The following is a 260,349-nucleotide window of genomic DNA, read 5'->3' on the forward strand; positions in this document are numbered from 1 at the left end:
TGGGGGGATACTCAAATATTATTGAAGAAGTTATTTCAATCTGATGAAAGGGATAAAATAATTGAAGTTAACCATTACTATTAACAATTAGGGAATAAAAGGGCGTGGGGATCTAGCAGAAGAGTCCCCATCTTGTTTATTAGGAAGAGATCTCCTCCAAGCCCTGGAGGTACAGTTACATCTACCACCCAGGGGTACTGATTTGATAATCGCGGGGGTATGCGTAATATCTGAAGTCCAGGATCCCGACCTAGAGACACCAAAAACCCAGGAAGCAGTGCCCAGGGAATTGTGGAGTAAATTGGGAACTGATGTGGGACTGTTGAAATTGGCACAACTGATACACATAAAAACAAACGGAGGAGTGCTCCCTGCTGTAAAGCAGTATCCTATTCCCCGGAAGCAGAGAAAAGTATTCAAAAACAGATAGACCAGTACCTTGCCCAAGGAATTTTGAAACTGTGTGAATCCCTGTATAATACCCCAGTATTACCAGTAAGAAAAAACAGACTAGATAAAGATGGGGTTCCTGAGTTTTGATTTGTTAAAGATTTGAGTGCAATTAACCAGTATGTTATCATCCCACACCCCATGGTGCCAGATCCCTCTATTCCACCCTTGTAAATACTGCGTTGGGCTAAGTGTTTTACTGTGATTGATTTGACTGCAGCATTCTTTAGTATTCCCATAGATGAAGAAAGCCAACCCTTATTTGCTTTCACTTGGAAGGGACAACAGTTGTTGTGGACTCGCCTTCCACAGGGGTTTACTGGCTCTCCCACCATATATTCCCAAATATTGAAAGAAAATTTAAAGGATATTGAATTACATGGTGGATCAGTTTTCGTATAATATGTAGATGGTTTACTAATAGCTAGCAGAATTTATAACTGTTTAAAATATACTACACATTTATGTACTGCCTTAGCAACCAAGGGACATCACGCATCTCCATCCAAGCTCCAGCTGTGTCAAAAGCAAGTAAAATATCTGGGATTCATTTTGAAGGAAGGACAGCAAGTAATAGATCCAGAAAGAGTAACAGCTATAATTGAAATTCCTTGGCCAGTTATGGAAAAATAGCTGCAAGGTTTTCTAGGTGCAGTTGGGTTTTGCAGACCGTGGATACCAGGATGAGGGGAACTAAAAAAACCTCTGACAGAGGCAACAAAAACAGAAGAAATAGAACCCATTACATGGGGGCCAGAATGGGAAAAAGCCTTTAGAGCTATAAAATAGGCCTTGGCTTTGGCTCCAGCTTTAGGAGTTCCAGACTACAAAATCCCCTTTTGATCTGTATATATGTAAACGAAAAGGGGTGGCTGGTGGAGTGTTAACACAGAAATTAGGACCTCATCAAAGACCTGTGGTATATTATTCTGTTCAGCTGGATCTGATGGCAGCAGGAGCTCCAACATGCATTACATCAGTGGCAGCAGCTACAATAGTGGAAAAAAGCTGATCTTTAGTGTTAGGGTACCCAGTTACAATCTGTATGTGCCACATGAAGTTGAATTACTTCTCAAGCAATACACAACACAAGCATGAGAGACTGAAAGAGTTAATGTCTCAAACATTGTGGTGGGGCAAGTTCTGCATAACAGAGAAATCTGCATAATAACAAACCCTGCAGAGCAAGAACGCAGGTGGTAGCAACAGGGCACGGAGGGCGTTCCGGAGGGTACACAAGTTCTAAGTGGGACAGCTCACCATATATGGCCGAAGGTCAAAGAACAGTCGTACCTGCAGGGAGGGAGAAGTTACTCCCCAAACGACCCCCAAGCCCACCGACCCATTTCCAGAAGGTTCTGGAAGCACAAACCACGCATGACACCTAATTAGCGTAATGAGTTTGAGTGCCCGCCCAAAGGAGGGGCAAGGAAATTATAAAAGGGCACAAATTGAAGCCCCATGTGCACGTGCCCTCCGGAACTGGACCTCTAGGTTGGCTGGACCAATGCTGGACCCAGGACTGGTGAAAACTTTCTCTTTTCTTTTTTCTCTCTGTGTCTCTATCTCTTTCTCTTTTTTCCATAATCCCTACACCTCATTCCTTATTTTACATAAACCATTGACCAAGTCTGGGACTAGGAGTGGATCCAGCCACCGTAGGCTCCTCTCTGAGGAGGAGTCTAGAAAGCAAGGGAGTCTACTCTGAACCTCATAACTCAGCCTCTCCTTATTTTCTTCCCTGAACTGATCCCCAAATAAGCAAGGCTCGTAGTATATGTTTGATGACATATGGTTAGCATGTGTTACACAGTTTACTGCCATAGTTTCATGCCAATTCTTGTTGTGAGCGAATAAAAGTTGAGTTTTGTGAGTTAAAGGATCCCTGGTGTCATTTCACCTTAATCCTGACCTGGGAATCAGCAAACCTGAGCCGTCATCCTGAGAAATTGGGACATGACAACAAGCCTTGTCTCCCCAGTGTGCGCATAAATACAGACTAACTCTTTTAAATGCAGGTAATGTGACTTGAGAGAAGTGTAATACATTGAACCTGGCAACACTACTACCAATACCTGTAGAAGGAGAAAAGCATCACTGATGCGACATGGTAATCCAGACTATTAGTAAGCCATGGTCAGATCTCACAGACCTCCCTTTATAAAGCCCAGATCTTGTTTTGTTCACAGATGGATCATCCTACTATTTACATGGACAATGAAAGACTGGCTATGCAATTGCAGACCAATGGCAGGTTGTAGATGCTGAATGACTTCCAGCAACAGTTAGTGTTCAAGAGGAAGAGTTAATTGCATTAGCCGGAGCAGCTTGCCTCGGAAGCAGAAAGTGAGGAACCATCTATACAGATTTGAGGTGTGTTTTTGGCATATGCCATGCAATAGGCATATTGTGGAAAGAACAGGGGTTTCTCACCTCCTCAGGAAAAGCTGTGGCTAACAGAATAGAAATTTGGGACCTATTGGACGCAATTCAACTTCCCAAACAGATTGCTGTGCTTCACCATCCAGCCCATACAAGGGACACTACTGTAATCAGCAAAGGGAGTGCCTTAGCTGATGCAGCAGCAAAAGCTGCAGTTCATCAGCCTGCAGTGAAGATTATGGCAGTTGCTTCAGATAAGAGCTCATGGCCTATTGTCGACCATCCAGAAAAATTATACCATCAGATGTAACAAATGAAGAAAAGGAATAGTAGTAAAAATGGGAAGCAGTGGAAGATGAAGATGGAATATGGACAACAGGGGGAAAGCCTGTCCTACCAAAGAAATACCTGATGACTATAACTAGATGGTTCCATGATAAAGCTCATGGAGGAATGGAAGCAGTGGCTAATCAAGTACAGCAAGTGTGGGTGGCACCGGGTGTCTATGCAGCCACTATAAGAATTATTAATACCTGTCCTACCTTACCTGTCAGAAATTCTCAAATACAAAACCAGTGCCTGATTTGGGAAGTCGACCATGGGCTTTTTTCCCATCCAAAGATTGCAAGTAGATTATGCTGATATGCCTGCAGTATGCAAATATAAACATTTACTAGTGATAGGAGGCTAATTATCAGGATGGGTAGAGGCTTTCTCAACAACAAAAGCAGACACTGGAGGAGTAATAAAAGCTCTCCCTAAAGAAATTATTCCTAGGTGTGAAGTACCAGAATCTATTGAATCAGATAGATAGATGGTCGCATTTCACTGCAGAAATAACTAACTTTGTGAGAGTTTAGGGATACAAAAAAGATTGCACGCTCCTTATCACCCTCAAGCATTGAGGCAAGTAGAAAGAATGAATCAAACTATTAAGGAGAGAATTGCTAAAATTTGCACACATACAGGGTTAAAATGGCCAGAAGCATTAAATTTAGCCTGATGGGACATTCAGAATCCCCCAAGGCAACCCTTAGGACTATTGCCCACCGAGGGTCTTTTGGGGAGACATTTAGCTATACCAGGGACTTCTATCCCAGCCAAAACCAGCCTCTTGAATGGAGATGAGTGTTTAACATACTATGTTCTAAATTTACAAAAAAGTTTCAAAATTAAAAGGGATCCTGCTCAGTGGTACCAACCCACCCCTCCAGAGATACAGGTACATGATTTATAGCCTGGGGAGAGAGTTTTAATAAAAGTATTTTTGTGATTGTATAAGAAGAACAAAACAGCAAAGAAATCAAACCAATGAAAAGCAAGATGACCCCAGACCTTAATATTACTCTTGGTCCGAACGGTCGCATGAAGGGTGGGGAACTTAGATTGTAAAGGTATAATTGGTCAGGGATTTCTTTGTTTGGGGTCCCTCTTTAGAGGCACCCAGCTCGAGCTGTAGCACTATTAATAAAAGAACTTTATAGAAGAATCTCTTTTTTGGCTCACTGATTCAGCAGAAAGCTAGAGTTGAACCCTGGTGACTGGCATATAAAATTTCCATAACACAATGGAAGGTAAGAACCAGCAACAGCTTTCTTCCTGGCCACTTCTTTGTGGGAACCTATGCTGACAGCTGTCCTTTTGGTTCCTGGGCTCTAGAAAGATTGAGTATCAGGTGTCAGAACAATTGCAGTCAGCAGTCAGTGCTGTTGGGGCTGTGTAGGGCCTGCCAAGGGAAGGTGAGGGCCAGCAACAGCGTTCAGTCCTGGCACCTTCCGTGTGGGAGCAGTTGCTGGATGTTTTCAGCTTTGGAGCTGGGCTCTGGGTAGAGTGAGAGAGAGTGCAAGGACCGTTAGGTGGCTAGGCAAGTGCACAGCCTCATTGTTGGTGGGTCTGTGAAAGGGCTGCCAAGGGAAGGTGAGGGCCAGCAACAGCTTTCTCCACATCCCTACCTGCTCAGTCTTGTACATTTGCCCTAAGTTCCCTCACTGGTCTGGAATTTCTCCAGTGACACACTTACTTTTATCGGTCTATTGCGATGTGAAAGATATCCAACAAAGAGAAAAACACATCCTATTCTCAATATTTAGTGGGGGAAAACAGCAAAATTGATAATCCAAACAACATTGCTAAACGTGGTAATACAGAGATTTTTTTTTTCTCTTATCTGTTACTTGTGGCAATCTTAGCTGTGCTTGTAACACAGCAAGACAGAAAACTGTGAATATATATGATTTAAGAGAACTCTTAAATTTCACTTAGTAAAAAATGGATACCTGAACTTTAGGAATTGATATGTATTCTTTTGCTGGAAAGAATCTGAATGCTTGTCATGAAAGGCAAATCCACAGAAGATTAAGTGCCACAAAAAAGCACATATTTTAGAATCATAGAATCATAGAATCATTTCAGTTGGAAAAGACCTTCAAGATCATCAAGTCCAACCATTAACCATGCCCCCTAAACCGCCCTGGAGTACCCTGTCCACTCGCTTTTTGAATACCTCCAGGGATGGTGAATCAACCACTTCCCTGGGCAGCCCATTCCAATGTTTGACAACCCTCTCAGTAAAAAAATTTTTCCTAATATCTAACCTAAATCTCCCTTGCCTCAACTTGAGGCCATTTCCTCTTGTCCTATCTCCAGACACCTGACAGAAGAGACCAACACCCACCTCACTACAACCCCCTTTCAGGTAGTCGTAGAGAGCGATAAGGTCTCCCCTCAGCCTCCTCTTTTCTAGACTGAACAACCCCAGATCCCTCAGCCGCTCCTCATAAGACTTGTGCTCAAGGCCCCTCACCAACTTGGTTGCCCTTCTCTGGACACGCTCAAGCAGCTCAATGTCTTTCCTGTAGTGAGGGGCCCAAAACTGAACACAGTACTCGAGGTGCGGCCTCGCCAGTGCCGAGTACAGGGGAACAACCACCTCCCTGTTCCTGCTGGCCACACTGTTCCTGATACAGGCCAGGATGCGATTGGCCTTCTTGGCCACCTGGGCACACTGCTGGCTCATATTCAGCCGGCTGTCAACCAGCACGCCCAGGTCTTTCTCTGCCGGGCAGCTTTCCAGCCACTCTTCCCCAAGCCTGTAGCGCTGCATGGGGTTGCCGTGACCGAAGTGCAGGACCCGGCACTTGGCTTTGTTAAACTTCATACAATTGGCCTCAGCCCATCGATCCAGCCTGTCCAGATCTCTTTGTAGAGCCTCCCTACCCTCAAGCAGATCGACCCTGCCTCCCAACTTGGTGTCGTCTGCAAACTTGCTGAGGGTGCACTCAATCCCCTCATCCAAATCATCAATAAAGATATTAAACAGAACAGGGCCCAACACCGAGCCCTGGGGAACACCACTCGTGACCCGCTGCCAACTGGATTTCACCCCATTCACCACTACCCTCTGGGCTCGGCCATCCAGCCAGTTTTTCACCCAGTGAATAGTGCACTTATCCAGGCCACAAGACGCCAGCTTCTCAAGGAGTATGCCATGAGAAACAGTGTCAAAGGCCTTGCTGAAGTCTAGGAAAATAACATCGACAGCCTTTCCCTCATCCACTAGGCGGGTCACCTGGTCATAGAAGGAGATCAGGTTGGTCAAGCAGGACCTGCCTTTCGTAAACCCATGCTGACTGGGCCTGATCCCCCTCTTATCCTGGACTTGCCATGTGAGTGCTTTCAAAACAAACCGTTCCATAATCTTTCCCAGTACCGAGGTCAGGCTGACAGGCCTGTAGTTCCCCAGATCCTCCCTCCGACCCTTCTTATAAATGGGAGTCACATTGGCAAGCCTCCAGTCCTCTGGGACCTCCCCTGTTGACCAGGAACGCTGATAGATGATAGAGAGTGGCTTGGCAAGGACCCCAGCCAGTTCCCTCAGTACTCTTGGATGGATCCCATCAGGTCCCATAGATTTGTGAGTGTCCAGATGGCGTAGCAGGTCCCTAACTAATTCCTCCTGGATTAAGGGGGGTATGTTATGCTCTTCATCCTTACCTTCCAGCTCATGGGGTGGAGTACCCTGAGGATGACTGGACTCACTATTAAAGACTGAGGCAAAGAAGGCATTAAGTACCTCGTCCTTTTCCTCATCACTGGTTGCTACGTTCCCTTCTGTATCCATTAAAGGAAAGATATTCTCCTTGGGATTCTTTTTACTGTTAACATATTTGTAAAAACATTTTTTGTTGTCCCTTACGATAGTGGCCAGATTTAGTTCTAGCTGAGCTTTCGCCTTTCTAATTTTCTCTCTGTATGATCTAACAAGATCCCTGTACTCCTCCCAAGTTGCCCGCCCTTTCCTCCAGAGATGATAAACTCTCCTTTTTTTCTTAAGTCCTAGCAAAAGCTCCCCATTCAGCCAGGCCGGTTGTTTTCCTCGGCAGTTTGACTTGCGGCACATGGGAATAGCCTGGTCCTGAGCCATTAAGATTTCCTTTTTAAAGAATGTCCATCCCTCCTGGACCCCTTTGCCCTTCAGGACCGTCTCCCAAGGGACTCTCTCAACCAGTGCCTTGAAGAGGCCAAAGTTAGCCCTCCGGAAGTCCATAGTGGTGGTTTTGCTGACCACCTTCTTTGCCTCACCAAGAATTGAAAATTCTACCATTTCATGGTCACTAAGCCCAAGACGGCCTCCAACCATCACACCTCCCACCAGTCCTTCCCTGTTCGTAAACAACAGGTCTAGCAAGGCTCCTCCCCTGGTTGGCTCACCCACCAGCTGTGTCAAGAAGTTATCTTCCACACACTCCAGGAACCTCCTAGATTGTTTACTCACTGCTGTGTTGTATTTCCAGCAGATGTCTGGAAAGTTAAAGTCCCCCACAAGGACAAGGGCACACGATTCTGAGACTACTGCCAGCCGCTTGTAGAACGATTCATCCGTCTCTTCAACCTGGTCAGGCGGTCTATAACAGACTCCCAGCACAATATCTGTCTTATTGGCTTTCGCTCTCATCCTCACCCATAAGCACTCCACCTTGTCATCAGAATCGTGTAGCTCTGAACAGTCAAAACATTCCCTAACATAGAGAGCCACCCCACCACCTCTTCTACCTTGCCTGTCCCTTCTGAAGAGCTTGTAGCCATCCATTGCAGCACTCCAGTCATGGGAGTCATCCCACCATGTTTCCGTGATGGCGACCAAGTCATATCTATCCTGCTGCACAATGGCTTCCAGCTCCTCCTGTTTATTGCCCATGCTGCGTGTGTTGGCATAGATGCATTTGAGCTGGGTCATCGAATCCACCCCTAACATCGGCACGCTGCCCCCAGGCTCATCTCTGGTGCACCTAGTTTTATCCCTTGCCCCCTTCAAACCTAGTTTAAAGCCCTTTCTATGAGCCCTGCCATCTCATGAGCAAGGATTCTCTTACCCCTTTGAGACAGCTGGACACCATCTGTCGCTAGCAAGCCCGGTGCTGTGTAAGTCTCCCCATGATCAAAAAACCCAAAATTCCACCTATGGCACCAGCCTCTGAGCCACGTATTGACCAGGTGTGTTTTCCTGTTCCTTTCACTGTATTTCCCTGCCACTGAAGGGATTGAGGAAAACACTGCCTGTGCTCCCGCTCTTTCTACTAATCGTCCCAGTGCCCTGAAATCCCTTCTGATTGCCTTTGGATTCCTCTCTGCAATCTCATCACTGCCAACCTGCACAACTAGCAATGGGTAATAATCAGAGGTCCGAACCAGACCAGGGAGTTTCCTGGTAATGTCTTTTACATGCATGTAGCTAAAAATGCAGTTTACCTAAAACAGCAATTAAGGCAATCTTTATATAATGATGGAACTTCACAGTAATTATTCACCTAGTAGATTGACTCTTGTATATGGACTTTTATGACTGCTGCACCAGTTGTGATTCCGACACCAGAATCCCGTCTCCTTGGTTTTCTGCTCTTTCCAGCTCAACAATGTAGTCTGGGGGAGAATAGTCGGCTTCTAAGTATTTTAAAATCCGGATAAAACTAAAGTCATTTTTTGCTAGGTAGACAAAAATCTCCATCATCACTTCAGATTCATTAATACAGACAATGCAGACGGAGAAGCATCCCATGACTACACTGATCAAGAAGAAATAATAAGCATAGACTTATGGAAAAAACAGGTTGCAAATATCTCTGTGGGTCTCTAGCCCAATCCCCAGCTCAAAGCAGGGCCAACTTCAAACTTGGGTCAGAATCCCTGGGATCTTGTCCAGCTGAGTTTTGAAAACTTCCAAGGATGAAGCTCCAGTGATTACCTCAACTTCAGGGTAAATTATTTTTGGCTTACGCTCCATTTTAAAATTTCCTTGCTGCAACTTGTCACCACCACCTCTTGTCCTTTCACTGTGCACCCCCAAGAGGAGTGTAATATCACCTTCTCTACTACCCAGTGCAATTAGAAACCCTTCTCCCTTCTCCCAGGCTAAACAAACCCAATGCCCTGAGCCTCTCCCAATACATCCTGTGCTCCAGACACTTTTTTGTGGGTCTCTGCCAGACTCTCTCCAGTTTCCTAATCTCTTTCTTGTATTCAAGGACCCAAAAAATGTACTTTCTTCTGACCAGATTTGATGATCCCTGTCTCAAAACTATCATGCTCCATGATAACAAAACAGGTTAGGCTACTACAAACTATTTTAAACCCTACAATACTTACTAACATTCAAACCAAAAGCATTCTCTCAGCAGACTGCTCTATTATGTTTATCTGTCTGACTCCAAAGACTTCTTGAGAAGTCACTTCCAACACTGCAATGCCTGTGATGGCTCCAGCTCTCAGGAGACCTTGATCGTGTTCCTCAAGGACAGAAGAGTTGGGGTAACACTGCAAGACTTGAAAGCTCACAGATGCAGCCCCTTCCCTTAGTGAAGAACAAAATGAGAGGTCTGTTAGACTTTGATAGTCTGGCAGTTTGTTTCACTCAAAGTGGCAGCCACTAGGGCGATAAGAAACATCAGCAGCTAATGCTTTTTTCCCTGACAATCAACCATATATTCAGGATACTGCTCTTGAAGTTCTTCTAGTTCAATATCACACTGAACTACAACCTCACACGTTCAATGTTAGCAGAAGATCAGGGTATGGCATTAAGTCTATGCCTTCAGCCTCATGCCAACAGTCTGAGCGCCATGAAGGCACATTTTCTTGAATGGAGTTGTTAAACTGCATGTAATGGGCAGATGCAGTGCCACTCAGCAGTCACTCCAATACACATCTGCAGGCCATGGAGTGACCCAGATTCCCCAGAAATGCACAGTGTAAACCTACCAGACAAAAAGAATTATATAAGCAGACACTGTCTAAGACCTACATATATGCAAGAGATCTGCTTTTGTAGGTCTAGAGGAGTTAATTTTCTCAGATTAATCATGTTGCTCTGTCTGTCAATGCTCAGTGGTGAAAGTTTCACCAGTACAGAGCTATGCCTTTAAAATTTGACTACCCTTTTCTGCTCCATGTTGAACTACACTTAATACAGCCTTTTTAGACAGAAATTTGAAATTGAGTGTTGCACTAAAGAGTAAAGAAGTTTGGCAGAAAATAAAACCCCTTGCATTCCAGCGTGTCCTCAGATACCAGAGGGGCTGGGGGCGGCTAGGCTTAGATTCTGAGTGATGCTCAATTCAGCACTGTAAGTCCAGTCGCATTCAATATATATTGAACTATTACCATTGTGGATGCACAAATAGCATAACGTACTTTCAATCTAGTCGCATTCAATGAACTATCATGGCCAGACTTAAGAAGTTTGGTTGCGTTCAACAAACTATCACGGCTATATTTTAATGAACAGTACAGTTTATTAAAGCAACAGGAGTACAGGTTCTTTTGGATTTCTGGTGATAAATACACTGTCTGCAAAGCATGTTCACATAACAAGAATACAAATAATACAGCCGACTACAAAAATGTTAAATTATGGAAAAACGCTATAGAGATTTCTAAGTTTCCTGGGGAAGCACTCGGTATAACCGAGGGTTTGAATCTTACCCAACAGGCATCCCTTTGCGGGGCGAAGAGAGGTTCAGCCCATCGACTGATCCCAGAAGTCAGCGATGTCCTCCTGAATTGTCTATGATGGTATCTTCCCCAACATTCCTCCTCTCTTAAGCCATTTTATACTATTTTTCTTAGTTTTAGGTGGACCTTGAGTGACTCTAGTCATACATACCTTTATTATGATTGGTATAAAATCTCCTCACGTTACTTTTAAAGGTATATGCTGGAGAAAATTCAGAGCGCATGCTCAGTGAGGGGTGGTCGCATGAAGGCGGGTAGCTTTTGGGATGGAGGTGTGTTTTGGTATTATAATGAGCAAAGTTCACCCAGAGGACATGATTTTGCATGTCACTACTCCAGAACCGGGCACTTATGATATAAATGGGAAGTAAGGCAATAGCGTTGACAGAACCCCATTGTTTCACCTTCTTGCTTCAGTCAATTCAATGCAGGGACCTTCCATTCTTGTTCCAGTAGTTCCAGTTCCCCATCCCTGTGGTGGTATCACAGAGCCTGGCCATGGTGCTTCCGCTCCGTTCCATCCTCCGTGTTGTTTCTCAGACTCAGCATACCAAGCTCCCCTGGTGTTGCTGACATCTAAGGTTGCAGGTTATGTTGCTTGGGGAATTCTTATGGAACAGATTTCATGTATATTCACCAGATTCCACCCTGGAGGTTTACTTTCCCTTAAGAGGGGGACATATCAATTAAGTCACCTCCAGCAATCATACCACACTGAGTGTGCCTCAAATTCTGTCATGTAGCAGGAAGTCCACTGAATATGCTGAATATGGGAAAAATAAGCTGACAGACAGCTTCAGGCACTAACAGGAGAGAAACACATCATAAACTGTCTCTACATTCTGGGTTTTCCTTTCTCTGTCTACCTGTTTGTATACAGCTTGAGTTGAGAATTCGTGGACATCAAAATTTGTTCAGTGGAAAACACAGGAGAGAGTAGTAGCAGCTCATCAAATACCTACAGGCAGAACAAGAAGAAATTACTGAATAGAAAATTTTTTTAAAAATCTGGATTAACGACAGCTGTAAGTCAGGAGTGAAAGAAAACCTGTTATTGATCAACATAAAAACCAGACGTGAACAAAAGGAGGTGTAAACCTTTTTATGCAGTCATGCCCAACACGTACACCTGGAAGGAAGCTTTTTGGATGCACCTGTCCAGGCATACTGCCTGCAAGTTTCTTCCACTTGAAATACACTTACCTCACTAACGAGCATGACCCGGCACTTACCAGGATTTGCACTTCATCCAATAGTTCAGTACAGTTTCCTTCAAACTGTCCAGCAGATGCGTTCAGACACTGTCATGTTACCTTAATACTGGTTCTACCTACTGCTTTTGTATACACCACCATAGTGACATTATTCTTTGATGGGAGCTGAACAGAAACCTGTTAGAGATACAGCACAGCTGTCACTACAGGTCAACCAGTCCTGCAAGTGGCTAGTTTTAGTAAGGGGATAAAGTGCCATGTGTAGAAACAGAAAAATCCCCTTTTTCTTGCATTCTGTTCCAAACAATGAGATCTTCTAGCACAGATGTGATTTCATCTGTTCAGACTTTGATGCTTTCCATACAGCATACAGAAGTTTCTAATGGCACACAGTTTCAAGCATCTCCATCTGGGTCATACATATAGTAGGTAAAGAAAATTACAGCAATATCATTACAGAGTCAAAAGTTTTATGCAAAATCTTCTGTGAAGGCTTGAATGTTTTGAAGAAGATTGAGAGAGAAAAGATGGAAAGAACATGAGATGCTCTAACTTCATATACTAACTACAACTGACTGAGAAGACAGCACTTGAGCCATACAGTCTTCAGGGCTCATCTGCTCAGTTAGGAATCCTAAATGCTGCTTGCCCCATCTCCTGATGCTTTCAGCCACAGCACTGGGTCTCAAACTCATTCTTGGTGGTTTGCTCCATACCTCCATGCATCAAAGAAGAATGTCTACAACATCTCTTTTGCTCACTGACCACTGGAGTATCAGTTCAGGGTTAACATTACCAAAGGAAAACAGAGTCAGCATGCTGTTCAGCTCCACCATGGAGACCATCATCTGCAAAGGAAGAATATTGTCACCATAGAAACTGGAAGTCATCTTATGTTTCCTGTATTCTGGGCTTCTCACCTTGACCATGTACGAAGAGCAGACAAATCACGAGAATCATAGAATCGTTTAGATTGGCAAAGACCTTTAAGATCATTGAGTCCAATCATTAACCTAGCATGGCCAAGTCCACCACTAAACCATGTCCCTAAGTGCCACATCTGCATGTATTTTAAACACCTCCAGGGATGATGACCCAACCACTTCCCTTGGCAGCCTGTTCCAATGGTTGGCAACCCTTTTGGTGAAGAAATTTTTCCTAAAAACCAACCTAAACATCCTCCAGTGCAACTTGAGGCTGTTTCCTCGTGTCCTATCGCTTCTTACTTGGGAAAAGAGACTGACACCCACCTCGCTACAACCTCCGTTGAGATAGTTGTAAAGAGCAATAAGATCTCCCCTGAGCCTTCTTTTCTCCAGATTAAACAACCCTAGTTCCCTCAGCTGCTCCTCATAAGACTTCTTCTCTAGACCCTTCGCCAGCTTCGTTGCCCTTCTTTGGATGCACTCCAGCACCTCAACATCTTTCTTGTAGTGAGGGGCTCAAAACTAAACACAGTATTCGAGGTGTGGCCTCACCAGTAACGAGTACACGGGGACGATCACTTCCCTAGTCCTGCTGGCCACACGATTTCTGATACAAGCCAGGATGCTATCGGCCTGCTTGGCCACCTGGGCACACTGCTGGCTCACATTCAGCCGGCTGTCAACCAACACCCCTAGGTCTTTTTCTGCTGGGCAACTTTTCAGCCACTCTTCCCCAAGCCTGTAGCGCTGCATGGGGTTGCTGTGACCCAAGTGCAGGACCCGGCACTCAGCCTTGCTGAATCTCATACAATTGGCCTCATTGATCCAGCCTGTCCAGATCCCTCTGTGGAGCCTTCCTACCCTCCAGCAGATCAACACTCCTGCCCAACTTGATATCCTCTGCAAACTTACTGAGGGTGCACTCGATCCCCTCGTCCAGGTCATTGATAAAGATATTAAACAGAACTGGCCCCAGTACTGAGCCCTGGGGAACACCACTTGTTGGACCAGCCGCCAACTGGAGTTAACTCCATTCACCACCACTCTTTGGGCCCAGCCTTCCAGCCAGTTTTTTACCCAGTGAAGAGTACGCCTGTCCAAGCCATTAGCTGGCCCTTCCCCCATCCACTAAATGGGTCACCTTGTCACAGAAGGAGATCAGGTTAGTCAAGCAGGACCTGCCTTTCATAAACCCATGCTGACTGGGCCTGATCACCTGGTTGTCCTGTACGTGACGCGTGATGGCACTCAAGATGATCTGCTCCACAACCTTTCTCAGCACCAAGGTCAGACTGACAGGCCCATAGTTCCCCAGATAGCCCTTCTAGCCCTTCTTGTAGATGGGCGTCACATTTGCTAACCTCCAGTCAGGTGGGACCTCCCCAGTTAGCCAGGACTGCTGATAAATAATTGAAAGTGGCTTGGTGAGTGCTTCCACCACCTCCCTCAATACCCTTGGATGGATCCCATCCGGCCCCAAATTAGGTCACGTTATACGCCATTAGAAACTGAACGCAAATGCTTAAAAATTGGGAGTCAAAGGGAAATGATAATACACGCATCGTAAACTTATTACCAGTAGTATATTCTGTGTGGTCCTTTAAAATACAAAACAAACCCTCTTCTCCCTCGATTAGATGACTAACTTCAGTGGAAAGATCCTATCCTCTTCCCACCATGAATCAATTCCCAAAGCACGTGACAGCACTCCAAATGTCTACAAAGGCATTTCAGAAAGCACTGTGCATTTGTGAGCTAAAACACAACTGAGGTCAGTACCGCTACTCCAGGCATTTGTGTTTTCACAGTTCGAGGTTCCTCCTCACTATACCCCATGGTACTTCTCTGCTGCCCTCCCCTGCATGCTTGCACACAGTCATTTCCCAGACACTAACTGCAGTTAAGTGCAGAGCTCTAGCCCATTACAACACTTGAATTCCTCGCATCAGGTAAACAGGACTAAAGCAGCCAGCCTGAGCAGCTGGACAAGGCTGTTGCTTCTGTTTCATAAGCTAGTAGTAGTACTCACTTTAGCATGCTAGTATTACTGAATCAGAGAACCGAAGAAGTTCTTTTTACTAATTGCATCACTCAAGTGAACACGTACATCAGGGTTTAAACCCACAGTAAGTTATTCACAGAAGCCTATTAGGGTAAGAATCCTCCTTGACTTCTGGCCAACAGAAGTTTTCAGCATCAGCTACAATACCTACTTCAGTAGCTGTTTCAAGTTTTGTGGCAGGTACATGAATTCTTGTTGCTTTTAACTGAATTACTTCTAATTCCACTTGATCCTGCAAAAACAAAACAACAACTAAGCTTCTAACATCTAAGTAAACTAAACACCCTGAAGTGGTCTATAGCTCTAATTCTGAAACAAACTGTCCATATCCTGGTTAAGGGCTCAGCTGTCTTTTGCCAAGTGGGGAAGGTTTAGCTACCACATCTCCAGGAGGCGCCAAGTAGGTGGTTATATTGTGCCACGCTGGCTTACCATTTCCAAACTGTCACTTCTACAACACTGGTAACTGCTGACAAAACTAACACACTTAAATTTCTTTTAAACCTCTTGATTCCTGTTGACTTCTCTCACGGATTGAATATTGCCTTTAACAATATCCCCCCGGGGGCGCCAGAAAGCAAGAAAAAAGAAAAACACGTGGAGAAATAGCAGCTTTCCACCCAAGTTATAATGGCCTCGTCTGTTGTTTACGGCAGGAAATAACTTAAACTGAAACAGCAGTTTTACAATTACCTCTTCCCCTTAGCTGTCACAGTAAAATACAATATCAAATATGCCATTAATGGGAGTCTTTTCCAAGGCCAGCTTTTCAAGGTCAAGGCAACCAAGAAAAACCATTAACATTCTTTCCAAGCAGAAGGGAAAGGATGAGACAGAAAAGAATATAATGGAAAGATAACTGTGAAAAAACAGTAACTTTTCCTGTGTCTTCACTAACCACCTGGATAGCACCCTCCATCACAGCTGTTCCAACTGTCCTTGCCATTACTTGTCCAAGTCAGTTAACCTCAGCAATGGAGCAGTTAGTGACAGAGAAGTGGATGATGGACTGTGGCTGGGGCCACCTTCTGACATCACCTTATTTATCATCAATAAAACACAAGCTGTTCACTGAGCGAAAAAACCATACATATATTAGCGAATCTAAACCCTGGAGTTTAGGGAATTAATGTCTCCAGTTGCCTGTCACGCACCTCTCCTAAAATAGACCAGTACTGAGGGCGAAAGGAATCAATAGGTGAAGGGGAGTGAAAAATTCTAATTTGTTCAGAAGAAATAATGCTCACCTGCATCATATTGTGTGGAATAAGAGTGATTTTCTTTGGTATCAGTTTAAATGGAGGAAAGACCTGGTAAAAGGGAAAATATTCTGCTGTAAAATGTTATACACACTTCTTTTTTGTACACATCACTAGACAATACTAGGAATGTTAATGTTGAATCACATGAGCCTGTCTAAGGAGATCTTGGCACAGATTTATTACAGAGTACAGAGATTTCTAGTGAGGGAAGTGATTCTGCCTTCTGAATGAAAGGACTAGGAGAAAACAATGGATACTTTGCCAAAATACAGAAATGGTATAAATGGTCCCTGACAACAATTATTTATAAGATCCTTTTTTATATGAATTTAAGAGACATAAAACATCAAGGCTTCAGAATATCATCATAAGTGGGATTTTTATTTTTATTTTTTCTTAAAGAACCTTGAAAAAAAGGATTCTATGGTGGGTCAGAAACACTCAAAGGTGAGCAGATTTAAAAGCTGTGCACTCTTAGCTCAACTTTCCAAGGAGCAGAAGTAAATCTTCTTCCCATCTTGTCCCAGGCCACAGCTACCAGTTGCCTGGCCAACAGCAACAGCTTAAAGTACATACAATTCAGACTATTCTCCCACTTATTCCATTTGCCTGTGAATACACCTTACCATGACTTCACCATTCACTTCCTGTACAATAACTAAGAAAGAACTCAGGCAGAAACTAATATGCAAGTTGTGACTACTATACTACTGAGGCTTGAATTTTGAGATATCTGTAGTCCTAGATAGGACACATAGAGCTCCAGGTGGCAAAATATCATCTAATAAATACAGTAAGTGTGAGGGAATCAGTTTCTCTGTCAAAAGAAAATTTATGGCCTGAGCTACCAGGTCTGAATTAATGCAGAGATATATCACTGTTTCATGTGCCCACGTAGTCACAAAGAAACATTGGCAGTGAGAGATGAAAAAATATTTTAGTCCTGCAACCAGGAATCTCAAAGAGCTTTACAAATATGAGTTAATTGCCACAGCCTGCCAAAAAAGTTATCCCTAAAGTGTAACTCGTTAACGTTTTACAAAAGCATGGAGATTATCCTGAGAACTCGCTGCTAAAGCTGGCGATTACAGCCCTGACACCTTTCATGCACTCTACCAACATTTACACAGTGAGCCAGCAAATAACCAGGGCATCATAAATAGGTTTTCTTCTGTAATTATCAGTTCTGTTTTTTTCAAGGTCAACATTACCAGTTCATAATTAAGAGTGCTCCAACCTGCCAACTGTAATGCTCTCACAAGTGTAATGATAGGAGATGCCGTTTGCAGCTTCAGCTTCACATATTTGAAGTATTTACTCTGCAAGGGAAGTTGCTGAAAACCCAGGACTCGAACGGTAATGACAAGAGACTTGCCAATCTCAAGCTAGATTAAAAAGAGAAGGGGAGAGGAGAAAGGAAGAGAGTGCTTCATACATTCTTCCTTGAGGACTTATATCCATGTCCTGTTCTGGATGCTTAATCCTAAGATCTGCCTTGGTGTTGCCTCCTCTCAGGGAAATATGCTACCACATTAGGTTTTAGAAATGCAGTCCCTAAGATTGCATCCATCACCTTATCAGTGAGATCCACCTCCAACTCATGCATGTCAGACACACACAGGTAGGCTGTAACTGGTCCCAGGAATCCCAGAGATCATCCATTTCCAGGCTTAAAAATCCAGGCTGCAAAGGGATCTCCTATAACAAAAGCAAAGAGGCAAAGACATAGTAACTGAAGAAAATACACATTTGTGTCTATTACAGAGAAGTTAAATTTAAAGAATGGAGGTATTCTACTCAAAAGCCCAAAAGCCATTGCTCAAATAAACTTTGTTGATCGTTGGTAGGCAACTACATTGATCTGACATAAGAAAAGCTTCACTGGGCTCAGTCCACATAATTCACCACAGGATTGTTTCCTGTAACAAAGCGAGCAGTACTAGCTTAGCTGTGGAGTAACAATATAAAAAAAAACCAGACAAAAATCCAATCAAAATTAGCAGCAGCACTCCTGTAACTTTTTCAGCTGAGGCTCTCAAAGTACTTTTCAAACTTCTATTATGTCTCACAATGGACTGTCAGAAGTAAAATGAAAAACACAGACTTATTGTACAACTCAAGTAAAACCAAATAAACTCCATTTTCCCAGCCAAGACACAGGGAGACCATTTACCCCAGGTAACTAAGGACCAAAGCTTGTGAAAGAACAAGGAAAAAATGCATCTCTGTTGCCTCTTCTTACACTTACACAACACTGTCAACAGTTCAAAAATCCAGTGAACTTTAATGATGCACAGCCAAGTGAGAACAGCAAATTACCTGGGAATACAGGCATGTAACCAAAGAACCAGGCAACAAAAAGATATGAGAGAGGAAGATAGAGGTAAAGCATGGGGGGGAAAGAACACCTGAGGATAGGAGCATGGCATCTCTGGAGAAAGGAAAAGAGTACATGACTCTATCACCAAAAAATGGTGTTTGCTGGAGTGAGCTAAACAAAGAGCAGTGTGAGAGCAGAATTGTTACAAGGCTAAAGAAGGAAAATGAGAGTGTTTTGGCCGGTTCAGTGCTCAGGATTCTCACTGAGCCCCTACTGGCTAGATGTTTTAACTAACTTTTCTTCTGGAAGAGGCTCTCACACCAAGGCCTTCATGATGTTTCTACCCGTAGTCTACTTCACCTGAAGTTTATATCGATACAAGACTTCCATGGGATGGTGTGGAAATGCAAAGAAAGAAGGTGACAGCTTGATGGGAAGGTAAATCTTCACCTCCTGCTCATGGCTGACTAGTATGGGGAAGTAAGCCTCAGAGCCATCCTAAAAAAAGGGGAAAAAAGGAAGCAATCTTTCAAGCAAAGTAGCTTACCATCAAAAGGAGAAAGCTTGCGCTTTTAACCATTAGCACTGACAGGTAACAGAACTAGACACTTTATACAAGCCTGAACAGGTCTGAAATCCTGCAAAGATGATTTGTACTGATTGCTTAGAATATAAGCTTAAAAAACACGTATCTGAAACCAGTTGCTTCTTTTTAGAGGTAATCAAAATATCGCTGTAACACACTGGATTGCCTCCAAAATATTTTGCTCTGTATAAAATTAGAGACAAGTCTGTGGCTACGTTTATATTAGTTCCTGAACACATTCAATTTACATTCCCAGGTGCTGAGGCCAGTTGCCATGCAATTACTTGCTTCTGCTTTGAAACTCATCAACTTCAAAAACTACATCCAATTCACCTATGGAGAATGGTCCCTGGAACACCCTCATTCCAAAACTTTGTCTGGAAATTGTTTGCAGGAACGCTACCTGGCAAAGAGCAAGTGTGCCATGGACCTGCACATGGTCTAGGTAAGAACAAGCCATGCTGCACGCAGCTCAGGTAAGAGCTGCTGCTGCTCTGACGCCAGAGCAGAAAGTTCAAGTTGCTGCTGCAATTCATTTTTTCCCAGCTTTTCTATCAAAGTGCCTGGTTTCTCACATTTCTGAGGGAGTCGGATTTGCCTCTTGGACTGCTCACAACTGTAGAAACTGCAGAAGGCTGTCTACGAAAACCTTGCAGAGAGTAACTTGCTCTTGCAGGAGAAATATGGCATAACTTGAACCACAAAGCAGTTCCTTTCACATAGGTGTGAAGAAGAGTATTATTATATGACCTGAGGGACTAGAAAAAAAAATCTGAAGAAAATTACTACCACCTTTGCCTCTTACCTGTAGAAGAACAGAAAACAGTTCAGCTTTTATCCCTGTGATGCCATCTTTCAGGACCTGAAGTATATGGTAAGACTTATTACAAGATGACAGGAGCTCTTCAAAATACTCCTTAGAAAAACAGTGAGTTATGCTCAGGTTCTGCAAATTGCCAGAGATCAGTGAAAATTTTGTCCCCTTCCAAGGAAAACCCGACGCACTTTCCACAAACACTCACAGAACTGCGCATTTCTGTAGAGGTTTGTAACACAGTAAGAAGATTGGTATGGATGAAATGTGAATAGAAATGTGTGTGAAAGAGAGACTGAGGGAGAGACTGAGGTAACACAGCAAGGGTTAATTTCCTTTTCTCTCTCTCGTTTCCTTAATAGTGCTAAATATCTGTAACGCAATTCATCATGGCACTCCCTTTGGCAGCTGCGCGTTGTTAACTAAACACATATTCGCATCAGATAAATACACTTTAGTGCTGTCTGTGTCATAAACTTCTACAGTAATCACACTCTTGCTTCACTTCCAGTATCCACCGGTCTCCTGGGTAGACAGTGAAACCTGAAATAAAACATATGGTTTGCTCCCAAGAACTATCAACAGCAACTAATGGTGGTAACACACTTTTCATTAAGAAATGCAACTCTATTATCAAAAGTTATTAATTGCAGATTAATAACAGAAGCTCTCCTAAATGGGCTTGGAAACCTGAAGTTTGCATTACGCTTTGTCCTAGAACAATGAGAGTGCCAGTGATGCTAATTTCTGTTAGACATCTTTCTGCTGCCAATAAACAGACTCCAGTGCAAAATGGAGAAGGACAGCCATGAGGCAGCCAACACTTATGGTCACTGTGAAACTTTTCTGGATAGGAGTTAGTGACTAAAGCAGAAAGGCTCTCATTATTCATCCTCCTAAGTACCCAGTATCATGTAAAAACTAATTCTTGGATCCAAACACTCTCCAACTAAAATAGTTCAGCACGCAGCACAAAAGTGGCACAAAGGCAATCATGACACACGCTTTCCAAGCTCCAAGGCCCATTCTCTGTTGTTAATCTAGTTAATTACTCTGATTTAGAGAGCAGCCCATCAAACTGAGAAAAGCCAACTTCAATTTTCAAATCAGTGCACTTGAAAAGATGCAGTCTACTTTTGCCTTAACATTTAGATGCCCACTGCCAACATAATGGATGCAATTATATTTTAAAGTATGTTCCTGATCCAAAAAAAAAAAAAAAAAAAAAAAAAGAAGAAATATAAGAGCTTTACAATCAAGCTTTCATTTTCTTATTACCTAAAAATCCAGCTTCTACAACATAGATAGTGCAATTAGGAAGACCAGATGCAGCTCACATGTGAGCTTCTTTGTTCTTGCAGAGGAATTCTTTCACAATTTTCATTTTATTAAAAGAGAATATGAAGGCCCTCAAAGAGCCCAAGGAACTACTCTGAGAAGTTAAAGCACTCAGAGAAACTCAGAATCAGACCCCAAAATTTCCTGTTTGCCTTTACAGTCTCTTTTACTCACAGTCTCTTTTACTACAAATCAGGTTAGCCATACGTGGGAAAGAGGACAGTCATGTATCGGGACATAAGATCTAGGTGGAACTCTATTTAGAAGGACACTCTTACGAAGAAAGACAAGATTGCTCTGTCCCAACTGCACTGCTCTCACAGTGGCTGTCTTCACCTCCAGGCCACTGGAGGAAGGTCAGACCCACCAGGCACAATAACTTGGTCACGAAGTTCAAGCTCATAATGTTCAATGGGAAGTTCTAGTTCTACAAAAAGGTCACTTGACAAATTACAGGAATCTGATAATCATCTACAGAAAGGAGAATTCACACAGAGACTAAAACTCATGGATTCTTGCTAACTGACATAGTAAAACCAAACCTCCTTTCCCTTTAAATATGAAGAAAACAAGAAGCATTTCTTTCTCAGGAGGATGAGTTACAATTTTGGAATTATAGCAGGAGAGCTTATATCACAAGTAATACCTTCAATGTCCAGAGCTCTCACAGCCAACTCCAGGGGATAATTGTCCACATAGAGGTCTCAAGTTCAGGAGATAATTTCAATACTGTCTATCATATCAACAATGACATCACAACAGAGTAAATGGCCTGTCACTAGAGAGAAAAAATAATCCTTAATTCAGCATCTACAAGCTCATACTGGCTTCAAAAGTTGTGAAAAGCTAATACAAGTGAAAATAATAAAGAACAAATAGGTGGCTTTCTGTCCCAGAGAGCCTGAATAATATGCTGTCACAAACCATAGCTTTTTCAACAGAATAATAAAATTGTTCTTCTTTCTAAAAATTTACATCTATGTGTACAATCCTCCGTTCTATGAATTTTTACTTTTCTACCTACCACGTTCCTCAGCCATCACAACACTGCTTAACTTTCTGGCTTGTGAAGACTGAGCAGACACCAAAGCTTTTCGGGAACAAATTGCACTATCCTCCTAAATGGGCTCAACAGTGACTGTATCGTAACGTGAGTAAGGCCTGAAAAAAAGACAGGAAAATGTTTTTCCCCCCCTCTGCTCACAGATGTATCCTTAAATGGGCTTAAAAACAAAAAGTGGCAGAGTGCTTAAATAAATGCAGGTTTATATTGTCATTAAAACACACCCTTTTTTCGTATTTATTCCTTTAATAACCTGCTTCAATGCATTTTCTCAGTGCTGTGCAGAGCTTGCTCACAACAGCTCACCTATCAAGTTCCAAAGGTGCATAGGCCAACAGTTGATGGTCCCTCTTCTCCAAGTTTTGATGTTGAGACCAGCCAACAATAAGACCCCAGAAAACAAACCAACCCTGCTCTGACTACACAAACTGGCATCCCACAGCTAAGTGCCAGCAGATGGACAACATGCCCTCAGTCACCCGCTCCCTGTCAGATTGCAGAGACCCCTTGGACTACGGTGCTTCTAAATGAGAGCCTTCTGTCTTGCAAGCACACAGCACAACCATTCCCACCACCCCAGAGGAAGATCCTGAGCTCAGGGTTTTGTTTTTTTTTTCAGGACAGCCCCTTGTGCTCTCCAAACCTTTCTCTAGCCCAGGAAAACAAACCACTAACCCCTCCTCCATACATCCTCCCTTAGTCCCTTCTTTTTCTAGCCCTGTTACCAGAGGGTTCGCACCTCCTCAACACTCCCCATAGCCTTTTTTTGTCCCCTCAACACCACTCCCTTTTTCACCAGGAGCAACGGCCCCTGCTTCCCCATACCACTACCCACTCACCAGCAGTAAAAGACCCCCTCAGGGAAGCCAGAGCTCCCGGCTGAAGGGCAGCAACACTTTGGGCACGTTTAGCTTAAAGGCGAAGGCAGGCACCACCAAGAACAGGAGGAAGGAGAGCAAACAGCCAAGTCCGCCTCGTCCTGTCAGACCGGAACCACAACGACGCTGACGGCCGAGCGCCCTTCCCGCCTTGCGGCACGCCGCCGCCCTGCGCATGCGCGAGACCTCCTCGCTCCCGCCCAGGCGCAGCGCGTGCCTCGCCGCCTGCGCTGCCGCCTTCCAGGTCGCAGCGGGGGCTACTGCGCATGCGCCCCGGGGAAACAGCGGGTCCTGCTGAAAGGCTGAAGTAAAAGGGGAGGACTCACCCCCACCGCCCCGCTTTTGCGCTCTGGGTCCGGGAGGAAGCAGGCGAGCCCGGCCTTACACCCACCCCCCCCCCGTCTCCTCCCTGAAGGACGGGTACAGGCCCTGGTCTTCAGACCCACCCTCATCCCCCACAGGCCCAAATGGGGTGGCTCACACACAGTAAAGCTCTGCAGCCAGACAGCAGCGTGGAGGGACTGGTTTTTATTTCAAAAGACAGTAAGACAATTTTTCAATTTAGTATCAAAACACTTTGATAGGGTTCCTTTTCTCCAGATTGGCCCCTAGAACTGCTACAACCAAGCAGCATGCTCAAACCACAAGCTACACACCGCGAGCTTGACCCATCTCCACACTCACGCCTCACAACAACTACACATCAGCAATGCACAGCAAGATGGCTTGTACCTTATTAAGACACTAAGAGCACTCCTGGCCAGGAGGGAAGGCCTCGGTTCCCTCCTTCAGGGTAGGCAAAAAAAACTTCTCCAAGAAAGCAAGGCTGTTGTACTTAAGCTGTTAAGTGTAACCCGACAATGAGCGATAAAGCTTGGTGCATCAGCACTTAGTGAAGGCAAATTCAACCCCTGTGTAGCGATGGGCTAGAGGGGCCATGGCTTCTCTAAGCCTACCAGGAAAGGGAGTGGCCAACAGTGGCGGGGGGGGGGGGGGGCGCGGGGTGAGGGCAGGGAAGGGAAACAACCCCTGCGAAGGATCAATTGTTCAGATAACAGGCTTGGCTTTAAAAAAAAAAAAAAAGTCTCCTTTCACCCAAGTTGCTTCTCCACAACACAGAGTTATCTTAAAGCTGAGAAACTGAACTGCTCTTTTGGCAAACAACTCCTGGAAAGGAAGACTTCCCAACAGGCTTTCATCCCTAGCCCAGCTACTTTGATTCAGTGGCCACAGCCAGAACTGTCACACCCTCCTTCCTCCCCTGCCAAAGCAGGGTGGTCCAGAGCTGATTAACAGAAGGTTAATACCCAATTTTAAAGCCAAGAGCTTTGAAGTATAGCTCACCAGCCTCTCACAAGTTATTTGGAATGTTTACAATGGTTGCTACAAAAAAAGGTAGTTACAAAATGTATACATCTCAAACATGCTCCCCAAACATTATTGCATTGTTTATTTCCCTTAATAATGCTGTTTGAAGCTCTGCCCAACCTGATGGCCTTTAACCCTGAGGCGAAGGACAAGATTTGTGTTTGGTCAAGTTGGCAACAGAAAGTAAACTCTGGTCCCCAAGGGTTAGAGGTCAGCAGCAGCTGGGCTGGCCCTCCCAGGCATGTGGCGGAGGCAGTAGCAGGGATCCATTACATCTCGTTCAGGTCTAGTAGGGTCTGGTCCAGCATTCTTTGCGTGCAGAGATGCTCCTCTTTGGTGGATTTCAGTTTATCTGGCAGGAAGCAAGAGTCAAGAGTTACAAGTCAGCTTCAGACAACCGAGAACCCTTCGCCAAAGAAAGCTTGCACTAGCCCCTTCCCAGCACGCTGCCACAGCAAGTCCTCAGAGTGGGGGTGCCTGGCTGGGTGCAGCTAGAAGCTCTGAAGTTACCTGGCTCATTTGTAGCCCTTGCCTCTCACATTGCCGGTGCTCCCAGTCGGCACAGTCACGACGTACTTTTACCCAGTGCTCTAGGCCGTGTTTTGCATGCAGGTGCCTCTGACTGTAGCTAGCCCCAGGCCTTCAACACTTCCAGACAGCAGACCCCTGTGCCCAGCAAGGCACCCAAGAGCAACGTGGAGGTAAAACACACTTAGAAATCACCCCCTGGAATTACAGCTGGTTGTGGCCCCCATCCCCCAAGCACAGGACAGAGATGCCAAGCTGGTCACCAAGACCGTAACTACCTAGCAGCAGGGAGCAGACAACCATGCCTCAAGAACAGCAGGGAAAAGGCTGTTTTCAGTGAAGGGCAGGCAGGGAGCAAGTAGGAGCAAGAGTGCTACAACTCTGCCCGAGACTACAGGCAGCTGCACTGTCAATTCTCACATGTTCCTTAAGCCAGGAGGAGAGCTCAGATCAGCAACTAGTGCTCTAGGTAGGCTTTACTCCAAAGGTGAGCCCATCCTTATCACTGAAGAGATCCACACGCTGGGACACTGGACAGACAGGCTGTAGAAAGATGTCCTTTAGGCACAGGCAGTTTCTCAAAGCCACTCCCCAACCTCCCCAGGGTCAGAAACTGTGCACAGAGCAAGAAGCAGCCTTCCTAGAGCACTAGCAACTGCAGCATTTAGAGATTTGTGCCTGCAGGCACTCAAGACACAGCTTCATGCTGTGGATTTTGGGACTTGCTTTCAAGATGCCCATGAGCTTTCCCAACCTTTTCTGGGGCTCTGCAGCTGCATTGGGGTCAGGCCCCAGGAATGACTGCTTCCCCCAAACCTTCTAGGTTAGGACTCAACTATATAGGAAAGTACTACAGGTACGCAGTGTCTTACAGACCACAAGGTCAGTCATTTATTGTTAGAAGCCATCATTCCATGCAGCAGGAAATCCTACAGTCATTCAGCTAACAGTAAATTAAGTCATAGCACTTGACAGGCATCTTTTAGCAGACATAAGCCTAACTTCACCCCACCCCTCTCTTGGTGGGTGCAGCCATTCTGGTTCCATGGAGGAGCCAGGCAGGACCCCCTGGACAAGTGAACAAGACTGCTCAAAAACCAGCCAAGTCTGAGGGTTACTTCACAAAGAACAGAGGTTACCTTTATAAAAAAAAAAAAAAACCAAAAAAAACCACAACAACGAATTCTTAAATAAATTAAAGGATAAATTCGAGTGCCCCATTAAATAGCAGCAATTGCATAAAATTTGCAAGTCTGCCAGTCTTAAGAAAGATCAGATTTCACTGTGGTCCACAGCATTGGTGGTCGCAATAAGCTTGTTTAATGGTATTAGTGGGCCCCCTTCTCAGTCACACAGATCATGCAGCGTTAACTTCAGCTCATTAGAGAGCAGGCGGTTTTTCTCAAGCTGGCTGTACAGGCGCTCTGCAGCAGCAACAGGATTAGGGGAAACAAGAGGAAGAGAGAAAAAGAGAGAAAGGGAAGGTTAGTAGAGTACCAAGATGAGCACATCAAATAAGCTGTCTCCATAACACGTGCCTCTGAGGATCAAGTCTAGGCTATTACACAGATGAAGCCAGGGAGAACAAAGGTTTGTCTTACTCTAACTTGCATTTCAGCTCAGGATGATCACAGAGAAAACCAAGTGCGGGCAGAAATGGAAGTGTTGCCAAGGGCTTGTGAAGGCAAAGAAAGGAAGAGAAGAACACCAGAAGATGAGCCTGCAGGCTGGACTGGGCTGTACCCAGGTAAGGAGCAAGACTTGGGATATACTTTAAGCCTGTGGAGCACTGTGCAGAAAGAAGTAGTCCTACCACAGCTGAACCAGAAGCACTTTCCAGAGTGAGCCACACCACACAGCAGAGGGACACCAGAAGAACTGAGAATGACAGCATCTCATACCTGACCTGGAGGACAGCCCTCCAAGGACATGCCTTTGTGCCACACTAACAACCCACCACATCTAGACAAGGACTGAAGGCAGTATCTGCTTCAGGTACGGACAGAGGAAGTTCTGGAGACAGGCTCCTATTTTACATCTGCCCCAGAACAACTAAATGAGCAGGGCACAAACTGCCACTGCATCTGACAGCCTTCACCTCCCACTCAGTCCCTTGTCCTTACAGCCTCACAGGGCCGTAGCGGCCATGCTTGTCCCCAAGGCTGGTACCAAGCACATGCGTTCATCAGCAGCTCCAGGGAAAGGGAGAACCAGCCTGATCCTCTCCCAGGACAGGTCACCTCTTGGGGCTGCAGCCTGTCAGCCACAACCAGCCACTGCAGAGAACTGGTTCAGCATCTGTCTCTGCCCATCTCTACACAGGCAGGGTCCTCCCAGCCAGACAACTCCAATTCCTGCATTTGGGGGAATTCCAGGCAGTGAAAAATCCTTACACAACAGCTTCCAGCCTGGCAGAACTAATCATCGCAAACTGTAGCGATACATACAGCATGCTGCCTCTGCATGATGAGCGAGCATAAAGCACAGCAATTCTTGCTGGCCTTAGCCTTCTCAAATACTTGTACTGCAACACCCCTAGTAATCTAGGGCACCCTCTGAAGGGGATCTACACCATTCCTCATTGCTTTCAACCTAGGAATATTTTGCTCTTGAACAAGACCTGGCCAGGTAAGATCCAGGACACACCAAGTCAAGCTGTTCACATGGAGCAGCCAAAGCACGTCCCCCTCTCCAGAGAGTCTCAGCCCAGTCCCTCCAGTGTGACAGCCACACGCAAGGAGGAAAGCTCACCTTCACCCAACTACCCTCAGCTCCTCTCAGCCCTCAGCACCTGCTCTAGCTGCACCTCACTCTGCAGGACAGAGGGTAGTAACATTGATTGATTGTCCCTTTACAGCCTTCAAGGGACCAAGCAACAGCCAGAGAAGCCAACAATTTCTGTCCCACCACAATCTAACTAGAAGTTGAGTGAAGTTGTGGTATGGGGGACAGGTACACCCCATCCTGGCCTACATCAGAGCCTACCTTGCAACATCAGCTACTACTGCTGCTACAGACTCGCTCTCTGGCCTCCATCCTGGCTCTGAGCAAGTAGTCTGGGTACCCTGATGCCAGTCTCCAGCCCCAGGTGATCAGGGCTGGTCCTGGGTCTCCAGAGTAGCAAAGGATGGGAGTGAACTGCTGTCAGAAGTACTAATGGCTGTAGGCTGGTGCAACAGCTCACTGCCTTCAAGCAAGCATTACTGCTTATGGATGGGGACCTGATGATCTACCCACATGAGGGGACAGACTGACTGAAGTAATTGGCATGCCCCTTCCTAGACTTCAGGAACAGCTCCTCAACATGGAACGCTTGCCCAGGTCTGCTGGGGCTAGCTCCAGTGTTTGGCCTGCTCCCTTCTCCACCCAGCCTGCAGGGCAGCCTTACCAGCCATCCTTGCAACCGGAACTCCAGGACCTGTGCCTTCTGGTCAGCTAATCTGCATTTGCAGCAATCCTGAGTCAACAGCCCAGCTAACAGTAACCGGCCTGTACAAGCCTAGCAATCCAGCCAGACCAGAAGCCTCTCAAAACCTCCCAGGGCAGAAGTTGCATCACCCACCCACCCACCCTGCAGCATGGAGTTCCATTAGAACGAGCAGAGAAAGGGCCTGCGACAGCCCAGCCTTCGATAACATCACTTGCAACACCACTGTGCAACAGCAGAGCAACCAGCTCCACACAGTGTGAGCCAGTAATAAACCCACAGCCAACAGGACCTCCCCATGAGGAGGGAGGCCATTTCATAAGGGCAAGGTACCACCTCCCACATGGTAAGAGCTGGCAACTGAGCACTGGGCTGGAAGCCTCCACACACCTGAACACTTGTGACAGAAACCTTGCCCCTCCCACAGGATCTAGACCCCCTACTCCAGCTGCAGGTTTGGTTACTGAGGAGTTATGGGTTCTTGCTTTGTGCTTACAGGGCACAGTTATTGCCCCATATCCCAGAAGAGTCAGACCACCATCTGCCAGATCTTTCCAAGCTATTACCCTTTAAAATTCCTTGTGGGAATGCTCCCTCCTTCACCACCCAGACCCAGCAGAGAGTGGACAGCCCTGACACAGAAGACAAAAGTGAGAACAGGCTAGGGCAGTTCAGCATGTCTGGACTATCTTTACTGCTAGTGCCATTTGCACGGAGAATGGATTGACACAAACCTGAGGAAACCACGGGAGGTGTCCCATTTCATCAAAACTCTGTTCATGAAGGGCTCTTCGGGCACTGTGGCAGATGAACCAATCCAGAAAGGAAAAAGTATTTGACAAGCCACCATGAGGCAGCACATACAGTTACAAGAGGCTGATCAGTGTTCATGATACCAGAGCAACTAGCAACAAACTCAGACCAGCAGTGGCACGTCAAGTGTTTGCAGTCTGCCGCCAGCTGCAGTGCTCAGTGTAAAGCTCCATGCCACACTCCCAGGAAGATCCCATCACCCTCAACCCCTGCATGGGGAGAGGAGGACTCTGCAACACAGAGATTCCCTGGCTCAGATGCCCACAGCCCTGTTGCAGTGCATTCTCATTCCTGAAGCAAGGGGCCATACATCCCCCCCCAACAGGCACAGGCAGCACCTCACACCCAACCAGTCCTGTCCAACTGGAAACCAGCCAGAGCTCACTTGATATTTATTAGCTTTTACACCCTGCCAGTGACCTAGTGACTATCAGGTGTGGTGACTTCCCACTGCAAGCCAGCATTTGGCAACCAATGCCAGTGAACACTACAGAGCAGGCAGGTGTGAGGAGTGTCTTTAGCCAGGCTGAATGAAGCAGGCACAGCTCAAGGACTTCCTGCTACAAACCCCAGCCTCCCATTTGACCCTACAGAACATGCTGCCCACCAAGGCACTGTTTGCAGAGCTGCAATTCACATCTGTGAGCCAATAAGACACCCAAAGGGAAAAATCCAGCACATTAATGAAGTCTGTATTCCAGCGTGGGTGATGACATTTACACTGGTTTCAAGGCAACATTAGAACAGTTACTCTAAAGCAGCAAGTGGTCACTAGAAACCCATTTCTCAAAAGCACCAGCCGTTCCATTCAATTTATACAAGAATTGTTTTCCTTAAAAAAGGTGACATCATGCTTAAGCAAGAGGCAAGAGAAATACAAAAGGAGCTTTATGGCTCTACACAAGATATGCAGATGAGAACAACATACTCCCAGCTACACCCAGACATTGAAAGGGCAGCCCCTCAGAGCACAGCAGTGTCTGGCACATCGGGTCAAACAGAGGGAGCTTTGTTTAGGAGCAAGTGCAGCATAACTGGGGGGCTGCTGCTGCTGCTGCTGTCAAGCTTCAGCGTCTTTACAGCACTCGTTCCCAGGGATGCCCTGTGCACAGTAACTGGAAAAAGGTACTGGAATTCAGAGCAAGATGATGAGAGCATGAATGCAGGGTGCAGATGCAGAACAAGCCACCAAGCAGAGAGGCAAATCCAAAGTGGAGTTTGGAATCACAAGACTTATCTGCATGAGACAGAAGGAGACACTAATTTTTTAAGAGAAGCTTAAGTGTTTGTGCACAGCAAACTTTGCTTAGGGAGCTTTCAGACACTAGTGTTAAGGCTCTTCCTCTGCAGTGCAAGTACCTGGCCTCTTCTTGGTTAGTGGTAAGGACTGTGTGGAGCAGCTGTTAGCAGAACCCACCACAAATCTGAACAAAAAGCCCAGTAGCAAAGTTGCATAAACATACGAGTTCAGCTACTTCCACAGATCAGTTCATGATCCAGCCCATCTCAAGCCTGTTAGGGCAATTCTTAAGGAATCCACTCAAGTGCTATTCACAGCCTCTTCCAGGAGGAAACCCGAGACCATGGCCCAGTGGCTCCAGCAGAAAACTAAGCCACATTACCTTAGGAAGCCTTTCCCAGTGGGACTGGGAATTGCACTCAGAGTTCAGGTCAGAACCCTTTCAGGCCAGCACAGCACTTAGTGTTACACATGCAGATCACAAGGACCTAGAGTTAGAGTACAGCATGCTGCAGGGAAGCCTCCACAATCCTCAAGGCAGAGATCTGTAGAAGTAACCTAGACAACACAGTGCCATTGAGTCTCCAACTATGAAAATCACAGCAAACCAAGCAAGCTCTGGCGGTCTAGCCTGCTGAAGCAAGAGGCAAACACCAGCCAGCTCATATTTACATGGAAGTCATGTCATTCAAGGCGTGGTCCAGTTCCTCACTAATTGCTTTGTACTTCAGTTTCTGGGCATAGAGCTCATCTAGAAGATGTTCAGGAGGAGAACAAAAGGGAAACAATGAGGGAAGGCAGAGGAGTTCTTCCAACACCCTGGGGCGGGAAAAGCAGTATGGGACTCATGAACAGAAGAAAATGAAGTTAGATGTGGAGCCATCACAACTCCATATTAGTTCCCGACAATGAACAGGAGGGTTCCAACAGCCTGAGGACAGTCTGACCAGCAAGTGCCTTCCAGGATTACAAGCCAGCTCCAAGGGGAACAGAGCCAAGAACCCAAGCTGCATCAGCTTGTGAGAACAAGCTGCCCAGCTAGGTCAGCAAGAACCACTAACAGGAGGAGCAGCAGGGAAGGGCGACTCCATCCACTTAGGGAGAAGCTTGCTACATCTAAGGCAGGCACAGATCAATTGAGGTGCTTTGTTCTCAACTTCAGCCTCAATACAAAAAACAGCTTGGGAGAAGTCAGTCACGTAATAGCCCTGGGCAGAGGGAATTCCCATTCTGTAGTACACAGCTAGGCAGGACAAGCCAAACAGACAGGCCACACCTCTGTTTTCCATCAGATAATGGAGCAGACAGGCAGATCACCCGCCTTCAGGGGAGGAGGCAGTCCTAAAACTTGCCCTGATGCACTCCTTGAGCACTGCACAGAGCTGGCACAGACTTCTGGCTGCCTAGGCTACAGTACAGCTGGTAATGTTGTTAACGACTTGACAGAGCCCAGAGAACTTTGTCAGTTGTCATAAACCAGGTCACTTCAGCAGCAAGGCTGGAGACTAGAGCCAACTCTCTATCAACGTGTTTCAAGGGGAGCATGCAGGGATTTGGAGGATTTTGTGCAGTTCCCAATAAAAGCTTGCCCTGGATCATGAGGTGGCTCAGATTGCTGCTTGGCTGTGGTTCTGGAACAGCTCAGCTGACACCATTGCTATTTCTAGATAAAAAACCTCATGAGTGATTTCAGACAGTAGGACGTGGCTTTGAATCTCCAAGACCTGGCACTAAAAGACCACAAAGGCACATGCTGTGGTCGAGATAGGCCACCTGCAACAGTTTTGGTTTACCAGCACCACTACTCCAGGCACAGCTATCCACAGAAGAATCTGGCCACAGCCCCAGATTTAAGGGAGGCAGCTGGAACTTTCTCCTTCCATGGCTTGGGGAAAGGCAGGATTCTGCGATGGCTGGCCTCAGGAGTGCTCCCGAAGTACTGTGAAACCAGGAACAGGAGGAGGAAAGGAACCCATCCTTGGCACAGGCTGACCACCACACTGCGCAGACGGGGCTTCTGGTGATTTAATCTTGAACCAGGACCAACACTGGGGAGTCTGAGTCTTCATGGGGGTTGTTTCAAGACCCACTGACTGCTGTGGTTGACTTGCAGCAACACTGTCTGCAGCAGACAGCCATGTGCATGAGATTCTGCACACAAGTATGTTATTGTAACCAATTCCTGTTGGGTTCAGGCAGTTTTTTTCCTATGCCATTCCTTAAATTCGGTTAAGCTGGAGCATAGGAATCCAGTTACGTTCCTGAGGACATCACAACGAAGACACACCAGCCATGCTATCTGTCACTATCAGTCAGATACAGCAAGGTGTTTGGATCAAGAGCTTGAGACCTACCGCAGTGCAGCCAGGGAACTGTTTGCACAGAGTAGATACATGGGGCACGACTCTTGAGCCCAGAGGCACCAAGCCTCACCTTGGAGGCCAAGTTAGGTCATACTCCGAGTATTGAGGAGCAGAGCAGTGTCTCCACTCTGCAGCTATCTGGGAGACAGCCTTCCTCAGGTCCCCACTCCTCACCACACATTCTTTGGCTTCCCATCCCCAGAATGTACCTTCCAAATCATCAATGGTCTTCTCCAGCTTGGCTACAGACCGTTCAGCAAATTCAGCACGGGTCTCCGCCTGCCAGACAGAAGCGAGCCAGTTAGTACAACAGCTTTGGGATACAGCAAAGGACTACAGAGGCATCAGCCTGAGGACATGAAGTCTCCCACCTTCCACATCTCTCCCCAGTCAAGCTGAGGTCAGTTCACCCAGCTGGGCCATCCTAACACAGTCACTCACCTCTTTGAGTTTATCAGTCAGGATCTTGATCTCTTCTTCATATTTATCCTCTTTTTGAGAGTACTGAGGAAAAGGAGAGGAGTCAGCAATCATCAGCCCTCAGCAGCCCCAGGTACCTCCCACTCCAGAGAGCCCACAGCTACAGAGGGGGACTTAAACTCCTCACTGCAGTGCACGTGCCCACAGAAACTTCCAACTGGGAGCTGTTCACATCCCTACCCTAGTCCAACAGAACTGGGTCAGGCAGGAAGTCCCACACCATGCACGTAACACAAACTTGGGCCCAGAAAAATTCTCGTCCCAGCAGCATAAACATCTTGGCTGATCAAGTCTGCCCCAAGGCAGGGAAGGGCAGCCAGACTTCCACACTCCCAGCTTCAACAGTCAACATTAGCCCTGCACTGAAATCCATTAGCTCTCTTGGGAGAGCAAGCACAGTTCTCCTTGCTTGCTTAAGGCTGCAGTTGTGTCATTTCCATCCCAGTGGGTGCTCTGCAGTCACACACACTCCTAGCAAAACAGAAATGTTTCTGGCTCTTGGACAAGCAGCCCTACCTTCTCAGCCTGAGCCTCAAGAGACTTGAGATTGTTGGTGACATTCTTCAGCTCTTCTTCCAGCTCGGAACATTTACTGTGGGGTTTCATAAAGAAAGGGGGGAGAAAAAGGAAAAGAAGTGGGAGGGAAAGACAGGAGAGACAAGAAGTGAATCCATGTGCAGGAAAGACCAGGAAGTTCCTTAGGAGACGGTCTGCTATCAGACTGGATGGGACCCTGCTTTGAGGCACTTGTGCAAAAAGCAAGTTCCCTTCTCACCTCCAAGTTCATATTTTAAGTATTCTGCCAGCACATGTGCGGGGCACTGAGCTGAGCAGCTGAGATGTGGACACAGATTTCTGCCGGACCTGGAGTCTTCAAGTAGAAACTGCATGTTTAGTTTGCTGTAAGGAGTGAAGCTGTTCTGGCAGACAGATGGACAGCCACCACCACTCAGGCAAGAATGTTTATGGGCAGAGAGGACAGAACATTCCAGGAGAGAGAAAGATGCAGTTAAGCTGAGGGAAGGAGCATAGCAAGATGACCACAAGAGTTCTGGTTTAATAGTTCGAGAAGGGAAAGGTTAGTACCTTTTCTTCAGCAACAGACAGACACTTCAAGTTCTGGTCCATCACTCTGATCTGCTCCTGCAGCTCCCGGCAACGACTGTTAGTGATGGTCACACGATGGCACAAGCCAGGTGGGGGCAAGGGTCAAAAGGAGCACCAATAGCACAATACCACAGAGCAAAAAAGGGGGTAGGAGAAAAACACAAAAAAGTCATGGTCATGACATGCAAGTCTGGGCAGGAAGCACGGTGCTACTGCTGCGTACACACTAACTTTGTTAGACAAGGCCCAGAGTACAGAAAGGCCCTGACCAGCTCCTCAAGAATCAGCTAAAGCATCCAGACATGTGAAAGTAGCCCAAGCACCACAGTTTGTGTCTGCTCCAAGCAGAGGAAGTCCAGCTTGCTGCTCAGCAGTGCAGAAGTCTGTAGTGGTTACTGCAAATATTTTAATAAGAGGCCAAAGACCAACCTCAGCCACAGTTCTGCCCTTGGACATCCCGCATGCCACTTCAGGTCCCAGCCTGCGAGGCCTCTGCCACTTTAGGACAAGCACTGTGCACTCACGTGCCCCGTAGCAACATGTAAGGATCTTGGGACCATAAGTGCAAAGCAGTGCTGGTGAATACCAAGCGGAGAAGGAATCTCTGGCCTCACTAACCACGGAGTCCCTCCATGCAAAGGGGCAGAATATCTCCACTACAAGGCAAATCATGTCTTCACAAACTCCACATCCTCAGTGGACGTAATCCTGTTCTGAGCAGGAGAGCACTTCCAACTCTTTCATCTGAGGATCTAAACCCACCCTGTGCTTCAGGCCTTGTGTAACAAGGTTAGAAATGCTGTGTTAGTTCTCATGCAAAGGTAGATGTGCCAGTTACATGTGAGCAGATTACTCACGACTCTGCAAGCTCAGCTCTCTCTTCAGTACGTTCCAGATCTCCTTCTATGATCACCAGTTTCCGAGCCACCTGGAAGGGAGAATCAGAGTTAAGAGGAAGGAAGATCATTCTGTTCTTGTAGGCTGTGCAAGGCAGTAAAGGGAATGCCTGCAGGCATCACTGGAGCTGCCAGAGTCTTTTGGCTAAGGGGAACACTGAGGTAGCTCTGCTGAGAGCCAGGCTCTCTCCCAGTTTTGCTGAGGAAAGCCCTGTCAGCAGCAGGAAGAGGAGCCATCTCTCCTGGCCAGGGTCAACTGTACTAGAGCATCCAAGGGTCTCACCTCCTCATACTTCCTGTCTGCCTCCTCTGCAATGTGCTTGGCTTCCTTGAGCTGGATCTCCTGCAGTTCCATCTTCTCCTCATCCTTCAGAGCTCTGTTTTCAATGACTTTCATGCCTCTGCCAAAAAGAAAGCACAGGGAGGGGAGATGTATAAAACAATCCTGTACAAGCCAGCAGTGTAATGACTTTCAGAGCATTAACAGTGCCCCCGCAGGACCACATTGCTTCCTTATGAGCCACCACACCTCTGAGTGCAGAGGGTTGCACAGGAAGGCAGGCACCACTGGGCTGATGCAAATACAGCAACCTTGATTGCTCAGAATTAACTGTTCCTTGGTGCATTACTCCAGTAGCTCACTGGGCTCCTGGACCAAGGGAAATGTGGTACTGCCAAGAAGAACAAGCCAGGCTGTCTTAGGGAATCCACACAGCCGAGCCAAGCACTTTCCAGGCTGGAATGCAGGAAGAGCCAAGTCTGTCTTTATGGCAGGACATCAGCTGGGTCAGGCTGCTCACTTCAGCATGTGCATCGATGAAGCACATCAGCCAACTGGAAGTGGACCGCTCCCCTCTTGAATCACACTGCCAGGTCAGGGGACATCTGCCAGAAGGGATTATACTGGCAGAGCCAGCAGGAAGACAGGCTTCCCCACCAGCAGTCACCTTTACAAGTCAACAGTGTCCCAGAACTCACTTATTTCTCCTTCCTTGGAGGCAGGGATGCATGGTAGCACACATTCCACACAACACTTACTCCCTCCTTAGCCTCAGGTTCAAGATACTCACTCAAGGCCAACAGCATTGTTTTAGTTGCTCTGCATAAGCGGGCACCGACTCCCACACCCAGCCTTGATGTGGTATCTACTTCCCACCCTCTAGGAAGCCCAAGAGGTTGATGGCACCGGGTCCTCAGTCAGGAACACGTCAGAGATGTTTGATGGAGTGAGAGCAGCAGCCCTTGCTCACCTTTCACTTTCATCTGCAGCCTTCTCTGCCTCTTCCAGCTTCTGCAGAGCTGTGGCAAGGCGCTCCTGGGCTCGGTCTAACTCTTCTTCTACCAGCTGGATACGGCGATTCAAAGATGCCACTTCTGCCTCAGCCTAGAGGGAGCAGATGAGGGTGACTCAGTCTGTGGCAGGTTTAGCAGTCTGTGCAGGGCAGCTGAAGTCTGCCTTCAGGTCAGCGGCAGCACATGGGAAGCCAAAACAAAGCCAGAGTGCTTTATCCACTTTCTTACAGAGGCTGCACTCCCATATGCTTGCACACACGTTAAGCTTCACGACATTTCACACACACATGCTTTGTCCATGCAGCAGTCATCCTGCAGGTTTCTCGCCTGTCAGCTTGAGCTGACATGACAGTTTAAGCCATAAACACTAAGTACATGACTTACACTAATGGGCCTTCTCTGCAGCTGCTGTAATCCTGCCAGGCCATCAATCACAGTCCTATTTATCCACCACACCAGAGCTCTGACAGCTACCATTTAGCACAAAGTCAGTTTACTCATGTGATCTGGACATGAGTATTGCTTGAAACAAGCCCTCTCATCAGCAACATGAGAAAGATTAACAGCTTCAGGTTCAGAGGTCTGCCAAGCTGTGTCAGGGTGCTGGCAGGCTAGGCTTTCTACAGCACTGCCATGACCTGGCACAGCAGCAGGGCTCAGCCAATTGCTGTAGTGCCCACAACCCCAGCAGATCAAGCCTGGAGAGCCAGCTATGCTCTAGGCTTTCTTCCTCCCAGCAATTCACTAATAACCTAGAGAAAGATCAAAAGCCTCATCCAGTCTTGAGGCAGCCACCTCAGTTCAGTCATACATGCCAGGAGCTGGTGAAATTGCCAAGAGCCTGCAGGCGCCACACATTTGCCAGAAGCATGACCACAAAAGTGACCAAGGCTTTAATGAATCAGCAGAGATCAGAAGCCATCACACCCCCTCCAGCCAGGCCTGTTACAGCAGCACTGCTATCCCACCACTGCTAGACCACAAGGCATCTGCTTATGAGCCCAGTCTGCATCAACCCTGACCAGAGCCTGGGGGGAAGCCTAGACACTTTGGGGACACTAACACCCCACCTGAGCCATCCTGAGGGAACCCAGAATCCTGCTCTCCAGCAGGATTACTGCACTGGTACAAAGATGGACAGGGCTGCAGCCATTTCAGGCCAGCACTGTGATCTTCTACAGAGACCTATGCACAGGCACATGCCAGGCATATATGAAATACCCCAGCTACTTATAACAAAGCAGCCTGCAAGGACATGCTGCTTCTAACCATGCCCAAAGAGGGAGGAGCAGAGCGATGAAAGAAGCCAGTGTTAGAGCAGGGCCCAACACAAATCACCTTCAGTTCCCGGGAGCAGCTGTCTGAGCTCTCCCCCCGGCCCCGGTTGGCAGCAAGGTGCTCGGCGGCATCCCCGCCCCCCCCCCCCCCGCTTCCCCCCAGCATGTTTCAAGACCAGGTTGTGAGAACGCAAGTTGAAGAGGAGCTCCCACACTGGCATGCCCTGCTCTTCACCAGGGAAGCCCACAACACTTTGATGCTCAAACAAGGCAGTGCTGCAGCAGGCTGCCCCAGAGCCAGCCCTGCCAGCATGTTCCTCCAGAGGAGGAAGTGGTCTGCTCGAAGAGGAACAAAATGATACATTAAACAGAACTCAGAAGGAGACTGCTTGACACATGTCTTTTGCCTTTTAAAGAGGCAACAAGCTGTCAAGGTGGAGAGCCTCCTCCTTCTCCCAGGGGACCAAGACACACCAGCACAGCAAGCCTCTGTTTCCTGACCCCCTGAACCACATCATCTAGCCCTGACTTCCTGCAGGCAGCCTTAACCCACCCCAGAAAACCACACTTGCATTTAAGGAACTGCCTCTCTCCCTCTGCAGAAGGGTCCTTACACCTCCCTTTCTGCTTCTCCTCATGGGATACAGCTGAAGCCATCAGGCTTCCCCAGAGCATGGGGGTGACACTTCCAGGCAGCCCCACTGCTGAGCAGCACATTCCCATTACTCCGTGCCTCCTTCAGGAAGACAGCCCTGAGTCAGGGAGCTACTAGGAGCCCTGTAAGCGAAGGACAGAGCTCGCCTCAGCCTTCGCAGCTCACCATCGCTTTCCCAGGCCACAGAGATCTAACGGTAACATTCCTCAGGACCCAAGGGCCAGGCCACAGGTCGAGTACAAGACACCACTACACTGGGAGCACTGGTTCTCTCCCCTATCACAAGGCTCCAGCAAGCTGGGAAAAACACACACGTTCCCATGACAACACTGGTATTGCAAGAGAATTCCTTATGTGGCTGCAAAGAAAGAGCCCAGATGAGGTCTGGGAGTGGCCTCATCCCACTGCACAGCAGAAGCTTCTGCCATCAGCCTCAGTAGCAAAGCCCGATCAGTCCCACAGCAGCAGCACCACACCACTCATCACAGACATCAGACCTGGGCACTGTGGGTGGAAAAGCCTCAGCTTCATGTTTTGAACAGACTCATCAGCAAAGTCACTGCGCAAATTTGCAGAGAGCCATGCTCAGATCTGAGACAGTCACCCTTGAGGACCTGCTCTGTGTCACCCTGTCCGCCGTCCCCACAATATCGCCAGCCTTGCCTGCCTCCCCAGCCTGACAGAGCTGTCAGAGCGGACACTCGCCAGCTCAGATTCTGCCATGGTTGCCCCTTCCTTCCCTCCAAGCAATCACAGCCCAGTCCCTGCCTGCCCCCAACATGCTTTCACAAGGCTGCCGGTCTTGGGGGCTGTCTGCCCCAGGCAGCAGAGATCCCTGCTCGCTGGGATTTGGGCAGGATGCAGAGCCTGGGGAGCTTTCCACTCAGCTCCTGCATCGGCGGCATCACGAGTGAGATCGCTTCCATTTTATCAGTACATGCCAAAGCTACTCACACCTTCGTGCTTGCAACACTGGGCCAGACAAGATGGCCGGGTTCCTCCCTTCCTCTCCAGCAGCTCGGAGCGAGCAGACAGCCAGGGAACCCGACCGGGGACCGGGCGCCCTCCCCAGCAGCCTCCGGTGCTCCCACCAGCCGCTTTCAGCTCTGGGCTGGCTCAGGAGACCGGTAACGATGAAAGAGCGATCCGCCGGCTCCCTCCAGCTCCAGTCACTCCTCAGCACCGGCCGAGGCACCACGGCTGGGGTCCAGGGGACCCCAGCGAGAGCCGCCGCCGCTACCACGGGACACGCGGCGGGGAGGGACCCCCGTCCCCGCAGACCCCAGGGCGAGCGGCGCGGGGTCCGCATCGCTGCGAGCTAAGGCCGCGCAGGAACGCGGAGACCCGGGCCGGGATCGCACTGATGTTCCCGCAGCCCCGGGCCGCGCGGCGCTGTCCGGAGCGGCCCTCGACGCCGCCAGACCCGCGGGAGCGCCGCCCGCCCCGGGTCTACCCCCCACCCCCGGGTGGTCAGCACGGCCAGCTGCGGAGTACCCCCTCCCCATGGGGCCGCCGGCGGCGGGGCCGACCCAGACAGCAGCCCGGCCCGCGGCACCGGCGATACCTGCTCGCGATTGCGGCGCTCGGCCTCCACCTCCCGCTGCAGGCGGTCGGCCCGCTCCTCGGCGTCATCCGCCTGCTGCTGCAGCACCTGGATCTTGCGCTTCACCGCCTCGATGGTGGTGGCCCCCGCCATCCTCTCCTCTCCTCTCCTCTCCTCTCCTCTCCTCTCCTCTCCTCTCCTCTCCTCTCCTCTCCTCTCCTCTCCTCTCGTCCCGTCCCGTCCCGCGGATCCGCGCTGTGCCGGCCCCGCCCTGAAATACCGGAACCCGCCGCCCCGGCCACGCCGCCCGGGAAGTGACGTCACTTCCCCCGCCCGTGTTGCCGTGGAGACGGAGAGCAACCGCCCGGCCTGGGGACACCGGGGCGGACCAGGCGGGAGCGGGGGTACCGGGACCTGCCCCACGGTGGGCTGGGTACGCTGGGACCTGCCCCGCAGGGGCCCGAGGGCCTGGGCCTTGCCCCCACACAGTCCTGGGAGCCTGCCCCACAGGGGCCTTCGCGTTCTGCCCCACGTCGGGGCACGTACCCCTCGCGGTCCGGCGGCAGTGCAGCCCCGGGAGCGCCATGGGGCTGGGGCAGCCCCGGGGCCGCCCTGTCCCTCAGCCCCGCGGGCCTTATACGGGCACTGCCGGGCCGCCGCATTCCTGGGGGCTGAGCTCATGTACCGCCTTTCCCCACACACGTTCCTGCCCTGGCGAGCCCCCGCAGCCCGCCAGGCCCAAGACCCCGCAGCCCTGCGCTGCGGCAGATCATGCTTCCCTCCTTCCTCCCCCGGAACGGGGCTCTGGCGTTTGCTGGCACCGCCGAGCTGCAGTGCTGAGCACTGGTGCCAGGCTCCCTCTCCACAAACCCACTGTTGCGACAGCTTTAGCTGTTGCTAAAACTCTCTGGTCTCAGTTGGAGCAGAAAACGCTGCCAAGAGCGGCGTTCCTCTGTGCGGCGAGGGTCACGGAGACCCCTTAGAGCTCAATAAAAACACAGCCAAGACCTGTCACTGCCCTCGCTCACCACAAAGCCCATTTGGCAGCGCTTCAGGCACATGAATAGAAGGAAAAGGGGCACTGGGCTGCTGCCCCTGTGCCACCTCCTAAAAACCTCGGCAGTCGGGCAGGCACATGCCCCAGGGTTGCGTCTGCCAGGGCAGAGAGGGCTGGCACACACTTGGCCAGCCAAAGGGCTTGGCATGTCCCCCAGAGATGAGCTGGCAACCAAAAGGGCCTGACCCTGCGTGCTCCTGCTGGCTGGAAGGAGCTGGGATACAGCTCTGCACATCCAACGGTCTGGGGTGCGAAATCCCTCCTCCCACCGCTCTGCTTCCCCGAGCCAGTGTGAAACCAGGGGAGCCCCGAGAGCCACGCTAGGAGGTGGTGGCCGGAAAAAGGGAGCTCCAAATGCACAGAAAAGGATTAACAAGCCGCAAAGCGAGTGGGGATGTGATCCTCAGCGATGTGGTGTGACAGCAGGGAGACTGTGAAAATGCCAGCAGGGAGCGAAGGGAGGGAAGAGGCATGCAAGGGAGGGAAAGGGCTCCCCAGAGCTCTGCAACACCATGCTTGGAACGTGCTGAGCTCCAGTGCAGGGCCGGCACTGCCGGTACACTCGGCTGGGGCTGGGACAGGAAGCCACAAGCAAAGTCACGGGGTTGATGAACCGCCCAGTGCTCAGGGAGAGCTCCGGAGTTTCTGATTACACCCTGGACCCCAGCTCAAAGCCAGGACGTGACAGCAAGAGCCAGCCCAGGCGCCATGCCAGGGCTTGGAGCGCTTCCCCATGGCCCGGCATCAGTGGTGTAGCAGAAGGGGAAGGCTCCTGCCTCTGGGCCGGACATCAGAACTGGGCTCGTTGAGGAACTGAGGACTTTCTCCTGGCTCCCACACACTGACACTTGACCCCTGAGATATCGCAGCCCCATGGGGTGACAGCCCCTCTGGCTGCCAGGTCCCGGCAGGTGATGAGTGGGGCCAGACGCCGTGCCACGTGATGGCAGGGAGAGCGGCCAGCCAGTGAAACCCTGCACCGCTCATGCCATTGTTTTCCTGGAAACAGCAGCCAACAATAGCCAGGCTGTGCAGTTGTCACGCTGCCCACGCAGCCTCCGCCTGCCTGGGGAGACAAGAGCTCCCTCCTCCTCTGGAGCTTGGCTCCTCTGCCAGCAACTGTGACTTGGAGCTTCCTGGGGAGATGCGCGGAACCCGAGTCCTGCGCTTGAGGGACTGCTGGCTGCCACCAGCTGCTGTCACTCTGCCCTCAGCTTGGGGTCCCCATGTCCTGCTTCAGGGGTCCTGGCTGCCAAGTGTGCTCCGTCCCTGCTCCCAGGCTACCCAGGACATCCTTGCCCAAGAAGAATCTGGGACCAGCCCCTGCCAGCATCCCTCTGTCCCCTGCATGGCCATGGGTGGCCCCCCAGGGTGTGTCCTTTCTGGGGCCACTCTCTGCTTCCAGACACACGTCCAGCTTTGCCAGGAGTGCACCAAGACTGACAGGGACCTTCCTGCATCCCCAAGGCTGTAGAGAAGGGCTTGCAGTCCCACCGGGAGGGTGACAAGGGGAGGGCAGCCAACCCAGCTCCCACCCTGCATCCCATACATACGTCTGCCGCCTTCTTCTCCGCCAGCTCCAACTTCTCCTGGGCATCTTTCAGGGCCTCAGAGTATTTGTCCAGCTCATCCTCCGTCCCCTTCAGCTTCTTCTGCATGGCGGCGAGCTCATCCTCCAGCTGGAAGGGCAGCGGCAGTCACTGCAGGTGGACACCCCTCTGGAACCCCACACAGCGGGAGAGCCCTGCCTACCCCATCCCAGGCTCAGCTCTGCCCCACAGCATCCCTCCTGCCCCACAGTGTCCATCTCTGTCCCACATGCCACCAGCTGGCAGGGGCTGAGCCCTGGGCAGCTCTCAGGATGCCCCTGAGCTGTGGGACAGTGGCAGGTCTCATACCCTTGTACCCCTTGCCACAGTCTGTGTTGGGTCTGGGCTCAGCGTGGTCCAGCATGGGGAGAAGCCATCCCCTCAAACATTCCCGGACTGGGGGCTTCTGCCACCCCCCCTACCTGCTTGCTCCGCTCCTCTGCCTGCTTCTGCTCAGCCTCTGCCTGCTCCGCCCGGTCCAGGGCATTCTCCTTGTCCAGCTTCAGCATCTGCATCTTCTTCTTGATGGCCTCCATCCTCTGTGGGACACAGACGCTGGCGGCGGGGCAGTGGGCAGCAGGACGGGCAAGGGGCAGGCAGAGCAGCAGTGCTGCTGCCTGCCGCCCCACTGCCTGGTTTATCAACTCTGCCCTGCCGGCCAGTGCGGGGGCTTTGCCTTTCTTGGGCTGAGCTGCCTCCCCACCTTCCCAAAAAGTCTGTGCTAAGGACCCATTGTCTGCCCTGGGAGGGTCCAGGCGGCCGCAGCCTTATTTGGGCTCATGAGGACAGCTGGGGCAGTTATAAAAAGCAGCGGCAGGTCTGCGAGTGGGGGGTCTCACATTGTCCTGGCTGCCCACCCACCCCATGCAATGGGACACCCTGGCCAGCATCACAGGGACACCATGCTCCCACTCGGCACTCCCTCGGGACATGCTCAGGACATTGAGCTGGGTCCATGTGGCACTGGCAGCGAAGCGCCCCCGGGTTGCACCCCACCGGGCTTGGGATGTTTCGGTGGCCCCCAGGCTGACATTTACCCGTGCCCAGGGGCAGCATGGAAAAGGGCAAGCTCAGCCCGGTGCTATTTTAAGAGCAGGGGCTTAGCAGCAGCCCCTGGCCCGAATTATTTGGCACAGCAGGGAGCAGCAGGTGGAGCCGAGCCTTACACCCAGGGAAGAGCCCCCAGGGAGTCCGCTGAGGCCCGAGTCCGGCTCCAGCCACCCTGGTGCTTGGCGGCGAGGCAGAAGATGCTGTTGGCAGCTGGAGGAGCAAATTCCCCAGGCACAGAGAGGGATTCGCAGGGTGAGCGGTGGCACTTCCTACACAGCCAGGGGATTAGCAGCCTCCTCGCGCGAGCTCCAAGGTCCCACTGGTCCTGCGAGCCAGGTCGGGATCTCCCATGGGGGAGACCCACTGCTCCCATCCAGGGACAGATTTTGGGGGCTGAGGGGGTCAGCACCCAGGGACCCAGAAGACAGAGACCAACCCCGGTGGCAGCTCCCCGCTCCCCAGGCAGGGCAGCAGAAGGGATGGTGCCCACAAAGGGCCCCAAACAGCTGCTGCACCTCCATGCCCTGGTCGCCATAAATAACCCCATGCACCGGGGCAGCAGAGCCAGTGGTAGGCACAGGGCCACGTGCCTTTGTCCTGGGATCATCCCAGGCGTGAGCGGGAGGACAGGTGTTGAGCACTGACCATGCCACCATCCCAAATCTCCACCAGCCCCCAGCGATGGCAGCTCCCAGCTCCTTCTCCCCAGCCCCGCAGAGGTGGGCGGGCGGTGTGGGCAGATGGGTTTTACTGCAGCAGCGAGAGGGCAGGCAGGGAGTGCGGGAAGGGGCACGGACCCTCCGTGCTCCCCCCTGCCCGCAGGAGGTAGCAGGCAGCATCTCACCGGGTCAGCGCTGGGTGTCCCTGGCGCTGTAAGAATATGTTTGATATTTAGTTGGTTTTCCAATAAAACAACCTAATATCAAACATATCAGACAGAGGCAGGGGCAGGCGAAGGCAGACAGGATGCGGGGCTCAGCTTCCTGCAAGAGAAGGAGAGGTGGAGAGCTGGAGGTGGGGATTAACTCCTCGCTGTTTGCCTGAGCAGGACTCCCCAGGGCACCACGCCGGCAGCACCCTGGCCTCGCCTCAGCGTCTGGAGGCTGCCTGGGCAGCTGCATCGGCATTGGGATGCTCTGGGATCCGGTGCCCGAGCAGGAGGCATCCTGCAGCGGGGACGAAGCTGCAGCAGGGCAGTGCAGGCACAGTCGCATGGCATGGCATGGCATGGCAGGCCATGGCAGGCCATGGCACACCATGGCACAGCATGGCATAGCACGGCACAGCAGGCAGCGCTGCTCACCTGTCCCTGCACACCCGGGGCCAAGGGGACCCTACATCCGTCACTGCCTTACCTGGGCTGGCTTGGGGGGCTCCTCAGCGGTCTGGCTCAGGGGCCGCCCAGCCGGCGTTTATAACTGCGCTCAGCTGCACCCCGCGGGGGGACGCAGCCAGCGAGCGCCCTGGCCCTGCGCACATGGCCTCATTCCCATTAATTACCACCCATTGACATCCCCCTGCCCCTCGGCGGACCCCCATGCCCTTGCCGCTGAGCGCTGCTGGTCGATATGGGTCGATGGCCCTGCGCCGCCTGCTCCTGCCCCCAGTCACACTCCACCGTCATTAGCAGGGTCATCAATACTGGGGAGCCGGCCCCGTCCCAGCGGGCTCTGCGCCACTGAGGGGCTGCGCATGACCCTGCCCAAGGACAAGCCCCGGCAGGGCTATGTCCCTGTCCCCTCACTTTGGGGAGCCCCTGGGACCCCCTGTCCACAGGAGCATTCCCTCCGCGAGGCGGCCAGAGGAGGCAACCGCCTGTCACCCTGACCCATCCCTCATGTGGAGGCACAGGTGGGTGAAAAAGGCAGGACCCCTGACCTGCTCTGGGGTGGCTGTTGGGACCTGGCTGGCAGCATCCAGCCATGAGGGCACATGGGGTCTTGAGGTGCTGGGGGCATGTGTCTCCCCACACCATGCCAGTGATTCGCTGCAGTGGGACGCACCGACCTTGGGAACAGCACTGGGGGCTCTGCGGGGGCCCAAACTTTGAGGGACCAGTGTGGCAGGACACGGGGCAGCCAGAGCCCCAAGTGCCACAGGGGGATGGGGGCACATCCCTGCCCTGCTGCCTGCCTGGGCTGGGTGACCAGAGGCTCCAGCCCCACGGGGGTGGCAGCAGGCCGGCAGGGCCACATGGGGAGGGTGGCAGCAGGGATGGCAGGGACACACGTGGCAGCAGCACGGTGCCAGGAGCTGGGTGGGGACATGCATGCAGCGGTGGCTGATGTGATGCAACCCGACAGCCGAGCTAATGAAGGGCCGTGGGCAGGGGGTGCCGGCCTGGCGGCCCCCAGCCCTGTCAATAAACAGACCCAGGGCAGGCACTGATGGGCCCTGGGGCTGGGAGACACCAAGGTCAGGCACAGGCAGCAGGGATGGGAGGCGGGGGACATGGCCCCGAGTCGGGGAGCCAACAGTGGTTCAGGGGTGCCCAGATGGCAAGTGGGGCCAGGGAGCGTCACACCCAGCCCAGCTGGGCTCCTCTCCTGCTGCTGCAGAGTTGTGCCGCACAGCCAGGAGCACCGTGCCACAGGAGACAGGAGCCTGTAGCCAACACCAGCATGGCACGGCCAGGACCCAGCCATGGAGCATGCAGGGCTAGTGGAGGCACACTGGCCGTGCTGCCATCTCCTGGTGTGGCCATGGCCGGGACCGCATGTGCAGCATCTGGCACGTGTAGGTTTGTGGGCAACGTTGCCAGATCCCAGTCGCAGGGATTGTGCTGGGCTGCATCTTCCCTCCACCTCTGCCCAGGGCTGTCCCATGTCCTTGCATGCAGCAGACACAGATCCTGTCTTGCTCAACATGTTTTATTCTTGGCCAGGAAGCTGGGCGATGCCCGGCCAGTGCTGAGCCCACCAGGTCAGGCACTCACAGCTGTTCCATGTAGAAGGCTTTCCCGAGCTGGTGCAGCTCCTGCTGTTGCTGTTGGCGCTCATCCTGGAGAAGCCGGTGCAGGGCGGCTCGGCGGACCTGCTGGGCACGGGAGCTGGTGCTGAACGCCCCATCCCTGTGGCTTGCCAGCACTGAGAGACATTGTCCCCCAGGATGTGGTACTGGAACACGATGAGGAGGGCACCCGACCCTGGCAGCACAGGGCTCGGTGCACCCGGCCGTGCCCAACCCATATGTGGCCTCACCATCGTCTACTCCTGGACAGCGAGGTGCAGCTCCGACTCCATGCTCTGCTGCAGTGCCCTGCAGGCCATGGCCCAGATCCTCTCCCAGCACTGCGGGTGTCCCCCAGCCACCTGCCCACAGCTGTGGTGACACGGGGTGGGCCGGACAGGGCACTGAGGGAACACCAGCGCCTGCCGCCCCGCCCCAGCCCACCCATAGGGCTGAGCCCCAGCTCGCCCCATGCGAGGGCTCCCCCTCGCCTGCTGCCCCCCAGCACAGGGGGTTCAGACCCTGGAGCTCCCTTTGCCGGCTCTACCTCTCTAGCAGCCTTCTGCAGGCACTCCCCTTTGCCAGGACCTGCAACCAAAGCAACACGTTTGGGGGTCCATGGTTTAACCCGCACAAGGGGGATGCTGTCCCCAACTGCTCCCAGGAACCCCAGAACAGCCACCTTCCCAGCCCCTGCCCCATCCCACCTTCTCCTGCCGGAGCGAGGGGGTCAGGCTGCTTGCCACTGCCATGGCCAGTTCCACAGGGACCCCACAACTACCCCCTGCACCAGCCATGTCGTTAACAGTATCCCCGTTACCATGGCAGCGGCACAGGGACAGACACAGCCCTGGATCTCGCAAGGAAGGGCTCCCTGCAGTCAGAGGCCAACAGCATGCATCCTGCTTGGGGTTAACTGTCATTTTATTAAACAGCAATTAAAAAGAGTGCAGAGGCCCAGGCGAGGTGCAGGGGTCCCCGCCCCACATGGTACACACTGCGGTGACTAGTGAGCAGCGGGCACTGCCATCGGCCTGGCAGGACACAAGACGTCAAGTTGGGGGTGCGAGCTTTTGCCCCCGGGGGCTTGGCAGCCGCTGGCACACAAGGCGCTGGTGAGAGTGGGAGGAAACACCCCCTTGGCAGGACAGACAGGACGTTCAAAGCTGGTATTTGTCTGCCCGAGACGTCCCCAAACGCCCAGTTGCAGGAGAAAGAATAGAAACTGCAGCCCAAAGAGGCACCTCAGCCACAGTGGCTGAGAACTGGCCACCAAACTATTTACACTCCGTCCAGGCACCCTGGTGCATGGCCTGGGCACACAGGGAGGCTGGGCACGCCTGGCTGAGAGCAGCAGGCAGCGATGGTGCCACAGGGAGAAGAGCATTCACCCTTTGGAAAGAAAGTCGAGCAGCTTCAGAGCCCAAGACCCACACAGGCAGGACGGACAAACAGCATCAGCCCCTGCTGGCCATCACAGGGAAAGAGGATAGGTGGATGAGAGCGCTGGCTGGGATCCATGTCTTTTATAAATAAACTAAAGCTGATCAGTTTATTCACAGGGCCAGGGCTCTGTTGCCGGATTCAAAGCCTCAAGCCTGAAGCGTGTCCCAGGCCTGCTGCAGAGAAGACTGCATGGGCCAATCTCCTCCAGGTTCAGCAGACGGACGTGCTGCTTTGAAACAGGCTCCTGGCAAGGGCCAAGCTCCACCAGCCAAATGAGACGGAGCCTCCACCGAGCGACGATCTCCAACAGTGTGCAAAAGGGAGACCCGAGAGCGCAGCTACTTCCTCCCAACACTGCCTGCATGGCAAACTGTGGCCAAAACCCGCCCAGGACACCAGCCGCACCCAGCAAGGGGCTCTGCTCGTGGCAGGTCCCTGGAGCAGTGCTCCCTGCACAGCTCACAGGGTGCTCTCCAGCGTGTTGTAGTTGTCCTTGAAGCTCTTCAGCTCCAGGAAGTGTTTGGCACGTTTGCTCTTCTGGTTGGAAGGCAGGTAGGTGACCTGGATGGTGGCGGGGTTGGAGACTTCGGGGGAGAGGGTGAGGTCCTTCGCTGCTGACTGGTGCTGCTGCTGGCTGCTGCCTCCCCGGGCCTTGGTCCTGCAGGGAGAGAAGAGGCACCATCACAGCTGCTGCCCTCCCCAGAGGAGCCGCTCGACCATTGCATCCATCTGGCTGACATGAGGCAGATCTGCCCTCAGGACGACGGCGCTCACTGTGGTTTTGAAAACCAAGGCTGGTGCTTCTGTGGGTGCCAGGCCTGGAGCCCGCGTGAGGTCCCTGGCTCAAAGCGGCCAGTGCAAGCAGGAACGTGGACTGTCACCAAGTAACAAACCCCAAAATGCTTTAACAGATGGGCTGTAAAGAGTAAGTAAACCTGGAAGGACGGACAGGCATAAACAGCCCATGTCTGAGGCTGGGTTTTGCCCCAAAACCCATCTCTGTTCACACCTCCACGGTGCGCTGCTGGAGCCCAAGAAGCTACCACCGCACCCCGGCTACACACCCAGGCAGTAACACTTACAAGTTTGCCAGCTCGTTCAGAGCATCCTGGTACTTCAGATATTCCGGTTTCCCAAAGACCTGGACACAAACCGAAAAGACCGTGGATAACCCAGACAAGGTTACAGCACGACCTCAATCCAGCCATCAGACTGGAGCGCAGCAACAGCCCCCTGCGCTGCTGCGGAGGCCAGGCAATGCAGTGCCAACACTTACCCCAGTGCCGTAGCGGGCACTCTCATACCCATCCAGCAAGGTGTCAATCAAGGCTTTGCGGATGCCTTTGAATGAGGTGCTGGAATTCCGCAGTTCCAGCAGGTAGGCACAGAAGTTCTTCCCTATTAAAGACTTCGGGTACCGGCCCTCTGCATGAAATGGGATTTCTGGAAAATAAAAAGGCACAAAATAACCGGCTGAAGCGCAGGTAAAAATACTTGTGTTCACACACAGACAATGTCAGAAGTTGGTGGCTAATTAAACTTCCCACATCTGCTGCCTCCATTTGCTGACTGCTCCCAACACGTGAGTAAAGCCGACCCTCAGGCTGCTAACCTTGGATGGGATAAGTGACTGCTATTCCCAAATGAGGACCTTGAGCCTTATCATGAGACTGCTGGCCAATGCACCACACCCTTATTTCCTCCACACATGGTCTATCTCCACTCTACCCCTCCCACTCCTGCCCTGAGCGCCCTTACCAGATGTTCTGATCGCATCCAGCGCCTTCATCCTGTACAGGTAATTATAGCATCCTGGCAAAGAGAAAACCCAAACTGAAAGCTCTGCAAAACTTGGCAGCAGGAGGGAGGTGGGGAAAGCAGATAGGAGCAGAGTGCAGAGACACCTTCTCACGTCGGCTCGCCAAACACGACATTGCAATGGGACAGTCAACAAGAGAGGCCAGAGACACAACTTGGCCCCAGGGGAATGACCTGCTGTAGCAGGACAAGCACTGGATGGTGATTCCGGTGGTCTCCGACTGACATGCAGCAAGAGAGGGTACCTTGTGTCTCCAGCTGCAGAAGCCTGCTGTCGTCCTCAGCTAACAGCCGGGGCTCGTACTTGATGTCTTGCACCCTCGACAGTCTAATGTCGATTTCTTCCTTTAAATCCTGCACAGCGGGGAAAAAAAAACCTGTTTACAGAGCACTCACTTTGTTTGTGGGATCACAAGCATGATAACAGTCAAGTCCTGGGGCCCCTCTGAAATAAACCTGCTCCCTCTCCAACCACCCATCACCACACTAAGGTGGCAGCTCCTGTAAACATCCGATTTTGAAGCAGACCCTGCCTACTCTTCCAGGCACAGATGGGTCCATGGGCACAGGAGAGGGAGGGCACATCCCCACCACAGGGTTGCGTGCACCCACCTTGGGCGCATGCTGTCCGACAGGCACGTGGGGGCCACGGCGGGACTTCATGGCGAAGCGCATGATCTGGCGTTTCACAAAGATGAACAGCAGCACAAAGACCTGGACCACAGCAGGGACGGGGGTCAAGCACGTTGAGCTGCACCCCGGGGGGTCTCACAGCCAGCCTGGGCTCAGCCCCACTGACACCCTATTCCCAACTCTGTGGACACTCCAGGCCAAGCAACCACAGGGCCCCACAGATCCTCTCTAAACCGGCAAGTACAGGGGTCCCTGTGCAGCCCATCAGGAGCCCCATGAACACCCGGGGCGGCCCCACAAACAGCCCAGCCTCCACAGAGGCTCCTACTCACGTCCTCTCCCTGCCCCACAGATGCCAGGACCCCACGGGCACTCCGGCCCAGCCCCGTGAAGGCCCCGAGTCCAGCTCGACGGCAGTTCCCCACCGACATGTCCCACTAGAGCTTTACGGACACGTCAGGCCCGGCCTCACAGAGGCCCCACGGACACCCCAGGATCGGCCTCACAGGGGCCCCGGCCCCACGGGAGCCCCACAGACACCCCGGGCCCTGTTCCACGGGGGCCCGGGCCCCACGGACACGTCAGGCCCGTCCCCCCGGGCCGCCCCGCGCCCGCCCGGCTCACCAGGCTGCCGTAGGCCATCACCAGCACCACGTTGACCCCGGAGAGCCAGTTGCTGCCGGCCCCCGCCATCCCCTGCCCGGCCCGGGGGCGCACAACATGGCGGCCGCCGAAGCCGCTCCGCGCCCCCGCCACGTGACAGAGAGCGAAGGCACTCTTCACGTAACGCGGCGCTCGCGTCACACGCGCGGGCCGCCAGGAGAGCACCCCTCCCCACCACCCGCGCTCGTCACGTGGGTGAAGCCGGGCTGGCCCTGCCTCCGCGCCCTCTTCACGTGATGGGGGCGGGCGCCGCTGGTAGTTGTCAGTGTGGTGAGACCCAGGTAAAGTTGGCTGCGCGGAGGCGGCGGCGGCTCCGGTAACTGCGCGCGGCCTCTTTAAATCCCGCTTCCCCCCCCCCGCCACTATCGCGCGCCCCTCGGCCCTCCCGGCCCCGCTACCGTCCTCTCGGTCCCGTCGTGCCGCTCCGGGGGCGGCCGCCGCGCCCCGCCGCCGGGCCCCGCGCGGCCTAGTGGGCCGGGCCGCAGCCGGGGACTGGCGTAGCGCGCGGCCGCCGCAGGTGAGGGCGGGCGGACGGAGCTGGAGGCTGGCGGAGGAGGAGGAGGGACAGGAATGGCGGCCGCGGCCATGAGGGCGGAAGCGGCCCGCGCTTGCCCGCCTCCCGGGTGCGGGCTCGGCCTGGCGCCGCGCCGCCGTGGGGGCTCCTGCCTAGCGCCGCGGGTGCTCTCCGCCCCGCTCCGGTTCCCTCCGGCTGTTCGCCCCCATTGTGTGCTGTGGGTTGGGCCGCCGGGCCTGCTGGGCCGCGGGACCGGGCGGTTCCGGCCCTAGCGTGTTCCCGGGGCCCGCCCGGCCCCGCCGCTGCCGGCGGTAACAATGGGGGCCGCGCTGCCCCGCTACCGCCGTGCTCTCGGGGCTGTTCGCGTGCGACCGGGCCCGCCTCCGGCACCTTTTCTTCGGCAGCGCCCCGGGTGCCTTTGCCGGCGGCAGCCCCTCGGTGCGGGGCGGGCCTCCGCCGCCCGCCTGAAGCTCCCGGGCGATGCCGGTTCGGTGGCCCTGGAGCAGCCCCGGCCCGTGAGCGTGTGGCCCGCTCGAGGTGCCGTGCACGGCGTTTGCCTCCATGCCGGTTTGGGGTGCTCTTCCCGATAAAGCACTGCACGTCGATGCCGAACTGGGGCCTCTGATAGTGTATGCGGGGGCATCGCCCCAAAATCTCGTACTCTGTGCGCACAGGAGTTATTCGGTTTGCAGCCGTGATGGGTTCGCCCCAGAGGAAAACTCATAACTCTGATAAACCAGCCCCCCATGTCGTGCTCCTTCGGGTGCTTGTTCTGCCCCACATTGCAGGAAGACCTTTCCAAATGCTTTGCCCTCTGTGGCCCTTTACTTTGGAGCTTCAGAGTCTTTTGCACGTGTTAATTAAGCTGTGTTGGAGGGGGATGGAAATGCCAATTTTCTGTATTGACGGACAAGGGAAACTGAGGCTGGGATGTGCCGGGACTTGCCCAGCATCAGCCAGCAGGTCTGGCATAGCTGGGGATAGCGGATGTGACCGACAGATCCTTGTTCTAAAACTGTAACTTACCTGAAATTTTTAATAAAATGAACAGTTTGTTATGTTTTTGTATCATCTCTTTTTCTGGAGACTCCGCACTTCGCATTTCGTGTATCTGAGGTTTTCTCCTTTCTAGATATGGAAGGCGAGTAGCAGTGTAGCCTGAAAAGAAAAAGGGGTAGATGCAGAGTGTCACATTTACTTGCAGCTTCTTTGAAGAAAAGATGTTGTAACCTGTAGCTGTGAAGCTGTTTCTTTTCTCTAAATCTTGTATGAATGCATCACTTTCCTGTTGTTCTGAAATGTAAGCGCTGGTCCGGTTTAATGCTGTTTCTCTGGTGTGGATCAGCCACCGATTTGCTTTGGCTGGAGTCGCCCTTTTTTATTGCATCCCTCATGGTGAATATATATGGGTTTGCTCTTTTAAAAAAAACCAAACACATAAAATGCTTTTGATGAAGATTGTTTTGAACTGGTAAACTCATATTATCATCACTTCTGTGCGGGGCCAGTTCAAGTGTCAGGATAACCAAGATTTGCAGTTAAATGTTGCCTGTGAGCTGTACTGAAGTTACACGACTGAGGAGTAAATTAGCAGCAGCCAAGTCATCTTCCCTCAATGTAGCGCATGGGGTGTTGCATGGGGACACCCGCTTACCCAATGGTCTCAGCAGGGTCAGGGCCTGGCTGATATTTCTATAATAGATGTTTTTCTTGTGGGTTTTTTGCATGTTAAAGAAAAAATAATCATGATTTAATCGTGGCAGAAATGCAGCTGGGCAGAGCGGAGCGTGGCAGCTGTTGAACAATGCCCAGCCACTGCACAAAGGTTTGGGGCAGCAGACTGCTGGAACTGTATCCTATTGAAATTGCAGATTAAGTTACTGCAAACGCGCAGGATTGCTTCCCTCTGGGCCTGCAGTTCTGCTGCCAAATTGGTTTAATGTGACAACTTGTTTGTGCGTGAAACACTTAGAACTGGAAGAGATGTAGTGGTGGAGAGTGAAAATAAATACTGTGGGGAAGAAGCCTGCATGGAGCATGGGAGGGATGGCTGCGTAGCCCAGGAGGCTTTGTCTGCTCTGCCTTGGGTGAAGCCCAGGCTTGGTGCTCTCCCTTAAATCTGCTCAGTGTCACACGCAACTTGGGGGGTCCTGGTGACCAGACAGGTAGCTTGGGATTGTTTCCTGATAAGAAACCTTGGCACTGTATATCTGGAAAACTGTGGTTTTAAGTTGCCGCGAGGCATGGGTAGCCCCAAAGGGCAAACTTGTGAGGTTTTGTGGGAAGCTGCGGGAGCAATTGCACTTAAAAACTTGCCTACAAAGGAAGGCTAGATGCTGATGGGAGCAGGTGTGGTGGCATGTGCATTGAGCCACGGTGTGGAGGTGACGTTAGGATCTCCGTGCTCTTGGGGAAAGATCTCCCACCCCAGCTGAGCACTCCGCTTGCCGACTTTAACAAGAGACTCCCCAGTTGTTACCGGGCTGTTTGCTAACACTGCTTCTGAGCTTTCCCTGCTTTGCACGCCAGGTCTTGCTCTGTGCTGCCACATTGGTGTTCACTAGCAACATTTCAGATCATGTCCTGCAGGTCGGATTTTCTTGCTTGGGTTTCCTCCCTGCTCTTATGTTCTGTATGTGGCTCCTTCCCCTGTCCCAACCGTCTGCTTGCAGCACTGGCACCTGGAGCAGACCCTGCTGCTTTGGAGGAGGGTGTTGCAGTCTTGTTAATGAAATAAAAAAATGTGAAGTTTGCAATTATTGAGATTTTAGGGGCTTGGAAGTAGCAAGTCCTGCCAAGTGCCGTGGGATATGTCTGGCATCGCTTGTGCCTGGGAGACGATAAAGAGGGTAAAACTCCTTAGTGCTGATCATATTCTAACCATCTGGGTTGGACTCTTCCCCTGAAGACCAGTGTGAGGTTATAAAACTCCAATTCCTTTGGACACTCCATGGCCTGAGCTCTTGCTGGGTTTTGCTTTAAGAAGTTACCTAACAATGTTACTGGCTGTTATTCCTTGTTGACATCTAGTTCACTTTTTTGGTAGTTTTTTAATCCAGAATACTCAGTTGAAGACAACTTAATGTTTCCAGTTCTGGGGAATAATTGAAGCAAGGAAAAATGGGCAGTTATTCAAGGGCGGTATTTTTTTAAAACAATACCCATAAACCTGTAGCACCACTTATTAGTGGAGCATTTTTGCTTCCCCTGCCCTGCTTTGAAGGCAAGAAGGGAGAAGGGGAAGTAGCTGATGTGTCTGAGGCTCTGAGATGTTCTGCTCTCCAAGTGAAGCTTCTTTAGAGCTTTTTTCAAGCATTCCTTGTTCCAGTTGATCGCTGTAGCCTCTTACAGCCCTGGTCATGGCAAATCCTTGCCTGCTCACACACTTGTGTTTTAGCAGCAAGTCGTTAAACCCTTTACCCAAAGTACTTCTGCTCCTGGGTCCTGATTGCTCCCACCTGGATGCAGGTGATGTTTCATTTGGAGCATTCCGCTGTGGTAGTGGTGGAGAAACCTCAAGAAGTACAAGTCTTGGGAGCATGTGGAAATGGTAGACTGGCCTGCCATGGCTTTGGGGGAAGCAGTGGGGAGGGTGGGGGCCTGCAACGGCTTTGCTGGCTGCCTTGCCCATGCAATCGTTCAGTCTTGTCGCTGCCTTTTGGTTTTGGTTTCTAACAGTCTGTTCTCTCTTCTCCCCTGACCCACCACAGAGTTCTACCTTGTAAATACTGTTATTTGTATATACTGTAAATGATGACATCGGTGGGCACTAACCGAGCCCGGGGGAACTGGGAGCAGACACAGACACAGAGCCAGACACAGCACAAGCAGCGGCCGCAGGTAAGGGCAGCGTCCATGGAAACCAGTTAGCTTGGAGGTGGAGACCTGGCACTCCTGCCTGGCCCAGTGCTAACAGCTGGGCTTGGCCTAATGAACTTCCTGTGTGCTGCAGGGTGCTGCTTGCAGAGCCAGGTTAATTGGGCGGCCACTGATGGTGGGGTTTCCGCATTGGTGTCTCCAAGCAGGAGCGGGGGCTGAGATTTGGTTTTACTTCCATCTGACCATTCCCCGTTCACTTTAATGAATGCAAGTGGCTGAGAAGCCACCTGCAGTGGGTTCTGGTGGTGGTAAGGTCTGCCTCAAAGTGGACATAGTTTAGGTGATTGTTGCTCACCTGGTGCCATGAGGCCATCCAGCAATATGTCCCTTTCTTCCAGACTCCCCTCACTTACTCCTCTTCCATCCGACTTTCTCTCTGAAGCTTTCCTCTTTCTGACCCTTGTTTGCGCCTCCTCTTCATCATATTGATTCCTTTCCAGAGATCTCAGGGAAGCGGTATGGCCTTTGGAGGAACGTTTGTTGGAAATGTGCCACTCTAACTGCGTGCTCTCTCTACATTCAATTTCTTTAGGCTACTGCGGAACAGATTCGACTTGCACAGATGATTTCGGACCACAACGACGCTGACTTTGAGGAGAAGGTGAAACAAGTGAGTGCAGAAAGTGAGGGTGAACCCTGACAGGAAGACAAGATTGATGTTGAGAGTACCTTGAATGCTGGGTGGGGTGGGGGGAGGGACGTGGCCGGCTGCTCCCTGAATTTCCTTGGACTGGCTTGTTCCCCAGAACGCAGGGAACAGTGTTATCCTGAGAAAAGGAGGTTAAAGGTTGGGTTGTGATGAAACAACAGTAGCTCAGAAATTCCCAGCCTCAGTTACTTCTGGTTGAGGAGTCATAATTAAGCTGAGAAGGCTGGGGAGACTCCCAAATCCTGATACTACTTTGTAGGATTTCTGGTTTGGGATTCGACTTGCTTGCCTCCTAAGAGATCCATAGAGATTTTGGTGCCTTCTTGGTTTGGAACACGCTGACCGTGGTGTTGTCTTCTCTATAGCTGATCGACATCACAGGCAAGAACCAGGATGAGTGTGTGATTGCTCTGCATGACTGCAATGGAGATGTTAACAGAGCCATCAACGTGCTGCTGGAGGGCAATCCGGACACGGTAGGATTGGGTCCTGTAACTCTGGTGAGGCCTAGTTCAGTGTAACTGCATATTTGGAGACAAGACATACAGTAATGTCTAGCTAACGAGAGCCAAAATGACTGACTAGTTCCACAAGTAGCATATAGAGTGTGATTGTGTCCTGGCTTCTTAACAGTGCTCTCTGTAGGCTTGCACAGAATGCGAGTGTGGCCAGCAGGCCCAAAGGAATAGAGGGGAAAATGCAATAAAGCATTTACTTCCTATTCCTTTGAATTCCAAGCACTTTGACAACAGTACAGTGGCATCTGTATAAACTTTCACACTGCTGTGAGTGTAAAGTACCTTATCTTTTCCCATGAGGGCTGAGTGACCTGTGTTGAAAGGCAGGTATGTGTCAGCTGTGGTTTCTTTCTGTTAGAGTAATGCAGGGTTTCTGGCCCTAAATACTCGCTTCTCAGCGATGCGCTGACTGGCTTGTGTGCTGCTGCCCGTGTCAGATTTTTGAGGGTCTTTTTGCTGTTTGTTTTCTGTGGACTTAGGCTCAACTCCTGTTACTTGTGCAGGTGCCTGTCTCAGGCAAGCTGAAGTCAGCTCTGAGAACAAGTGAGCACTTGCTTAGGTGGACCTTCCACCTCGTGTGCGGGATGTCATTCATTTTGTGACAGACAGCAGAGACGCAAGTTCTGTACAGCCCAGTAAATAGCCTACAAATATCAGGTCCTTCCAAACTGCCACTGACCAAACATATCTTCCCAGCGCCCTGGTCTGGCTGAAGCTGACTCAACTCTTTGTAGAGTTGAGGCTCCAAATGTCACTTCAGAATATTATGTATTAGTTCTTTTTTTTTCTCATTATTAGCCCTGAGCGTAGATGGATGAGCTGGACACCTCAGACTATATTCTGTGTAACGTAGCTGCTCCCCAGTGTCAGGTGCTTTGCTAGCTTTGGCACCAGCCAAGTTCAGTACAGCGCACATAAGCGTTCTTCCTTGCCATTAGAGAGCCCTTTCCATTGACAACTGAACAAAATAGCTGTTGGAAAATCCTTTTAGAAAGGGGATGATAGGAATGTGCATTGCTGAGGCAAAGCTCTGCTGTGACTGTATTTGCCTCCACATCCCTTGTAACTGGTGGCTTCTAGTTAAACGACAAACCCCTGTAATCACAATTGCATTTCCTAGATAAACACATTGCTCATGAAAATAGCATCCAGGATAGTGTGCAGCAAACTGCGTTATGTAGCAGTACCTCCTTTATTTGAGCAGCTGAAACGCCCAGCAGTGTAAGATATGCAGGGCAAGGCACGGCTACTGCAGAAGATTTGTAGAGGCAGAAACAGAGTTGGCAGAGCAAAGCCCTCGAGTGCCTGCCACTTCTCCAGCCTGCAGTGCCATGGGGGCCCTGTGAGCTGGTACCTGCATCACTGAGCACAGGCAGCATCTGCAATGTAATTGGTCAAAGGTCTTGGAGCTGCTTCTGGCCTGGATTCAGCTTGTGCAGCAATCCTGTAAAGGGGATTTTCTGATAGACTTGCTAATTGCTCAGGTACTCCCATGCTGATGAAGACAGCTCACCTGCTGAGCTAGTTACTCATAATGTACTGTATTTCAAACAGTAAAGGAGCTGGCGTGATCTTAGCATTGGGTTAGACTTGGCTTAAAATTACAGTATTCAAAGCAAATGTTTTCCTAAATTTCCTTCTGAGCCAGATACCTATGGAGAGAGACTTCAGAAGCCTTGGGTTTGAAGGCAGTTTGTGCCTCTGTTTTTTTTGTCACTGCCCCTGCACGTTGCCATCTGAAACCAGCTGTTTACTTGTCTGCCAGTTATGTTTTCAGGTGTTTGTCAATGACTTGTGACTATTTTTAATTGTTTGAACAGTGTGCAGCATCAGAGTATGAAACCACTACAGACTGTCATAAAGTACACCAATGCAGGCCCACAGCAATAAGCTAGAGGCGTGCTTAAGTTTTTAGTTGAGCTTGGGATGACTTGAACTTGCCTGTTGGATAAATTCTGTGTTACTCTTCTCCTTATGAGCTGCTATTTAGGGAAGAGTTTTTGTTAAATCACTGCATCTGAGAGAGTAACTTACCCCAAAATCTTGACTGCAGACACTTTGGAACATTTACCTGGGTTATTCTGAGAGCTCCCCAAAACAGTGACCTATATGAAATGGGAGGGGTTTTTTTCCCCCTAAACAGGGTAAATTTATCCACGCTTTGAACTTAAGTAGAGCGGGCATAATACTTACTCAAGAGGTTTAGTAGATCTTTGCAGAAATAGATAACTCATCTCCTGTTACCTCAAACTGCATGCCAGTCAGCTGTAAGAAGGCTTTCCTTGAAGGAAGAAGCTGTACTGTGTGTAGGCTGATAGACTCTTCTTAAAAAAAAAAAAAAAAAAATTTGGGCTGGAAACCATTTTTCTGGAGACCATTGCTATATTCTCTCTAGCATGTTTCAATATGTGTGTATTTGCATCTTGCATCAATCAAATTATGACTAACTTTTTTCCCCTCTGCAAATCTTCAGCATTCCTGGGAAATGGTTGGGAAGAAGAAGGGTGTCTCAGGACAGAAGGAGAGTGGCCAGGCAGAACCCAGTGAAGAAAGCAAAGAAAACCGGGAGAGGGATCGGGATTTCAGCAGACGACGTGGCGGGCCACCGAGGCGGGGGCGAGGTGCCAGCCGTGGAAGAGAGTGTATGGACCTGCCCTTTAATAACACCCGTAACTGTAATGGTGCATGCCGAGGCACTTTGTGCTGCATAAAAGCTGTCAGTAAAGCTTCTTGGGCAGACGCATCTTTGAGAAAAAACATCCTTGCGTGTGTGGTGATCTGATGCTCCCCTGTCTGAGATGGTTCCTTGAGTGATACCCTCAATACCATCAGCTTAAATAAAAGGAAGTTATGGGAGTGTTTGATGGTGTGGTCTCCCACACAGCCACTGTGCTTTGGTGTTTGAGGTCTGTTCTTGTATCCTCCCTAAAGCAGGATGAATCTTGAAATTGTCTTTGCATTGTTCTGTCTTTCAGTTCGGGGCCAGGAGAATGGACTAGATGGTGGTAAGAGTGGAGGATCTTCTGGAAGAGGCACAGAAAGAGGGAGGCGGGGACGTGGCCGAGGCCGAGGTACACATGGGGTTTGAGGTCAGAGGGGGTGGGAGGAGAAAAATTACATCAGCGTATCTATCTCCTCCATGAGGTTTGAAAGCCTCTTTTATGGGAGGAATTGCCAAACTGAAAATTAAGCACTTGATTTTTCTGTTCTTATGCTTACACTTAGTGCCGACATGTTGCTTCCCTATCTTAAGCATGCTAGAAACAGTATCTCATTCTTACATCCCATCCGTGAAGTTGGAAAAAAATAGGGCTTTAGAGGTGGGAAGTTAAAAAGAAACTAAGATGACTGTTTGGCAGGTGGGCCAATTGCTTGTTAGCAACAGAATGCGGATCCTCCTCGTTCTTGCACATGGGTCTCTGAGCACCATTGCTGTGCAAACGCTTGGCTTAGTTTTTAAATACTCAGTGGCAGAAATTCATTTTTCCACAAAATTTGTGCTGCTCGGGAATTGTTGCTGAGGACATACACTGCAGAAATCAGAACCTGGGGTCTGGTACTTATGGTTTGTGCCAGCTGGAGACCTCATCTGAGCCTGGAATCATGCATCATTGATTATACTGCCAGCCAGCTGAGGTCATTCCCATACATATAAAGACGCTGCTGGAAGTCCCATCAACTCAGGAAGATCCTCACCACTTTCATATTCTGGGCATCAGAACTCCATATGTTGTTCAAATGTTTCTTTTCCTGGTGATGCAGAGCCAAGAGAGATGCTCAGCAGTGTGTGTGTGTATATTTGATAGGTGGCTCTGGAAGGCGAGGGGGAAGATTTTCTGCCCAAGGCATGGGGTAAGTTTCACTGGTGCAAACCACTGCAAAAATAAAAGTCTTTGTGCACAAATAGTACTGTTTGTGTCATTTTTGTTCTGATTTTCCTTTTTTTGTTAATAAAGCCAAAACTGCATCATGCTAACTTAAATCTGGAATGGCTGGTGTAGCTCAAGCATACCTCTGCTGAGAACTGTCTTTTGAGACTCTTTGAGATGTGTTATGGTCTGAATAAAACCAGTTGCTTTGAAAATGCCTAGGGAGAGGGAGTAAAAATTTCCATCCTTATATTTCTTACAGAACTTTCAACCCAGCTGACTATGCTGAGCCAGCCGGCACAGATGAGAACTACGGGAATAGCAACAACAACACATGGAACAACACTGGCAGCTTTGAGCCGGATGATGGCACAAGTAAGTGGTCTTCATGCGCATTTGCTGTTTTCTATTTAGAGGGTAAGTGGATTTTGTGTCCATGCAGTTGCACCGAGGAGGTTCTGGGTAGCTTTTTGGCTCAGGGATGGAGGAATGGGTTGTTGGCTCAGAGATGGATTTCAGTGACCCTGTTTCTTTGCACCTGGAGGTGCCTTTGCATCAGTTAGGGTGACCACGTTGGAAACTGGGAGCTGGATGATTGTTCTGGTCTGAGCTTGTGTGTGCTGTTGCCCAACAGAGGCACGGGAACAGTTGCCTCCACTTGTTTTCCAGTAGAAACCATGCTGCCTCTTTGGAAGAGTCTTTTTTATAAACTGTAACGTGTTAAGCACATGCAAGTTCTCCCAATATTTGGTGCATCCTCCAGAGAGTATCACTTGGAGTTCAGATGTCTTGCTCTTGGTATGGGGAGCATTCTGTCTTTCATGGTCATCTTGCTCAAACTGCTGTAGAATGAGACCTTGTTACAGAAAGCTCATTGAGAAGAAGTCTTCATTGCTTCCTTGTTGAAGCAAACGTTTCTTCACTGGGCAGTTCGTGAATGCCGATCTGCCCTTGCATGTTCTCTTGCATTGGAAAAATGGTACTTTTTTTTTTGTTTCAAGTATGCACACTATTGTAAGACACAAGTGAACTCAGATTTTGCAGTGTGATAACTGGACAGAGTCACAAGGGACAATCCTTAATCGTAAGTAGTCTATTTGTGTGGGGTTTTTAAGAGTGGTTGTGGGGCGTTTTTTTGTGGAGCAATCTTGCACCACTGTGAAGTCAAACCATTTTTCCCTGATTTTTGAGCATTCAAGTAAATACCGCATCTTGGTTATAAGAAGCATTCACAACAGTATTAATGTTGCTTTAGGCCACTTCCATATTTCTTGTATTTGCTGAAAAACTGGTAGCTTTGGTAAGAGAGAAATAAAGTACTGTAAACTGTGATACCTTTTACTATGCGTTGTTAGTGCAGGGGTTATTTGGTTGGTTTGTGTTCTGGTGTGTTTTTGTTTGGGGTTTTTTGTTTGTTTTTTCTAGAAAACAGCTGTTTTGAAAGGGGAAAAATAAGCATGGCTTTGTAAAACACTAGCAGATTGATCATCATCTTGCTGACTGAGAAATGGAGTTTTAAATACTGGAGAGAGTAGTGTAGGCATGTGTTGATGGCAATGGGTACGCTTGCCTCTGGAGGAAAAAGGGATGGGAGTGGATGAGCTCTGTATGCTGGAAGCTTAACTGTCTAGTCTGAACAGGCTTGTGTGGGTTTTTTTTTTTCCTGTGTTGGTGTTTTGTGGAATTGTGGAACAAAGTGGTTTAGGGTGTGGTTGGGAGGAATTCAAGATTTTTCTGATGGAACAACTCAAATCTGCTCTAGTACTACAACACAGCTGTAAAGTTTATCATGCAACTATGCTGTTCACCTGTTTCGTGTGTGGTCGTTTTGTTTCCATTTTAGTAGCTGCAGGTGTCTCTTTAAATTAACAATATCCACAGGTACAATGTGACTGGTGTACATGGGGGCAGTGAAACTTGCCTTCACTACTTTAAGTCAAAATTTCACTGGTTGTCTTTCTTTTCTTTTTTTTTTTTTTTTTTTTTTTTTTTTGTTTCAGGACTTGATTTCATTGGGGGTGAGGGCTCAAATTATCCCCGAAAATTTGACACTGCTCCTGGTACGATACATCCAGGTGCATTAACTACCCCGGATACCTTTACTTTATAGCTTTTAAAAAAAAACAAACAAACTGAAATATCTGTGGATATGTCATTCTTCTCTCTCTTAATTTGTTAATTTTAATGAATATTTTACACTTCTTCTGACTGTGCTTTTACTAATGCTGACACCTTGAATGTAAATTGGGAGAGGTTAACCCAAATTCTTGTGGATTATGTAAATTTTAACTTCAGCCACTGCTTCTCAGCACCTAGAGCAGCTCTGTGTCCACAGCACTGATGACGGAGTATCCCACCCGAGGGCAGGAACTGCGAGGCAGCTTAGTTGTATTCTGCTTGTCTCGCATCCAGAAAGCTGTGACTTGCTGTTGTCCCTGTGCCATTTCCCTGGCATGGCAGTTCGGTTCTGCAGTGATTACTTCACTGGCCTCCCCGCTATGTTTCTGCTTAGGGTCAAAACACTGCTGCAAGGGGAATTAGTCTTGCTAAACTATCTCAGTGCTTTGCCTCTGCTTACGGTTACCTCTCGATGTGCTTGATGGCTGCTTTGGCATGCTCTTGCTGCCTGGCTGTTCTTCTTCTTCACCTGAGTAGACCTGCCCTGCAGTTGAAGATGACGGTGGATTTTGAGATGACCGGGATGCTTGATGGCAAAGCTGCTCAGTGCCTGGCCACATTATTTCCTGCTCTTACACCTTTATGCCTTATGAAGCCAAGAGACACCCATGAGATGATCCAGTTTGTCTTATACCTACTGAATCCCACTGGTGTCCATAACGAGGCCAAAATTGTGTTTGACTAATGTCTTCATCTAACCTGAGGTCTGGAAGTCGAGGCGAAGGGCCCTTCTGGAGGAACTTGCCACTTTGCTCTTGAAGGTTAGGACAGGAGGAGGAGTGTTGAGGCTGTAGAGCCTCTTTTGCAGGGGCCCAGAAGCAGACGTACTTGGAGTGCTTCTGTTGCTTTGGAGCATCTCCTGGTTCTCATCTCTGGGTTAATCTTTAACTCTTGCAGGCAGCACAAGGCTGTCTGCTCCAGTGCTGCCATTGTGTTTTTGCCACACTTTGGCTTTGTTTGGATTTACATTCCTTTGAGGTGCAGAGTGGGGGGATTTGGGTCTGTCACCCTTCCAGGCTGGTGCATGGAACATGTATCCAGTCATTGAGATAGTGGCAGACTACCTGATGAGCTGTGGGAGGAGCAAGCTGGTTGCTCATCTCCCGGTTTAAAATTAAAAGATAGTGTATTGGGGAGGTAAAAAAAAATAATCTTGAAGACACAATGGGATTTTTTTCTTCAGCACATTCATATTTGCAAATGCCTATTGACTTTTATTTTTTCCCCTTTTCCTGGTTTGAGGAGCTAAAGACCAGTGGCTCTTTGAAGGGCTTTCTTAAAGGAGAGAGGAGGGATTGCCATTCAGAAGACAACACTTCTGAAATGGTGATAGAAGTCTCAGGGCATTACTTGCATTGCAGCTCTCCCCTTTGGAAGAGCTTGATGGAGAGCGATACACTCGTTTTCTTTTAAAAAAACTAAACACACTGTGCTGGTTAGGAAGCTTTCTGGAGCATTTCTGGCAAATGCTTGGCTGTACATTACAGGTCTTTGCTTTTCTGTTTGTCCCTTCATGTGTAAGGAGCACAAAGCCGTGCTGAATAGGTGTTCCTTACTCAAGAAGTAGACTTGCCAGGAAAGCCCCATCAATGGCTGCTCTTCATCTGCAGGATTTCCTTCTGCTTTTTGTGCTGCTTTGCTTTTCTTCTCATTTCCCCCAAGTGAGCAAGACTAACAGAGCCCTGTGCAGTGCTCCTACATATACAAACTCTTCTTGGGGCAACTCACCTGGCTTCCTGTTCTCCCCTGCCAACTGCCCAACTCACCCAAGCACCTCCAGCTCCCACTTCATCTCTTGAGTAAGGGTTGAGCTGGTAGGATCTTTATGATCTATGAAAATCTGGAAAGGAGCCTTCCTGCTACTGCTGTGAGGGCACCAAAAAATCTAAGGAATGATGGAATCTGGGTTTTTAAACCCCAGATGTGTTTTGCATTGAATTTATTGAACTCCTCCTGATGCTTCTGCCTGGGGAGGAAGGGGTAGTGTGCCTTGAGACTCCTGGTACTCGGGGAAGTTATGTTGTTTTAATATCTGTATTTCTAACATGAATATTAAAAAAACCAATAATAATAATCCAGGAAGGCTTCTTGAATTGGCTCAACTTGTCAGGCAAAACAAAAGACCCACCAAAATAACAATGAAAAAAGAATAATTAATGGATAATATACTTGTTTCATGCACTAAATCCCCCACTTCTAGACAAGCAGTTGTTTAGATATTTTGGCCTCATAATTGAATTGTGTATGGGAAGATCTGCTCTATTCTTCCCCTCAAAATCTCAGCGAGCCTGATTGTGTCCTGCAGAATAATCTACAGTGTTCTCATTCCCCATGTGCTGTGTTTTTATGCTGTAAAAGGCTTTCAGCTTGTAAAAGGGCTGATGCCAACTTGTTCCGTCCTTGTAAATGTCTCCAAGGTTAACTCTGGCTGTCGGGTTTTGTTCACCTGGTTTGCATGGGCTGAAAACAAGCTGTACAAAACAGGGCTGGTTTTATGTTCTGAGTTTTTTGGGATGTAAAAAGCTCCTGCTTTCCCCCCACACCAAATTTTAAGTTGTCTAATGAAGTCACCACGTAATATTCAAAGTACTGAGGCTAAACTGTGATGAATGGAACAAGTTGAAGATGTGGCCAGCCAAAACTTCTTTTTCCAGTAATTTTGCTCTCATACAAATTGTGCTGTGCTGGATTGTGGCTGAAATCTTGTGCTTTTCTCCCTGATGTTTTAAGCTACTCACTTTGAGCATATCTCTGAAATTGGTCATAGAAAATGCAAGAATTGCTTAGTCCCTTAAATTTTTCATTCTGATTCCCATTTGCCTATGCACAGGGGGTCCTGGTGCAGTGAGGTTTCACCATTTGGTGAGGGCGGGGGGTGCTGTGAGAGGAGGACAAACCATATGAATGGTTCAGTTGTCCCTGGGTTTTATAGAAACTTATGGTTTAACTGGGTGGTAAGGTCCTGCACAAGAGCTGGTGGGAAGCCCCCGAAGGAGGTGCTCTGTCCAAGCTGCTGGGGTAACACTAACTGCTCATGGGCGCAGAAACTTGCAGCTACTGCAATACAAGGGGAAATGAGGAAAGTAGCACAAGGAGGCTGGGGACGATGCCAGGGCTTCCTTGCCAAGCTCAGCTTCCCTGTTCGGTGTTGGGGGGTGTGCATTGCCATAGCTGCCAGCCCAGTGGTCCCTCTCTTTCAGCCTATCCTGCCCAAGCAAGGCTGAGGTGATCCCATCATGGTACCTTGCCCTTGAATTGTGGGTTGGGGTCAACTGCTTTAACTTGTCTGGTTGGCAAATAGAAATCCTCTTGGCTGCTTGCAAAGCTCCCCAGTGCTTCCCTGGCTCTTGGAGGTAGAGCTTTGATGCACGCTTAACTTCTCTACCTGTTGTTATCTTGTAGGTGCGTGGAGGGCTGCAACAGAAGAATGGGGCACAGAGGACTGGAATGAAGATGTAGGTACTCGCCAAACACCTCTCCTCCATGTGTCTGCTGGCAGGCTGTTGTCCTGTTTGTACACACACAGCTATGAGAGGATCGCAAAACCCATCCTCTGCAAACTACGGGCATAGCCCAAGCCAGGCTCCCAATTCTAGGAGCTATGATGAATAAGTAAACATTGCTGTTTCTAAAGTACATGTGTAGTAGAGCTTGTCATAGCAGCCCAAGACAGGAAGGGATCTCCCAGGGCATTGAGTCTGGTCCTCTCATTTCCTGCAACTGCATGATTTAATTTTTCCATAAACTGGCCTGACTCCACACAAGATTCTTGCTCTGCTCCTCTGGTGGAATGGCGGTTTGGGAAGGTTTGCCTTTGATCCACACCACATGCCATGGAGGAGGCAGCAGTGGTTTCGTAGATGAGTCACGTGCCTCTGCTGGTCCTTGTGATTTGGATTGAACAGAAACTCTTGGCTTTACCTTCTGACTTGCTCTTTGGCATGTCTCGTGGCTTTTTGTTCTCTGCCTGGTGTGTCCTTCAGGGGAGAATGGATGCTGTTATCACCTGCTTTTAATGCCTGTGTATCAGTTTCTTCTGAAATGGGCTTCAGTCCCTCTCTGAATCAAGGGAGAACTTCTGTTCTTGCAGATTGGGGCAGGGTTCGGCTTTTTTAGTATCATTGTTAGTTTTGCATGCTCATTTTTGCTAAGCCTACAGAATGGGCATGAAGGGAAAGCTTCTGCTTTCCAGGCACTGTCTGAAGGAAGCGCTCCTGCTGTGTTTGGAGATGCAAGCAGCTTCTCTATCTGTTCAGTCAGGTCTCTGCTTGAAGAGAGCCTTTGATAGCCCTTCTTGCCTTCAGTGTGTGTGATATGCTCCCAGGGGTTCCTGATTCTGTTTTTAAACTCTTGAAGTTTAGTTGCTGGCAGCTCCTTAGTCTGGAATAAAAGCTGTTCATATTCAGATATGTTCCGGGCTAAATCACAGGTGGTCATTAAACCTCCCCTTCATTCATTTTTGAGCAATGTTATTTTCCCTTCCATAGTTGAAGTAGATCTGTTGGTCTCTGGTCAGGTCATCCAGGTGAAGCTAGGATCATTGGAAGCTTAACAATGTGTCTCAAGCTTTTTTCTCTGACTTTTCTAGCAATGCTTGCATGTACCTGTGCAGTGGGTTTTGCAGATCAGTGCTGCATACCATCAATTCAGAGCACCTGTCTTAAGACCCTAGCAGCCCTGGTGGATTTGTGGACTATGGGAGATTTGTAGAAGGATTTTGGTTTTTTTTTTTCCACTGGTAGGTGAGGTGATTCGTGCGCTTGCCTGAGGACAAACAAATGAACTAGAAGCTGATTCTGATGGGATCCAAATGTTAGAGGAGTTTAAGTCTAAACACTTGAATTTCTTGAATCTTTCTGTGGCTGTTTGTCTCAAACATTTGTGTGCTTTAGTTGGAGTACTGAGGGGCTGTTCTCACTTTTGGATTATTTTTCCCTTTTTTTTTAATCTTTCAGCTGTCTGAGACAAAGATCTTCACCGCCTCCAACGTGTCTTCAGTGCCTCTGCCTGCCGAGAATGTGACAATCACAGCTGGACAGAGGTGAGAGCCCGTGGCAATGCTGTTTACATGGTAAAAGTGGTACACAAGTCCCAGAGCAATTTGCCATCTCAGACTAAATCTTGCCAGCTAGCTAAAATGCAGCAGCTCTGAATAAGATGAGAAGGATTTAAATGGAAAAGTTGAGTTAGGAGTTTCCGGTCCTCATCCTGGATTAGAGTTTCCCTAGGCTCTGCTGCTGGTTCTTCAGATTTGGGGGCATTTTGCTGTGTTAAATTAATGGAAGACATGCTTTAAAATAGAAGGCCATGCAGGATCTTGCTTGGTCTGTGTCCTTTTGAAGTTGGTACTGGCAGCTGTGAGTTAATGTTCTGCAGATTCATTCAATTTATAAAGTAAAAGCTATAAATTGTGAGGCTGGAGGTAGAATACCACTGGAAATGAGGGGTGTGACAGACCTCATGTTAACCTCAGTGGGTTATCTTCTTTCTTTATCCAGAATCGATCTTGCAGTCCTGCTGGGAAAGACGCCCTCTTCTATGGAGAATGAGTCAACAAACCTGGAGTCATCGCAGGCTCCTTCCCTGGCCCAGCCACTGGTGTTCAGCAATTCCAAGCAAAGTGCTATATCCCAGCCTGCCTCTGGTAACTCCTTCTCTCACCACAGCATGGTAAGGAAATACCAGTCTCTGCCAGCGTGCGGGTTTTAGCAGGTGTTGGTTTCCCTGACATTCTCTGTCTGCTTTTGGGCAATATGGGAAATACAGTTCTGACACCTGCTTGCTTCTTGTGGGTGGCAAAGTCCTCTGCTTGGATGATTTGCCAGTCTGCTCTAAATCCAAAGGCATGAAGTCCATTGCTTAATTAGAAATAACTGGGATAATTCTTCCCCTGTTGCCCTTGTCAGACTTGCAACACTTGCTTCTTTCTTGCTCAGAGGAAAGGAAAAACTTGCAGTCCAGGGCTTGCATATTCAACCATTTGAGAAGTGGAACTGGTTGGGAGTTTGGTGTGGGATGAAATGCTGGCATTTACTGATACGTGAAGGAAGGAGGCACTGAATCTGAATCAGGGATGTGCACAGACCTGGGCAGATGCTTCTTTGTGGAACTTCAGTAAAAGAAATAAAAATTGTGCATTTAACGGTGAGATAGTTCAGGAAGGATTTCAAAACCACCTTAACTGTAAAGCCAAGTTCTTCTGATGGTTGTCCTTTTTAGTGCAACTGAATGAATGTGAACAATTTAGTACATTTTTAAAGATCCTATCTATTAACTTTTTGTAAGCCTCCATGACACTGTAAAATGCCATGGGTTGGGCCACAGATAAGTGTACCTGCGCTAACATGTGAGGCTGTGAGAGAAGTATGAGCTCTCCTTGCCAGCAGTGTCTCTGTGCATCTGGAGCTCAAGAGTGTTAAGCTGAGGAACCCAGTGAGAAGCAGCAGGGTACAGTGCATTCAGGCTTATGTTAAGAGATGCATCTGTCCTCTGAACCAAGTTCCAAGCCAAGGGAGATGTTGACTTTGTTATTTCATTGCTGAAATTGCAGGTGAGCATGCTGGGGAAAGGGTTTGGAGATGTTGGGGAGGCCAAAGGCAGCAGTACCACAGGTTCTCAGTTCCTGGAGCAGTTCAAGACAGCCCAGGCTCTGGCTCAGCTGGCTGCTCAGCACACCCAACCTGGTGGGAGCACCACTGCTTCTTCTTGGGACATGGGATCCACTACGCAGACCTCGTCTCTTGTGCAGTATGGTAAGGAAAAGCAGCGTGGCTCCCCAAAGGGGAGCGTGTTCTCCCAGAACTGCAGAAATGCGCCACAAGCAGTGGTATGAGGGATTCAGTGCAGGGCCAGATCACAAGTTGTGTTGGAGCAATTAATCATGTGTGCAAGTTTGTGAGAGTAAAATGTAATAGTGCATGTGAGTCTTCCCTTGTTCCTTTTGTACTTAGAGCTGTTGAATCCATCTGCCTCCTGGTCATTCCAGTCAGCTTCAGGGCCAGGGATCTGGCGTTCCCGAGACCCTCATAGTGTGCAGAACTACTTCCTAGTGTAAAGCCATGTAACAGAGAAGGGGTCTGAAAGTGGGCACCTCTGGGGAGTAGTTCCTGAATACCAACATTTGTCAGTCTTATCACGCTGCTGACCTGATGTTATGTTTTAAAGGAATGCGATTCTGGTGACTGTTAAATACCAAGTAGTAACTCTACCTCTGGGCTGGCATGAGGGAATAAACAGTGATTAAGAGAGGCTTCTGCTTTTCAGTTGAGATGCTGAGCCCTGCTGTGGTTGAGTACTAGTGCCATTTTTTTCAGCTTGTGTGTTTTATTTCTTGCTATAGGGAAATGGCTCTGGTTCAAATCTAAGTGGAAGAAAAATCGAGCCCTGTCCTAGCAACAGTCAGTGTTGGCAGCTCCTGATCTTTTCAGACAAGGAGCCACAGAGGAGAGTCAGAGAGAATAGGAGTTGTTTTTTAATAAGCTGTGGTAAGGCTTAGGCGAAGGAGGAGGGTGGTGCAGTTGTGCAAAGATGTGAGGGTGGGCAGCCCTGAGCAGCAGTATTGCTTGGAGGATACCCAGTACTTGCAGGGGAAAGAGCAGGCAATGAAATGCAGCAATGTTGGCAGAGAGGGGGAAGGAAGCAGCATCAGGCCTGTGCAGGACTCTGACATGCAGTGCCTCCACACAAGGGACTCTGAAGTCCAGCCTTCCTTGGAGGACGGAGGACTTCTGCAAGCTTGCTTTCTCCTGTAGAGGTGGTGGAAGGAGCTGAGGGGAGAAGGGCTTAAAAGGCTCGGTGTTGATGGTGGTGAGAGTGCAAGGCTGGGGGTGGAGATGCTGGGGTTCTCTGCTCTCTGATTTTAATGGGCTCAGGAGGAGTCGTAGTGTGAAATTATTTTATTTTTCTTGATGCTGAGAAGTGTCAGAACTTGATTTAGTTTTAAGGAAACAAATCCTGCTAACTCAACTCTGTCTCTCCTGGTAGATCTCAAGAACCCAACAGACTCTTCTGTTCATAGTCCCTTCACCAAGCGTCAGGCCTTCACATCGACTTCAACCATGATAGAAGTGTTCATGCAGGAGAAACAACCTGTGGTGACTGCCTCCACAACCGTGCCGCCACCCCCTTCCTCACCGCTGCCCAGCAAAACCAATCCTGTTCCCCAGATGTCCCCAGGGTCCTCAGACAACCAGTCCTCCAGTCCCCAGCCAGCACAGCAGAAGCTGAAGCAGCAAAAGAAAAAAGCATCGTTAACATCAAAGGTGCGGATCAATGGTGGGGAAGGAGGCATTGTATTGTGTTAGAGCTGCAGAAAAATCCATTTGGGCTGGTGAGGGAAGGGCTGGGCTTGGCCTTCCTGCTTTTAGCATTGGGTGTTTGTGGGGGTGACAGAAAAGCTTGCCTGCCTGGGTTGAACAGTGTAATTCAGAGGATGGAAGCCTGTAACTACCGTCATGTGCTGGGAAATGTGGATACTAAAGTAATTTTCTGTGCTGATCCCAGGGAGTGGTTGACCCTTTCTGTTGTTCCTCTCTTGCAGATTCCTGCGCTTGCGGTGGAAATGCCTGGCTCAGCAGATATCTCAGGGCTAAACCTGCAGTTTGGGGCATTACAGTTTGGTTCAGAGCCTGTTCTCGCGGAGTACGAATCGACGCCCACAACAAGCACCGCCGTTAGCCAATCTCAAAGCAGCCTGTACACCAGCACGGCTAGGTGAGGACCAGGTGTGAGGAAGGGAACAGTTAATCCAAGCAGGTAGCTTTGGAAGGAAGCTGGTCCTGTGGACTTTAGTTATCCTGCATACTAGTAGACCCTTTCTGACTGTGCCGTGGTCACAAAGGGGGGACAACGTATGCAACAGCAAAGTGTAAGTTGCCAGCAGACTCATTCAGGCAGCTCTATGACTGACTGGGCCTGTGGTACTTATACAGAAAGCATACGTTTCCTGCTGCTGTTTAAACTGTTGCTGGAAACACAGGAGGGGAATCCCCAGTGCAACTGCCTCTTGTCCTTGGTGAACAGATTCTGTGTGCTTTGTCCTGCTTTTTGCCTGGCAAACTGGGATGCAGTGGAGTAGGTGTATCTACGGTCACGATGCCTTGCCAAAGTGAAGTCTTTCTGTCTTGTGTCGGACTGACCCTTAGTATCTGGCCAGTCCCTTGAGTGCTGGGACCTGAGCAGTGGCAGCTCATGAAATGTCACCTAGAACACAGCAGCGTGTTAGGCAAGGCTGCAGCTAGGTGCCAGCATCCTCCTGTGGTTGGGCTAGCCCTTGTCCGGGTATGTTTCTCTGCTTGGTTTGCTTGGCTGCTTTGTGTGGTGCCTTTGTGCTGATGCTTGGGGCTCTTTATTTTGAAGATTTGAAACGAAGAGCCTACAGTCTGGGTCAGCAGCTTAGAACAGGGGTGTTTTGGAGGAAAACGTAAACTCTTTTTTTTTTTTCTTTTTTTTTTTTTTTTTTTCCCCTTTGTAGTGAATCTTCATCCACAATTTCGTCCAATCAAAGCCAGGAGTCTGGTTACCAGAGCGGCACAATACAGACAGCAACGTTTACCTCCCAGAACAGCGCTCAGGGACCACTGTATGAACAGAGATCCACCCAGACGAGGCGATACCCAAATTCAATCTCCTCCTCGCCCCAGAAAGATCTGACCCAGGCCAAGGTAGGGAAATAGCTTCACTCACCCTTTGTGCTGAGTAAGCATAGCATGTGAAGCACCGTCTCGGAGGAAGCTAAGTGGTTTATCAAGTGTTTCTGTGATCCTCCAGCCTCACCATGTGGCTTGCAGACTCTCGTGAGAGCTTTCTTCTCGCTGCTACCAGAGTCCTTAGGTCCATTACTTACCTGGGGCTGGGCCAGTGGGGTTAACAGCAGTTAAGTTGATTGCAGGCCGTGTCATGTCATGCATGACCCTGCTGCAGAGTGGCATTCAGGCTAAGGATTTAGTTTTGTCTTAAGGATTCAATTCTTGCATGTTGCACACAAGTTCAGTAACATCAATTTTGGCTAACAAACTTGGGTTGAGGATGTTGAGCCAGTCTAACTACCAGCAGCAGAGAAACTTCTTGCACTGCTTTCTCAAATATGTGCTTGGGGGTCATGCTGGCACAGGGCTAGTTGAGCTTGGGACTGACCCTGACACAGTCTGGTGATATGTGTTGGTAGCATGCCTTTTTTTCACAACTGAGGAGGGAGTGTGGGAGGGGGCTGACACTAGATCTGCCTGTGGAAACGAGCAGCTGCAATGCCCAGTACTCTTTTTCTCTTCTTCCTCAGAATGGTTTCAGTTCTGTACAACCCACGCCATTACAAACCACACAGGCTGTTGAAGGTAAGAGTCTGTCAGTGCAGTGGGTGTCCTGAGTCCCTTGTACTGCTCGTATTCTTTGCTTTGGATGAAAAGCTTTATCTGCGCTAGAAGAAAGTCCTTTCCCTGCTGGGCTAATTGCTGCCACTCAGATTACTTGCTTGCCTTGAAATGTTCAGTTTTCTGCTGATGGATACATGAGATCCTTGATGAGTCACTCCCTGATGACAGTAATTTACTCTGATTTGTTTGTGAAAGGCACCTCATCTGTAGGTCTTGAACCTCTTTGCAGAGCTGATAGTGGTGTTGGGGTAAAGTCAGACATAGAACACAATCACGCTGTCACAAGTGTGTAACTGGTTGGCAGCAGTGAGGGAAGCCCCAGACCTCCCTGCTCCTCTATCTGAGCCTTTGTTGATCCTCACCACTGAATTGCCCTCCAGGAGCTTCTAGTAGCTGCCCCTAACCCAAAGCTTTTGTTTGCAGGTGCTACAGGCCCCGCAGTGAAATCCGATTCCCCCTCTGCTCCCAGTATTGCGCCTCTCAATGATGGGGTATCTGCCTCGTCCTTGCTGACAACAGCCAGCCAACACTCAACATCTCTGAGCAGCCTGAGCCACAGTGAGGAACTCCCTAGTACGACCACCACCCAACTCGGCAGGTGAGCAAGCATGGTGGATGGATTTCTAGAGAAGCAGAACTAGAAGCAGGGATCTATAGTAGACATCAAAGTCTGTCTCATGCAGTGGGGAAGACTGAGATGACTCATCCCATCTGAGCAGATGGGGAATGGGAACTGCCCTGGTGCTACCAGTGGTGGCTCTCGCATCTTGGCTTGACAACCTTTTATTCCTCCTTCTGCAGTACATTACCCACCCAGCAGAACAGTCTGTCCTCATCCACATCCTCTGGGCGAACGTCAACCTCAACTCTTCTGGTGAGTCTAGGTGTGCTCTAGCGCTTCTGCAGCAGAATAAATCTCCTTGCTGCAATTGCAGTGTTCAGCCCTGCTTCTTCCAGCAGACAGATGTGTTGGGACACAGCTGCACAAGAGGCTTGGAAGCATTAGGGGTTGGCTGCTATCAGGACTTTGGACTTAAGCCAGATGCAAAGCAGGTTTCTTTGTAGCCTGCAGCAGCTGTGTTCATTGCAGGCTCTTGGGAACGGCCAGGTGCAGACAGAGCCACGCAATATTTTATATAGACAGTGTCCTGCAATATTTCTGCACTCAATTACATCTGCCTGGTCCCCTAACTCTCTTTCCTTCCTTCCTTAGCACACAAGTGTGGAGAGTGAAGCAAGCCTCCATTCTTCTGCTAGCACTTTCTCCACCTCCTCCAGCACAGTGTCAGCTGCCCCACCAGTCGTAAGTGCTTCATCCAGTCTCAGCAGTGTCAGCAGCCTGGGCCTCAGCCTCAGTAGTAACTCCACAGTGACAGCCTCAACTCGCAGCTCTGTTGCAACAACATCAGGTACTTTCCTGGGTACTGCTAAACAGGAGGAGGATGTGGGGGCTAAGAGAGACAGCTCCTGCTGTTTGCTTCACTGTGGATCTTTTGCTTTCTTTTCCTTTTTCAGGAAAAGCCCCTCCCAATCTCCCTCCTGGAGTCCCACCGTTGTTGCCTAATCCGTACATCATGGCTCCAGGCTTGCTACACGCCTATCCGGTGAGTGGGATGACTGGCTCTTTGCAGTCATGTTATGCCACTAGATCACTCCTAGCTCTGTCTTCAGCTAGCAAGGAGGAAGGTAGTATAGTAGAGAAACCAAAAACTGTAACATCGGCTCAGTAGGACTGCCTTGGATGGGAAGAGTTTGGACCTGCTGTTTTCCATAAAACAGTAGCAGAGGAAATCCATGTGCCCGTGAGGGTAAATGTCTGTAATTCTGGTCACCCCAGAGCAGATCCTGTCTGCCTGTTCTCTACAGCTTCCCCAGCCTTTGGGGAGCAACAGCCCTCGGTCAGAGCGCAGCTCATGTGTGGAAGTGTGGAGCTGTATTAGCAACATGGTATGACAAAGGCCAGTCAGAACAAGGGTGGCTACTGCCACAAAGTCTAGGGGTGTGTCACAGCCCTCTTCTGAAGGTGAGGACAGATTTCAGTGTTGGAATAATTTCTAGAGGAAAATCGTCAAGTGTGTGTGTAGTCTGGAGCAGCAGTGCTACACGTTCGTGCTCAGTCTTCATTTGAGCAGCTCATAAACACTGAGTGTCAGTCTTAACAGTAGTGAATGCTGGCTGCCTGTACCTAGGTAATTGTGTAGCCTCTGATTGTCTGCTTCTGGCTTTCTCTCACATTTATCTAAATGTTTAATCTAAAATTAGGTGTCTTTACCTAGTCTGTGTCCCTAACATAATCTCCTGCTCTTTTTCTAGCCACAGGTGTATGGATATGATGACTTGCAAATGCTCCAGACAAGATTCCCTTTGGTGAGTACTGAAGACTGACATGGACCCATCACATCCATTGATCTAACAGCTCGCTGTTGCTGCGTGCTTTGGGTGTACAGACAGGTCAGGCTGTGAGGTAGTCCTGAAGAGCTGGCAAAACAGGGTGCTAAATGGGTGCACCTCTCCGTGGCAGTAGTGAGGAGTTAATCAGTTGCTCCTTTGCACTTGGGGAGTTAGGAGCACTAGTTATTCAGACAGCGGTATCAATGGTGGGGCTAGGGAATGTGAGAGCTACAGCAGGCAGAGCTGTTTTGCCTGACAGTGGTGTGATGAGCTGCTGTAGATACTTGCCTCTGATCCTTGAAAGAGGCGGTGACTAAATACTTTGATGAGAATGGGTTTTATTTAGCAATACGACATGTCCCTTGTGAAGTGGAGGGGAAGGTCCAGGCAGTTTAAGGACTGCATACCAGTAGACCTTATCTGGTTCTTCTAATAACCAGATGAGGGGGATGGTGCATGCTACAAAAACCTGGGATTGCTGTAGGCTGTGATCAGCCTCGCTGTGGCTGATTGAACTGCAATGCTCCCAACATATCCAGCAGCTGCAGCCCAGAAATTCTTCTTTTCCAAAAGATACTGCTTTGCATCTTTGGACAGAGCTCATAAAACTACTTCTCCTTTTGTTTTTATTCTTCAGGATTACTACAGCATCCCATTCCCTACACCCACCACCCCGCTGACTGGAAGAGATGGCAGCCTGAGCAGCAATCCGTACTCCGGTAGGGAAAAAGACTGCTCTGATTGCATATCCCATCAGGTGTTCATGCTGCTCCTTACTAGTTTCCTGTGCTGTTGTCCACTGGAGCTACGTCTGCACCAGCCTCCTGCACTGGCTTTGGTCTAGAGCACATTTCAGCAGCTAAATTCTTGACGTGTTTTTGATCATCTGGTCATGTCAAGGCATGTTACCAGGAAGATGTGGACAAGTAGGAGTTAATGCGGCAGTTGGAAAGGGAGTGAGGAAGGGCTGAAGTAATCTGTGGGGTGTAAAACTGGGGAACTGCTTTTCAGGTCGTGGTGAGGCAGGGGTTAAGCAGTGCTTCTCAAGCCCTTAGAGTAAAAATGCAAACACAAAATCTGGAGAAATTAAGGGCTTTTTTTAATCTATGCGACAGTCTCATGGAGGAAGAAAACAGGGTGTTTAGGACCTGTCAAAATCAAACCAAATGCTCAGTGGGTGGCTGATCTCTCACTGACCTTGGTAGGTGCACTTAAGTCACACTGCTGATTTGCCATGGGCAGTAGTTGTGCTGAGCTTTCATGTGCTTTAGGAATTGTTGCACTTTGTGGATCGCTCTTTTTCCAGCACCACTTCTCCCCTGCTACAGCAGGAGCTTTTTTGTGCGGAAGTGCTTTTGCCTGGCATGCTGAGCCTGAAATCCCAAGCTTAGAGTGCGGCACTGCTGCATGCGTAGTTTGCCAAGTTAACATCGGTGATAATCGTTTGTGGCTATCCTGGACTCACTTATGAGCTGGGGCAGCACTGTGAAATTCACTGGCTTACTGTGTGAGCTCTGAATAGGGAGCCTGTTTGCATGGAAGAGCAAAACAGGTGCTCACAAAGAGCAGCAAAGGGAGCTTCCCCGAGCCCTGCAGCCAAGCCCTTGCACAGTGCCCAGACTGGGAAGAGGGGAGGCGATATTTCTGAGTACTCTCTGCAGGCTGCTGGGCCTCTGCAGCAGCATTTGATTTGGTGCCACCAGCAAGAGAGAGGGATGTGTGTGAGCCCTGCTGTAAAAAGGGGCCATTCACACATCCTCAACTGGAAGAGATTTGACTCTTCTCTTCAATGAGGAGCTGTTTGCTGGTAGGACAGGGCCCCCAGGCTGCTGCCCTGGGCTCAGGTCTGGCACTGGAGAGAGCTGAGTTGTGTTCAGGCCTGCTGATGATGCATGGAGGGAGCTTGGGGAGAGCTCTATCATCTGGGCTCTGTTGCTGTGAAGGCAGCCAGTAGCATGTTTATCCAGTGCTGGATCGAAGGCTGACATCAGGTAGTGCAGCACTGTAGCTTAGCTGCTGGGGGTTTCTCTTCCCCTCTGAAGTCCTCCTCTCAGGGATGAGAAGAGCAATTAACAGCTTAGCTTTATCAGTGTTCAAGGGTCTGAGGGCTTGTGAGGGCTGTAGTTCTTAGTAGCTGTAGTAGGGGCAATGGTCAAGTCACTGTTGATCAAAACGCTGGGTCACCTTTGGGCTGAGCTAAAACATGCCAGGATTTGACACATGTTCTTCAGTCTCCTTTCATCTCCTGTATTCCAGGTGACTTAACAAAATTTGGCCGAGGTGATGCCTCTTCCCCTGCTCCTGCAACGACTTTGGCCCAGCCTCAGCAGAGCCAGACCCAGACTCACCACACCACGCAGCAGACGTTCCTGAACCCAGCGCTGCCTCCTGGCTACAGTTACACCAGTCTGCCGTACTACACAGGGGTACCAGGGCTCCCCAGCACCTTCCAATATGGGCCCGCCGTGTTCCCTGTGAGTTTCCCAGGGGCAGGGCATGGGATTCAGGCAGGAGGGTGTCCTGGTTTCAGCTGGGATAGAGTTAATTGTCTTCCTAGTAGCTGGTACAGTGCTATGTTTTGAGTTCAGTATGCGAAGAATGTTGATAACACTGATGTTTTCAGTTGTTGCTTAGTAGTGTTTAGTCTAAAGTCAAGGATTTTTCAGCTTCTCAATCCCAACCAGTGAGAAGCTGGAGGGGCGCAAGAAGTTGGCACAGGACACAGCCAGGGCACCTGACCCAAACTGGCCAACGGGGTATTCCATACCATGTGACGTCACATCTAGTATATAAACCAGGGAGAGTGGGGGTGGGGGGGATCGCCGCTCGGGGACTAACTGGGTGTCGATCTGTGGGTGGTGAGCAGTTGCACTGCGCATCATTTGTACATTCCAATCCTTTTATCATTACTGTTGTCACTTTATTAGTGTTATCATTATCATTAGTAGTTTCTTCTTTTCTGTTCTATTAAACCGTTCTTATCTCAACCCATGAGTTTTACTTCTCTTCCCAATTTTCTCCCCCATCCCACTGGGTGGTGGGGAGTGAGTGAGCGGCTGCGTGGTGCTTAGTTGCTGGCTGGGGTTAAACCACGACAGAGGGCAAGGCAGCAAAGCGTCTCCTCACTCCGCTTCTCTCCTTTCTGTAGGTTGCTCCTACCTCTTCCAAGCAGCATGGTGTGAATGTCAGCGTCAACGCATCAGCAACCCCTTTTCAGCAGCCCAGCGGCTATGGCTCTCACGGATACAGCACTGGTAAGAGATCCAACAGAGCATCTTTCTCAGCAGCAGTTACTGACAGTGGCAGGGCTCGTTCACAATCTCACTGGCTGTGTAAGGGGACTGCTCTCTTCCTGCTTCCAGCAGTAAGGGAGGAGAATGGCCATGGTGCAACTTGCAGGTCATTTGATTCTCCTTGGAAAGGCCCAGGCTTGTTCTGCATCCATGTCTGGAGCAGGTTTGAGGAGTACAGAGCACTTCACGACCTTCCTCTGTGCCCAGCAGCTGGATGGCTGGGGCCTTGGACTCATGTCAGAGAGCTTAAGCTGCTGAATTGTTTGGGTTTTGTTTGTTTTTTTGGTGGTGTGTTTTGGGGTTTTTTTTTTACTGCCTCTGTCATCAATAGAACAATAATTATTCCAGATTTGAGCCTGGGAACTTGTTTGACTCCTGTATTTGGCAAATGCATGCTTTCTAGAGAAGTGTCCTTCTTGATTCAAAGATGCAACAAGGTCATGAACCTGCCACTTGTCTTGGTACTGGGTTTCACTGGTTAGTGTCTGGCTCGTCTACAAAGGGCCTGCATTTGGGTTCCTCTTCCAGCTTTTAAATTGCTGTTGTGCCTTTTTTTCACTACATTAGAGCCCTTCGAGAGACTATTTTCTCTTTGCAAAGATACTAAAGCTCTGTACCAGGCCACCTGGTACTGAGTCTTTCAAACCTTTTTCATTTCAACCCTTTTTCTGGCCTTAAATGATTTCTGAGGGTTTCCTCTGTACCACCAGCTTTTTGGAAACTGCCAGCATCAAATGCAGGTTGTGTGCCAGTGTTGCCAGTCGTTGCACCAACCATCCCAGCCCACAGTTGAGTTGCCTGTTCTGCATCTAAGGAGCTCTCGGGCCATTCTTGCTACTGTGTCATGCTGGGAGTTTATCTTGTCTGTCTGCTGCATTCTCCCTGCTCTTCTCAGAGTTGCTATTTTGTGGGCTCTTCAAGAATGTGCATTTCTCTGGGTGGCAGCAGGCCCCTAAATTTGTTTCTGGAGGTATTCAGAAACTGCTTGTGTCCAGAGCAAAAGAACTTATATTCGTACAGGCACTTTGCAGCTTAGCCTTGCCAAGACCCTGCTCCCTAGGATGATGACTGTCTCCAAACCTCACCTGGCTACCAGGCCACTAGAGCTCTCCACCTCCTGTTGCTGGCGTTAGCAGCAGGAGCTACTGCTGCTACCAGTGGCTGCTGTCTAATGCTCACTTGCCTTTCCTTCTCTGCAGGTGTATCCGTGACATCCAGTAATACAGGAGTGCCAGACATCTCGGGCTCTGTCTACTCCAAAACTCAGGTTAGTGTCTGATGTGTGCTCCAGGAAAGCGCTGCTTTGCTGGGGAGCAGAAGCCCAGCTCTGAGACAGCCTCCCTAGGCAATGAAGTCTCTTCCCCTTGGAGCAGCCAGCCAGGGAGAAGGGAAATGCTCAGCCTTTCCCAACTTTGAGCAATTCCAAGCCCAGAAAGAGCTGCAGGCAGAGACTCTCTCTGTTCTCTGCACTATGCACTGACTCCCAGGCCCAGGACTTGTAGAGCTGGGAAGGGGCACACTGCCAGCCAGGGGCAGGGGAGCGCCACCCAGCTCCCAGCCCTTACTCCGCCATTGGCGTCTTCTCCTCAGCAATCCTTCGAGAAGCAGGGTTTTCACACTGGAACCCCGGCAGCCTCCTTCAATCTGCCTTCAGCGCTGGGCAGCGGCGGCCCCATCAACCCCGCAACGGCAGCGGCGTACCCCCCCACTCCTTTCATGCACATCCTGACCCCGCATCAGCAGCCCCACTCGCAGATCCTCCACCACCACCTGCAGCAGGATGGGCAGGTAAGCAACCCCCCTGGCCCCCTGGCCCTTGCTGGGGTATCTCCTAGGGCTCTTGCTCCCCCCCACCCCAGCCCCCCTCTCCCTCCCTCCCTCATGCCCTGCGGCGGACACACGCGGTGACACGCACATGCTCACACCTGCACATACACACAGGGCCGATAAGAGGATGAGGTGAGGAAGGCCCGGGGTGCACTCCACTGGGGGGTACTCAGCACAGCCCCCTTGCTGCCGGGCTGTACCAGGTACGGTCGGGTAGTGCCCCTTCACGCAGACATGCCTGGTACGCCCTGACCTCCCCCTTCCTCGGAGTGGTGGCTCCGCAGGCCGGCAGCGAAGGGGTTACTCGCCACAGCCATGACCCCACCGTAGCTTTCAGGTCTAACCTTGGATTTCTATTGTCATAGTTTGTCCCTTTATTTTACATATCCTGGTACTGCAACAGCTTCCATATTTGCAGATGATACTGTGCTGCCAACGCCAGCAGGAAGACCAGGTAATGAACCTCTCTGATAATGCATTGCACTTGCCCTGGGGTCTCCCCCTGCCCCTAAGGCCCCCCAGGCTCACGTAGCCCTTTCCTTCTCCCCTTGTGGCCCCGCCAGGCGAGGAGAGAGGCCCTCAGTCAGTTTGTGCACACACACACACCCGCGCGCACAGACACACACTCCCCTGCTCGAACCCTTCCCTCCCTTTTCCCCCCTCCCTGTTGGGCGGCAGCCCCCGCAGAGCTGCCAGGGCCTTCGCTGCCTGTGGTCCTGGCATGGTGCTGGTCTGGAGGAAGGCGCAGAGTGGAGGGGAGGGTCCTGTGGCTGCTGGGGCAGCAGATGGCATGGCAGGAGGGCTACTGGCCAGCTGCTTGGTGCAGGAGGCAGCCGGTGCCCTGGTGCCGGTGGCCCCAGAGAGCTTGTGCTGGGCTGAGGTGGGTCAGCAAGCGCCAAGGAGCTGTAGCCCGCAGTGCCTGTGGTCTGGACCCGTCCTGTGGGGGACGGCAGTGTCTGCGGCTGAACCGCCCGAGGCACGCCAGCATCGCCCTGCGGAGCAGGCTGGGGTTGGGACCCCAGAGACGGCGGCACCGGTTCCCCCGCAATAACCCCCTGCTTCTCCTTCTCGCCCCCTGCCCCCTTCCCACAGGGTGGCTCTGGGCAGCGCAGCCAAGGCAGCTCCATCCCCCAGAAATCCCAGGCCAACAAGTCTGCCTACAACAGCTACAGCTGGGGCGCCAACTGAGGCCGGGGGCGGCCCTCTCCCACCACTTGCTTCCAGAAGAGAATCCCACCGAACCTGACATCGAAGGATCCCAGGGAGGAGAGCGCCCTGCCACGGGGCAGTGTCCGGGCCCCGCAGCCCCTGGGCAGGGCAGGCCGGCAGGCGGCTCTGCGTTGTCTGTCTTCAGCCACCTTTCCTGTTGTATGTAATATAGAATTTGTATTTTTCTTTCTTTTCTTGCCCACTCCCCACCCCCACCCCCCCCCCCCCGCATTCAGATTCTGAACCGTTTGCCGTAGGGGCCTTTTTTGGTTTTTACTCCTTTCTCCCCTCTCCCACTACCTCCTGCTGCCCCAGAACCTCTCGGATCCAAAGGAGTGGAAGCTGCGAGTCGCCTACAGCAAACCCCCTTATTATTAGGAATAAGAACAGTAATTGATATGAACAGCATTGTAAGATGAATTAGTTGAAGTGGTTTTTTGTACCGTGTTCTAAATTTAATGGATAAATGTGTCTTGTATATAAAAACAAAAACCCCATGCCGTCCTGTAGTTCTCTCATTTCCTCGCCCACCCTCTGCTGCTCTCTGCCACCAGCCCAGAGGAGCCCTGGAGGGCACCCCCCAATTTTACGTTCTCCGTCTGCACCCCCTCCCTCCCTGCGGGCCCCGAGCGCAGGTCCTGCCCCTCCTTGCACGCTGTAAGTATCTTCTGCTTCTGCTTTTGAGGGTTTTTTTGGTCTTTTTTTTTTTTTTTTCTATGCAGTCCAGATCTTGTATTTTTCAGTTTGAACTGGTCACTTCAACTGAAGCCCCTGTGCGGGTGATTTACTAAAGAGAATAAAGATCACAAAGTGATGCGTGTATTTTTTAATACCTACCTTCTCAGCCTGGTTCCATATTTTTGGTGCGGGGTGTGGAAGGCCCTGGGGCAAGGGTAGAGGGAGCAGCTCTGCCCACTCCTCCCCAGCTTTTGATTCCTACCCCCCCTTTTGTGGATTTTTCCTCTTCCCAGCTGCAGTGCTGGGCACCAGGATCCCAGCACAGGGATGTCGCTATCTTCTTCCCTGTCCTTTCCCTGGACCAGGGACCCCCACCTTCCCTTTCTCTGCTCCCCTCCCTCGGTGCACAGCTGCCCTCCACCTGGGGCTTGTGCTGTCCCAGTTGCCTCCTGCTCTGGTGCTGCTGGTGCACCTCCCCGAGGTTCAGGGGCACTCCCCACCCCCCTTCTCCCCACAAGAGCCTCCTGAAAGGACTGGCTGTCATGGGAGGGGGGGTCCTAGTGCAGGGGAGGGGAACAGGACCACTGCTATGATGGCAGGAGCCCATGGGTGCTGAGCTGCCTTCCAGCCCTGTAGTCCCCATCACCCTGGAAGGGCTGAGCTGTGAGGTAAGGGGCTGGGGGGTCCCTGCCACAGTGGCGGGGGGGGGGGCAAAGCTGGGGCTGGCTTGAGCCCCCTGCCTGTGCTCTGGAGGCCCAGTGGTGTATCGTGGGCTGGACTGGTGGGGCTCGGCGGGGGGGCACAGGGGAAGCCCGGGCACCTGCCGGGGCTGAGGGATCCCTGAGTGGTGTAGGATGGAGCCCAATGCCTCCCCCCCCACGGGGTGCTGTACCGGCCCCGCACCATCGCTGCCGACCCCGGCAGCCCCCCTCCGGCGGGACCTCCCGGGGCCAGGGCTCTGCCCTCGAGGCTGCCGGCGCCAGGGTCCGCCGCTCCCAGGCGGCCTCGGGAGCTGGACAGAGAAACCTGGGGCCGGTGGATGATGCTCCTGGGCGTCCCGGGGACAGCACGGGCCTGCCGGCCGGAGCGAGAGGCCTCGGAGCTGCCCCGGAGCCTGGGGCGGTCGGGTGGGGAAGGCTACGGCCTGTGAAGAGCCTGGGGGTGACCTGACGGGGCCGGGGCGGCCTGCGGGGCGGGACGGGGCCCCGGGGGCGCGCCTGGGCCCGACGGGGCCCCGGCGGATCCGTCTTCGCTCAAGGCCGCGGCGCCTCGCGACACCCGGAGGCGCTTGGCGGCGGCGGCGCTTTACGGCAGCGCGACCCGGGCGCGGCGGACGGCGGCTGGAGCGCGATGAGCTTTTACGACGCGTTTCGCGGTTTCTTCGGGTTTCCGGGGCGGCGCAGGTACTGGGACCCCGGCGTCGGCCCGGCCCTGACCGCCGGCCACCCCCGACTCGGCGCCCCTGGTCTCCCCGGCCCCGCAGACCCCAGCCCGGCTCCTCCCGGTTGCCCCCCGTGCCCCCGCCCGCATAGGCCCTGTCCCGCTTCCCCCCGCTCCCCAGCCCCTTGTTGTCCCGCGGGTCCTGTCCCGGCCCCCGGTTGTCCTCCCGGGTGTCTCAGCGCCGCGGTCCCACAGGCCCCGGGACCCGCTCTTCGGCGGCACGGCGTGGGACGAGGAGGAGGAGGAGGAGGACGGCCCGTCCCTGGCACAGCCCCCCCAGGACTTCGCCTTCGGTTTCAGCCCCGGCGGATCCCGCGGTGCCTTCGAGGAGCTGTTCCGGGACGTGGGCGAGCTCCTGGGCGTCTTCGGGGGGGCCCGGGCTGGGCCCCCGCAGCCCTTCGGTGGGGATGGGAAGGGGCTGCCCCCGCCGGGGGCTGAGTTGGGCCCTGGAGGCCGATGCGGAGCCCCCTGGGCGGCCCGGCCTGACCCAGCTCCCTCCCCCCCCCCCCCCCCCCCCGCAGAGCCCCCTCTTCCCGGCCCCAGCGAGGGCAGCACGGGGCAGCAGCTGCGGGACTCCATGCTGAAGCACCCAGAGAGTCCCGCTCCCGGTGCATCCCCAGGAGGTTCTGAGCACGCCAGCGAGCCGGCCCAGCCCTGGAGACCCTTCCTGGGGGTGGGTGAGGGCTCTGCCTCACGCGGGCTCAGCCATGGCGGCTGTGAGAGCCTGCCGTTGCGGTGTTGCACTTTGCCTCCCCGTCACCGGCATGTGGCTTTGCCTTGCAGGTGGAAGACGCTCACCCGGCTCCCCCCAGCCTCAAGGAAGACCAAGGTGGGTGCCAGGAGCAGGACTGCAGGGTCTCTGCCTTCCCCACTTTACCAGCTCACACTGCTACAGCCCTCGGGGTGTGTCCCCACGCTGCTGTCACTGTCTCTCATCTCCCCTGCAGACCTGGACTCCCAGGTGTCCTCCACAGGGTTGGGGACCATCCTGAGACCCAACGAGCCCAAGTCCCACTCTTACTTCCAGAGCGTCTCCGTCACCAAAGTGACTCTCCCCGATGGGGTGAGTGTCCCCTGCGGGTGCAGCGATGGCCCGTGGGTGACCTGGGGACACCGTCTCTGGCGCAAGGAGCAGAGCCTGGGGTGGTGGCATCCCTCAGGGCTCGGTGCTCTGCGCAGGTGGTGGAGGAGCGCCGGACCATGCAGGACAGCCAGGGCCACTGGGAGACGACGGTGACCCGCCGGAGGGGAGACCAGGCCTTCATCACCACCACCAAGGAGGATGGGCAGAGCAAGGACTACCGGGAGGAGGTGGTCAACATGGATGACTGTGAGTGGGGTGCTGAGGAGGGCGAGGGGAGCGGGCCAGGTCCCTCTGAGCAAGCTCTCCCTGCTTTCCCAGGGGAGCTGGCACAGTTCGCGGGCACGTGGCCACGGCAAGACGAGCTCCACACTCCCAACCTGAGCGACCCTTCATCCGCGCTGGGCAGCTTCTTCCGATGCTGGTTCTCAAGCTGGTAGCTGTGCCCCCCCCAGGCTGAGCACCCCGTAGGTGTGATGGGTGCAGGGTAGGGAGATCCCAGGGCCATGGGGACAGATGCTGGCTTGGGGCTCAGGCTGCTGGCTCCATCCAGGGTGGGCAGTGGGCAGCAGCCTCTTCTCACCATCTGTTTTTGTTGCAGATGCGTCAGATCCTGCTGGGGGCTGGCACCAGGGCTGGGGGCTGCCTGTCTTCTGGGATGCTGCGGATCTGCGGGGACCCCTGTGGGGGCTGAGTGTGTGTGTGCGTGCATGTGTACAGAGCAATAAAGTCTATTTATGCTAACGGCGACCTGCCAGGCTCCTTCAGGCTGGAACCTCCTCGATTCAGAGACAGAGCCCCGCACAGCTGCCGGGGTGGCTCCTGGGGGCTGCCCCATGGGTGCAGGCAGCTGCCTGGCTTCTCTGCCCTGGCTCCATGCCCACGCTGCTCCCTGCCCACCTCCTTCTCCCATTTCACTGCCTGCCCTGTGCTGTGCTAATACCTCCCCTGGGCCGCTCTCGAGGGCCCATCTTGGGAGGCTTTCCAAAGGTCTCTTCATTAGCACTGCCTGCGGTTGTGGCTTGGGCAGGGATCTGGCAGGGAAATAGGGGGACTCCCTGGACGGGAAACACCTGTGCCAGCTCACCTGAGCGAGGAGGTCTCGCTCGGGGACCCTCGGGGGGGCTCCTGCCAGGTCTGGTCCTACTGGAGGATGCCAGCGTCACGAGGCAGCGGTGTCCCCAGCCCCACGTGGGACTCTGGTCCCTGCCAGGCGTCTCCCTGTGGTGTGGCCCTGGAGTGGTTTAAAGTCTGCGTGTTATCACCCACCCCAGCCCCGGGGCTCATAAAATCGTGCCAGGACGGAGACACTGACGCTGCTGTTGCCACTGCCTGTTCCCAGCCGGCCCTATGGGCACCACTTCCTTCTTGAAGAGGGCCCAGGCTCTGCTCCGCATCCGGAACCAGCTGGTGCGGGAATGCCTGGCTGAGCTGCTGGCTGTCTTCGTGCTTATCGTGAGCGGGGCACACGGGTGGGCCGGGGCTGACCGTGGGGGTGGGGGCAGGCGCTGGGTGGGCCAGGGCTGACTGTGGGGGTGGGGGCAGGCGCTGGGAGTCCCAGGGCTCTCCTGCCTGTCCCTCGCTGGGGGTGGGGGGGTTTGGGGCTGCACCGCGCTCACTGAGAGACTTGACGCTGCCTGGCCTCCCGCTTAGATCCTCTTCCTGCAGCGTGGTACACCCTCCACTGCAGCAGCTCCAGCACAATAAGGGCACCGGCACTGCCATGTGGTCCCTGAGGGCTGGGCAGCACAAGCCTTGATGCCTCCTGCCCTGGAGCAGGCAAAGTTGGGGCTCCAGAGCCACACTTGGCATTTGGGCTGCATCCCGCGATGGCAAATGGTGATGCCATGACTGCACCGGCGGCACCCCTTCCCCACTGTCTCCCCAGGGAAGCAGATTGCTTAATTGTTGATAATTTGTTTACTTTGCTGTCAAAACCACAAGCGAGATCAGTAACTGCCTCCCTGCCTGTACCCTGTCTGGTGCCCAAAGCTGGAGCCCAGGGGGTGGGGGAGAAAACCACGGAGGCAACGCAGCCAGAGGCACCAGAGCAGCCCTTGCCTTGCTGCCCTTCTGCCGCCTGGGATCAGAGCTAATCCTGCCAGTGGCTGCAGTGCGGGGGAGCAGGGGGGGAGCTTGGCGAGGGGACAGGGGGGCCACAGTGGAGCTGTGTCCCTCTTCTCCAGCTGATCACCCTGAGCGGCTCAGCACAGATGGTCACCAGCTCCGGGACGAAGGGGAACATCCTCACCGCCTACCTGGCAGGCGCCCTGGCAGTCATGGTGGCCATCTACATGGCAGGGGGAGTCTCCGGTGAGGCTGGGGAGGTGGTCTCAGGTCCCGCCTTCCCCCAGCTGCAGATTCCCCAGGACCCTCCAATCCCAGCCCCTCTCTCCCCTCCATTGCAGGGGCCCACCTGAACCCGGCGTTCTCCCTCGCCATGTGCCTGCTGGAGCAGTTTCCCTGGTGGAAGCTTCCCATCTTCGTGGCCGTGCAGACCTCGGGAGCTTTCATATCTGCCGGAGCTGTCTACGCCCTCTACTATGGTACGGGGAGGTGGGCAGGCGCCTGGCGGGGGAACACCGCGGTTGTGCCGGGGTGGCTGGGCTCGCAGATGGGCTCTGCCTCTGCTCCGCAGATGCCATCCAGCGCTACAGCAATGGGACCCTCACCACCTCTGGCCCCTGGGAAACCGCCTCCATCTTTGCCACCTACCCTGCTGACTACCTCTCCCTCTCCAACGGCTTCTTGGACCAGGTGGGTGCCGGTGCCGGCTCCCCTCAGACCCCTCTGGCGGTGCCAGTCCCTGCGGCGCTGAGCTTCCCTGCCAGCCCCACAGGTGATGGGCACAGCGCTGCTGATCGTGGGCATCCTGGCCATTCTGGACACCCGCAACAAGGGTGTCCCCAAGGGCCTGGAGCCGGTGGCCGTGGCCCTGCTAGTGTTCTCCATCGAGGTCTCCATGGGCTCCAACTGCGGCTGCCCCATGAACCCTGCACGGGATTTCGGGCCCCGGCTCTTCACCTACGTCGCGGGTTGGGGCGCAGAAGTCTTCAGGTGGGTAGAGGGAAGGAGGTGAGGTGGAGGGTGGCAGGGGTGACCCCCTGCCCACCGTGCCCCATCCCCAGCAGGGGCAATGGGTGGTGGTGGGTGCCGGTGGTGGCACCACTGCTGGGGGCCGCCGTGGGCTCGGCACTTTACCAGCTCCTCGTGGCTTTCCACCACCCCCTGGAGGAGGGTGACCCCCCGGCCGAGCAGACCTCCCTGGTCCTCGTCAACGTCGCCATCCCCCCAGACACCAACATGTCACCTGGGGAGAAGGACGCTGGGGGGATGCTGCCCTGGAAGAAGTGACACCGGGGGGACCCCCCACCCCAAGCTGGCAACACGGTCGTCGTCCCCTGCCCCGTCCCTGTCATGCCATTAAATGAGCCCTGAGGCCGTGGGGTGTCTCGTGTCTGGACAGGGGGGGCAGCGGCGCAGGGGGCATGGGACAGGGGAGGCAGCGGCCCCCAGCCCCCCGGGGGCTGGGGCAGAGCTGGCCAGGCCTGGCTGCGGGGGACCCCGGCCCGGGGGACATGTGCTGCCGGGGGGGGGGAGGGGGGCTGCCCCCTTGGGACCCCCCGGGGGTACTCCTCTGCCCCCCACCCCGGGCCCCTCCCAGGGACCCCCTGGGGCTGCCCCGCTTGTACTCCGGGACCCCCCGGGACTGCCCCCCCCCGCTCCCCGGGAACGCCCGATGCCGCCACCCCCACCCCCCGCTCCCCGGGCCGCCCCGTCCCCCCGGGGCAGCGTTCGGTCGCTCCCCCCGCCGCCCGCCCCATCACTTCCGCCGCCGACCGGCGCCGCCGCGGCCATGGGGCGCTGAGGCGGCGGCAGCGGCGCGGTAGCGGGAGCGGGGCCGCAGCGGCCACGGTACCGGCCCCCCCGGCCCCCGGCCCCGGCCGCCCGCTCCCCATGGGCTGCGGGGCCGCGGGCCATGGAGCGGTGGGCGGCCCGCCGGGCCCCAGGTGAGGGCGGCGGCGGCGGCGCCCGGTAGGCCCCGGTGGGCCCCGGTGCGGCCGTTGCCCCGGCAACGCGGCGGGGGCGGGGCGGGCCGGGAGGGCCCGGGCCGGGGCACCGGCAGCGGAGGCGCCGGATGGCGCCGCCGGGGCGCGCCGAGGTCCCGCAGCCATGACGGTGCCCCGGGAGATGCCCGAGAAGTGGCGGCGGGTCCACGGCCCCGGTGGGGCGGGTGGGTGCGGGGCGGGGTCCTGCGGCGGGACCGGGGGGGGTGTGGGGGTGCAGCTAAGAAGGGCTGCGGGTCTGGGGGTGCAGGGCTGGGGACGCCAATAAGCAAGACCGGGGATGCAGGATCTGGGGGTTCTGGGACAGGGGTCTGGGAGTGCGGGGCTGGGGGGGGTCTGTGGGTGCAGATATCCAGGGCTGGGGGTGCAGGTAAGCAAGGCTGGGGATATGGGGGTACAAGTTTGGGGGGACAGATAAGCATTGCTGGAGGGTCGGTCTGTGGGTGCAGAAGAAGAGGGCTGGGAGTCTGGAGGTCTGGGGTCGCAGCTAAGCAGGGCTGGGGGTGCAGGGCTGGGGGTCTGGGGGTGCAGCTAAGCAAGGCTGGGGGTCTGGGGGTGCAGCTAAGCAAGGTTGGGGGTCTGGGGGTGCAGGGCTGGGGCTCTGGGGGCACAGCTAAGCAGGGTTGGGGGTCTGGGGGTGCAGTGCTGGGCATCTGGGAGTGCAGCTAAGAAAGGCTGGGGCTCTGGGCGTGCAGGGCCAGGGGTCTGGGATTGCAGCTAAGCAGGGTTGGAGGTCTGGGATTGCAGGGCTGGGGGCGCAGATAAGCAGGGCTGGTGGTGTGGGGTTGCACAAGAAGAGGGCTGGGGGTGCAGGGGTGTGGGTGCTGGTGTGGGGGGAGCAAAGGGCCACATGACATGGCTGGGGAGCTTCCCTGTTCTCCTGGGGGTCTGGGGCTCCTGGGCTTGCCTGGGGGACTTTGAGAGGTCTGGGAGTGCAGAGAGGAGGTCTGGGGGTGCAGGGGCACCGGGCTGACGGAGCGCGCTGTGTTGCAGAGGAGGAGAGGCGGGTGCGAGCCAATGCGCGGGAGTACAACGAGAAGTTCCAGTACGCGGTGAGTGGGGTGGCCGAGCCCAGTCCCTTGGGGCCTCGTCCTGAGGCTCGGGCAGGTTTGGGGGGCTGGGGCCTGCGTCACTCCCCCCCGGAGCAGCAGGGCGGGGGTTACAGCTAAAAATAGATGTTTGTCCCTGAAAAAATTGTGCTGATGAGCTGTTAACGCCAACGGAGCTCAGGGGCTGGGGCGGCCCAGCTGGAGGGGGGCACGGTGTGCTCCCATGGGGAGGGATGCAGCCCTCCCATCCTCTGCCGGCCCCCCTCCCCCCGTTCTGCCTGCACCCCTGCCCAGTCCCTGATGTGGTTCTGTGTATGGCTAATTAATGAGCTTCTGGAGCCACTGGGGGAGGGGCACCGCTCACCTTGGCCTCCCCCTCCATGCTGGAGGTTATTTCTGGGTGCTCCAGACCAGGCCCTGCATCGGCCTCGCCGTGGGCGGGGAGCAGGGGGTCTGGATGAGGGTGACCCTTGGGGAGGCTGGGTGCTGCCGCCTGGGTGGTCCGGATGCTGCCGCTGAAGGAGGGTGGTCCCTGGGTACTGGCTGGTGACTGAGGTGGAGGAATCGGCTTCTCGAGGAAGCTGCCAGGGAGCTAGAGCAGGCGCAGGAGCCGGGGATCCAGGCTGCTGTCCAGAGCTCCCAAATTAGGGGTGCAGTGATCTGCAGCCCTGCCCCCAGAGTGATGCGGGGGGGGGGGGGCAGTGTTACAGGGCCTCAGCAACTTGTGACCCCCCTTCTCGCCCCGTCCGTCCCCAGAGCAACTGCATCAAGACCTCCAAGTACAACATCGTCACCTTCCTGCCTGTCAACCTCTTCGAGCAGTTCCAGGAAGTGGCCAACACCTATTTCCTCTTCCTCCTCATCCTGCAGGTGAGTGCTGGAGGGCCTGAGGAGGCAGATGGGCCCCCCCCCCCACTGTCCTTCCCTGGCTGGGCAGCAAGGAGGGCCCAGGGCATGTCCTGCCACTGGCAAGCGGTGGGTTTGGCACCCTTGAGCAGGGGTAGCGTGGGCCTGGGGCTGGCCTGGTTCCCTGTAACTCCTGCTCCCTGTCCCCAGCTGATCCCACAGATCTCTTCGCTCTCCTGGTTCACCACCATTGTGCCTTTGGTTCTTGTCTTAACCATCACAGCTGTCAAAGATGCTACCGACGACTATGTGAGTGGTCCCCCAGGTGCCCCTCTACCCAGGCTGGCTGCCAGCAGGGCATGGGGACTTGGAGCTGGGCGGGGGGCTGTGACCCTGGTGCGGGTGTGCAGTGCCTGGGGCCATGGCATTTGCAGGGGGAGGGACGCAGGACCCCATCCCCAGAGGGGCTGACACTGCTGTCTCTTTCCCTCCGCACCCAGTTCCGCCATAAAAGTGACAACCAGGTGAACAACCGGCAGTCTCAGGTGCTGATCGGCGGAGTGTGAGTGTCATGGGGACAGGGCAGCCGGGGACAGGGCCACGGGGCCCTGCGGGATGCAGCACAGGGCTGCAGGCAGGGGCAGAGTGCAGTGGGGCAGGGGAGAGGCAATGCTGCCGGTTCCTGCCTAACTCCACTCTGCTGTCCCTCCGCAGCCTCCGGCAAGAGCAGTGGATGAATGTCCGTGTCGGAGACATCATCAAGTTGGAGAACAACCAGTTCGTGGCGGTGAGTGTGGCACCAAGGCAAGCATGGTCCCAGCTGGGCAGCATGCAGGGACAGCAGCATGGTGTGGTGCTGCACCCGGTCTGCTTTTCTGCTCCTCCATCATCTCCTGGGGTGCAGACATCAGGGACTCACCAGCCTGGAAGTTGCATTTAAGTTGTAGTGCTTGAGCCATGTTTGAGCTCTGGGGATTTGGCTGATGTGGGCGCTTCAGGCAATGGTGTCCATGTCAGGGTGCTGGCAGCACCCTGCTAAGGACGCGTGGTTCTGGAGATCCCGCTGGCCCCTGGCATCTGAGGGCCAGGAGCTTCCCTGGGGAAGGTGTAGGGGAGCCCCAGCGTCAGCACAACCCTTCACGTGTCTCTCCCGGCAGGCTGACCTCCTCCTCCTCTCCAGCAGCGAACCCCATGGGTTGTGCTACATAGAGACCGCGGAGCTGGACGGGTAGGTAACCCCTGCTCGCCTTGGCTGGCAGGGGAAGCTGAAAGGCAGGAGTGAGAATGGGCTGTGGGCAAGGCAGGAGCTGCCACGGACCTGAAACCGGGGAACATCTGCAAAGGCTCTCCCTGCCAGGCTGTCACTAACCCCGCACGTGGTGCCTCCTTGCCCGCAGAGAGACCAACATGAAGGTACGGCAGGCCATCCCTGTCACCTCGGAGCTGGGTGACACCAGCAAGCTGGCTCGGTTTGACGGTGAGTGCCTGCAATGGGGGAGCCCCTGGGTTTCCTCCTCCATCACCTGGTGTGGGTCCACCCTGGAGACACCAGGACCATCCACTCAGTGGTGTGGTCCTGTGGCTTGAAGCGGATCTCTGGGGAGCTGGGGACAGTGCTGGGAGCACTGGGATGGAGCTGGCCACATGCAGAAGGCATGTTACAGCTGAGCCATCCCCTGCACCCAGGCGAGGTGATCTGTGAACCCCCCAATAACAAGCTGGACAAGTTTGGCGGGATGCTGTACTGGAAGGAGAACAAGTACCCCCTGAGCAACCAGAACATGCTGCTGCGGGGCTGCGTCCTACGCAACACCGAGTGGTGCTTCGGCCTCGTCATCTTTGCAGGTGGGCTGGGACAGCTGCTGCCGCTGCACTGCGTGTAAGAGACCCCGCTGATGCCCTTCCCTCTCCCCAGGGCCCGACACAAAACTGATGCAGAACAGCGGTCGGACCAAGTTCAAGCGGACGAGCATCGATCGGCTGATGAACACACTGGTGCTCTGGGTATGCGGAAGGCAGATCCCAGGGAGCCCAGGCTCTGACCTGGTTGGGGCTCTGATGTCCTGTCCTGTCCTGTCCTGTCCCCAGATCTTCGGGTTCCTGGTGTGCATGGGGGTGATCCTGGCCATCGGCAACGCCATTTGGGAGCATGAGGTGGGCGTCTGCTTCCAGATCTACCTGCCCTGGGATGAGGGGGTGCACAGTGCCTTCTTCTCTGGCTTCCTCTCCTTCTGGTCCTACATCATCATCCTCAACACTGTGGTGCCCATCTCGCTCTACGTGAGGTAGGGCAGGGGCCGAGGGGCTGGGCTGGGGGTGTGCTAGGGGCAGGCACCGGGAATTAGGGGTGCCCTCTGGGGAGGGGAGATGGGGACGGAGACTCACGGGCAGAGCTGTGTGCGTGGGGTGGGTGTGGGCTGCTCTCCTGGTGATGGGCCACGTCTGCCCTCAGGGATACCCCAAGACCTGAGACCCCACAGGTCCTTTGGGGCCCTTCCGGCTGTGTCTGTCCGGCTGCTCGTCTCTCCCTACCCTGGCTGTATGCTGGTTATTTTGCTCAGCCCTCCTGCAGTTCCCAGGCTTCTGCACTGTCCCCTTCTCTCTCTCTTTTAATTTCTCTCTCTTTTCGTTCCCCAGCATGGGTTCTGTCACCCTTAGCCCCGAGGTAAGAACGTGTCACCCCCACCCCTCCCACTAGCTCATTGCTGTCTGCCCTGGGCGCCGGGGAGGGGGTTTGGGGCGCGTAGGTGTGAGAGATGCCTGGGGAGCCCTGTGGGCTACCCCCTCGGTGCCAGGTCCTGCGTCCCCAGCCCTGGCTTGGCGGTGGCTGTCGGTAGGAGCGGGTGCAGGCCAGCCCTGGGGAAGGGCGCGGGAGCCAGCAAGCAGCATGGGGGCCCTGGGTGCCAGGGGGCCCCAGGTGCTTGGGGGTCTGGGGTGGGTGGGTGTGTGCCCATCGCTGGCTCAGCAGAGTGTGCTGCCCTGCTCCGGTGACACCCAGCTTTCCCCCCCTGCAGTGTGGAGGTGATCCGTCTCGGGCACAGCTACTTCATCAACTGGGACAAGAAGATGTACTGTGCCAAGCGCCAGACACCAGCCGAGGCCCGGACCACCACCCTCAATGAGGAGCTGGGGCAGGTGGAATACATCTTCTCTGACAAGACCGGCACCCTCACCCAGAACATAATGGTCTTCAGCAAGTGCTCTGTGAACAGGCACAGCTATGGTGAGTGCAGGGCACCGGGGCCGGGCTGAGTGCCTGCAGGGTGCGGAGGTACTGGCTCCCCTCCTGCAGACCCTTTGGGGCACTGGGGGCAGCTGGGGGACAAAGGGGCGCAGCCGTAGCATTGTGGGGCTGCCACTGCCCTGTGGCCTCCCTGGGTGCGGGTGCCAGTGGGGCAGCAGCATTGGGTCACTGTCCTGGTTAACTCTGTGCCTTGGTTCACAGGTGACATGCAGAATGTGCTGGGTCACAAGGCGGAGCTGAGAGAAGTAAGGGTACTGCAGGGCCGGTGCCTGACTGTGCCGTGTGCTGCAGGGGCGTAACCCCATCTCTGCCCCTGCCAGAGGCCAGAGCCAGTCGATTTCTCCTTCAACCCACTGGCGGACCCACGGTTCCAGTTCTGGGACCCCAGCCTGCTGGAAGCCGTCAATCTGGGAGACCCCCACGTGCATGAGTTCTTCCGCCTGCTCTCGCTCTGCCACACCGTCATGTCCGAGGAGAAGAGTGAAGGTGGGTGCGGAGGGCAGGACCTGTCCCTGCACAGCTGGGGGCATGGTGCTGGCTCTGACCCCCTGTGCTGTCCCCAGGGGAGCTGTATTACAAGGCTCAGTCCCCAGATGAGGGAGCGCTAGTCACAGCTGCCAGAAACTTTGGCTTCGTGTTCCGGTCCCGCACGCCGAAGACCATCACGGTGCACGAGCTGGGTCGAGCCATCACCTACCAGCTGCTGGCCATCCTGGACTTCAACAACATCCGCAAGCGCATGTCCGTCATCGGTGAGGTCCTGGGCATGGCACAGGGGCTGTGGGGTTGTGAGGGCCCTGGTGGGGCTGGGGCGTGGGGGCTCAGTGCGGTGTGCTGGAGACCAGCCCCATGCGGATGGTGATGTGACTGTGGAGGCATCATGGGATCATGGCTGGGGATTGGAGTGGGACCCACTCCTGCACCCCTGAGCCAGGCAGCTTGTCCCCTGCTCCCTGCAGTCCGCAGCCCCGAGGGCAAGATCCGTCTGTACTGCAAAGGTGCTGACACCATCCTGCTGGAGCGCCTGCACCCCATCAACCAGGACCTGACCAACGTCACCACCGACCACCTCAATGTGAGTGGGGCAGGGCGCTGCGGGCAGGGCTGGGAAGGGAAGAGAGGCTGCCCAGAAGCACGGAGCCTGGCTTGTGCCATGTCCTGGGGGGCAGTCGGGGTCTGGGGGCACCGTCAGGGTCTGCCTGTGCACCCAGCTCCAGCCACTTGCAGGAATATGCTGGTGAGGGGCTGCGGACGCTGGTGCTGGCCTACAAAGACCTGGAGGAGAGTTACTATGAGGACTGGTCCAAGCGGCTGCGCCAAGCCGGCAGTGCCCCTGAGGCCCGTGAGGATCGCCTGGCTCGGCTCTATGACGAGGTGGAGCATGATATGATGGTACGTGGGCTGGGGGCACTGGGGGCAGGAGGTGACTGGGGGGCAGCCCCTGCTGACCTCCCACCTGTTTGGGTCCCCCAGCTGCTTGGAGCCACAGCCATCGAGGACAAACTGCAGCAGGGGGTCCCCGAAACCATTGCCATCCTGACGCTGGCCAACATCAAGATCTGGGTGCTGACGGGGGACAAACAGGGTGAGGCATTGCTGGGGTAGGAGTCTGGGCTGGCTACAGATGAGAACATTCATGGGCTGGATCCCACCTGCCTGGGGGGTGGTGGGACAGACACTCCCCCCTGAGCTGACCCTGGCTCAGCCCCTGGTTTCCTGTCCCCAGAAACAGCTGTGAACATCGGCTACTCCTGCAAGATGCTGACGGATGACATGACAGAGGTGTTTGTGGTCACAGGCCACACTGTGCTGGAGGTGCGAGAGGAGCTCAGGTGAGGGTCGGGGGGGCAGGGCTGGGCAGAGGACACACGTGGGGCCAGCATGGGGCACGGCTGCTTGTGGGCGAGCTGGGGGATATGGAAGTGCCCTGAATCGGGGCCCCCGACCCCTCTCTTTCTCCTCAGAAAAGCCCGGGAGAAGATGATGGATGCATCGCGCTCCATGGGCAACGGCTTCTCCTACCAGGAGAAACTCTCCTCCTCCAAGTTCACCTCAGTGCTGGAAGCCATTGCAGGCGAATATGCCCTGGTCATCAATGGGCACAGCCTGGTAGGGACCTGGGAGTGCCAGGCTGGACAGGGCACCGTGCCCAGCTGTGGGCCATGCTCCCCATTGTCCCCCTGCTCTCCTCGCAGGCCCACGCACTGGAGGCTGACATGGAGGTGGAGTTCCTGGAGACGGCATGTGCCTGCAAGGCCGTCATCTGCTGCCGCGTCACACCCTTGCAGAAAGCCCAGGTGGTGGAGCTGGTGAAGAAGTACAAGAAAGCTGTGACCCTGGCCATCGGGGATGGGGCCAACGATGTTAGCATGATCAAGAGTACGTCCTGGGGTCTGGGGAGCTGCAGGAGGGACAGGTCCCCCCTTGCACCATCCCGGGCCCCATGGCAGCCTCTGTCCTCGCCCCTCTGTGCCCCACTGGGGCACAGTCCCACTGTGGGGGGCTGCCACCCCTGGTCCCCTGTGCTCCTGGCAGAGCCCTCCTCACTTCATGTGTGTCTTCGCTCTGCAGCTGCCCACATCGGGGTGGGCATCAGCGGGCAGGAAGGCATCCAGGCGGTGCTGGCCTCCGACTACTCCTTCTCGCAGTTCAAGTTCCTGCAGCGCCTGCTCCTGGTGCATGGGCGCTGGTCTTACCTACGCATGTGCAAGTTCCTCTGCTACTTCTTCTACAAGAACTTCGCCTTCACCATGGTCCACTTCTGGTTTGGCTTCTTCTGCGGCTTCTCAGCACAGGTGCGTTGCTGGCTTCTTGTGTTTAGAGTTGGGGAGGGTTTGTCTGTGGGACCCCTCTGCTCAGAAGCATGCCCCAGTCCCCAGGCTCCCTGTGGGACCTCATCCTGCACCAGCAGGCACAGCTTGGGATCCCTCCAGAACGCGGCAGTGTGTGGTGGGTGCGAGGAGCCCGTATGGCCGGGGCTGCCGCTCGGTGGCAGCAGCACCCTGTGCCGCTTGGGGTGGGCACCCTCAGGAGGGGGGACTGGCGGCGGCTTTCCTTTTCCGGCAGCTTTGGGTGCTGGGGCCGGCTGGGGCATGGGGCAGACAGGTCTTGTGTCCCCCTGAGCACTCCATTCCACGCAGACCGTGTATGACCAGTACTTCATCACGCTGTACAACATCGTCTACACGTCACTGCCCGTGCTCGCCATGGGCGTCTTCGACCAGGTACAGTGGGGAGCGGTGAGGGTGGTCCTTGGGTGCATGAGGAGCTGGCCTGGCTCCCCTGCGTGACCCACGCTGCGGAAGAAAGGGGTGCCTGGGTGCCCAGGCTAGGCTGTCCTTGTCCTTCTGTGGGTGGTGGTGGAGGTCAGCCCAGCCCCAGCCTGCCCTGGGCTGGAGGGAGGTGCCCAGAGTGCCTTGTGCCCCCAGGATGTGCCAGAGCAGCGGAGCATGGAGTACCCCAAGCTCTACGAGCCTGGGCAGCTGAACCTGCTCTTCAACAAGCGGGAGTTCTTCATCTGCATCGCCCAGGGCATCTACACCTCCATCCTCATGTTCTTCATCCCCTACGGCGTCTTCGCTGATGCCACCCGCGATGATGGCGCCCAGCTGGCCGACTACCAGTCCTTCGCTGTTACTGTCGCCACCTCCCTTGTGATTGTCGTCAGCGTGCAGGTAGGGACACGGCTGCTTGGTCCCAGCCCCTCACCTGTAGCACAAAGTTTGGGTCCCATCCTGCCCTGTGGCCGTGCTCGGAGCACTGCGGCCATCCCCTGAGCCCTGCCTGCCCCTTCCCCTCTCCATCAGATCGGGCTGGACACAGGCTTCTGGACGGCCATCAACCACTTCTTCATTTGGGGCAGCCTGACCGCCTACTTTGCCATCCTCTTCGCCATGCACAGCGATGGCCTATTCCAGATGTTCCCCAACCAGTTCCGCTTTGTGGGTGAGTCCCAGGGGGGCTGAGCGATGCCGCCCCACCCCAGCAGGGTGCTGCCCCAGTTGAGCCCTGGCTGGACTCGCGCTTCCCCGCCCCAGGTAATGCACAGAACACGCTGGCCCAGCCCACTGTCTGGCTGACCATCGCCCTCACCACTGTGGTCTGCATCATGCCCGTTGTGGCCTTTCGCTTCCTCAAGCTGGATCTGAAACCTGAACTCTCAGACACGGTGAGAGAGTGTGGCCTGGGGAGCGAACACGGGGTCCCGACCCCAGAGGGCATGCGGTTCTGGGGGTCCCTGACCCTGTCCCCTGGTGATGTCCCCAGGTGCGCTACACTCAGCTGGTACGGAAGAAGCAGAAGACCCAGCACCGGTGCATGCGGCGTGTGGGGCGTGTGGGCTCGCACCGTTCTGGCTATGCCTTCTCCCACCAGGAGGGTTTTGGGGAGCTCATCATGTCGGGCAAGAACATGCGGCTCAGCTCCCTGGCACTCTCCAGCTTCGCCACCCGCCCCAGCGCCAGCTGGATTGAGACCCTGCGCAAGAAGAAAGGCAGCGACGGCAGCACTGCCGGCAGCCCCAGCGGCGTGGCCGACAAGACACTCAAGGTGTGAGGCTGGGGGAGTTGCGTCCCCTCCTGTGCAGCCAGGGGCACCCCTGCCCCCTTCTCTCACTATGGCCCATGGGGGGCCAAGCCCCTCCTGGGGGGGGGGGTTCCTGTGGGGGGAGCAGAGGCCATGTGGGCCCAGGTACTGAGGTTTGGAGGAGTCTGGACTGCCGCAGTGTAACCAAAAAAATACTCTTCCCCGTCCCCAGGATGGACGGCCGCTGTCCCCAGCAGCCCCCCCGGGCCGCTCCTCTGTCAGTATTCACCTCCACGGAGTGCAAATACCCCATCACATGCGAATGTATTATGCCAGAGCCACCACCACGGGCGGGCGCGGGGGGTCTGGGGGGGCTGTGACAGCGCCCTGCCCCCTCCCCCACCCCTCAACCACGTGTCTTCTTTTTATATAAAACAGGAAAAAAAAAAGATAAAAAAACCAAAACCCCACAACAACAACAAAAAAAAAAAAGGAAGGAAAAACCCTCCACGTTTACAGAGCAACTTGTTTCTCTCAGTGTTGGCACGGCTGGTTATGGAGGGGAGCGCTGGGGGCCTGACACTGGTGCCGGGGGGGCGAGGGATGTCACCGTCCTCCAGCCCCCTGCCTTGGGGTGCGCCGGGATAGGGTGCCGGGTGGGAAAGGGGAAGCGTTCCCCGGCTCCTTCCTGCTTTCTGCGGGAAGCAGGGGCGTTTGCAGGCCGCTGTGATTCACTCCCACGCTGGGGTCTTGCACAACACTCGGCCTCTGCTTCCTCCCTCCTCCTCCTCGCCAGCTCCCAGGGGACCGGACCCTCGCGGGGGGAGGGGGGGCAGGTGGGCATCGTCCCCTCCCCGTCAGAGGGTCTCTGGGGGGGTGTTAGGGTCCCGGGGGCCGCTCTCTCCTTCATACCAAAGAGGAAACTGTTCAGGACGGGCTCTGGCATGGGCTGGAGTCTATTTTTGGGGGTGTTTGGGGGTTATTTTGTGTCGCGGGGGGGGCAGGGGCGAGGTCATCTAATTTATTACACGTTTCTATATTGCGGAATTGTATCATTTTATGGGTCCACAGAGAAAAGAAAAGAACCAAAAACCAGCTTTTTCTATAAAAAAAAAAAAAAGTTCTGAGCAGCTTCTGCCGTGTCCTGTGTCCTGTGGGGGCGGGCGGCGGGCGCACGTGCGGGCCACCGGGAGCACCGGGGGCCGGGCACCCCCCCACACCCCCCCAGCCCCAGTGCGGGCTGGCCCCGCCCCGCCGGGCGCACGTGCTGCTGCTGCTGCTGCCGAGGGGCCGCCCCCCCCCCCCCGGCTCCCCCCTCCCCGCCCCGGTTTCACAACCGCGGGCACCGGCCGCGCCGCGGGCGGCTCAGCCGATGTTCTCCTGTCCGGCGCCGGCCGCATGGCGCGGCTGCCGGGGCCGCTGCTCCCCGCCGCTCTCCTCCTCCTCGCCGCCGCCGCCGCTCCCGCTCCTGGACGGCCCTGCGGCCCCACCGGTGAGTGCGACCGGCACGGGGGAGGGCGGGGTGGAGCGGCGGGAGTCCCGTCCCGTCCCGTCCCGCTCCCCGCGGTGGGGTTGCGCCGGCTCGGGCCGAGGGAGGGAGAGGTGACTCTGCCGGTACCGGGGCCCCCCGGGTCTGGGTTACGGGGGGGGGACGGTTCCCTGCCAGCGCTGACGGAGCTCGGCCGGGCCCCTGGGAGACGGGCAGGGTGCGGCTACGGGGCACCCCGGGTGGGTGCTGAGGCTGGCTGGGTACTGGATGTTGGGTGCTACTCGGCGCTGGGAGGGTGCTGGGTGCGTTCCCGGCAGCAGGAGCCGACGGGAACCGGCAGGTCCGCGCTGGCTGTTGACCTTTGCAGCCAGAGCCGGGAGAGCTGCCTCGGGCGGCCTCCCTGGCCCCAGCCCAGGCCTTGGCCGGGTGCTGCCCGGTCGCTTAACCCCTCCAGCGCCGGAACCCCAGCACCCCCGGGGACCCCCAGCCTGCTGTTCGCCCAGACACCCGCTCCCAGCTCTCTGCTCCTCACGCTGCCCAGCCGGCTCCCACCGCTGGACCCCCCACTCACACCCTGGCCGGGTGCTGCGGTGGCTGTCCCTGTGGTGGTGCCGGGGGGGGGGGTCCGTGTGCCAGGTGGCCGATGCCCTGCTCGGTGGGGAAGTGCTGGCTCAGCAGGAGCTGCCACTCGCTCTGGCTCAGTGCCTCCAGCAAATATTGACACTGAGCAGCCGCTGGGAATGGGGAGCAGACAGTGGGGCTTCCCCCTTCCCTGGGGACACCTGCGGGGCCTGGGGTCTCATCTCTATTGCCTGACCCTCTCTCGTCCCCCCAGGGCTCTCGCGGGACACGGTGCTGGGCCGCCTGGGAGCGAACATCACGTTGACCTGCCAGGACGAGGGGCTGGCGAACGTCACCGTGTCCTGGAAGATGGAGAAGTGGGGGACGGTGGCGGCGGTGGGGGTGGGCCATGACCGGTGGCTGGCGGAGGGCAACACACTGCTCCTGTGGCGACTGCGCTACGAGGACTCGGGGCGCTACAGCTGTTACATGGGGGGCCGCCCGCTGCGCTCCCTGCGACTGCTGGTGGAAGGTGGGTCCGGGCTGGGACGGGGGCTTCCCTCACAGTATCGCCCAGTCCGGCGTCCCCTGTCCTCCAGCGCCTCCCTGCCTTGCAGAGCCCCCTGAAACTCCCCGGGTCTCCTGCTACCGGCGGAGCCATGACAAAGATGTCCTGTGCGAGTGGCCGCTGCAGGCGAAGCCATCCCCAGGGACGCGGGCGATGCTTTGGGTGAAGCGGAGGTGAGTGCTATCCTAGCACCTACCTGTGCCTGGGACCCCATGGCATGGGACGCAGGGGACTTTACTGTCCCTCCCCACAGACCCTTTCCCCGACGTCGGCCAGGACTGCCCCGTGCCTGGTGTGTGCCACAGCCCCAGCCGAGCCACATCCCCACAGGTTCGCGGCTGAGAATGCCACAGAGCAGCGGTGCCGCTACTTCTCCAAGGCGCGGAAGTTTGTTTGCCGGGTGAAGGTGCCACCCGGCGCTGATGACACCAAACCTCTCGTGGTGTCCACGTGTGTCAGTAATGGCGCCGGCAGCTTGGCCGGTGAGGACAGGATCATCACCCTCAGCAGCATCCGTGAGTACCACTCCCATCTTGCCAGGGGCTGGGGCCGGCTGAGCGGTATGGTGCCGGGCCCTGAGCCCCCCCTTCCCCAGCAGTGAAGCCCGACCCTCCCCTCAATGTGACAGTGGAGGCACTGGAGAAAGCACCGCAGCAGTTGCGCGTCAACTGGTCCTACCCCTTGTCCTGGGACCCCCGCTTCTACTGGCTCCGCTTCCAGGTCCGCTACCGCCCCGAGCCTGCCGAGACCTTCACGGAGGTGAGATACACATACACCGCCCCCCCCCAGTGTGGGGCTGTCCCCCAGCCCCGGCGAGGCTTTCCCCACCCCAATGCTGCCCATGTCCCCTCCAGGTGGAACAGGTGATGACAACATGGCTGGACATCCGTGACGCCTGGCGAGGGACGCGTCACGTGGTGCAGGTGCGGGCGCAGGAGGAGTTTGGCCACGGCGCGTGGAGCGAGTGGAGCCAGGAGGTGGTGGGCACCCCCTGGACAGGTAGGAGGGGGACATGTGGCCCCAAGGCCAGGGGCTCAGGCCAGGGTCCCCCAGCCTCACACTCCTCCCTCCCCTTGCAGACCCCAGGGACCTCACCTCTGAAATGGGACCCTTCAGCTCACAGGTAGGGCACGGCCTCAGCCCCGAGGGGACACAACGCGTTCCTGGTTGGATGTCATGACCCCGTGTGGGACAACGGGATGCCAGGATGGGGGGGCTGCCCCATCCCATCGCGCCTCCCTGCCTTCTCTTGCAGTTCCCCATGGAGGATGGCACCTATGGGGTCACGCTGCCCCCCGAGCTCTTCGGGGAAGTTGCTGCTGATGGTGCTGGTGGTGAGGAGAGGGGTCTATGGGTTGGCTGCCAGGGGCTGGGACCCACGGGACCCTCATCCCCACAAGGAGCCCATCCCCTCTCTCTGCTGCAGGGGCTGTCATGGAAGCCAGTGCCCGCTCCATGGCATCCCCCTACGCCTTCCTGGTGGCCGGGGGGAGCCTGCTCCTGGGCATCGCCCTCTTTGTTGGCATCGTGGTGAGGTGAGTGCCTAGGGGAAGGGAAGGGGGGACGACGACTCTACCTGCCCCCCCTCGACCTGGGACCACTTTCCTCTCCTGCAGGTACAAGCAGACATGGCGGAGGGGTGGGCGGCAGGGGGCCAAGCAGGAAGGCGAGGCGCAGCACGTGCTAGTGCCCCTGGGCCCCCCCAGCCCCCCACTCAGTGAGACCCCCCTGCTCTTGCCCCCTGGCCCCCTGGCCCCTGGGGCTCTCCATGTCACCAATTTGGACTATTTCTTCTCAGAGCAGTAGCCGGGGGCTGGATGCACTGGCAAGTGCCTGCAGGTTGGGCGGGGGTCCCGGGGCTGGGATGTGGCCCCGGGAACAGCCCAGCCCCCGCCCCCGATCTGGGGGTGCTGAAAGCCACCCCCAGGTCTCAGGGCTGGGAGCAGCCTCTGAGGAGGGGGATCAGCGTTGGCCCCATGGAGAACCAGCCAGGGCGGTCCCCAAGATGGGTCCCGAGGGGGCAGCTCCGGGGCCGTGGCCAGGGTGGGGTGGCTGGGGGTGAAGGCACTGGAAGCACGGCCGCATAGGAGCGTGGGAGCAGGGCTGGGCTCTGCCCGTGGGGCCGGGTTTGGGGGTCCCGCGGGGAAGGGCCTAGCCCCCACAGTGCCGCGGGTGTCAGGGAGTGGGGGGCCTGGCTGGATCAGCCCCATCCCTCTGCCCCGCCCCCCCCCCCCGGGGCTTATTTTTAAAGCACGTGTTGGGGAAATGTGGCAAACCGTGACTCTTAAATAAATGCCTTGGATTTGTAATGGAGTGGGTGCTTTTGAGGGGGGGAATAATGAAGGGGTCACTGCAAGTCTCCCTCGCCTGGGAGTGACTCCAGGGGGTGGTGGGGTCAGGCTGGGCTATGCACCCCCTCCAGTCAAGGCCATGCACCCCCAGTCCATGCACCATATGCCTTGCTGTGCCCCCTAACCCTGCCATGTACCCCAAGCCATGCCCCCCATGCCACTAAGTGCCTCCCAGGCTGTGCACCCCATGCTGTGCTCCCCCCCAATGCCATGTATCCCCAAGCTGTGACCCCATGCCAATGAGTGTTCCCCAGACCCTGCTCTGAGCAGCAACCCACCCCACGCCAGGTTATGCAACGCCCTGGGGAGCTGCAGCTGCACCCAGGCAGGAAACCGCAGGGCAAGGGGAGCGGGTGCCCAGGCACCCTGGGGACGCCACATTCCCCCCCGCCCCAGCCGGCCCCACTCTATAAAAAGCCCGGCAGGATGCAGATGTGCGGGTTGGGGCAGCCCCAGTACTCCTGCCCCCCAAAAGCAGGGTGGCTTCTGCCAGCATCAGTCTGGGGTTGAGTTACCTGCTTCCACTCTCCCAAGCAGGCAGGTGACCCCTGGGGGGGGGGGGGGGGGCGAGGGGCTGCATCCCGAGGTCAGCCCGGATGGGCCCCCAGCCCCAAAAACCTGCCCTGGTTTCAGGCAGCACCACGGCCCCGCTGCCAGCAGAGCCAAGCCTGGCAGCCAGGTCCCAGGCAGGGAAGTGGCTGGGTGTCTTGCTGCACCCTCCACAGCACCCACATCCTGGGCGCCTGCCTGTCCTGGCATCCTCAGGGCCCCAGTTCCTGCACCTCTGCAGACCCCAACACCATCATTTCCCCATTGCAGCCCCCCAGCCCCAATCCTGCCCCATCCCTTCCCCATTGCAGCCCCCAGCCCCAATCCTGCCCCATCCCTTCCCCACTGCAGCCCCCAGCCCCAATCCTGCCCCATCCCTTCCCCCATTGCAGCCCCCAGCCTGCCCCCCCCCAGGACCACCTGCCTCCTCTCAGCCAACAAGTTTATTTTACTACTTCGTTACACATTCCAATCTCGCTGCGTCCCCCTGCCCCCAGTGCTGGAGGCAGCCCTGCAGCGGGTTGGCTCCGGCACAGGGTGGACAGAATCTGTCCCAGAAAAAGGGCAGCTCAGCCCTGCTGGAGTCCAGTGGTGGGCAGCGGCCACCAGGCAGGAGTGGGGTCCCTGCAGGGCTGGGGATGTGACTGAAGGGTCCTCCGCTGGACCCTTCCTGTGGCGATTGCCAGGGCTGGACCCTGCCCCATGCCCCGGGGCCGGGGGTCGCAGGCCACGCGGGGAGGGGGGGCCATTAGTGGGTGCTAATGCAGCTTGCAGTGGACGGGGTGCAGCAGGGCCATGTGCTCAGCTCCTTTGAAGGGCAGCTTCTCGGTAGAGTAGTAGTGCACGACCTCGGGGATGCTGGCAAAGACACCGCTGGCCTGGCTGAGCGTGTACTTGTTGTCCTTGGTCCGGGCCACGATGATGTGGACGCAGCCCTGGCTGGTCCTGGGCGAGCGGCGGGCGTCAGTGGTGCCGCCAGCCCCCCGGCGCCCGCCCGCCCCGCGGCCACAGCCGCATCCACCCCTGTTTGTTCCCGTCCCACTCCGATTGTTTCAGCTCCAGGGGCTCCGCTTCCTCAGGAAGGAAACGCCACCAGCGCTCCCGACAATGCGCCAGGGAGGGGGACACGCCGCCACCCCACCCCCCCCCCCCGCACAGCGCCAGGATGCCTGGGTCCCCCCCACTGGTTGGGGGGGGGGTGCCATCCCCTGGGATGTGGGTGCTTCCACCCCATCAGGGCTCTGGTGTGAACAACGGGGAGGGGTGCTCCTGCCACAGCATCCCTCCAGGGTGGGACCCCTCCCTCCCTGGGGCCAGGACCCCCACCACCACTCCACAGCTGCTATGCCACTCACTTGAGTGCGATGGAGTACTTGCCGCTGCCAGTCTCGCTGGTGCGCACCAGGTAGCCGGCCTCCCGGCACGCCTGCAGCCGGCTCTCTGCCTCGGCCCGCGTGATGGCCCCATGGTACCAGCTGTGGGGGGACGCCGAGGGGACGCTAAGCAGTGGCAAAGCACCGGTCACCCCCCCTGCCTTTTCCCACCCCAGCTGCTTCATGTGGCTTGGCCTTGCAACTCACGGCTGCTTCTCCAGTGCCAGGGCAGGGTCCACCCGCTCCCCGTCGCCATGTTCAGCACCTGCTGGCTTCAGCATCTTGGGGGTCCAGCTCTTCTGGCGTAGGTGCTGCCGTGGCACCTCCTCCTTGGGACGCTCCGAGCCCTCGAACTGGACTGGGGGGGGGGGGGGGGGAAATGAGATGTAAGCTCCCTCCATGCTACCTCCATCCCCATCCCTAGCTCTGTCCCTCCCCAGCACCGTCCCCAGCCCTAGGCCCACCCCCTTCCCCAGCCTCATTCCATCCATGTCCCCATCCCCATCTAGTCCAACCCTCCCTGCCGTGAGCAGGGACATCTCCCACACTCAATCAGGTTGCTCAGAGCCCCATCCAACTGGACCTCAAATGTCTCCAGCGATGGGGCATGGACCACCTCTCTGGGCACTCTGTGCCAGTGCCTCATCACCCACAGCGTAAAAAATTTCTTCCTTATATCTAATCTAAATCTTCCCTTTTTTAGTTTAAAACCCTTAGTCCTAGCACTACAGGCCCTACTAAAAAGTCTGTCCCCATCCCTGTCCCCATCCCCTACCTGACAGTGCTTTGACGATCTGCTCCTTCTTCCACTCCCAGGGCTGCTCGTACTCGCCCGCCGGGCGCTCATCATTCTCGGGCAGGTGCCCATCCCCAGCCCTTGCCCTGCGCTCTGGGGTCCCCCCGGCCACCCCCTCCCCGGGCTCATAAGGGGTGTCGTAGAGCTGCGGCCCCTTCCCTGTTGCCTCCTTGCCTGCCGGCCACTTGGCTGGCTCTGGCTTGCCACCCCCCTCCCCGGGCTCGCCAGGACTGTCCAGCAGCAGGATGGCTTTGACCAGGGGGTCCTTGGAGCCCCGACGGCGGATTTCTGCAGGGAAGAGGGATGGTGGGTCAGGGAGGGGGCTGTGTGTCCCCTGAGATACCCCTCCCCAACTCTGGTGCTTGGGTAGGGATGTGCACCAGGGACCCCATGCCGGGGACGCCCCATTGGGAACACGCTTGGGAGGAGCCGGAGCAGGAAGGGGCCCATCCTCATGGCGCCTGGCCTGCTGTTGCAGCCCCGAAGCTGCCAGTGCCATGGGGACAGAACCATGCCGGTGGGGCTGGCCAGCGTCCGCAGTGGCAGAATGCTACACCCTGCGCGAGACCACCCCGGGGGGCTCACACCCCTCCCAGCCCCCCGCTTTGCCCCATGGCGCTGGGCTCCACCAAACAGCCTGGGCTGCCCCGCACGGAAAAAAACCATCAGCAGCAAATCTTTTATTTCCAGCTTCCGGCCAAGTCAGTTCCTGTTGTTCTGGCCAGCTGGGCGGCTGCCACGCCGGCCAGGGGGTCGCTGGCTGGGGGGCACGGCTGCGTGGGACCCTCAGGGGTGCTGTGTGTATCCTCCAGGACAGCTGGAGAGCATTGAGGGCTTTGCATGAGCCCCATGCACCCATTGGGTGATGGCAGCAGGTCATGGCACCGGGCAAGGGGCAGGCGGGCACAGGTCAGCGTCCGGCCTCGCGCCCACTCCTTATCTGGCCCTGCGCAGCCGCAGGAAGCAGTGAGCGGCTTTCCTGTTCCCGGAGCCTCCCTCGCCGTGTGGCTCTGGGGGCAGCTGTGCGCTCCCGGCTAGGGAGCAGTGCTAGCCGCGTTGCTGTGGCATGGCACAGCACGTACCTGTGATCATCTGCTGGGCATCGTACGGCTCCATATAGCCATCATTCTCCCCCAGGCGCTCAGCATCCCGCTGCCCCTTGGTACGCTTGGCATCATAGGGGTCGGCATAGTCCTCCAGGATGATGACCTAGGGAGGTGACAGGCACCATCAGCCTCAGGGGGCTGCCAGGGGTCCCGTCAGGTGTCCCACCAGGTGTGACGGTGGTGGTGGAGTGGGAGAGGGTGGTGGGGATGCCACTGGCGCAGCGCCAGGCAGGGGACAGGGACACTGGAGTCCCTGGGGCAGGATGGCAGCTCATCTGGGGTAGATGAAGCAATGCTACAACCCCATGAGGGTGCACCCGGTGGCACCTTTGGGTGGGGGCAGAGCCCATCCCTAAGCACCCCAGCAGTGGGGAGGAGCCTGGGGGGTGGACTCGGGGACACTTTTGGGTGACACTGCCCCCCCCCACTGGCTCCCAGCCACCCTGGGGCTGCGTGGGGGTGAAAGTCCGGCTTCCCAGAAAAGCTTTACGTCAGCCTTTGTTTAACCAGCAGCAAAGTGCTGGGGTCAGGGTGGGATAAGAGACAGTGGGATGCGGCAAGGGGGCCTGGCGAGCGCTCCCCCCCACCACCCGGCAGATGAAGGGCGATCAGGATGAAGGGAGCTTTGAACAGGATTTGAAGGCACCAGAGCCGGGCGTGATGAAAGGACGGGGTTAGCTAGGCTAATGAGCTGGAGCCCAAAGCGGTTAAAGCTGTGGGTGCCATGCACTCCCCCCCTCCCCCCCTTCTCCTCTCCGGTCCCCCTCTTACCGTCTCTGTCTTGGGGGTCTTCCCCTTGTCCTGCTCAGGGGCAGGGAGGCCGGTGGTCAGGGGGCCAGGGTACCCCTTCCCGTTCTTCTCGTGAGCCTCCACCTTGATGAGGCGGTTGATGTAGGTGCTGCAGGTTTTGGGGGGTCCCTCTGGAGTGCCCCCCTCCACTCGTGAATTCTTCCGCATCTTCCCGGTGGCGGCCTGAAGCAAACCCTGCAGGTTGTCCCGCGACAGCCGCCCACCCCCCTCCTTGCCACCCCCCTGGCCGGGCCGGCAGCCCCCCAACTCTGCGGCTGAATTCTTGCGGCTCTTGCCCAGGCTACTGCTGCCCGGCCGAGCCCTCTCTGAAACCGTCTTCAGGTTGGAGGGGAACTCCTTGAACCACTTGGCCGCCATGGGGCTGGGGAGGGGCAGGGTGCCACAGCCCCCCCGGGGCTCCTCGCCACCCCACGGCCGCCCCACCAGCTCAGGGCTGGCTCAGCCTGGGGGCACAGGGCAGCCCGGCTCCCCCCAGCCCTGGGAGCGGGACCCTCGGCAGCCAGGGGCCAGCCCGGGAGGGGAATATGGGCAGGGGGGGTCCGGGGCCTTCGCCCCCGACGTGGGTGGGGGGGCTCCAGGCGTCCTTCGCCCCCGCGGGGACGGCTGGAGGGTCCCCACGGGTGCCGGTGCCCGTGTCCCGGGGAGGGGACCGTGTCTCCCCGGGGGTCCCTGGCCCCGGGGAAGGGTCCCAGGGGGGGGCGGGGGGCCGGGGTGTCTGCTCCAGCGATGGGACGCGTCGGGGGGTCTCGCCGGGCGTGCGGGGTGGTCCGGCCGGGGCAGCCCCGGGGCGGCTCCGAGGGTCCTCTGGCCCCGGGGAAGGGGCCCGGGGGGTCTCTCCGTGCTCCGAGGGGGGGGGGTCCGGCCGGGGCCGGCCAGCCGGGGGGTCCCGTCGCGGCTCCTCGGCGGGGCCCGTCTCCGGGGGGCGGCGAGGCTGCAGGGGGGAGTCAGGCCGGCCCGGGGGGCCCCATGCGGCGGCGGCGGCGGGACGGGACGGGACGGGACGGAGCCGGAGGGGCCGGCGGTCCCCGCCCAGATCCGGAGGGGGCGGCCCCGGGGGGACGGCGCGGCACCGGCCGGGCGGGCGGCCACCGGCCCTGGCAGCCTCTGGGAGTCCCGGCCCCATCCTCCCCGGGCCGATGTCTCCGGCCGGCAGCTGCCCTGGGCTGCATGGTCCCCGAGAGCGGCGGGGCAGGGGGGGTGTCCCGTCCAGTGAGGCTGGGACACCTCGGGACCCTGCCCAGCTGATGGGATGAGGGGTCTTGACCCTGGACATGGACCCCACGCACAGACCCTGTGTGTGGCTCCCACGCAGAGACACACACCCCCCCCCCCCCCCCAAGACAGCCTCCATACACAGACCCCCTGCACAAACCCTGTGCATGGACCCCCCCCATGTATGGCACCTGTGCACAGACACCCCCCCCCCCGTGCAAGGACCCCATGTACGGACCCCACACACACCCATGCACAGCCCAACGAGAGGGAGGGCATGGTCCTGGTGTGCTCGTTGCCGCCGCGGCTGTGGTTCCCACCACACCAGCGAAGACCTACTTCTGCTGGCTGCACCGAGACCTCGCCGGAAAACCCCAGCTGAGCCCAGCCATCTGGCTTCCTGCCGGGCTGGCAGCTAGGCTGTGGGGTGCCCTTACCTACCTGTGTGCAACAGCACAACAGAAAGGGATGGGGTTTTGCAGGCAAAGATGCTCCCCCAGGACTGGGCTGCCCTGGTTTGGGGCAGGACACGAGTTCCTCCTGTTTGCAGGGGCTGGAGAACAACCCAGGGACCAGCCAGCTCCTACCCATGGGGGTTCCTGCTGCTGTGAGGGGGCACTGGGAGAATGGAGCCTGACTCAGCAGGGATGGCTGGTCCCCAGCACTGCACCCCACCCCATCCAGGTGCTGGGCAGCCTTGAGCAGCGGTGCAGGATTGCCAGCAGCGCCATAGGAAGTGGTGGCAATTTCCTCACCAGCGCTGTGGTGGCAAGGTGCTGCTGCTAGGCTGGCGCTCAAACTGGCGGTGGGATCTTGGCTGGCTTCAGCTTTGCCTTCTCGAGGCCAAGGAAAACTCCGTGCCTGCACCAGTAAACTCGGGTGCTAGCTTAGTGAAAAGTGCTGGTTCGTTTTCTTTCTTTGGCAGATTTAAATCCTCCCTCTTAATCTTCCCGGGGGCTTCAACAGCAGGGCAGAAGCGCAGGCAGCACCGTCTCAGTGGCTTTGTGCTGCGGCGGCATTCCCCGTGGGAAGTCTCCTTTGGGAAGTCTCTCCCTGTCCCTGTCCCCTGCCAGCTCCCGCAGGGGAAGGCTGTGGGAGTGTCTCCGGCAGTGGTGACAGACGGCACCGCGCACCTGCTTCCCTGAGAAGCCAAAACAAGAGCTGAGCCAGCATGGTGGTGATGAGTGCTGAGCTCGTCTCAGAGCAGGATGGACGGATCCTGACGCTAGGGTGGGTGAGAACAGACGGGACAGGCAGACGCCTGCCAGACACCAGCTCACGCTGTTCCTGCCACGCTTCTAGCCTCAACGCCTGCCAGGTCAGCATCCACGTGACAGAGGGTCCTGCAGGGCCCTGTTCAATTCTCCCACTCATCCTGGCCCAGAAAGCCACCAGGATTCAGGAGTGCACGTGCCATGAGCTCTCCCAACCACCTCAGTATACCCAAACCCAACCCCATCACTGGGGTCAGCAGGTGCAGCCCCCACCTCACCAAACAGCAACACCACAAGCTTTTTAAACCTTCATTAAACCATCTTAACCCCTCCTCCCCAGCACATTCCTTGGGGCTGAGTTAAAGAGGGGAGTGGAGTGTGGCTGCCTCCTTCCCCCCAACCAGCACTAGGAGCAGGGCTGGGGACGGTCCAGGACCCTGCTGGGTGCTGGTCCAGGGCAGAGGAGCAGAGCACAGGGCAGAGCTGCTCAGCATCACAAACCCTCCTGTCCTTCAGCAAAGCACTTAAAAATAATCCCCAGCCGAGGCCAGAGCCACTCCTGCAGCAAGCACAGAGCAGCCACCAGTAATCCCTCTCCTACAGCACCTTTTTATTCCAAGGCTTGGAGCAGGACAATGCCTAAGAGGGGAACAGCTGCCAGAGGAGATAATGGACTTCTTCTGAGGCCCTTTGATTTTCTAATAACTTTTATTCAAACACAGTGAATTAATACTGATGGTCCAACTTTGACACTAATGAGTCAGCTATGCCCTCCAGCCAAGAACACAGCACCAGAAGTTAGAAGAGCTCCAACATCCACATCTCCTTCCAGCAGCCTCAGGCCAGAGCAGAGGGGATTTGAGCAAGGAACAGGGACTGAAGCAATACCTTCCACCAAGGGCCAGGGCTCAGCCCTGTGGCACTGAGCCAAGCAGGAATGATGGCTTGAGAAGGAAAAATAAAATAAAACCCTACAGAACCAGGCCCCTTGCTACAGGAGCAAGTCCTGGGCAGGGATGAGAGCAGCGATCACATCCAGCACTGCCCACGCTCCCCTGCACTCAGCAGCGTTCATGCACAGCGCAGCAATTACAGGTACAAGGGACTCAGCCACCTTCTCTCTTCACACGTGGTTAGTGGGGAGAGACAGGGCAAAGGAGCCAAGCCTCCGCTCATGTCTTACTGCTTGGCAAGACAGGACATGGAGAAGTTTGGGGTGAGAGCTGGCAGCCCTGGGATACACCCACAAACCCCTCATCCACAGCAGGACACAGGAAAGCCTTCTAGATCTTCCCCTCTCCACTTCCAGAGGTGTAAGTTTGCAGGTTATAAAGAAAAGTCTGTTCTTGCTCTAGGGGAGAGAGGACAGAAGCCCTGCTCTCTTGTTGAAAAAAAAAAAAAAAAAAAAAGTTTTCTGGTTTTCTTCTTCCAAGGCAGCTGTTCCAGACCCTCCTGCATGGCTTGTCCTGGGGCTTTGCAGCCAACACCAAGAGGCCTGGGCCATTCCTGTGCCCTGACCTCCAGCACAGCCCCTCGGCTCCATCCACCAACCCACCACAGGCTGAAGATGCAGCGTGGCACAGCCGCTGCAAAGGAGTTTGCTTTGTGCTGCTGCCAGTGCAGGGTACGATCCACCCAACAGCAGCTTGGGGGGGGGGGGGGGAAGTAATCAGACCAGCATCTTCAAATTAACAAACTGTAATTTTTCTCCAAAGATACATTTTCCATACACATCCATCATACACTGTAACAAAAAAAAGCAGTGTACATGAAATAAGAAAATAAATTAAATTCATAGCATAGGTAAGGAGGACGCTCTAGACTGGAGTAGAGTCAAAAGTTTCCAGCGATACAAGAGGCTCAAAAGTTTGTTTTAACAAGAATGCCTGCTAGCAAGGGTCCAGCAAGTGTTTTAGGTCAGTCCAACTGCTTACACAGTTTTATTTAGAGTTTTTAACAGCCATTATTGTCCTGCAACAGGCAAAGCTATTACATCCTGGGAGAAAGCCAAGAGGCATCGTTTAGATCCAAGTAGAGCATCCAGAAGATAATCAGATTGGTCCTGCAGCATCCATGCTAGCCGTCCTCCTTGGGTGGTGTGTACCAGCCTGAAACAAGAAGAGAGATCCGTGAGGGATGAAGCTGCATGGGGAACACAAACCTACACCTGGAAATGCACAGCTGGAAATGCACACCACCCAGACAAGGACACGCTGTCTCTAGTTATAGCTGAAGGAGCCCAGCACTGACCAGTGGGGAAGGGCAGAGGGATGCTGCAGCCACATGCTCTGCGTTAGACAGCAGCTGCCATTGCCGGCTGTCATCTTGCTCCAGGTAATCTCTGAACTTGGGGCAGAAAAAACTCAAGCAGCTCGCCTGCACACTCAGCCTAGGGGAGCCTGGACCAGCAAGAGGAAATGTACACCCTCTCCCTCAGCCCTTACCATTCTTCTCATGGATCTGAACCAGGGACTTGTAGGACTGCTGTGCTCTTGTCAGGCTGTACTGATTCTGCAAGGGAAGACAGGGCGACCATCAGTTCAGCTAGAACCCGGTACGAGCCATCCCACACACCTTCCCTATGCGAACCAAGCTGCCAGAGCCGGTTGTCCGCTCATCTGCCTCCATCCCACTACCAACTGCTCCTCGAGTTCTCTTACACTGACTGGGCCCTACCTTATTGGCTCCAAATTGTACTCGCGCTTTCCCTTTCACCAGAGTTGCGCTGATCTGCATAATCACCGACTCGATGGAGTACGCGCTGCTCCAGCCCTGAGGGACAGAGCGCAACACAGTGAGGCCAGCGTGGACAGGACCCCCACTCAGAGGTTGCATTTCCCCACAGCAACAAAAGGGTTCCCCTTCCCGAGTCTGGCACAGGCATTGCAAAGCCATGCCAGGCAGCTGCCAGCCAGGGGAACAGGCAGGATTTGGCTGCCAGCAGGCCCAAGCAGCAGGAATACAAAGCGTGGCAGACAGCAGCAGCTACCCAGGTCCACGTACCAGCCAGTACCTACCTGTTTTGTAAGTAGCTCCATGCAGATGGCACCGCCACCCAGAACATACCTTGGGGAAGGAATTGGGCAAAGTTATGTCAGAGACAGACACTGCCTCACCCACCCGCTCCTGCAGAGATGAACCATTTTGTCAGAGTAGATCTCAGATGGAAAAATGCACCAAAAAAAAAAAAAATCCACCACCTCATCTGTGTTTCCCAGGAGAGCTACTTTTGCAGTATCAGGGAGATAACAGGACTGGGCAGTGCTGGATAAACTCCTAGTGAAAAAACTGTTGCAGGAAGCAGTGCTGGAGACCTCAGCGAGCAGAGACAGGCAAACAGTTACTTACCCCCCTGACAGCACCGGCGACACGACCCTTACAAACGGTGGATCAAAAGGAAAGTTATCCTGGAACAAGAGAAGGGAAGCAAAGCCATTGAGAAACGTCTTCTCTGATGACTCACTGAGGCAGGCATATCTTGAGGAGGGGGAGGTATGGGAAGCCTTACTTTAAAGGAGAAGTTTAGGAGGATGAAATCTGTTCCTTCTTTCTCTTTGAGGATCTGGAGATCATTGTGCAAAGCGCTGTCCTCGTCAACCCTGCCGAAGGAAAACCCCAGAGGGTCACAGTCAAGGTCGTGCACCTCAAGTTGGCCACGCTCACTGCCACCGAACCCCAGAGCTACCGTACCTGCACAACCTGGCTGCCACGTGGGCCCTCAGGTTCTCACCCAGAGGGCAGCGACAGCACGGGCTGTCAGCATTCTGCTCCCGGTTTGCAGAGAAGACCATCACACCCTTTTTGCATGCTGCCAGCTTAAAAATAAAGACTGCCTGGCCCAAGGAAAAGGCAGCACTGGTGTCTGGAGGGTGTGAAAGCTCGGGGTTTTGTCTGATGCACCTCTTCCAGGACTCTAGGAACAGCAGACAGACTTGCAGAGCCCTCAGATTATCTCACGTTTCTCTGGAGATGTCATCTCCTTTCTGATGTGGAGACAGCAAGCAAGCTGCCCGAGAGAGGCTAACCCAAGGTCTGCCAGGTGCTCCCCTGCCCTGCTCACTTCCCCTCTGGCTCACAGGGACATTTTGGTCCCACCACCAAGATCCACCACAGTTGCATGATCCCAGGCTATGCCACCTACTTCAGGAGTTTGACGTTCCAATCGTACAGGCTGTCGTTCACTAGTTCAACTGCATAGTATCCTGCAAGGCAGAGAAGAGGTGTGTCACTACAGGGGCAGACTGAACAGGGTCGAGCCACCACCCAGATTTCAAATTCCCTTGGCCATGCAGTACAACCCCAGCCTGGCACAGACCCCCCCTGAAAAGGAGCACTTATCCAGAAGGACCATCCTGAGGGCAGCAGTTTTCCTATGACTGCTCTTTCCCAAGTCCTTTGGCTTGGGAAAAGGGTAGGAGCACCATCACCCTCAAAGCCAGATAATCATCCCACCCACAGCACACTCCTCACTTCCATCCAGCACTGGCAGGGAACAGAGATGGTAAAGCAGTTTTGCTCACTCTTGACAGAGCCACAGTCACTGAAAGCTGGAGACTTTCTCTCCAGCCGAGAAGAGCAGAACAGCTCTAAGGCCCATTAGGTGCCACCCAGAACAACGAGGAAAACCCTGGCACGAACTGCAGCCCCCTCCCTCGAGCTCCCCACAGTACTTACCGCCCTTGAAACTTGGTGATCGGTAAATATCCCTGAGCTCCTTCATTAGCCGGTCAGTGGCCTGCACAGACCCAGACACTGCACCCTACAAGGAATTTGGGAGGAGGGAAGTTGCATTGTTACACTGCACCCACCATGGCCATTGCTTTACGAGGCCAACACCTGAGCTAGAACTCCTGTCCAGCCTTCAAACTAGACCTTACCATGTCCCCCACCTCTCACGCTTCCCCTTTCTCCCTACAGCAACTTCCCTTGCCCCAAATATGCCACCCCAGGCAGTGTAGCTGCAGCAGAAACGTCTCCATGCCCTCTCAACTGTGTAAGAATCTCAGCCCAGGAGTATAAAAGCACAACCCACCAGCCATCTCCACGGCCCAAAGTGGGGTGCAGCTCCTGGGAGCAGAGGGGAACCCCAGATCTCACTGGCAGGAAGGCTGCCCCACATAGCACCAATGCCTCGGGGCACCCGAGGCCCACACTTACTTCCCTGAGCTGCAGAGGCAGTTCACAGACTTCTCTGCGTCAGTCATGCCAGCCCCTGAAAGCCACTGCTGTACCTTTGGCCAGAGACAGCCCCTTTGATTTAGGGCTAGCAGGTGCCTCCATCGCTCTCACCCTCAGGTCCCTCTGCTTCCCCAACCCGCCAGCCTGCCAGGTGACACGTACATTTAAGTAATCTTGCCTCTGGTTCTTTTTTATTTTCTCTAAAATGGCCAGGTTTTCCTTCCCAATGCCTTCATCCTCTGTCTTCTTCCCATCTGCCGGCTCTTCCTCCTTCATCTCATAGTGGTCCAAGTCCTCAGTGTCCTGGGAAAGGGAGAGGAGAACTGGTAGAGACAAGTCTTCACTCCTCCCTGCTGGAAGCACTGTGGACAGAAGCTGCCCTGAACCAGGAAGGATTCCCAGTGCAACTCTCCAGTTGTCCCAACTCTCCGCAGTAAGTCCCAAGCCCTGATTCAAGGCACAAATGTGGCGTGGTGTGGAAGACGCAAGGCCTGGGCATGCTCAGTGAAGAAACTTCAGCCACTGGGCCCCTGCCACCCTCCCGTACCAAAGCCAGCAGGCAGAGCAGCACACTTCCCCTTCCAGAATTAAATTGAGCTCATACACGCTCTTTGTTTGCTGGATTCTTCCCTGCCAGCTCTCACGCCTGTTTATAATTAGCCATTAATCTTATATATGCTCCCCAACGAGCCCCATGCAACTGAAGGGCACTTGAATCTCAGCATGCACGTGGCTCAAACAGCCCCGTGCCACGTTTCTGGATGGCTGGAACAACTTGCAGACACTCGGCACAGTGCTGCTGGGCTGTGTTGTTTCCCCTTCACGAGCAAAAAAACCAACACAAACACAGGTCACTGGCATGTGAAGGAGACCCTCACACAAAAAATTCAGTGGTGCAGGATGTTTTCCCCTCAAAAAGATGTGATGTTTCACAGCGTGTCTGGAGGCTCCTTGTAAATCAGCTCAGCTCCCCCCTGCACAGCACGCTCCTGACACTCTCCCTAACCCCAGCAGAGGCTCTGCCCCTCATCCCTTTCCACAACACTCGTCAGGCTGATGTGTACAAGACCCCAATGTTAATAACCAGTAAAAACCAGTCGCAGCAATCAGGGATCTCTCGCCATGCACAGTGGCTATTGCACTCAGGGTTCAGCTACCCGGAAGCTGCCTGCAAATGGCTGCAGGTACACACAGCTCCAGTGCTGGTATTAATTCCTCTGAACAAGTGTTTACTTCGGCCTCTCCAAGCTAGCTGCTGCTATTCTGGATGAGCAGCATTTTTGGAAAGGCTTTGACATTTTTAGACTGTCACACAGGAAAATAGATCCTCCTAGAAAATCCCTCGAGTGGATTAACCTGCATAATGCATCTCCGCACCAGGGCACAGCTCTGCTGCTCTGCTCTTCTGACAGCCCAGCAAATCCAACTGCTCAGCAAGAAACCTTTGCTCTAAGTGAAAGTGTTGTCCCTGCACAACCATGCATGGTGTTAGCAGAAAGCATGAGGGGGAACGCTCAGTTCCCAAGGATTTCTTTTCCAGTCCACAGGAGTGGCAGGACTCACAGACCACAAATTTGCCACAAAGCAGCAAGTTTGCAGATATGCGAGGTTACGCTGGTACCAGTTTAAGCCTCCTCATTTTCTCCGGGGACCGTGGTGAACGACGTCCTTGATTTAGCAAGCTATTAACTTTGTGAAAACCCCAACAACTGCCAGGCATGCTGATGCTAAGTGACCTGCCCCCAGATTCTGCAGTGCTGCTGACTTGGTGCCCATGCCTCTCACACCCTAGAAGCGTGTGAGGCATCACTAAACGTCACCATGGAGATTCAAGATTATTCCACCCACTCCTAGAGATCTCTAAACTGCAAACCAAACAACCAAGGCCCGTGGGTTTTGCAGCATGATATTCTCAGCCTGCAGTGGAGTATGGCTGACTCTGCCACTCCTGCCAATTAGCTCGCTCACACGCTCAGCCATCCTACCTAATCCTCTCTGTGGGAGTTCCATTTTCATGGTGTGATTTCCCTGCCAGCAATGGCAACCCGGAAATCCCACCGCTCGTGTGTAAATTTCAGGCTCTAGAGCACAGCAGTGTGAGCCGAGAGAGAAATTGTCCAAGGGGCTCCACTCTTAGCTTGTCTGCAAGCCTTTGGAGGCCATGGCTACGCCTCTCGGCTGCTGTGGTCCCCTGTGGTTTGTGAACACATCACTCCCATCCATGGCTCAGGACCTGGGTCCCCAGCAGCAAAACACTGAGAACAATCTAGCCTTTGAGCCAAACAGCAGGCTCTTCCCTGTCTGGACTCCACGAGCTCCTCCCAGACACAATCCCTGTGCCCTCGCACCTTTCAGCAGGCATCTCCCTGTGCTCAGCTCTCCAGTGTACTTCCTCATACGGCAAGGCAGCACTTACCTCTGGCATCTCTTCATCTTCCTCTTCAGAGGACACCTCTTCCTGTGTGCTCTGCAGGGACAAAAGGACAGAGATGAAGATTGCACTGTCAGCTTCCTGTGGCAAGGCTCTCCTGCCTTCCCAGACCCTTCTGAGGCAAGGTTAAACAAGGATTTACAAGCAGAACCAAGTTAAAAGCAGAGTGAAGCCAAGAACCTTTACAGGAAACTACACCAGAGGCCCAACAGAGCAGGCTGGCATCACCCAGGACAGGAATCCACCCCAGGGAGAAGAGATGAACGCCTCGCCTGTTGCATTCCTCCTTCAGGGATTAGGAAGCCTCAGCCTCTAAAGCAAACTCCAGGGAACTCGTTTTATGAGCTTAAAAAGTCTCCTCCCGAGTCACTCACCTGTTCTGCCGGCAGAGGCTGGTCCAGCATTTCAACATCTGGATGTTGGGGGAGGTTGTAGAGTTTGCACAGGTCAGAGATTATTCGCTTCAGGTGCTGCAAAAGCTGTCCAGAAATCAGACAAGTGTCAGAGAAGCGCAGAGACCCATATGCCAAGCTAAGCCTCAGCTTAGCTGCCACACTTTCCCTCACAAATGAGCGAGCAAAGGCCCAGAGGCTGCCCCTTCCTGCTCCAAGCAGCAGTGGACATGGGGGAAAAAAAATCACACCCCAGCATCAAATTCAAAAGAAGACAGAACTGCTCATCCCAAATTTCCTGAACCCTTCTGAGACCAGACGTACCCCCTGCCTCAGGTGGTTGGAGGCATGCAGCAAGGATTTTACCCTCCCGAAGCAGCCAGCCTCTCGCCACCTCTCCCCTCTCCCCACACAGTGCACCCTCACCAGCGTGTTTCCTTTCCTGACTTCCACCAGCCTCTCCAGGATAGCTGCCAGGTTTGGATCGTCCGATTCCACAGACCATATTGGGGGAACAGCTGGATAAGACTCCTGGAGAGAAGGAAAAGGTGGTGTTTGTGCTGCTGCAACTGCCTCTGTCCCACTGATGCAGCTGGCAGGGAACAGAGCAGCGAACCAGGCAGGACAGGGAGCTGCAGCCCCACATCTCCCGCAAACACATCCCTCCAGACTGCAGAGATCAGCAGAATGGCCCACAAGTGACCGCATCCACCCTCCAGGCTAATGCCGAGGCCAAGAGCAAAACAAACCCTCGCTCCAACCATGCTGTTGTGGCTCAGCACTGTGCCGCTTCCCCCCAGCCCAGGGGAGTGGGGTGGAAGATGGAGGGTGGCGACACTTTGGCCACCCCTTTGGTCACGGGGGCCCTTGGGGGTGGGAAAGCAGTTAAGGCAGGACACCAAGGGTGTTTTATGCTGTCCTGCAGGCCTCTTGCCCTGCCAGCTCTGGGCCAGAAGTGCTGCAGGAGAAGAATCAGGCCTGCACGACCCGACAGCACCCGCACAGGGGCAGATGCCAAGCAGGCGCCTTTAATCCAGGGCAAAGCTGCTGACAGCCTTTGACAATGCTCCCAAGTTGCCCCTCTGGAAAATCCCAAACACCGGCCCTGTTCAGCATCCGCAGCGGGGGCTTTCCACACTCTGCCACTCCTCATCTGGAGCTGCAACCCCAGCTGTAACTCGCCACAAGAGATGGGATCTGTGCCCCATTGCAAACCTACCCTCAATCAGGATCCCCTAAAACCCAGGCGAGGATGAGCCACAGCGGACGCGAAGAGCCCAACGATGCTGAGGCCACAAGTACCCCCTCCTCCAGGCATCACCGGTCAGGGCCACCTGGGAAGCCCCCCCCCCCCAAAAGCCCAGGGCAAGCAGGGAAAAGGGGTGCACAGAGTCTCACACAGGGGAGGAAGGGGCCATCAGGATGGTGAGAGCAGCCCATGTTTCCCCCCGGCGCTGCCTGCGCCCACCGGTCGGACATGAAGGCTCCAGGGTTTGTTCTCCTGGTGGAGGAAGCCCCGCGGCGCTCGGGGCCCGAGCGCGGCCTGCATCCCACGCACAGGGTCCCGGGGAATGTGGGGGGCCAGAGGCAGCTCCCCCCGTGGCCGCCTGAGCCCGGCCTCAGTCCCCCCCGTGCCCCGCGGCCAGCCCCGGCCACCCCGGGGGACGGCGGGGCCCGGGCCCAGCTCGCCCCAAGCCGCATGGGCCGGGCTGGTCCCCGCAACGGCGCCGGGTTCCAACGGGCCGCGGTCGCCCAACGGCCGGCAGCCCCGGTCCCCGCTCCAGTCGGCTCCCCGAAGCGGGTCGGCGTGGCCTCTCGGTCCCAAGGCCGCCCCCGCCGGTGCTCCCCCACCCCGGCGCAGCGGGCCGGTGCCCTCCCTCGGGCCTCACCGTGATGTTGCAGTGGATGCGGACGGGCCCCGGCGGCGGCCCCCGGGAACCGGAGGCACCGGCGCGGGCTCCGGCCCCCGGGACGAACTCGCAGCTGATCTCGTCGGGGCAGGCGCTGCCGATGCGGAACCGCTCGTGGCCCCGGTGGAAGATGGACTCGAGCAGCCGCAGCTCCCGCCTCAGGAGCCGCCCAGCGGGGGCCGCCGCCACCTCGGCCCCGCTCCGCCCGGGCCCCCCCGCCGCCGCCTGCGACCCCGCCGCCTCCTCCGCCCCCGCCCGCTGCATCTTCCCATGGAGGGACCCGCTCCGCCGCCGCCGCCGCCGCAGCCCCCGGAGCCGGCCCAAGATGGCGGCGGGACGGCCCCGCTCTCCGGAAGTGACCCCTCCCGTCGCCAGCGGAAGGGGCGGGGCCTCAACCGCCGGAAGCGGTCGCGCAACCGGGCGAGGCGCCGCCGAGCCGGAAGTAACGCCAGGGAGGCGCTCCGGAAAGTGAGGGGGCGGGGCGAACGGGAAGGGCGAGACCCGCCCCTGGTCGGGAGGGGTCACGTGTGGGTCACGTGGTGGCCTGGGGCTGGGGGGCACCGGCGGGGGGGGCGGGGCACGGTGGGGGCTGGAGCCCTGGGGGGGGCGGTGAGCGGTCCCTGAGGTCCGGGGGGGTCCCGGGGCCCGAGACACCCTCCCCCGTGTGTGGCGGGGCCGGGGGGGCGCCGGGGCCTGGGATCTGCCTCGGAGCTTCCCCCCCACCCCCACCCCGGCCCCTGCTCCTCCTTCGGTTCCCGACCCGAGGCTCCCCCGCCCCGCTGGGACCGTGCAGGGACTGGGGGCGGCGGGGGCTGGACCCCGCTGGTGCGGAGAGTCGTGGGAGCCACCCCCTCCGCGGTGCCCCCTGCTCCACCGGTGTCCCCGGGGCGCGGCGGGGCGGAGGCGGGGGCGGCCCCGGAGCCGCTGACGGCGGCGGTGACGGCGACGGAGCGGGGAGCGCGGGGCGGCCCCGGCGCAGCGCCCGGCACCGCCTCCCGCCCGGGGCCGCCCCGCCCGGGCCGCCGCCGCCGGCTCCAGCACCGCGGAGAGCGGGGGCAGCACCGGGGACAGCGCCCGGGCAGCGGCACCGGCAGCGGCTCCGGCAGCGGCACCGGCAGCGGGCCGCCCCCATGGCGCTGCTCCGCGTCCTCTGCCTCCTCGCCGCCCTCAGACGTAAGTACCGGGAGCCCGGGGGGGGGGGGCGGGCACCGGCGGGGAGGGGAGCGGGTCGGTCCCTGGGGCTGCGCCTGTTGCACAGGACCCTGCGCCGCCGCCCCGGTACCGACCCCGCACAGGACCGGCATGGACCCGGTACCGGCCCCGCTGCGGTGCTGGTGCCCCCCGCTGTCCCGGCCCGGCGGTGGTCCCGGTGCTCCCCGCCCCCCCCCCGCTCCAGGGCACCGCGGCACCGCCGGGCCCGGGGGCTCCGGCTGCCCGAACCGCTCGGCCGGGGCGGTGCCGGGGCAGGGGCGGGGGGCAGGCAGGGGCAGGCAGGGACAGGCAGGGACGGGCAGGGACGGGCCGGGGGGGACACCCAGCTGCAGTCTCGCCGTCCGGCAGCACCGGGGCTGCAGGCCCTGCCCCCACCCTCCCGCAGCTGCTCCTTCCCAGACACCGAAGCCACCCAGGCCCCCCCCTCTCCCCCCCCCCCAGACCCCCCTGCCCTGGGAGCAGCCTGCACGCGGCTGTGACACCCTCAACCCTCACACCCGCCCTCGAGCTGCCAGGCCCAGACCCCCAGGGTGGGCACAGGCTCAGCCCTGGGGAGGTGTGTGGGGGGGTCCGGATGCTCCCGGGGGGCCCTGGCCGCCACCGTGGGGCTCAGCCTCCTGCCGCGCCCCAGGGAGCCTGGGCACGGACACGGAGGAGCGGCTGGTCGAGTATCTGCTGGACCCCGCGCGCTACAACAAGCTGATCCGGCCGGCGACCAACGGCTCCGAGCTGGTGACCGTGCAGCTGATGGTGTCGCTGGCGCAGCTCATCAGCGTGGTGAGTTGGCCGGGGCTCTGCTCCCCCATCCACCGGGAAAGGGAGGGGGCCCTGCAGCCCCCCTCCCCCCCCCAGCACACCAAGTAACCAGCCCCCGCTCTCTCCACAGCACGAGCGGGAGCAGATCATGACCACCAACGTCTGGCTGACGCAGGTGGGAGCCCTGCACTCTGCCATGGCCCCGGGACCCCCCGTGTCCACCCTGCCCTGCGTCCCCCCTGCACCCTGCCCTGCACCTCCCCTGCCCCGGGGCCCCCCATACACCCTGTGTGGGACACCCATGTCCACCCTGCCCTGACCCCGCCCCTACCCACTGCCGGGCGTGCTGAGCCTGCCTGCCCACCCACAGGAGTGGGAAGACTACCGCCTCACCTGGAAGCCGGAGGATTTTGACAACATGAAGAAGGTCCGCCTGCCCTCCAAGCACATCTGGCTGCCCGACGTGGTGCTCTACAACAAGTAGGTGGTTTTCTGGGGGGGCCGTATGTGCCCCAGCCCCACCCGGGGCTGAGGGCGGTGCCGTTGCACTGCTGGGGCAGGGCCAGGGCTGATGGTGCATCCCTTCACCCCAGTGCTGATGGGATGTACGAGGTCTCCTTCTACTCCAATGCGGTGATCTCCTACGATGGCAGCATCTTCTGGCTGCCGCCGGCCATCTACAAGAGCGCATGCAAGATCGAGGTGAAACACTTCCCCTTCGACCAGCAGAACTGCACCATGAAGTTCCGCTCCTGGACCTATGACCGCACTGAGATCGACCTGGTGCTGAAGAGCGAGGTGGCCAGCCTGGATGACTTCACGCCCAGTGGCGAGTGGGACATTGTGGCACTGCCGGGACGCCGCAATGAGAATCCCGATGACTCCACCTATGTGGACATCACCTACGACTTCATCATCCGGCGCAAGCCGCTCTTCTACACCATCAACCTCATCATCCCCTGCATCCTCATCACCTCCCTGGCCATCCTCGTCTTCTACCTCCCATCCGACTGCGGCGAGAAGATGACACTCTGCATCTCCGTCCTGCTTGCCCTCACTGTCTTCCTGCTGCTCATCTCCAAGATCGTGCCACCCACATCGCTGGATGTGCCACTAGTGGGCAAGTACCTTATGTTCACCATGGTGCTGGTGACCTTCTCCATCGTCACCAGCGTCTGCGTCCTCAATGTGCACCACCGCTCACCCACCACGCACACCATGCCACCTTGGGTCCGCACCCTCTTCCTCCGCAAGCTCCCGGCACTGCTCTTCATGAAGCAGCCACGGCAGAACTGTGCACGCCAGCGCCTGCGCCAGCGCCGGCACACCCAGGAGCGCGCCACCACCGCCACCCTCTTCCTCCGGGCTGGTGCCCGTGCCTGCACCTGCTATGCCAACCCTGGCGCTGCCAAGGCTGAGGGGCTCAATGGCTACCGGGAGCAGCAGGGGCAGGCGCCAGCCCCTGCGGCTGGCTGCGCCTGCGGGCTAGAAGAGGCGGTGGATGGCGTGCGCTTCATCGCCGACCACATGCGCAGCGAGGACGACGACCAGAGCGTGAGTCAGGGCAAGGGCGGGCAGTGCACAGTGGGGCGGGCAGGGCTGCAAGCAGGGCTGCTGGGGGTGGGCAGGGCTGTGGGGTGCAGGCAGGGCTACAGGATGCAGGCAGGGCTGTGATGTGCATATATAGCTGTAGGGTGCAGAGCGTTTGCTGGTACACAGCTGCTTCCCAGGAAGGGACATGCACAGGCACCAAGGGGGTCCCTGCCCAGCCCCGTACCTGGGGACCCCCTACAGCCCCTGCCTGGGCCCCCGACCCACCGCTGCAGCCCCAACCCAGAGCAGTTGCTCTGGAAACCCAGGAGGCTCCTGGGAGGCCTGACCCTGTGGGGCACCGTGAGGCTGCAGATTTTGGCAGAGACGGCCCCAGATGGGGCTGCAGGGCCAGGGGACACTGCCCGCTGCCCCCAGCTCAGCTCACCAGGGAGATAAGTTTCCCGGGCTCGGTGGTCCAGGTAGCAGCGGGGGGAACAAGCTCCGCGGGGCCCATAGTGGGCTGGCAGGCAGCCCTGGGAGCTGCAGTGCTGAGGGAGCAGATTTGGAGCTCTGTGGAGCCGCTGAGCTCTCAGTCCAGCTGCCTGCTGGAAGCAGCACAGGCAGCACTGGGTGATGCTGGAGGCCTCGGCCCCACCTGGCATCTCTTCTGGCCCCATGCAGGTGAGCGAGGACTGGAAGTATGTGGCCATGGTCATCGACCGTCTCTTCTTATGGATCTTCGTCTTCGTCTGTGTCTTCGGCACCGTCGGCATGTTTCTCCAGCCCCTCTTCCAGAACTACGCCACCAACTCCCTGCTGCAGCTCGGCCAGGGCACCCCCACCTCCAAATAGCGCCCGGGCGGCCACCCACCCTCCCCGCTGGCCCCAGGGACAGCGAGGGACCCTGAGTTCCGCACCCTCTCCCAGCCACCAAGCCAGGGGCCGGCCGGTCCCAGGGCCAGAGCTGGGTGCTGGGCTCCAGGCAGCCACTGCAAACCAATAAATACTCACACAGGAGGGGGCTGGTTCAATTTAGTGTCATTTCATCCTGCACCACTCCCCACGGGCAGGAGGGAGCAGGATGCAGCCGGGGCTGGGGTGGGCTCTGGCTCCCTATGACCAAGGGAAAAAGCCAGGGAATAATTGGCTCTGGAGGAGGAAAATCCCAATAGCTGAGGGAGAGAGCACAGCAGCATGAAACTGGCCCCACGGGGATGCTCCTGGCTCCCTCCCATGCTCCTGGGTGCACTGGCTGCTCGCCACATCTCCTCCGGCCAATGCAACAACGCAGGGCCATGCAGGGCCAGGGCAGGTGCCGCAGCCCCTACGGGCAGCCCCCAACCCCTGCACCATTCCTTGGGCTCCCAGGAGCCGGGCAGAGCCTCAGGATGCAGCAGGAACAGAGGCATGGGGAGGAGGATGGGGCTGCTCTGCTCTGGCTCCTTGAGGTGAGCACATGTACCAGGCAGGAGGATGCTATTTTTAGGTCCTACCTGCAGGCAGGGCTAGGGCAGCAAGTGCTGGGGGCTGCTCCAGGCTGCGACAGTGCCACTGTCCCCTGCTAAACTCCAGGCTCGGTGCACCGGAGCCAAGAGCAGCCATGAGATGAATTGTGCAGGGAAAAGGAAAATACAAATCCATTGCAACTCGAGCCCAGAGCAGCCGGCAGCCAGGCCCCCGCCACCAGTCACACAGGGGAGCCGGTGTGCCGGTTGGCAGCCTTGGCCAGTCCAGCAGTGGCGGCAGCACTTCCCCTGCTCTCCCTCGCCAGCAGGAATTGGCCTCATCGGGGAAAATTGAAATGGAGCGTTTGCTATAAATACCACTAATCCTTCATGCTGGGGGGAGCGTGGCGCACACAGGGGCTGGCAGCACACAGTGCCAGGGGAAGCCGCACGCTAGAAATTAATTTAAATCCCAGCACTTCACCCAGCCAGAGAAACCCTGGGCTGCTCCAGCTGATGCTCCTGGACCTCCTCCTCTCAGCGGCCTGCCCCAATACTTAAATATTAAGAGCTTTGCCCCTAAACCAGCCCTGCACCAGGGTTGTCCTGCTTTGTCCCACCTCTGCAGCCCCTCTGCTGTTGGTGCAGCCCTGGGTGAGTACAGGACTGGGGGGTCCCGCTGCACCCCAGTGGGGAGCGGAGACCCACAAGTCCCAGGAGAGCAGGAGGGTGCAGGGAGCACAGCAGGAGCCTCGAAAGCCCCAGGCACAGCACCCTGAGCAGCCGGCAGCATGAAGGAGGGGCCGCCACAGATGGAGGAGCCCCCAGCTCTGTCCTTGTGCCATCACTGCCACCGGGGCCCTGCTCCGTGCGCAGGGGAGAGCAGGATGCCAAGGCTGTTGCCACCCCTCGCAGCTCTGCGCCGCAGTCAGTGTCCGAGTGCTGTCTGGCAGCTGCAGGCAGGGTGAGTCCATGACAGCCAGCCTTTCAGCAAGCATTTAACCTGCTTGGCCACAGCACATCTGCCCACTGGCATCCTTTCCTGCTGCACGGGAATAGATGCACAAGCCTGAGGCACAGCCACAGCCAGGGCCTTGCTCCCCAGGCTGTGCTCCCCCAGCCTCAGGACTTCTCTTCAGTTTGGGCTACACTTCCACACTAACTGCTTTGTGGTCTCTTCGCCCAGTCTCACTGGTGTCAACTGTCCCGTCCCAGGCAAAGCCAGCACACACTGTGCATCAGGAAAGGGGCTGCTCCAACAGCAGGCTGCTCTACAACATCTAACAAACTTGCTGTTGGATGGCAACAGCATCTTTACTTCCCACCTTCTACAAGCGCGTCTGGCGTGTGGTTGAGCTCAGACATAAGCAGACACACAACATGGCCTGCAGCCACCACCAGCCTCCCAAGTGACCTCCCAAGACTGGAGAATTGACACCCCATTCTAGAGACAGAGGTGGGGGAAGGAGCCAGGAGAACCCTGCCCTGTCATTTCAGGGCACACTCAAGCCCTGTGAGGGCTCAATTCTGCCCAGTGAGCCCCTGGCTTAAGGCAAGACGCTTAATTCACAACTGCCAGTTCTACACAGACCCATTCGTCATTTAGCAAATCATAATTCACCTCTGTTCCTCTCCAACTCCCACCCAGGGCCCCTCTTTCACTCTGCAGGAATTAACACACCCACGGCACAGAGCCAGCTAATACTACAGAAATTTTCTTTTTTTTATTATTAACACGGAATGTTACGCTGGTCCTGCTGGCATCTTGCAGAGATCAGTCCCATGTCCCAGCTCAAACAGGCTGCCAGCCACCTTCTGACAGAGACACATAAAACCAGCCAGTCAGCCTTTTTTTTTTTTTCTCAAAAGAGAAAATTTGCCTCAAAACCTGCCAGAGGGATCTGTAGTGCACGGTCCAAAGGCTTCAAGCTCACAGTCTGAGAATCCCTCTGGTTTCTTGTGCCTTCTTTTAAAAAATGAGGAGACAAAAAACATAAAAGCAAACGGGGACTGAGCCTGCCCTAGCTTAAAAAAAAGACAGTAATTTTCATGCATGTTTTAAAAAGAGAAAGGGCAGGGTCTCAGAGTAACAAGAGCAGAGAGAGAAGGCAGCCAGGCCTACAGGGGCAACTGCTGCACACTCCGGATTCCACTTCAAAAAGAAGGTGGTGAAAGAAGGACGCAAACACCCACGCACACGCCTGTGCACACTCACCCCCACACACACGCAGGGTGTCTCATTATGCATCAGGGAGAGAGAAATTATCTTCCTCTTGGGGTTTGCGGATCCAGCTGCCGTAGCCCATCTCTTCCAGTGTGCTGAAGAAGCACTGCTTGGCTTCTTGGTACGCCGTGGCTGCCTCCTTAGCATCTGAATACACCGAGAGGTTCTGCAGGTCTTTGCAGTTGTTCTTGGCACATAACTGCTGGAACAGGGCAAACATTTTCCTCTTGGACACACGAGACACCTCTAGCTTCGGCCTGAGAAGGAAGACAAATGCAGCAATGAAGGACGTGATGCTCAAAAGAGCAAAGAGGAGCAGAGGGCTCAGGGAAAACCCCACAATTGGATGCCTGCAAGATTTCTTGGCTCAGCAAGGCTCTGTTGTAGGGGCCGGGCTGGGCAATATTTTGTTTTGCTTCAAGAGCACTCGCTCACGTCAGTTTGAAATGCCTCTCTCCAACCCTCCCCACATGTAAGGTGCTGTAAAAGCACAGAGTGTACTCTCGACTTCAGAGCTGCCCCCCTTTCCCCAACCAGAAAAGCAGAGTCAGGAAAGGCTCTTCTTACCCATCTACTTTCCCTTTTGTGCCATCCAACACTTCAACTTCGCTTTCATCAGCAAGACACCAATTCACCGAAGACTCCTTCGTCTTGCCCGTCTGCCTTGCAGAGTCGTATACGCTGACTCGCCCAACCTGCGTAAGAGGTAAGAGGGTTTCTTAACGCTGGCCCTGCTGCACGAACTCACTGGTAAGGGGAGCCTCTTGCCTCTTCCATCCCCTGCAGGCAGGGGTTCAGCTCATCCCAAACTCCTGAGAGCAGCAAGCCCTAGGTTCTTACTAAGCTGAAGGCTACGGGGGTGGCCTTGGTCTCCTTATTCCCAGACCAAGTCATTCCCACTAACCCGCAGGCACTGTGGGATGACACAGAGGGGGCAGGTTTCTGGCCATTAACCTCCTGACCCTGGCTGGAGAGCTTCTGCCAGGTGACCCCCCTGCAGAGCACCTTGGTGAGGCCCAAACCCAAGGGCAAAGGTGGAAGGGGGGGACAGAAGGATGAAGAGGTGCCAAGCCCACACTACCTCAGGATGGTTAATATGATACGGAGCCTGGAGCTTTTCCTGCAGCACGTTCCCATCTCTTGCCACGCGGCAGCAGATTGCACGTGTTAAATGACCCTGACTGTACAAGTAACCTGTGAAGACAGACGTGAAGGCATTAGGAAACAGGAACGGCATGGGTGATGGACAGGCCAAACCCCAAGAATCACAGCACTTCTCACAAGCTCCAGAAAGCTCACGGGCTACGTGTATCCCAGGTGTGTAAGATGAAGGTTTATAGACTGCAACATTTCTCACCAAAGACACAAATGGGCAATTTTTGTCTCGCCCTCCTAGATCACATGTGCCTTCTAAAAATCAAGAACCTTGGAGAAAAACCCACTCCACCCACAGCATAAAATCCACAAACTCCCTTTTCACTTCCAAACAGCACAGCTCTGCCAAGAACAACATTTCAGTCTGTTACTCCTACAGCCTCCACAAACAAGCTTTTCCATCACTTGGGGAAGGGAGGTTACTTGTCACTGCAGCCCAGTTCTAAGGAGCAGGGCAGCACATCCATCCCAGCCCAGAAAGGATGGCAGGTCTCATACCAAGTGTAACAGAGCTGAGATAAACCGGTTCTATGAAGTGTGACAGCAGTGCTCCTTGCAAGCCAAGTATATTCCAGCGTAAGATTTTGTCACTGCAGGACATGGTTCGTAACCGCTCCCCATGCTGGATCCCATCCCACGTGGGCACAATGTCACTCGACTCCACAGGAATGGTACCTTCCCCTGCACAAGAGAAGAAAGATTTTCCGTAGAGTCAGATATTCAATAACTCAAAACCCCATCAGCAGCGGCACAAGAAACTATCTTCTGTGCACAGGTATGGAGTGACCTCTGGAGTCAGTCTGTCACCAGGTTCTGGGAACATTTTAGTATCACATGAAAAAGGGAACTCAGTACTGATTACAGACAAGTCATTTTAACATGGCTGAAGCAGAATGAAATACTGCTTGAAAGGGAGGTCAGAGACATAGAAGCTTTGCAGCAAACTTCAGCTGTACTCTTGCTAGTGCAGCAGTCCAACAGACATAGTTGGGAAGGAGAAGGGACTCTAATGCCCCCATACCTTTCACCCACCTCCTTTGGTTCCTGAATGCTTCAAATCCCACAACAGCACCACACAGAGAGGGGTAAAGAAACTCTGGAGCCCCAGAAAGGCTCAGAGGAGAGGACTGGAGCCACCTCACCATAGATGGAGCAAAAGCACTCACCGTTCTCCACCTTGGTCCGTAGCTTGCCTTGTTTGGGGTTCTCAAAGAGAGGCTGATGCTGGGCTGGCCCCACCACGCTTGCCTGATCGCTGCAGGATTTATCAAAGAGTGCCCCGTCTCCACAAGGTGCTGTGCTAGAAAACAAACACTCCCCAGGTTAGCGCTGACTCTCAGAAAACAGCCAGGGCCAGGGGGTGCAATGGTGCCACTGACACTGGTCACTCCCTACACAACCCTGCACAAACCTGACGTAGAGGTGAAAGGTAACACTGCTCTTTATTTTGAGTCTCTTCCCTCCTGCTGGCTCAAAAATGCTCTCTTCTGCAGAGGAAGGATTAGATGGGTCATACTTCATCAGCTCACTATAGAGAAACCTGAAAACAACATCATCACGTCAAAAGGCTGCTTTGCTCCTCAGACAAGGAGCACTTCAATCCAACCACTGCCCATGCCCAGGACAGGCAGGGTCCCAAGCTCTGCCTCTGTCGTACCAAGTCACCTGCTCCTGCCGCATGGGAGAGCAAAGACCAGGAGCCATGGCTGAGAATACTTGGAAGCCAATGAATAGCATTTGATGCTACAAAAAAAGGCATGAAATCAAGCACATTTCCTGCCATGCAGAGGACACACAATAGAAAATAAGCATTCTGTCAGGTGAGCAGAGGGAAGCGCTGGCAGGAGAAAGGAGCCTGGCTGGCTGCTGCTTGCATGCATATGATCCGAGTGTGAAGAAGACTTCAAGGTTGTTAACCTAGCACCTTTAGTCAGCACCAGGTTTGCACATTAAGAGTAAACAGCCCCACGGGCACTTGAATGCAAGTGGTATTATTAGTGCAACCCCACGATCTGTTTACAATGACTGGGTCTTTTATGGCTGCTTCTGTCCGGGGACAGAGAAAAACCCTGAGGTCTCCAACATAGCATCAAGGACTACAGAAAAACTGCAGCTTCACAGAGACTCCTCAAGCAGAGCCTGTGCAGGGATTTATTTTGCAAGGAAAGGTGGAGCTCACTGTTCTCGTCTCTGACAGGCTCTGCTGTGCCAGAGCAGCCCAGCAGCCACAACCGTCAAGATTAACAGCTGAGACAGACAGTGAGCAAGGGTGCAATCCTCTGACTTTACAGCTTCCCAGGGACCTGCCCTCAACACCTTCCAGTGCTGAGGAACACACCGAGTATAATGGCAGCAGGCAAAGGCTTTAAGAAAGCAGCTGTCTTTGCTGTTCATAACTGGAAGGGCAGACATTAACAAGGCTAGTCCAACTTCATCTCACTTCAGTTTTTTTTTAAAAAAAAAAAAGTGCCACACTAAATGTTTATAAAGAGAACAATTGTGCAGTTTAGTTGGGAAAACCCTTTCCAACCGGTGAAAAAGGATTTCTGACTTACCAATGCAAACACATTCGATATGTTTTCCTGAAGCCTTCTACACCCAGACCCAGAAAGGCCAAAAGGGGACCTGGCCTGCAGATTCCCCAGCACCTTGGCTCAGAGAGAGCTGTGCTCAAACTGAAACAGCGTGTTGTGCGCTGGCCAAGCAGCCTCTGCAGGATGCTTTATTTTAAGTACGTCACATGCAGCCCTTGAGCTCTTGTCAAGTTTCCAGTTCGGTACTAATTTGGGCACCATTCAGGCATGGCCCCTTCTTATCAGAAATAACTTCCCTCTATTTAACAACACATGGGTAAACAGTAGTGTTAAAGGATCACAGCCTCTCTCAACACAGCGAGGAACCGTCACAGTGACATCCCTCTAGAATGGGTCAGCAACTCCGGGCAAGCCCCTCTCCCTCTCCTTCAGGTTTCCCCTTCTCTCACCTCACAAAGCCTCTTCGAGAAATGATTTCTGCATGACAGTCATTCACTGTCTCCCCTTTCAAGCTCAGCTCCTCCCCTTTCACGCAACGATTACCTGATATAAAAAAAAAAAAAAAAAGCAAGTGTCGAAGTCAACACACAGCTTCACAGAAAGAGGGAGGGTTTCATCTTACTTTAAGTTTTACTTCTTTGGGCTCCTGAGCAGCAGCAGCACCCTATTGACTATTAAATCATTATCCTGATCCAAGCAGTTAGGAAAATAAAGGGACAAAGAGCACACACTACTTTAGGGACAGCAGAGACTTAAATTGCCACAGGTTTAGGGGCAGTGTCCCTTCCTGAGTGCTTTTCAGCCCCCCACTCCAGGTGGAAGCATGGCAGCTAACTAGGAAGGGAGCTAAGGTACATGCAGCTGAGATAAGCTGGGGGACCTTGTGTGGTACAATGCGAGGAATCCAGGCTCTGATGCACAGACTAGCGCATAGCAATGCAAGCAAAGATTAAGAGCAATACAGCTGCAGGCACATTTGCTTTGTTTTGTCTCTATAACCAGATCACTTGTGACGCCACACGAGCCCTGGGAATGTTTCTTGCCCTCTCTGAAGAAGCCTACAGCAACAGCCATTCCCCAGTCATAGCTGACAGGGTATCTAGTGGGGAAGTGAGAGTTCAGCTTACGCTGGAAGAAGCTGTTCATACCCGTTCCGATGCTGACCACTGCTCCCAGGCCCTTATTTCCTTTCCGCATGATGACGGCAGCCAGGATCTTCCGCCCAAGCAGACTGTGCTGGATGCGAGCAGTGAGGGTGTTGAAGCGCTGGTGGCTCAGCATAGCCATCTGATCATGTAGGGTACTACCACTCACAGGGAGCTGGAGCAGGGACACAAGACCAGGATTGCCAAGAGATCATGAGTAGGTCATGGAACTAAACAGCTCAAGAAGTAGCTAACCTGAAGCACGGCTATCCAAGCAGAAGGCAGGAACACAGAAAACATGAGCCACAGGCAGCACAATTTTGGGTTGAGTGCATGGATGCTATCGTGTGAAGGGGTGGGTGAAGTTCTTTTAGGTATTTCTGGGAAAACCTTGTCCAACACTTTGAGTTCTGCTTTGAGCACTTTGATCATTAAGAGACAGCAGCAAGCTGTCTTCCTGGCAGCAAGCAGAATGGGCTGAGGAATGGCCTCCCAAGATTGCCAGGGGAAACTCCCATTGCAAAGGAACAAAACCCATCTTGCCTGTTCCCAGACACTCAGCCAAGGAAATCTGTTACTGGCTTTGGAGGAATTCCTTCTCTGGCTGCCTGTGAGGAGACTGCACAGTCACTCCCATTGCAGACGGGCACTTGCCTCCTCCAGCACTGCTGACTGACAAATCCTCCCTGATGGCTTTTCTATTTAGAGCCACAGCTGCTGTGCTCAGCTGTGCAGCCTGGAACACAGCTTTTAAGAGATCACAAAACTCTGTCATTTAAAGCAGCACAGGTTTGGGACAGTCATCCTGACACAACCAGAGCTTTGCTCTTATCTGATGCATGAGTTTTTGAGCTGACACACAGTTTTTAATGCAGCATGAAGGGATTTGGAAGGAGGAAAAAAAGTCACAGAATTAAAAATTGGCATGTTCCTGCTCCACCACAGGAACACACTTCAGTAGCTTGTGGAAGAATCTGATGATAATTTAGCCCTAAAGCAAGAGGGAGGAGTATGTCTGTGCCCTGAGGAAACATCTAACCCACTTCAAGAAAATATCAGCTTATCTATACCTTCAGAGAACAAAGATCTCACAGTTGATCTTGAAGGCATTTTTCTGCTGGACTGAAAGGCACAGGACAGGCAGGGCTACAAAAGAAGTCCCAGCTTTGGAGGAAGGGGATTTACCTCAGTGATGTTCATCCCTTCCAGGCGCTCAATCTTCTCTGTTTCCCCAATCAGGACTCTGAGCGCTGCATCAGCTGCCTCCTGCTTGCCCTGCTTTTTATTGTGTGCAGTTACAGCTGGGAACCAACGGCCTCCAACCTTTGCCTGATAGACAAACCTATAAAGACAGTAGCGCACCTCTGAGAAACCAAGGAACCTACAGATTTCAGACTAGTTTTTAAATTCTCTCAGTGGAGAGACTAGAGGAGTAGAGGTAGCTTATTGTCATCCAGACATAAGGTTTGGCAGAGGCAGCAGCTCAGCCTGTTGCCATCTCAAACTGCATCAGGAATTTTCTCCAGGACAACAGCAACAGTGCAAAATTTCCTCCTGGACAGATGCAGCTACTTACTTGGGGTCATGGGGAGGTCCTGACTGGTCAATGAGTTTGAACTCTGCAGCAAACCCATTGGAGCGGGCGTATTCCAGCAGGCCACTGACAGGATTGACATTAAGGTATTTGATGAGCTCCCCAACACCCTTTGCTTTTGCCACCTTGGATTCATCTGGAGTGGCGATCCATGGTCCACAGCTGTGCATGGACTGGTCACCATGGGGCTTCACAACAGGCTAGAGCAGAGTTAGACAGGAGAAGGCTGTTAAATACTGAGCAGTTGGTATTACCGCAGGCCAAGGGCACTCAGCAAACCTCTGCCAGAGCCAGCACATGACCTTGTGGGGTGAAATATGAAATAAAGGGGAGGGGACCCAACCCAAACCACTTGGGTTTTATAAAGAAGCTCTTTGTACCTGTTCAGGCAAGACATGGGGTACAGACTCTCCAGAAAGAATCTTCACAGCAACTTCTGCTGCCATTTGCTTCGCTCCCTTCTTGCTGTTTCCTACCACAGCAGGGAAAATTTGGTCACCCATTTTCACACAGTAGCTGAACCTGACAGGACATTATAGCATATGAAAGGTGTTAAGCATAGGCATCTCAATCTGTTTATTATCCCCTTCTCCCAGTTCAAGCTAAATCCTTCTGGGTTATCTGCAATTTAAATCTACCACAATGGCCCTAAATACTCCCAGTAGAGCGCTACCAGGTAGGGTACAGGACTGGAACCTGTTCCTGGTCTGACAGAAGAAACAGCATCCTTTCTCTGAAAAAGGGCATTGGTTTTGGTCTCTTTCTGGAGGCAGATGTCTTGGAGGGAGGAGCCATGCCCAGACTCCTCAGATAAGAGGAGCACTCAGCTAGGCCAGTGACGAGTCCAGGAACGTGCGTAGCATGCTGAAGAGGAAGGATATTAAAGAAAGGGTTTCTATCCTCCCCAAAGCTGACAACAATATTCCATACCTAGGATCATGAGGTGGGCCCTCCTGAGAGACCAGCTGGAATTCAATCGTGTTCCCTGATTTTTGTCCGTACTCCATTAATATGCTGATAGGGTGCTTCCCAGGAAGCAAGCTGAGATGAGCTGGTGCAGATGATGGCTCTGGCTCTGGATGCAAAGGCTACAGCAAGAAGATAGACGAAACCAGTTTCAGACTAAACACTGTTTGACCAGCCTCACAAGTAAAGAAAATAAGACTCACCAGTTCCGGTTCAGAGTTGTCAGAGGGAAATGCCTCTTCACATTTAATTCCACCGTGTCTCCCATTCTCTGCTTCACTCATGAGGACCTTCATAGCATTAGCTGCTGCCTCCTGTTTAGCGAGTTTTTTGCTCCCTGCTTCTGCTGGTGGGAATCGGCGCCCATTAATCACTGCCTGGAACTTAAATCTTTGAAAGAGAAAACCAAAGAGGTAAATTGAGAGACAAAAGTGTGGTCTTCTCAGAGCAAGCAAGTAAGACTGCTCTTGGAATTCAAGTGAGAAGGAACAGCTAGCTCCTGGCTGGGAGAGCAAACCCAGGCTGCCATGTGCAGAAGACAAAAATACCAAGGGTGTCCCGACAGCTCTGCATCTGGGCCTCGTTTCATCGCATTTCCAGAGCTGTTCATGACAGAGGAGCAGCTCCAGATTTTGTTCTGAAGGAACAGGATGAATTGCCTTGTTCCACAAGTGCCAGAAACATGTAATGGCTGTATGCAAAAAGCAGTTCAGTTACGTCCCCTTCACAAGGATGAAGAAAGTTTAAAAGCAGCCTGTGCTGTTCCATCTGCACCTAGTCATTCGGGGTCACTCATCCCTCTGGCATTTTCCCTGGCTATCCAGTGCCTTCACACCATTTCAGAGAGGTGCTGCCTCATGTAAACCTCTCACCTTTGATATTTCTCTCTCCTCCCTGTGAACTCTAACAAACACAGCTTCTCTTTTGTCCTCCAGCCCTATACAGAGGAAACCTGCTTCCAACAAGAACGGGTCAAACCAGATCTGGAGAGGGGTTATGGGGCTGAATCCATTCAGATCCCTCCTTACAAAAAAAACAGACAAAAAACCTGGGACTCCATCTTTAGAAATTAGGCCAATTTTCCTGTCTAGCGGATCTATTGACATATTCCACTGTGGCACATATGGTGCTTTTCACTGTCTCGCTGGTGCTCAGGAACAGCCATGATTTTGCAAGGGGAAGCGGGACTCCAGAGACTGACTCCACAAATCCTAGTGTCACGCTACGTGCTCTGCTCACGGAAGCCGCTCTGACCTGCTATACCACAGAAACGTCCAGAGTGGGTTCACCTCATCTGACTCAAGATATCTGCACCCAAGCACTTTGTTCTGGGCTCCCTTTATACCACTTCCAGGGTGACGGCATCTTGAGAGGTAGCTTAGAGATACCAGTTTCCCCCTATACAATCAAATTGAAAGCCAAGTGATTAAATCAGATGGGACCTAGCTGAAGAGATGAATCCCACCTTCACTGTTCAGAATGAGGTGCAGGTTGCCAAAACCGGGCTCCTGTGGCTAAATTTTAGCCTTGTTATGTTTTTTTTAAGCTGCTGCAAGGAATCAACCAGGCTAATCCTTCTAAAAATGAAGTAAACATTAGTGAGCAGGCCCTTCAGGACAAAGTTGAGTGGGTGAAGTTAGTTGAAGTCAGATCATTTTGAGCAAAAAGACAGCTCAGGAAAAGCAGGAAATTTTCTTACCGTGGCTCGTGAGAGGGTCCACTCTGCTCCAGCATGGCAAACTCACAGTGCTGGTATGTGTACTGGGAATATTCGGTAAGGCCACTCACTGGGTTCTTCTCCTGACAAGCCATCAGTTTCTCCACAGGCGTACATGGGAAAGCAGTTTCAAACTGGGCAGCGTAACTGGGGGAAGACTGGGAATTCATGATGGATTCTGACTCATTGGGCTGCTTTTTGATAGTGTTCAGATTATCTGGGATATCATCTGTGGCCCACTTGCCATTTTCAGAGTTATCATAGTTACTCAAACTGGAGAATCCAGGCTTAGTGTCCTCAGGTGGGGCTGCTTCCGTGTCACTGGCATCGCTCTGATCAGTTTGCCCCAAAGGCTGCTGTCCGTTTTCTATACTTTCTTCTTCCGATGTTGTCGCTGCTGGTGAAGCTACAGTCATCTCCTGGGGACAAGAAGGAACAGAGGAAGGTGGAAAACCTGATTCAGGTGTGGGATCTGCCGTCTGCATTACCACGCTGGCCTTCAGCCTCATCTGCATCCGCTCACGTTTCCTGTCTGTCAGGGACCACCGTGGGGGGCTTGTGTTCTGCTTGTGGACATCTCCCAGCTTTTCCAAAGCGCTAAGAAAGGCATTAACATCCTTGGCCCTTGAAAACCCAATGTTTTTGGCAAGGTTGAGAGCTGTTGTTTCTGCCACGCTGAACAAGTAGTTGCAGATTTTGTCCTTTGTCTCAGCCATCACGGGGTCAGCGTTTCCTGAGCCAACGGCACTCCTCTCTCCTCCTCTGCTCTCACAAGCTGGACCTGTGCAACCACCACTGTGGTCAGCGGGGCTTCTTTCTCTCCCTGTGCTTGGGCCAGCAATCCTCCACAGTGGTGGCGTCTCTTCACCTTTGTGCAACTTGCCTTCTCTGAAGAGTTTATACAAAATGCGGTTGACCTCTTTCTTTTGAGTTTTAAGTTTATGTGCGAGATCATGAACTGTACAAGTCTTCCCCTCCCCAAGCTTCCTGAAAATATTCAGAATTTCTTGTTCACAGTCTTGTCCAGCAAGAGACAGTCTCTGGAAATTCAGCCTGATGGCGTCAGAATCTCTCTCCGAGGTCTCCTGATGACGGTACTGAGGAGGGCAATAACGTGGTGAAGTCTCTACCCACGGACGCTTGCTGGAGAACCTATGCCACCCTCCTCTACTGCAGCTGGGTTGCCATCTCTCTGCAGGAGCTAGTGCCGCAGGTTGCACGCCTCTAATGTGTGATTCGTCGCGCGATCCCTGTCCCTGAAGCAAACAGACTTCAGCATCCCGCTCTGTTAGGAACTGCTGGTGTAAAAAGGTTTCCTGATTAGTTTCTCGTGGGGTACGAGGGCGGTTAAAAAAACCTTGATTAGTGCTGGGGCAGTTACGTCTTGACCAGGTAAGATGTGAGCCTCTGCCTCGACCAGCGCCTCTGTTCATAGCGCACTGCTGGAACACACGTGTGAATCGGGCTGCTTGCGTGCCAGAAGAAGGGGAGCTGCAATTCACTCTGCACTCTCCCGTCCTGAACAGGTGCCTGCTAGGAGGAAAAAACCACAATTCAGAACCTATTTACAAAACTATAGGATTCCAGAAATGCAGTTTAAACAGCTTCCCTGCTACTGAGGCATTTCAAGCATCTTCACCTCGTCAAGCTTTCCTGTTTTCTACTGAGTCTAAATTATTCATGTAAACACAAATAGCAAACTCTGTGTCTGCCCAGCACAGAACCCAGCAGTTGGGAATCGCAGGCAAAGTTAACCACAAGAAACAGCTTTCATAAGAGCAACCCTCTGTTCCCACTGGACTGAATTTCAACCTAGCTGCACAGGTGCGGTTTGTCTGTTCATGATGCCTTCTGTTGAAGGCTCACCTTGCGCTTCAAAACACAAGTGAGTTTCACTCCTCTGCCCTGAGGGAGAGAACCACCTCAGACCCACTTTCCAGTTGGAGAAATGGGGGCACAAGGAAGTAAAGCAGCACAAGGAGGTGAAGCAGCTTGCACAGTCACACAGGACGGAGCTGCAACAGGCTTGTAATGGTTTTCAGACTCATGGCCACAAAAGTCTGAAACCCCCAAATGTCCTTTGCTTCCTGGACATTATGTGACCTGTAGAGGTAAAGCACCATGCCACAGGGGAAGTAAATCGATAACACACAGAGAAATTGGATAGGTGCGCAGCTGGCAATGGTATGAAAAGTTTTTGTAACCGCAGCCCAAATTTAACTCATATCACATGCAGCTGTGCCACCCCCCTCGGGTACAGGATGTAAGTCTAAGCTTTTAATATGCTTTTTAAAAATAAGTAACCCAGCACAGGATATATTCTAGTTCTTTGACAACAGCTGGTTGTGAAATGAGTGGATAAAAACATGCAACTGATACCTGCTGCTAGGTACCCGTCCTACCTTCTTCCCAGTGACCTCTTTAAGCCACCTATCTTCATAAAGATAGTTTTTCAGATGCAAGTCTTATCTTCATAAAGCTCCCTATCTTCATCAAACACACCTCAAGGCCAACTGAAATTTCCCTTTCATTAAACAAGCTCATTAATGGGCCCCAACTGCACCCAGCTGCCACCACCGTGGCTTATTTTACCAACCCAGACAAACACGGGCTCCACGTGTAGTGAGGAGGGTTCCCCCCTTCCCAGCTCCGGGGGGCGGGGAGGCCACTGCCCCCCTACTCAGTGAACTCGTTTTAAAAGTGACCCCTGAGCCAAAGGCAGGACAGAAATCCTGGCAGGCAGGAAGAGGGGTTTTTTAAAAATGCTCTTACCTCGGTCTCATCCATACACCAAATTCCCTTACTTTCTGAGAAAATAAACGGAAAAAAGAAGCCCCGAGCCGCAGATCATCTCCCGGAGAGAGGGAGGGGCGGCTGCAGGCTACCAGTCACCCCAGCAAGATGGCTGCGAGCTCCGTTTCGGTTTCGGTTCCCGCTCCCGTAGCAGCCGCCCCGCCCGGGGCTGCCCCCTCGCCCGGGGAGCTCGCAGGGAGGGGACGCGGCTCTTCCCGAGCGGGAGGCAGGACTTGGGGCTTTCCAAAGTACCCTCGGCTTTGCGAGCACTCAAAGCCCCGAGCTTCCTTCCCAGCGGCGGCCACAGCCAGGCCTGGACCGGGAAAGCGAACGCCGGAGGGAAGGAGGGAAGCTCCTTCCCCCGGTCCCCGCGGGGACTTCCAGCCCCGGCCAGCCACGGGCTGCAGCTGTTCTTCCGGTTTGGAGAGGTTGCCACCTTAAACTAAACCGCAAAAAAAGATCCCAGAGACCAAGGCACGTCCTGCCCCACACCCGCGGCCCTTCCCCGAGCAGAACCACGACGGGCCAGCACAGCCACCCCGCGCCCATGCCGGCAGACGACGGCTCCACTCGGCCTCGACTGGGCGAGGCCCCCCGAGGCCCGAAGGCGCCGTGCGGGAAGGCAGGCTGGGCCGCGGCTACCGAGCCGGCTCCCGCAGGCCGGGACTCAAGGAGACGAGCGGCACCGACGAAGACACTTTATTCCACGCGTTCTGCCTGCGAAGCGCCCGGGGGAGGGGGCAACCCCTCCCTACCGAAACCCCGGCCCCGACAGGGCCCCGCGGCTGCTGGGACACGATAACGCCGCGTCCCCGAAGCTTGCGGGGGGCTGCCGGCGCCCAGCGCATCCCCCACCCGGCCCGTGTCACCAGGCCCGACGGGAGTCGCAGTGACACCCGCGGACCGGGGAGGCAGCTCCGCCCCGCCCAGGAGCCCCGTAAGCGTCCCCGACGCCACTGAAGGCCCGATGGGGCCCAGGTTTTAGCGGCGAGGCGAGACCTGGAGCCGGGCCTAACTCCGCGGTCGTCGCCGCCCCCCCCCCCCCCCCCGCGCGCCCTTACCCCCTCTGCTGCCGCCGCTGGGGCCGCGGCCGGCGCAGGATGATGACGCATGAGCGCCCTCCTGCGCCTGCGCAGGGAGCCGCGCCACCGCCATCTTCCCTCAGGGCAGAGCGCGGCGGCCATCTTTAGCCAGGGCAACGCGGGGCTGTGCCGCCGCCGCGGGCCAAACGTCGCCTGGCTCATCCGCCCTCGCCTGCTCCGCTGCGGGAGAGGCTGCACAACCCAACCCCTCCTCTCCCCTCCCTCGGCCGGGAGGCAGCAGTCGCTCCCGCTGTATCCCGGGGCACCGTCCGCCACCGCGGGAGCAGTCGCCCGAGGCAGTGCATGTGCCCCAGCCCCAGAGGGCCGCGCATACGCCCTGCGCGCCGACCCGGGGTGTAGGGAGCCCCCGGGTTTGGGGGGTATCGGGTCGGGGGGGTGCCATCCTTCCTCCGTGGGCCCCCATCCCCGATAGCCCCACCATCCCCAGTGGGCCTTCCCATGCCCCGCGGGGCTTCCCCCCTTCTCCGTGGGCTGCCCATGGCCTGCAGGACCCCTGTTCCCTGCGGGCCCTCCATGTGTGGTGGGGCTCTGCTGTCTCCTGCGGGCCCCCCATCCTTCGTGGGGCTCCCCCATCCCATGGGCCCCCCCCTTTCCCTGTGGGGCTCCTTCTTGCTCCATGGGCTCCCCACTTCCTGTGGGACTCCCTTCACCCCCATGTTAATACATGCTTGTTAACGGCCGTCCAGTTGGGGCCCGAGTCATGTCCCACCCTGTCCCACGGTCCTTTCCAGGAAGATGGAGACATTCCTCTCCCCTGTCCCAAACCAGACACAGCCTCTGGTCCTGGCAGATCCTCCCTTCTACAGGCAAAACCCCTCCTAATGGTGGTGTGAGTTAGAAAACTACCGGCAGAGAACAGATTGTTCCTGTCTGCTGCTTTGCTGCCTGCGTGTAAATAGTTGTGTGTCATTTACCATCTGGCAGAGGGATGCGAGTACTGAGGCGGTGACTGCGCTGGGTGCCAGGCAGGAGGTGTACCGGCACCGCAAGTGGCTCGTACAGCTCAGAGGCTGCCGGCAGCTCGGGGCAGCACCTGTTTGCTGCAGTGCCACCGGCAAGTGATAGTCACATCTAGGACCATCAGACTGGGAGTCCCCAGCCCCAATTCTGCCAGGGTGGTGGATGCGGAGGGGAGCCGGGAGGGACGGGCATGGGCTCTGGATGCATTTTAGGGGGCCATCTGCCTACACTTGCCCATGAATGAGCAAAATACATGAGGATAGGCTCCTCAGAGGACCCTGGTCTCCACCAGCACCTCCGCCCATCCCAAAGAGAAGGTGGCTGCATGTGCCTTTGGGTGGGGACCCTGCACCCACCCTGGCTGCTTCCCTGCAGCTTTCCGAAGGCACTTCAGTGAACCTGGAGTCACTGCAGGCACGCAGAAATGGTGAGTCAGGCCCCAGAATTGCCAGGCTTGGCTGCTGCTCACGTTCAGTGACGTTTTTTCAAAGCTGAGTCTGAGGGTTGTTCAGGGCTTGGTGTTTTTTTCAGATGATTTCTGGATTCTGAGATTTGGGGCTTGAGTTTCACAGTTTGGTTTTGGTGTGGGGTTTTTTTTTTTACTCTAATGGGGAGACTCATTTTCTAAAAAAGGACCCCTCGTGCTAGCTGAAATTGCCACATCTTCATTCCTAGGAAGATTTGGGAGCGCAACCTCCCCCTGCCTGGGATGAGGCTCATGGCAGACCCGCAAACGCCAGGGGTCAGGCACTACCAGTGTACATAAGCAGTGTCTCCCACCCACACTGCTGAAGCACAAATGACTCCACAGCACGCGGAGCACACGACGATCACCTCCTCAATCTGTTCTCCCCCCCCCCCCCCCCCTTTTAATTGCTTGTGATCATCTCACGCTTTAACCCAGCCTCGATGAATGTGATTCATCTTGGCTGCTCTTAAGGCAGAACGGGAAGGTTACAATGCTGCTGTCCACTGTGTTGACGTGATGTACCCTGCCCATGAAATAATCTATAGTTGGTGTTATGGGGCCATATATCTTCTTGAATTGCAACACCTTAAATGCAACAAATAGCCACTTAATCGATACGAGTTCATTCTCCGTTCTCTTTCTTTATGGAAAATTGGGCTGACTCCCGATCTGTTTCCATAGGAACGTGCTGGGAGACTGGGAGAGCCACCAGCTGCCGAAGGCCCGGCATTAATGCAGGCATGGCGTCTGCTTCGCACCACCAGAAGCTCCAGCTCTCGACATCGTGGCCATGTAAAGCCGAGCCAATTTGTGCCGGAGATAAGGAGCTGCCAGCTGATAACCGGCTTACATGCGGGTGCCTGTGTTATCCCCGCAGATTTTGGTGGAGGATGGAGGGGGCTCCTTTGCTCACCCAGCACCAGCATGGCCAGATGCTGGGGCTCATCCTGCCCCGCTGCTTCTGTGGGGGCTCCCCCAAACCCACCGTTTCCCCGGGGCTGAGCAAAGGCTTCCCCGCGCGATGGCAGCATTTGCTAAATCTCCAGCACAAGCTGGAGATGCCTCAGGTGTCTGCTTTGTTTTGCTTCCCTCTTATGAAATGAAATGAGAGGAAATAAATTGTAGCACAGCTCCCCCGCCCGACTTTCTGTTCAAATGCCAGTTCTCAGCTAAGGCTATTGTTCCACAGAGTTTCATTTTAAACTGCTTTATTAGACACTCTAAAATATCACTTCCTCGCTCTTGAAGGCAGCCTGTTCCTACAAGGGAGATAAAAGCTGATGGCTTGACTGCAAAGGGGACATTTTGTTACTCTCTTAAATCAGCTGACTGCATTTTTTAATTGAAGGCAGCCCTGGGAGTGGTGGTGTATTATTAGCCTTGCCAGTGCCTGCTCCCCTCCACCCCAGGGGCAAGCTCTGCTTTTGCACTGCCGAGGCAAGAGGTTCAATTAAATTTTGGCCTTCTTGCAGAAGCACCCATCAAGCGCTCCAGGCTCCTCATATGTGGAGCGAGGAATTGGGCCGAGTCAGTTCCCACGTCCTCCCAAATGTTGCTCGCTCTTGTGTCTGGCCACAGACGTGCAGCTGGGAACTGGCATGGAAAATCTCCATAACTCCAGTGCCTTTAGTTCCCCTTGGAGGGGAAAAAATACTTCATTTTCTTCCAGTAGATTTTTATTGTAGCTATAAGAATGGTGCAGGTAACGCACAGGAGACACTGCCCCATCCTGAGCCTGGGGCTTCGGTCTGGGCACCACAGAAAGGTGCTGGTTCCCAGGAAGCGATTTTTTTTTTCACCCGCTTTGCCCCTCCTGCTCCCGAGAGGCTGGTTCCTGGCTGGGGAAGCAGCAGAGCTATCCAGAGCATTGCACAACCTTTTTTTCTCAAGGCTCCTCACCGCTCGGTGAAGGAGCGAACCTGAGCTTTGATACAGCCCCAGCAGCTGCCATGTCTGTGCTCCCAAGACGTCAGCAGCGATTACTCATCTCGAGAACTCCTGGTGCGGAGCAGAGGGGAAGGGGGAACTCTGCCACATCTCCTGGCACCTCTGTCCCCGCAATGCTTATCCCCCTCGGGCACCAGCGTGCTCCAGGGACACAACAGCATGCTCCCATGGCTTTTGTTCTTGGTTCTGAGCTGCCATGGAGCCCAGCAGGGAAAGGCAGGTGGGGCTGGCACAGCTGCAGCAGGCGAAGGAGCCGGTGCGGTGACTCCCACAGCAGCTGCAGCAGTGGGAAGCAGCGTGTTTTTATTCTGGCTGTTACAAAAGGTACCCTTGGAAATAGGCAGGAGAAGGCAGACTGCGGCGCAGGCACCCGCATGGCAGGGGGTGCCACGTGAGCACAGCCTTCAACTTTAGCTCTTGGATGCTAAGAGGCTCATCCATCATGTTTTTATAGCCATCACAGCCTCTGCTTGGCAAGACCTACCCTGAGGTGGTCTCCTCCAGCCCAGTGCCATCATGGCCAGGGGCTCCTCCAGCTCAGAGAGGGGCTGTGGGAACACTGGCCGCTCCCACCATGAAAAAGCATGCTTCAGATGCTGACATTTCTCCTTGGCATGGCTCCAGCCCCATCAGCCTCTCCCTTACCAAGCTGTCATCTCTTGGGTGATGGCCAAAGCATCACTGCAGGGTGTCAGACGGGGACCCTGGACAGACCTCAAGCCACCCAGCACACCTCAGAGCTTGTGCTTGGAGGGAGACCAGCAAGGAGAAGGGGGTTACTGTCACTGCTCTGAATTAGCGCACCTGATGCCTCGGTTCCCAGAGAGTGAATCAGTTAAATTAATGAATCCTCCCTAATGCCAGAATTCAAGGAGCTTCCTAATACATGTCAGCCAAGATGGCATTAATACTCTCTTCTGTGACCTTTACATTGCCATCCAAGTCTAGGTTCCCCTTTTTGCCCTTTGCTATTCCCTTTCATATTTAATATTAAATCTGATTTATCTGCAAGATAAATCATGTGCTCAGACAAATTGAAAGGATTTCACAATCTGTCCCCAGGGCAGAGCCACGGATGGGTTAAGCATCAGCCCGAGGGTAAAAGGCATCCTGGGCAGCCCCGGGCAGAGCTGCCGGCTGCTGCTCCCTTGCTGCTCGTCACCACGCCAGTGTCCGATTTTCACCCGCACCACTTGCGGTGCTTGCCGTGGGGCTCCCTGCTGACTCCACCATTTTCTTCAAGGTCAGTGCCCAGCAAAGTCTGGGGTCCGCCCGGGGCGGGCAGCTGCTGCTCTCCACGCCTCTTGATTAACGTGCCATTGAGCACAGAGAGACTCTACTGGACCATCTCGCAGGGGAAAGCCTGGCGCAGCCGGGTCTCTGAAGGGCTTCCTTGCATGTAGAACTCCTTTGTGCCTCCCACGGGATCCTATTACACCTCCTTCGCTGCTTTTTCTTTATTCGCTGCAGATTATTTTTTTCATGCAGCACAAACCAACTGCCAGAACCAGCGACACACACTGATGGAGAGGCAGGAGGGTGGCTGGAGGGAGTGATGGATGACACAAGAGATGCTGGTTGCAGATCTCAGGGACATGTACAGCACTTTAATTGGTCAGCCTGCACAGATTTCCTCACAACAGCATTTTTTAATCTAAAAGAAAGCAAGAAACTGGAACGTGTCTTGCTTCTTTCATGGCTTCCCTGGAGGCAGCAGCAGCAGCACATTAAGGAAAAAGAGAAGGAGGAGGAAAAAATAGTCAGAAGCACCAGGTGGCTGAATAACTTGCAGCCTAATTGATTCCTCTTTAATTAGTACAAAACCTGTTGCTCTCAACCAATGTTCAGTGCCAGCTTTGGAGCAAGCAGCATCCTCCCCGGCCCCGTGCCAGCGCAGCTTGGTGTGGCAGAGGGAGGAGAGGAGGTGCAGGGAACAGTGTGGGGTTGACGGTCCCTCTTCCGTACCTGGGAACGGGGCCACCTCCGGCTTCTACGACTTTCTTTGAGGCAGTGAGAGCAGGAAGGAGGAAAGCTGGCCGTGTCAGTGCCCATTGCTCACCAAGCCACAGCAAGAGGCTTGGATGGGACCATCCGGAGTAACTGAGACTTCAGGGGCATTTCTCTGCCTGTGCCTGGCCTCACTTGGGAACCGCTCACAGTTTCTCACCCAAATCCAGTTATTTTTCAATTGGAAAAGAGCTCAACTTCATTTTCAGTGAAGTTACTTTTCTGCTTTTTGACTCCTGACTTTTGAAAGGATGTCCAAGCCCTTGCATGGCTTTGAAACCAAGCTCTGCGTTGCCAAGGGCTGCTCTGGGTTAGGTGGTGACTTTGCCAAGCACGTCAAAACTCACCCCCTGCACATCTCTAGTGCTTCCAGAAATGCCACCTTATGGTTTTAATTCTTTGGTTCTTCTGACCTGTGCAAGGGCTTCCCCTGGCACAGGGTGGCTGTGGGGGGCTCTACTGTCACCCAGCAGCTTCTCCCCAGCAGACCTGGGAGTCAGACCCTGCTCCTGGCCCTGGGTCTTCGTTTTTGTTGAAATATCATCGCAGATGAAGTGATAACTTGTCTGCAGGTTTTACAGCAAAGCCCCCACCACCGGCCGGCTGGCGATGGTTGCTGCTGCTCCAGCACAGCGGCTGCTCCCCAGCAGGAAACCCAGAAATACCCATTTAGGTAGAAAAGTGTCATTTACCATTGCAATTTACAGCTGATTCCTGCTGAGAAACCCTTCTTACTGTGCGAGCATCAGGCCAGCAGGCTCTGGGAAACAGAGATGGCTTCTTCCACCCTGATAACCATGCAAAGGGGCACAAACGCCATTAACACGAGCCCGGCATCTTTTCGTGCAGATGCATCCTCCGTGGGTGCTCACGGGAATTGCAGGTGTGTCTGGGAGAGAAGAGGAAGCTGATGTGCAAAAGCTGTGGCCTGAGCAGGAAGCTCAGGAGCTGAAATACACCCTGCCAGACCTTGCACACAGACCCAGCCTCGCGTGTCACCGCTGGGCAGGGAGACTGTGCAAAAGCGGCACCATCACAGGCTCTGGCAACTAACGAATCCCAGCTGTATGGCCCCGGAGCAGGAGGCTGACCATCCGTCTACAGGCTCCTGAGGACTCAGGAGCAGTTTTCACAGTGCCGAGCTGTTTGGCTGATGTTGTACAGACCTCTGAAGGCGCGATCTGGCCTGCAGACCTCACACCACCGCACAGATAATTAACACTAACAAATGACCCCGTCGGTGCCTGGAATCCTGAGGCTGGGGTGATGAATTAGCAGCTGAGCAGCCTCAATTTTACCTTGGAAAAGGAGTCCATTTGAGATGGAAATAGCTGCAGGACAGGCCCCCAGCTCATTTTATTTCTGCAGCAAGCACAGGAAGGTGTTTGCAGGAGGGTTTTCTGCCTGGGCTTGGGAGTTGTGGACCAGATCTGGATTGCCCAGCTGGAAGCCACTGCTCCCCCTTGCTCACCGCCCACCCCATCCCCTCGGGAGCAAAAGCTGCTCCACAGGGAGAGAGGCTCACTGCTAATGAGCTGGGGAAATGCTGGCGTGCAGAAGCCGTAGCTCAGCACTGGAGCCATTTTCCTGCCTGCGTGCAAACGCAGAGCCTGATCCGAAGACCCTGGTCCCTACCTGCCCTCCCTCATCCCCGAGAGCTACCTCCCACATCTCGCTCACTCCCAGCAGGCAGGTGCCAATTCAAACCCGTGTCTTGTGGAGCCATTTGCTTGTGGGTTTTGTCTCCCCTGTGGAAGGCCTGCAGTTCCCCACTGTTTATAAAAAGCTCTATCTGTAAGGAACTGTTGAGCAAAACAATAGCTTTTTATTTTTCCCCCTCTTTTCCTCCAAAGTGCGCTTCCCGTCCTGTCACTGCAAACACCAGTGATGCTGCGGGCACATCGCACTGGGATGGGTGAAGATGCCCAGACCCTCACACTGACAGCAGCATCCTCCCTCCCTCCTTGGGCTGGGAAAGCAAAGGGCAAATGGCCGAAGGGAGGCGGAGATCCGCGTTTATGGACATGATTCTCTTTCTCCTGGGAGAAGCCTTAATCCCAAGCCATTAATAAAAACAGATTTCATACAGCACGCAAAGATTAAACGAATTTTGCCTTGTCTCCGTGGGCAGCATCAGAAATACAGCTGCCTTCATACGTTAGGGATCTGCTGCGCTAAGCCACTAATACAGGAAATGAAGCTCCAGGGTTTTAATCACCTATCAAAGAGTCCCCCAGACTGTTAGAAGTATTTTTAGGATTTACAGGTATTAGCTCAAAAAAAAAAAAAGCCTAATTTATCGATTCATCACGATTCAACTACTGCACATCACCCCCCTCCTCCTCTGCTGGCCCTGCAACACCCATAGCTGGGTTAGCCAGGGGGGTCGTGCCTGGTGGTACCCTCCTGGCCCGCATATGGGGATGCATTTTGGGGCAGCCAGTCCCTCAGGCTGCTGTCTTAGCGCCCGCTTGCTGATGGAGCGAGCCAAAGCTTGCAGTGCAGTGTTGCCAGGCTCTGAGCAAGGCTTTTGACTCGTTGCCTGGATTTAGCGGCGCTCAGTGGGAAAGGATCCAGCTTCCCCTCTCTCTACCAATGCGTTCCCTCTGTGAAAGTTGTTTTTGTGCCCTTTGCACCCCAGCCAGCTTCTACCTTTGTTTCCTTAGAGGTAAGGGATGAACCAAGCCATTAGCAGAGCTGGAGGGAGCAGCCCAGCTCTGATGTTTGGGCAGAGCCAGGGTGAGGGGGAGGGAAATCCTCGGGGAGCAGGAGCCAGAGGAAAGCGCATCCACCACACCTTCGAGCTCCTCTGCTCTCTCCTTGAGCCACAGCCCGAGCACACAGGAACCCCAACCCCCTTCAGAAAAGCCCTTTTGGGAGCAGGTGGCTGGAAAACACCTCGCTGCTCATGTAAAGCAAGGCAGCTGCGCAGGAGCCAGGGATTCTCAAGAGGCAGCAATTAGTGCACGTGGTTTTGCAAAGCGCCCAGGAGCTCCCAGCTCTGGAGACACTACCCCAGCCTCAGCATCCCCCCGCACAAGGGGATGCTTCCCCCTCACCAGGGTCTCCCCAAAGCGCGCAGATGGACCCCAAGACACTTCCTGAGGATGCACGGGATTGCTCAGCACCGTTGGTGGAAGAACCACACTCAGCACAATCCTCACAGTGCAAGGCTTTCCTATGGCAAGGCGTAACCGCAGCAGAAACGCCTCCAACATTGCTCCACAGCTGGACCCTGACCCCAGCGGCAAAAAGAAGAGCGCTCCCAAGACCAGCAAAACAGATGGGTCTGAAGCATTTATAGATGTACGTATATATCATATATTTGTGTGTGTAACTATACATAGATAGCTGCATACTTACACACCCGCACAGGTAAATATTTATAGATACTGACCTCTTCAGATTAAAGTCCAAGGCACTTTTTACAGTGAACAGGTTAAAGCCATAGTTTAAAACACGCCTGTTTCTGGGTACAGCTTGGGTTTATGGCAAGGCTGTGGAGACAGGCCAGTCCCCACTCCCTTCCCTCCGGCCAAGTGATCGGACCAGAAGGAGGGATGTAAGCCCAGGGCCAGATCCTGACCACAGAAACACGCAAGCAGCTCCTGCTGGGAAGTGCATTGGCAGGTCAGGGCATGCTGAGACCTCAGTGGGAGGAAGAACGCTTTGGGCAGAAGAAGGAGCAGAGCTGGGCGCATGTCTTTCAGCACCCACAGCACTGCAGGTCCTGGCCAAGACCACCCACCGGGCAGGTAGTGCCAGAGCCCTGTCCAGTGCCCCATGGAGCTCTGAGGTGGCTCATCCCACAGGGAAATAATTAATCCCATGGAGCAGCTTTTCCTCTCCCCTGCAAAAGCCCCTCTCTGCTGCCCTGAGCCCTCTCAGTGCCTTTCAGGAGCAAGCTCAGAGCTGGAAGAGAAGCTGGGACCAGTGCAGAGCCTTGAAGCAGCATCCTCCCCTTCTCAAACTGCTGAGGAATCACCTTCCCCACCAGCAAACCTACCCGGTGGCCCTTGCACAGGGGCTCTGAGCCAGCTGGGAGCTGCTGGGCAGGAGAAGCCCGAGGGAGAGCGGTGCAGAGGGCCAAAGCACCCTAGAAATCCCCAGGTACCCCCAGACCCAGCTGGCAGCAGGGGACGCTCAGCCTTGCCCTCCCCGGGGGGAACCAGCCCCTCTCCTCTGGCAGAGCTATAAACCCCCAAGCTGGTCCCAGCCATGTCCCAACAAGGGGCAGCAGCCTCCAACAACCACCCCACAAGTGGGGCCAAATGTGTAGGGCAGGAACAGCCCCAACCAGACAATCCCAGGCAGCCACCATCTGCCAGCTGGTTTCTGAGGGGGGATTTCAGGTCTAGAGGACCAGCAAGGAGCTGCCAGAGCTCATGGCAGCTCACTGCTGACCCTTTGGGGTTTAACTGGCCTGGGAGGGTCAGGCCAGCACAGCTGTGACAGTAATAACAGTGATACCAATGACAGCACGGCAGTGACTGCGACTCTCATGGGGAAGAGCCAGCTTTGGGGCTTTTAGGGTTTCTCTGGACAAAAGCAGCAGGAATTGGTCCCATAGGCGCTGCTCGTTCCTGGATGTGGTCATGTTCCATGTGGGAAGACTGGCCAGGAAGGAGCATCAGGGCTGCAAAAGAACATTTTAAGACTTATTTGCCCACAGATCTTGATCCAATGGGGATCAGGTCCAGCAGCTCAGGGGCTGGAGGTAAGGAAGAGAATGCTCTCTGAGGCTTGAGGAGTACATCAGCTGGAAGGCTGAGATGGAGCAGTCCCTGCAACCTCATCATGTTTCTCTTTCATGCTCAGGACTTTGTCCTCCTACACCATTGCAGCCTCAGGTTGGAGGGAGCAAAAGCCGCAGCTCCCCAGGGCAGGGCGTGAAGCCAGAACTGGACACCTCTCAGGCACAGCGGCTGCATTCCCTCGGAGCAATTCACCCCGGGAGAGCAGGATCACTCCCGGGAGCGCAGACCTTGCCTGCAACAGTGCAGGTCACCGGGGAAGGGCTGCCCTTACCCCCATCCCAGAAATTAGGTGTTGACCTGAGAAGAAAAAGTGAGCATGCTATTTCTGCCTGCCTCCTTCTAAGCAAACGCCACACAGCCCGGCTCCACGTCTAGGGCGCTAAAGCAGGCAGGAACAGTCCTGCCTGCTTGCCGGCCGGTCACCAGGCTAAAGGCAGAGCAGCGTGTTTCAGCAGCCAGTATGGTGCAGACCAGCACCATCACCCTTTCCTAGGCACAAGTCATTCCCTAGTTCAAAGCCTGCGTGGATCCTGCCCGTGCTGAGACAAAACATGCTGAAAGTCTGGCTGGAGAAGGGGAGCATTGTGCTCCGCACTACTTCTTCCACAAGAGCCTGCATCCTGCGGGAAAGGGGGAATTTTGGCTCTTGCACAGCTCATGCGTAGGGAGCTGAGTCCCTCCTTCAGCTGAAGGAGATGACCTGGAGGGGGAATGGCTTTCCAGAAACTGCTGAGACCCCAGGAGAAAAGGGGGGGGCAGATCTTTGCCTAGGGAGAAGCAAAGCTCTGGCGCCATCAGCCTATGTGGATCTGGACCTGCTAAAGGCCAGCTTCCAGGTAATGGGAACGAATACCTGGGGGGTAAAGGATAAGGAGCGTGGGGAGCCTTTCTGGCTGGGGTCCTCTGCCCCTCCTCTGCCACCCTGGCCTCCATCCTCACCGGGAGCAGCGGCTGTACTCAGAAACAGACATTTTTGGCAGCAGGCTGGCGTTGCTGCCTGCTGACAACCAGGTTGGGTACAAAACCATAATTGAAAGTTACAATAACCTTTATAATATAGCAATATATTTCATAGTTAAAATAAACTATTATGCTTTCCCCTATTGTTAAAAAAGAAGCGAGCAGTACAGAGGCAAGATGCAAGCCCAGGTCAAAGCTCCTTAAGTCTGGACAGAAACGCCTGTGAGTTTGCAGAGAGGATGTGGTATTTTTCTGGCATTTCTAGGACGTTTCCTTGCAGGTAGCGCAGGGAGGAGGTTCGTGGAGCAAAAAAACCGAGGCTGTGCCAAAAATGAGACTGGCTGTGGCTAGGTGGGTCCTGGAGGGGCTTCAGGGTTCAGCCCTGTTGGCGCATGGGGTCGGATGCTTCCCAGCTGCGGAAGGTCAGCATCTCTTTGGGATTATAACTCTGCGTCGCAGTTTTTTTCTTGTGCTTTTCCTCCACCTTGGTCACTGGTCCTAGCTCTTCTCTCTGCTTGTCCTCATGCCCTTGGGGCCACAGGCTCCAAAATGACATTCTCAGGGTGTGTAGACAGCACTGGCTGGGGAGCATTTACCGGAGCTCTGTAATGGAGACCTGCCAGCCGCTGCCAGGAAGGGAAGCTCCAGCTTGAGCTACCACGCTCCACTGGGTGTGAGCTGGGGGCTGCCACCTGCACCGAGGCCGCTCAACTGCTGGTGACCAAGAGCCACTTGCAGGGAGCAGGGCAGCAGCTCCAGGTGGGCACCCTGGTCCCAGAGACCCCCAGCACTGGGGGATGCCATGGGCTGGACTGTGCTGGGGTGCTGGGGGCTCCCCCCCATGCCTGCCCTCACCATGGCCTCAGGGCAGCTCCCCAGTCCCAGCAGCGGGGCTGGGGCAGGGGGTTAGTTTCGGTGCTGGCCTTGGTGGGGTCTGGTGAGCCTGGTGCTCAGGGCTACTGGCAACAGTGTTGAAGTACTGGCAGGGGTGAGGGTGCAATACAGGGGTACAGGGGGTGGGGTGCAGGGAGCAGGGTGTGGGATGAGGGCACAGGGGTGTGCAGGATGCAGGGTACAAGGTACAGACCCAGGGCTGCAAGGTCTCAGGCAGAGGCCTCATTTGGGTTGCAGGGGTGAGGCTGGGGGATGCAGGGTATGGGGTGCGAGGTGCAGAGATCATACTGCCCCAGCCCAGCTCCTGTCAGCCCTGGTGAAATCCCACTGAAGCAGTGGGTCTGCCCCAAGACAAGGATCTCTTGCACCAGTTGCAATCCTGAAGTGCTCACCACTGGCCCTTCACTCCCCTTCAGCGCCTCCGGTCCCAGCAAGCTGACAGGTCTTGACAGCAACCCAGTCTTGTCTGACTTGGTTTGATTTCCCAGACTTGATCATTAGCCCGTAAGGAGGTTCCCACTGGTGACAGAGATTCTCGAGCAGCAATACTTCCTCTGGCTCTCTGACACCTTCGGATACATCTTTGCACCTCACCCCATACACAGCCCTGTTACACACAGCAGTTTGTTCGTGCCTGAACCCTGGGAGAGGTGCAGAAGCTTTTTCTCTGCTGGCTGCCTGCAGGCCAGTGAAGACGCTGCATTTCAGGCTCATTCTCAGAATTTGCAACCTTTTCTCCATTGCCACACTGGAAACCTCCTTACAGAGGTGGGCAGAAGCTTCTGCCGGGGAGGTAGGGCTGAGGGTCACCTGTAGGCACATGGGGAGCAGCAGCAGGACTAAGAATAGACCTTGGGGGGACTGCCAAGGTAGCAATGCTCTCCCAGCCATCCTGCCCACCCTGCAATTATACTAATGACAAGAGCTTGGAAGAGGGGAAGAGCAGCTCATTCCCAGAAGCCGAGTATCTCCTGCCGGCCGAGGATCAGAAAAGGCTGGCAGCAATCGCCGTGCGCCTCCTCTCCTCCCTGAATGTGATGGAAACGACCATGTCTTGCTACCCTGCTACCAACGGGCTCAACACAACCACCTCTGCAGCTCCAGGAGCTCATTTTGCAGTACTCCCGCTGTTGCCTTGCAGCCTTCCTCCTCTTCTTCCTCCTCCTGCCGCTGGCTGGGGCCAGCAGGGGGGAGAGCTCTTCACTAACTACTGCTTGTTTTCTGTGTAACTTTAATTGTAGGGCACAAAGAATAAGCCACCTACCACTGGCGGCAAGTGGAGATTTGCACAGAAATTCCTCAGCATCGGGCTGATACGTCCCTGCCTATGTGCGCACAAAATCCAGCGTTATTTATGGAAGGGAAAGAGTTACACAGGAGAAGATTACAGGCTGAGTATACCTGGAGTAACACAGTAACTTTGATTACAATTACTGACACTGCTGGGTGAGGTGTAATTAATATCACGGAGTAATTACATGGTTACTTCATCTGTTTAAAAATATATAAATAGCCTCTGCTGAGTTTTCATTGAAAGCAGCAAACACCAGCCCCAAAGCCAGAGCCCAGCAGCAGCAGGCAAGGCTCCGTGCAAGGACCCAGCAGAACCCGAACACAACCCCAGGGCAGAACTGGGGAGGAAAAAGGGGGAAATGGTGAAAGCAGAACAGAAAATGGCTGGTTCCAGAAGTAGCCAGGTGATGCCAAGGGTACCTCAGGAAGCTGACCGCCGGCAAAAAAAAGTAAAGCATGATGGGCTGCGCTTCAGCAGGCACAGGCAGCGGCTAATGCCGAGCATGGGCGCTGTTGCTGAGATGGCACCGGATGGTGCCACTGATCCCCACCAAACCCAGCAGAAGCAGCATGAAGGCAATGGGCTTTGTTTTAAACAGATGAAGTGCCTGCCCCCACTACTGTATCACTTGCCAGCAAGCCCCTGCTTGACCCTGGTGGATTCGGCACTGCTGGCTGCGCTTGAGCACGGACATTCCTGGTGCGAGCAGAGGTGGTTGTAGCTGATGAGGTTTTTCATCCGGCAGTTCTGAGGCCGCTGCCAAGAGCCCACTGACTTCCCAAAATGCTGGGGGGGCTCCTGGGTGGGTGGTGACATGAGCACCTGGAGACCCCCCCCAGCGTCCGGGCTGGCCAGCCAGCCCTGTCATTGGCCATCACCACATCAGCTGGGGGCAGCCCTGCCCAGCCCCACATCCTTTAGGCACTGCTTTCCCAGCTCTGGCACACGTCTCCAGGCAGAATGTGACACCGAGGACCAGCAAGAAGTGTCCCTTGTTATGCCCAGGCAGAAAACACTCACAGCACTGGAGAACCCCCCGGGCAGGTTACGGCCAGACACTGTCACCCGCCCTGCAATGTTGCAGGGGGTTCATGTGGGTCCTGGTAAGGAGATGGGATGGAGCGTGGGCAGCGTAGGTCAGAGCCTGTGCAAGAAACCACCACATTGGCATCTGCCTGGCAGGGCTTTGCGATGGTGAGAGGGGCAGGGGGCGAGGGGAGCGCCCTGGCCCCCGGCGGGATCCACACAGGGGAGGAAAACTCTCCCTCTGGTGTCTCCGTTGCTTCAGTGCTTCTGACTTGTTGTTTTGTTTTCAAATATGAAGACCTGAGATTGAGCGTGGGTTTTCCGTCCGCCACCGGACGCCGCGGTGCGGGCTTGCCCGAGGCGTTGTCTCCCGTCCCCTTCCTTCACCACGTGTAGAGGCACCTGAACGGGGATGCGATTCCCGATACCAAAGTGTTGGCAAAGCTCCGAGCATCGCTCGGCACTGCCGGTCCCTCCGGCTCCGGCGGAAGGGTCCTGCGGCAGTTTGAGGACCAGAAGAAAGTCCATGGAGACTTCAGGACCTGCGTGGAAATGCTTCCCCTGTCCGTGGGGGGGCTGAGGGGCTGCATTTTAGCAGCTGCTTGAGCTTGTGTAAGGGGTGGGGAAGGAGGTGGAGCTGACCCCGATGGGGCTCTCAGAGAGAGGAGTTTGGGGGGGGCCCACCGGCACGCCAACCCCCCGCGCCTCCAGGACGGCGGCGAGCAGGCGCTGCTGCTGCTGGCGCAGCATGTCAGCCATCAGCAGGGGCAGGGAGTTGAAGCTGGCACTGAGTTGCTCCAGCTTGGACTCCAGGCTGCTGATCTGCTTCTCCAGGTCCTCGCTGCGGTCGTTGAGCTCGGTGATGAGGTCATACATGACGTTCTGCATCTGGGGAGGGGACAGAGGGGACAGTGGAGGTGTTAGTGCCACTGCCACTGGCAGGGTCGAGCCCTATAACCCCTTTCTGCAAGCAAAGCCCTGAGAGCCGCCCCATCTCAGCCCACTCTAGGAGCTCACAGGGCACTGTGACCACAGCTTGGCTCGACCTGGGACATTAAAATGAGGAAACCCAGCCTCTGTGCAGGCAGACGGGAAAGGGGCAGCCAGCCCCGTGCTGCCAAGCAAGGGTACCCCCAGCTGGGGCTGCAAAAAGGGGGTGCAGGGAGCAAAGACCTTTCCTGGAAGCAGGGTGACCCCCCCCCCCGCCCCCAGACCCTGGCTTGTGTCTGTGTTTCTCCTCCTGCCTTGCAAGGGCAGCCATCCCACAGCAGCTATTCCCAGCTGACATTTACGAAGCCGGAGCATTTTGCAGACAGCCAGGTCCGCTTTAGTTTTTCCAAGTGAAAAGAAACACTTGGGCAGCCTGGCCGAGCCAAGAGGTCACTGCAGGGACTTGCCTTTGAGAGGTCGACCAGGGTGTTGGCTTGGTCGCTCAGCTTCCTCTGCTCCATCTTCACGCTCCGCAACCTGGGGAGAAGGAAAGAGCAATGCGGCTACATCCCCTCCTCAAGTGCAAACTGCAGCTGGAGACCTGCCTGCTTCCCAGGCAATGGGAAATTGTCCCCACACCCCTGCCAGCAGCTGGACCACAATTCACCTGGGGCTGGGGCTCAGCATCCCCCCAGCCCCCCCACCCAGCACGCAGCCCCTTACTGGTGAATGGCTTGTAGGAACTTCCTCTGATGCTTCCTGACTTTAGCGTGGTCGATCTTCTTCAGCAGCTTGGTGTGCTTATAAATGAGCCACGTTTCCCGCAGGACGTTGGCTGCCGCATTCTTAATCTGCAAGAGGAGAACTGGCTGCAGGTCACTGGCCCTGGCTGCACTGGCATATGGGATTTCATGGAGACACCGGTCTGGCTCTGCTGTGAGCCACTGGTTCGTGAGCCGGTGCTGCAAGAGCCCTTGACTCGCCCCAGCTGCAGCGAGGCACTCAGCTCTGCTCCCACATGGTCTCCTGCACCTTTGCAAGGGATCACAGGCAGCTTGAACAGGAGCAAGGGCAGGCAGAGCTGCCCACACCAAGCAGGGGATCTTGGCCCCCAGTGCGCCCACATCCCCATCCTACCCTACACCAATGCTCCGCCACCAGGCTCCTTGCCCGTGCATGAAGCTGTACCCGAAGCCTTGAGAAAAAGAAAAAAATCCCAAAGTTTTTCTCAATTCCTGCATCCATCTGCTGCTCTTGGCAGGTCCTGGCTGGGCTGCCAGCATGAGGACACAGCTTCTGCAGGCTCCCCCAGCTAAACTGCAGCTCTGCTGCTCACTCCAAGATGAATTGGCCGCCATCTGCCTGGCACAGAGCCCACAGATCCATATCCATGGCTGGGGGAGCAGGGCCAACAGGCTGTTTGCTTTCCTGGCCTGGCCATGCCAAGGCCTTTGACTATCCCCGGGGCGGCAGGGCTCCTGCCGGCGTGTGGCTTTGCCTGGGGCTCTGCTCTCTGGGGCGAAGTGGAGTGCCCTGGCCATGTCCCGGCACTGGGAGGTCACCCTTCCAAGGGCTGCAACGACGCTTGCTTTGCCACCATCCCCTATATAAAATATCACTCCTGCCACAGGCAAGCAGAGCCCATTACATCATGCGGCGCTGTCGGGTTGCCGATGCTTTGCCATGACGAGGCTGCTGAGACCAGAGACCTCCTGCAGCCCCCACATGCTGCCAGAGATGTGATGCCAGACCCTGGCACAACCAGCAACCCCATGGATGCCCAGCCATGGCCACAGCCTCCGGGTCCCTCCTCAGGAATGGAAACCACAGGAGCCTCACGGCATGGCTCTCATATGTGGCAGGCGAGGCACTGAATCTCCAAAATACGGTTGTCTTCCTGACACTGAGCTAAGTAAGATCATGCTCCGCAAGAGGAGGGAGTCTGTATCCTCCCAGGGGGAAAAAAAAAACCCCAGGCTTTTCATCTCAGGCGTGCGGCCAAGCATCCTATATCGCCTAAATCCCCCATACAGAGCTGGTGCTGTTTGCTTTCACTGTAACCCTTGTGCCTGTGCTGCATCTGAGGCAGTCAGACACCTTCCTCCACCGTGGTACCTGTGGGACCCGCACCCAGGGGTGCTGACACCTTCCTCCCACCATCATACCCATCCACAGGTCCCTCCACACAGCACAGCCTCCCAGTCCTGCTGCCCCCCCCCCGCAGCACCTTACCCGCTTTGTCAGCTGCGTGTCCATCATGAAGTTGTGGACATGCTTCTCAGCTTTGGTGAGCTCCAGCTTCCTGGCCACCACAGCCACCACCAGTGCCGTGCAGCCAGCACCCTGTGCAGGGACATAAGTCACAGAAACGGTTTATCACCCTCTAGCACCCTCATGCAACAGCAGCACTCCCACCCTCACCATTGCAAACCCCTAATTAAGTAAAGCTCCATGGCCTCCCACCCACATTACCCTAACAAGGAGACATCACAAAGCCTGGGTGTCCTTGAGCAGCTGACAATGTGCCAGATAATTAACAGAAGAGGCTGGAGGTGATTTATGAGGTCAGTGGTGATCAGCAGTGAGCTCTCATCTCCCTGGTGCCTGTTAGAAATGGCCAGGCTAAGTCTGCTTACCAGTGCCACCGCGGGCCAGGGACCTGCCCTGTGCTGGTGTCCTGCGGGATGGGGAACCCCTCTGCTCTCAAGAGGGGTCCAGGATGGGAGAGCGGTGGGGAAGCACCGGGCAACCTGGGGGAGAGTGGGGAAGGGGCCCCCCAAATGGCCACATCTCCCAACAGCGACAGCTGGAAGGTCGCTTATCCCAGCGATTAGGGCCGGATCCATGCCATAGCCATCATCTCTGGCACGTATTTGTCTTCAGAAAGCAAAGGTGCCAAGCCTCTGCTCCCTGCGGTGCTCCTGCACTCTGCCTGCCGCTGCCCATACCAGATGAGCTGCTTCCCCCCTCCCGGCACTCTGGCAGAGGCCCATGATCCTGGCAAATGCTCCTTAATTTATTAAAGAGTCATTAATTAACATCATGCTCTGAGCTGAATCCTTTAGCATCCCCGAAGGTCCTGCTGTGTGCTCTCGGCTCCCACCACTTCTCTCTTCCCTGTGGGGCGGCCAACCCCAGTCCTGTGGCTCCGGCAGCCCAGCGGAGCCCCCAGCCCCAGCGGTCGTGGGGGTCCCCAGCCCCGGCAGGGTGGGGGCTGTGCTGCCAGATGGGCGCCGGGAGAGGGGCACGCTCTGCTGGATGGTGTCTCAGTTCAAAGTAACCACTGGCTGGGCGCGAGCCCTGGGAGCCCGTGGCACTGGGACCCCCTTGGCCAAGCCATTGGCCACTCTCCTGCGCCGTGCTGCTGGGAAACGCCACTTTCCCCCCCCAGTAGGGATTTTCTCCCTTGCTTGGCTCCTATCAGCAGCATCAGCCTCACTGATGCCCAACCTCATACGAGACAGGTCAAAGACTTGCAGTTAATATAAAATTAATACCCGCCAGCAGAGCCACCTCAGCCAACAGCTCTTGCGGGGCACAGAGTGGCAGAGCTGAGCCCAGCCGGTGCTGGGCACCAGCTTGGGCTGCCCCAGGTGGGAAAGGGGGGGGAACAGCTCCACTCCCAGGGCCTGGAGCCAAAGAGCTGGGGTGCTGGGTGCTGGGTGCTGGGGTAGATCCGCAGAGGAGCTGTGACCACAGGGCCCCCGGCCGCTCCTTTGGCCGCCCTGGCTGGAAAGCCCTGGAAGCCGGGACATCTCATGGGTGCCTTGGAGCAGTATGCCAGAGGATGGTGACCTTTTAACCATAAGGAAATGAAGCCACGGCAGAGCAGTGATGCTGGCGGGAGCGCGGGGGAGTGGAGGGCTCCCAGCTGGTCCCGGCTCTCAACGGGAGCCAGCAGCATTTGGGATCGCTCTGGGCAATGGAAGCCAGGTGGCGTGAATGGGGACAGCCAAGGGATGCTCAGCGGCCCCTCTGCTCCCTGGGGACATCCCCGACCCCACCGTGGTCCGGCTCCCCACTCCCTCGCCGAACGCGTGTCCAAATCCACCCCGAATTCACCAGTGGGGACTGCGGGGCAGGGGACCAGCTGGCATCCCACATTGTGCCCCGCAGGACTGCAGCACCCACCAGGCACGCAGCCAGCCTGCACCCTCACCTCCTTAACCAAACTGCCATGTCCTGCTAATTACTGTGCTTACAGTAATTGCAATTACAGCTCTATCAGCGTCCAGGCTGCAAGACCTTGGAGCTGAAGCCATTATGCCTCATGCACGGACAAGCCAGCTGGGAAGAGGGTCCCCATAAAATCCGGTGGCCCTGCTGCCGCAACAGGGACAGGCAGAGCCTGAGGGACAGGTGACCAGCTCAGCACGGCCCTTACCATGATGCCGGTGAGCAGGCAGACACCCTTCCCACAGTAGGTGTGCGGGACCATGTCACCATAGCCGATGGAGAGGAAGGTGATGGAGATGAGCCACATGGCACCCAGGAAGTTGCTGGTTACGTCCTGCTGGTCGTGGTACCTGCCAAGGACACAGGGGCATCAGTGTCATGGCAGGGGACAGGGACAGCTGCGGGGAGCAACAGGGGCACCTGGGCACGGGGAATAGGGATTAATAACGTGGCAGGCTGCCCAATAGCAGCAGTGGTTGCACAATTTCTGCCACCAGAAAACCCACATGGACAAAATCAGAGCAAAAACTCAACGGAAAGGGCTTCTGTTTTCGGTCAGACCTGTCACCACATCCCGGTCCTGCCGCCTGCGTCCCCAGTGCCACGTGGTGGTGAGAGCCAGCTGATGGGAGAAACAGCTGCAGCTCTGCAAAGCCCCCGACCGCGCTAGCTCGCCGCCAGCGTCCTCCGCATCCCCTTGCTGCTGCAGCTTGGGCTGAGCCCATTCCCCCTGCGTTGCCTCAGGGGACAGTGCTGTCAGCAGCCCCAGCAGAACCACCAGGGACGGATCCTGCCAAGCCTCCAGCATGCACTTGGCTCTCGGACGGCGCAAGGGGAATGGCTCATATGCTCGAGACAAAGCACACATGGAGCAGCCACAGCTTTGGGGATACTGCAGACTTTCCATGGCCATGTCCCTGCTGAGCGGTCAGTGACCGCCCTGGCCAGCCCAGCATCCGGCTGCGGCTCTTCCAGCAAACATGCAACCAGGGGCCTCGGCTGCCTCCGGCTCCCCAGGGCCAGCACGAGCCCAGCTGAGCAGCGTGGGGATGCTTCCCAGGGGATGCAGGGGCTGGCCCAGCCCACAGTGGGACAGCCCCAAGCCCCAGGGTGGGCAGGGGCAGGCAGCACCTTTGCCCCACCACGGGCAGGATGGTCACCCTCTTGCCTGCATGCATCCCTCTCCCTGGCAGGCTTCTCCCTGCCTCCTCACGAAATCATTAGAGGGAAACCAGATGGAGCTTTTGGCAATGCCCCCTGGTTCATCCCAGCTCCTCGCTCCTGGAGCGGTTGGGTTTTCTCCTCTTCCGAAATGTTTTCCCCCCCCAAGCAACTGGAGACTCGAAAGATCCTGGTGCACGAGAAAGTGCCCTCAGCCATGGCAAGGGCCACTGCCGCACTCTGGGCAGGGCTGGCCAGGGGAGCCAGAGCCCACCACCACAGCTACAGCAAGGGCTCCCCGAAATCCAGCACCAGCAGTGGCACGCACCCTCCATCCCAGCCAGCGTGTTCCCCTGGGAAAGGCGCAGCCCAGCCCAGCCCACAGGATGTGAGCTCTCGAGCCACGGGGATGACCCTGGGAGCATCATGCTGGGCAAGGGGGTTACGGCACAGACAGACAGACAGACAGACGTTTTTCTCTGCCAAGAACCACTTTGAGCAGAAGGAGCTGATAAACAGGAGGAGCTGGCACATGCCACAGCCAGTGCAGGCAGGAAGAGGGGCCACCCGGTCACACCGAAGGCTGCCACAATCTGTTAGACCCCAGCGCCAGTTTCCATTGCCCCCTCGTCCGCCTGCCCCCCACTAAGGGCACAGCCACTCCCCACCGGCGGGGCTGCCACGAGCATCACCCTGGTCCTGCCTCATGCCACCACCGAGCGGAGCATCACCACACCAGGATGCTGCGGCAGCACCGGCTCAGTTGACCTGACCCCATCGGTTTGGGCAGCACTGCCAGGGAGCTCCGGGCTGGCTGCACCCTCACCCCGGGGAGCAGGACTGGCTGCACGTGCATGCACACGTGCAAGCACACGTGCATGCCGTCGGCGGGCAAGGCCGGCAGCACTGCCGGCACCGCAGGCAGCTCTGCGCAGCGGCCGGGCGAGCGGGCGAGGTTGCTAAGCAACTCGCTGCCTTTGGAGAGCTGCGGCCCCCCCCGGCATGCACGGGAGGATGCCCAGCAGCGATGCTGAGCCCGCGGGCACTGGAGCAGCCCACAGTGCTGAGGGGACGTGCCATGACCATGCCACCCCAGGCCGGGGACTGTGTCTTGGAGCGGCACAGCCATTTCCGAGCTGCGCAGCCCCAGCGGGTGCTGACTGGGATGGTCCTGCAAGCCACAGCAAACTGGTTTCCAGTGCCGGTGCAGCAACCTGCCATCACTGGGGACACAGGGACATGGCTTGTGTGGCCCTTGCAGGACCTATGCAGCACCCAGGGCCGGTGCATGCCCCGGGGACGGTACATCCCTCAGGGATGGAGCATGTCCCAGGGGTTGTGCATCCCCCCAGGTCCTGCATCCCCTCAGGTCCTGCAACCCCCCAGGTCAGTGCATCCCCAGCCCGGCCGGGTGCCCGCGCGGGTTTGTGTCTGCCACTCTGTAGACAGACAGAGGTAGCGGCAGCTCATGGCAGCTGTGGTGCTGGTGATCTGCAGCGCCTCGTCTGCGTCATTTCTATCTTTTTTTTTTGTCGCTAATGGTTCTTTATTTACATTGCGTTTTCCAGCCTAAGCCCCCCAGGTGCAGAATCAACCCCCTGTGCATCCCCTGGGAGCCTGTCTGCCCGCTCCCTGTTTAGGAGGCAGAAATAAAAATCTCCCAAACACAATTAAGTAGCACACGACTATCCAGCACATCCTGAGAGCATCATTAAGGGAGGCAGGAAGGCAAATACAGCCTGTAAAAGCTTGTAAAATCTCAGCGTGCTACTCCACTCCGCTGCCACGGTACTTAAAGCTGCTCTAATGCCCCTTCACGGGGTGACCAGCACGATGGGTCCCACCCAGGGGAAGAGGAGGGGTGGCCTTCCTCCCACCTTGCAAGCACCCAGAAGCAAGCTTGGGTGTCCCAGGGGACCCAGAGGTGCTGGCTGGTGTGATCCCTCGCAACTCAGTTCCAAGGAAGGCACAAAGCTGCTGCAACAACTTAAAGGGATTTCACTTCACTAATCCTCAGACACCAAGTCGTAATGCATGCGTTGTTTTGGGTACTTTCCTGCAGACCAGCCCGGGCTCCGAGAGGCCTCCGGGGCAATTAGCCATGCTTTGATGGCAGTACGGCATCGAGCTCAGCCTCTTCGGGACAGGGATGGCCCTGTGCTGGGACAGGACACAGGACACCCTGCGGGGCACCTGCCCTCCCTGCCCTGGGATGGATGGGTGCCACCAGCACTTTGCACCATGGCCAGGGAGAAACCCCTCTGGTACAGTGCTGGAGTGGGTTGGGGGTCCTCCACCACAGCCCCCTCGTTCCTCTCAGGGGACAAAGGGGTGCTGGCACATCCTCGAGAGATGGAAGCACAACAGTACCCACCGGAGCCAGTCACCACAGCAACCCCCGCGTGCCGAGCATGCCGATGCCAGCGTGATGCCATCCGGCAGTGGGTTTGTCACTGTGGTGTTGTCATGGCAGTCGCTCGCAGCGGTGCCAGAGCCCGAGCCAGGCACTACCACTAGCCAGCCTTGCAGCACCTCTGGCCTCTCCCCGCACAGCCTCCGCCAGCTCCCACCACTCCCCGCGTCCCCCACCTGCCCTCCTGGGGGTCCTGTGCCAGCTGGCACTGCACACTGTTCCCTTGCGCAGGGACCCTGCCTGTCCCCAGGCACTGTGCTGCGAGGACAGGGCTGTCCCTGCCTCTGCCTCCTGCCCGGGATGGGGGCTCGTTGGTGGGAACCTGCAGCTGCTGAGCCCCCGGATCTCTGCATCCCTCCCACAGGGTGCTGGGACATCGCAGCTCCACTGAGCACCCCGAACCGCCATGCATCCCAAACCTCCCCCTCCCCACAGCCCCAATCCCTCTCACCTCTCACACACCCGGACCGTCCATGCAGCAATGATCCAGAGGGAAATGCTGAAGACCAGCAGCACTGTCCCGGGGCAGATGGTCATGAGAGTCTTCATGACAAAGCGGGTGTTGAAGTTGATCTTGTTGAGCGCCCCGATGCTGCGCGAGGAGGCATCAGTGAAGAGCTTGCTGTGCAGCAGCATCACCCGAGCGATCAGGTAGAGGCGCAGGAACATGGGGATGGACAGGATGATGTCCACGTCCGCCTCTGCCCGAGAAGGTGTGTAGGAGAAAGCCAGGCGGGCTGTCCAGAAAAATTTGTACTCCCCGGGGATGGGGTGTATGGCACAAACCAGCATCTCCAGGCTGATGTAGAGGATGCGCTCGTACGTCATCGCTATCCGCCAGTCGTCAGCTCCATTGTCGATCACAAAGAGCTACCAGGACACAAAACCACAGAGTTACCAGTGGCCCTGGCCAACCCTGCCCCACCAGCATCCCACCATGGGCAGTGGCGGGGCATGGACACCAGAGCCCCGTGGAGCTGGGGATGGCTTCAGCCAGGAGGGCTGGGGAAGGCAGAGGAAGGAAAAGGTGGGAATGAGCCTTTGCCATCCGCTCCGCTGCTCTGCCTGCTTGTTCAGAGGACGGTTATGGCACTGGGGACACCCCAGAAAGCTTTAATTTGCCCGGCCTCAAGCACACACCCAGGTGCAGCAAGGAGACAGCTCGCTCCGACCCACTCCTGCACACCAGCTGGCAGAAGCCCACCTCCCAGCACAGCCTCGTCGCCCAGGGCACAGAGTTGGGTGAGCCATCATGCCGCAGAGCACCGGCACAAGCCACCCCAGCCTCTTTGCTCCTGCCAGCACTGCACCAGTGTCAATGACAGCCACCACGCCCCAGGTGCCAGGGCAACTTTTGGGGAGGGAACACCACAGCCAGCACACCCAGCCGCTGGCAGCGATGGGATCCGGTTGTCATGGCAACCGCCAGTTCATCCTGGGTACCAGCTCCTCTCCCACTGCCGTCGATGGAGTGGGGGTCTCTGCAGGAGCTGGGGGGGATAGCAGCTTGGGCTGGCCCCTTCGGGACACCGCCAGACCCCCTGGGGGTCACCCACCCCATCCTGCCTTGGCGGGTCTGTCCCAAGGCTGCCATCAGCTTGTCCCTGGTGCAACAGGGACACTGGTGTCACCTACAGCAGCGGGGACGTGCTCGGGGCCTCTCCGCAAGCAATGCTTGGCAAAGACGCCGCTAGGAAGGGATCCAAGGGGGATGTGGCAGCCAGCGCTACCGTCACCAGCATGTCCTCGACCCTGCAAAGCGCAGAATGACACTGGCTCATCCCGGGGGTGTCAGGAGCTCTCGTGGCCACTCCAGCCCGGGCGGTGGGTGGGAGCACAGCCCCGGCTGGCTCTTCGCCCGGGAACAACCCTCCCACCCCGCTGGAGGCCCCAGTGCACCTGCGCCAGCCGCCTTGCTGGCACGGCACGGCACACAGGGCTCTCCCCGGGGACGACAAGAGCCGCCGGGACTGACTCACGGAGCTGCTGTCCCCGGCCACCTCCCTTTCTGTTTGGAAAGCTCTGCTCCTTTTAGCTGCTTTGTTTGAGAAATTGTTTATAAAAATGCTCCAAGCTGTCAAGGGAGATCCTCAGGCATTTAGCAAGCTGACAGCCCATTCCTTCCTGGAAAAGGGTGTTAAAAATAAACAAATTAGCAAGAGGAAAAAGGCAGGGAGCCTTTTGACTGCGTGTGGGGTGTTTGCAATGGGCCAGGTAAGGGAAGGGAAGGAACAAGGGGGATTTGGGCAGGTTCCCCCTGCGCCAGACCCATTCAGCCCTGCACCTGCGGTGCATCGCTGCAGGTTTCCATGGAAACCCCGGCGTGGTCCAGCGGTACCCGACGGGGCACCCCCAGCACAAGCTCCGGCAGGGGAAGGAGCAAGAATGTTGGCCATCGCAGCTCCAGACAAGCGAAGCACAAGGAAAGCTGCCGAGAAGCCACGCGGGGAAAAAAGCTTCACCAAACTAAATGCACAAAGAGCCCTGAGCATGCCGAGGGCAGGGATGAGGGGGGCTGTGCCCCCCCAAAACCTCCCAGCTGGAGCCAGCAGCCTCACCAGCACCGCACTCCATCATGCGCCGTGGCGATAAATGTGGCGCTGGCAGGGGACAGCATGCTCTGTACGACGCCAGGGCACCAGACCCTGCTCCAGGGTGCAGACCAGAGTCATCTCCAGGGTGCCAAGCCCGGTGCCACCAGGGGCGGGTCAACCTCTGCCCATGGGTGCAGGGAAGGCGAGGACCTGGCAGCGCTGCTGGCAGCTCTCTGCACACACAGCCTAATGAAGACCAAGTGACACACGCAATGAGCAGCAGCTCGTGGCCTTGCAGCAGAAAGCAGAGCCGGGAAGCTGGGGTGGGGGGCGCAGCTGGAGGATCTTGTTCACCTGCAGCCCTGGCTGGCAGGCAATGGGCACAGGGGCACCCCGGGGACCTGTGCCATCCCAGCCCATCGGGTGACAGTGGGTGTAGGCAGCCAGGGAGGGGACAGGCAGGACCCCAGTAGCTGGACTCAGGACCCCAGGAGCTGGACCCAGGACCCCAGGCACAGCGATACCCCAGCCCTGGAGAAACTGAGGCACAGGAAGAGCTGCAGATGTCCAGAAGGATTGAGCAGTTAATGCAGTTAAGACTGAGGGAAGAGGCCGAAGCCACTGTCAAGTCTTTCCTGAAGGCCAGGGAGGTCTGGCAGTGCTGCAGCGGGGTAAGTGCAGCCCTCCCTTAGGCAAAAGGGACAAGAAGCTGAGGATTTACAGCTCTGTCAGCCCCACTTCCAACCCCGGCCGGATTATCAGCAATCCCTTTATAAGCACCTAAAAGATAATAGGGCGATCAGCAGCCAGCACGGCTTTGTCTGGAGCAAATCAAGTCAAACCGATCTCATTCCCTTCCTTGCCAGTGTAACCGGCCCAGCAGAGCAGCTGGAGCCACACAGCTGGACCGTGACAAGGTTTGGCGCCCGCACCGGCACGACACGCATGCTCGGGGACCAGGACCCCGCGGGGGGGACAGCAGCAGGGATTTTGGCTCTGGAGTGGCGGGAAGCCCCACGCCACTCGGGTGGATGCTGTGTTTGCACAACCCACTCCCAAGAACAACAAGCGGAGGAAGCCGGTGAGTGTCGGGGCATGGCCCACCCAGTTGACCCCAGCTGCCACCACCCCAGGGTAAATATTATTCTAGCAAAAAACAGAACTCTCAAATATTTGCTTTGAGCAACCCACCGTTGGGCTTGGTCCCCGTGCCGGCAGGCTGAGCCAGAGAGGGGGGCTCCCGGGAAGGTCCCTTGCAGGCAAGGAGGCAGGCAGGGAGCAGGGTGCCTGCCTCCAGCCCCCCGGCCAGCAAAGCTGCCCCAGCCCCCAGCCTCGAGCCGGATGAGGTGGGATCTTTCGTGCACCAAAACACCAGAAATGCAGGGTCAGGGAACTTCAGCGTCCCTTCCCAGGATGCTCCTTCTCCTGCCTGGGGATTCATTCCTCCTGTCCCCAAAATGCGCCGGCATCGTGCCGAAGCCAGATTCCATGGGGAAGCGCAGCCTTCCTGGAGCAAACTGGGAGCCCTGTCATTTCCCAGCAAAGCCAGGGAGGGCTGGGAGGAAGAGAGTGGGCAGCCCTGATTAGGAAAGGATTTCACAGCTTTCCTTGGCACCTCAGTTGGTCCGAGCCCTTCCTGGCTGCAGCCTCCTCCCTGCAGGCATGCTGCACTCGGGCAGACCCCTCAGTGCCCAGCCTCACTGCCCCCCAAGACCCCAGCAAGGAGGGAGGAGGCTCCATGCAGGCTGTGAGCTCAGGTACTCCATCCCTCTGGGTTGGGTGGCAAATCCCGCAGCCCGCCCTGGCCACCCACCCTGGCAGTCCATTGCTTGGCACCAGTGACACCAGGACCTACCTGCACCTCCCGTGTGTGGTAGGCAATGATGAGACCCAGCAGGATGACTGTGGAGAGGCTGATAAGGCATTTCAGGGCCAGGGAGAACATGGAGTCCTGCAAGGCGAGAACAGGACGGGCATTAGGGGGACACGGCCGTGGGACCCTGCTGGCGCTGGCCACCACGCTGGGCTCCACACCCCCAGGGAGATGCTGCCCCCCCGCCAGCACTTCAGCCGCCCCAGCTCCCACCCCACATGGCTCGGCACGATAGCGAGGGCACCACCAGCACCACCGGCACCGCAGGCAAGAGCAGCCCTTTCTCCAAAACGTTTTTTTTTAATCCGATTCTGCCAAGTGTAATTACCAGCCTTCCCTTGCCGGCACATGCGACACCAGTGCCCTGGCTGCATCCAGCATGAGCCCAATATTATGGTAGCCTAATGGATGGTCTAATTAGATCCTCCTGCTAATTAGCTCTATGTAAATTAAAGCAGCCCCTGATTCACTGGTGGCTGAAGCGGCTGCTCCCCAGGACCCCACCAGGAAGAGCAGGATTCACTGTCCCCTCCCACGGGCTGCCCTCTGGACCCCATTTCGGTCGCCAACAAGCTCATGCTGCCGCCAGCCACGATCTGGCCCCACTGGTGCCAAGGCACCCGCCAACCACTGGCAGCCCCTCACCAAGGTGTTATCTCCAAACCAACCTGCTCTGCCACCACACCCATCCCGCACCTCCACCCCATCCGTCCCCAGCATGCCGAGACCTGGCACACTCAAGGCACTCTGAGACCTGGCATGCTCATGACACACTGAGACCTGGCACACTTGTGGCACACTGAGTCCCAGCACACTCATGGCATGCTGAGACCCAGCATGCTCATTGCACACTGATACCTGGCATGCTTATGGCACACCTCACCCATCCTTTGCTCCCTAGCGTGCCGGGCTGCCTTCAGCCTCGCTCCTCTCCCTCTCCCCATGTTCTCCATCCCCACAGGAGGGTATTTAAACACAGAGAAGGGACTATTTGCCATGGAGGCAGTGGCGCATTGTTAACAACTTGGCTCCGGCCACACAATTGTGTGGATATAATGGCTGGTGCTGAGAGAAGTGCCAGGGACCAAACAACGGCTATTAATAAGCGAACTCTGGGGCAGGGCTCGTGCCAAGGCTGCTCCGGCCAGACCCTTCCTGGGGGCACTAATCCTGCCTGCCCAACGCACAGGGACCCCATGGGCCTGGTGGGTCCCCAGGAAGCCCAGCCACCACAACCTGCCTCTGCACCTCCTGGGGACCCACCGGCCCTCCCAGCAAGCGTTATTGGCAAAGGCTGCTGCACATCCACCGCATTTACCAATGCCTCCTGCCAGCGCTGGGTCTGGAGGGACCCAGCAGGAAGAGCCGCTGCTGGATCCCACGCTCACGGCAAACAACTGGGGGGGCTTGGCCAAACTGTGGCAATGCCTCAGCACCCCCAGCATGCATCCTCCCTGCACCATGCAGGTGGCAGGATGCTTCACCCCGGTGGTGCCGCACAGGCTGCTCATGGCTCTGGGAAGCAGCAGTGCCATCCTGGAGGCAGGAGAGGCCCCATCCTGCCCACACTCAAGGGACAGGCAGAGAGCAGGCAAAACCCGGCCACTGCATCCTCGCTTTCCGGCTCAGCCCCGGCACTCTCCAGCCTGGGGAGCATGCAGCGGCACGGCTGCCAGCCGTGGGGCAGAGCTGGAGCCGGGCCAGGGCCGGCAGCACCGACATCCCCATCCTCACAACAGCTGCCGGCCCCGGCCCCAGACGCTCCTTCAGTCACGGCCACGTCCTTGCCGGCAAGCTCCGGTTTCCCACCAGGGGCTGCCAGGGGGGATTTATAAACTGTCGCCCACTGCTGTGGCTCCGGCCAAGGCCCTGGGGCGGCCAGGAGCCAGGGGACCCCCCCGCACCCTGCGGCTGTCGGCAGGAGCATGGCGACGAGCGGCAGGCGCCGGGGCAGGGGTCGGGCCAGCGGGTGGCTGCATGGCAGCAGCGCTGACTCACAGGGTCTTCCCCGGCTGACACAGCAGCTTGGCGTGCCGGGGCCAGCAAGTGTGGCAGCAGCGCTGCCGGCAGCCCGGCAAGGGCTGCCGGTCCCCACTGGTGCCAGGCATGAGGGCCCAGGGAGCCTGGCGAGGGCAGCTGCGGCTCAACAGGTAGCAGGCGCAGGGGGGGGGACAGCAGTTCGGCCTTGCTCCTACCAAAGGGGAGTGGGAACTGCCAGGAAGAGGCTCCGGCAGTGAAGCGAAGCAAAGCGTCCTTCTGCCTTGGTGGGGGAGCCAGGGATGCGAGCTTGGCACAGAGGCATCCCTCTGCCTCGGCCGGAGCAGAGGGAACCGCTGCCCGCAGCCCCCACGATCCCACGATGCTGGCAGCTGCAGGCAGCCAGGGCTCAGGAGCCCCCCACTGCCGGCCTGGCACCTCCGTGGGGAGGCAGCGGGGTCCCCCATGCCCATGGGACCCCCAGCCATGTCCCTCCCTCCCTCCCTGCCTCCACCTGCTCCAGCTCCATCGCCTCCTCTGCCTACACCACCCTCCCTACTGCCCGTGCCAGATAATGGCAGGAAGCGGCGAGCAGCCCCTTCTCAACCTGCTCCTTCCCCTCCGCCGGCAGCACCACGGCAGGGGGACCCCCACCGGCCGCCCCCCAGCCCCCTCAGCAATGCCGTCCTGCTGACGCCCATGGGTGCCACGCATGCCCTGCCGGCGCGGGTGCCGATGCCTTCCCCTCTCTGGATAGGTATAAATAACATGACAGATGTCTATACAAAGAGTTATTCATATCGCTGCCAACCAGCGCAGCCCGGGAGCAGGAGCTGGAAGGGGCGTGGGGGGGAGAATTATAAATAAAAGACACTGTCCTGCAAAAAAAAAGAAAAAAAAATGGAAGAAATGGGGGGGGGGGGGGCTGCGCCGCACCACTGAGGGCACAGCGCCTCGAGGAGCGCCCCGCTGGGCTGGCGATGGGCACCACAGACCCCAGTGGGTCAGTCCCCCATGCTGCTGGCACATGGGACGGCTCCACCAGGACCCGGCGCAGCGCCCGCCCCGACACATGCCGGCCGGCATGTGGCCCCTGCCCGGCGCTCGCCCTGTCCAACACCTGTGGCCACAGCGTCCCCGTAAGGCCCGGGGGCCACCCCGCTGGTTCCCCAGCCAGCCCGTATGGCCCCGGCCCACACCAGATGGGCCAGAGGGCTCCATGTTTATCCCACGGGACACCGTATGGGGCAAAGGGCTCCGCGCTCATGTCACCGGGCACTGTCCAGCGCCGAGGGCCCTGCACCCATCCCCCCGGACCCATCGGTACCTTGGAGTAGAGCCCCCAGGAGAGCTCGGTCTCGATGACCATGACGACGATGCCGAACATGCCGAAGATGAGCGCGTAGTCGCTGAGGCGCTTCCGCTTCTCGAAGAGCGCCCGGCGATGCCCCAGCCGGTAGCCGATGTTCTGCGCCTTGCGCTTGGGCCCCTTGGCAAAGGCGGCGGGGGCCGGGCGGGCAGTCGGGCGGTCGGGGCGGCAGGCAGCGGGCGCATGGTTGTCTTCGCGCGAGACGACGATCTCAGGGGGTCCGCCGGCCCCGAAGAGCTGCAAAGGTTGCGCCTCCGGTTCGGCCTCGATGAGGTTCCTGCGGGATGCACTGAGCCGGCTGAGGGGCTTCATCACCCCCCCACTGTACTTGCAGGAGCTCATGGCGATCTCAGTGAAGGGGTTGCTGTCCCGCCGGTGGACCAATGGGCTGGGCTGCCGGTGTTTACCGCTACCCGGTCCGGAGCCCGCCGGGTGGTCGCCGAGGTTGAGCTGGCTGCCGTGGCGGGAGGAAGGGTGGAGGGCGGCGGGGGCGGCGGGAGGAGGAGGAGGGGCCCGTAACGACCCGGGCGAGGAGTGCAACAGGCTGTGCTGGAGCGGCGGCAGCGCGGCGGGAGGCGGCGGCGGCGGTGGTGGCGGTGGTGGCGGTGACCGTTCGTCCCCCGGTAAGGGGCAGGGACACCGACTGTCCTCCTCCAGGTCCCCCACGCCCGAATCGTGGAGATGCCCCGATGTCTCCATAACGGTGGGACCGGCACCGCTTTATCGGGCACCGGTTCCGCTTTACCGGGCACCGGCCCCGCGAGCTGGATCATGAATGGGCGCCGCGCGCTCGCCCGCTGCCGCGCGCTCGCCGCCGCCGCCGCCGCCGCCGCCGCCGCCGCCGCCGCCGCCGCCGCCCCCGCCGCCGCCCCCGCCGCCGCCGCTGGCCCGGCCCCGCCGCGCCATTGGCCGCGCCGGGGCTCCCCGCAGGCTGACATCATCCCCGCCCGCTCCCCGCTTCGTGTATTCCCCCCCTACACACACACACACACACCCCCCCCCCCGCCCCGCGCCCCCGGTTCCTGCGTCTCTGCGGGGTCGTTCGGGACTTGTAGTCCACCGGGGTGCACCGGCGCCGGTGCACCCCGGTGGACTACAGGTCCCGAACGACCCCACACTGGTATCACCCACCCATCCTCCCCGGGGGACCCCCTCGACGGCACAGAGAGGGGGCTGCAGGTCCCCGGTGGGCAGCGAGCCACCCTATGGGGGACCCTGGGCACCCCCTATAGCGCCCCCCCCGCCTCCCCTTATATAAAACCCCATAATCCCCTTATGGAGGCTGGAGATTACAGGCAGCAGTTGGAGGGGGTGCTCCCATGCTGGGAATGGGTCACCCCGTCTGTGTGTCCGTGTGTCCGTCCCCCCACCCCCACCCCAGGGATGTCCCCAAGGGGGATCAGGGTGATGCCGGGCTCCCTACCGCAGTGATGTGGTGTGGGGGATAGGACCCTAGTGCCCCTCCCCAAGCCTGCAGCCGCCCCCTCGCAGCCCCCCAGGACCCCCCCCCCGGCCGTGCCCAGCTGCTGCGGGAGAGGAGCAGGTATTAGGGCAGGAGCCGTCTGCTTGGGAAGCAGATAATCCGTGGGGAATTGACCACTGGAAGCCTATTAAAATACACCATGAACAGCCAGCTGGCAACCCCCACTCCAGCAGCGGGAATTAGACTGCACCTCTGCCCCCGCCAAAGCTGGGGAACCCACCCGGGGGGCAGGGGCACAGCCAGAGGGGCATCGCTCGTGTCCCCCAGCCCCATATGAAGGTGTCCCCCCCAGGGAAATGAGACACAGACCCATGGTGGCAGCGGTTCTCCATGTCGGAGCTTTATTTGCAGGGCAAGGAGGGCCTGCACGAGGCAGAAGGGGGGATGCCGTGAGGCCAGGTGGGGAACACTGTCCCCAAACTCCGGCAGAGGGTCACCGAGCTATAGCCGACCGTGGAGCGACCGCAGCAGCATCTCCAGCTGCTCGTCCAGGGACCGCTCATCCCCGTCGTTGGTGATCACCCAGTCAAAGGCCACTCCCTGGTCCAGACCGCACTCAGACTCGGCGTCATCCACCCCTGGGGACGAGCAGAGCCCAGGTGAGGCCCCCAAGGTGGGTCAGGATCCATCCGTCCATCCGTCCTCCTGGGGCTGGGGGGCTTTACCCAAAACCGCCAGCTCCCACAGCCAGGGGATGGCAGTGGAGGCGGCAGAGCCGTGCCTGTGGGGCAGCTGTGGTGCCAGCGCAGCCCCGGGTTTGGCAGCGTGCACGGGGAAGCACCGCTCGCTCGCTCACCGGTGACAAAGACCCAGTTCCTCCTCTTCCTCGTCTCCTCAGTGGCCACCACCCGCACAGTCTGCACCACGTCACCGTAGACATCCCGGAACCACTCCACGTCCGAGAGGCGGCGCGTGTCGCTCACCACCTGCGCAGCAGGGGCTCCGTCAGCACCCACCCTGCGCCCCCCGCACCCCCTGTGTCCCCCCCACCGCTCACCCACACCGGCTGTGCTGCCCCCTCCACCGCTGTCCTGCAGAAGAAGCCGGGGTCAGCACGGCGCTTCTCCTCGCCCCAGCGGATCATGTCCTGCCGGTACATCTCCTTGTAGGCACTGGCGTCCAGGAGCCGCTGGAAGTCCAGGCCATGCTCCTGCGGGGAGAGGGGGTCAGCAGGCACGGCCTGTGCTATGGGGCATGGTGTGGCGCAGCGCGGCACGGCACAGCACAGCAAGGATTGGTGCAGCACGGCATGGCACGGCAAGGCTTGGTGCTGCATGGCACAGCACAGCAAGGCTTGGTGCAGCACGCCATGGCTCAGCACGGCACGACACAGCGTGGCATGGCATGATGTGGTGCAGCATGGTGCGGCATAGCACAGTGTGGTGCAGCTCGGCACAGCATGGCACTGCTGGGCGCGGCGTGGCGCGGCATGGCATGGCACCTCGCAGCAGGGCGTGGCAGGGCGTGGCAGGGCGTGGCAGGGCCGGGGTACCTTGGCATATTGCTCCTTGAGGGGCCCAGAGAGGCGCAGAACGGTGCACACGTCAGGGCCCAGCCTGCAGGAGAGCAGTCAGCGGCACCGGCACTGGGACCAGGACCAGGACCGGCACCGGCACCAGCACCAGCACCAGCACCGGCACCGGCACCGGCACCGGGCCCAGCCGGCTCCACCCGGGCAGGTCCCGTCCTCCCCGCCCCCCGGTGCCGGCCCCGCCCCCGGTACCGGCTCCGGAGCTCCTCAGCCACGAAGTCCTTCCCCGACTTCCTCTTCCCGCTCAGCAGCACCACCGCGCGCGGCGCCGCCATCCGCCCGCCCGGCCACGCCCTCCGCCCCACCCTCGGCCACGCCCTCCGCGCGAGGGAGCCCGACCCGGACTGGCCCCGCCCCACCCCCTCACCCCCTTCCCCGTGGACCTTCCCCCCCTCGCGGGGGAGCCCAGTGGTACGGCCCGAGGAAGGGGGCGGGGCGGGGCGCGGCGCCGCTGACTCCACCCCTCCGGCGGGGCGCCCGCCTCACGGCGCCCCCTGCAGGGCGGGGCCGGCGCAGCGCCGCGCACCGTAGCGGGGGGGTGGGAGGGGGTACCCCGAAACCCCGTGGGCACACGGCGCGACCCTGGCCCCGCCCCAGCACCCCCTCCTCCCCCCTGCACACCCCTTCCCCAGCTCCCCCCTTTCCTCCAAGCATGCCCTGTTCCTCCTCTGAACCCCCCTTTCCCCCAGCACCCCACTTTCCACCTGCACCCCCGTTCCCCCAACACCCCCTCCCCCTGTTCCCCCAGCACCCCACTTTCCACCTGCACCCCCGTTCCCCCAACACCCCCTCCCCCTGTTCCCCCATCACCCCACTTTCCACCTGCAACCCCCATTCCCCCCAGCACCCCACTTTCCACCTGCACCCCTGTTCCCCTAGCACCCCCCATTCCCCCAGCAGTCTTTCCCCCACCCCCCCGTTCTCCCCCCAGCACCCCCTTTCCCGTCCCCGTCCGCCCTTTTTCCCCACACCCACACAGCTCAGCCCAGCGGTGACTTTATTGTGGGGTGACAGTGCAGCATCACACAGCACGTTCTGTCGGGGACCCGGCCCTGTGGGGTGTGACGGCAGCCTCCGGGTCCCCCAAAAACGGCCCGTGGGGAGCCCTTGCCTGCGGGTGCTGGACGAAGGCTTGCAGTGGGGCAGCCGCCCCAGCACACTAAGGCGTTGCCCCCCATGGCTCTACCCCCCCGTGCTGTGCTGCCGCGTGGCTTTCCGGCCCTGCTCCTTCCCAGCAGCACTGCAAGAGAAGGGGGGCCGTGATGGGGTGCCAGGGCTCGGCCCCTCAGAACCCCCTGGCACCGCCCGCCCTGGCTCACCCCCTGTCCCCGGCGTAATGCCGCAGCACATACTCCTCGAAACCGTCGGCCGCCTCCTCGTTGCCTCGCTCCTGCCGCGCCACCTCCTCCAGCAGCTCCTCCACGTCATCCACGAAGTCGACGAAGCGCAGGCGGTCGTGGACGAAGGTGCTGTCGGCCCCGAAGGCGCCGTCCAGCCGTGCCGCCAGCCCCCCAAAGTGCCCCCCCCACCCCAGCCGCCCCATGAAGCCCTCCAGCAGCTGCAGGAACTCTGCCTTCTGTACCGGCTTCAGCGCAGCCCCCAGCACCTCCTGGCCCTCCTTGCGGGCGCAGTCGGCCACCCCCGAGCAGCCCTGGGGTGCCTGGTACCAGCTGAGAGGGGGCAGCTCGCGGGGTACGCGCTGGGGGGGGCCGTGAGACGACTTCCCCCAGGCTTTCCCTGGCTTGTGCTCCCGGGGGGGTCGGGGGTCCTTCCCAGGCCTGTGGGGTTTGGTCTGCTCCCTCCTCTCCCACTTGTGGGGCCCCCCCCCGGCACCATGCCGCTTGTGCCGCCTGCTCTCCTTCTCTGCCTTGAAGGGCTTCTTCCAGGGCCCAGGGAAGGGCTCGGCCGCCTCCAGCTCCTGGCCCAGGCGCTGCTCCAGCGCGCTCAGCTCCTCCACGAGCCCCTCAAGACCCCCGGGGCCCCGCGCCCGCTCCAGGGCACCCACCAGCTCCTGCCGCACTGAAGCCAGCCAGCTGTGCCGCCAGGCACCCTCGCACCGTGCTGCATCCTCACCATGGGCTGAGGCACCCGTGCTGGGGGGCTGCTCTGCCGCCGGCTCCCCAGCCTGGGGGCTGCCCGGTGCCCCCACAGCTCGCAGGTGCTGCAGCTCAGCCTGGGTGTCACGGAGAGCGGCGGCCTCCTGCTCCAGTGCCACATGCAGCTGCGCATTCTCCGCGGCAAGGCTCTGCTGCTGCGCCCCTGCCGCCACCGGCTCACCCTTGCTCTTCCGCAGCAAGGCGTGCAGCTCTTCCTTGTGGGCCTGGGGCAGGGGGAGGGAGTGGGGGGGCTGTGAGCGAAGTTGGAGTGGGAGAGCAGCGCCGGGACATGGCACCTGGCTTCCCCAGGCATGACCACGCTCACCCACCTGCAGCTCTGCCTGCATGAGCTGGATCTCCTGGTTCTCCTTGGCCAGCTTGTCCAGGAGAAGGCTCACGGGCTGCATGCTCTGGGGGTCCCCAGCATCTGATGAGGGGGCCTTCTGCTGCGAGTCCTGGGGGAGAGGAAGGATGGGAGCCCCGGGGGGGCTGGGGACGCTGCTTCCCCTTGGCCAGCTCAGAGGGGCTGAGCCCCACTGCAGACCCCCTCCGTACATTGCCATCGGTGGGCAGCGGCAACTCCTGCTCCCCGGCTGCCACATCCCAGCTCACCACGTTCTCCATGGGACCTGGAGAGGAACCAGTCAGGGACATCTGACCATGGCTGAATGTCCAGGCTGCCACGGGGCTGTACCCTGCCCAGGCAGGACAGTCCCCCATGCTCACCATCTGCCGGGTCGTAGATGCTACCTGGGGAGAGGAAGGGACAATGAGGGGGACACCGAGACCCCTGCCCTGCCCCTGGGACCCTCACTCACCGGAGACAATCAGCAGCCCCACAGCCACCAGTGCCAAGGCACCCAGCAGGTACTTGCTCATACTGAGCCCGTCCCCATCACCGGCATCCGGTGTCCCTTGGTGCAGGGCAGGCATGGGAGGGGCGGGCCCAGGACAGGGCTCGCGGCCCTGCCGTCGTCGCAGCCCCTCCACATCATCGTCACTGCTGGTGCAGCTCCCCTCCTCTGTTGGTGGCCCTGGGGAGGGATGGGGGGACCTCCAGGGAGGGTCTGCACCCTGGCACTGCCAGCATGGACCCCCCCCGGCCAGTCCCCTGCGAGGGCCTGACCTGCTATGGGGTTGTCAGGGCAGGGTCCCGGCTCAGCCTCGGCATCGGGCTCCTCCTGCTCGTTGCCATCCGGCACGCCGGGCTCTGTGGAGCCATCTGGGGCGGGCACCGCCCCGGCCCTGGAGTCCCAACACTCCTCCAGGTCCTGCAGGCACAGGCACTGAGGTGTCACACGTCCCCATGGGGGGAGCAGGACCCCAGCCCCTCCCTGCTCCCGGGCTTACCCCCAGCCCGCTGCTCTCTGGGTGCTGGGTCTGGCCGGGGAAGGCGGCTGTGCCATTGGCAGCCACGGCTGGGGAGAGGCAGAGAGCGGCGGTGAGCCAGCAGCACAGGGGAACACCAGGTCTGCCCTGTCCCCACGGCTGCCGCCTGCCTGTGATGGTGTCCTGGGTGCCTTCCTCCTCCTCCAGCTCCTCAACCTCAGCCCCGTGGGAGGCCAAATCCTGCTCTGGAACCACCGTGTCGACAGGCAGACCCTGGGAGAAGGGGGGGGCGGGTGGCACCTTCGGCCTCAAGCCTCATCTGCCTCCCTCTACCCGCAGCCCTGCCCGCAGCTCCAGGCAGGCCGTGGGTGCTGCCCTGGGGTGTCTTCAGCCCTCACCTCGCCGCCCGCCAGCACCCAGCTGTGGTCCGAGACCCGGGAGGCTGTTTTCTCTGCCATGGGGACAGCCCAGAGCCACCTGCAAGGAGACGGACGGATGGAGGGACAGACAGAGGGACGGGTGGAGGGATGGAGGGACAGAGAGACAGAAGTAGGGATGGATGGAGGGACAGATGGAGAGATGGACAAAGGGATGGAGACAGACAGACGGAGGGATGGATGGAGGGACAGACAGAGGGACAGACAGAGGGATGGAGACACAGACAGAAGGACACGACCCAGCTCCCAGCACCGCCGGGATTTGACCGGGAGAGTTGCGGTCCCCACTCCCCAAACCCTGCCCACGCCGGGGGACCCCCGGCTGCTGCAGGGAGCAGCCGCGGCCGAAGGACCGGCCGCCCCAGGAAAACCGGCCCCTCCCCCCCCCCGCCCCCAGCTGCCGCCGCGGGTATTTTTAGCCGGGTGATGCTGCCCGACAGGTGGACGGGGGACGCGGGGCCCGGCATGGGGACACCGGGGTGCCGCAGGACAGCGGCGGTACCGGGACCTCGAGCAGCCCCCGCCCCCCCCAGGTACCCGGAACCAGCCCCGCACGGTGACACCCCCTCCCTCCCCGCCCCTGCGACCTCGGCACCGGGCTGTGCCCGTTCAAGCCGCGCCCGCTGCGCAACCCCCGGCCCGGGGTCCCCGGACCCCGCCCGGGGAAGCGGACTCCGCCGCGGCGGCCCCCGGGGCCGGGAGGAACCGGGCGGTACCTGCTGCCGCTGCCGGCCACGGTCCCTTCCCCCGGGAACTTTCCGCGGTGCCGGTCGCCGCCCTCGGGAAGGGGCACGCACGTGACGCGAACAGCCAATGTGGACGGGCGGTGGCGGCGACAGACCAATGGGATGGCCCGGGGTGGGCACGTGGGGCCCCTCCGGTACCGGACACCCCCCACCCCCGGTACCGGACACCCCCCCCCGCCCCGGCGGGAGCGGAGAAAGACACTGAGACACGGGTTTCAGAGTTTTATAGCGACGGTACAAAAGTTTCCATTAACGATCGGCTAAAAGAGGGGGGCGGGGGGGGGGGCACCAGGACTGTCCCGGGCAGCGGGACTGCCCCAAGCATGTGGAAGGGACACCGGGACCGCTGCACAGCCCCGGGGGAAGTCGTGGATGGCGGTGGGGACCGGATCACGCAAACACACACACACCCTCCAAGGGCACTGACCCCATCAGGCAGAGCTGGGGGGGCACCGGGGAGCCTCAGCCCCCGCAGGCCAGTGCACCGGGGCTGCAGCCCCCCCGCAGCAAAGGGCTGGCGATGGCACAGCCAGCACTGGCCCGGGTCCCAGTGGCAGCTGGTGGAGCCACAGCCGGTGCCTGGCACCATCTCTCTGGCTGGTGGTGGGGGTGGCAGCGGCGGCAGCAGCAGCTACAAAAAAAGGGGGTTTGGTCCTAAATCGGCAGGGGAAGCTGCTGGTGGCGGTGGGAAAGCAGCTCAGCCGTCGTTGGCAGCCACCAGCTGTCCCAGGCCCTCCCGGACGTAGACCGACTGGATCTCCTTGGTCTTCAGGCAGAAGTCACAGGCCCAGACAGCAGAGGCCTCGGTGGTGAGCAGCCCATAGGCATTCTCCGTCATCCCTGTGCACTCCCGGTGGAACCACTTCTGGCAGGAGGCCTCGCACAAGATGGCATCCTGGTCGTCATTCACCTCGTTGCGACAAGCCCCGCAGGGGTACACCAGCCCCGGCGGTGGCTGGTGCCCTGAACTGCCGGCTGCCTTACCGGGTGGGGGTGGTGGGAGGCTGTTGGTCTCCGGGGTGCCAGCACCGCGGCTGCTGCTGCCTGGGGTGAAACCGGGCTGCGCCCCGTTGACGGTGGCGGGGGAGCCCGAGTGCTGCTCCTGGGCGAAGGTGCTGGGGGTGGGGTTGAGGTTCTTGCCCCCCTCCTCACCGCCAGCAGGGAAGCTGGGGTCAGCCCCGGGGAAGGGGCTGGCGGTGGGGGGCAGGGGGGGCACGTTCTGCCCTGGGCGCTGCATGGGCGACTGTCCAAAGAGGTTGCCAGGTTGGCTGAAGCGCTGGGAGGCCGCTGGTCCCCCGGGGGGGTTGAGGGCTGGCCCGGGGCCCATGTCTCCCCGGGGGGGCTGCCCCACGGTGGGGGAAATCATGGGCCCGAAGCCCCCGACGGGCCCCTGCAGGAGCTGCCCCGCGGGGGGGCTGAAGTTCTGTCCGAGGGGCTGGAGGGGCTGGCTGAAGGGCTGCCCCGGGAAGCCCATGCCCCCGGGCTGGACATAGCCGGGGTTCTGGGGGGGCATGCTGAAGGCCGGGCCCATCTGCCCGGGGGCGAAGGGGGGGGGCTGCCTCCGCAGGGACTGGGGGCCTCCACCGTAACCGGGGGGCACCTGCGGTGACATCCCCCCCTGGACGCGGAAGCTGCCGAAAGGCACGGGGCTGCCCAGGAAGGGGGCAGGGGCCGCGCCCACCTTGGGGGCCCCAAAATCATCCTCGAAGGGGTTGGAGGCCACCAGGTGGTCCACCATGGGGGTGGGCGGCGGGGCGAACTCCGAGAGGTGGGAGTAGGCGGGGCCCTGTGGGGAGAAGGCACCAGTCAGGGCTGCGGCCCCCCCGGCCCCGGCCCCAGCCCCGCCGCCCGGCCCTACCTGCGTGTTGGACTTGCGCCGCTTTTTCTCGGGGCTCTTCATCTGCAGCCCTGCGGGGACAAGCGGGGCCGCGTCAGCCGCAGCCGGGGCTCCCCCCCCACGCCCGCCCGCCCGTCCGCCCGCCAGCGCTCACCTGCCTTCCCCTGCTTCCGGCCGGGCCCGCCGGCGGCGGCGCTACCCGCGGGGTGCGGAGGCCCCGGCGGGGGCGGCGGGGCCGGGACGCCGCCCTCCAGCTTCTCCGCGTGTGGGGCCGCCATGGCCCTCACAGCCGGCCCGGCGCCATGGGCCCGCCGCCGCTCCGCCCCACGGCGTACCCCACCGGAACCGGAACCAGACGCCGCGCGGAGCCAATCACCGCGCGCGGGGCGGGACGAGGGTGCCCGGGAAGCGACCACCACGCGTCTGGCTGGGAGCGGGGGTCAGGGCAGACCAAGTGCAGCGCCGGCAGAGGGGTGTGTTATAACGCGACGAACCATAAGCCAGGCCCTGGGGGGGGGGGAGGGGGGGCGGAGCGGACCAACCAACTACATGACGCGGGGGCGCTGTAAAGCAGAGCGGCACGGACCATGTGTAAGGCCCGGGAGGGGAAAGAAGGGAGTCGAAGGAACCATGTGCCCACCGAGGGGGCGACGCCGGCGCCAGGAGAGGCCGTGTGCCCGGTGCTCGCCCACCCCCCCCGGTGTTCCCCCCCCCCCCCCCTCACACCAGCCAGGGCCTAGAGAAATACCAACTTTAATACCAACCGCCGGTTCCTTTGGTATAGCGGGGCCCGGGGGGGGGGCGGCGGGGCGGGGCTGCGAGGGGCAGGGCTGCGCTTTGGCTTGGGGAGGGGAGTAAGACCGTGCATGCAAGGGGAGGGGGGAACGACGCTCCTGCCACCCCCCCCCGGGGCTGCCGGAGCCGGCCGTAGCCAGCCGGGACGCCGGGGGGGGGGGGGGGGGCGGCAGGCAGGGAGGGGGTGCAGAGGAGCACGTCCCAGGAAGGGGCACGGCGGGAGCTGGGAGCACGGGGGGGGGTCCTGTCCCCGGCCCCCTGCCCCGCGGCATTGCATAAGAGTGTGGGACCTGCGGGGTCAAGGCACAGAGTTAACACGTAAAGTGATCGGGTACGGTGGGTGGCAGGGCTGGCCGGGCCTTGTGCTTGGGGGAGCAGACCCCCCTCCAGCCCCCCTCCGTGGCCTGTGGGCAGGGGACGATGCTGGGCTGTCCACCGTCTCGCGGCAGAGGGGGGGGGGGGGGCTCGATTCCACCAGCCCTGAGCCCATGCCCACGCCAGAGAGCAGCTGCAGCACGGCAGCAGGGCCGGGTTTTGGTAGGAGCTGAGCTGCTGTGCAAAGGCTGGAGCTGGGGGGAGGCAGGGGCTTTGGCAAGAACAGCCCCCCATGCTGCAGGCAGCTCACACCATGCTGCCCGCAGCCACCACGGCCACCAGCTCCACCTGGCAGAGGGGGACAGGCCCCGTCCCTGGCCAAGTCCATGCTCAGTCCCAGGCAGAGTCCGAGGGCTCCCAGGGGCAGGGAGCAGGGCTGGGGGGCTGTGCACCGGGGCCCCCCAAGCACTCAGAGTCTCCTCTCCACGGGCTGCTGCAGGCACATCTCGCTGCCAGCCGAGATGATGGGTAGGTGATTGTCCATGTGGTAGCTGATGAGGTGACTGACACTCTCAAAGCGGTGGTCTTTCGTCCGCACCTGGGGGAGCCAGGGAAGGGGCACTCGGGAGGCTGCTGATGGCTGCGGGAGGCCAAAGCCACCAGCCTCCATGGCCTTAGCACCAACTGGAGGGGAGCACCCCTCACCCCCACGCTCCACCAGGCCCTCACCATCCCCCAAGCCAGCCCAGAGGCATCTCCCCCAAGGAGTGACAGGGAAGCCCGATGCCCTGGTGGCTCTTGTAACCCCCAGGGCCCCCCCAAGCTGTGCCAAGCTCTGTCCTCAGGGCGTTATATGGACTCACCACTCCCTCAGGATCGACGAGTAGCAGATGCTTGGGCTGCCCACCCTGCAAGCCGGTCAGCACGTACTGGCCCGGGGTGGTGGTGCTTTCTCGCACCAGGAAGTCTCCGTTCACCTTCAGCAGCTTCTCGGCCTCCTTGCGGTTCATCTTCCCATGGTACCACGGCTCCCGTCTCAGCTGCTCCTCTATGGAGGCCACCACCTGGGCAGGGGGCAGCCCCATGGGCACAGACAGGGGGACACGCAGGGCATCTTCAAAGGGCTCTGTGGGGAGAGAGGAGCCAGGGGGGACTGTGACCGACCTCGCCGCCAACCACCCCCAGCCCGGACATGGCTGCAGTCGCAGTCCCACTCACTCATGTCGAAGAGGTCTCTCTGGGTGCTGCCGTTGGCGGTTGCGGGGGTGCCAGCGGCCGACGCTTGGCGTGTCTTGTCCACGTTCTGCACGTTGACATAAGATGGGTCATCAAACAGGTCTGTGCGGCCGGATGCACCCACCGGAGCCAAGTATTTCTCTCTCCCTGCTACCAAGAGCACTGTGGTCAGCAGGGCTCCAGCCTGCCTTGGCCCCAACACCAGTGCCCACTGCTGGAGCACTTGGGGTCAAAGAAAGCAGATGGGGACTGGCCACGTCCGTCGTGTTACCTTGGGCAGGAGTGTGCTGCTTCCGGGGGTCGTACTCCCCGCCAGACGACTGGCCGACAGGCTGCAGGGAGAGGTGGAGGGTGAGCCCCACTGCACTCCCCACCCCTTCCTACTCCCAACATCCTGGGCTGCTAGAGGTGCCAGGGAGACATGTGCCACGGCTCTCATGGCAGAATAACCCTGAGCGAAGAGCCCATGGTCCCATTGGGGTCCCTGCATCTCCCTCGTAACATGGAGCCTCCCCACAAGGACGCACCCAGAGCCTTACCAGCGTGGCCCCCAGGTGATTGGGGGTCTGAGCAGCCCCATCCCGCAGCCGCATGTCCACAACCCCCCCGATGGGAGGCTCCTTGCCGGGGAAGTCATTGTAGTACTGGTGATCTGGGGCTGGTTCCTCCTCTTCCTCATCCCAGGCAGAGCCATCAAACCCCGCCATCCTGGGAGGGCACAGCACAGATGAGCAGCTGACAGCAGCCAGGACTGCATCCCCTCTCCAAAACCAATCTCAGACACCCTCTCACCTTCCTCCTTCCCACACAGCCCTGCCCTTACCTGTCGTGTGGTGTCACCAGCTTTGGGGGGTTCTTCAGGTACTGCTTAAACCGCAGCTCGAAGGCCTGCCCAATGGTGCTGATCACATCCTGCGCCAAGCCCTCAGGGCACTCCAGGATATGGCAGGCTGGGGAGGGAATGGTGGGATGGGAGCATGGAACCCCAATGTTAAGTTCTCCACCGCTCGAGCCTGCCCTATGCACCCCAGAGCTTCCTCACGGGGGACCCAGTGCCTCCCCACCACACTGAGCTGTGTCTAAACATCCACGAAATGGCTCTGGCATTTAGCACCCTCAGCAGCAGCCTCACCTCTCTGATTGACGGGATCTTTGGCAACATAGGCGACGTACTCGGCTGTGTCCTGCGGGCAAGACACCAGTGGTGAGACGGGGCTGCCGGGGAACGCGGTGCCTGAGACTTTGGGGAGAGGGCAGGAGAGGCACTGATCCCTAGCATGGGGCAGGGCATGCATGGACAGGGATCGTGTGTACTCACCGGGTCTCCCCCAGAAGCGAAAGAGATGGACTGCATGTGGTGGTTGGCAATGATCTGAAAGGCAGAGAGTTCGTCGGATGCAGCCAGGAGCTCCTCTGCGCCCAGCCAGAGGCAACACCTCCTGCCTGTCACACTCCTCCTGGGGCTGGCCTGGCACAGGGGCTTAACGAGCCTCCGGAGCCCTGGTTATGAGCCACAGACCACCAGGAAAAGGGCTGGGACACCAACAGGGCCACTGGGAGCAGGGTGAAAACCAGGAGACCTGTCCCCAGGCCAGGGAATTTGGGTCTCAGTCTCCAGGACAAATCCTGCCAAGCATGCAGGATATTGCTCCAACCTCTTCACCCTCAGGGACTGGGGGGAGCTGGGCACTCAGCAGGTCACACAGCCCACCCAGTCATCCCTTAGGGAGGCTGGGGACATCCCCTGCCCCAGCAGGGCCCGGGGTGGGGGACACAAGGATTCCTGCTTGTCTAAAGCCAGCCACCCAGCCCCTGGCACCTCCCCACTCTCACCTGCTTGCAGTCAGAAGCCATGAGGTTGAGGCTGCTGGTGGAGATGGTCAGGGTGATGGGCATGCCGGCGAACTTCAGGTTGCTCTTGCCCAGGATGGAGTTCAGGGAGCGGCCACAGGGCTGGGGACAAACAGCAGCATGGGGAAGGGGCTCCCCAGGCTGGACACAGCCTGGCTGCGGGGGGACAGGGCACATCCTGCTTGCCCTCCACAGCAGAGACAGGGCACCTCGTCCTCACCACCGCTCCTGCTGAGCTCCGCTGGCCTGAGCCATGGTGGGAGATCAGAGCCTCAGGCTGCCCAGCCTGGGCATGGCCAGCTGAGCTGGGATCTGGCCCTTGGCCCCATGCCGAGACAGCTGAGCATGCTCCCCCCAGCAGCTCCCCAGCCCAGCCTCACCTTCCTCCTCCGCACAGCTCCCTTGGCACCGGGCACAGCCTCACACACCAGCCCGATGGCCTCCCTGCAGGGAGCACAGTGGGATGTCAGTCCACCCCAGCACCTGCCCTCCCCATTCCCCCATGACCCCCTGACCACGGGACCAAGGACGCGGGGACCAGCACAGGCAGAAGGGACAGGGTGACAAATGGGAAGCCCTCGGGCAGCGCTGGCCAGGGCTCTTCAAGCGGGGGAAGCATGCTGGTGTTAGTATTTGATGGGGCTGCAGGCAGCCTGGCCCCCACCAAAAGCCCCACATGCCACCAGGGGCTTGTGCAGGGCTCAGACCCACCCCGCCCCAAAAGTGGCAGCCCGTGGGGAGAGGCAGAGCTCACCTGGTGACCTGCGTCCTGGTGTTGAAATCCAAAGCCCTCATGGACTGGAGGACTTCCACGCAGCCCATGTACTGGGGAAGACAGCAGGGTCAGCCTGGGCAGCCCTGGGGTTTGCTCCCCACGGAGCTGGGGAGGGGGCTGGGGCCCCAAGCCCTCCGGCTCCACAGCGGTGACCTCCCCGGGAATCCCACAGCCCACCTGCCACCCTCAAGGAGCATGTCAGGAGGTCCCCAAATCCCCATCATGACCCTTCCCATGCCCCCCCAGTCCCCAGCACTCACCCGGACGTGGTAGGAGACCCCAGGGCCCATGACCTTGTCATCCGGGTGCAGCCAGCCACGGGTGGGCTTATTGACGAAGCTGCCGTGGCGGGTCCATTCATCACCCCCCAGCTGGCCGCCTTCCACCCGCGTCTTCTTCCCGCAGCTCAGCTTGTTCATATCCTGGGAACAGACAGTGACAGGTCCTGCTGAGTCGGGGCCGGCAGTCCCCCCCGGTGCCAGTTCCAGCATCCCTGCAGGGCCGGGCTCCCCCGGGCTGCTGCCGGCCAAGGAGCCCCGCAGGCTGAGCAGGTTGGCGGGGTTCGAGAGCTTCAGGTTGGCCATTTTGGGGAAGAAGGAGCAGAGGGTGGTGGGGCTGTCCTCTGACTCGGGCGAGAACTCTCCAAGAGGTGCCGTGGGGCCGAGGGAAGAGGAGGACAGGGAGCCAGGCAGAGACTGCGTGCCTGTGAGGGACTCCACCGGGGAGGCTGGGACCCCCACGCCCCCCACAGCCTCCTCCAGAGAGGAGACGGACTCGTTCCGCAGGTGGCTGTATTTGCTCTTCTGCAGGAGATCCATGCTGGAGAGAGGCAAGAAGGGCTAGGGCCGTCCGGTCCTGTCTGGCAGCGGGGTGGAGGCAGCCAGCCGGGTCTCATGGGGGCCCCATGGAGAGTCCGAGCACCTGCAGCCACTGGGAAGCCACCCCCAAGCAGAAGCCTCGGCTGAGCTCTGCGCCAGGTCCACGCTAGCCTGGCATGGCTGGCAGGGAGAGCCGGCCCCAGGACACCAGGCAGCAGGTCCAAGGGCTGCCCGGCTCTGTGCCGTTGCAGCTGATCGATCACAATCGGCGTCAGCAAGGATGCGCGGATACGGCCAGACAGAGAGCGACCCCACGCTCCCACCGCGGCGGGGAGGAAAATGGGGCTGTGGCGACGCCCCAGGGAGCCGCCAGCATGGGGAGGGGGGCCTCAGCATACTTGGCCCCCAGCCTGGAGGTACTCAAGCCCTACAGCCCCACGTCGCTCCTGCACCGGGCCAGCTACAAATCCCATTGTCTTCAGCTGAGGCCGGATCCAGCCCCTCTGCCTCACCACCGGGTCTGGCACGGCTGCCCTCCACCCCAGCCGACTCGCTTCAGCCCCTGCGCTGCCCTGCTGTCGCCAGCCACTAAGAGGAAATCAAAAGCATGAATATTTAAAGCCCTGAGACAAGGCAGCCACAGAGCGCATCCAAGCCCAGCCCAGCCCCACTCCGAGCACTGTCCAGGAGCGAACAAGGTCCTTCTGTGGCAGCCAGCACTACGCAACCCACGTGCTAGCGGCAGGCAACCGTCGTTGGCTCCCCAGGCTCTGCTGGGGGGAGCGGCACCCGAAGCCAGGGGAGCTGCAATGGTGAGATGCTGCCAGTGCTTGCAGCTGCCTGGGATGCAAGGACATCCAGTCCTTCGTGAGCACAGCTCCGGGCACGGATCTCGCCCGGAGGGCTGGTGGGAGGAAGAGGAGGATGCCCAGGAGCAGGATACAGGTGGGCTGTCGGCAGGGCTCAGCACGGGCCCCCGGCCGCGGTGGGGAGCCGGCAGGAGAGGTGGCTGCTGCTAATTGCTGCTGCTCCTTCCCGCATCGCAGCCGGCACTGAGCGGTGACTCCTCCCGGGAGAGGAGAAGGGGCTGCCGCTAATCGGAAGGGCCGTGCTGACTCACAGGCGGCGGGGCAGGCTCTGCCCGCGGCGGGGGCTGCGTGCGGGCTGGGGCGCAGTGCAGGAGGGGCTCCTGGCGAGGGGTGGGGACCCAGTGCCTATCTGGAGCAGAAGAATCAAGGTCACAGGCGGAGCTAGCAGGAGCAGGCAGTGAGAGCATGCCAGGGGGCAATCCTCGGCCCTTTCTACCATGGGGAGCTGGACAGAGCCCCCACCGGTGGGTAGGGGTGTCAGGGGCAAGTCTCCACTGCTTCCCCCTGTCCTTGACACACCGGCACACCAGTGGGACCTCGGGCCAACCCAACCGCACCGCCCACGCCGCTCTTCACAGCCTCGTCCACCTCAGCCTCCCCGGGGTGCAAGAGCTCTCCTCCCTTCCACCTCCCGTGGGCTGAAGCAGGGATTTCAGGCAGCCCCGCAGCACCCAACCCCTCTGACCCACCATGGCCCAGGGCCTTCCCAGGCACCAGGCACTCTGCAAAACCAGCCACAGAGCCAAAACCAGGTAAATCCAGCCTAAGGGAAGGGCTCTCCCTGCTTGGACCCGCCGCCGGGCGCTGCTCAGCCCTGGTGGCTGCCCACCCTGCTTCCCAAACGCTGGCACACCGCCACAGGGACAGGGAAATGGAAGCCAGGACGGAGCTGGAAATAGCCTCCTGCACGGTGCAAGGGGCCGTGGCTCACAACGGCAGGTCCATCACCCACCCCCCTCCTGGTGCCGGAGCATCGCCTCGGCCGCGCACACCGCCTCCGCGACCACCAGCCCCCACCTCAGCCACTAGCAGCGGTGGTCCCACGGGCACAGAGACTGCACCAGCCGTCCTGTGAAGCGCTCGTCCCCACCAGGGGCCCCCCAGTCGCTCAGTGCTGTGACCTTCCCGTGGCCGGCAGCACTGCAGTTCTAAAGAAAAGCAGGAAGCCCGGGGCCAGGGAGCCAGGAAGCCGCCAGCCCCACGAGGGGCCAGCCGCAGCCCCCGGTTGTGTCGGGGGAAGCCCAGCTAGGCGGCATTGAACGGGCATGAAGCAGTGGGGTTTGCCCACGAGGGCCTGGCCGCTGGCAGATGTGGGGCTGGGGTCCCCCCACATGCCCACCACGGGCTCCATGAGCCCCAATGCTTCCTCAGGGCCTTGCCGGGATAAGAGCAGGAGGGAACTGCGCAGGGGCAGGGGGATCTCCTCAGCCCCTTCCCACTACCCCAGGCCCCGACTGTCGCCCAGACAGGCAACAGGGCTCGGAGCAGCCATCCCCAACATGCACCAAGGGGCTGGCACACCCCAGGAGCCGCAGCCCCCTGCTCAGACAGGCCTCTGCTTTTATAAGATGGAATGATTTCTGATTTTATCAGAACATCCCGAGGCCAGCCAGCCCACGTCACCCTGCCAGCCTGCACTGGCTGGTGAGGAGACGTATTGCTGCTCCCAGCCCTTGGAGACCAGAGGTGTCACCGCCGCGGACCCCCCCAGCCCCAGAGCCCACCCCTGGGTGTCAGAGACCCCTTCCCAGCAGGTTCAGAGTGCAGAAAGCAAACTGAGACGCGTGCAGAGCCGTGGAACAACAGCCCTGCCTGAACAGGCAGCCCTTGAGCCCCATCCAGCAGGCAGCAGCCCTTCCCCTTGCCAGACAGGCCAGCAGCGAGCTCCTGCCCCTGCAGCGGAGGACGAGCAGAGCAGCCAGAACAACCGCCCCCGAGGAGCTCTGGGGACACGTCTCGTGCCCTGGCAGCAAGGAGAGGGGCCAGATCCTCCCCGCACGTGGGAGAGATAGAGGGACGTGGGCTACTTTCGGGCGCCTGGGGCTGGGACTTCGTGCACAGCCTGGGGCAAGGAAGAGCAGAGAGGGGACGCTCGGGGCTCTGCTACCAGGTCAGCGCCCGACATCCTCCCAGGAAACACAAACTCGGAGCTGAGTCAGAGACCTGGAACACGCCAGTGGTTTGGCAAGAAATCACAGCGAGGAGCAGGCAGCTGCACACCAGCCACTGCCACATGTACCCGCCTCGCCTGGGGCAGGAGACCCCCTCGGTCTGACAGCGGCCACAGTGGAGAAGCAAAGAAACACTCAAATCCAGCCAACAGCTGATTTTTTTTCCCCTGAACATCACAACAGCATCACACAGCATCTACATGTTCCTGCGTGCAACCTCTCTGCCGCACAGAAGAGGGGCTGGGAGATGCCAGCGGAGACCTGGGGAGGAGGCTGGGGCCCTGCCAGCAGGGAGAGAGGGGAGGCAGGATCCACCACCGAAGCCACCTAGCCCTCCACCGAAGTCCTTACCACATACTCCATCGCCGGCGGAGGGCAGGGCAGGGCAGGCCCCGGGCAGGGAACAGAAACGCACAGCCCCTCTCGTCTGGCACTCTGACCTGTGGTTCGGGGACAAACAGGGAGTTAGCCAGCCCTGCCCTGGACCGCCGAGGCAGTGGCCCTGGCGCCAAGAGGCAGACCCTGCTCCTCCTCGCTGACCACAGGCAGACAGGGCTGTAGCAGCCATACAACACACTGCCAACACAAGGGGTGAGAGCACCAGGGAAGCCTCCTGCTTCCCATCCAAGGGAGGACAGCGCTGGGATAGGAGCACGAGGCTGAGCCTGGCTCTGCTCAGACCTTGCCCACACCGGCAAATGGTGTCAAGGGCTGAGAGTCTCTCCATGACCCAAGACAAGTGTCGGAGCCCATCCCTACCCAGCCCCAAAACCAGTGCCCAGAGGCCACACACAAGCAGGGAGAGCGGAGACAGCCCAGAGGAGACAGCCCAGAGGGGCAGAGCTTCCCTCTCCTGCCCACCTGCCACCCCCTCAGCTAGCACCCCGCTGCAAAAGAATGTGCAGAGCCCCTGGGGCTGTGGCCCCCTCCTCACCAGGGGAGCAGTGAAGAAGGGAGTTGTGGAAAGAGGCTATGAGAGGGGAGCCAGGAGGGGGAGAAAGCTCTGTGAGGAGAAAATAAGGCAAGTGAAGCAGGAGCAGCTCCAGAGCCACTGCCCTTCTCACTCCCACAGCCCAGACAATGTGGTCGGGGCCAGGCCACCGAGCAGCGCAGGGCAACAAACACGATTTACTTCCTTGCAGCAACTGTGCCCTTATCTGGGGCCTGCAAAGGCTGTGCCGGAGCCCACGTGGGCGCTAACGTGATTAGCTCAGGAGGCAGTGAGATAAGGAGGGCCCCGCTCAGCAAGTACAGTGGCACAGATCAGCCCTGGGCAGGGCCTGACAGCACCATGCCAGGTCACTTGCTACCAAGCAAAGGCAGCGATGAGGCCCTTTGGACACCAGGAGCAGAAGTTGGCAGCAGGGAAGGAGGATCAGGACCCCGACCCGGGTGCTCAGCCTCACCGAAGCCTCCATGGGACCCAGTTGTGTGCCCACCAAGGAGGGGACACTACCCCGCGCAGCTCCCAGGGGTACAAGTGACCTGGCCACAGCGGTCCTCCACCAAAGGGCTACAGGTGGATCCTCATGCCCCGCTCAGCTGGGAAGAGACGGCATCTTCAACCCTCTGGAACAGACCAAGGCCAGGGCATCCCTGGGGAGTGCTGCCGAGAGCTGCCCTTTGCCCACAGGCATCCACAGCACCAACCCGGCGGGCAGTGCCCGGGTCACATTCCCTCAGGACCCACGTCCAGGGTCTCCCTGGGCCGGGGCAGAGTGCAGGTGACCCTATCCGAGAGATTCAACTGGAGAAGCAAGGACAGCCTGCAAGGAACGGACAAAACACGCTGCCGGGGGGAAGGCAAAAGCCTGCAAGGAGGAATGTCTACCCCTGCCCACAACAGCCAGGTCTTCTCCAGATACTCTCCCCCTGCCTTCCTCCAAGGCATCAAAGCGCAGGCAGGCTGAAGGCAGGATGGCAGGAGAGCGCACCCAGGCACCATAGAGGACAAGGATCCCTCCGAACCCAGCTGGTGCCCCATCCCTGCTGGGGGTCATGTCGGTCTGGGGTCCAGGGCTTTTCCCCAGGCCCCAGGAGCATCCCCGGAGCCGGCCTCACTCCCGCGCACCACACCAGCACACGGTCCTGAGCACCCGGGACGGGGTGACCCGAGACAGAGCCCAGCGAGCGGCTCCAGGCACGTACAGCGGCCGCCACACCAGGGGAGGGTCCAGGGCACCAGAGCCACCCCGGGCCCTGAAGGCGACCGAGCAGCTGGCACGGCCCGGCACCGCCCCCGGCTGGGCCGCCCAGGGGAGGGGGCCGGGCCCGCCCCGCCGGGCCCCGAGCCCCCCACTCGGCTCCCCCGCGCAGATGCAGCGGGGGAGGGCAGCCCGGCTCCCCGCAGCGCAGGGCCCCGGGGCCGGTTGCAGCGGGACAACCCGGTCGCTCCGCGCAAGGCAGTGGCGGCGAGCAGTGCGCGCCAGCGAGCGGGGAGGACTCAGCCCCGGCGGCACCGCCGCCGCGGGGGCTCCCCGGGGCACGGCCCGGCACGGCACCGCGGGGCCTCGCCCGCCCCCGGGAGCCCGGGGCCTGGCGGCCGCCGGGGCCCGCACGGCCCGGCCGCTTCCGCGGGACTGCGCGGGCCGCGCCGACCCCGCCGCGGCCCCCCCACCCCGCGCGCTCACCGGGGCACCATGGGTCTCGAGCCGGTCTCCTCCGGTCCAGGCGGCCGCGACGCCCGCCCCGCCCGCCCCCCCTCCAGCGCCGCCACTCACTTCCGGCCCACGCCCTCCAGCGCGGCCTCACCGCGCCCCCGTCACGTGACGAGCGGGCCAATAGCGGGCCATACCCGACCCGCGGGGGAGAGGCGCCGCGGTCCCGCCCCGCCGTACGAGCGCTGACCAATGGGCTCCCGCTCCGCCTCATGACGCGTGGCCCGCTCTGTGGCGCCGACCAATGGGAGCGCGGGGCGGCTGCGTTTGAAAGCGCCGGGGGGGCGGGGACGCCAACGGGCCGACGGGGCGCTGAGGTGAGGGGCGCGGCGGGGGCTGCCGGGAAGGGGGCGGACCGCGGACCGCCGGCATGGCGCACAAGCAGATCTACTACTCGGATAAGTACGACGACGAGGAGTTCGAGTACCGGTAAGACGGGGGAGGGAAGGCCCGGTAACGGCTCCCGGGAGGGGGTGGAGACGGGGGGAGTGGCGCGCCCCGGTGATGGCTCCCCGGTGGGGCGGGAAGGGGGTTGTCCTGGTAACGGATCCCCAGGGAGGTTGGGGGGAAGGGGTGTCCCAGTAACGGATGCTCGGTAAGAGCGGGGCGTCCTGTTAGCGGTTCCCCGGTGGGGCGGGGGAAGTTGGTCTGGGTAACGGTTCCCCGGCGGTGGGGGGAGGAGGCCGTTAACGGCTCGCTAGCGAGGGGAGGGGGGCGGGCGACTCACGGCTCCCCCGGTGGGGCAAGAGGGGAGTTTTCCCTCTAGCGGCTCCCCGGTGGATGGGGCGGGAGGGCCTGGTCCCGGTAGCGGCTCCCGGCGGGGAACCTGCAGCCGGGGTGGGGGGCGGGTCCTCGTTGCCGGCGCTGTCTGAGGGTGGGGGAGGTCGCAGGCACGTGATGCTGCCCAAGGAGGTGGCCAAGCTGGTGCCCAGGACCCACCTGCTGTCGGAGTCGGAGTGGCGGAACCTGGGGGTGCAGCAGAGCCAGGGCTGGGTGCACTACATGATCCACGAGCCAGGTGAGCCCCGCCGGGGGGGCGGGCGGCGGCCGGGGGGGCCCGGCCTGACCCCCCACCTTCCCCCTCAGAGCCCCACATCCTGCTGTTCCGCCGGCCGCTGCCCAAGAAGCTGGAGAAGTGAGCGGGCCCAGGCCCGCCGAAGCCCCCACCGAGACTGCACCTTCCTCCTCCTCGCTCCCGGGGGGGCTTCACCCCGTGACCCTCGGGGCCGCCTGAGCGCTGCCCGGGGGGGGGGGGCTCGGCCCCAGTGCCGGGGGGGGCCCTTCCTAACGCCAGGCCTGAGCACACACTGAAGCTTCAATAAATGGATGTTTGGGAACTCCTGTCTGCTGTGTCGGGGGGGTGGGGGCTCCCGGTGCCTCAGCATCCTGCTTTGGGGGGTGCAGGCATGCTCCCGGTGACCGGGGGGGGCGGGGCGTAGGGGAGGGCTTCCCCGGAGCAGCCCTCCCCTCCCCCGCCTTGCCGGTGCCTGGGAGGGGGTTTGGGGTGGAGCTCCCGGTGTCCCGGGGAGGTGCACGTGCCACCGCCCTCTGCCTGCCGGGCGGACCCACAGCCACAGAGGGGGAGCGGGCGTCGTCCCCGCCCGCCGCCATGGTTCCGTCCCCGCGGCTTCCGCCTCCCGGCCAATCCGTACTGGCCGTCTCTCGTGACGGGCGCGTTGCCCGACCAATCAGCGTGGGGTGGTGTCGCGGCCTAGCCGGACGGCGGCGGCCGGCCGGGCCCATGTGGGGGGCACTGCGGGCGGGCGGGACCCTGCGCGCCGCCGCCTCCCGCCCCATGGCGGTTTCCCGCCCCACGGCGGCCCGGGGCTCCGCCGCCACCGCCGGCATCATCGTCATCGGCGACGAGATCCTCAAGGTGCGGCCGGGGCCGGGGGCGAGTCGGGCCTGCGGGGGGCGGGCCGGGCCGGCGCCTGCTCCCGAGCCGGGGCCTGGCAGGCCCGGGGCGCCCCGCCGTTACGGGTGTCTCCGTCCCCCCAGGGCCAAACGCAGGACACAAACTCCTTCTTCATGTGCCGGCGGCTGCGCGCCCTGGGCGTGCGGGTGGCCCGCATCTCGGTGGTGCCTGATGAGGTGGACGCCATCGCCAGCGAGGTGGCCGCCTTTGCCGCCCGCTTCACCTATGTGCTGACCTCGGGGGGCATCGGCCCCACGCACGATGACGTGACCTTCGAGGCCGTGGCCAGGGCCTTCGGGGAGAGGGTCACCCCCCACCCCGAGCTGGTGGCCCTGGTGCACAAGTTCTTTGGCAAGACGGACGCGCAGTGCCCCGAGATGAAGCTGGCTCGTGTCCCTGAGTCCTCTTACCTCAACTACAGCATGGACAGGTGCACGGGCGGCACCTTCAAATACCCACTGGTCAGCGTGCGCAACGTCTACATCTTCCCCGGCATCCCGGCGCTGATGGAGCGCGCCCTGGATGGCCTCACCCACCTCTTCCGCAGTGAGCAGACCCGCTTCCACACCCGCACCATCTACGTGGCGGCCGACGAGATTCTCATCACGCCTGTGCTGGACCAGGCCGACGCCACCTTCCAGGGCCACGTCAGCTTGGGTTCCTACCCGGACTGGGCCAACAACTACTACCGTGTGAAGCTGACGCTGGACTCGGAGTCGGAGCAGGACCTGGAGGAAGCGTATCGCTTCTTGATAGAGAAGCTGCCGCCAGGTGTTGTTGTGCCATTGGTGACGGACTGCGTCTCGCTGGCAGCCACGGAGGTTTATGGCCTGGCTGAGTCAGGTACAGGCAAGTGGTGCTGCAGCATGGCTCGGTGCCTCCGCGCTGCTTCTGCGCAGGCCTTGCAGCCCAGCAGGGCTGGGGTGGTGGGAAGACCGGCCTGGGAGCAGAGCTTACCTGCTCTGGTGTGCTGGGGGGCTTGAGGGGTGCTCAGGCTTTGCTGGCGCTGCAGTGGGCTCCATCCCACGCAGGTAGGAGCGGGACCTGTAACCACAGTTAGGGCCAGCCAGTGCCAGTCCTTGAGAGCACAGCGTGTGTTGGGGGAGTGGTGCTGTGGTTCCTCTGTGCAGGCAGGATCTCTGTCCCATCCATGGCACAGACCTCCAGGTTGCGCAAGCTCTTGGCTCCAGCCTGTGGTGCCGGCGGTGGCTCCGCGGTGGGTCTGGAGACAAGACATGCCTGGAGGGCGAGGTACCACAGGCCCTGGGGCAGTGCCAAGGCAGCATGGCCCCAGGCGGGCACCAACCGTTCCCTCCTGGCAGGCTCGGCCCTGGGGCAGAAGGTGGCAGCAGCACTGCGGACCATCGAAGAGGCTTTGAACCGGTACAGCCTGGCCCAGCTCTGCGTGGGCTTCAACGGGGGCAAGGACTGCACAGCCCTGCTGCACCTTGTCCATGCCGCTGTGGAGAGGTACCCGGCTGCGGGGCTCAACCGGCCTGGTCTGGGGCAGGGGTGAAGGGGTCCTGCGGACCCTGGCCGGGGCTCCGAGGCTCTCCCCTGCCCCACTCCAGGGGGACGAGTGGATTCCTGGGACCCAGCTTGCGGGGACTGGGCACCCACCCTGCTTCCAGTCGCTATCTGCCAGAGCCCAGCTGCGACGGGTCTCTCCCCAGGCGGTGCCCAGTGAGGCAGGAGAAGCTGCAGGTGCTCTACATCCGCATCATGTCCCCCTTCCCAGAAATGGAGCAGTTCATCCAGGCGACCGTCCAGAGGTACGGGGCAGAGAGGGGTGGGCTGCCAGGCAGGGGGTGAGCAGCATCTCCCACAGCCTGGCAGGCAGCTGCCCGTCCTGCCTGTCCAGGTACAAGATCAAGCTCTGCACAGTGGAGGGCTCCATCCGGGAGGCCCTGGTCCACCTGAAGGAGCAGCAGCCACAGCTGGAGGCCGTCCTGATGGGGACACGGCGGACAGACCCCTACTCATGCACTCTGATGCCCATGTGCATGACGGACCCCAACTGGCCCCCGTACATGCGGGTGAACCCCTTGCTGGTACATGGCCTCCACCCAATCTGGGGACGGGGCTGTCCTTGCTTGGTGGGAGAGTGAGCCTGGCAGGTTAAAGTGACGGGGCTAGAAACCGGCACTAATCGACCCCCATCCCGGAGGGCTTCCCTCCAGTTTCCCTTCTCCCCAGAGCATCTCCTGCCCTGTTGCACAGCTGTGGGTGCCCCTCGCGGCAGCCAAGCTGCCTGGTGCTGTCAGGCAGGGCTCATTCCTGCCCGCCGGGGGCTTTTCCTGTGTTGGAGGAACAGGGGTGCTCTGGGACCCTGGGGACCAGCTGGCTCTCCTGTGTGCTCTTGGGGGGAGCCAGCTACCTTCTCTGGGGAGGACGGGGCAGACTGCCTGGCTCTGTGGCAATCCCTGCCCAATTCTGCCTGCAGGACTGGACCTACCGGGACATCTGGGAATTTCTGCGCAAGCTCTTTGTCCCCTACTGCGTGCTCTACGACAAGGGGTGAGTGTCTGGTGCTGCCCTCTGCTTGGCACAGCTGATGCCCCTGGGCACAGCCTTGCAGCCGCTTTCTCTCTCTGCAGCTACACCTCCCTGGGGAGCATGGCCAACACACTGAAGAACCCGGCGCTGCGCTACACCGACGCCCGGGGCCGCGAGAGCTACCGGCCTGCCTACGAGCTGGAAAACGAGGAAGATGAGCGCACCTCCCGCCAGTGAAGGCCTGTGAGCTGCACTCGGGGAGGCTCTGCTGGTTTGCCGCCAGCAGCCGGCTCCCCCACAGATGTCCTTGGTGCTGCCAGGGATGACACTGAATAAACCTGCTGCCTGCCAGCACTGAATAAACCTGCTGTGCTCAGCCTGCGGTCTGTGTTACGCTCGCGCTTGGCCGTGCCAGTCCCTTTGGGCCCCGCGGGGCTCTGGCAGGAGCGGGACGGGGGTGAGGCCAGCTCTGCCCAAACAAAAGGGTCCCTGGGCCAGTGCCCCCTCCCTGCACCCGCTATTGTGGAGGCTTTTGAAGCCCAGAGAATGGAGCAGGTTCCAGCGCTTGCTGGGGAGCTGCATGTCAGCGTGGCTGTCTCCCCGTGTCAGACCCCGCTGATCCCTCATCGGCCATGCGCCTCCTCCGGACCACAGCGGCCCGTCCCCTGGGCGCTCTGAGGCGAGCGGCACGGGTGGTGGCACTGCCGGCACCCAACAATGCCTCCCTGGGGCTGCGCCTGGGCTCCTGGCTGCTGCGGCTGCTGCGGGAGTGCGTCTACCTCCTCCTCTGCAGCTGGTGCATCCGCGAGCTGCTGGACTAGGGAACGGTCCCCCCCCGATGCCACAGGACCCCTGGCACCTCCTGCCTGCCCCTGCGTGATGGGTGAGTGCCCTGCCCTCAGCTGCCTGCTCAGCACGGTGTTCCTGGGGGGTGACAAGGGCCTGGCTGTGGTGCTTGGGGGTGACAGTGTGATGGGGGCCCAGCCGTGGTGCTCTTGGGGGGTGATGGCATGCAGCCATGGTGCTGGTAAGGGGGTCCTCACCCCCTGTGCCTTTCTCCCCTCTCCAGGACTGCTTGTTGCCCCATGCTGATGGACCCCCAGCGCTGGGACCTTGCTCCAGCCTGCGCTCCCCCCGATCACAGAGACCCCAATAAATCTGATCAGCACCTGACCGGCTGGGTGTATTTGGGGAGGGCTCTGGGAGCATGCCCCCCACCCCTGCAACCTTCCAACCCTTGCCCTGGGTAGGACCCAGGCACCGCAGCCCGCACTGTCAGGGGCCAAGGGGCAGGAGCGGGGAGCTGTGGCTCTGCCTGCCCCTCCTGCCTGTCCCTCCGCCAGCTTTATCCCTGCCCATGACTCAGCCCCTTGTTTAAAGAGCACCTCCGCTTGTCCCCGCTCCAGGCCATTTCCTGCCCCAGCCCCGCGCGCTCAGCCGGCACCAGTGCTGCCAAGAGCCAGTGGGAAGCGACCAGAGCAAAATGTCCCCAAAAGGCCCAGCCTGGCTGGAGCTGCAGCAAAGGTCACAGCCAGCGGGACGCGTGGAGAACTGGGGCCCTGCCATGGGGATGGCTGGGGGTCCCCCACCTGGCTGAGCCCGCTGTGCCCCAGTGCTGCCTGCGCCGGCTTGGTGCCGATGCCTGGTCCCGGGGTGGGGGCTGCCTGCAGCCCTGTCCCTGCCGCGGGGGAAGCTCCGTGCGCCCCAGCCTTGGCGGCAGCGCCTGGCGCCAGCATAGCCTCCCTTATCTCGGCGGGAAGTCGGGAGCAGGAAGCGCAGCCCGGCGTGGGATAAGGGTCCCGTTTACATTAGCCACTTTGTTGTGGAGCCGGCTCCCACCCTCACCCAGCGCCAGGGAGGGGGGGCTCTGGCCATGGGGAGGACTTGGGGGGCAGCACAGACTCCCACCTCGGATACCATAGGGGGGCTCAATTAGTCCTTGCAACCCCTGCGTGGACACAGGCAGGGGTGGGGGCTGCCGGGATGGTGCCCTGTGGCTGCACGCCACAGCTCCACCGTGCCCAGGTTGGCTCCTGCGGCCGGACCCTGCCCTGTGGCCATGCACTGGTGCGGTCCACAGTGCCGCCTGGGCTCCCGGCTGTGCCCCGCTGCCCGTGGAGCCAGGCTGGCTCTGGTAGCATGGTGCTGGGCATCCCTGCCTGCCGGAGCCCATGTGTCTGGCGCCTGCCCTGCTGCTGCCCGTCCTGGCCTCAGCGGCGGCTCGGTCCCAGGGCTGGCTGGGACGGGGCGAATCAATGAATTCTCCAAACGGGGAGGTCCGGGGGAGGGGAGAGCATCCCGGCACAGGAAAAAGTCCTGGCAGCGGCACACCGCAGGCAGAACGGTGCCGGCCGCCCTGAGAGCATGGTCCCATGTGCAGCCCTGGCTCCTCGCACCCAGCTCCGCTGCCAGCCGTGAGTGAGACCCCCCTTCCCCAGGGACCCCTCGCCCAGCCCCATGCCGAGGGGGGGGGGCAGCAAGGGGGCGGGTGGGTGCTGCAGGCAGGGGTGCACAGAGCCCTGCCCTCGCCGTCTCAGCACAGGCAGGTTCCCCTGCACTGGGCGGTTGGTTTTGGGGTCACATCCCCACCTGACCTCCGGGTCACCCATCACCATAGGAGCAGCACTGTGTCCCAATGTGTCTGTGGGGACAAGCAGCCGCAAGCAGTGGCAAACCCGAGCACTGCAGCCTTGCCGGGACCACGGTGGGGAAGGGGAGCGTGGCTCTGCCGGCGCAGGAGATGCATCAGGTCTCCACCAGGGACCCCCACAGCCGCAACACCCTCCCAGCATGGGGGTGACACCTGTCCCCATCCCGCAGGTGGTCCCTGCCACCACCCCATGTTCCGCTCGCGCCGTGCCGGACTGGTGAGGCGGCTGTGGCGGCAGCGCTGTGCAGCGGCCAGCCCCGAGGACAGCCCCGGAGCCCTCAAACCGGCAGCGCACGCCCTCTTCAAGAAGCTGAAGGACGAGGAGCTGGAGCTGCTGGTGCAGGCGGTGGAGAGCCGGGGCGCCTGGGAGTCCGGCTGTGTCTGGGCACCGCGGGGGGAGCTGCGGGGGGCCAAGCAGGCGCTGCCCCCCCAGGTCCTGCTCTGCCGTCTCTACCGCTGGCCTGACCTCCGCCAGCCCCATGAGCTCAAGCATCTCTGCTACTGCACCAGGGGCCGGGGGGGCTGTGGGGACGCAGCTGCACTCTGCTGCAACCCCCACCACTTCAGCCGCCTGGCTGCACCTGGTGAGTGCCGGCGGCTCCACCAGAGCCCCTCATCGCCTACCCACCCTCCGACCTCTGGTGTCTGGAGCTGTCTCAGGACTCCAGGGGGGGCAGGATGCACGTCCCACCCCTCACCCCCTTCTCTCCCCACCCAGAGACCCCTCCACCCCCCTACTCGAAGGCGTCCTGCGGTCCCTCCTGGCCAGACGAGCCCCAGCACCCCGGCACCCAGTTCATGGAGTTCAGCTACAACGGTGGCGACTGGCGTGGTAAGATGTTCCCGCCATGCTGAGGGCTGCTTGAACCCTCACCCTTGCCCAGCGGGCAGGGGGGCATCAGGCAGGACTGACTCCCCCCGGGCAGCTCTGCCCCCACTCCACTGCTGGTCAGGGCAGAGGTGCAGGACACAGAGCCTGAAAATTGGGGAGAGGAGCTGGCAGCCACTCCTGGTGGGAGGAAAGGCTCCGGCACGGGACAACAGGTTCCTGCCGGGGGACCAGCCCGGCCCTGGCCCCCCCACTGCGGCTCCTGTTATTTTTGGTGGCGCCAGGCTCCCCGCTGGAGGAAGCACTGCCCACAGGGACACACACAATGTGCCTTGACGCACACAGCCGCGGCTCCAGCCTGGCTGCTGGCCACCAGGCCGCTGGCCACTGGGGCTCCACCTTCCCTACACCTGGGGACCCCCCTCACCATTGTCCCCAGGGACAGTGGCTGGGGACGGTCTGGCCCTATGTGCCAGCACGCAGCAGCTCCGGTGACTCGTGCCCCATGCTGGAGCCTGTGCTGGGACATCCCCGGGGCACCGCATCCATCTGTCTGTCCACTCTGTGGGCCCCTGCATGAACCAGGGGACATGGACCCCCCATGTCCTGCTCCCTCCCCATCGTCTCTCCCCTTGGCCCCTCCAGCTGCGTGGCTTGGCCATGCCGGTGCAGCAGCAGGTGGGTCTGCCCAGCAGTGACGGCTCTGCTCTCCCCCGCCAGACACCAGCCTCTCACAGAGCACTGTTAAGGACAGCTACTGGTGCAAACTGGCTTACTGGGAGCACCGGACACGTGTGGGCCGCCTCTACGCCGTGCATGAGGCGTCGGTGAACATCTTCTGCGAGCTGCCACAGGGCAGCGGATTCTGCCTGGGCCAGTTGCCAGCCACCCACTGCAGCCGTGCTGTCCAGCGGGCACGCGGCAAGATCGGCTGGGGGCTGCTGCTGAGCCGGGAGCCGGGTGGCGTGTGGGCTTACAACCGCAGCGAGCACCCCATCTTCGTCAGCTCGCCCACCTTGGGGCCCCCCAGTGCCTGCGGGCTCACCGTCCTCAAGGTGCTGCCTGGCTACTCAGCGAAGGTGTTCGACTACGAGCGGGTGGGGGGTGTGGGGAGCCTGCGGCTCCCTGGGGAGGGCCCCTGCGACCCCCACAGCATCCGCATCAGCTTTGCCAAGGGCTGGGGGCCCTGCTACTCCCGGCAGTTCATCACCTCCTGCCCATGCTGGCTGGAGGTCCTGCTGAACCGGCCGCGCTGAGGGGCTGGGGCTGGCAGGGGGGTGTGCTAGGGAGCCCCCCCCCCAAGTGGGTGCAAGGGGGGCACAAGCTGGGGGGCCCCTCTGCCACCCCCCCAGCCTCTCTCTTCCAGGGCTGCACTGCAGCAGGGGGGCCATCCTGGTCCAGGGGACCCTCGCTGGCACCCTCTGCCCCATCCCCAGGAGGGGTCCAGTGTCCCCCATGCCTGGCTCACCACCCTGCCAGCACCTGCTGTCCCCGGCCATGGGTCTCTTGCTGATGCAGGATACTATTTAATCTCTTTCTCTCTTTTATTTTTATGGTTAAATTTATTTTAATTTATCTTATTTTTGTAAAAAAAAGAAAAGTGCGATGCAGGAGCCCCCCCAGCACTGTACTGGCCGGGGCCAGGTCTGGGGAGGGTGGCCAGGGCAGGGTGTGCAGGAGCCAGGCAGGGCCAGGGGAGGCTGGGGCCTGCAGGAGGGGAGGGACGTGGGGCAGAGCCCCAGAGTGCAGGCGGGGAGGGGGGCTGTGGGCCTGGGGGTCATGGCAGGCATGGGGGGAACTGGAGTGAGCTGGCACAGCTGGGGATGTGGAGCCAGTGAGCACAGCTGGAATATGGGGCAGGTGAGCACAGCTGGAGTGTGGGGCAGGTTAGAACAGCTGGACAAGTGAGGGGCAGGTGCTGGGGCAGGTTAGAACAGCTGGACAAGTGAGGGGCAGGTGATGGAGCAGGTGAGCACAGCTGGGTGGGTGTGAGGCAGATCAGCACAGCTGGAGTGTGAGGCAGGTGAACACAGCTCGATGGGTGTGGGGTGGGTGCTGGGACAGGTGCTGGGGCAGGCGAGCACCAGAGGTGTCGAGCAGGAGCTGAGCTCGTGGCCGGCCCCAGACGGGCGCTGGCGCCGGTGCAGGGTCTCCCGCGGCGGGTCCCCGGGCCCCTCTAGCCGCCGTGGCAGCGCGGCCCGCCCCGGGCGAGCGCGGCTTGCGGGGGGGCCCGGGCTGCGCCTGGTATTTGTAACCCCAATAAACGGTGCCAGCGGCACCAAAGACCCCCCCCGTGTCCCCAGGTGGGTCGGCACCGCGCGGAGACGGCGCGCCCGCCGCCGGCGGGGCTCGGCTCCGGGACCGGCAGTGCCCTCTGCAGGCGGCCGCGGCCGGGCCGCGATGACCGCCCGGTCCTTCCTGCCACGCCGCCGGCCCGGCTGAGACGGGCCTGGCGGCTCCGCGGCCCCCGCCCGGCCCCGGCCCCGCCGCGTCCCCGCGGGCAGGAGGTGAGTGCGGGCCGCGCCGTCGGGGCCGCCCCCGGGGCGGCGGGCTGGCGGCCGGGCTGTACCGGGGGCGCAGCCGTCGGCACCGAGGGCTCCGGCACCGACGTAGCGCGGCGGCTGCGTGGGGACGGGCGGGGGCTCCGCGGGGAGCGGCGGGGGGCCGGGTTCGGGCCGGTGGGCGGCGGGGTCGGGAGTGGCTGTCGGCGGCAGCGGCGTGGGGGGGATTTTCTGTGGATTCCTCCCCCTCATTCCCCCCGCTCCCGCCCCCGCGGGAACCCCGAGCCCGCCGGGCCGGTGCCCGTGGCGTGGCCGGGCAGGGGATGGCCGGGGCCAGTGGGGGGGCGGGAGACGAGGCGAGGCAGGTGCGTGGACGGACGGACGGTGCGCGAAGGGAGGCGGTAGAGGCGGAGGTTCGGCCGGGGGGGGAGGTGAGGCAGGTGGACGGACGGGCGGGCGGAGATGAGGGAAACGGAGCTCGAGCCCCGGGGAAAGAGCGGGCGGGCTGGGCGAGGCGCGGCGGCAGGTGCCCGGTACCGGGACCCGGCGGACGAGGTTGGGGAGGGGGCAGCCGGCGCTGGAGCGCTGCCCCCCGGCGCGGCCCGCCCGCCCGGCTGACATAACGTCTGCGCGGGGCGGTGTTTGCCTTGGCAGCCCGCGGCGGCGGCGGCGGCTCACACTTTCCGCCAGCGCCGGGCAGCGGCCGGGCTCTGAGTCAGGAGCGGGGAGGGCGGGGGGGGGACGACGGAGGGGAGGGGAAGGAGGGGGGCCGGGGTGAGGCGAGGTGAGCCCCGGGCCGCGCCGCGCCGCCGCTGCCTCCCGGGGGCCGGCGGCGGCCAAACAGGTTGCGCGGGGTCCCCGCCCAGGCACCTGCGGAGGGGCCGCTCGGGGGGGTGGGCAGCCGCCGCGCCCTGCCCCAGCGCCGCCGGGAGCCGGGGGCTTGGGGGGGGCTGCCCCGCCGCGCCCCTCGGCATCCCCGGCTATCCGTGCCCCCCCCCCTCCCCCGGTTCCCCGTTCTCCACGCCTGGCTTTCCATCCCCCCCTCCCCCATGCCCGGTTCTCCGTGCTCATTCTCCGTTCACCCCCCCTCCCGGTTCTCCATCCCCCCCTCCTCGGTGCCCAGTTCTCCATCTCCCCACAACCACCCCGTGCCCGGTTCCCCCGCCCCTCCCTCTCCCCCCTCGTACCCGCGGGGCGGAGCGGGGCGGGCCGGCCTCGGGGCTCGGCGCCCGCAGCGGGCGGGGCGCGCTCGGCGCCTGGCACCGGCCGAGGCGCCGGCGGGGCCGTACCGGGCTCCCCCCCCCCGTCTCCAGCCCCGGGGTCGGTCCCAGTGCGGCCCCGTTAATCGCCGCCGTCCCGTGCCTCTGACTCAGCTCTTCCCCCCCCCCCCGCACCCCGGTCCCGGGGGGGGCCCGCATGGCCCCCCCCGGGGGGGTGGGTGTGTGTAGCGGGCCTGATGGGCGTCCCCTCCCACCAATAGGAGGCCGGACCGCCGGAGCGCTGCCCAATGAGAGGGGCGGGGGCGGGCGCTTCCTGGAGCCCCGGCGGCGGCAGTGGGGGGGGAGTGGGGGGGGCGGGCGGGGCGCGGCGGCGGCAGGTGAAGGTGGAGGCGGGGCCGCGGCCCCGGGACCTGCCCGTAGTTCGGGCGGGGCGTACAGGTGAGCGGCGGCGGGTGGGAGCGGACGAAACCCACCGACGGGGTCTGTACGGAGGTACTGACCGACCGGTAGTGGTACCGGTACCGGTACGGCGACGGCTTTTGAAGCCCGGTTGCGGTGAGTCGCGTGGATCCGGGATGCTACCGGCGGGCACGGTCGGGGCGCGGAGCACCGCCCGCTCCCGGCGCACGGTCCCCGTGCGCTGGGAGCGGGCGGTGCTCCGCGCCCCGACCGTGCCTGCCGCGGCCGGTAGCCAGTGGACATGTCGCCCGTGGGGTGGGGGGCGGTCGTGCGTGGGCCCTTCCCTGCCTCTCCGCACGGGGCTGCGGGAAAACGGTGCCACCAGCAGGGTCCCCGGGAGCGGCTGCCAGACCTCCCGCCGGTGTCCGGTTGTGGTGCCACCATCCAGCCAAGGTCCCCCGTGTGTTCACCCCATGGGTGACGGGGTGCTGTCACCATCCCACCACCCTTCCCGGCCCGGTGAGAAGCTCGGCTGCATCCCCGGGTGCACCGGGTGGGGATGGTACCATCGTGGCAGGGAGGCAGCTCAGGAACCCCTCGCCGCGCTGGTGCCGGTAGAGGCGGGAGCGGAGGGTGGGTGTCCTCATGTCCCGGCACGCCATGCCAGTGACTTGCTGGGCCTGGCACACTGGCAGCGGCAGTGGGTGCCTCGCTTCTCGCTGCTGGCGAGGGTCCCTACAAGGGGCGCCCACCGGGCCCAGTGGCTCGGTAGCACCTGCTGAGCATCAGTGGACTCTACCCCGCATGCACCCAGCCCTGTTGTACCTGTTCCCCCCTGGCTGGCTGCCCCCAGCCGGCTGTTTGCCTGGGGTGGGGTGCAGTATTTACCCTCCCGCCACGGCCCGCATCAGAGCAGAGCCGCCGTCTTGGGCCGCGACTGCCCTTGACCTGGGGCTGCTTTCACCAGGCGGGGGGAGGTGGTGCTGGCTTTGGCGTGCGGTGAGTCTCAGCGTGCCTCGGTTTCCCTTGCTCAGGAGCAGGCTTGTGGGGAGCAGGCTGGGGTCCTCTGGCGCTGGCAGAGGCACGCGGCAGCTGCTGGCGTCTCGAGGCTGCGGTGGTGATGCTGGTGCCGGGTGTGGAGGGAGGGGCTGGGCTCAGGAACTTGAAGTGGGTGCGTGGAGAAGGGGAAGCTGTGGGGCAGGGGATGGTGCAGAGCAGCGGGGCTGGGCCAGGGGCTGGCTGGGGCTGGGGTGCCCTTGCTGGGGACGGGGGTGCAGAGTGGGGAAGCCCCCAGGCATGAGGAGGTGAGAGGCAGCGGGGAGGCGTCAGTGTTGGGTCGTGGGGACCCTCTGAGACCACTCGCCTGGGCAAAGGCTGGCCAGCCCCCCCTTGCTGGCAGCGCTGCGGTGCTGAGCCCGAGGCCGTGGCAGCGCAGCTCTGCCAGCTGGTGCCGTGCACCCTCGGTGCACACGTGGCACGAGTGCGATGGGCCTGAGTGTGGCGGGGGCGGGCAGTGGGTGCAGCGGGGGGTGCAGGGCCAGCGCAGCCCCTGCACCTCAGCCCTCGAGGGGTGACCGCTGCCCCGCGCACGGAGCAGGAACTTCTCCTTCAGGGCGGGCGGCGGATGATGAAACCACGGAGAAATCCCTCCTGGCAGCACACGGGCTGCTGGCGGGAGCCCCCGGGAGCCCACGCTCCCCCTGCGCTGCCGCCGCCTTTCCATGGTAACCCCACCGCGGGAGCCGGCGGGGTGCTGGTGGGGGAGGCCACCCTGTCTGGGGGGTTGGCGCCTGCCCGGCTCCCCGCGGCAGCGCTGGCGTCCCCGACATGCCCCGGGAGCTGCATGTCCACACCCCAGCAAGCCCCGGGGCGGCCAGAGGACCCGACGAGGGGCTGGGCTGAGACCCGTCAAACTCGCTTCGTGCCAGGGAGGTGACGCTTGGGTGGCCGTGCAGGCAGCGGGGGAGGCGGCCGGTGCCAGTGCTGTGGCCGGTGACTTTCAACGCACCCAGACCCCGGCCACGCTCTGTGTCCGGGGATGGGTGGCCAGTTCACATGCACGCTGGTGCGGCAGGAGCTGCGGGGCCCAGGTTCTCCGTGCCCCCGGAGCTGGTGGCGTGACTTGGCGGGGCTGTGGGCGGGCGGGGGGACCGAGCCATGGCGAGGGAAAATGAAAGCAGGTGATGCGGAAGGAGAAGTAGGTCAGGCGAGCGCTGGCCTCTCCCGGCAGCCTCGGCTGCGCTGTGTGCTCCGCTCTGCCCCGGCTGTCCCTGCCATGTCCCCAGGCCCCATGGGCAGCGGCTGGAGGGGGCGGTGAGTACAGGGTCTTGCTGCCAGGTGCTGGGTCCTGGGCAGGGTGGGTGCCAGACGCTGCCTGCCCTGGATGCCAGCAGGCTGGGAAGCACGGCCAGGCAGGCTGGCACACAGTGGGCACAGTGGTGCCCCGGCAATTTTGCTTCGGTTCTTCTCCCACAGGTGTCCCCGGGGACATGGGGCTGGGTGCCGCATTGAGGATGGGCAGGAGGATGCCCCACTTCTGTCCTGCTGTGTGGCCAAGGAGCGGAGGGGAAGGGGATTCCCATCCCACTTGGGCTCTGCTGAGCCAGCTGGCATGGCAGGGACATCCTGGTGGGGCTCGGGGCTGGGGACGGCTCTGGGACAGCCCCGCATGCCACATTGGGGTTCCACGGCCAGCTGCCCCCAGCTCTGCTCCACTGCAGGTCTGCAGGGCTGGGACCGTCGCCGTCCCCATCGCACAGGGCTGGCTGGGGTCTCGGTCACAGCGCTGCATGGGTTGGGGAGGCTGCATCGGGCACAGCCCTGCTGGCAGTGCTATGTGGGCTTGGGGGAGATTAGAGCTGCCTGCCCCCCCTTTCCCTCCCCCGGGATCAGCCGTGGGCAGCGGGGAGCTGGCAGCAGGCAGCTGCCGTGGGGGCGGAAGCCGGGCTATTTCGGGGGGTGTGGAGGGGGGGGCTGTGGGCTGGCACTGTCCTTGCTGGGTGACCCCACCGGGACCAGCACTGCCCCAGTGCCAGGATGGAGCATCGGGGCCCATCCTGTGCCAGCTGGCAGTGCTCAGTCCCCCGGGTGCCGTGAGGACAGGGACCCTATGTTGGGGAGGAGATTCCACCAGCCTGGGGAGCCCCCCAGGGCCATGCGGTGTGGTGGGACCCAGGGGATCTGGCTGCCCTCCAAGGGGCTCCCGTGACTCTGTGCTGCAGGGTGAGAGGCACCAGAGCTGGCTCACCATGGGGCTGGCGAGCGGGACCAGCTGCCTGTCCCAGGCTGAGGGCTGCCAGAGCCTCCTCCTGCTGCAATCGGCACCCCTTTGCACAGGCTGCCGGGGTGCCCGCGTGCAGCCGAGCCTTGCTCCATCCCAGTAGGGTCCTGGCCAAGCTGGGCCATGAAACTGGGGCGTAGCAGGATGCCTGGCTCCGCTGTGCCTACCTCGGCGCTGGCAGGGGCAGCCTGGGCACCATCTGGTTTTGGAGCCCCTCCAAGCGCTGCCCACCTCAACCGCAGCCCGGTCCCCCAGTTGCTGGGGAAACCTGTGGGTGGGTTTTGCCCCGTGCCAGGGTGATCAAAAGTGGGGTTTGCTGTTGACCATTTCCTTCCTGTTCCCCCTTTCCCCGAGCTCCATTTCAGCAACCCCTTCCTTCCTTCCTACCTTCCTTCTCTCTGCCTGCTCCTGCCTGCGCGTGGCCCCACTCCCCGGGCCGCCCTGGCAGGGAGCAGCCGGGGACGGCCCGTGTCCAGCCTTTTGTGGCCTCTCCCTGGCATGGGGGATGGTGACACTCACAGTGGGGAGCCCTGGGGGTGACCCACAGAGGTCATGCGCCCTTGGCCACATCTGTCCTGGCTGCCCATGGGCGAGCAGGTGGCCATGGGACCCCCTGTCCTGGCAGGTTGGGGTCCCCCATGTCGGGACGTGGTGCGGGAGATGGGTATGCCCACGGCTGGGGTGCCCATCCTGCTGTCAGGAGAGGGGCTGGTGCCATGCGGGAGCCAGGATGCTGCTGGAGCCTGTCCTGGCTGCGTGCAGGATGGGGCCATGTCCCATCACTGGTGACACTGGTCAGGGTGCCACTGGCCCAGGCAAGGGCAGAGCGTGGAGGAGGATGGATGAAGGTCAGTCCATCCTCCCCAAAGGCCAGCGCCTCCACTGCCTGGTCCCCCCTGGGTGGGCACCCTTGGTGCCCCCCGGCCAGGGCAAGCAGTAGTTTGCGGCCCGCGTGTGGGCGGTTGCAACACCCCCAGGGTGGGGGGGACGTGGTGACTCACCCCAGCGGGGCCTGGCCACCAGCGGGAACCCTGAGTCAGGGCTGCGTGCCCATGCTGTGCCCCTCCCTGCCCGCCTCGCCCACCTTATCTCCCGCCCTTAGCACCTGGCACACCTGGGCCAGGGGGGGCTGGCGCCATTCCCCTCCTTTATGGGGAGCAAAGGGCAGGCAGAGGGTTGGCAGGCAGGTGCCTTGTCCCTCCCTCCCTCCCTCCTGGGGACGCTGGCCTGGGCCTGTGCCCCCCACTGGGGTGTCCAGCCAGCCCAGAGCATCGTGGCAGCGTGGCAGGCAAGGCTGCCTGCACCGCTGCTGCCTCCTGTCCGCGTGCTGCCTGCACTCCAGGCCACCCGGCTGACCCGTGGCGGCACAGCCAGCCCCCGCCTGGCATGCGGTCCCCGGTGATGGGGGAGGTGGGATACCATGCCAGGGCATGCTGGCCCGCATAGGCAAGATGCCGGCGCAGCCGCCGCTGCCCCTCTGCCCGCCTGCTGTCCCCAATGCCCGCCCGTGTGGTCAGGCTCTTGCGCAACCCTGCTCTTTCCGTGAACGTTGCTGGGGCCGGAGGCCCCCTCCCTGCCCGGCTGCGTGGCCACGCTGGCACAGGACTCTTCCCCTTTCTGCCTGGCCTCGTGCTGCTGGCAGCACTGGCACGGCTGCCCAGAGCCTGGCTGTGGCCGTGCCAGGGCGCTGCGGCGGGGCTGCCCCCCGGCTGGGGGGCAGCCCCACCGCAGCGCCCTGGCACAGCCGGGGCCGGGCTGGTGTGGGCGGCCGGGATGGATGCTGGGTGCCAGCGGTGGGGTGTGGGGAGCGCTCCCCGGGCTGCTAATTGCTGTTTAGCTGGGGACGCAGAGGGTGTAATTACAGGGGGGGATTGCGCGAACCTGCAGCCGGCCTCAGGGGCCTGTGGGGGGGCAAGAGGGGGGGCCGTGGCCCATGCATGCCCCTACCCGGGGAGCGGAGGGGACCAGGCAGTGCTGGCTACGGCCGTCCCCAAGCCCCCTCCCCAGGTCACGGCGTCCCACAGCCACCGTGGGACCTCTGGGACCCGCTTCGGGGGCAGAGCGGGACGTGCATCTGCAGGGTTGGGGGGCGGCTCCGGGGCTGGCCAGGCAGGCCACGGCACGCCATGCTGAGCCCAGCCCTGCGGTGGCAGCCCCGCTCCCGCCGAGCGCAGGCGCCCTCCCAGCTCAGCCAGGCTGGCCGCGGCCAGTGGCGAGCACCCAGCACTCAGCGCCCTGCCTTGGGGCGGCGGGAGGGTGAGGGCCCATCTGACGCCTTGGCGCGGGGGGCCGGGGCAGGCGGCGGGGAGGCAATACCAATGGCGGGGAGGGGATGCCCGCGGCATGAGGCGCCTGTCCTGCTGGCGCTGGGAATTTCCTCCCATGGGAGGGGGCTGGGGGATGCCCCCTGCCCGGTTCCGCGTTGGCACCCCGCGACACGGCACCAGTTGTGAAGGGTTAATGCCGTGTGTGTTCTGGGAAGTGGGGCTGGGAGGTGCGTGACCCGGGGTGTGGGCGTCGACTCCTTTTGAGGTGGGATCCTGCGCTCAAGTGCAGCGGGGAGCGGGGCCAAGTTCACACAGCACCCTGCCTTCCCCTCCCTGACGCTCGCAGGCCGCCGACCCGGCCGCGGCACAGTGCCGAGCCACGCCGGGACACGCGTCAGGTGAGCCGCGCGCCCACCGAGCCACCACCAGCCGTCGTGGTGGAGAAGGTGCCGGAGCGGTGGGAACCTGGCGTGGTACCACTGGGCATGGGGAGGGCTGGGCACAGCTGCTCTGGCACCAGTCGGGAGGCTGCCGGGATGCTGGCGTTGCCCGAGCCCTGCACCGCCCTCACTGCCGGTGGGATGGGATGGGACGGGACAGGAAGGGACGGGAGGTCCCAGTCACCATGGCCTGGCAGAGCAGGGCCCGTACCCTGCGGCGGCAATGCCAGGCAGCCGGACGTACCTCTGCCTGGCCCGGGCTGCGGGGAAGGTTTTGGCAGCAGGAGGGGGCCATGGTGCCAGCACGATGCCGGCGGGCAGAGGGCCGGTGTGGGGGCTCGGCTGGGCCAACGGCTGCTTGTCCCTGCTGCAGGTGCCAGGGTTGGTGCCGGAGACGCTGCTGGTCCTGCAGCTGCCTGCTCCACCATGGCAGGGCTGCCCGTGCCCAGCCTCCAACCCGGCTGTTGTGCTGGGCTGGCACAGGGCCCTAGGAGCTGCGCCAGGCAGCGCTGGCTGGGTGCGGAGGCAGACCTAGGCCACAGTGCTTGGACCCCCTTCCTCAGTGCCGATGGCTTCTGTGCCTTGGCCATGGCACACGACCATGCCCGTGAGGCACTCGAGGTGCCTGGGGACCGGGAGCTCTCTGTGTGGCACTGCGGGCGCGAGGAGCCAGACGGCAGCAAGGGGCCAGGGTGGTGCCATGGGGCTCGCTCCCTGGTGCTGTGGGGCGGGGGGATCTGTTTATCCTCTTCTCTCTTCAAACCATTTCCTTTCGTCTCTGCTCGCTGTTTTCTTCTTTCAAAGAGCAAGACCGCTTCCCCCTGCCACCTCCCCTCCAGCACCAGGACCCCCAGCACACCTCTGGCACATGCCACTTCAGGGCCACCAGTCCAGCCAGACCCTGGCCCACCGCTTTCCCCGCCGGGCGGGCAGAGGGGCTGCACAGCCCCCCGTCCTGCAGCCATGCCAACCCCCGCACAGTGGCGGCCAGTGCCTGGGCCAGCATGGCTCCCCACCAGCTTCAGGCAGGGCAATGTGGTGGGTGGGGGGGATGCATGGCCCGGACACCTGGGTCCCCTTCCCGGCTCCCAAAGGGCGAGGGGCCCCTGCGGGGTGAGAGGCCGGGGGCTGAGTCGATGGCTGGCGCCGCACTCCCCTTCCTGGGTGACTCATTCTCCCCGGTGCGGCTGTGAAGTCCCTCGACAGCGTTTGTGACTCTTGTGACCGAAAGCAGCGGCACTCAGCAGCAGCCTGGGGTGGGGGCCGTGCTCCCCAGGAACCCTGCCCACCTTCCCCATGGGGGAGCAGGTGGGGGGACCCCCCCCCAGGCACCCCCTCCTACCCCACATCTCCCACCATCCCCAAGCCGGGGCTGGTGCCCGGCACAGGCTGGCATGGTGCCTGTGTGCAGGGTGCCATCCGGGCTTGGCGGCACAGGACGTAGCCAGTCCCCATGCAGGGTGAGCGCTGCAGGGCCGGACCCCCACCCTGCTGCGTGTGGCTGTGCTGGGGCAGCCAAACCCCCAGGGCAGGGGGTGGGCTGGCAGGTGAATGGGGGCTGGCCACAGTTGTGCCAGGCGGCACAGGCCGGTGGCGGGATGTCAGGGTGACCCAGGCAGGCATTGTTCCTGCTGCTGCGCGCTCTGGCATGGGAGCTGGCTCAGCATGGGGAGCGACCCCCCCCTTTCCCCAGCCCCGTGTAGCTGCTGCAGCCGAAAACGGGCCCAGCCGCAGGCATTGACGTAACTGAGAAAGCTCTGGTGCGGTGGGGGCATGGGCATCGCTGCCAGCCTCCTCCCTGGTCCGTGCTCCCCCCGCCATCATCTCTGGCGCCGGCCAGCAATTGCCAGGGGGCTGGGGGTGGCTCTGGCACCCTCACACCTCGTTCCCCCCCGTTTCCTTATCGCCGCTGTGATCTCCTCAATGGCAGCACCCGCTCAGCATGTGACTTCGCTCCAGCGGGGAGGATGCGCGGGGGGGTGGGGGTGTTGGGGAAGAAGCCATAACGGGCGGTTTGGTGCGATGGAAAATCCCCCTCCTGCCGCCGCCTCGCCCCCGCCCTACCCCAGTCCTGCGCCCTCGTCCGCAGGCATCCGGCCCCGTGGCCACTCATGGGGGTCCTGGCTCCCTCGCTGGGCTGAGCTGGGCCTCCACCGGTGAGTTCTGAGGCACCAGCAGCGCCAAGGCTGCTCCTGCCTGCACTACGACACAGTGAGACCGGCGGCTTTGCCCATTCCTCGGAGCGCACTGCCACCCGCCAGGGTACGGCTAGGGCCTTGGCTGCCGCACTGGGCCTGGGCACCCCCTGGTGCAGGAGCCCCCCACACAGGCACGAGCTGGCGGGTTCTGGCCGTGGCCCTGCAGGCAGGGAGAGCCCTCTGAGCGCCCCATGCCTGCGTGTCTTGTGGAGCCGGGGGTGCTGTGGGGACCAGGGGACAGAGGGGTCCATCCTGCTGCCATTGGGGTTTAGCTGGGGGAGGCAGCAATGGAGGATACAGGTGCTGCCACCCCATCCCGGGACCACTACCTGTGACAGTCCTGGGCATCCGCAGGGCTCCAGGCCACCCTTGGCGGGCGCCACATCCCCATCATCCCCCTCCAGCCACCCGAGCCGCGGCGTGGGGCGCTTGCCTCCCCTAATCCTGCCCCTGCTGCTAATCCTGCCTAATCCCACCGGGGGCTGTCGCTGCCTGTTGGCTCCCGGGGCTCTGATGGCTTAATCACCCCTAATCCGCTCGCCCCCGCCCTGGCCAGCAGCAGGGACCCCAGCCGGCGGCAGGATGGGCTCCTGGTGAGGAAGGAGGGGGGGCAGCCATGGGCGCTTGGCACTGGCGCCGTCATCCCGGGCGGTCGGCACTGCCCGGCTCCCAGTTTCAGGGGCGGCTGCTGCCTGCCCTGCCGGTCGGGCCTGCTCGGCAGCGGCTGGGGCGGCTCCACAGCCGGTTGCTCCGGGGCCGTTCCCAGCCGCCTGCCGAGGCAGCCCCAGCTGGCGGCCGCCCAAGCGCAGGGAGCGGCCGGCGCGGGGATGGGCCCCTGCGCCGGGGGCCGCTGGCCGCGCCGCCCCTCCACAGGCAAGAGGGGGCACGTCCCCCGCGCCCGCCGACGGCACAGCGTGGCTTGGCACGGGCCGGCACGGCGTGGCGGGGTTCAGTTTTGATGGGCCTGGCGCAGCTGAGCGTGGCCTGGTGCGGCTCGGCAATATCCAGTGCCACATGCCGCCATCTGCCGTGGCTTGGCTCGCTCAGCGTGGCGCGGCACGGTGCTGGCAGCACCGAGAACCTGGACATGGTGGTGCTGTGTGCCTGCCTCTGCCTTCCCCAGGGTGCAGGCTGGGCTGCAGCCACCAGATGGACCTCCAACCCCAGTGTCACCCAGGAGCCCTGGTGTCACCCAGCAGCACCAGAGAGATGGGTGGGCATTACCCATGGCTGGGCATGGAGTTGCATGCCAGGTTGCAGCACCGGAGATGCCACTGCTGCCTGTACCCTGCCTGCGGGTCAGGAGGGCAGCAGGCTCCTTCTTCCCACAGGCTCCATCGCCCACCTGCGCCGGCTCCATGGGGATGTGTGGGTCCCCAGTGCAGCACCCTGGGGACCCTGGGTGCCACTGCCAGTAGTGCTGGGTTTACAGCTGAGGCCAAGCCCTGCCAGGCACAGCGTGGGAAAGGCCCGGCTCACGCAGGCAGGGCTTGACTGGGCAAGGAGTGGCCCCAGGCTGGGGCAAAGGGGGAGGGAGGGGGCCAGGCCCTCACCAGGAGCGGGGGCAGGAACCGGTGGCGCGGGTGCTGATCCTAATCTGTGGTGGCAGGAAGCGTGGCCCCTGTTCCCAGCCCGGCTGGGCTCCGCAGGGCGGCCCACGGCCCTCGGGGCCCTCTTCCCGGCACTCGCCCGCCCACCCACACCCGCCGCCGGCGAGGCCCGTGTTCCCAGGACGGGGCTGCCGGGAGCCGGCGGCTGCGCCTGGCCGTGCCGGGGGGCCGGGGGGGTGGGTGGGCTGGTGCAGGAAGCGCCGTGCCTCGGCACCGTTCAAAGGCACCACGCCGAGATTTCCCCCTTTGCTGTGGTGTCGTGGGGGGCGGCGCGGGTGGCCGGGTGCTGGCGGCGGAGGAAGCGCGGGGGGTTGCGGCGGGGGACCTGCCACCCGCCAACCTCGGCATGAGGTGTGGAGGGATTAGGGCAGCCCCCAGGCCCCCTGCCTACCCCAGTTCGGTGTCCCACCAAAACCCCAGTCCAAGGTGCCACCACCACCAAGCCCCGTGCGATGGTTTCCTCGCACCCCGGCTTTGTGGCAGAGCTGATGCTTCAGCCGCGACGATTCCTCTGAGTGCCGTCTTTTGGCTGGTTCCTGTGCCAGTCGGTGAGCATCCCGTCCTTCCCGCAGGTGAGGACGATGGCCAGCCCGGAGGACGACCTCATCGGCATCCCCTTCCCTGAGCACAGCAGCGAGCTGCTGAGCTGCTTGAATGAGCAGCGGCAGCTGGGGCTGCTCTGCGATGTCACCATCAAGACGCAGGGGCTGGAGTACCGCACGCACCGTGCCGTCCTGGCTGCCTCCAGCCGCTACTTCAAGAAGCTCTTCGCAGGGCCAGGGCCGGGGCAGGAGGTCTGCGAGCTGGACTTCGTGGGGCCGGAGGCGCTGGGCGCACTGCTGGAGTTCGCCTACACGGCCACACTCACCATCAGCAGCGCCAACATGGGCGAGGTGCTGCGTGCCGCCCAGCTGCTGGAGATCCCCTGCGTGATCGCCGCCTGCGTGGAGATCCTGCAGGGCAGCGGGATGGAGGTGCCTGGCCCTGATGATGGCGACTGCGAGCGTGCCCGCCGCTACCTGGAGGCTTTCGCCGCCCTCCCCGAGGGCGAGGCACCCGCCCCGCTGCCCCCCCCGCCCCGCCGCCCGCCGCAGCAAGAAGACCCGCAAGTTCCTGCAAGCCCGCGGTGCCCGGCTCAACAACCACGCCGAGGAGCTGCCCACCGAGGCCGAGGGCTGCGGCAGCCCCCCACCACCCCCCCAGATGCCCTCGCCCCCCCTGCCTGAGGGGCTGCCCCTGCCCTATGAGAGCTTCGAGCTGCCGGAGGAGGAGGAGCTGCCCCCACACCCCTTCCCCTTCCCCTACCAGCCCCCCTTGTCCCCCGAGGAGGCCGCCTCCGACGAGGACACCATTGACCCTGACCTGATGGCGTACCTGAGCTCGCTGCACCACGAGTCGCTGGCACCTGGGCTGGATACGCCTGACAAGTTGGTGCGCAAGCGCCGCTCGCAGATGCCCCAGGAGTGCCCGGTCTGCCACAAGGTCATCCACGGTGCCGGCAAGCTGCCCCGCCACATGCGCACGCACACAGGCGAGAAGCCCTTCGCCTGCCAGGTCTGCGGGGTCCGCTTCACACGGTGAGTGCTGCCAGACGGACCCCTCCCTGCCTGACGGGTACCCGACACCATCCCCATGGCACCTCTCCTGCCAGCCCTGCCAGTGCCTGGCCGCATCCCTGGCCCAGTGCGGTGCACGTTTGTGGGGTCGTCTGCACCCTGTAAGCGCTGCCGGATGGACCTGGTGTGGTGCAGCGCAGGGACCTGTTTCCCACCACCGCCAGTGCCGCAGTGGACCCCGCACGCCCCAGCCAGGCAGCCAGGAGGTCCCCTGCCCTGCCAGAGCGCCCACACCCCCGTGCCCTGCAGAGCATCCCTGCCACACATCCCCACCGCGGGCCTGCCGGCACCATCCCCCTGCCTGCCGCGGCTGGGTGGCTCCTTCCCCGGGGATGCTGGCTGCCCTGTGCCGATGTCTTGTCTGTGTGTGTCCCCCCCCGCAGGAACGACAAGCTGAAGATCCACATGCGCAAGCACACGGGCGAGCGGCCCTACTCCTGCCAGCGCTGCAGCGCCCGCTTCCTGCACAGCTACGACCTGAAGAACCACATGCACCTGCACACAGGCGCCCGGCCTTACGAGTGCTACCTCTGCCACAAGGCCTTCGCCAAGGATGACCACCTCCAGCGGCACCTCAAGGGCCAGAACTGCCTGGAGGTGCGGACCCGCCGCCGTCGCCGCGACGAGCCGCCCCCGCCACCCGCCGGTCCCCCCGGCCTCGACCTCTCCAACGGGCGGCTGGATGGGCTGCGCCTCTCCATCACCCGCTACTGGGGTCCAGGACGGCCCGAGGAGGAGGAAGAGGAGCAAGAGGGCGAGGAAGGGCCGCAGCCGGATGACGCCGTGCCGGTGGAGACGGCATAGGGCTGCTGCGATGGCGGGTGCTGCGCCAAGCCGTGCCGTGCCCGCCGGAGTTTCTGTTCCCGTTTTTCCCCGTCACGGTTCGTTCCCAGTTATGCAAAGGGGGAAACTCCCCCCTGGCCGATTTGCACAATGGGGTGGGGGGCTCCCCGCCGCCCCCCCGCCGTGCCCGGGTCCCCCCCCCACCGCCGTGCCCGGGCGGCGGAGCCCCGGCGGGGGTGGTGGTGGCGGGGAAGAAGCGGGACCGGGGTGTGTCCCTCCCCAAACCCTCCCCGTGGATGCCCCCCCCCAGCGGGGTCGGGACCGGGACCGGGCGGGGGCGCCCACGGACAATCCCGCCCCCGCCAACCGGGGAGAGCGCGGGGCGGGGCCGCCAGGGCGCCCCCTGCCGGCCCCGCCCCGCGCTCTCCCCGGTTGGCGCGGAGAGGGGGGCCGCCGCCCCGCGCTGTACATAGCTTGTGTCCCCCACCCCCCGTCCCCGTCCCCGTCCCGAGCAGCCCCTCCCCGGCGAGCCCCCCTCGCCCCTGCACTCCCGGCTGCTTTCTCTTGGTTGCACTATTCGGGTGAGCCCACCCGGGTGTGGGGCAGCCCCGGCCCCCACCCGGCCCCCCCACCCCCGACCCCCAAAGCACCCCGGCCCTGTGGGACCCCCCATCCCCGGGGTGGCCGGACCCCAGCGGTCACCCTTCTGCCCTTTGCACATGCCCCCCCCCCCCCCAGGGCGCAGTCCCGCCGGGGGAGCAGGGGACCGGCACTATTTGCCTAAAATAAGAGTTTATCTATATTTAAAAAGATGATGTAATATATTCCCCCCCCGGCCCCTCCGCTGCTGCCCGCCAGTGCTGCCCGGCCCCCCACGCATCTGTCCCTTGCCATGGGGTGCCGGGAGGGGTGATGGGGACGAGGGGCTCGGCTCCTGTCATGGCTTTAAAGTGCCTTATGGTGAACTTGAAATTTTCGGCTACTTGAACCTCTCTGGTGTCAGGAACCAAACGAATAATTGGCGGGCGGCCGCCCCCCGCCCTGCCGGGTCGCCTCTGTCTGTCTGTCTGTCTGTCTGTGTTTGTTTTTTTTTAAACGAAGGCTGCTTGGTAATAAACGGAGAAGCAGGGACCCCCCCAGTGCCCGGCTGTCTGTCCGCCCTGCATCCCCTCCCCGGAGCAACTCTACTCAGGCCTGGGGGAGCGAGTGGGTCTGGGGGCACTGTGGGGATGCAGATGGGGACACTGTGGAGTTGGGGGCACCATAGGGATGGGGATGGGGATGGGGGCACCACAGGGCTGGGGACGGGGACATCGAGGGCCTCTGGGCACCATGGGGATGGGGATGGGGATGGGTGGGGGCACTGAGGGCCTGGGGGCACAATGGAGCTGGGGGCACCATGGGGATGGAGCCAGAGGCAGCACGGGGCTGGGGGCACCATGAGGTCGGGACCACCGTGGGGGGCTGGATGCCAGCTCCAAGCACCGGGATGCTGGTGCCTTGAAGACCGGGTACTTTATTCACCAGCCCCTCCCCACCAACCCCAGCAGCTCCCGGCTTCCACCACGCTGCTCAGGCTCCAGCCATGACCCCAGAGCCTGGCCCTGCATCCTCGCTGCCGCGTGGCACCGTCCTGCCGTCACCGGGCCCTGCCCTCGCTGCTGGGCGGCCGCAGGGCCATCACCTCCTCCAGCTCACTGCCACTGCTCTCAGGCTGCTCCTGGTAGCTGAAGTCCAGGCTGGGGGGTGGAGAGCAGTGTTGGTGACCAGCACCCCCAGTGCCGGGACATGTCAGGGACATCGCCACCCCCATCACCAGCCCTCACCTGGAAAGCGAGCTGTCCTCGCCATCCACCCCACTGCTGCTGCCGTCGCTCTCCCCGCTCACCTCCTCCTTTAGCTGGGCTCGCAGCCGGGCTGCCAGTTCAGGGGGCAGCCGCCGGCTGCCCCCCCAGCCCCCCACCACTTTGCGGATATGCTGCTGCAGCAGCCGCCCTTGCTCCTGTCCCCGCAGCGCCCGCACAGCTCCCAGCCACAGCCCCACCGTGTCCTCGTCGCTGGAGTCCCTGCAGAGATGGGGCGGGGGGGTGAGCTGCAGACCCCCCCACCCACTGCAGCCCCACCAGACTCCAGTGGGCTCCCTGCACCCCCCTGCTCACATCTCCTCATCCCCAGTGTCCCGGTAGCTCAGGGGGCCCATGCAGACGGAACAGATGTTGGTCAGAGTTTGGTAGCACTCAGTGCAATACAACCCTAGGGAAAACGGGGCCGTGAGAGGGGCGGGAAATTCTGAGGGCAATGTCCCCCATCTGGGGGAGCTCCTACCTTTGCAGCTGGGTGTGATGCACGCGATGAAATCCGGCTGCTCCGCCATCCCACAGGCCAGGCAGCGTTTCTGCTGGATGCCCAAGAGCCGAACCAGGCGGGCAAAGGTAGGCAGCCTGCCGGCAGGGAGTTGATGCTCCATGGGGCAACACCATCCCCGGGGGTCTGCAGCAAGGGCTTTGCCCTTGCTGCAGACCCCCGGGGATGGCGTTGCCCTTTTGCAATGCCCAGCAAGGTGCTTATGGGGTTGGGATGGCTCCAACTCCATGCATGCATTCCCCAGGGGAGCTTACCTGGAGGTAAGGAAGAGGAGCAGGTTGCCTTGCCTGGCGTCGGCCGTACGCTGCATGACAGCTTGGCGCAGGGCACGTGCCAGCCCGGCCCGCCGTGCCAGGATGGTGCTGTGGAGGAAGGTTGTGCGCTCCTGGCATGGCAGGGGTGGGGTGAGGGCAGGTGGCTGCCGAGGGGGCATAGGGAGGTGTGTGTGGGGGGCTTCTCACCTGCTCGCGGCACGGGTAGTAGGCGGCACACACTGCCCGGCGCAGGCGTGCCACATAGCTGCCGAAGACAGCGATGAAGAGGCAGATGCCATACAGGAGTCCTGGTGGGAAGAGGATGAGTCACGCAGGGGTGACCCCCCCTGCACCCTCCCCCCGCTACCTAGCACGCTGAGGGTGCAGCAGCCCCGGTCACCCATGCTGAGGTAGGTGCTGTAGTCGGGCTCCACGGGCTGGAGGAGGCAGTGCTGGGAGAGCACCGAGACGTTGCCCTGCTGCAGCACGCCAAATGCAGAGACCAAGTCCCGGAAGATCTCACTGGTGTAGCCCGTCCCGTTGACACTGACACCCAGCACCGCCGGCGCTGCGGGGTGCACAGCTCAGTCCCAGGGAACGGGGCACCTGCTGCCCCAAAGCCCCGGCCCCCAGCCAGCAAAGCACCCAAGGGTGCTGCTCCGGCATGGTGGGTGCTGCTCACCCCTGGCGACGATCTCCCCCCGCAGCTGGTGCTGGACCAGGTCAAGCAGCCAGAAGAGGCTGTAGTCGGCCAGGACGATGCTGAGCCCCAGCAGCACGTGGCGCAGGACCCCCACCAGCTGCAGCCCATATCGTCGCCGCTCCTGCCGTGACAGCCACAGCCCGGCTGGGCGGGCATGGAGCGCCGTGAGGCCATGCGGTGCCGGGACCCCCTGGCTCCTTGCTGCAGGGCTCACCTGGGGGATGGTCCCCCAGGCGTGGGGCTGACCTGGGGAGATGTAGCGGCCGCTCTCCCAGGCTGTCAGGGGCAGCACGGTGGGTTTGCCCTGCTCCGCCCGCCACAGATCTAGCTCCACGAAGCGCCGTGTGATGTAAACATTGTCAAAGGTGTCATCCCGCAGGTATCGGTGACAGTACCGCAGTGCCCTGGGGACACAAGGGGGATGCTAGGCACCGGCACGCTGGGTCGCCGTCCCCATGGGGAGCCGGACCGGGACCCCAGCCCACTCACTGGAGGTACATATAGAGAATGGCGCAGAAGGAGACGTGCATGAAGAGCCCCAGGACCTGGCGGATGGGCTCCAGGCGCAGGCGCACACCCTCCATGATGTCCAGGGCCACCTCCCCCAGGCTCTTGCTGGCGTTGAGGCTAATGTCGAAGCGGTGCACAGCCGAGATGTTGAACTCAAACTCCCGGTGGACGCGGTCCAGAGCGTCCCTGAGGGCTGCAGGGGTGACAAGGGGCCACGCGGTGCTAGGGGTTGGGGCAAGAGCCAGGACAGGGCAGAGAGGGACCCCCAACCCCACCACGGCACTGGGATACTCACGGTCTCCGATTTTCCTCTTGAGGAAGGACTGGATGTACTGCGGGATGATGCAGAAGAGGAGGGCAACTGTGGAGAGGAGGGGTCTCTGCCAGGGTGGGGCTCCTGTGGTGGGTATGGGTCCACCCCGCCACCTCCCACCCCTGCTGCAGAGGGACAGGGACCCACTCACCATTGGCCAGACCACAGAGGGGCCTGAAGATGATGATGATGTAGCAGAGGAAGAAGAGGAAGGGGATGGCACGCTCGCAGTTGTCCTTGGCCTCGTCGAAGAGGTGCAGGCAGCGGCGGTATGGCGTGCCCAACTCATGGTTGCACACTCTGCCCATGTTCGCCAGCCACAGCCAGACATTACGCAGGGCTCGGGCTGTGGGCAGGGAGCAAGCGTTGAGGGACAGGCAGCAGGCAACGGGGACAGGGACAAACTGAAAGCAGGATGGGGGGGTGCTGGAGGTGGGGAGACCCTCAGGGACCCCCGCTCACCGACGTGGCTGACGGAGTCCATGATGGAGCGGAAGAACTTGCGGACGTGGTCGCCCACCACCTTGGCTTTCTGGGCGATGTCCTTGATTTTGGACAGCACGTCTGCAGAGAGGGGCGACCCCTGACCATACCCCGAAGGGCGAGGGCAGCCCAGGGCCAGCTAGCACTGCTGGGGCTCCCCCGGCAAGGGGCCCTCCCATCCCACCGCATCCCTCCGGCCCCTCCTCTCACTCAGCAGCGGCTCCTGGGCGTGTTGCAGCCGGTCGGCTGTCTGGTTGAGGGCGAGCTCGGCCCCACATGACAGCGACTCGGTGGCCCGGGAGAAGTTGTGCAGGATGTTGGTGCACGGGCCCTGCATGGCCATGCCCAGTGCCAGCAGCAGCAGCAGCATCTTCCCCTCCCCTGCAAGGACAGGGGGGTCCTGGGGCTCAGCTGGGACCCGGCACCCCCATGGCACTCCCTTGGCTCCCAGCAGCAGTACCAACAGCTGCTTACTGGTGAAGATGTGGGGCAGCGATAGCAGCACAGTGACCCGCACCTTGACAGAGAAGGCCATGCCCAGCCCCAGCCCCGCGCCCAGGCTGGTGGTGGTGACCAGGCAGTACCAAACGTTGTGGCCCTGCGCCAGCAGCACCACAGCTCCATACAGGCTGGCCAGGGCCATGCCCAGCACGAAGCCACTGGCGCTGCGGGCTAATTCCCGCGCCTTGCTGGCCTCCTCCGGCTGGCGCATCTGCCGGGGCCACCTGCCCCCAGACCGCTGTGTCGGGCTCTTCCCCCAGCCCCTCAGCCCCTGCAGGGCTCTGCCCAGCCACAAGACCAGCCCCATGCTGGGCTGGGCTCTCCCAGGCTGCTGGTGCTCTCCCAGGCTCCGGGCACAGGGATACGGCAGGTGGAATGGGCAGCTCACAATGCACTGGTTCCAGGGGAGCACCCCACTGTCACCAGGACAAGGCACAGAGCCATGGAGCCAGTGGTGGCCCCTGGGCAAGAGCGCTCGGCTGGGACAGAGGCACGCAGGAGGCAGAAACCACCCAACACGAGTAAGATCCCCTCCCGCCCCGCTCCTGGCCAGGCCTGCCCACAGGAGGCAGGAGAAGGCAGGGCTGACGCCTCCTTCCACACCCAGCCCTGAAGCGAGTGGTGGTCGCGCTGCTGCCCGCCCCGTGCAGCCGGTTCCTCTGGAGTCAGCCAGACCAGTACCGCACCAACAAGTTTTTCCTGGGTGCCAGTGTCGGGACCCTCCTTGGCCTCGGTGAGTGTGCCCTGGTGTCGAGCACGGCAGGGGGCCGGTGGCACTGGGGGCTCAGGGCACATTTGTGGGTGTTTCAGGGCTCTGCCAGCTCCTCATCGTCCCCATGAACATCACAGAAATGCGCAAGGTGCAGCTTTCCTATGGGCTAGCGGGTGAGGATGGGGCCGGGAGGGGAGTGGGGTGACGGGGGCCATTGGGAGCCCCAGGGGGGTCTCTGCAGGACCGTGGGGACAGCTCTCTGCTCCCCACAGGGGTGACTGCCTTGGGCTGGGCCACATCCCCCCACTTTCGCTGTGCCAGCCTGCTCATGGCCCCCAAATTCCTGGGCAAGGAGGGTCGGGTCTACGTCCTCTCCTTTGTCCTCGCCGCCATCTACAACGGTAGGGTCCCCCCTGCATCCCTGTCCCCCCCAGCGGGGTCCTGAGGGCCGGCGGGGTCTGAGCCACCCCTGCTGGTGCCAGGGCCTGTGGCCAACATCTGGCACAACCTGGAGGAGGTGACGCGCTCGCTGGGCTGCGTGGCAGAGCTGCAGGTCAACCACAGCCGTCAGCTCTGGCAGGTGTCGACAGCCCCCCTGCGCAGAGTGATGGAGGACATGGCGGTGAGGCAGGGGGCCGGGGCGGGTCGGGGGTGGCGGTGGGAGCAGGACCGAGCCTGTGCGTCCCCCGTCGACAGCGGAGTGGGCAGACGCTGAGCACCGAGATGCAGAACATCTCACGCACCTTCGTGGGGCTGAATGAGGAGGTGGCCAGCAGGGAGGGGTATGACCTGCAGCAGCGCCGGCACCCAGACCCCCAGCTGGCCCCCAGCACCCAACAGCTGTATGAGATGAAGACCAAACTACGCTGCACCTGTGAGTGGGGTGGGCAGGAGGCTGGCAGCATGTGGTGCAGGCAGTTGCTGGCCAGGGGATGGGGCTACCGCAGCCCCCCGTTGCCGGCCTCAGGGCACCCTGGATGGTGTTCTGGACCAGTGGGTCTGGGGGTGCGTGGGTAGCTGAGGGCTCCTGCCCCCCCAGATGTGATCGAGTTGGGCATGCAGCGCTGCTGGGACTGGTTCAGCGCCAAGCATGATGCTTGCATGGCAAGAGTGGTTGTGCCCCTCATCAGCCACCTCCTCTGCCTGCCCATGAAATTCAAGCTCCTCTGCCACATCATCAAGGGTGGGTGACGTGTGGGACGCTTGCCCTGTCCTCCCTCGGTGGGGTGGCTCCGGCTCTGTCCCCTGCAGCCCCCTGGGATGGCAGCCGCAGCCTGTGCCAGGGTGATGGCCAGGGGCCCCGGCTCTGTCAGCACCATCCCCACTCTGTCCTCACAGTCACGCACAGCTGGTGCTGGGACAAGATCCCGGTGGAGGGCAACTTTGGGCAGATGTACGACCTGGTGAACAACTCCATCAGCAACCTCAGCCAGGAATTCAGTGCCAGCGTCGTCTTCCAGGTGGGTGTCTGAACCCTCTGCCCAGGGCCAGGGCGGGGGCCGGATCCCGCCCAGCCCCACGGTCCCTGTGCTGCAGGAGGAACACCACGACATGCTGCTGGGTGCCAACGTGTCAGTGGAGCAGCTGATGGAGGAGGTGACCTCACGCCTGCAGCAGCACGGTGCCCACCTGGGCCAGGCCATCTCCTTCTTCCGCCTGCTGCTCTCCTGCACCTTCCTCCTCGTCTTCATCTCGTGAGCCCTGGGATGGGGGGGTGGGGAGGGGCACACCCCTGTGCCAACTGCAGGGCATGGAGGGGTGGGAGGCCTCCTTTGGCAGCAGGTCTGGGGGGGGCATAAAGACAATGGGGGGGGCCTGGGGGGCTGCAGCTGGTCCCTCGCCCCTGCCTGGACCCCCCCTCTTGCCAGGGCTTTCTCCTACACCAAGAAGTACTGCCAGGACATCTGCTTCGACAACCTCTACGTCACCACCTACTTCCGCCAAATCGATGCCCGCCGCAGAAAGCAGGTGAGGGGGGAGAAGGGGCAGCAGGCAGCCCCCCACCCCTAGTGGGGGGGGTCCCAGGGAGCTGCACTGAGCCACCCCACTCCCCCTCCTCCAGCACAAGCGGACGCTGCTGCCCCTGCGCCGGGCAGAGGTCTCAGCTGTCATCTTCCCATGCCGCTTGGCCATGCAGCCGCCTGAGCTGCAGAGCATGGTGAGGGGCTGGTGGGGCGGACTGGGGGGCTGAGGGGCCAGGGCTGGGGGCCAGGCTGTGGCAGACCCTGCTCCCCGCAGGTGCTGGAGCTGCTGGAGTGCATCCCACCCCTGCTCCTCCTCCTCCTTGCCTGCGGCCTGGACCACGCACTCTTCACCATGCTCAGCATCATCCAGCAGCACTCCTTCGTGCAGTACTCCTTCCACAGTGAGCCCACGGCCCCACGGCCCCACAACCCCACTGCACCCCACAGCAATGCAAGGGTCATCCCCCCTTTCACCCTCCTACCCAGCCCCACAACCGCCCCCCCCGACATGCTCCTGTCCCACAGGCAGCCACCACTTGGCCGTGCAGGTGACGGGCACATCCCTGATGGCTCGGCTCCTGCGGAACACTATCGGGGCCCTCAACACCTCCTCCGACACCCAGCTGGAGACGTCCAACCTCGGTGAGCCCCCTCAGGGGATGGGCCCCCCCCCAGCTCCATGGCCTGGCCACCCCTGCCTGCGAAAGTGACTGGGGGGGCTTCCCTCAGGGGGGCTCAGCGCTGCCACTTTGTCCCCAGCCTGCCTGCCGCAGCCCCGGGGCATGATGAGGCAGCAGTACGTGGGTAGCTGCCTGCCCCTGGCCGTGCTGGTGCTGCTCTGCCTGGCCCAGGTCTACACGTACCGCCTGCGCCGCGCCATCTCTGCCTTCTACTTCCCCAAGGTGAGCGGCAGCCCCAGCACCAGCCGAGGGCCTGGCACAGCCCGGCTCGGCCCGGGGGGGCAATTTTTGGGGTGGGCTGGTGCCCCTGGCCCCCCTTCATGGTCTTTGCTGGGGCAGCGGGAGAAGAGCCGCGTGCTCTACTTCTACAACAAGCTGCTGCAGCAGCGGCAGAGCTTCGTCCACCGGCAGCGGAAGCGCATCGCCCAGCGGGCACGGCAGCATCCGGGACTGGTGAGCAGGGATGGGGACGTGGGGCTGGGACCGCACCGGGGTGCCAGGGCAGGGGCGCTTCACTGTCCCCTGATCCCAGGTCTGTTCCCCTGTGGGGCAGCCGCTTGGCCCGACCCCCACACAGTCCTGGCCCCACCACAGGGGACGTTGCTGCTGGAGTGGTGCTGCCAGCGCTGGCCACAACTGTGCCGCTGGATGCGCCAGAGCTGTACAGTGTGTGGGGTGCCCGTGACCCCCCAGGACCGGGTCTGCCCCATGCCTGCCTGTGATGCCCAGTACTGCAGGCTGTGCTGGAGGGAGGTGGGTGGCGTGTGCCTCGCCTGCACCCCTGGGGACCCCAGCCTCACCCAGGACAGCAGCGACGAGGATGCGGGGTATGCAGCCTGAGGGCGCCTGGCAATAAAGGCTGTGACTCCCCCTTGCACGGTGTGAAGTGGGGTCTGCGGGGTGTGTCTGTGGGGGTGGGGGTCTCTGGTGTGGGGAGTGGTGAAAGGGAGTGTAAGGGTGATGAAGGTGGGGGGTCTTCTTTGTCCGGGGTGGGGAACACAGGGGTCTCTGATGTATGGGTTGGGGAAGGTGGGGATCTCGAACGTATGGGGCAATGGAGGTGGGGGTCTCCACCGAATGAAGTGGTGAAGGGGAGGTCTCCGGTGGATGGGGCAATGAAGGCAGGGGTCTCCGATGCATGAGGTGGTGAAGGCAGGGGAGTCCGGTGTATGGGATGGTCGAGGTTGGGGTCTCTGCTGTACAGGGTGGGAAAGGGGGGGGTCTCCAGTGTACAGGGTGATGAAGGCAAGGGTCTCTGGTGCATGGGATGGCGAAGGCAGGGCTGCCTGGTGTATGGGGTAACAAGGGCGGGGGTCTCCGCTGTATGGGATAAGGAAGGCAGGGCTCTGCGGGGCATGGGATGGTGAAGGTGGGGGGTCTCTGCTGTATTGGGTGATGAAGGCGGGGATCTCCGGAGCACGGGACGGAGCAGGCAGGGGTCCCACTCCACAGCGGCAGTGCAGGGGGTCTCCGTCGCAGCGCACCGGGTCAGTGGCAGCCGGCTCCGGGCGCACACGGAGCCGCCTCCGAGGCGCGGCCACCCGGGTCCGTCCCCCCCCGCCCCCGCGGCGGTCGGGCTGGGTGTCGCCGGCGGAGCGGCGGCGGGCGGAGCCGGGCGGGGGCCGAGCAGGAAGTTCCTCCTCCCCGGCCGGGCCGGGCGGACCGGCGGCGGCGGTGCTATGCGGGGCGGGAGCGCCGGCGGGGGCGGCCGCGGCGGGTCAGCTGGGGAGCCGCCTGCCCGGGACTGCCGAGCCCCGTTCGGGCTGCGGGGGGCGTGTGGGGGGCGATGGGGGTGCAGGCTCTGCGACCGCTCCTCCTCCTCCTCCTCCTCCTCCTCCTCCTCCTCGCCGCGGGGCTGCTCCTCGCCGCCAGCACCGGGGCCAACGGGAGCGGCGCAGGTAAGCGGGGCCGGGGAGTCCCGGCGGGCCGTGTCCCCCCCGCCCCGGCCTGCGGGGGTCCGCTCCTCGCTTCCTCCAGGGCATCGCGCGGGGACCCCCAGGGACCGGCAGCAGCTGGGGGTGGCTGTGCGGGGGTCGCAGCCCCGCGGGATGCTCGGTGCCTCCTCCGCCTCGGGGACGGCGGTTTGGTCCCGCTGCGGAGCCGGCTGCGCCGTGGGGACCGGCGCTCCCCGGGCTGGTGGGGCCGTGGGGAGCGGGGGCCGGGGGAGACCCCTGCCCCTCCAGCCTCCCCCGGGGTCCAGGAGGGCGGGGGTCCCCCGGGGAGGCGGAAGGAAGGGGGGGCTGCGGGAGGACTCTGAGGCTGCTGGGCCGGGCCTCCCGGGCCTCCCGGGCCTCCCAGCCCTCCCCTGGTCCCTGAGCTGGTTGTACTGGGCAGCTGGGCCAGGGCTGACGCAAGGCCTGGCAGGGGACCCCGGGAAGTGCATCCCAAGGTGGGGGCATTCGCTCCCCATCCCCCTGCCACCTCCCACCGTGGGGTCCCCTCCAGGCGTCCCCCAGGCTCCGCTGGGAGCCAGCACCCTGCGTGGTGTGGCTGGGGGATGCTCAGGGTTTTGCCTGGGGACAGCCTGGGAGCTGCTGGGGTGAGCGTGGGAGCCCCCTGTTCCGGCTCCCCACCCCAAACCCCTGCCCTGACCCTGGGGGGCTGCGCTCTGATGGGCAACCGTGGGGACCAGGCTGTGACAGGGGACGGGGTTGTGATGGGTGACTGGGGGGGGGGGGGGCTGGGATGTGATGGGTGACAAAGCTGTGACGGAGCAGCTCTGGGCCCTGTGCAGGTGACAGCTCGTGGCAGCGCCATGCAGAATTGGGACACTCCTGGCACGTGACCCCCTGGGTCCTGAGGGACAACCAGATGCTCAGCCTGGCAGAGGCAACCCAGGTGAGCCCCCACCCGCATCCCTGGGGTGCCCGCGCCACGTAGAGGCTTGTGGCGGTGGGGTGGGAGCTGCCTGCACCCCACCACCTCCTCCTGCCCCCTTCCCGGTGAAGGAAACCCGGCATCCAGGTCCCCTGGTCCCATGTCCCCGGGGATCGGAGCACCCGGACCCTCTGGGCACCCCAGGGGCAGTGTGGAGGGGGCCCCCAGCAAATCCTCCTTCCCTTCCAGTCCTGATGCCGGGAGGGACCTTGCTGGGTTGGGGCACCCACCCTGCACCCGGCACTCCTCCCGACTGGGGCGGAAGGGCCCAGCCCGCCCCATGGCCGTTGGGAGTCTCTCTGGCGTTTCCGCCACCCTGCACCGGGCAGGAAGCGCAGGGGGCGGCGGGAGCAGGGGCCCGGCTCTGTCCAACCCCCCCCTTCCCCAGCACAATGAGCCCGGGAGGGAGGGACCCTTCCTGCAGGGTGTGAGGGTGGGGGCCGGGGTGGGCAGGGGGTCCCTTCCGCCCCCTCCCTCCGGGCACGTGCCAGGGCCAGGCAGGTCCCCCGGCCTCCTGCCGACACCCTGCTGGGGGTCACAGCGTTTCAGAGGGTGTGTGGGGGGATGGGAGGAGACCTGCAGCTTGGCGCAGGGTCGGGTCCCCTGGGGCAGGGGGGTCCTGTAACCGCTGCCTGTGGTAGGGGGGGTTCCCTGCCCGGCTGCGGGTCCTTCTGGAGCTGGAGGGGACACAGCTGGTGCTGGAGCTGGAGCAAAACTGGTGAGTTGGTGGCTGGCTGGCACAGAGCAAGGGTGGGAATGGGATGGGGGTCCCCGGGAGTCCTGTATCCATGAATGGTGCATGCAGGGTGGGGGTCCCATGGGCTCTGTCTCTGTCCATGGTGCACAAGGGGTGGGGATCTGAGGGACCCTCTCTCCATCCGTGGCACACATGGAGCGGGGGTCCCTTGTTCCTCTTCTCCATCCATGGTACACCTGGGGTGGGGGTCCCAGGGACCCTGTCTCCATCCAAGGTGTGCCTGCAGCAGGGTGGGAGGTACCAGGATCCCCATTTTCATCAGAGGTATGCTCAGAGTGGGGTGAGCTGGGGGTCCCTGCTGCGGCGGTGACGCATGTGTCTTGCAGGGAGCTGGTGCTGGGTGCTGGGGCCCTGCTCTACTACCTGCCCAACGGCACGCGGGTGACGCAGGAGACCAGCGAGCAGGTAGGGCCTGGGTGCATTGTGTTCCTGAGCCGTCTCTGAGCCCCGGGGGGACCCCAGTATGGGGCTGGCTCTGGACTCCCCCCTCTCTGCTGCAGGAGCACTGCTGCTACCGGGGGATGGTGCGGGGCTTCCCTGGCTCCTGGGCCAGCCTCTGCGCCTGCACCGGACTCAGGTGAGCCCCCGGTCCCAGCGGTCCCCGAGCCTGGCTCCCACTGTGCCGCTGATGCCTCCTCTCCCCTTCCTCAGTGGCCACCTCTGGCTGTCGGAGACCAGGAGCTACGGGATAGAGCCGGATGCCAGCAGCCCCCCAGGGCAGCATGTTGTGTACCGGCCACGGGAAGTCCAGCTGGTGCCACGGGCCTGCGGGCAGGGCCCCCTGGACCCGCCCCGGGTGGAGGAGATGGAGCCCCCTGGGCCACAGAGGGTAGGTCACCCACAGGTCTTGCCCCGCCAGAAGGTCCCCTTGCCCATGCCCTGACCCTGTCTCTTCCTCAGGGCAAGCGGGCGGTGGCAGAGCAGTGGTTCGTGGAGCTGGTGATGGTGGTGGACCACACTGCGGTGAGTGCTGGGCAGACGGCCCCGGCACAGGGGCTGCCCTGCTCCCCCGCCGGCCCCCCTGACGCCCCTCTCTGCGCCCTCAGTTCCAGAATTACCCCGACCTGCAACGTGTCCGCACCCGGACCCTGGAAATTGCCAACCAGGTGGATGCGGTGAGTCACCGCTGCGACCCGCCAGGCACCATCTGTCCTAGCACGGTGTTCTGCTCAGCTGTGCCCTCACTGCTGTGGTGCTGGGGGTCTCTGACCACCCCCCATACCCCGTAGTTCTTCCAGCCACTGGGATTGCGGGTGGCCTTGCTGGCAGTGGAGGTCTGGAGCGAGGGCGACAGGTTCACGGTGGGCGGCAGTGCCCGGGCTGCACTGGAGCAGTTCCTGCGCTGGCGCCAGGAGGAGCTGTTGCCCCGGCTGCCCCATGACAACGCCCAGCTCCTCACGTGAGTGGGGGACCGGATGGGGCCGGAGGCTGAGGCGCACAGGCAGCCCTCCCCGACCCCTGTGCTCTCTCCCCAGGGGTGCCCAATTTCATGACGTCTCAGTGGGGATGTCGGCTCAAGCCTCCATGTGTTCCCCTGCGCGCTCTGGAGGGGTCAGCATGGTCAGTACCCCCCATCCCCTGCCATCCCCCTGCCGCTGGCCCCCCCTGACCTGCCCTGTCCGGCAGGATCACTCGGTCAGCGTCCTCGTCGTTGCCTCCACGGTGGCCCATCAGCTGGGGCACAACCTGGGCATGCGCCATGATGGCGCTGGGCGTTTCTGCGACTGCAGCGACCTCCGGCAGGACCGCGGCTGCATCATGGCATCGCCCACGGGGTGAGGGCTGCAGGCAGGGCCGCAGGGGACCAGGGCCGAGCCCCCTCCCCACCTCACCAGCCCCCCTCTGGCTCCGCAGGCTGACGCCTGGCTTGAGCTTCAGCAACTGCAGCCAACAGGACCTGGAGCGCAGCCTGTGGCAGGGACAGGGCTGGTGCCTCTCCAACGTCCCCGAGCCCCAGCACCTGGCTGGGAGTCCCTACTGTGGGAACCGCTTCCTGGAGCCAGGCGAGGGCTGTGACTGCGGCCTCAGCATGGTATGGGGGGCTCTGGGTGGGCTGGGGTCCCCCCTGTGCCCCCCCACTTCTCCTGAGCCTGGGGCTGCCCATGCCATGGCTCTGCCCAGGGACACTGTGTCCTGGCCCTGCCGTGGGGCTGGCAGGGGGGATGCCAGTGCCACCCGCTCACCGCAGCCCCTCTGCCAGCAGGAGTGCACTGATCCCTGCTGCAACAGCAGCGCCTGCCAGCTGATGCCCGGGGCCGAGTGTGCCACGGGGGACGCCTGCTGCCAGGACTGCCAGGTGCGTAGGGACCGGCAGCTGGCAGGGCTGGCTCTCCAGCCACTCCCTAGGGTGGGTTTCTTGGGGGTCCCTGTTCATCTGACTGTGCACCCCCACAGCTGCGCCATGCCGGACACCTGTGCCGGGTGCCCCTGGGCGAGTGCGACCTGCCCGAGTTCTGTGACGGGGTCTCGCCACGCTGCCCGCCTGACACCTTCCTGCAGGACGGGCAGCCCTGTGCCAGCGGGCGGGCGGTCTGCTACGGCGGCACCTGTGCCACCTATGAGGGGCAGTGCCAGCAGCTGCTGGGGCCAGGTACAGCGGGGCCGGGGCGGGGGCCAGGGGCTGTGTGGGGGTGCTGAGGCTTGCTGCCCCCCTGCTGCAGGTGCCGGCCCCGTCTCCAGCTCCTGCATGGCCTCCCTGAACGCAAAAGCGGATGAACGTGGGCATTGCGGGCAGCTCCCCAATGGCTCCTACATCGCCTGCGCCCAGCAGTGAGTGCTGTCCCCCCTTCACCATCCGCCCCTCGCCATCCCACCCTGACCCTGATCCCTCTGTCTCTGCAGGGACGCTGGCTGTGGGATGCTGCAGTGCCAGCGTGGCAGCACCCCCGGGGACAGACCAGAAGGGTCCTGCCAGGGGACCCTCCTGCCCAGGGATGAGGACGTGAGCGATGCGGCTATGGTACTGCCCGGCACCGCCTGTGGTCCTGGGAAGGTGAGCACCACGGTGGTGGGAAGGGGGCCAGGGGGCACAGCCAGTGCTGATGCCGTGTCCCCTGGGCAGGTCTGCCTCCAGCACCAGTGCCAGGACGTCTCCGTGCTGGGTGACCAGCAGTGCCAGAGCAAGTGCCACGGGCACGGGGTGAGTGCGGGGCTGGGGGGTGGGTGCTGGAGGTGAGGACGTTGCTGGAGGCTGAGGCTTGGTGTCACCCACTCAGGTGTGCAACAACCACGGGCACTGCCACTGCGAGCAGGGCTGGGCCCCCCCAACCTGTGAGAGCCCCGGTGCGGGGGGCAGCCAGGACAGTGGCCCCGCCGCCCTGGAGCGAGGTGAGGGCACAGGCAGGCGGCATCCGCCTGGAGAATGGGGCTTTGTGCGGCCGGCGCGGCCAGAGCCAGCATGGGGTGCAGCGGGGGGGCTGACGTGCCGCTCTCCGCAGGGGGGAGCACCCTGCCCACCACCCTGCTGCTGATCGCGCTGCTGGGGCTGGCCCTGGCGCTGGGGCTCTGCTGCGCCCGCCGCACCGGGCTGCACAAGCGCCTCTGCCAGCTCAGCAAGGGGACCTCCTGCCAGTACAGGTAAACGCACCGACGGGGACGGGTGGCACGCATGCCTCTGTGCATGTGTGTGCTGCGGCAGGTACTGGAGCTGCAGGCCTGCATGCGGGCATGCACACATGTGTGGCGGGTAAGCAGAGTGTAAGCATGTGCATTTGCACATGTGTACGTGTCCCGTGGTGGCTGACCAAGCGGTGTGCATGCCTGTGTCCCCATGCAGGTGACAGTCTGTGTGCATGCGTGCCTGCGTGCATCCCTGCCCCCCCCCCGGCGCAGGTAGCAGATCCTGTCATGCATCGTTGCCCCATGTCACCGCGGTTCCTCCCCCCTACTGCCCTCCCCCCCAGCCCTGGGCTGAGCCCCCCACTCTTCTCCCCACAGCGCTGAGACCCAGGCCCGATTCCTGGGTCCAGAAGCCCCAGACGGCTGGAGCGGGTAACGTCACTGCTGGAGCCTGGGCGTGGGGCTGTCCCTGAGCCGTCCTGCTTCGCAAGGCCTCCGGTGCTGCGATCTTCCCCTGGCAGTGCCTGTGGGGTGTGGGGCAGCCCCGGGGTGCAGGGTGTCACCTCTTCTGGTGCTGAGGGGTTCGTTTCTCTTGGGCTTCTGCTGGTGTCAGTGTTTCTTGGTTGCTGTGTGGGGTCCCCCAACTGCCCGGAGCGAGTGGGGCCTGATCCTGTCTCTTCTTCTGCAGGATCTCACAGCCGGAGCCCCGGTCAGGCAGCCAGGGCCCCCCCGAGCGCCCCCGGCCCCCACAGCGGCATCAGGCCACGGAGCTGCAGGTCATGCACTGCGGCAAGGTGAGAGCTGGGGGGCTGGGGATGGAGGGGCCTGTTGGCGAGGGTGATGCTGTCACCGTGGTAACAGGCTGTGGTTGCCGTGGGTACCGGGGTTTGGTCTGGTTGTTGCCGAGGAGGCATCCCCGGGTACCAGCTCTGAGAATCCCTCCCTGCGGGGCCGCATGGTTTGACTCCGCGGCGCCCTGGGACAGGAGCAGCCTGGCACAGCCCTGGACTATGCTGCTCCAATGCCCTGTGCCGCGCTTGGCACTGGCTGCGCTTCTCTGGGATCAGTGCCCAGCCAGGGGCTGTGGCGGGCATCCAAACGGGGGCTGCTGCTGGGGGCCTGAGCCCCAGAGCCACCCGCTGTGTGTGGGGGGTTTCTGCTTTGCGGCAGGAGGGGGATCTCTGCATGCTGCACGGCTTGCCCTGCTCCAGGGCTGCATGGCACGCCTGCCCCCTCTCCCTCTCTCCGCAGCCGGCTGCCCTCGGCTTGGCCCGGCCCGGTCCACCCTCCCGGCCTCTCCCGCCGGATCCTCCTCCCAAGGTAATGCCCGGGCTGGGGTGGGGGTCCCGGGCAGCACCTCCCTGGCCACTGGCCACCGCTGCATGCCTGGCTGCGCATCAGCTCTCGGGGACCTGCGGGCCACGGCCCGGCTCCTAGTGCCCACCACCTGGCAGAGCCGGCACCCTGCCACAGGAGAGCCCTGGCCCCCCAGAAAACCTCCTGCCCGGCGGGAGGCTCATCCCCTGCGGCTTCCGATCCCCCAGCTGTCTCACTGTCCCTGCTCTCTCTGCCCAGGCCCCCCCCTCGGACAGGCCCCCCCCCCCCCACACGCCCACTGCCTGCGGACCCCGTGGTGCCAGGCACTCAGGTAATGGCGGCACGGTAGTGGCACCGGCGTGTGGAGCAGGACGGCGTGCGCCTGGGCCGGGCCTTCCCTTGTCCCCCTCCTAGGGCAAGGGAGGTGATTTTGGCCCCCTTGAGCCCAGTGGGGGGGGTTGGCCTGTGCCAGAGCTTTGAGACCCCGATTCCCCTGTAGCCCCCAGGTCTGGCCAAGCCCCCCCCGCCTCAGCGGCCGCTGCCCTTGGACCCCCTGGGGCCTTCGCTTCCCCACAGCGAGACACCCCCTGGTCACCCCTACGTCACGGTGATTCCCTCCAGGTGAGCATGGCGGCAGCAGGGGGGACAGGACCGGGCTGTGGGGTGCCAGGTTGGGAGGGGCTATATGGTGCCATAGTGGGGGGGGGGGGCTAAGGGGTGGGGGGGGCCAGGATGGAGGGCTGCGGGGGGTCAGAGCATGGTGCAAGTGGGGACTGTAGGGGCCAGAGTGGGCGGGGCTGTGGGGTGCAGGTGGGGGCTGAAGGGGGGCAGAGGGGGGGGCGAGAGCAAGGGCCTGGCCTGCGGGGGGGCCAGAGCGGGGAGCAAGTGGGGGCTGTAGGGGCCAGGGCTGAGGGGCCGCAGGGGGTCGGTGTAGGGGGCCGGGGGTTGGGGGGGGGCTGAACACGGGGCCGTGGTGCCGCTCCAGCCCCATCACTGCCCGCCTCTCTTCCCCCAGGCCGGCCCCGCCGCCGCCGCCCGCGGGCGCCCAGCGGCAGGCCTGAGCCGCGGCCGCCACAGCGCTGGAGCCGCGGGGAAAGCCTCGCCCTGGGCCCCGCGGGGCCTCGCCGCCCGCTTGTCCCCCGCCGACGCCAATAAAGGGGCTGTGAGCTGCCTCCGCGCTGCCTCCGCCGGACCGGGGACCCGGGGGGGGCGGGACTACAACTCCCGGCAGCCCCTGCGGCGGCCGCCGGAAGCGCCGCCCGCCGTGCAGGAAGCGCCACCCGGCCGCGACCGCCCCCTGGCGGCGACTGTGCGCGCAGCCGCCCCCGGGGGGGGCGGGGGTCTCCCGTGGAGCCACGTGGGCACGGGCACGTGCAGGAGCCTCCGCCTGTGCACGCGGACACGCGTGTGCAGGAGCAGCCCCGCGTGCAGGGGCACACGCGTGTGCAAGAGCCGCTCTCCCCCCCCCGCGTCTGTGCAGGAGCCGCCCCGTGTGCACGGATCGGCGCCGTGACCCCCCACCCCGCCCCCGGGTCCGGCCGCTCCTGCCCGGTGCCGGTGCCGGTGCCGGTGGGTGCTGCTGCCAGGCCAGGAGCGGGCGTGTGGAGCAACTGGTGCTGCTGGTCCCGGGTGCCCGGGCCGTGCTGGGCAGCGCCTGTCCCGGTGCCGGTCGATGTCCGCGGTGCCGGGGCGGGGCCGGGTTGGGGTGGGGGGGGGTACCGGGAGGGGACCAGGGACGCCGGTCCCGGTGCCGACGGATGCCGGAGGTACCGGTCGGTGCGGGGCTGCCGGTCCCGGGGCTGGCCGGTTCCGGGCCGGGGCCATTGCCGGTGCCGGGGGATGCCGGTGCCGCCCCCCAAGGGTTAATGGCACTCGGGGAAGTTGCCGGGCGGCGGCGCGGCGCGGATTGGCCCGAAGTTGGCGGGGCGGGCCGGGCCGGGCCGGGCCGAGCCCCGCCGGGCCGGGCCGCTCCCGCCCCCCGCCGGCCCCCGCCCCGCCGCCCCCCACCACCACCGCCGCCGCCGGCGGAGCCATGCGCCCCGCGCCGCTGCTCGGGCTCCTGCTCTGGGCGCTGCTGCTCTGGGCGCCGCCGCCGCCGCCGGTGCGCGGCCTCCGCCACGGCGTCCACTGGAACGGCAGCAACCCCAGGTAGCGCCGCCGCCTCCGCTGGCCCCGCCGCCTTTGTGCGCCCCGGGCCCTGCCGAGCCCCGGGTCCGCGCCGCCGGTAGGGTCGGGGCGGGGCGGGACGGCGGGCGGTGGGCTCCCGGGCGGGGCGGAGCTGGCGGGCACCGGGCGCCCCCGGGTGATACCGAGACGGTGAGCACCTCCCAGTGGTCCCGAGCCGCGGGTGCCCCCGTGCCACCGGGTGCCCCAGGTGATACCGAGCCGGTGAGTGCCCCCGGTGGTACGGGGCGGCACCGAGCCCCAGGTGGTAGTGAGCAGGTGAGTACCCCGATGGTACCGAGCCACCGGGTACCCTTGGGCGTTACCAAGCCGGTGAGTACCCTCGGTGGTACTGAGCACCGGGCAGTACTGAGCCACCGGGCACCCCTGGTGGCACCAAGCCCCGGCTGCCACTGGGTGGTACTGAGCCGGTGAGTATCCCCAGTGGTACCGAGCCACTGGGCGGTACAGGGCACTCCTGGGTGTTACCGAGCTGGCAAGTGCCCCCGGTGGTACCGAGCCACTGGGCACTGCTGGTGGCACCAAGCCTTGGGTGGTGTCAAGCAGGCAGGTACCCCCAGGTGGTGCTGAGCTCTTGGGTGTTACCCCACCGGTGGGCAGCCCTGGTGGCACCAAGCCCCAGGTGTTACCACGCCAGTGGGCACTCCTGGTGGTGCCAAGTCCCCAGTGGTACCAACCTGTAATGAGCCTGGGCATCCTCGGTGGTACTGAGCTTTGGGCATCCCCTGGTAGCACTGAGCCCCAGCACGCTTGCTGGCCATGGGGCACTTGTGGCCAGTGGGTACCAAGCCTGGGGTCACTCTGGGTGGCATCAAGCCAGTGGGTGGCACTGCCAGGGCTGCGGGTCCCCACGGCGGATGTCCCCACTGGTGGGTGTCATCGGGCACAGCCCAGCCTGTGCCCGGCCAGGGGTGCTGCCCGCAGGCTCTGCTGTCATCGGTGGGCCAGGGTCTGCCCCATTCCTCCTCCCAGCCTCCTCCATTTTAGGCCTTTCCCAGCTCGGCGCTGCTCAGGGCCCGGGGGGCGCGGGGAGGCTGGGTCAGGGTGCTGTGCTGGAGGCTGCGCTCCCCCATGGGGAGTCTTGTGCCCTGAGCCCGCTGGGCTGGGGCAGGCGGGCATGTGCCGGGCAGGGCTGGGGGCACCAATGCTGCCTTGCACCCTTTGGTAGTGGGGACCTGCAGATGGGAGGCATGGAAACCCACCACCTGTGGGTGCCCTGGGAATGGGGGGGGGGGTTGCGTGCCCCTCCGCAGGGTCCGGGCAGGGCCCTGGCCCCTGGCAGCCCTCAGCCCTGCCTGGGCTCGTCCTGGCCAGCGTCACCTGGCAGGATGCTCTGAGTCAGCGGGAAGCCTGTGCCTGGTCCTGTCCTCGAAGAGCCCCCAGCCTGGGGGGGGGTGGCTGGGGCCCGAGCCTCCCTGGCTCGACAGTGCTGCCGGCCCGGTGATTAATGTGCCAGCCTCTGCCACAGCTGCCAGGAATCTGCATCTGGTGTAAACACTGCCTGTGCCTGCACCGGCGTGGGAGGAGGGGGCTGGAGCCGACCCCCGGGGCTCTCTGCGCCAGGTTGGGGCGACCTTGCCAGCTGGGCAGCAGCTCGGCAGCCCCATCTGTGCCGCGGTGCTGCCGGTGAGGCCAAGGCCCTGCTGGGCTGGGCTGTGCCCAGGCTGCGGCAGGATCCGGCCAGTTAGGAGACGTGGGTGCAGGGTAGAGGTTGCTGCCCTGCTGGGGCTGGGAAGGGGGAGAGGGGCTCCTGCTCCATCGCCTGTCCTGGGCGGGCAGGACCAAGTGTGTGCACGTGTGTGTGTGTGTGTGCATGCACACGTGTGTGCATGTGTGTGCCTGCAGAGGTGTCTGCTCCACCCTGGCCTGGCTGCACGTGCTGTTTGCACAGGCGTGAGCTCGTGCCATCCCAGCCACCACGTCTGTGCCTGCCTGCCTGTGCAGGTACCCGTGCTGGGCCCCCTCCCATGCCTGCCCAGCCGGCAGAGTCCCCCATGCCCCCTGCCCTGGCCCACTGCCCCGCTGCAAGCACCGTGTCAGTGCAGGAGGTGTCAAGCGGGGTGGCCCCCCGCCGGCGTGTCAGTGCTGATCAGCACCGAGGGCGGTGAGGCGAGTGCCTGGAGCGAGGGCCTTTGTGCCCTGGCCAGCATGGCTGGGGTCCCCCCAACCACGGCGGCCGAACCCATTCAGCTCCAGCGGCCTGCGGCTAATCTGAGCTGATGCCTGGTTGCGTGGAGCAGACGGGTGGCCGGTAGCTGTTTTGGCAAAAGCCTGGCTACCTGTTCTGCTGAGGCGGGGGTTAGCGGGGTGTCCCTCTCAGGGGACAGCTGGACCCCCGGCGCCTGCTCCCCAGCATGCCCTGCCCGGCAGGTTCCTGCGGGACGACTACGCCATCCAGGTGGCCATCAATGACTACCTGGACATCTACTGCCCGCACTACGAGGGGGCCGTGCCCACCGGCCGGGCAGAGACCTTCACGCTCTTCATGGTGGACCGGGAGGGCTACCGCGGATGCTACGAGACCCCTGGCGCCTTCAAGCGCTGGGAGTGCAACCGGCCCCAGGCACCCTTCGGGCCTGTCCGCTTTTCAGAGAAGATCCAGCGCTTCACCCCCTTCTCGCTCGGCTTCGAGTTCCAGCCAGGGGAGACCTACTACTACATCTGTGAGTCACCCGGGGGTCTGGGGCACAGCAGGGCGGCTGTGCCAGGGACTGGGTGCAGCCGGGGTTGGGTCCCACCAGGGTTCGGGTGGAACCAGGTTTGGGGCCCAAGGGAGGGTCGGGGTGCGGCGAGGATCTGGATGCAAGTGGGGTGGGGGTGCAGAGGAGAGTCCGGCTGCACCAGGGCTCTGGATGTAACAGGTTGGGGTGCACAGGGGGGTCTGGATGCAACTGGGGATCTAGATGCACCAGGGATTGGGGTGCATTGGGGAGGATTGGGGTGCACGAGGGGGTCAGGGTGCACAGAGGATCTGGACTCGTCTGGGTCTGGGGTGCTCGGGAAGGTCCGGCTGCCCTGGGGCTCTGAATGCAACCGAAGTTGGGGCACACAGGGGAGCCGGGACACCCTGGGGTCGGGGTGCACAGGGGGATTGGCGTGCACAGGGGGGTCTGGATGCCCCAGGGTGGGGTGCAGGGGGGTCGAGGTGCACGGGGGGGTCTGGATGCCCCGCGGTCGGGGTGCACGGGGTGGGTCTGGATGCCCCCAGGGTGGGGTGCAGGGGGGTTGGGGTGCACGGGGGGGTCTGGACACCTCGGGGTGGGGCGCGGGGGGGGTTGGGGTGCACAGGGGAGTCTGGATGCCCCGGTGTGGGGCCGGGGGGGCGGCCCCGCCGTCCGCCGGGAGGGGGCGCCCCAGGCCCGGCTCTGGCCCAGCCCGGCCGTCAGGGGGGCCCGGCTGGGGCTGGGGGGACCGTGCCGAAGGGGGGACCCGCTGATGTGTCTCCTCTGCCCAGCTGTCCCCAGCCCCGAGAGCGCCGGGCGCTGCCTGAAGCTGCGCGTCTCCGTCTGCTGCAGAGACACCAGTGAGTGCGGCTGGGGGGCAGCTGCGCCCCAAAAGTCTGGGGGACCCCCTCCCCTGCCTCTGGGGCAGCCTGGTCCCTGCTGGGGGGTACCAGGGGCCTTGGGGGTGACACTGTGTGCCCCAGGTGAGCCGGTCACTGACACCATCGGGGTTTGTTTCAGCACTGGAGCCAGTGACGGAGGTTCCCAATTCACAGCCTCACGGGCGCGGGGGGCCGGAGGGTGAGTACGGGGCGGGCAGGGGGACTGGGAGCTGGTGGGGGGCTGGGGGCCGGCTCACCCTGACCTCTGCTCCTGCCCTGGCAGACGCGGTGCCCGCCCGGGGCATCGCAGCCCCGCTGCAGCCCCACACCCCAGGCCTTTCGCTCACGCTCCTGGCCCTGCTCTGGATCTGATCCCCCGGTGCTGCCCGTGGTGGGGAGATGGGCTCCTCTGCCCCACCGCCTGCTTCCGGACTCTTCCTCCACCGCCATCCCCCCGCCAAGCCCATGCGGCAGCCCTGGGCCACGACTCACCCGCCGGACCTCCTCAGAGCCGAGCCGGGGCCAGGAGCTCCAGCCTGGAAGGTGAGGGCGGAGCAGGGGGCTCCGGGGCAGCAGGTGCCCCCGGGGGCTGGTCCCCCTTGCTGTGCTGTAGCATCCCCTGACGGGGCTCTCTCCCTCCCAGGGACCTTGCTTCCTGCCGGCATCGCCGCACATCGGCCCCGCCAGCCGCCCTGCCCTGGCACTGGGCTCCCCAAAGCTCGATGGACGCCTGCTCTGCCCCAGGGCCATCGCCTCATCTTGTGCCTTCCCCCATGGACCCCCCGCCACAGGGGACAGGGACCCCCAGGCCCTGGAGCGAGGCGGCAGCTCCTCCAGGCACCGCTGTCCTCCGGCGAGGACACCGATCTGTCTTCTAGGAAGACGCCCTCCTTCATGCCGTCACCGGCCCCTACGGTTTGGTTTTAACCCCTGGTAGTGACTGAGCCGAGCAATACAGTGTTTGCAAGATCGGTGTGCCCTCGGGCTCTGCAGCCCCCACCCCTGGCCTCACACTGCCCCGTGGTCCCCTCCTGCCTGTGCCCACCTGCCTGCGGTCCCCGTCCCCGCAGGGATGCTGGGGCACGGGCCAGGGCGGCTGCCCCCCGGGGGTGCCTGCATCTCTCACCACAACCTTTGAGGCCGGGGGTTTAATTGCAGTGATTTGATATTGAGATGTCAGCTCATGTAACAGGGAGAGCTTTAATTACAGATGAGCTGCCTGCAATTAGCGCCTGGCAGCGGGACCCAGAGCTGGCCGCTGGCGCCTAGGATGGGACAGGGGTGAGGGGGTGATGGGATTGGGGGTCGCTCACCCGGAGCCCCCAGCCAGGCGCCCTGGTCCTGCTTGCTGCCCTCGGCTGGGCTTGGGCTTCCCGCGGGGTGGTGGTCCTCCATCCATCTGTCCGTCCACCCACTGCATACCCCATTAGGATGGACCATGAAGTGGGGGGCTGCAGGGGCCACAGTTGGGGTTTCACCTTTCACCGACAGGGCACCCAAGTTGCTGCTGGGGCCAATCTCATGGCACAGCAAGGTCCCTGCTGGGATCATGGTTCCGGTGCAGCTGGCAGCTGTGGGATGGAGCTGGCAGCGGCATGCCCCAGGCTTGCCTGCTGGCAGGAGGGCTGCTCGAGGCTCCTGCAGTGGCTCCTGTCCCCTTGCCCCATGGGTGCAGCCCCCCGCCACCCTCCTCACAGGGGGCCCAGCTGGAGCTGAGCTCCCCATGGGGCCGCCAGCAGCCGGGCCCCCACAGCTCCCTCCCCACGCAGGCGTTGCCGGCTGCCTGCCTGCCGCAGTGGTGCTGGGCACGTCAGACAGGTTTTATGGCTTCGCGGGAGAAACTGCTTGGCAAGAGACTGAGCAAAAGCATCGACTGCGCGGCGCCCCTCCCCCCCCCCCCTGCTGCCTGCCCTTCCCCCACCGCACCCTGCACCCCATCCTTGCACAGGCAGGGGCACCCTGTCCCCATGGGGGACAACGGGGCCTGGGCCCGCAATGGTGCCTAGAGGCTGCCTGGTGCAGGGGGGGCCATGCCCTGTGGGAACCCCCCCATGTGGGGGTGCTGGGGAGACTGTCCCTTGTGGGACCCCTCCAGGTGGGGGTGATACCATCTGGGGGGGACTGTACCCAAGAGACCCCCATGCAGGATGCTGGCAGCAACCATGTCCCGAGGGACACCCAGGTGGGGATGCTGGGTGGGGACATCCCCCAAAGGACCCCCATGTGGGGATGTCAGGGTTGATGGTGACCTGTGGGACCTCCATGCAGAGATGCTGGGTGGCTGTGCCCTGCGGGACCCCTGTGCAGGGATGCCGGGGGCAACCATGCCTTGTGGGACCTCCATGCAGAGATTCTGGGGGCTGCCCATCTTGCCACCCCAGCCCCCAGGGCTTTCCCAAGTGAGGCCAAGGGGTCCCTGCAGGGACCCCAGAGTGGGTGCCAGGTCCAGGAGCAGTGGAGCCCTGTCCTTGAGCAGGGGTTGCTTGGTATGCGGGAGCCGCTGCTGGCTTCAAATCCCATCGACTTCCAATGAGCAATGCCATCAATAAAAGCTAATTGATGGCACGGCCGCTCCAAATCAGATTCCCCGTCCCCTGAATCGAATTGATGGCTCCGCACCCCGCAGCCAGCCGCGGCAGAAATTGAATCTATTAAAGGAATAGGCTCCATTAGCCTGTCCCTTCTGTCTCGCAATCTCCCCGCCTTGGGGCTCCCCCCTCTGCCGATGCCAGCCCCCCCCCAAGCTCCCCGCTGCCCCTCATGCCAGCCAGGATGCTCGGGTGCCAGGATGCCTGGGTCCCACCAGGGAAGAGTGTGGGGTGAGGGTGCCCAGGTGCCCTCAGCCAGCAGGTCTGTGCCCCACAGGGCAGCCCCAAGCGCCACAGGCGGGTGGGAGTTAAACCCTCAGAAATTGGGAAGGAAAAATTTATCGCCGGGAACAGAAAATGATGCAAAATGGTAATAGGCAGCCCTGAGATGAAGAGGGGGATAAAGAGGCTGCGGGCCATGCTGACAGCCTGGGAGACACAGCGGCATGGCGGGAGGTGAGACAGAGGCATGGCACAGCTCTGCCCAGCCCGGTGCCCTGGCTCACTGCCGGGATGGGGACTGCGGGTGCATCGTGGCACTGGGACGAGCCTGGGCACAGGCCCCCGGCCCCATGGTGCTGTCAGCAGCACGCGAGGAAGCTCCTGGCACCAGGTTGCCTGACTGGCCATGCTGCTCAGCCATGCTGGGATGGGGCCCTGGCACACCCTAACACCCCTCACCATTCCAGAGATGAGGTCAGGCACTGCGGCCATCCTGGGGGCAGCCCCAGGACACACAGGGTGGGATGTGAGGCCCGGTGGCCCCCCCAGAGGGCTGGAAGGGAGGAGCATGACCCCCCCCAGAGTGGTAGGGCCCATCCCTGCTCGTCTCCCATGGGCACAGGGCAGTGGCTGCAGCCCCCACCCAAGAGCTGCAGAGAGCATCCCAGAGATGAGAAATGGCTCCGTGTCACCATGGAAACAGGGCCACCGGCTCGCCACGCTGAGGGGACACACCGAGCCAAGGGGATGTGTGCCAAGCCCCAAGGAGCACAGCAGCAGGTGAGCTGGGTACTGGGCACGATGCACCAGGCACAGGACACTGGCTCCCTGGCACCCTAGGGCCACGCCACAGAGCCCATCACCTGCCTCAGTCCTCCCGCATCACCCAGCAGTTGTGGGCACGTGGCAGGATGCCACCCCAGCGTGATGCCACTCCAGTGTGTTGCCACCTCAGCCAGGCAGCTCTGCACTGCTGCACTGGTGCTCAGCACTGGGTGCACAGGGCCAGAGCCAGCTGTTCCCCAAGCAGCCACCTGATGATGCGCATCATCAAGGTTATAATTTAGCAAAACACTCAGCAGGGGCTTTGGAGGGAGCCAGCCCACACCGGCTAATTAGCCAGAGCTGCACGCACCAAGCCCGCACCTGCCATAGCAATGAGGGCACACGCACCACGCGTGGTGGCTCGCACTGGCATGGCATAGGTGTGCAGGGGTCGTTGCATCCCACCCACACCCTGCGGGGCCGGGACTGGGGGCCAGCCGGGTGGCTTCATCTCCACTAGCCAGTTCCCATTGCTGGGTCGGAGCAGAGGGCACCACTGCTTATCTCTGCTGGCCCAGGGCCAGGGCGGCAGCCAGCCCAGCGGGGAGGGTGCACAGGAACATGGGGTGCACGCTCACCAGCCCAGGCACCGGTGGGTTTGCACACCCGGGGCTACAGGTGCACGCAGACGCTGCCTGCACGCATCTCCATTCTGTGCTGGGGTGTCTGTCCATCTGCCTGTGCCCTTGTGCATGCCAAGGTACCGGCAGCAGCTCGGCAGGGCTGCCACCGTCCCCAGCTCGCTGTAATCCTGACAGACAATAATCCTGCTGTGCCAGAGCTGGGATGGGCAGGAGCTGCCCTTGCAGTGGCAGCACAATTCAGCTACTGGCTCTGTTGGTGCTGCCTGCACCTGCTGCATACTAAGGGCCTGCGGTGCTGGAGCTGGCTTTGCCGCGCCCTGGTGTCCCCGTGCTGGGACCCTCTTTGGATCCCTGGGGACTGGGCTGGTGGCCCATGGGAGCCCCAGCCCGCAGCGTGGGATCTGCCCCAGGGCACGTGGGCAGGGATCCTGCCTGAGTTTTAAGGCTCGTGCCTGGGTTTTAAGGCTCCTGTCCTCTTGCCTCTCATTGGTTTTAGACAGAGTTGGGTCTATCCCGGGACTCTGGGGCTGGCACCAGCCCAGCTGGTGCGAGGATAGCAGAGCTGCAACTCAGCAGCACTTGGGAGGAGGATTGGGACAATAATGGGTTGGTGCAAACAACACGGCATTACCCCCAGGCACGCTGTGTCCCTGGGGCAGGCAGTCAGTGAGGCCAGGGGCTGGGGTCGATGCCCACCCAGGGCAGCATCTTCCAAGGGTACCCGGAGTGGGTGCTGTGAGGGTCGGCAGTGGGGCTGGATGCCAGGGCTTCACCGCAGCCCCAGCGAGTGATAGCTCACAAAGCGCCCCAGGCGCACAGCCCTTGCTGCCCATCCATCCCCTCCAGGCACATGTCCAGCTGGGAGGATGCTGCAGGGGATGGAGGGGCCCCAGCACCAAGGGCTGGAGCTGCAGGCACGCTACCCGGGCACGGGGCGGAGGTGAGTCCCTGGGGGGGGGCTGCAGGAGAGGGGGATCTGGCAGGCTCCCAGGGGATCCCTCCTCATGGTAGGAGTCCTGCAGTGCCTCTGTGCCTGCTCCCCACCTTCATTGATCCACCCTGTGCTCCTTTGACCAGGCTGCCAATGAGCTTCCCTGGCAAAGACCTCGTTAGCCACGCGAGAGCCCTGTGCTGCCTGGCCAGCATCTGGCTTCGGCTGGCATGGGGCCAGTGTGCGCAGCTCCACCGCAGGCAACCTCCCAGGTCCGTGCTGGTCCCAGCAGCTGGCAGGAGTGTGGCCGGCCCGTGGCCAGCCCATGGCCAGAAGCAGGCACAGCAGGAGGCAGATTGATGCGCTGAATTATTTAGCAAGGGAGCGTGAAGCAGCTGCAACAGCAACACCCTGCGTGGGGGGCATGGGGCCACACTCGCACCCAGGCATGGGACCCCCCCACCCAGTCCAGATGGGGTGGCCAGGCACCCACTGCCGAGCCGCAGGGACAGTGCACCTGCCTGGGGGGCCTCTGGCACCCCCTTGGGTGGTGGGTGCCGGCGGCACAGGGCACCCCACTCCCCCCAGCACCTCTCCATGCTCTGCTGGCTGTGCCAGGCTGTCCCCAGGTGGTGTCACCGGCACCACCTGCACTGTCCCCTGCCGGGCACCCAAATCCCGGCCCTGTGGCATTGCCTGGCCAGCAGCATGGGGCTGGGGCGGCTGCAGCCGGCGGAGGGACCACCCGTTTTCTCTGTGGTCCCTGCCAGGTTGCTGCATCTCAGGTGAGCGCTGAGCCATGGCTGCCCTCGCCCCCGCCCCCAGCCCCTCTCACAAGCCTTTTATAAGCGATGCATTATTAAAACTACCCCGTGCCATCACTCACGACTGGCGTGACGGCGGGCGCCGCATCAAACCTGATGAATATTTCAGGCCCTGAAATCTCCTGTGCCTGCATGCTTTATTCCTGAGCCCCCCCCGCCACCCCCCAATTTATTAGCTCGTTTGCTTCCCTGCGCTTCTGCCTGGCACCAAGGGCGCAGCAGAGCAGGGTCACTGTGTGCATCCGGCCCCTCTCCCTGAGCCCAGGCCGGTGGGGTCACCCACTACCGTGGCTCCAGCCCGGGATGGGACGGGGACAGGCCGTCCCCAAGGGACGGGTGGGCAATGCCAGAGCTGGTTGCACATCCCCAGGGCAGAGCTGGAGCAGCCCCGCACCGCTGAGCTCAGTGCCAGCTGGGAGTCCCCAGGATGGCTCCCATGTGCCCCGGGACACCTGCACCCATCCCCATCCCCTGTTGGGCACCGAGAGGCTGCAGTTCCCCTGGCATCATCACCTGCAGGGTCAAGGCAGGAGCATGGGGACAACCTGGGGCAGGTCACAGCATGGACCTGTCCCTGTCACCCCCAGACTGGCACCCCCCACCCCCCCCCCCGTGTCACTCCCTTCCACCTCTTCCAGTGCTCCTGGTCCTGGCAGCCACAGATGCTAATTGCAGCATGATCTATGTATGGCAGGAGCAGGATATTGATGCTGCATGTCACCCCTCGATCGGATTAACGTCACTTAAGCACTGGTAATCGACAGCACAGAGATCTGCCACCGGGCCTGGAGCGGGGCTGGTGGGGGCTCTGGCACTGCCATCCTGTACCAGTATGGGTGCTGGATCCGACCTGCCACTGCAGGCCAGGCCCCTGCCCAGTCCCACAGATGCTCCGCCGACGGCTCCATCACCCCTCACACCTCTCCCGGCACCCCCATGGAGCCAGCCTGTGCCCAAACACCCCAGTGCCCCGGGCACCCTGGGGCTGCAGCACCATGTGCACAGCCGCCAGCACGGTGACACACCAAGGAGCCCCTGCGCACGCCGACAGCCCCAGCACGTGCGCTTCTGCGCCCAATCCCATGCACTCGCCCTCGGCTGCACACAGGCACCCCGGGCACGGGCAGCAATGGCAGAGCCAGTGCGGCCCAGGCACAGGCAGCATTCAGGGACGGTGAGATGCCACTGGGGCTGAGCAGGGCTGAGCCCCAGGGATGCTGCAAGACCCTGTCAGGGCTCTGGCAAGGGCAAGTCTGGGGTGCAGGTCCCTCGGAGGGGCTGGGGTGTGCGGTAGCCCCATGCCCGCTGTGTGCTCGGGTGCTCCTGTGGCTGCTGGAACAGCGGGGCTCAGCATGGGGCATTTACAGCTCCTCGTGGCCCAGCTGTACGTGCCATCAGCCCTGTGCTTGGCTCTCCATCACCACTCTGCCCACCGCCACCACTGCCTGCCCGGGTGTGACGGGTGCTGGGGGGGGCAGCAGGCCATAGCCCCCACCCCAGATGGTGCCTGCTGCAGCCCCTGCAGCCCCTGGCCACCGTGCAGGGGATGCCAGGGTGGCACAGCCAGAGCAAGCGGAGTGCTGGGCTCTAGGGCAAGCAGGGACAAGGCCGGCGGCTGCAGACCCAGCTCCGTGTCCTTGTCCCTTCCCCAGGGAGCTGCCACAGCTGTGCTGCAGCAGGGCTGGGTGCCAGGCCCCGCCATGCTTGCCCTGCCCATGCTGGACAGTGCCCTCCCGCCCACCGGCACATCCTCGCCATGGCCATGCCAGAGCAAGAAGGACTGGGATGGGACCAGAGAGGCTGGGGCTGCTGTCGGCAGATGATATTGGAGTGATCTTGAGGCCGGGAGGGAGGTTTGCCACGCAGGAGGAGAGGAAAGGAGCTGGCTGAGTCACCCGATGCCGGCTGCTGACTCAGGCGCTTCCTGCCAGGTAGCCCCTGCCGCCAGCGCGTGGGCTTCCAGGCTGTGGGATGCGACAGAGGGGGCAGCTGGGACCCTGGCACCGCCTCACACCCCAGTCCGGCACCCACGGTGCCACAGGGTGGTCCAAGGTGAGAGTGGCGTGCACATAGGTGCTGGTCTGTGCCTCGCAGCGCGGTGACCTGTTTCTACCTGGGATCACCCGCTAGCAGCACAGCTGCGTGCTGGGCTGGTGTGAGGGGACCACAGCTGCTGGGCCATAGGAACCATGTGGAGCTGGCTGCCTGCACCTCCCACCTCATCTGGGTGCCCGCACGCCCAGGGCTGGTGGGATTTGGCACAGTGGAGCCCGCTGGAGCCAGGCTTCCGGCAAGCAGGCGCCCGGCACCCAGGGCAGGGACCCTGTGACTTCCTCCCCACCAGGCAGCGGGAGCACCTCCAGCACCGTGAGCCAGCCCAGGGCTGGCAGGCGGCGGGGCCAGAAGCCACGCACGGCTTCATCCGGCAGCTCCGTGAGTAAGCTGATTTCCTCCGACAGCCCAGCTCTGTGCCGCTGCCACCACCCGGCACAGCCGCCCGCTCGCGGCCATGGCTGGGCTGCTGGCGGCCAGCTTTGCATTGGCAATTAATCCTCCTCTGTGATCCCGTGCCATCAAGCTCCACGTCAATTAACTCCAGCCGCTGAGGTGCTAATTAACAAATCACTCCCATGTCCATCTGTGTAGCGGGGCTCACCTCCAGCCCCCCCCCAGAATAAGGCCGCTCTGGTTGGACCTGTGGCTTGCCAGGGAGGTGGTCCAGTGGCTGGTGGCACTGCCACACATCTTCACTTCCCCCATGCCACATCCCTGCCTTGGATCACACTGCCATCACTCCAAGCCCAGCCCCAAAGCAGCCCCAGGAGGTCCCATGGGATGCTTCCAGGACTGGGGGTCCCCCCTCTCCCCAGGTGTGTGGGGGGGCCAGCACCCCGCGCCCTCACTGGGGCAGCGTTTGCCAGGTCCTCACCAAGACGCTGACACGGCGCGACCATCCGTGAGACCTTCATTCAAATTTAAAGATCAACATGGGGATAAAAGAGGAAAGGGGCAACGAGGAGCAGGGCGGCTGCGAGCCCATGGGCATGCAGCGTGTGGTAAGCCTGCCCCAGGTGTGCTGGCCGGGCATGCTCCATGGCAGGCCGGCAGCGTGCCTGAGCACCGGCACGGGGCTGCACGGGGCTGCCTGACTTGTATGGCTAAGCACTGGCAGGAGCCGGGGGCCACTTGGCTCTGCATGGACATGCCGGCACCACCGGCTACCTGCTCCCCAACCCAGGTGCCGTGGCCCTGTGGCCCTGGCCGCCTGCTCTGCATGCCATTAGCATGTTCTTGCCATGTCCAGCTGGACACGTGCTGGCACCTGGCTCCTGCTGGCAGGTTGGGAGCCCTGAGCTCAGCGTGTTCGGGGCCCTGTAGGTGTGGCTGGTGAATATTTCATGCCCGCGTTCACCGAGCCCTTTCTTGGTTACACTCCTGCCTCCTCCCCGCGCTCTTGCCATGTTTATTTATTTAATGAATTATTTATTGGCTCCCCCTCTCGCTCGGCTGGGCGCTGCTCTGCCACTGCCCCCCCTGCTCCCCCCCAGCTCCCAGCCCAGCGCGATGATTTATTGAATGCCAGCTCTGCTCTGCGGTTGCGACATGCTGTCACAGGAAGCCGCAGTTAAATATTAACCAGGGGGGGTGAAGCAGGTCTCCTGCCCTGCCAGGCACATGCAGCCAGCAGGACCCCCATGCCCACCCTGCTCTGGGCACAGCCAGTGCCCGTGGCTGCCTGCTCGAGTCGGTGGGTGGAGGGCTTTGCTCTGGTCCCCCCTGCTTTCAAGCAGAAACCTGCTGGCCCTCAGCACAATGGGCACGGGATGGAGGGGACGGGGGGGGGGGCACAGATCTGGGGCAGAACCAGAGCTGTTTCATGCCCCAGCTCTCCTGGAGAGCTTGAGGCCTCTCATGTCCTTCTGAGAGCAAAGGCACCCAGCTTGCAGTGTCCCCCAGCTGTCCCCACCACAGATGCCGTCTCCTGCTGCAGTCGGCAAAACCCAGCCAGGCCCCCTCCATGTGCCGGCTGCTGCAGCTGGGCTCTATCTCCAAGCCCCGGGGAGGACACCTGGCCAGCGCTGGCACCCACACATGGGTGCATGCCGTGATGCACAGGGTGCGTTCGACCACCTGGGTCCCTCCATCCCCACGGGTGCATCCTGCCGTGGCCGCACACATTGGGGTGCCCCAGTGCGGGGGTCCCCAGCAGTGAGCACGGCATCGTGCGGGTGCTGGTGGCAGCATGCACGTTGCCATGAGTGGGGGGTTTCCATGTGGAGGTGTGTGTTGCCATGGGTTTGCCGAGCCAAGGCGTTTCCATGGTGGCAGCGCAGTGCTGCCGGGCCCTTCCAGAGGTGCACAGCCCCCCTGGGATGCCCAGCTCCAGGGTGCACTGGGAGGGAGCCGCTGCTGCTGCCATCACCATGCCCTGGCACCTGGGTGCCCTGGACACTGTAGCTCCTCCTGCCCACCCCAGCACCCCCTCCGCCTCCACCCCCCTGGGCCAGCCAGAGCCCTTTTCCACGTGCTGTGTTTTCTTCACTTCAGTTCTCTGGATGAATAATTAATAGAGGCTTTTTTGGTCCTCTGGGCCCTTCCGCTGGCCCCCTCCCCCTTCCCGGCAGGGCTCCGGTGGGGGGCTTGGGCCCCCAGTGCCTCCAGTGTGGATGGGGGCTGGGGCACAGCCCTGCCATGGGCATCACCGGTGCTGGCCCCCCATGGCGCTGAGTGGGACCCTGGGGCCTCAGCAAGACACTGGCCACCACCGTCCTCGTCCCCCTCCATGGGCTGGGGCAGCGTTCGCATGTCTGAAGGGGTGTCAGGGAGCCCAAAAAGGGGCCCTGAGGGGGGAGCGGCTCCACTCCCACCCTGAGCTCCCCTGGCAGCTTTGGGGAGCCAAGAAACCCCCGCAACCTTGGCACTGGGCAGCAGATGCCCCAAGCCCAGGGCTACACTGCGTCACCTGCCTGGGCCTGGGAGCTGCCGTGCCCGGGCGGTGGGGACACGGAGACATGAGGACTTGGTGTTTGGCCCCACGCTGCCCCAGCCACACTCGCCACTCCAGTGAGATGGCTCCCACCTGGAGCAGCTAGGGCTGGCTCAGCAAGCCCAGCTGCAGTTTCGATAGCCTCCTGGTTTCGTTTGCAAGCTCCTGGGGCTGCCAAATCTCTGGATCATGTGCGAAGCCAGCACTGCCGGAACAGGGGCCATCGGGTCGGCGCCGGCAGCGTGTGCACACTCAGGTGCGCTCCTGCATGGGAGCTCACAGTGAGCTGTGTGTGCTCGCGCCGGTGTGAGCATGCTCGTGTGTGGACACGTGTGCTGGGGCGTGGATCACCTGGCACATGGGACCGGCCGGGTGGTGCCGCACGGCAGTTGCTAAGGGATCTTGCCGAGGATGGGCAGCTGGAGCTGGCACCCAGCTAATCCCTTCCTGTGTGGCCAGTGGGGACCGGCACCCAGGGAGCACCCACTGCCCCCGTGGCTGCTGGCAGCTCCCTGGGTACCTCTGCCCCACAGACCCTTGGGGGGAAACGAGGCAGGGGTGTGGGCCGGCCCCCCATGGGTGGGAGCTCGGCCACATGCAGGCTCCTGGGGCAGGACAGGGCAGGCGGGAGAGCCTGGCACTGTGGCTGTGCCCCTCCGGCACCAGGGCTGCCCTGGCATGCTGGCCCCAGCCCGCCCATGCCAGTGGCGAGTGGCTGGGTGCCCACCCTCCCACCTGCTTCCGTGTCCCCGGGGTGTCCAAACCCCTCTGCGAACACAAGTGACCCCCACGGTACTGGCAGCAGCACCGCAAGGACCCTCTGGGGCCCCGGCCCCCAACCCACGGCTCTGCCAGCAACAGGGACCCCGGGGGCCGGTGCCCTGAGCCCCAACGCTCCCACCCAGGGAGACCCCAATGTCGGTGGGATCCGGTCCCGGTGCCCCCACCCGTGGGGACCCTCAGCCCAAACCCAGTGCGGCCCTGGTCCCAGCCACCCGGTGCCGCTGCCGGTACCGCTGCCGGTGTCGGTGCAGGCGGACACGGGGCGGGGGCGGGGGCGCGCGCGCGCGCGCGCGCGCGGGGGCGCGGCGGCGGCGGGCGCGCGCGGGGCGGAGCTGGGCGCCGGGGGCGCGGGGCGCGGGCGGCTCCGGCTCGGTTCTCCTCCATTCATTGGGATCGCGGTGGGTTCCGCGGCGGCGGCAGGATGGCTGCTCGGCTGCCTGCGTTCTTGCCCCTGCTCCCGTTGCTGCTGCTGCTGCCGGGCCGGGGGCCACCGGGAGCCCTGGGCAACCGGCACGCCGTGCACTGGAACAGCTCCAACCTGCAGTGAGTGCGGGGCGGGCGCCGGGCAGCGCGGGGGAGGCTGCCGGTACCGGTACCGGCAGGCTGTGGGGGCGTCCCTGGAGCCGGGCGGGGCGGGGGGGCGCCGCCGGGAAGGACGCTGCGGGGGCGCGCCGGGGATCGCGCCGAAGGATGCGCGCGGCGGCGGGGGGCGGCGGCGGCGGATGGGGCGGGGGGGGCGACACCGGGTCGGGGGCGTGCGCGCCGGGACTGCGGGACCCCCCGGGTGCCAGTGTCCGCGCGGCGCCCCCGTGCGGGCGGGGCTGCCGGACCCCCCTCCCCGCGTGCCGGTGCGCTGCCCCTCCCGACCCCGCGCACCTCGCCCTGCCCGCGGGGGCGGGGGCCGCTCCGGGGGGGGGGGGGCGGGGCGGGGGACAGCCGCCCGGGCCGGCCCGACCCGACCGGCGGGGGCTCGGGTCCCCGGGGCCGCGCTGCCGGGCGGGGCGCGGGCGTCGGCAGGGTCGGGCTCGCCGCTGGAGCGGGGCTCGGCGGCTCCCGGTGCGGGCGGGTCGGTGACACCGGGGGCCGCGCCCCCCGCTCCCCCCCCTCCCTCGACGGCGCTGACCCGCCCCGCGGCGGGCACCGGGGTGCCGCGGGAGGAGGACGGCCGGGCCTCCCCCCCTTTCCGTGCGCCGGGTCGGGCCGTGGGTCCCGCTGCGGCGACCCCGCCGCCAGACGCTCCCCGCGCCTGTCTGGGCGCGGGAGCGGCACCAGCGGCGCGGCGGCGGCGGGGGGGGGCCCACCGGGTGCCCGCCGCGCCCCCCTTCCCCTTTCCCCCCACTCTTCGCCCGGGAGGGCAGGGGTGCCATCCCTGGGGCAGCAGCCGAGGGTGGCGGGGCCGGGGGCTCGGGGGGGGGGGCAAGCAGAGGTGCGGAAACTGCCGTCGCGCCCACGGCCGCCCGGCGCGGAGCCGCCGGGAGCCCGGGCGGTCGGTGGCCACGGCCCCCCGCCCCCGGCACCTCCCTCGTGCCCTGTGCCGGGGAGGGCTGCGCCCTGCCGTCGCCCCCCCCGGGCGTGGGCTGCCCGGCTGCGTGGGGTGCGTGGCACCCACACCTGGGGCTGGCACAGCCGCACTCGAGGGGAGCAGGCACCGTGTGGGCTTTGGGGTGGCAAAGGGCACGGCTGGGCTGAGCCCCTCCCGGGAAGGGGGGGGGGGGCGCGTGTCCATGGTGGTTCCGTGGACCTCTCCACAGGGATCGGGGAGCTGCCCCCGCTGCGATCGCCCATCCCTTGCCACTGCGAGCGCTCAGGGGTGTGGCGGGGACGTGCGCCTGGCCGGAGCATCCCCCAGTACCCCTCAGTGCTGGGGGTCCCGGGGGCTCTCCCCCGCCCTGTGCCCCTTTGTGCAGGAGGGGGCGTCCCCCCTGGCAGCTCCTTCCCCTCCCATTGAGATTGTGTCACCAGGCGGAAGCTCGGGCCCCATAAATTGTGCGTGTGTGCGACATGCCGAGGCGCAGCACAATGGCGAGGTGCTCAGCTCACCCTGCCGTGCTCGGGCATCCCCCCACACCCCACTTCTCCAGCCAGACCCTACTCACTCGCCGGCCTTGTCCCCATGCCATGACATTGCTGGGACCTCGGCAGGTGGGAGGCTCCCGTGCCCCCGCCCTCACCCTGCCACGACTGAGGGGCCTCCTCTCCCCACCCCATCACCTGCAGCTGTGTGCTGTGACCCTTGTGCTGCCCCAGCACCTCCTGGGGGACAGGGCAGAGGGGGTGCCAGCAGTGTGCCCACCATGCCAAGACTGGGGTGTCGCAGCCAGACGCCCACACCCACTGCGCACGCATCTCTGGCGCGGCTGCAAGCGTCCGGCTCAGGGCACGGGCAGCGTGGTGGGGGCGGCTGCGGCAGAGACGTGTCCCAGGGACTCCGGAGCGCTGATATTTATTGTTAGGCAGTGCGGCAGCTCGGCCACAATTATAGCCGTGCAGCAAAGTGTCTGGATTAGATAAATTATGGGGGGAATTAGGCTCCCTGGGCCGCAGCCTGCAAATCCCAGCAACCCTGCTGCAATCAGAGCAATAAACAAGCCCTGCGCGGCCCCGTGGGGCTCTCCAGGGAGGGGGGGGATACCGGCAGGCTCAGTTGCGGGCCGCTCCTTGGGGGCTGCGCCAGGCACCCCAGAAATTTATTGCATCTCCTGCCATGGGGGGTGCCCCTGCGGCTCCCCTTGGCCGGAGGACGGAGCAAGGGGCTGCCCTGTGCAGCCCACTTGCAGCACCCGGGGTCCCGGCGATGCCTTGGGGAGCAGGGGGCTGGCGGTAGCTCATCCCCCGTGGGCACGTGGCTGTGCTCCTCCGGTCCCCTGGCCACCACAGCAGGCGGCTGGTGGTGCTGGCGGGCCGGGAGGGCCACCGAGTGGGCAGGGCACCCCTCCTGCAGCAGGTTTTGGGTGCTGACAGCGAAGCCCAGGGGAGGTGCAAAGGTGGGATCTGAGGCTCGGGACAGCAGAGGTGCCTGCTCTTGCTCAGCCAGGTTGTTGGTCTGGCTGCAATTTCCGTCTGTCCCATCGTCTCCACTGGTGGCAGCTGGTGAGCCCCGGGGGCGTGGGATGATCCTTGGACGGTCCTTGCCCTCTGCTCCCAAGTCCTGCTGGGAACAGGCATGGTGGCATATGGTGAAAGTGCGAGAAGGCCACATCCTGCCCAGCACTGGCATTTGGGGGGGGCAGCTGCGTCCCTGGGATGCCCCATGGTGTGTGACTGGGGGCTCCTAGGGGTGTCCCCAGCCACGCTGGGCCCTGGCGTGCCAATGTGCGTGGGATGCCACCTCCCTGCTGGGTGTTCTGGATGCCAAGGTGGGGACAATGGTTTGTTTCTGTGCATGGGCACAGGCCAGCTCCCCCCAATGCTCCTGTGGCCCCTGGGAGTCCCTCAGAGTGGGTTGGGGTGAGCCAGGCTGCGCCCCGGACTCCGGTGTGGGGACCGAGGGTGCTGGTGCCTTAGGCCTTGGGGTGCCCAGTGCTGTGAAGGGGGCAGAGCGGGGTGGCTGTAAGACAGGGGTACGTGGGGTGCTGGTGCCCGGCTGAGGCAGGTGGGTCGGAGCCCACCTGTGCATGGGGAGGGCTCAGCATTGAATGCAGCCCCCCCAGCCACTGGCGCTGCCGCCACGCTCGCCTCTTCAAGGCAGCTTTTATCTGGCTGACTTTGTGTTCCAAGCGGTGAGAGCTGGAGCGGGCTCTCAAGAGCCCTTGTGCGGAGCAGCCTCTCCCAGGGAAGCGTCTCGCGTGGGAAAGGAGCCATGTTGTTGCTCTGCGCCCGCCAGGGGGGCCTGGGGGTACCCGGACTCCTGGGTCCTCTGCAGCTGCTGGACCCTGACATCAGGGCTGTGCCCTGCCAGATCCCTCCATTGCATCTGCTGGCACTAGCGGGGCTGGGGATGTCGTTGCCTGCGGCAGGAGGGACCCCCTCGCCCTGGCGGATCCCGGGGGCATTGGGCAGGAGGTGCTGCAGCACACAGGGCAGTTATCCCCGGGGGGGTAGTTGCCCGTCCCGCCGTGGTGTTGTGTCTAGCTGTGGGGCTGGAGGTGGGGAAGGTGGTGATTACGCCTCTCAGTGGCTAATTACCCAGCCTCACCAGCTGCAAGCATCCCTGGGTGGGCTGGGGGGCTCCACCACCCCCGACCCCACAGCTGTGCCCCCCAGGCTGGTCCCTGTGGGGCACAGAGCCACTGGCCACCCGTGGGTGCTGGCTGTGGCACTAGCAGGAGCTGCTGCCCGGGGACACAGGGTGCCGTGCCCCATGAGTCACCACACCGGGCGGCACCGAGGCCCAGCAGCATGGCTGGGGCCAGCGGGGTTCCTGTGGGAGAAGGGGCCACAGCATCAGGGTGTGGGGGCTGTCCCGGGGTTCAACAGGGCCAGGGCCACCCGCTCCTGCCCAGGCTGGTAATTGAGTACTGGTTGCAGATTGATGGTTTAATTAAAACCCAATTAAAAACCTCATTGATCTTGTTAGCAAAGTGGGAAGGTACAGGCTTTAGTGGGGATTAAAGGGATTGCACGGCCATCGATAGGGATGGGGGGTGCGGGGGCACCTGTAGGGCGGTGCTGGGGGTCCCGGGGTGCTCAGAGAGGGCTGTGCCCGTCACCCTGGGGTGGGTGCTGCCCCATGACACCCACAGTCCCTTCACCCACTGCCATGTCCCCAGGCAGCAGCTCCCATCTCCCCAGGAGCCCCGATTCCCTGAGTGGGGAGGTGGCCCCAGGGACGCTGTGTGCCGGCGATGCCTTTTGTGCCCGCACCTTGCGGCTGCACCAGGCAAGCTGGGGGGAAGGATGGGGGGGGGGCCGTGCTGTGGCGCCGTGCCACCCGTGCGCGTGGGCTGCGTTGCAGGCGCTGTCTGCCGAGCCAGCGCGCGTGTGCGTGGCCGTCTGGGCGCCGTGACTGTGCAGTGCTGTCTGCGTGGGGAGGGCTGGCATGGAGGGGGGGCCCAGGCTGAGCCGCCTGTCTCCCCGGCAGCTGAGCGATGGGCACAGACTGTCTGTCTGTCTCTCCATCCGTCAGGGTGGACTGACCGCGGCAATCGATGTGCCTTCACCTCTCACTGTTGCATGGGGTGACTGGAAGGGGACCATGTAAATCAATGGCACTTTTTTGTTCATCAGCTGATTGATGGGCCCCGGACGTGCTGAAAGGGCGAAGCTGCCGGAGCCAAACAAAGGGCCTGGCTGGGCTGGGGTGGGGGGTGGGGTCCGCCCTGGCACCCAGTGCAGGGGGCCACCATGCTGTCACCTGCATGGGGGGACACTCTGCATTGCCCCTGTCCTCACCACTGGCACCACCAATGTGGGATGCTGAGCCCAGCTCCAGCCCTGCCACCCTCCAGGACTTTCCCGCACTGTAGGGATGAGCCTCTGCAGCACGGGGGTCCGGGCAGGGGTCTGGTCCTCCCGTCCCATGCTGCTGCCGCCATGCCCAGGTTGTGCTGCAGTGCACCAGGCGCTCCTTAGCAGTGCATCAGCGAGCGTGCAGCACTCAGCCCAGATTTATCACGGCAGATGGGAGCGGAGCAGCTGCCCAGCTCACCAGTGGCTGTGGCTTGCCAGGTAGCCGGGGTCCCGCTGGTGCGGGGCTGATGGGTGCCGAGCGCAGCCTGCGCTTGGGATGGTTCTGCCAGGGGACATCCATCTGCCCAGCACCGACGGGCTGCTGGAAGGTACCACTGCCTTGCAAAGCCCTGCTCTAAAAATGCAGTCGTGCAGAAGTGATGCTGCGTGTTCTGCTCCCGTGCTTAACCCTTTGGGCACTGCCAGAGCCCGCTGTGCCCCGCTGGCCTCTGTGGTGTGGCTGGAGCCTGGGAGGCCGGGGGGACCATCTCAACCCAAGTCGCCTGTTGCTGGGCTTTCCCAGTAGTTGCAGGGACCGGGCAGCCCATGCCCGTGCTGGGGTGGGTGTCGGTGAGAAAGGAGGCTGAGACCCTCGCTCTGGGTGTCTGTTCCCATCCTTCTGCCCGAAAACAGGGCCCATGGGCTCCCTGCCTGCTGCTGGGGCTGGGCCAGGCACGCGCTTCTGCCTACCCTGCGCTCCTGAATGGTGCTGCAGGCAGAGCTTGGGGTGTTCCGGCGATGGCATTGGGGCTGCTGGGATTTAGGGGCATCCAGCTGTGTGGGGTGCTGGTCTGCACCGGCAGGACTGGTGGTCACAGTGCAGGAGCCGAGCATGGCAGGAACACAGTGTTGTGGCCGAAGCTGCTGCTGGAGTCCCCCTGGATGTGCCCTGGGCCATGGTGGCCCCATGGCTCTACCTGTTTGGGGCTGTTCTCCAGCCCCTCCCAGCTCATGACGATGCTCTGATGCCTGCAAGCTCCCAGCACACAGCAGCGGCCGGCGATGTCTGTGGGGCTTACCGCCATGGGGAACAGGGCTGCCAGCCTCCACCATACCATCTGGGGTCCCCTGTACCCCTCCATTGCCATGCTGGTGTGCCCCAGCCCAGGGGGAGACCTTGGTGCCTCATGGGGCCGTGCTCATTAGCGAGGCTGTTTATCAGGAGCCACGCTTCTCAGTAAGCCCCAGCATGGGGTCCCGGGGGTGTGTGTGTGCCTCAGTGCTGGGTGCCGCAGGGGAAGGGGGGGGGTACAGCTCCCCAGCACCCCAGGACAGGGTTTCCCCTGGCACGGCAGGAGATGGAGCCAGGTGTCACTCCTGTGGGTGCAGACACCCAGGGCCGATCCTGGGGAATGTGCTTCCTCTGGTCCCTCGCTCCCCTGGCACATCCACACCGGCTGCCGGCGCCCAACCCAGTGTGGGGCAGCTGGCTCGGGGCATGCTGGCGTCCCAGCCCTGCGTCCTGCACGGAGTTAATTGCAATTTTCTCCTCGGGGCCATTTCTTTAATAACAAGCCTTTTTCTCCCCCCCCCCCCCCCATTCCCACCACATCAAAGGGGGAAGATGAAAGGTCCTGGCGCCCCACGGAGCAAGGGTGGCTGCCTCAGCACCTTGCTGGCAGAGGAGTTGCCCAGTGGCCGGCGGGTGCCGGGCTGGGCTGGGGAATAGCGGCTGCACAGCAAGGGAGGTGCCGCGTGGGGCTTTTCTCCCTGCCCCACGGGTGACAAGGTCTGCTGTTGGTCCCCCCATGGCCCCCCAGCACCAGCGGCAGCCCCAAGTGGGGAGGCGGCGCTGCTTGGGTCCCCCTTTGGTGTTCTCTCTGGCACCTGGCTTCTGGGGTGCTGTGTGCCAGGGTGCCGCAGGCCCTGGCAGGGTGCTGGGGCTCCCCAAACAGCGCCAGGGGCAGTTGTGCAGGGTGGGGCGTCTGCACGAGCAGCCCTGCCCGCTGCCTGCCCAGCCCTGCCGGGGAGACCCAGGAAGCTGGCTCCACTGCAGGCAGGGCCTTGGGGGGGGGGGTGGGACCCCCCATAGGGCAAGGGGACCCCAAGTGCTGGGTCCAGGACTGGTGGACCCAGGTTTGCCCTGACAGGCGGGGAAAGGGGCCCTAAGCCAGAGCAATGCACCGCAAGGAGTCCAGCCACGCGTGCCAGGATGCTGTGGTCCATGTGCCAGGGGAGCCAGACGAGAGACCCCCAATGCAGCAGGGCTGGGGGGCCGCAGCGGCACGGTGCAGGGAGGCACTACCGCCGCTGAGCTGGGCGGTGGAGCGAGGTCCAGTCAGGGTCTGGTGCTGCCACGGCAGCTCGGTGCAGAGCCAGCGCCTCACAGTGCTGGCTCGTAATTAATTGGCAGGAGCAGTGGGTCAGCACGGCAGCGAGGATTACCGCGGCCGGGATTTCCATCGGGCATGGATTAGGAGCCAGCAGAGCCTCTCCTGAGTGGATCTGAGGGGATTGCCGCTCCTAATCAATGTAAATGAGGCTCCCCCAGGGCCACCCTTTATGGCATTAACGAACTAACGGGATTAGCCAGAGCAGGGTGAGAAATCCTCTCTCTGAGCTGTGGCGCGTGGCAGGGCTGGGGCCATGGTGGGCAGCCGCGGCGGGTCAGCTCTAGGCTGCTGGAGCTGGGGAACGCCCAGGCCCTGGACCCGCCCCCCCCCCCCCCCCAGGGCTGCATGGTGAGGACCAGGAGCTGTGTCCTGCAGCATCCCCAGTGCCTGCGGGACCCTGGTGCCCATCAGCACCGTGGCCGGGTCAGTCTGTCTGTCCCGCTGTGTTTGTCCCCTCCTCGAGGCCACCGGCACGTTCCCAGCAGGACCCAGCAGCGCCGTCTTGTGTGCCCGTGTTCCTGCAGGTGTCCCACCCGTCCATGTGGCTTGGCACCCATAGCATCCGTCCCCAGCAGCGTCCCTCCTGCCCCAGGCTGGCCTGCATCCCCCGGAGACAGTGATGCCGTGCTGCGGGTCCATGGGGCTGAGGTTGCGCGGGGGTCCTGGTGTGTCAGGGGCTCCAGATATAGGTTGAGCAGGGGGATACCACTGCCCCCCCAGGGTCCTTGCTCTGGGACCTCCCCATTCTCTAGTCTCCGGGGCCCTTTTGAGGAGGGGGATGGTGTTTGGGAAAGTGCAGGGGGTGTCCCTGACCCCCCCATGCCCCCCTTCCCTTGCAGCCTGCGGCGGGAGGGCTACACGGTGCAGGTGAACGTCAACGACTACCTGGACATCTACTGCCCACACTACAACGCCTCAGTGCCCGAACACCGGCTGGAGCAGTACGTGCTCTACATGGTGAACGCGGAGGGCTACCGCACCTGCAACACCAGCCAGGGCTTCAAGCGCTGGGAGTGCAACCGGCCC

At 59.9% G+C, this 260,349-nt stretch overlaps 27 protein-coding genes and 1 non-coding gene across 92 annotated transcripts in view; 16 read left to right on the top strand and 12 right to left on the bottom strand.

Moving 5' to 3' along the window:
* Positions 1-23,815: 23,815 nt before the first annotated feature.
* Positions 23,816-44,865, bottom strand: TPM3 (tropomyosin 3). 22 transcript variants are annotated; one of them, XM_052796065.1, is made up of 13 exons: positions 44,634-44,865; positions 43,361-43,493; positions 42,903-43,028; positions 36,775-36,908; positions 35,808-35,925; positions 35,486-35,556; positions 34,608-34,683; positions 33,483-33,545; positions 33,251-33,320; positions 31,351-31,429; positions 29,360-29,423; positions 25,619-26,622; positions 23,816-25,022 (listed from the first exon to the last, which is right to left on the bottom strand). In XM_052796065.1, the coding sequence occupies exons 1-12, from the start codon at positions 44,825-44,827 to the stop codon at positions 26,572-26,574; spliced, it is 1,179 nt and encodes a 392-aa protein (XP_052652025.1). In that variant the 5' UTR covers positions 44,828-44,865; the 3' UTR covers positions 23,816-25,022; positions 25,619-26,571. The 22 variants fall into 22 exon arrangements, with proteins under 22 accessions (XP_052652025.1, XP_052652026.1, XP_052652032.1 ...); XM_052796066.1 differs by lacking the exons at positions 29,360-29,423; positions 34,608-34,683 and adding an exon at positions 34,038-34,113 and having other exon boundaries at positions 44,634-44,861; XM_052796072.1 differs by lacking the exons at positions 34,608-34,683; positions 44,634-44,865 and adding an exon at positions 34,038-34,113 and having other exon boundaries at positions 43,361-43,474.
* A 2,536-nt stretch (positions 44,866-47,401) lies between these two features.
* C9H1orf43 (chromosome 9 C1orf43 homolog) lies at positions 47,402-51,614 on the bottom strand. Of its 4 annotated transcripts, none has more exons than XM_052795920.1 (7): positions 51,459-51,614; positions 50,814-50,915; positions 50,447-50,555; positions 50,142-50,195; positions 49,660-49,826; positions 49,466-49,524; positions 47,402-47,525 (listed from the first exon to the last, which is right to left on the bottom strand). In XM_052795920.1, exons 1-7 carry the CDS (start codon positions 51,525-51,527, stop codon positions 47,489-47,491), a joined length of 597 nt encoding a protein of 198 aa, XP_052651880.1. In that variant the 5' UTR covers positions 51,528-51,614; the 3' UTR covers positions 47,402-47,488. The 4 variants fall into 4 exon arrangements, with proteins under 4 accessions (XP_052651880.1, XP_052651878.1, XP_052651879.1 ...); XM_052795918.1 differs by lacking the exon at positions 47,402-47,525 and adding an exon at positions 47,844-49,041 and having other exon boundaries at positions 51,459-51,612; XM_052795921.1 differs by lacking the exon at positions 47,402-47,525 and adding an exon at positions 49,048-49,318.
* A 74-nt stretch (positions 51,615-51,688) lies between these two features.
* UBAP2L (ubiquitin associated protein 2 like) lies at positions 51,689-83,031 on the top strand. Of its 17 annotated transcripts, none has more exons than XM_052795899.1 (29): positions 51,689-51,778; positions 55,722-55,851; positions 56,423-56,500; positions 56,905-57,039; positions 59,531-59,699; positions 60,033-60,128; positions 60,864-60,909; positions 61,189-61,301; positions 62,927-63,001; positions 66,507-66,559; positions 68,060-68,145; positions 68,603-68,774; positions 69,655-69,856; positions 71,088-71,365; positions 71,644-71,816; positions 72,577-72,766; positions 73,381-73,435; positions 73,898-74,072; positions 74,276-74,348; positions 74,688-74,883; positions 74,990-75,078; positions 75,788-75,841; positions 76,503-76,584; positions 78,122-78,339; positions 79,014-79,119; positions 80,358-80,425; positions 80,749-80,946; positions 81,389-81,439; positions 82,078-83,031. In XM_052795899.1, the coding sequence occupies exons 2-29, from the start codon at positions 55,762-55,764 to the stop codon at positions 82,171-82,173; spliced, it is 3,417 nt and encodes a 1,138-aa protein (XP_052651859.1). In that variant the 5' UTR covers positions 51,689-51,778; positions 55,722-55,761; the 3' UTR covers positions 82,174-83,031. The 17 variants fall into 17 exon arrangements, with proteins under 17 accessions (XP_052651859.1, XP_052651862.1, XP_052651861.1 ...); XM_052795902.1 differs by having other exon boundaries at positions 81,404-81,439; XM_052795901.1 differs by having other exon boundaries at positions 62,927-62,986.
* Positions 76,265-76,400, top strand: LOC128146669 (small nucleolar RNA SNORA58). Its single transcript, XR_008236812.1, has one exon. It is a non-coding gene; the product is annotated as a small nucleolar RNA SNORA58 (small nucleolar RNA).
* Positions 83,032-84,125: 1,094 nt separating the features above from the next.
* HAX1 (HCLS1 associated protein X-1) lies at positions 84,126-86,137 on the top strand. 3 transcript variants are annotated; one of them, XM_052797780.1, is made up of 8 exons: positions 84,126-84,275; positions 84,508-84,713; positions 84,834-84,985; positions 85,096-85,141; positions 85,260-85,375; positions 85,492-85,642; positions 85,715-85,860; positions 85,995-86,137. In XM_052797780.1, exons 1-7 carry the CDS (start codon positions 84,223-84,225, stop codon positions 85,831-85,833), a joined length of 843 nt encoding a protein of 280 aa, XP_052653740.1. In that variant the 5' UTR covers positions 84,126-84,222; the 3' UTR covers positions 85,834-85,860; positions 85,995-86,137. The 3 variants fall into 3 exon arrangements, with proteins under 3 accessions (XP_052653740.1, XP_052653739.1, XP_052653737.1); XM_052797779.1 differs by having other exon boundaries at positions 84,508-84,985; positions 85,715-85,864; XM_052797777.1 differs by having other exon boundaries at positions 84,508-84,985.
* A 95-nt stretch (positions 86,138-86,232) lies between these two features.
* On the top strand, positions 86,233-88,939 carry AQP10 (aquaporin 10). 4 transcript variants are annotated; one of them, XM_052797775.1, is made up of 6 exons: positions 86,233-86,848; positions 87,580-87,706; positions 87,802-87,939; positions 88,032-88,150; positions 88,233-88,450; positions 88,522-88,939. In XM_052797775.1, the coding sequence occupies exons 1-6, from the start codon at positions 86,744-86,746 to the stop codon at positions 88,745-88,747; spliced, it is 933 nt and encodes a 310-aa protein (XP_052653735.1). In that variant the 5' UTR covers positions 86,233-86,743; the 3' UTR covers positions 88,748-88,939. The 4 variants fall into 4 exon arrangements, with proteins under 4 accessions (XP_052653735.1, XP_052653736.1, XP_052653733.1 ...); XM_052797776.1 differs by having other exon boundaries at positions 87,802-88,150; positions 88,225-88,450; positions 88,522-88,728; XM_052797773.1 differs by having other exon boundaries at positions 87,802-88,150; positions 88,225-88,939.
* A 297-nt stretch (positions 88,940-89,236) lies between these two features.
* ATP8B2 (ATPase phospholipid transporting 8B2) lies at positions 89,237-101,524 on the top strand. 3 transcript variants are annotated; one of them, XM_052797114.1, is made up of 28 exons: positions 89,237-89,403; positions 90,454-90,512; positions 91,266-91,379; positions 91,566-91,664; positions 91,856-91,917; positions 92,070-92,142; positions 92,513-92,583; positions 92,753-92,832; positions 93,042-93,200; positions 93,271-93,359; positions 93,444-93,640; positions 94,370-94,578; positions 94,801-94,844; positions 94,920-95,085; positions 95,163-95,351; positions 95,559-95,674; positions 95,827-95,991; positions 96,073-96,184; positions 96,326-96,431; positions 96,564-96,708; positions 96,795-96,978; positions 97,171-97,394; positions 97,740-97,823; positions 98,028-98,273; positions 98,406-98,544; positions 98,637-98,767; positions 98,866-99,147; positions 101,448-101,524. In XM_052797114.1, exons 1-28 carry the CDS (start codon positions 89,373-89,375, stop codon positions 101,496-101,498), a joined length of 3,627 nt encoding a protein of 1,208 aa, XP_052653074.1. In that variant the 5' UTR covers positions 89,237-89,372; the 3' UTR covers positions 101,499-101,524. The 3 variants fall into 3 exon arrangements, with proteins under 3 accessions (XP_052653074.1, XP_052653073.1, XP_052653075.1); XM_052797113.1 differs by lacking the exon at positions 89,237-89,403 and adding an exon at positions 89,506-89,627; XM_052797115.1 differs by lacking the exons at positions 89,237-89,403; positions 91,856-91,917 and having other exon boundaries at positions 90,481-90,512.
* A 58-nt stretch (positions 101,525-101,582) lies between these two features.
* On the top strand, positions 101,583-104,025 carry IL6R (interleukin 6 receptor). The gene is made up of 8 exons (XM_052797116.1): positions 101,583-101,914; positions 102,072-102,256; positions 102,337-102,500; positions 102,596-102,740; positions 102,821-102,864; positions 102,997-103,075; positions 103,168-103,276; positions 103,358-104,025. Exons 1-8 carry the CDS (start codon positions 101,583-101,585, stop codon positions 103,545-103,547), a joined length of 1,248 nt encoding a protein of 415 aa, XP_052653076.1. The 3' UTR covers positions 103,548-104,025.
* A 1,041-nt stretch (positions 104,026-105,066) lies between these two features.
* On the bottom strand, positions 105,067-109,240 carry SHE (Src homology 2 domain containing E). 2 transcript variants are annotated; one of them, XM_052797734.1, is made up of 6 exons: positions 108,688-109,240; positions 107,893-108,019; positions 106,985-107,098; positions 106,222-106,372; positions 105,997-106,116; positions 105,067-105,586 (listed from the first exon to the last, which is right to left on the bottom strand). In XM_052797734.1, the coding sequence occupies exons 1-6, from the start codon at positions 109,081-109,083 to the stop codon at positions 105,400-105,402; spliced, it is 1,095 nt and encodes a 364-aa protein (XP_052653694.1). In that variant the 5' UTR covers positions 109,084-109,240; the 3' UTR covers positions 105,067-105,399. The 2 variants fall into 2 exon arrangements, with proteins under 2 accessions (XP_052653694.1, XP_052653693.1); XM_052797733.1 differs by having other exon boundaries at positions 106,790-107,098; positions 108,688-109,236.
* A 3,594-nt stretch (positions 109,241-112,834) lies between these two features.
* On the bottom strand, positions 112,835-121,411 carry UBE2Q1 (ubiquitin conjugating enzyme E2 Q1). Its single transcript, XM_052795327.1, has 13 exons — positions 121,043-121,411; positions 119,580-119,684; positions 119,136-119,240; positions 118,747-118,797; positions 116,493-116,633; positions 115,827-115,911; positions 115,294-115,354; positions 114,661-114,751; positions 114,501-114,559; positions 114,170-114,218; positions 113,829-113,924; positions 113,597-113,663; positions 112,835-113,260 (listed from the first exon to the last, which is right to left on the bottom strand). The coding sequence occupies exons 1-13, from the start codon at positions 121,325-121,327 to the stop codon at positions 113,229-113,231; spliced, it is 1,227 nt and encodes a 408-aa protein (XP_052651287.1). The 5' UTR covers positions 121,328-121,411; the 3' UTR covers positions 112,835-113,228.
* Positions 121,412-121,634: 223 nt separating this feature from the next.
* CHRNB2 (cholinergic receptor nicotinic beta 2 subunit) lies at positions 121,635-125,581 on the top strand. Of its 2 annotated transcripts, none has more exons than XM_052795326.1 (6): positions 121,635-122,236; positions 122,907-123,052; positions 123,162-123,206; positions 123,402-123,511; positions 123,685-124,585; positions 125,246-125,581. In XM_052795326.1, exons 1-6 carry the CDS (start codon positions 122,194-122,196, stop codon positions 125,414-125,416), a joined length of 1,416 nt encoding a protein of 471 aa, XP_052651286.1. In that variant the 5' UTR covers positions 121,635-122,193; the 3' UTR covers positions 125,417-125,581. The 2 variants fall into 2 exon arrangements, with proteins under 2 accessions (XP_052651286.1, XP_052651284.1); XM_052795324.1 differs by having other exon boundaries at positions 121,652-122,236; positions 123,625-124,585.
* A 2,123-nt stretch (positions 125,582-127,704) lies between these two features.
* On the bottom strand, positions 127,705-141,496 carry ADAR (adenosine deaminase RNA specific). Of its 5 annotated transcripts, none has more exons than XM_052795321.1 (15): positions 141,199-141,496; positions 137,327-138,877; positions 135,831-136,017; positions 135,592-135,749; positions 135,042-135,183; positions 134,644-134,861; positions 134,253-134,409; positions 133,071-133,242; positions 132,372-132,465; positions 130,800-130,928; positions 130,555-130,688; positions 129,887-130,069; positions 129,315-129,427; positions 128,801-128,928; positions 127,705-128,490 (listed from the first exon to the last, which is right to left on the bottom strand). In XM_052795321.1, the coding sequence occupies exons 2-15, from the start codon at positions 138,775-138,777 to the stop codon at positions 128,250-128,252; spliced, it is 3,507 nt and encodes a 1,168-aa protein (XP_052651281.1). In that variant the 5' UTR covers positions 138,778-138,877; positions 141,199-141,496; the 3' UTR covers positions 127,705-128,249. The 5 variants fall into 5 exon arrangements, with proteins under 5 accessions (XP_052651281.1, XP_052651282.1, XP_052651280.1 ...); XM_052795322.1 differs by having other exon boundaries at positions 137,327-138,874; positions 141,199-141,222; XM_052795320.1 differs by lacking the exon at positions 141,199-141,496 and adding an exon at positions 140,117-141,141 and having other exon boundaries at positions 137,327-138,874.
* Positions 141,497-141,812: 316 nt separating this feature from the next.
* LOC128146535 (uncharacterized) lies at positions 141,813-143,772 on the top strand. The gene is made up of 2 exons (XM_052797966.1): positions 141,813-142,627; positions 143,351-143,772. Exons 1-2 carry the CDS (start codon positions 142,441-142,443, stop codon positions 143,770-143,772), a joined length of 609 nt encoding a protein of 202 aa, XP_052653926.1. The 5' UTR covers positions 141,813-142,440.
* Positions 143,773-149,920: 6,148 nt separating this feature from the next.
* KCNN3 (potassium calcium-activated channel subfamily N member 3) lies at positions 149,921-172,821 on the bottom strand. Its single transcript, XM_052797313.1, has 8 exons — positions 171,946-172,821; positions 168,624-168,719; positions 164,686-165,104; positions 160,869-161,010; positions 158,717-158,827; positions 157,208-157,335; positions 156,952-157,021; positions 149,921-156,442 (listed from the first exon to the last, which is right to left on the bottom strand). Exons 1-8 carry the CDS (start codon positions 172,684-172,686, stop codon positions 156,146-156,148), a joined length of 2,004 nt encoding a protein of 667 aa, XP_052653273.1. The 5' UTR covers positions 172,687-172,821; the 3' UTR covers positions 149,921-156,145.
* A 964-nt stretch (positions 172,822-173,785) lies between these two features.
* PMVK (phosphomevalonate kinase) lies at positions 173,786-175,320 on the bottom strand. Of its 2 annotated transcripts, XM_052796608.1 has the most exons (5): positions 175,194-175,320; positions 174,963-175,026; positions 174,468-174,620; positions 174,267-174,396; positions 173,786-174,048 (listed from the first exon to the last, which is right to left on the bottom strand). In XM_052796608.1, the coding sequence occupies exons 1-5, from the start codon at positions 175,274-175,276 to the stop codon at positions 173,912-173,914; spliced, it is 567 nt and encodes a 188-aa protein (XP_052652568.1). In that variant the 5' UTR covers positions 175,277-175,320; the 3' UTR covers positions 173,786-173,911. The 2 variants fall into 2 exon arrangements, with proteins under 2 accessions (XP_052652568.1, XP_052652569.1); XM_052796609.1 differs by lacking the exon at positions 174,963-175,026 and having other exon boundaries at positions 175,194-175,301.
* A 661-nt stretch (positions 175,321-175,981) lies between these two features.
* PBXIP1 (PBX homeobox interacting protein 1) lies at positions 175,982-179,678 on the bottom strand. Of its 2 annotated transcripts, XM_052797396.1 has the most exons (10): positions 179,580-179,678; positions 178,825-178,903; positions 178,448-178,699; positions 178,224-178,368; positions 177,912-178,131; positions 177,824-177,843; positions 177,653-177,726; positions 177,427-177,552; positions 176,321-177,321; positions 175,982-176,241 (listed from the first exon to the last, which is right to left on the bottom strand). In XM_052797396.1, exons 2-10 carry the CDS (start codon positions 178,882-178,884, stop codon positions 176,184-176,186), a joined length of 1,956 nt encoding a protein of 651 aa, XP_052653356.1. In that variant the 5' UTR covers positions 178,885-178,903; positions 179,580-179,678; the 3' UTR covers positions 175,982-176,183. The 2 variants fall into 2 exon arrangements, with proteins under 2 accessions (XP_052653356.1, XP_052653357.1); XM_052797397.1 differs by lacking the exon at positions 177,824-177,843 and having other exon boundaries at positions 177,916-178,131.
* A 140-nt stretch (positions 179,679-179,818) lies between these two features.
* PYGO2 (pygopus family PHD finger 2) lies at positions 179,819-181,841 on the bottom strand. Its single transcript, XM_052797398.1, has 3 exons — positions 181,601-181,841; positions 181,468-181,517; positions 179,819-181,395 (listed from the first exon to the last, which is right to left on the bottom strand). Exons 1-3 carry the CDS (start codon positions 181,722-181,724, stop codon positions 180,307-180,309), a joined length of 1,263 nt encoding a protein of 420 aa, XP_052653358.1. The 5' UTR covers positions 181,725-181,841; the 3' UTR covers positions 179,819-180,306.
* An 856-nt stretch (positions 181,842-182,697) lies between these two features.
* SHC1 (SHC adaptor protein 1) lies at positions 182,698-193,014 on the bottom strand. 6 transcript variants are annotated; one of them, XM_052796936.1, is made up of 14 exons: positions 192,907-192,997; positions 190,628-190,716; positions 186,679-186,840; positions 186,398-186,468; positions 186,024-186,087; positions 185,626-185,745; positions 185,111-185,164; positions 184,925-184,976; positions 184,616-184,742; positions 184,332-184,500; positions 184,064-184,124; positions 183,775-183,942; positions 183,420-183,682; positions 182,698-183,154 (listed from the first exon to the last, which is right to left on the bottom strand). In XM_052796936.1, exons 2-14 carry the CDS (start codon positions 190,637-190,639, stop codon positions 183,026-183,028), a joined length of 1,452 nt encoding a protein of 483 aa, XP_052652896.1. In that variant the 5' UTR covers positions 190,640-190,716; positions 192,907-192,997; the 3' UTR covers positions 182,698-183,025. The 6 variants fall into 6 exon arrangements, with proteins under 6 accessions (XP_052652896.1, XP_052652900.1, XP_052652899.1 ...); XM_052796940.1 differs by lacking the exon at positions 190,628-190,716 and having other exon boundaries at positions 192,997-193,014; XM_052796939.1 differs by lacking the exon at positions 190,628-190,716.
* A 205-nt stretch (positions 193,015-193,219) lies between these two features.
* CKS1B (CDC28 protein kinase regulatory subunit 1B) lies at positions 193,220-194,270 on the top strand. The gene is made up of 3 exons (XM_052796941.1): positions 193,220-193,362; positions 193,824-193,951; positions 194,020-194,270. Exons 1-3 carry the CDS (start codon positions 193,304-193,306, stop codon positions 194,070-194,072), a joined length of 240 nt encoding a protein of 79 aa, XP_052652901.1. The 5' UTR covers positions 193,220-193,303; the 3' UTR covers positions 194,073-194,270.
* Positions 194,271-194,527: 257 nt separating this feature from the next.
* FLAD1 (flavin adenine dinucleotide synthetase 1) lies at positions 194,528-197,707 on the top strand. Its single transcript, XM_052797666.1, has 7 exons — positions 194,528-194,809; positions 194,932-195,691; positions 196,171-196,318; positions 196,522-196,620; positions 196,710-196,899; positions 197,292-197,365; positions 197,446-197,707. Exons 1-7 carry the CDS (start codon positions 194,543-194,545, stop codon positions 197,579-197,581), a joined length of 1,674 nt encoding a protein of 557 aa, XP_052653626.1. The 5' UTR covers positions 194,528-194,542; the 3' UTR covers positions 197,582-197,707.
* Positions 197,708-199,696: 1,989 nt separating this feature from the next.
* LOC128146123 (mothers against decapentaplegic homolog 6-like) lies at positions 199,697-202,403 on the top strand. 2 transcript variants are annotated; one of them, XM_052797247.1, is made up of 4 exons: positions 199,697-199,758; positions 200,165-200,578; positions 200,713-200,826; positions 201,544-202,403. In XM_052797247.1, exons 2-4 carry the CDS (start codon positions 200,185-200,187, stop codon positions 202,077-202,079), a joined length of 1,044 nt encoding a protein of 347 aa, XP_052653207.1. In that variant the 5' UTR covers positions 199,697-199,758; positions 200,165-200,184; the 3' UTR covers positions 202,080-202,403. The 2 variants fall into 2 exon arrangements, with proteins under 2 accessions (XP_052653207.1, XP_052653208.1); XM_052797248.1 differs by having other exon boundaries at positions 200,713-200,811.
* Positions 202,404-203,038: 635 nt separating this feature from the next.
* ZBTB7B (zinc finger and BTB domain containing 7B) lies at positions 203,039-218,268 on the top strand. Its single transcript, XM_052797246.1, is given in 4 exon segments — positions 203,039-203,330; positions 215,311-215,789; positions 215,791-216,315; positions 216,738-218,268. Coding segments are annotated over 3 exon segments (1,416 nt in total). The 5' UTR covers positions 203,039-203,330; positions 215,311-215,319; the 3' UTR covers positions 217,159-218,268.
* LOC128146124 (splicing factor 3B subunit 4-like) lies at positions 205,604-207,255 on the bottom strand. The gene is made up of 2 exons (XM_052797249.1): positions 205,832-207,255; positions 205,604-205,678 (listed from the first exon to the last, which is right to left on the bottom strand). The coding sequence occupies exon 1, from the start codon at positions 206,664-206,666 to the stop codon at positions 205,974-205,976; it is 693 nt and encodes a 230-aa protein (XP_052653209.1). The 5' UTR covers positions 206,667-207,255; the 3' UTR covers positions 205,604-205,678; positions 205,832-205,973.
* Positions 218,269-218,501: 233 nt separating the features above from the next.
* On the bottom strand, positions 218,502-222,574 carry DCST2 (DC-STAMP domain containing 2). 4 transcript variants are annotated; one of them, XM_052797376.1, is made up of 14 exons: positions 221,975-222,574; positions 221,744-221,845; positions 221,433-221,627; positions 221,264-221,329; positions 220,948-221,161; positions 220,705-220,862; positions 220,438-220,602; positions 220,156-220,323; positions 219,963-220,063; positions 219,756-219,886; positions 219,463-219,578; positions 219,297-219,390; positions 218,964-219,203; positions 218,502-218,876 (listed from the first exon to the last, which is right to left on the bottom strand). In XM_052797376.1, exons 1-14 carry the CDS (start codon positions 222,570-222,572, stop codon positions 218,777-218,779), a joined length of 2,448 nt encoding a protein of 815 aa, XP_052653336.1. In that variant the 5' UTR covers positions 222,573-222,574; the 3' UTR covers positions 218,502-218,776. The 4 variants fall into 4 exon arrangements, with proteins under 4 accessions (XP_052653336.1, XP_052653335.1, XP_052653334.1 ...); XM_052797375.1 differs by having other exon boundaries at positions 220,438-220,862; XM_052797374.1 differs by having other exon boundaries at positions 221,264-221,845.
* A 132-nt stretch (positions 222,575-222,706) lies between these two features.
* Positions 222,707-226,498, top strand: DCST1 (DC-STAMP domain containing 1). The gene is given in 14 exon segments (XM_052797379.1): positions 222,707-222,786; positions 222,873-222,998; positions 223,076-223,150; positions 223,250-223,378; positions 223,460-223,599; positions 223,674-223,851; positions 224,017-224,160; positions 224,316-224,488; positions 224,490-224,671; positions 224,846-224,945; positions 225,040-225,135; positions 225,216-225,342; positions 225,467-225,583; positions 225,701-226,498. Coding segments are annotated over 14 exon segments (2,427 nt in total). The 5' UTR covers position 222,707; the 3' UTR covers positions 226,462-226,498.
* A 774-nt stretch (positions 226,499-227,272) lies between these two features.
* On the top strand, positions 227,273-235,302 carry ADAM15 (ADAM metallopeptidase domain 15). The gene is given in 26 exon segments (XM_052797377.1): positions 227,273-227,519; positions 228,356-228,459; positions 229,140-229,216; positions 229,582-229,660; positions 229,756-229,832; positions 229,907-230,084; positions 230,156-230,218; positions 230,302-230,370; positions 230,485-230,654; positions 230,731-230,815; positions 230,882-231,030; positions 231,110-231,287; positions 231,459-231,551; positions 231,650-231,845; positions 231,916-232,024; positions 232,097-232,247; positions 232,317-232,394; positions 232,471-232,582; positions 232,693-232,831; positions 233,192-233,245; positions 233,502-233,607; positions 234,065-234,133; positions 234,389-234,406; positions 234,408-234,461; positions 234,630-234,751; positions 235,146-235,302. Coding segments are annotated over 26 exon segments (2,688 nt in total). The 5' UTR covers positions 227,273-227,407; the 3' UTR covers positions 235,192-235,302.
* A 566-nt stretch (positions 235,303-235,868) lies between these two features.
* Positions 235,869-241,067, top strand: LOC128146470 (ephrin-A4-like). Its single transcript, XM_052797878.1, has 6 exons — positions 235,869-236,278; positions 238,685-238,977; positions 239,769-239,837; positions 239,998-240,057; positions 240,142-240,401; positions 240,502-241,067. The coding sequence occupies exons 1-5, from the start codon at positions 236,163-236,165 to the stop codon at positions 240,228-240,230; spliced, it is 627 nt and encodes a 208-aa protein (XP_052653838.1). The 5' UTR covers positions 235,869-236,162; the 3' UTR covers positions 240,231-240,401; positions 240,502-241,067.
* Positions 241,068-251,928: 10,861 nt separating this feature from the next.
* LOC128146536 (ephrin-A3-like) overlaps positions 251,929-260,349 on the top strand; it is an 18,310-nt gene continuing 9,889 nt past the window's right edge. Inside the window, exons 1-2 of the mRNA XM_052797967.1 lie at positions 251,929-252,145; positions 260,163-260,345. Coding sequence (XP_052653927.1) covers positions 252,024-252,145; positions 260,163-260,345 — 305 coding nt within the window. The 5' untranslated portion in view covers positions 251,929-252,023. The remainder of the gene's footprint in view (positions 252,146-260,162; positions 260,346-260,349) is intronic.

This window comes from Harpia harpyja, chromosome 9, assembly GCF_026419915.1.
Source record: "Harpia harpyja isolate bHarHar1 chromosome 9, bHarHar1 primary haplotype, whole genome shotgun sequence".
Classification (NCBI taxonomy): Eukaryota; Metazoa; Chordata; class Aves; order Accipitriformes; family Accipitridae; genus Harpia; species Harpia harpyja.

Bases quoted from the DNA above. Each gene is read 5' to 3' on its own strand.
- UBAP2L (XM_052795899.1), top strand. From the start codon at position 55,762: ATGATGACATCGGTGGGCACTAACCGAGCCCGGGGGAACTGGGAGCAG. The intron at 57,040-59,530 runs GTGAGGCCTAGT...GCAAATCTTCAG, and splicing joins GATTGGGTCCTGTAACTCTG to CATTCCTGGGAAATGGTTGG. The intron at 74,884-74,989 runs GTACTTTCCTGG...TTCCTTTTTCAG, and splicing joins CTCTGTTGCAACAACATCAG to GAAAAGCCCCTCCCAATCTC.
- ATP8B2 (XM_052797113.1), top strand. From the start codon at position 89,567: ATGACGGTGCCCCGGGAGATGCCCGAGAAGTGGCGGCGGGTCCACGGC. The intron at 91,380-91,565 runs GTGAGTGCTGGA...CCCTGTCCCCAG, and splicing joins TCTTCCTCCTCATCCTGCAG to CTGATCCCACAGATCTCTTC. The intron at 97,824-98,027 runs GTACAGTGGGGA...TTGTGCCCCCAG, and splicing joins CCATGGGCGTCTTCGACCAG to GATGTGCCAGAGCAGCGGAG.
- FLAD1 (XM_052797666.1), top strand. From the start codon at position 194,543: ATGGTTCCGTCCCCGCGGCTTCCGCCTCCCGGCCAATCCGTACTGGCC. The intron at 196,319-196,521 runs GTACCCGGCTGC...GTCTCTCCCCAG, and splicing joins GTCCATGCCGCTGTGGAGAG to GCGGTGCCCAGTGAGGCAGG. The intron at 197,366-197,445 runs GTGAGTGTCTGG...CTCTCTCTGCAG, and splicing joins TGCGTGCTCTACGACAAGGG to CTACACCTCCCTGGGGAGCA.
- PMVK (XM_052796608.1), bottom strand. From the start codon at position 175,276: ATGGCGGCGCCGCGCGCGGTGGTGCTGCTGAGCGGGAAGAGGAAGTCG. The intron at 175,027-175,193 runs GTACCGGGGGCG...GCTCTCCTGCAG, and splicing joins GCTGAGGAGCTCCGGAGCCG to GCTGGGCCCTGACGTGTGCA. The intron at 174,397-174,467 runs GTGAGCGGTGGG...CCTGCTGCGCAG, and splicing joins GGGCAGCACAGCCGGTGTGG to GTGGTGAGCGACACGCGCCG.
- TPM3 (XM_052796065.1), bottom strand. From the start codon at position 44,827: ATGCTGCCTGCTACCTCCTGCGGGCAGGGGGGAGCACGGAGGGTCCGT. The intron at 35,557-35,807 runs GTGAGACCCTTG...TCTCCCTTCCAG, and splicing joins CAGACAGGAAGTATGAGGAG to GTGGCTCGGAAACTGGTGAT. The intron at 29,424-31,350 runs GTAAATATGAGC...CATCTGCCACAG, and splicing joins TTGAATGACATGACTTCCAT to TGCCCGAAGAGCCCTTCATG.
- KCNN3 (XM_052797313.1), bottom strand. From the start codon at position 172,686: ATGGAGACATCGGGGCATCTCCACGATTCGGGCGTGGGGGACCTGGAG. The intron at 168,720-171,945 runs GTACCGATGGGT...CTCGCCTTGCAG, and splicing joins CCTGGGGGCTCTACTCCAAG to GACTCCATGTTCTCCCTGGC. The intron at 165,105-168,623 runs GTAGGTCCTGGT...GTGTCCTGGTAG, and splicing joins ACCACACACGGGAGGTGCAG to CTCTTTGTGATCGACAATGG.
- LOC128146535 (XM_052797966.1), top strand. From the start codon at position 142,441: ATGAGCAAAATACATGAGGATAGGCTCCTCAGAGGACCCTGGTCTCCA. The intron at 142,628-143,350 runs GTGAGTCAGGCC...CTGTTTCCATAG, and splicing joins ACTGCAGGCACGCAGAAATG to GAACGTGCTGGGAGACTGGG.
- HAX1 (XM_052797779.1), top strand. From the start codon at position 84,223: ATGAGCTTTTACGACGCGTTTCGCGGTTTCTTCGGGTTTCCGGGGCGG. The intron at 84,276-84,507 runs GTACTGGGACCC...GCGGTCCCACAG, and splicing joins GGGTTTCCGGGGCGGCGCAG to GCCCCGGGACCCGCTCTTCG. The intron at 85,142-85,259 runs GTGGGTGCCAGG...TCTCCCCTGCAG, and splicing joins CAGCCTCAAGGAAGACCAAG to ACCTGGACTCCCAGGTGTCC.
- SHC1 (XM_052796934.1), bottom strand. From the start codon at position 187,236: ATGGATCTCCTGCAGAAGAGCAAATACAGCCACCTGCGGAACGAGTCC. The intron at 185,746-186,023 runs GTGAGGCTGGGC...GTTTGTCCCCAG, and splicing joins GAGCTGTGCGGAGGAGGAAG to CCCTGTGGCCGCTCCCTGAA. The intron at 184,743-184,924 runs GTGAGGCTGCTG...TTCCCTCCCCAG, and splicing joins AGATCCCGTCAATCAGAGAG to CCTGCCATATCCTGGAGTGC.
- PBXIP1 (XM_052797396.1), bottom strand. From the start codon at position 178,884: ATGGCAGAGAAAACAGCCTCCCGGGTCTCGGACCACAGCTGGGTGCTG. The intron at 178,700-178,824 runs GTGAGGGCTGAA...CCCTTCTCCCAG, and splicing joins GGGTGCTGGCGGGCGGCGAG to GGTCTGCCTGTCGACACGGT. The intron at 177,322-177,426 runs GTGGGTGAGCGT...CCCCTGCCCCAG, and splicing joins TCATGCAGGCAGAGCTGCAG to GCCCACAAGGAAGAGCTGCA.
- PYGO2 (XM_052797398.1), bottom strand. From the start codon at position 181,724: ATGGCGGCCCCACACGCGGAGAAGCTGGAGGGCGGCGTCCCGGCCCCG. The intron at 181,518-181,600 runs GTGAGCGCTGGC...TTGTCCCCGCAG, and splicing joins CCGGAAGCAGGGGAAGGCAG to GGCTGCAGATGAAGAGCCCC. The intron at 181,396-181,467 runs GTAGGGCCGGGC...TTCTCCCCACAG, and splicing joins GGCGCAAGTCCAACACGCAG to GGCCCCGCCTACTCCCACCT.
- SHE (XM_052797733.1), bottom strand. From the start codon at position 109,083: ATGGCGGCCAAGTGGTTCAAGGAGTTCCCCTCCAACCTGAAGACGGTT. The intron at 107,099-107,892 runs GTACGTGCTGTG...TCTTCCCTGCAG, and splicing joins TGCCCAGCAGATGATCACAG to AAATCCGCCGTCGGGGCTCC. The intron at 105,587-105,996 runs GTGAGTGGCATA...CCGCTCGCCCAG, and splicing joins AAGTACTCCATCGCACTCAA to GACCAGCCAGGGCTGCGTCC.
- AQP10 (XM_052797773.1), top strand. From the start codon at position 86,744: ATGGGCACCACTTCCTTCTTGAAGAGGGCCCAGGCTCTGCTCCGCATC. The intron at 86,849-87,579 runs GTGAGCGGGGCA...CCTCTTCTCCAG, and splicing joins TGGCTGTCTTCGTGCTTATC to CTGATCACCCTGAGCGGCTC. The intron at 87,707-87,801 runs GTGAGGCTGGGG...CCTCCATTGCAG, and splicing joins CATGGCAGGGGGAGTCTCCG to GGGCCCACCTGAACCCGGCG.
- LOC128146123 (XM_052797247.1), top strand. From the start codon at position 200,185: ATGTTCCGCTCGCGCCGTGCCGGACTGGTGAGGCGGCTGTGGCGGCAG. The intron at 200,579-200,712 runs GTGAGTGCCGGC...CTCCCCACCCAG, and splicing joins CAGCCGCCTGGCTGCACCTG to AGACCCCTCCACCCCCCTAC. The intron at 200,827-201,543 runs GTAAGATGTTCC...CTCCCCCGCCAG, and splicing joins CAACGGTGGCGACTGGCGTG to ACACCAGCCTCTCACAGAGC.
- LOC128146124 (XM_052797249.1), bottom strand. From the start codon at position 206,666: ATGGAAAGGCGGCGGCAGCGCAGGGGGAGCGTGGGCTCCCGGGGGCTC.
- LOC128146470 (XM_052797878.1), top strand. From the start codon at position 236,163: ATGCGCCCCGCGCCGCTGCTCGGGCTCCTGCTCTGGGCGCTGCTGCTC. The intron at 239,838-239,997 runs GTGAGTGCGGCT...GGTTTGTTTCAG, and splicing joins CGTCTGCTGCAGAGACACCA to CACTGGAGCCAGTGACGGAG. The intron at 240,058-240,141 runs GTGAGTACGGGG...CTGCCCTGGCAG, and splicing joins CGGGCGCGGGGGGCCGGAGG to ACGCGGTGCCCGCCCGGGGC.
- DCST2 (XM_052797373.1), bottom strand. From the start codon at position 222,572: ATGGGGCTGGTCTTGTGGCTGGGCAGAGCCCTGCAGGGGCTGAGGGGC. The intron at 221,162-221,263 runs GTGAGTATCCCA...TCACCCCTGCAG, and splicing joins CAAGAGGAAAATCGGAGACC to CCCTCAGGGACGCTCTGGAC. The intron at 219,579-219,755 runs GTAAGCTCCCCT...CCCTGCCGGCAG, and splicing joins CTCCTCTTCCTTACCTCCAG to GCTGCCTACCTTTGCCCGCC.
- CKS1B (XM_052796941.1), top strand. From the start codon at position 193,304: ATGGCGCACAAGCAGATCTACTACTCGGATAAGTACGACGACGAGGAG. The intron at 193,363-193,823 runs GTAAGACGGGGG...GGGAGGTCGCAG, and splicing joins GACGAGGAGTTCGAGTACCG to GCACGTGATGCTGCCCAAGG. The intron at 193,952-194,019 runs GTGAGCCCCGCC...CTTCCCCCTCAG, and splicing joins CTACATGATCCACGAGCCAG to AGCCCCACATCCTGCTGTTC.
- ADAR (XM_052795319.1), bottom strand. The intron at 128,929-129,314 runs GTAGTGTGGGCT...CCTCTTACGCAG, and splicing joins ATCATATTAACCATCCTGAG to GTTGGGCGAGTCAGCGTATA. The intron at 128,491-128,800 runs GTAAGAAGAGCC...CTTCCTTCTCAG, and splicing joins ACAAAAGGGAAAGTAGATGG to GCCGAAGCTAGAGGTGTCTC.
- CHRNB2 (XM_052795324.1), top strand. From the start codon at position 122,194: ATGGCGCTGCTCCGCGTCCTCTGCCTCCTCGCCGCCCTCAGAC. The intron at 122,237-122,906 runs GTAAGTACCGGG...GCCGCGCCCCAG, and splicing joins CCTCCTCGCCGCCCTCAGAC to GGAGCCTGGGCACGGACACG. The intron at 123,053-123,161 runs GTGAGTTGGCCG...CTCTCTCCACAG, and splicing joins TGGCGCAGCTCATCAGCGTG to CACGAGCGGGAGCAGATCAT.
- C9H1orf43 (XM_052795918.1), bottom strand. From the start codon at position 51,527: ATGGCGGGGGCCGGCAGCAACTGGCTCTCCGGGGTCAACGTGGTGCTG. The intron at 50,556-50,813 runs GTGGGTGCACGC...CCCGCTGTGCAG, and splicing joins TCGGACAGCATGCGCCCAAG to GATTTAAAGGAAGAAATCGA. The intron at 49,827-50,141 runs GTAAGGGCGCTC...TTTATTTTCCAG, and splicing joins GGATGCGATCAGAACATCTG to AAATCCCATTTCATGCAGAG.
- UBE2Q1 (XM_052795327.1), bottom strand. From the start codon at position 121,327: ATGCAGCGGGCGGGGGCGGAGGAGGCGGCGGGGTCGCAGGCGGCGGCG. The intron at 119,685-121,042 runs GTGAGGCCCGAG...CCTTCTCTCCAG, and splicing joins GCATCCACTGCAACATCACG to GAGTCTTATCCAGCTGTTCC. The intron at 118,798-119,135 runs GTGAGTGACTCG...TTGTCCCTGCAG, and splicing joins AGCCTCTGCCGGCAGAACAG to AGCACACAGGAAGAGGTGTC.
- IL6R (XM_052797116.1), top strand. From the start codon at position 101,583: ATGACCGGTGGCTGGCGGAGGGCAACACACTGCTCCTGTGGCGACTGC. The intron at 102,257-102,336 runs GTGAGTACCACT...CCCCTTCCCCAG, and splicing joins CATCACCCTCAGCAGCATCC to CAGTGAAGCCCGACCCTCCC. The intron at 103,076-103,167 runs GTGAGGAGAGGG...TCTCTGCTGCAG, and splicing joins TGCTGCTGATGGTGCTGGTG to GGGCTGTCATGGAAGCCAGT.